Source organism: Peromyscus eremicus, chromosome 16_21 (assembly GCF_949786415.1).
Source record: "Peromyscus eremicus chromosome 16_21, PerEre_H2_v1, whole genome shotgun sequence".
In the NCBI taxonomy this organism is placed as follows: domain Eukaryota; kingdom Metazoa; phylum Chordata; class Mammalia; order Rodentia; family Cricetidae; genus Peromyscus; species Peromyscus eremicus.
Window position 1 is genome coordinate 23,288,771 of NC_081432.1, and position 282,648 is coordinate 23,571,418.

The 282,648-nt window shown below is 49.6% G+C and overlaps 6 protein-coding genes, 1 long non-coding RNA gene and 1 other non-coding gene across 16 annotated transcripts in view; 6 read left to right on the plus strand and 2 right to left on the minus strand.

Annotated features, from left to right (window-relative positions):
• Window positions 1-1,243, plus strand: part of Vps26a (VPS26 retromer complex component A) — a 32,735-nt gene extending 31,492 nt beyond the window's left edge. For all 3 annotated transcript variants that reach the window (XM_059281537.1, XM_059281536.1, XM_059281538.1), the window contains exon 9: window positions 174-1,243. In XM_059281537.1, the coding sequence (XP_059137520.1) occupies window positions 174-287 (114 nt within the window). In that variant the 3' untranslated portion in view covers window positions 288-1,243. The remainder of the gene's footprint in view (window positions 1-173) is intronic.
• Window positions 1,244-9,303: 8,060 nt separating this feature from the next.
• Supv3l1 (Suv3 like RNA helicase) lies at window positions 9,304-31,432 on the plus strand. 3 transcript variants are annotated; one of them, XM_059281731.1, is made up of 15 exons: window positions 9,304-9,633; window positions 11,108-11,185; window positions 11,735-11,842; window positions 12,960-13,074; window positions 14,746-14,914; window positions 17,098-17,209; window positions 20,228-20,305; window positions 22,314-22,405; window positions 24,042-24,222; window positions 24,346-24,439; window positions 26,346-26,565; window positions 27,713-27,793; window positions 28,240-28,416; window positions 30,146-30,294; window positions 30,978-31,432. In XM_059281731.1, the coding sequence occupies exons 1-15, from the start codon at window positions 9,363-9,365 to the stop codon at window positions 31,390-31,392; spliced, it is 2,340 nt and encodes a 779-aa protein (XP_059137714.1). In that variant the 5' UTR covers window positions 9,304-9,362; the 3' UTR covers window positions 31,393-31,432. The 3 variants fall into 3 exon arrangements, with proteins under 3 accessions (XP_059137714.1, XP_059137716.1, XP_059137717.1); XM_059281733.1 differs by lacking the exon at window positions 9,304-9,633 and adding an exon at window positions 10,132-10,182; XM_059281734.1 differs by lacking the exon at window positions 9,304-9,633 and adding an exon at window positions 10,268-10,432.
• Window positions 31,433-35,625: 4,193 nt separating this feature from the next.
• Hkdc1 (hexokinase domain containing 1) lies at window positions 35,626-79,256 on the plus strand. Of its 3 annotated transcripts, none has more exons than XM_059282216.1 (18): window positions 35,626-36,283; window positions 44,603-44,765; window positions 51,221-51,369; window positions 51,452-51,571; window positions 53,481-53,576; window positions 54,519-54,618; window positions 57,292-57,475; window positions 59,742-59,897; window positions 60,328-60,561; window positions 62,250-62,554; window positions 64,233-64,378; window positions 64,455-64,574; window positions 68,390-68,485; window positions 68,659-68,758; window positions 70,443-70,626; window positions 73,162-73,317; window positions 76,853-77,086; window positions 78,639-79,256. In XM_059282216.1, exons 1-18 carry the CDS (start codon window positions 36,200-36,202, stop codon window positions 78,784-78,786), a joined length of 2,775 nt encoding a protein of 924 aa, XP_059138199.1. In that variant the 5' UTR covers window positions 35,626-36,199; the 3' UTR covers window positions 78,787-79,256. The 3 variants fall into 3 exon arrangements, with proteins under 3 accessions (XP_059138199.1, XP_059138200.1, XP_059138201.1); XM_059282217.1 differs by lacking the exon at window positions 35,626-36,283 and adding an exon at window positions 39,658-39,720; XM_059282218.1 differs by lacking the exons at window positions 35,626-36,283; window positions 53,481-53,576 and adding an exon at window positions 39,658-39,720.
• Trnaa-agc (transfer RNA alanine (anticodon AGC)) lies at window positions 73,426-73,498 on the plus strand. The gene has a single exon. It is a non-coding gene; the product is annotated as a tRNA-Ala (tRNA).
• A 3,121-nt stretch (window positions 79,257-82,377) lies between the features above and the next one.
• Window positions 82,378-188,744, plus strand: Hk1 (hexokinase 1). Of its 3 annotated transcripts, XM_059282314.1 has the most exons (21): window positions 82,378-82,498; window positions 89,762-89,918; window positions 99,120-99,214; window positions 106,942-106,989; window positions 140,956-141,118; window positions 153,560-153,708; window positions 159,925-160,044; window positions 162,984-163,079; window positions 163,626-163,725; window positions 163,809-163,992; window positions 167,415-167,570; window positions 169,242-169,475; window positions 171,993-172,297; window positions 173,526-173,674; window positions 173,984-174,103; window positions 176,433-176,528; window positions 177,402-177,501; window positions 181,317-181,500; window positions 182,574-182,729; window positions 185,771-186,004; window positions 187,790-188,744. In XM_059282314.1, the coding sequence occupies exons 3-21, from the start codon at window positions 99,188-99,190 to the stop codon at window positions 187,935-187,937; spliced, it is 2,769 nt and encodes a 922-aa protein (XP_059138297.1). In that variant the 5' UTR covers window positions 82,378-82,498; window positions 89,762-89,918; window positions 99,120-99,187; the 3' UTR covers window positions 187,938-188,744. The 3 variants fall into 3 exon arrangements, with proteins under 3 accessions (XP_059138297.1, XP_059138296.1, XP_059138298.1); XM_059282313.1 differs by lacking the exons at window positions 82,378-82,498; window positions 89,762-89,918 and adding an exon at window positions 92,661-92,823; XM_059282315.1 differs by lacking the exons at window positions 82,378-82,498; window positions 89,762-89,918; window positions 99,120-99,214; window positions 106,942-106,989 and adding an exon at window positions 118,562-118,694.
• Window positions 188,745-196,383: 7,639 nt separating this feature from the next.
• On the minus strand, window positions 196,384-197,988 carry LOC131926557 (uncharacterized). The gene is made up of 2 exons (XR_009383515.1): window positions 197,756-197,988; window positions 196,384-196,503 (listed from the first exon to the last, which is right to left on the minus strand). It is a non-coding gene; the product is annotated as an uncharacterized LOC131926557 (long non-coding RNA).
• Window positions 197,989-199,571: 1,583 nt separating this feature from the next.
• Window positions 199,572-212,261, minus strand: Tacr2 (tachykinin receptor 2). The gene is made up of 6 exons (XM_059243906.1): window positions 212,235-212,261; window positions 210,200-210,735; window positions 204,045-204,239; window positions 202,492-202,645; window positions 201,521-201,717; window positions 199,572-200,426 (listed from the first exon to the last, which is right to left on the minus strand). Exons 1-6 carry the CDS (start codon window positions 212,259-212,261, stop codon window positions 200,210-200,212), a joined length of 1,326 nt encoding a protein of 441 aa, XP_059099889.1. The 3' UTR covers window positions 199,572-200,209.
• A 26,840-nt stretch (window positions 212,262-239,101) lies between these two features.
• Window positions 239,102-282,648, plus strand: part of Tspan15 (tetraspanin 15) — a 45,500-nt gene continuing 1,953 nt past the window's right edge. Inside the window, exons 1-6 of the mRNA XM_059282025.1 lie at window positions 239,102-239,275; window positions 266,687-266,872; window positions 268,066-268,140; window positions 275,783-275,878; window positions 279,075-279,191; window positions 282,218-282,268. Coding sequence (XP_059138008.1) covers window positions 239,180-239,275; window positions 266,687-266,872; window positions 268,066-268,140; window positions 275,783-275,878; window positions 279,075-279,191; window positions 282,218-282,268 — 621 coding nt within the window. The 5' untranslated portion in view covers window positions 239,102-239,179. The remainder of the gene's footprint in view (window positions 239,276-266,686; window positions 266,873-268,065; window positions 268,141-275,782; window positions 275,879-279,074; window positions 279,192-282,217; window positions 282,269-282,648) is intronic.

A 282,648-nucleotide genomic window follows, 5' to 3' on the forward strand; every position in this document is an offset into this window, starting at 1 on the left:
CTAGGGAAGATTTTTGGTGGTGCTGAACGTGAGTGCAGGTGGGAGTAACAGGAGGAGAGAGGGAAAGGGGTCAGTCAGGACAGCTGGAGGCTTTGGTAGGGAGGAATTGAGATTGTTTTACAGCTTGTTACAGCCAGTCTTTTCACTTATGGCTGTCTTGTATTTTCCCCTAGGAGATCATCCTGTGGAGAAAAGCACCTGAAAAACTGAGAAAACAGAGGACGAACTTTCACCAGCGATTTGAATCTCCGGAATCACAGGCATCTGTGGAACAGCCCGAGATGTAAGCAGAATGGGACAAAGCAGCAGGAACAAGAACTGTAGCTGAGAGGTGACGCTCAGTGGGCTAGAGCCGGTCACAGCCAGGAAAGTCCAACTCTGTCTGCTAGTCTTCCTCATCCTCAAGTGCTGCATTATCTTACAGTATGATTAGAGGTTCTTTGTGTATATCAGTTTTAAAAAGTGCTTTCTTGGAAACACTGGAGAATTCTTAAGCTGCCTTTTTTGTTTTCTTTTTTACTGCACACTGATAAGTACTCAGATGCATCAGCATAAGCATTAAGGATTTTCATGTGAGTAGGCTGGTATTTGTAATTTTGTTTTCTTTATGCATAATGTTGAAAATCCTTTTCTCTTTTTTCATGCTAATGATTACCTCTTATTCTCTATGTGCAAAAAATTAAATATTTTTTTTGTTCAAGTAAAATGAGAAAACCTGAGCAGCCCTTATGTCCTGCAAAGTTTTAAGGCACGGCTCCTCAGTATTTTTGAGAATTGTTTTTACATGTATATCAGAAACCAACCTGGTGTTGCATGGTAGGTGCTTCTGGATCTACCATTTCACGGCCTCCTGAATTTTAATGGGGTCTTCTGAGATATATTAAAACTTTCCAACAAGGGATTACATGGCATGTCGTTGTGGCCCTCTTCCCCCATTAACCTTTTTTGCTATTACTTTCTGTATCACTATGTAGGTTCTGCAGTGTGGGGTTGACATGTTGGCATTTTAGAATACCTTAAACCTGTATCATTTTTCCATAAATACTTTGAAACATGTATATATATATTTTAATTTAAGGACTCTTTGCCATGTGTATGCAATTATCCATTTGGGGATGAGAGGGCTCCAGAGGACCCATGAAGCATATGTAAGTGTCCAGATCTGGACAGTTTCTCGTTAACTGGAACATTGGCAAGTTCAAACTCATTTAAATGTCACCTAGTCTATTTAAAAACAAACAAACAAACAAACAAACCCTAAATTCATTTGTTCAGTGGCTCTGAAGAAGTCGGCTGCAGTCATCTGAGCTCAGACCACTAATGTGGACTATGGGGCAAGACAAAGCCTGCTGTGGGAGCTACGCTCACTCATGGTTCATTGTTCTTTTGTTTGGTTTTATACCAGTATTCCTTGACACCTCAGAGCAAGTTCTGTCAGTTAACCTTATTTTCCAAGGAAGCTGAACAGCCCAAGTTACCTTTCTTTAAACCTATTTTACTATGATGGCACTTTGATAAAATGGCCAGCAACCAACCCTGGCCAAAGGTTCCACATACGTCCTGGAGCAGCTACTGTAAATGTGGAGTTCTAAGAATGGCCATGTTTCCCTTCATGTAAGTGCCTGTTCAGAGTTTCAAATTTTCAAAATGCCAAATATTTTCATGGTCACTTGCATGTAGTAATCTAGGAAATATTCAGAGATTTTGAAAACCAATTGTATTTAACCGGCCTCAAGTTGTGCAACTATGATATATAATAAATAATTTGAAACAGAAACTTGTAGTCTGAGTAAAATGACTTTATTCTCAAACCTTCTCATTGTTAGTAGGTTGAACACAGGCTTGTCCAATGGTTCAGGAAGACAGTCATAACAGTGAGTTTTTATAAATAGTATGAAGCTTAAGGTTTGTGAAAGTTTATTCTATTTTTTATTTTATGTGTATTGCTGTTTTGCCTGCATGTCTGTCTGTCCAGACATGTGGGCAGTGTCCAGGCAGGGCAGAGGAGGGCATTAGACCCCCTGGAGCTGAACTTACAGGTGGTTGTGCGCCCCCATGTGGGTGCTGGGAGCAGACCCACGTGCTTGCTGTTAACCACTGAGCCATCTCTTCAGCTCCAGCGCTTCAGTTTTAACTAGTTTGCTTAAAACTTACATAAAATGCTGATTCACTCCACCTGAGACTTTCTGGTGTATAATCAATTTAAATTTTTTTCTGAATTCAGTTTTGGGATTTTAGTCAAAAGCTGGTAAATAAAAACTATCAAACTACAAGGTAAATTTGTCCAGTGATGTAGTGTCACAGTGGTTCTCAATCTCACTCCAATGTCAGGATCACTTCAAGAGCTCTAAAAAGATGGTCATGCCTAGGTTTTACCTAGACGGTAAAATCAGAATCTCACCGGGAGTAGTGGTACATACCTGTAATCTCAGCACTTGAGATGCAGAGGCAGGAGGATTACCACAAGTTCGAGGGCAGCTTGATCTACATAGTGAATTCCAACCTAGTTAGAGCTCTATGAGGCTCTATCTCCAAAAAACATTTTTTCCTATGTATTGGGAGCTAACATAAAAAAGAAACTACCCAGGGTTAAAGAGACACTGAACATGTTTCTTGTTTTAAGATGGTCTCATACAGGCAGAGCTGGTCTCAAATTCACTAGATAGCTGAGGATGACCTCAAAATACTTTTAAAACAAAATTAAATCCCAACACTCGGATGGCAGAGGCAGATGGATCTCAGTGAGTTTGAGGCCAGCCTGGTCTACATAGAAGAGTTCCAGGACAGCCAGGGCTGTTACACAGAGAAACTGTCTGGAAAAAGAAACAAACAAAAAATTAAAATAGGGTCTTGTAGCCCAGGTTAGCTTTGAACCCCTTATGTAACCAAGGTGATCTTTAACTTCTGATCCTTCTGTCGTCCCCACCCCCCACGTTGATGTAGGTATCGCCAGGATGCCTGGTTCACGTGGTACTTGGACTTCCTGACTCAGGGCTTTGTGCACGCTAAGCAGGCACTCTGTCAATTGAGGTACAACCCTAGCTCTAACCTCAGACTTTTGAGTCCCTCTACCTCCTGGTTTATAAGATGCTAGATTGGACCAAAGGCTTCATACATGCTAGGCAAGCACTCTAGCAATTCAACTATATTCTCAGCTCCATTTAAATGTTTGGTTTTCCCATTAATGAAGTTTTCTTATTTGACATAGTTGGGGAAGAAAGGATTTTCCCCTTTTGTTTGAGACAAGGTCTCTGCAGCTAGACACTACTGTCTCAGCCTCTTGAATGCTGGGTTTACAGACATGAATCACCATGCCTGATTCTCTGTACTTCCACACTAAGTGATGGACACAAGAGGAAGGCCTATGTAACCACACACCTATGAAGGTTCACAAAGTATAACTCAAAGGGAGTGGGTAGGACTTGCTTGGTGCTTATGTACCTTCTTTTTTTTTTTTTTTTTTTTTTTTTGGTTTTTCGAGACAGGGTTTCTCTGTGTAGCTTTGCGCCTTTCCTGGAACTCACTTGGTAGCCCAGGCTGGCCTCGAACTCACAGAGATCCGCCTGGCTCTGCCTCCCGAGTGCTGGGATTAAAGGCGTGCACCACCACCGCCCGGCCTTATGTACCTTCTTAAAGAGTGGTATCTTAGACGAGCTGCAGAGGTTTCTGTGAGGCTTAGGCATGGTGCCCACTTACTGCTTAGGAATAAGTCAGTTTTCCCTGGCCAGCTCCTGGGTGAGTATCAGTGGCATATCTGAACCTCTTCAGTATGGATATGGTAGTTGTGATACTAAATTTCAGTTACAGTGTAATGAGCAAAGTTATTTGCTGTACCATTTATATTGGTTGAATCTGCTGATCATGTATGAAAGCACCCTCTAGTGGCTTATACCTCTGCTGGAACTTTACAGATTTTAGATTTTTCAGCCATAAGCAAAAGCATAGTGCGGAAAATACCCTTAAATACATTTTTTTTTTTTTAAAGACTTGGATGTTCTGAAATTGTTAGAAGCTGGCTGCTAAATAGCATGGTCAGACTCTACACTGCAGAAGACATCTTCAGCTCTAGTTCTGTCCAACTCCATACACACTGCTGCTTCCCACCCTTGCTCCACTTGACTTACCTTCCAGTAAGACTGTCCTAGGGAACTTTGTTTTTTTAAGACAGGTTCTCAGTATACTTAGCTAGCCTGGAACTCTGTATGGACCAGGCTGGCCTCAAACTTGGAGATACTCTTGCCTCTGCCTCCGGAGTGCTGGGATTAATTTCGTATGCCGATATGCCTGGCCAAGTCTCTGAATTTTCAAGTTCAGTGTGGGGGAGTGGACAAGGAGAGGCAGGAGGAAGAGGAGGGAGGTGGAGTTAGGAAGGAGTGGGAAGAACTCGGGAGTAGGGTGAGAATTCTGAGGCAGAGGAAGGGAATCTTCAGTTTGCAAAGTGGGGAAACTGGACTAGGAGAGAAGGCTAGGTTTGGAGGGCACAGACTTTGAGCCAGGCACAGGGATTTTGTCCAACAGCCAATGATCAATATAAGGGAACTGATTGAGGTTCTGGGGTACCTGTGACGTTGAGCCAGATGGCTCAAGCAGCAGTGGGGTCCAGAGAGCCAGCTGCTGGCCAGCCCACCTTATATGAGGGCCAACTGACCTCACAAAAAAGCACACAGTTTCCCCTTAGTGAGGCTAACACAATAATTGTCCCCAAAACTGTGGGGAAAATTCTTGAACATGCATTGTAGGAGAGGTTTGGAATGGTTGGCCCCCATTGTAGAGAAAAGTTTATGTGACTCCAGGAAGCAAAAGGTCAAAGGGATCAGACGGAGAAGGTGACAAGAAGATGGGGTGGTATTAAGTGAGACCTTTGGGTCCAGGACAGGAGTGTACTTGCTCATCCACCTGGAGAACTCTTGTCCTCAGAAGAAAGGAGGGAGGGTAGTTTGCAGACCGTGGGGTCTCCCCTTTTTCCTCGTGGTCTGTTGGTTACCAGTCTGCAAGGACAAAGGGAGCAGAGGTGGCGTGCAGGGCTTTACGGCCTGTGAGTAAGGCGGGAATAGCCTTCCAGGAGTCTGCTTCAGTGCTGCGGCTCAACTTTACTTCAGAGTGAGGGGAATATATAGGTTGGGAAGAGTAGCCGGACATCACCTAGTCTGCATTTTGCAGCATGCTCCTGTCATACAGCTGGAGTCCGATACCTAATTACCATATGGGCAGCAGGGGAAGAGCATCTGCAAGGAACTATGTCAAAGGTCACACTTGATAAGTCAGGCATCTGGGCTCAAAGAAGCTTCCAAATGCGGTCAGGTGGAGAGCAGGAAGCTCCCAATGGGGGAAGGGAGTCCTCCACTTTACACCAAGCTCAGGAGAGCTGTCAGACAAGGGGGACTGCTACCTACAGGGAGTAGGGCTCCAGCAGCCGACAAAGACTAGGAGGGCAGAACTTACTGGAACTGTCATTATCCCGGGCAGGGATTAACACTGCTCTTGTAACTCAGGTGAAGAGGGCAGTGGGTTGCTTCTTGAAAGGTGAGGTGCACACCCCAGGTTGACTTCTGGTTGTCACTAAGTCCAAGAGCCTGGCGGACAGACCAGCTCTTGTATCCTTGAGACAGACGAAAGGGACAAGACACAACAGATACACAGAGAACAAAGATTCCCCCCTTCCTCCGCCCCTACAATGACAAGCACTATCCAGAGCAGAACTCAGTTTGCTCACCAGCTGACTCTCGGTCTTGGGGAACTTTGACAATAGGCAGATTCTGAACTGTCGCCACTGAGCCATATGAAGTCACCGCCAGTTAGGACCCACCTAGACTCAGTAGCCTCTGCCAGATTCCCAGCTCTAGCCTTGGAGCCTGTGGTCCAGATGCAAGCAAACTGCTCCACTGAATCATTCACACGTTACCTGGGCTGGCCACTTGCTCAGACTAAATCAGGAAATTAGGTCTTTAGTAATTGGCATTCCAATATAAAGCAAAGGACAGGGAAAGACCTTCTTGAGCCAGAACTGAATATAGAATACAGATTTACCTCCCAGGAGAACCAGATGGATCGGATCCATTTTGGTGCCTGGGAACATGGCAGTCATACCAGACCTCTGCAGACTCAGTGAGAGGTCCTGGAATGTCTTCAGGGCATGCCTCCCCTTCAACCTCTTGTCTGCAGTGAGGCTGAGTCTCATGTGGTATGAGATAACTCACTGGGGCCTCCAAATGAGATGCTCATTTGAGTAATTATATATATAGACCACCACAAATATAAGACCAGGTCGGAGTCCTTTACTGAAGCTGGCAACTGACAATAGGCTTCTGCCACAAAGAACTCTCAGCCCTGATGGGAGAAAACACAGAGTTTACAGAGGCAAAAACAAGCATCATTTCCCTGCAAGGAAGGAGGAACTCTTTGTTCTGTCAAGCAAGATGTGGTTTTGAAGTGGAGGTATGGGTCAGTTGTGTATGTATTGAGTGTGTGTGTGTGTCAGGGCTGAAGAGTTAATGACCTGAAAGCTTCAGGCGAGCTGAGAAACTCCATACAAGAAAGCTGACACACTGATAACATCTGTAAGCAGTTTGGAGCTGAGGAAGGAAGTCAACTCCTGACAAGGAAGTCAACACATTGGTAAGAACCTGTTAGTGCAGCACACAGGATCTGTAGATGGAATTTACACTCCAATAGTTCCCTGCCCTATGAAGCCCTCAAGCCACCCACCTTGGAGGATCTTCTCCAACTCTGCTGAGACTGTTGCCCTTCACTGTTCTAATGCTCTAAGAAAGAATCTGCTTCTGCTAGGCTCCCTTTTATTTGCAAATTACCTCGATCAATTCTGATCCAACAAGAGCAATGTGAGACAAAAACAGGAACAAATGCCTCGCAAGTTAATGACCAGAACAGAAAAATTATACCTTGCAGGTTAAGAGTTCTGTTTGCTGCTAAGAGAGTTTAAAAGACATTCCTGTTTGTCCTGTGTTAAATCTTCACAAAATAAGGTTTCTAATTGTAATTAAGAAGTTCCTCGGGCTGGAGAGATGGCTCAGCGGTTAAGAGCACCGACTGCTCTTCCAGAGGTCCTGAGTTCAATTTCCAGCAACCACATGGTGGCTCACAACCATCTATAATGAGATCTGGTTCCCTCTTCTGGACTATAAGCATATATGCAGATAAAACACTGTATACATAATAAATCAATCTTTAAAAAAAAATTTCCTGTCTGCTCTGTGCTGAGTCCTAGTTAAGGGACAAGTCCCTGTTTGTGCTAAATAAGGTTTCTATTTGTAATTAAGAGTAAGTTCGCCGGGCGGTGGTAGCATATGCCTTTAATCTTAGCACTCGGGAGACAGAGGCATAGTGAGTTCCAGGACAGCCAGAGCTATTACACAGGGAAACCCTGCCTCTAAAAACCAAAAATAAATAAATTAAAATTAAAAAATAAAAAAGTTTTTGTTTCTTAGGTCTGATGTAAACTGCTTGTAACCCCATTCACTTGATATATATTCTTGCCTTTGTTCATCCCCTTTTCATTGTATCCTTTTAACAGCATATAACAGCCAACCTTCTCGCCCCTGTGAATACCTTATCTCTCTCCTATAAGAGGAACTTAAAAGGCCAGCGGGAGCTGCTCTTTTAAATTCCGACTTAGGGTGAGGCAGGCAATGAGCCAGTCCCGGGTGCACCCCCAAATATAGCTTGCTTTAAGTGGACAATCACGGACTTGGGTCTTTTCTCCTCACGAATTACAGATTTAACAGCAACCTGATTTCTAGGCCACTTATATTTGTCTTCGGACTAGACTTCACTTATCATTTCTCCATGCCTCTTGTTTGCTTTTAATTCTGCAGAAATCTCATTGTAGCTTTGGAAATTACCTGGACATGCTGTTAGCCCATTATAGTAATAAATACTTGCATTATTTAACGGGTACCATTATCACCAAAATCAGATCGGAAATTGAGTGTAAAGTAGTAAGTTTTCTGCCTTCCCCCCCTCCCCAAATAGGTTTCTCCACCCACGCAGTAAGCCAGAGAAAGCCAAACTGAGAAAGTCTGACAACGGGTTTATTTGAGCAAAGCAACTTCTGGGCGGGTTTTCCAGTCCCAGAGATCGAGGCGAGGGAACGGCGCCCACAAATGAAAGCAGGGAGACTTCATAGATTGTAGGCAAAGGATGATGACATGTACGCCACAAGCTGGGTTTGTGCCTAGTATGGTCAAAAGCTGAGCGCATTAGATGGGGACTTGCGCAGCTGGCAACTTCAGGGGAGGATCTGTAGTAGCCGCTAAGAATTCGGAACTGGACTTTTTGTCGCCTTTCCTTTGTTCGGAGGCTCTGAGTATGTGTGGGAGGGGGCGGGGGGCTTGGGAGTAGAGACAGGCAGAGACATAAATGGGGCTTTCCGGATCATGCAGGGGCGAGACGGAGGTTCCGACCGAACATAAAGGACTTCTTAAATCCCTAACGTTACCTTGTAAATCAAAAGCACTTAGCAAACTGTTTCAAGAATCCTACTGGACACAGAATGTTACTTATATAACGTGTCACTTAAAGTTACAAGATCATAATGTAGGAATGGGAGAGTATAAGGAACATCTGGCCGTTTGTTTTGAACTTTAATATGTTTCAGTCTCGGGAGGAAATAGTATCCAACTAATACAAACGAGATTAATCTTTTAAGAAGGTACACAGCGTTTACTTTTGTCTTGTTCTGACTTTCGAGTTGTGAGGAGTGCAAGCTGCTTACATTAATGTTTAAGTCCTGTAGCTCAATGGTGGAGCAAACGTCTAGCATGCTCATGGTTCCATCATCGAGTCCTAGCACCGAGGAGGGACACACATGTGCCATACAAGGACTTTACTTACTGTCGTACAACGAAATTTCTCTGCAACTCGTCTTGCTCTGTAACAGGTCAAGTCATGTCCTCCAACGTTATCCTACCAGGGAACTAAGGACGATAACACACCAATTGTCTTGGGGAATGAATTTTAGCGTTTAAAGCCACGTGCCGCTGGACGCTGGCTCACCGCAGTGGCCAGCTTGGTCACATGACGACGCGTGCACGATTCCCCTTGGCTCATCTGTGGCGTCCCTAGAGATGCCTGATTATTTTCCCCTACTTTGGAGAAAGCTGCGGCCAGTTGCCGCAGAAAGCGTGAAAGAATGGGAGCTTGTTTCCTCCAGTGTACCCTGCAGACGTCATTCTCCCTTGAAGAGCGCGAGCTGCCTGCCCTTACATCTCCTTTACGGTCAGGCGCAGACTGGGACAGCCCTGCTCCCGCTCTGGGTCCTTTCGCTCTGCGGGCGCCCGGCGCGCGTCACTGTTCAGCGCCCAGTGGCCGGGCTTCTCCCGGCTCGGGTTGGAGCCGCGGCCTCGATGTCCTTTCCGCGGTGTGCCCTGCTGTGGGCTCGGCTCCCGGCGGGGCGCGGGGCTGGGTCCCGGGCGGCCACCCGCTCCGCCCTTCGCGCCCTCGTGGGGCCTTTCCCCGGGGCTCCAGGACGCGTTCCCTGCCTAGCCGCCTCCTCCTCTGCCTCCGGGGGCTCCAAAGCCCCGAACACGTCCTTGTTCGTGCCGCTGACAGTGAAGCCTCAGGGTCCCAGCGCCGACGGCGACGTGGGTGCCGAGCTCACTCGGCCTCTGGACAAGAGTGAGTGTTGGAGCCGCCCGGCGAAGGGGCAGAGTTTGAGGCTCAGACCTGCGGAGTGCGGTGTGTGTGCTCCTTTCTGGAGCCCTCAGCACTCGGAGCTAATTCATTCTTAACTCCCTTTATAGGGACATTGACCCTTCCCGTCCTTCGCCTGAGTGGTTAAACTTCGTCTCTTGGGTTGAGAGGGTGAGGAAAGAATTTCGTCCCTTAGTGGTGCGCTGCTTGTGCTCCTCGGGTCCTCAGAGGGCGTGAAGGGATGACAGCGAGGACTTTCAGAATTCTTTGCCATTGACTGGACTCGGATGTCTAACAATGTTAAGATGCCGTCTTGTTGCCAAGACGACGAGTGTCCGATCCCGACTTCTCAATAAATGTACTCTCCCACGAGGTAGACCGACATGTAAATACAAGATAGAAGTTGATAAATGAGCCCTTGCCAAGAGTAGTAGACATCCCTACCCTCCCAGGTTCCAGAGATGAAGGAAAAAAAAAAAAAAACCCTTAGCAACACTGGGTGGCAGTGGTTTTTGTCCTACCAATTAGGTTCGGGTGAGTTTGACAAGTGTGTAAATGTTTTCAGTGGAACGGGGCTTCAGATTATGTGGCCACTGTGTGACTAGGAGGGTGAAAGGTTTCCTCCAACCGAATGACATTCTTGAAGATTGAAAGAATACCATGTCTTCTAGACAAAAGCTGTCCAGGAACAACCGTTAGGCAGCTGGCTTTAATAAGTGAAATTGATGCTTCCTATTGTGACTTTAAAACAGACTTTATCTTGGGAGTCTGAGGCAGAGGGATGGTAAGTTTAGTGCTAGCCTGGGCTATAGAGTGAGTTCAAAACCAGCTAGGGTAACTTAAAGAGATCCTGTTTCAAAATTAAGTTTGTTTGTTTCTAAATGAGCTTGAGGATACAGCCCTGGGACACAGCGCTTGCCAAGCATGTGTGCAATGCCCTAGGTTCATTTCCCAGTACTGTCTTCAACTAATCAACAAAATAGTACTCCTCTTCTTTCCCCTCCCTCCCCCTCTACCCTTTCCCTCCTCAAAAGAAGCCCAGGCTGTTCTCAGACAGGGGATTGCCACTGACTGATTACTGGTACGGGCCACCATGGCCAACACTGCTGCTAGCAGTGAGGTACTTCTGCCTTGGAAAGTGGAAGGGCTCACCTCTTCCTGGAAGTGATGGCTCCTCTGGGAGCTTTGGGCACAAGTGGACATTAGAAGACCACTCTGTGGAGCTGGTTCTCTCCTTGTGTGTCTGCGGTGGAGCAGGGATGTTGTGTTGTTCTGTCCTGTCATTTTCCTTACACTCCACTGCACGCTAACTCACCAAGAGGGATCAGCTCACAGCTTCACGTTCTTGCAGCATTCCTGAGGCTGCTACCTTTAGCGTTGTGACTTCAGGGTCCTTTTGCTTTTTGTAGATGTGTCTAAATTGGGAAACAAATGTTAAACTTTCATATCTCTCTTTCAGACGAAGTAAAGAAGATCTTAGACAAGTTTTATAAGAGGCAAGAAATTCAAAAACTGAGTGCGGACTATGGACTTGATGGTAAGGCCAACAACTTTTTTAAGATTTATTTTCAGTTATTTTTATTACTTTATGAGTATTTTGCCTGTGTACCACTTTCCTGAAGTACCCATGGAAGAGGATGTTGGATACCCTGGAGTTGGAGTTAAGAGATGGTTGTGAGCCACCACATGGGCACTGAGAATGGCGCCTTGTTTCCCAGGAGGGGCACTTTTAACCACTGAGCTATCTCTCCAGCTCTGCCAATAACATTTTTATAGAATTGTTACATTTTACTTTGTACTTTGTTATATGTAGTTACAGTACATAGTTGTAGTCTGAAGAAAAGTCTCTCTCTGGGGACCCCCAAGCCCATCTTGCAAGCCAGACTGCACAGTTCAGGAGGAGCTACATGTTCAGCCTGCCTCAGGGTCCTGTTTAGTTTCTGTTTTAGCCCAACTTATAATAAACCAGCTGTGCCACCAAAATATTAATAGGCGCTTGGAGCTTGCTGTGGTCTGTATATGTTTTAAGATTGAGAATGCAAATAAAGACTAAGTCTTGTATGCTTTGATTTTGTGTTTTCCACAGCCCGACTCTTCCACCAAGCTTTCATAAGCTTTAGAAATTACATTATGCAATCCCACTCCCTGGATGTGGACGTTCACATTGTCTTGAATGATATCTGCTTCAGTGCAGGCAAGTGCTTAGAGAATTCTTTAAAAAGTTATTTTGTGTATGTGAGATAGAGTTGGGGAGAAGAAGAGAAAAAATGTGTGTGTGTGTGTGTGTGTGTGTGTGCGTGCGCGCGCGCGCGCGCGCGCGCGCGTGTGTGCACTTACTTGGTTGGAGGTCAGAGGGCAACTTTTGGGAGTCTGCTCTTGTAGCAGGAATCTTAAAAGTTCTTATCAATAAAATCAAACCTGAGGCCAGTTATTGGGGTGAATGCTGGAAGATCAGAGAGACAGAACAGGCCACAGCTTCCTCACTTTGCCAGTTCCTCAGCTGATCCTGTTTCCTCAGACTGGAAGCCTCTGAGTCCTCATATCTAAATGGATCTCAGCTGAACTGCTGCTAGAAACCTAAAAGCTTAACCAGCCAAAAGCTTCTAGTTTCTGGTCTCCACGCCTTATATATCTTTCTGTTTTTGCCATCACTCCCTGGGATTAAAGGCATGAGTCACCATGCCTGGCTGTTTCCAATGTGGCCTTAAACTCACAGAGATCCAGAGGGATTTCTGCCTCTGGAATGCTAGGATTAAAGGTGTGAGTGCCACCATTTTCTAGCCTTTGTATCTAGTGGCTGTTCTGTCTCTGACCCCAGATAATTTTATTAGGGTGCACATATTTTGGGGAACACAGTACCCCCACATGCTCTCTTCCCGCTGTGGGTTCCCAGGGTTGTAAAGCAGTGCCCTTGCTTGCTGATCTGTCTCCTGGGCCTGCTTAGGGGGGGGTTCTTTTTATTATGTTTAGTTTATGTGTGCGGTGTTGTGTCTGTACATATTTCTGTGCACCACATGCACGTGGTGTCTGTAGAGGCCAGAGGAAGGTATCAGATCTCCCAGGACTGGAGTTGTAGTCAGTTGTGAGCTGCCATATGGGTGCTGGGAATCCAACCTGGGTCATTTCAAGGCTAGCCTGGTCTACAAAGGAGTTCCAGGACAGCTAGGGCTACACAGAGAAACCCTTTCTCGAAAAACTGAGAAGGGGGGGGGTCTGAACTGGGAGGACTGCACGTTTGAGATTTACGTTTGAGATTCAGTTTTGAGTACTCATGCAGAGCGAGCATGCTAATGCACTGTGCTGTTTTACAGCTCACGTGGACGACTTATTTCCATTTTTCTTGAGACATGCCAAACAGATATTTCCTGTATTGGAATGCAAGGATGACCTCCGTAAGATCAGTGACTTGAGGATCCCACCCAACTGGTTAGTTCTGGTGCTTACTGATATGGGATTTCCTAATTTGGGGAAACTAATGTTGATGCTTTTGTCTTATACTAGATAATAAATTATAGGGTCTAAATTTTGTTTTCCCTGAAGATAAAATAAAATAACAAAGAGATTAATTCTGTGAGACATTCTATTGGTGTGTCCCTTTCATCCTGATAGAGCTCGGATTAAGGTTTTCTTAGGACAGATTTCAGATAAAGTTTCTTTTCTTTTTTTTTTTTTTTAAAGATTTATTTATTATGTATACAGTGTTCTGCCTTCATGCCAGAAGAGGGCGCCAGATCTCATTACAGATGGTTGTGAGCCACCATGTGGTTGCTGGGAATTGAACTCAGGACCTCTGGAAGAGCAGCCAGTGCTCTTAACCACTGAGCCATCTCTCCAGCCCAAGTTCCTTTTGCAAAATTGTTCTAAGTTGTAGTCCTGATGGCTTAGCTGACTGCCTGAATGGTAATAGTTCTTTCCCCATCGCCGGAGCTCAGCATCTTAGCCTGTGATGCCTTTGAGACACTCCAATCAAATTCTGCAGGCTGCTTCTAGGCCCTGCCAGGTCTCACCTTACATAGGTCTAGCCCAGCCCTTGGCCAAAACACCACAGAACCTCCCTTGCACCCACTCGGTGACTTCAGGGCTCCCACTCTCTGCATCTTTTTTGCTCATTGACATTCTGCCATTCAAATCCCAACTGCTTCAATCCAGATTGGAGAGTTTGCTCAGTTGATAGGTCATTTGTCTAGTAGGGACAAAGCTCCAGACTTGATGCCCAGTACTGAATAAAGCCAAGCATGGTGGTAGATGCCTGTAATCCATCATCAAATCCAGCATTTGGGAGGTAGAGGCAGAGGGTTAAGAATTCAAAGTTGCTGGTCGTGGTGGTGCACACCTTTAGTCCCAACACTCAGGAAACAGAGAAAGGAGTATCCCTGTAAGTTCGAGGCCAGCGTGGTCTACATAGAGAGTTCCAGGCTAGCCAGGGCTACATAGACTCTATCTCAAGAAAAAGAAGAAAAAAAATCAGTCATTTTTGGCTATATAGCAAGTTGGAGGCCAACCTAGGCTACATGAAACCCTGTCTTTTAAAAAAAAAAAAATTGCAGTCACTTGAGCAGCTCTAAGTCTGACCTGCTTGTTCAGGGCAGTTGTTGTCCTTTGCTTGGCCTCCGTCACTCCGTCCTGCTGGGGTGTATTAACATCATCTCCAGTGCTCCTTCCGTCAGGAGTCTAGTCCTCACTGCCTGTGTCTCTGTCCCAAAGAGTTGCTGCAGTATTTGCCCCATTTTGTGTTTGCAGATGGTGGTAGGGCATCTCCTCCCCAGTCAGTCCACGTGGTCAGAAGCAGAGGCTCAGTTACTATCTTTATAAATACTGACATTACTAGGCCGGGGGTATTTCCTTTGGGGTCTTAGGGTCAGAGTTGTGGGAGTGTGGGAATGATGTAAGCATCTCTATGGGGCCAGTTTAAACTCATTTTCAGAACCTTGAGATAGCCAAAACATTCTTTTACATTTGGAGTTTCTCCAGTAAGTCCATTCTGGAAGTCTTGTTATTTTAATGTGGTTACACATCCCTTCAGTGAGTTTCAAAGACTGTCTGCTAGGATTGGTTATGAGGTTAATAGAATTAATTCCTTACCTACTCATGTTTTAGGTACCCAGAAGCCAGAGCCATACAACGGAAGATAATATTCCACTCTGGCCCCACCAACAGTGGAAAGACTTACCATGCAATCCAGAGATACTTGTCAGCGAAATCTGGAGTGTACTGTGGCCCTTTGAAACTGCTGGCACACGAGATCTTTGATAAGAGTAATGCTGCTGTCAGTACACTACCAAGTGTTTGCTCATTTCCTTAATAACTTTCCTTTGTTGGGGTGGAGGTGGGGAAACTGCGTAGTAATTCACTATTGACAGGAAATGCCTGTGTAGTGCACTGAGAAGCCGTCAGTTGTAAAAGGTAATGATGCCCCACCCAGTTGTGGGAGGAAGAGATGCCAGACTCCAACATGCCACCCATGTGCTGTATCCTTAGTTCAGAGAAAATGTGAGGAAAGGCCTGTGATCCCAGCACTTGGAATATGGAGGCAGGAGGCAAGCCTGAGCTACATAGGAAGCCCTGTCTCAGAAAACCAAAAGAACATCAATGAACACTTAGTACAGAGAACGAGATTAAATATTACTAGAATATTTATTGTAGAGAGAATGATGAGGAGCCCCCCATCAAACTCTACAGGTGCTTCATTTCCTTTTTTTTTTTTTTAATTTATTTGCTTTTTCAAGAAAGAAACCATCAGTTAGTTCAAACTCTCTTTGAACTGTTCCTCGCCAGGATGTGTACTTAGCAGTGTTAGATCAGACTTGGATGCTCTGAGCTGGAACTGCTCATCAGGACTAGAGCCATGTTTTCAAAACTGGACTGAAGCCCTTTGGTCTGAGCATTGTCTCACTAAATGGGCCACTTTTCATTATCTTAGTATAGCATGATGTGACGTTAGCCAGTTTGGTTTAGATAATTTGTATTCTGCATTAAAAAAAAAAAGATTACTTTTTTTTTGTATACGTAATACTTTATCCATACATTTTAGATGTTTATCTTCAAAATGAAGACTTGGTTGAGTTTTTATTTATTTGTTTATTTATTTATTTTTTATGTATTTTTTTCCATTAACAACTATAGAATATTTATCTGAAAGGATATTTAGTTGATAGACTACTGTTATTTAATACTTAATCCATATTCAAATTCAAGTTTTGTTGGGCTGAAAAAATGACTTCACTGGTTAAGAGTGCTTGCTGCTCTTGCAGAGGATCCATGTAGGCTAGCTCACAAAGTGCCTGTAACTCCAGCTCCAAGGGACCCAACACCTTCCTGTCTCTGCAGGTAGCACACACATATGCTTAAAGAAAAAAATAAAATATCAACGCCGGGCCATGGTGGCACACACCTTTAATCCCAGCACTTGGGAGGCACAGCCAGGCGGATCTCTGTGAGTTCAAGGCCAGCCTGGGCTACAGAGCGAGATCTAGGACAGGTACCAAAACTACACAGAGAAACCCTGTCTCGGGGGAAGAAAAAAAAAAGAAAAGAAAAGAGAAAAAAATATCCTAAATATTTTTCTATGTCAGTTCTCAAGTAACAGTCTCTCTAGTCCTTCCTAGGATCCCATCTAAGTCCTCACATGCTGTGCCCATTTTTCTAGTTTACATTAATTTCAGAGTTCTTCATTCTGTCTTTGTCCCCTGGAGCCTTTTTATGTTTTAAATACTCTAGTTGCTTGTTGACTAGACTTTCTCAGATTGAGCACAAAGCATCCTTTATTTTGGAGAACGCTGCATTCTCCAAAATAAAGCCATGCCTGTAGCTATGCCTAGAATGGTTGAGAACCCCATTGTGCCATAGCACTGATGTTTCTTCAGGGGAGTTAAAGTGAGGCCTCTTTATTCTCAAGCTTTACTCACAGTGATGTTCTTGAGTGTAGAAACAGTTCATGTTGATTGCATTCATTCCACCAGTGCTGAAATGTGCAGAGTGGAAGTGAAAGGTGGAGCCCAGTGGTAGAGCACCTGCCTGGATCCACTACCTACTACTGCAAAAGGAAACAGAAACCAGAGCCAGAATGTTAGCCGGGAGCCTTGCTGCATGTCTATAATCCCAGTACTTGGGAGCTGGAGGCAGGAGGATGAGTTCAAATCATAGTTGGTTACATAGTGAGTTTGAGGCCAGCCTGGTCTACATGAAACTGTCTCAAGGATCAGGAACCACTGTGGTTTCTCTGCTGAGGGTTCTTCTGATTGGACGTTTCTCCAAATTTATCTTAAGTGTACAACAAAGTGGCTGTGTGTGTGTGAGTGTGTGTGTAAAAACATTGGGAATATTTTATTCAGCTATTTGAATAAGTTTGATAGGAATGGAATGCATCCTTTTAAACATCCTAGGCTACTTTTTGTTACCATTTTCAAGTCAGAGATAAGTCTGGGTTTTGTTTTATTTTTTCTCTTCCAGGGAGTACCATGTGACTTGGTGACAGGTGAAGAGCGGCAGACAGTTGAGCCTGAGGGGAAACAAGCCACCCATGTCTCTTGTACTGTGGAGATGTGCAGTGTTACAACTCCTTGTATGTATATGCTGTTCATAAAAGTAGGATGGGGAGGGTGTCAGCACAGTTAAACTTAGAATGTAGGGCTGGCTTTCTGATGAAAACATTCAAAATCTGGAAGAAGATAGTACACTGAGTACTTGGTGCTTCACAGTAAACTGTGTCATGCTTGATCTAACCCCAGTGCCTTAATCCCAGCACTTGAGCAGAGGCAGATGGGTCTCTGTGAGCTCAAGGACAGACTGGTCTGCATGATGAGTTCCAGGACAGCCTGGTCTCCATAAGGAGTTCAGGACAGCCTGGTCTGCATGATGAGTTCCAGGACAGCCTAGTCTCCATAAGGAGTTCAGGACAGCCTGGTCTGCATGATGAGTTCCAGGACAGCCTAGTCTCCATAAGGAGTTCAGGACAGCCTGGTCTCCATAAGGAGTTCCAGGACAGCCTGGTCTTCATAAGGAGTTCAGAACAGCCTGGTCTCCATAAGGAGTTCCAGGACAACCTGGTCTCCATAAGGAGTTCCAGGACAACCTGGTCTCCATAAGGAGTTCAGAACAGCCTGGTCTCCATAAGGAGTTCCAGGACAGCCTGGTCTCCATGATGAGTTCCAGGACAGCCAGGGCTACATAGTGAGACCTTGTCTTTAAAAAAAAAAAAAAAAGTCAGATGTAGTCTGGTTGTGTTATATACATATATTTGGAGTTCATCCATTCAAACAGTTACATAATATTTTTTTATGACAAAAATTCTTCATTTTCCCTATTAAGGAATATTTAGGTTGTTTAAATTTTGCCATGGGTCCAGAACATAGCTCAGTGATAGAGCACTTGCCTAGCAAGTGTAAGGCCCTGGGTTCCATCCTCAGTGCTGAAAAAAGTCTGTACTGTATACAGTGCATTAATGAACTTCTGGCTTATTTATTTATTTAGTTAGTTTTTTGAGACAGAGTTTTGCTGTGTAGCTTTGAGCCTGTCCTGGAACTCACTCTGTAGACCAGGCTGGCCTCAAACTCACAGAGATCCACCTGCCTCTGCCTCCTAAGTGCTGGGATTAAAGGCGTGTACCACCACTGCCCAGGTGGTTTTTTTGTTTGTTTTTTACTGGCTTCATTTTTAAAATACTAAAGTAGGGGCTAGAGAGATGGTTCAGTGGTTAAGAGCACTGGCTGCTTTTCCGGAGATCCTGAGTTCAATTCCCAGCAACCACATGGTGGCTCACAACCATCTGTAATGAGATCTGGTGCCCTCTTCTGGCTTGCAGGTGTACATGCAGGCAGAACACTGTATACGTAATAAATAAATCTTTTTTTTTTTTTTTTTTTTTTTTTTTTTTTTTTTTGTTTTTATTTTTGGTTTTTCGAGACAGGGTTTCTCCGTGTAGCTTTGCGCCTTTCCTGGAACTCACTTGGTAGCCCAGGCCGGCCTCGAACTCACAGAGATCCGCCTGGCTCTGCCTCCCGAGTGCTGGGATTAAAGGCGTGCGCCACCACCGCCCGGCGTAATAAATAAATCTTAAAAAACAAAACAAAACAAGCAAACAAAACCCTAAAGTGTAAGCAAATAAAGAAAACAGATATATGTACTGTCCTACCTGTTCCCAAACAGTGATTTTTAATTAACCTGTATATTTTCTGAACTCTGCTAATATTCAGATTTTGTTATGTGTTATGGTAGGTTATGCACTCAGGTGAATATGTTAAATATAGTAAGGATCATAGGGTTTTTTTACCAACAGTTTGTTTTTCTTTTTAAAATCAACTCTTCAAATAAATAGTTTTATATTTTTCAGTGTGTTGTAAAAGTCGTATCTATAACAATGCAAATGCACACACAAATCATAGGTTCCCTGCTTCCTGCTTTTTAACCTGTTTGTATGCCTTGATGTGATGAGTAATTTTTAATCTTGTTTTCATTATGAATTAGCTTTCTTTGATGTTCTCAATTCCTTGGTATTTGGGAGGGAAATGAAAATGTGACTTACAGAAACAGTGTAGCATGGTTAGAAGTATTTGGGCCAAAGCAGTGCAGCGGTGGTACACGCCTTTAATCCCAGCACTTGGGAGGCAGAGGCAGGTGGATCCCCGTGAGTTCAAGGCCAGCCTGGTCTACAGAGTGAGATCCAGGACAGCCAGGGCTACACAGAGAAACCCTGTCTCAAAAAACAGGGGGAGAGAGAGAGAGAGAGAGAGAAAGTATTTGGGCCTGAGGAGGGAAACCAGGTGCTGCTTTGCTTTCCATGATGATGGCAAACCCTCAAGTGTGAGCAGAGTCCGCGGGCCGAGGAGTCCTCCATCACTGCACTTGCTGGTCTTGAGAGCCGTCTCAGGGGAAGCTTCTTAAGTCTCTGAAAGGCTCTCCACTCCTCACTCCTGGATGCATAGGTGTCTGTCTTCTCCTTTGCCACTGTGTAGATGTGGTAGTTTGTTTGTTGAGACTATGTAGCCTTGGCTGGCCTGGATCTTGCTATATGGATCTGGCTCCTTTCAACCTCATAGAGGTCTTCCTGCCTCTGCCCCTCTCTACTGCTGGATCAAGACTCGTGCTACCACGATGCGCTAAGATTTATTTTTAATTGTGTGTGTGTGTGTGTGTGTGTGTGTGTGTGTGTGTGTGTGTGTGTGTATTTGTGCACTTGTGTAAGAGAGGGCGCTAATCCAGATCCTCTGGATGTACTCTGTTGCCCATCAACCTGCCTCCAGTCCACTGTGGTCATTTGTAGTAGGCAGAGTTAGCAGGGTGTGTCTGAGGTTGTAGAGAGTGGGACAGATGGAGGCAGTGGAGGAGAGTGGCTCAGTGTGGTGTTGAGAGTAGGTGGCTTGGATTTGATCTTATCCCTACACATACTATCTAACTTCTCTGGGCCGCCATTTACTTGCCGTTCAAATGGAGTTAACCTCATAGGATTCTGAAGGGGAACAAACCACTGAGAACAAGCCTGCTAGGAAAGATGCACCCAGTATGCCGTGGTAATGAGACTGGTGAGGGAGCTGGTGTTGCAGTGTAAGTGGCTTATTGCTCATGGGGACTCTTCTGTTTTAAGATGAAGTGGCTGTGATCGATGAAATTCAGATGATTAGAGACTCAGCCAGAGGATGGGCCTGGACCAGAGCACTGCTAGGTGAGTGTCTGACTGCTTCAGCCAGCCGCTGCCTCTCTTTTTGAGAAAAGGTATAAGCTTTTATATTAGTTGAATATTATTCTGATAGTGAAAAAATCCTGTTTCGTGAGTTATAAAGTTAACACAACCAAGTAACTCAAGTAGAAATGTTTGAATCTTGGAGGATATAGCCCAGTGGTAGAGCACTCTCCTAGCATAGGAGGGCCCTGAGTTTAATCCTTAGCACCAAAACAGTTAAAGTTTGAGGTTAGGGACATAGATAATCTGTAGAGTAGCTGCCATCAGGCCATGCATGAAGCCCTGGGCCTGATTTGCAGAAACCACATACCGGGTATGGTTGAACATTCCTGTTATCCTGGCTCTTGGGAGGAAGAAGCAGGACCATCGGGAGGGGAGAGGATTATCATGGACTACACAGTAAGTTTGGGGCCAGCCTGGGCTACCTTAAAGAAAAGGAAAGAAAGTTTGTCTTGCCATATTTACAGTCACTGTTAATGTCTTGATATGGTTCATGTCAGTCTTTTTATGCATGTGTTGTTTGAAGGACTTAGAACTTTGTGTTTTGCTGTTTTCTGGTTCTGTTGTTTCATATTCTGCAGATGACTGTGTCTGGGCATTGTCTGTTGAAAAGCAGTACTGTACTGCAGTTTGTTTCCTGGTGCTGAACATTTTTCTCATCAATGACTGTGTCTGGGTATTGTCTGTTGAAAAGCAGTACTGCACTACAGTTTGTTTCCTGGTGCTGAACATTTTTCTTATCACCAACAGTGCTGTAGTAGGATTATCGGTGGATGTAGCTTTTTACTTTTGATTTTTGTTTTATAGGATGGGGTCCTAGAAGTGGAATTCTTTAGGTTCACAGGCATGAATGCATGTGTATTGCCTGATTTTTATTTTGTTTATTTTTCGTTTTTTGAAATAGGGTTTCTCTGTGTAACCCTGGCTGTCCTGAAACTCACTTTGTAGACCAGGCTAACCTCAAACTCACAGAGATCCACCTGCCGCTGCCTCCCCAGTGCTGGGATTGAAGGTGTGCACCACCATGCCCAGTGTATTGCCTGATTTTTGAAGTGGATTTTCTCCTCCTCCTTCTCCTCCTCCTCCTCCTCCTTCTTCTTTTCTTCCCCAAACTCTGTAGCCCAGGCTGACTTTAAACTCCAGGTCTCCCTGCCCCAGCTGTAAAGTATAGAGTTCTAGGCTAGTCCCACCATACTTGGCTTGAGTTTTGGTCTAGCATGTTGCAGGGCAGCATTTTCAGATTGAAAACAAACAGCTGAACCCTGAGTTTGCTGTTAGACAGTGGGGAAAAATAGGTCTGCTCAGGCTAAGGAGCTTGGGGACATTTTTGCTCACCAGCCCCCACACCACTCTGTGAAGCACCTCAGCTTCCATGGAGTTCTGACTTGAAGAACTCGGGCCTAGGACTGATACCCATCATTAAGCATCAGAGTGCCAGCCTCCGGTCCTGCTTGGCCTCACCCTACAGTGGTGTCGACCTTGTTTGGAGCAGTTTAAAGCCTGTAAATTTATAAAACTGGCCTCTATCTTTGCCCATTCTAAGAAGGCTTGGGTCAGAGAAACTGAAAACATTGGACAGAGTTACAGTGCCATTAGGAAGAATACAGAGTGTAGTTGGAAGTTTCTCTGGTCCTGTCCCGGCCCTGCGGTCCAGACGAATTTCTCCTACCCAATCCTACAGTCGTTCAGACCCAAAGAAACATACAGAGGCTTAATATTAATAATGAACTGTATGGCCATTAGCTTAGGCTTATTATTGACTAGCTCTTACACTTAAACTGAGCCCATTTCTGTTAATCCATATGTCGCCACGTTTTCTGTGGCTTTACCTGTGTGCCTCAGCCGTCCTCTACCCAGAATTCTCCATGTTTGCTTATCCCGCCTATACTTCTTGCCTGGCTACTGGCCAATCAAGTGTTTTATTAAACCAGTGTACAAAAGCATTATTCCACAGCATCAGAGCAATGTAAATCTCTTTGTGCGTTTACAGGACTCTGCGCTGAAGAAGTCCATTTGTGCGGAGAATCTGCTGCTATTGACCTGGTCACTGAGCTTCTGGACACAACTGGTGAGGAGGTAGAGGTAAGAGATTGTGGGCTGCTTTCTCAAGGGCTGTGCCTCAGAGCTCAGGGTACCTGTCACTGGCTCCTGTACGCTCTAGGCTCGCAAAATCAGAACTTAACTACATACAATGAGTAAGTACCAGATCATATGTGAAGTCAGCATAAAGAGACCCCTTATTTGTATGCTGTCTAAAAACTATTGTTTTAAGAAAGATTGAAAACAGAGCTTAGCAAAAAGGGAATCTTTATTTTCTTGTGGCTGACTGGCTCCTATATATATGGTAAACTTCATAATGTGACGTTCTGATGGAGAGGCCATGACCCTATGTCTTCCAAGAGTGTGGGAGATTCTTCATCTTCACAAAATAACTTGTTCGTTTGTTTGAGGGGTGAGGTTGTTTTGTGTTTTTTGCTTTTGAGATACGGTCTCACCAAGGCTGGCTTTAAATTCATGGCAATTCCTGCCTTAGCCTCCTGAGTGCTGGGATTATAGGCATTTACCACCACGCTCAGCTTTCAATTTCATAAAAATCTTTGGAGGATTGAGCCAGATATGTTTATTTACTTACTTATTTATGGTGCTGGGAATTGAACCAAGGGCTTTATGCATGCTCTACTACGGAGCTCCATCCACAGCTCATGAATTGAAGTCTCTTTAGAGCTAAGTGAGTCAGACTATTGAATTTGAGACTCAGCCTAAGTCTGTAGTGTTCTCAGTCCTCTATATCACACATTGAGGCTTTTGTTATTTATGTAATTGCCAGATCTAGTTTGTATCCGTTTTGCAGATGTGGAGTGGGAAGAAACTGGTTTCCTTTAAAAACTGCCCATAATTCAGAGTTCCTTAATAAGATAGTAAAATTGTATCTGTTCCTTTTCTCATTGCTGTGGCAGATAGACAAGTAGTTGAAGGGAGGGAGGGAGGAAGGAAGGAAGGAAGGAAGGAAGGAAGGGCAGAAGGGCAGGCTTCTTTTGCTCACAGTGTCAGGGTCAGGAGCAGAGAGCCACTGACAGGCACTCAGTCAGCTTTGTTCTTTATTCTCCCCTCCCCAGCCATGGGATGGTGTCACTCACACTTAAGGTGGATCTGTCCTGCTGTTCCACCCTTTGACAAACACTCCCATAAGGCACACCCAGATGTGTGTTTCCATGGTGATTCTAAATCTCGTCTGCCTGACAGTGAGGATTAGTTTTTGCAGAAATGTAGACATGCTTTAAACCTGTAACAAATTTGTGCTGTACTTTGAGGGAGACAGAGTGGAGTGCAGTGGGAGAAATTCTGCATTCAAATTCTGGACGTCGCTGCTTTGGGCGCTGTCTGCAGCAAACCACAGAAGGCTGGAAAGATCTGATCTCATCTTTTATTGACTGTTTTACCCTGTCATAAAATGGAAATATCAGTCATAACCTTTCTGAAGCTGCCACGCTGTCCTGAAAAATCAGTGTGTGTTAAAGTTCTTTAAGGATGTCGACACAACATTAATTTAGCAATGTGAAGAATTAAAGGTAGCCCAGCATTCCAGTGAAGGTTTCTGTGTGTTGCTCCTGAAAGTTGATGCTTAACCAGCCTTTAGTTCAGTTGACCGCCTGCAAGCTTTTCGGTGATCGGGTACTGACTTGAGTGTGTTACTTTTCCGTGTGTGTCTTCATTGCAGGTTCACAAATATGAAAGGCTTACCCCCTTTTCTGTGCTGGATCATGCACTGGAGTCTTTAGATAATCTTCGGCCTGGGGACTGCATTGTCTGTTTTAGCAAGAATGATATTTATTCTGTGAGCCGACAGATTGAAATTCGGGGACTGGAATCCGCTGTCATATATGGCAGCCTCCCACCTGGTAATAATTAGCCTTTACTGGGACTGGGTGTAAAATCTCTTACATTTGCCATTTAGGTTGAGATATGTTTAGAAAGCATAGTAAGAAAAAAAAAATGGAATTAATGTGAACTATTCCTTCTAGGGACCAAACTTGCTCAAGCACGAAAGTTTAATGACCCCAGTGATCCATGCAAAATCCTGGTAGCTACAGATGCCATTGGCATGGGACTTAATTTGTAAGTAATTTGTTTATAATAAACAATGGGTTAGAAGTCAGGTTTTTTTTGTTTTTCAGTTTTCTAATCGATTAGGATGGAATTAACAATGTAGATTTGAGCTTTATCTTTCTATACTTGTTTGGGAAATAAAAGAGAATATCACAGAACACTGGGGTTTGTAGTGCTCCCCCACTAGGGCAGATCAGTTGTTACCTTGCTTTATTTTAGGTCTCTTAGTCATGCGGTGTCCAGTACCTCCAGTGTGGGGCGCTCGTTATCTCCAGATAGTAAAAGCAGCCAGACTGTTAATACTCAGAATCCTAAGAGTTCTTGGCAGCTGCGTGTGTGTGTGTGTGTGTGTGTGTGTGTGTGTGTGTGTGTGTGTGTGTGTGTGTTTGGGACAGTCTTGCTAGGTTGCCCAGGCTTGCCCTGCCTTGAGTTTAGTATGTAGGCTCCACTGACTTTGAGCTCTTGCCCACCACTCAGTTTGTCTTTTTTGTTTGTTTTGATTTTGATTTTTCTAAAGGATTTAAAAATTTTTTATTTTATGTGTGAGTGTTTTGCTTGCATGTTATGTACGTGCATCACATGTATGCAGTACTGAGGGGGCCAGAACCTCTGGAACTGCAATTATAGATCATTGTGAGGTACCATGTAGGTGCTGGGAATGGAACTCAAGTCCTCTGCAAGAGCAGCCAGTGCTCCTAAACTGAGCTGTTCCTTCAGTTGGTGCACTACACTGCCCAGGCTGGCCTCGAACTCCTGGGTCAGACAGTCTTTCTGCCTCAGCTCCTCAAGTACCTGGGACTTGAGGGCTATGCCGCTGTTCTTGGCACCACTGACCTGTAACACAGTATGAGAGCACTTTATCTGCTGTCGTTTTCTTTAGCTTAATAATTCAAATACTGTACAGTTTGCCCTCTCAAAGGGTGATTTTAAGTAAATATACACAGTTATTCAGACTTCTTGCTTGAGAGCTGGCCATGGTAGCACATGCCTGTAAACCCCAGCACCCAATAGGCCCAAACAGGAAGGTCCTGTCTTTTTGTTTGTTTGTTTGTTTTTTGTTTTTCAAGACAGGGTTTCTCTGTGTAACAGTCCTGGCTGTCCTGGACTCTATTTGTAGACCAACCTGGCCTCCAACTCATAGAGATCCACACCTGCCTTTGTCTCCCGAGTGCTGGGATTAAAGGCACCACCACTGCCGCTGAGACCCTGTCTTAAAAAACAAAAACAAAAGATGAATAAAAAGAATTCACAGCAAGCCTCTTTAAATTTTACTAGCCAGGCTCTCCTAGAAGTCATTGTGTAGCCCAATCAGCCCTCAAACACACAACAATCTTCCTGTCTCAGCTTCCTGAGTGCAAGGATTATAGGTGTGTGCCACAGTGCCTGGGCTTTCTCATTAAGAAAAAAAAAAAAAAAATCAGCCAGGTGTGGTGGCGCAAACCTTTAATCCCAGCACTCGGGAGGCAGAGGCAGGCGGATCTCTGTGAGTTTGAGGCCAGCCTGGTCTACAGAGTGAGATCAGGACAGGCACTAAAACTACACAGAGAAACAGTCTCGAAAAAACAAAACAAAACAAAAAAAAAGCAAACAAACAAACATAGCCAAGGAAGGACTATGTAAAGAGACAAAAAAAAATTTTTTTTAAATAATTTTATGTGTACGGGTGTTTGCCTAATGTGGTACAATTGGAGGTGTCAAATCCCCCAGGACTTGATTTCCAAATGATTGTGAGCCACCATGTGGGTGCTGGGAATAGAACTCTAGAGTCTTCTGGAGGAGCAACAAGTACTCTTAACTGGTGAGCCATCTAGCCAGCCCCATTTTGACTTAAAGGAGAGTTAGACTGAGCACATCTTGATGACCCAAGTGACAGGGCTGTGTACAGTCTGTGGGGTCACTTTTATTTCTATTTCAGGAGCATAAGGAGAATTATTTTTTACTCCCTTATAAAGCCCAGCATCAATGAAAAGGGAGAGAAGGAGCTAGAGCCAATCACCACCTCCCAAGCTCTGCAGATCGCTGGCCGAGCCGGCAGGTTCAGCTCCCACTTTAAGGAGGGAGAGGTCACAACAATGCACCGGGAGGACTTGGCTTTGCTGAAGGAGATTCTGAACAGACCTGTGCCTCCCATACAGGTAAGGCTGCACATGTCACTGCTCCCGCTGCACGCAGGATAGTCTCCTTCCCGAGTCTCCTGCCTCAGTGTGTGGAGACAGAAGGGCAGCCTGAGCTGGGAGACCACGACAAGAAAGCTCTCCTTGGGGCTGGAGAGATGGCTCAGCAGCCGAGAGTGCCAGCATCCATGCCAGGCGGCTCGTGACTGCCTGTAACTCCAGCTTCAGTGATCGTGTACGCACGCACGCACGTGTACATACATGCATGCACACCATAATTTAAAAGTAAATACAAGGCTTTCCTCTAGTGTTTGGAGAGACATCAGTACCTCTTAGAGAATTGTGGACAAGTGAGAGATCCAGAGTCAAAATCAGTTGACTAGTTGGCCTGATTTCCTCGCTGTGGGTGCACATAGAGTTATGTCATAAAGTGGAGAACGAACTGAGCTTGACTAGACAAGAGACTTAGCCCCTAGTTATACAACTGCAAGTAAGGACTTCTGTGGTTCAATCCATGGCTGTTGGATCACATTTTAAGTTTCTAGTGGCTCATTTCATCTGTTAGGAAGATGATAGGAAGAACTCTGTGAGATGATGGGGTGGAGGCTGGTGACCTGACTGTCCCTGGGTGTGATGACTCCTGAGTGGCCCCTGTGCAGTGCATACTCAGCCCTCTCTCCTTGTGTGCACCTCATTTCTGGACGTCATATGACCTCTTCCTCCCCCCTTCTCTCTCTCATCCTCATCCTCGGCTGTGGGCGTGGCTTAGCACTGCAGTATAAGGGCCCAGCTGACGTCCAGTGTAGATGTTGTCTCATGGCTGTGGCTTCCTTGTTCACTCCTAGTCAATAGTGAGAACTGCAATTTGGAAAGTTGTTTCATCCTTGAAGGCATATTTGTTATTCTGTCAAATCTGGTCAAATGACTAAAGCATGACAGAAGGCTACGTAATCTGCCATCTTCATTAAATAATCCTATCAGCTTTGCTAACTGCAGTAAAGACTTCAACTGGTCATGTCTTTTTCTCTCTAGTACTGAAATTCTTGGCATGGGACTCATTTGATAAGAACTTAGCCTAATGTAGAACATGGTTTCAAAAGAAGAAAATGCCATTCAGAAAATGAAGGGGCAAGCTCAGCTCGCAGTTATCTTATCTTTTACTTTACAGGCAGCTGGTCTTCACCCCACTGCTGAGCAGATTGAGATGTTTGCCTACCATCTCCCTGAGACAACGCTGTCCAATCTCATCGTAGGTGGAAGCTCTTCTAATCTTCTCTTTTCCAATTGTTGACATGCCGTGTCAGTACCGGCTCACTGCATGGGCGGGAGTGGACAGTCTGCCTCCGTGCAGTCGCCGTCCATGAAAGGGGTATCGCTGGTGAAAACTTCTGAAGGATTCGAGTGCTGGGCACACATGTCAGTACACACCTGTAAACCCAGTGCTCAGGACACTGAGGCCCTAGAGTTGGCCGCTAGCCCAGGGGGCGCAGTGAGCCTCTATATCAAAAAGAAGTTCAGGTTAGGAAGACCATGGGAGAAGTGTCTTAGCTTTAGAGAGCAGAAAGTTCGGCACACCTCTCCTGAGGTCTGCTAAGGACTAAAGAGCTGTCTTTTGTGGGCGTGAATTCTGTATTCACACCCAGTGGGATAGTTACATCTATGCAGTTCAGTAATTTCATATATATTTTCCCCCAGGATATTTTTGTAGACTTTGCACAAGTTGATGGGCAGTATTTTGTCTGCAATATGGATGATTTTAAGTTCTCTGCAGAGTTGATCCAGCATATTCCACTAAGTCTGCGGGTGAGGTATGTGTTCTGCACGGCCCCCATCAACAAGAAACAGCCTTTTGTCTGCTCGTCCCTGTTACAGGTACGTCTTTAGCTCTGTGCTGTTTTGAGTTGTTCCAGGTTGATCCATTTTCCTCCAAACGGTACTTTGTCCACCAAAAGAAACACTTGGGAGAGCACCCTAAATATAGGACACTTTGTGAAAATTTAAACATAAAGTGACCTTGTATTTGGGCCTGGATGAAAGCCACTGTGCAAAAGCTGACGCACAGGGACAGATAAGCGGTTGGAGGGGTTAGGGTTTGGGGGTGGCAGTGGTCCTCATTTCTTTAACTGAGGGCTGCGCCTCTTCCCTCTCATCCATTCATACTGGGCTGTGGTGTGACGTGTGAGGAGCACAGGATTCTAGGGGGAAGGGCAGCAGACTGAACTGTCTCAGGAGCACAGGATTCTAGGAGGAAGGGCTGCAGACTGAACTGTCTGGCCCTTAAGTACCTGCTGCTCCATCCTGAGTGCTCACCTCATGCTGCTAAACTCAGGCTTCTCTGGATTTCCTGACATCTCCACCATAGGCCTTAGCATTCTGTTCATCAGCTCTATTTTGATTACCTTTATTTGTGAATTTACTTTTTAAGTTATTATAATATATATATATTATAATAATATATATATAAATAATACACATGCCAAATTCAGGCATTACAGAAAGGTTAAAACTGTCTGCCATCCCCAACCTCAGGCCTCTGGACACCTGCTGTTAATTTATTTCACATGGTATCTACATACCTGTAGGAAGTCCAGTTCTTTGGCGGGTGTTTTCCCATAGGTGTTATCATGAATTGTTCTACAACTCGCTTTCCCTTTCCCTTAGCAGTGTGCCTTAGAGGTCCGTGTCAAGTATTTTCCAGGTCATTGGTGGAGAGCCAGGGGAAGGGGGAGGTTGTGGGGCAATCTTCAGCTCCTGCGTGCTCACATGACTGGAGCTGCTTCCTGTGGCCTTGATCCTGTTTACACCATTCTTTTTTTTTTTTTTTTTTTTGGTTTTTCGAGACAGGGTTTCTCTGTGTAGCTTTGCGCTTTTCCTGGAACTCACTTGGTAGCCCAGGCTGGCCTCGAACTCACAGAGATCCTCCTGGCTCTGCCTCCCGAGTGCTGGGATTAAAGGCGTGCACCACCACCGCCCGGCTTACACCATTCTTCAAACAACAATTCCAGCAAAGCAGGAGCCTCTGCCAGGGAGAGGACCCTGGAAGAGTGCAAGTCAGCAGTTGTTTAGGCCTTCTGTTGGAAGCTGTGAAATGTAGAGGCTTTCCCTATTCTGGTACCTCATCCGTCCTGGACTATAAGGAGCTCGCTCTGCTGATGGCCTCAGATGACACTTGGGATGATGGTTTTGAGAAATTATGCAGATTCTGGGTACCAAACTCAGGCCACGAGGCTTGTCAGCAAGTGCCCTTCCCTAAGGAGACAGTCTTGCTGGCCCATTTTAATTTCCAATGAACATTTTCAGCTGAACGTGGTAGCACACTTCCATAACCCCAGTGCCCAGGTGGAGGCAAGAGAATCCAGAATTCAAGGCCTTTCTTGGTTAGATAGCAATTTGAGGCCAGCCTGGCCCGAAAAAGACCTTGTCTGAACTAAAGAACCCTATAAAGTATTAAATGTGTTTTAAAGTAGGAAAGTGTCAAGCAGGAAGGAGACCAGCTTGTCTTTTCAAACAGCCACAGGTAACAGGTTGCACCTCCTTTTTCTTTCTAAACAGACCTAAGAGGATGCTGGTTATGTTACCAAACTTTGTTCTTTCCTCTCAGTTTGCCAGGCAGTATAGCAGGAATGAGCCCCTGACCTTTGCTTGGTTACGCCGGTACATCAAGTGGCCTTTGCTTCCGCCTAAGAATATTAAAGACCTCATGGACCTTGAAGCTGTCCATGATGTCTTTGATCTCTACCTGTGGCTAAGGTACCGAACCTTCTCCTTTCTATGCTCTCAATTTTCTAACTCACAGGGCAAATAAAGGTTTGTGAGTGGGTTTCTGTTCTTTCAAGTTGGAGATACTTGGTGGGTGCTGTCTATCTATTTTCTGTGGAGGTGCTTGAGTTTAGTCATACTCATTCCTGAGAAGACTTCAGGAATACCTAAGATAGCAGCCGATGGGGTGTTGACCAGACCCTTGCTAGTGGAAGAGTAGTGTCCCTTGGGGACTGTTCAGAAGTAAAGAACTTCAGCTCCACCCAGACCTAAATTCTCATTTTTAAAAAAAATTATTACTCTGTGTGTGTGTGTGCGCGCGTGCGTGCGTGCGTGCGTGCGTGTGTGTGTGTGTGTGTGTGTGTGTGTGTGTGTACATGTTTGTGTGATGGGGTAGGTGGGAAATGCACGTGCCAGGGTGCATTTTGTTTCATTTTTTGGAATGGATTCTCTACTTCGTATTTCCTGTGGGCCCCGTGACTCTAACTCAGGTCGCGAGGTCTGTGAAGCGGTCACCTTTATCTTCTGAGCCGTCTCCTCGGCCCAGATGGTGCATTTGAACACAGCTTCCAGCCGTTAATGTGCATTCCTGGTGAGAAGCTTTGCTCTAGAATGGGTAGGTTCTCAGAGTTGATTCAGAGACGTAGCTCTAATTCCCTTTGTTCTTTTCCCAGCTACCGATTTATGGATATGTTCCCGGACTCCAGCCTCGTTCGAAATCTCCAGAAAGAACTGGATGTCATTATCCAAGATGGTGTGCACAACATCACCAAACTGATTAAAATTTCTGAGTCACGCAAGCTTTTGAAGCTGGAGAGCCTATCTTCAGGGAGCCAGTCAACTTTGTCAGGAGCCTTAAAGAGCCCGGCAAGAAGGACACGTGGCACCAAAGGTGCTGGGGGTAAAGCGGCAGAGGCACCCAGCCCCGGCGCCGGGGAGCTGCCCCTCGCCTCCAGGCTGGTGCAGCAAGGACTCCTCACTGCAGACATGCTGAAGCAGCTCCAGAAAGAGTGGCTGACACAGCGACCAGAGCAGGGCAGAGAGAAGGCCGGGACAAGAAGGAAGAAGAAGGACCCCAACTCCGAATAGGTTTTTTAACTTTGCAAATAAAATCGATATTAAATCCTTATGCACATGGCATTCACTGCCTGTGGTGGGATTGTGGCCATCTTGCACTTTTTTATATTTTTTTGCAAAGTAAATTCCTAAAGCCACCCAAACTACTCATTGCAACTTTTAAAATAGTGTCTTCGAGGGTTTACCTAAGTGTTCCTAATGGCCTCTTGTAGAGTAGCCCCAAGACACTGCTGTTTCAGAAGTCCTGCACGACGTCATGTCGCTTTGGGGGATTGTTAGGCCTGTTGTTGAGGATGTCACAGGAGGAATTCTTCGACACACACTGCTGTGGGTTATGCCCACTACCAGAGATTGTTCTAGAAGCTGGAAATATACACTAGCAAGATGGAGTACAGCTCAGCAGGGCAAGGACACGGTGTCTCTAGTGTGCTGCAGTAGCCACTGTGTGGGCTTGTGTGGAAGCAGTCTGACTCTGAAATGAGTGCACACACAGGTAGAAATAAGTGATGGGGAAGGAAGGGGTGCTGTCAGGTCACCCCTGTTTAAAGGCCAGTCTGTTGCATAATGGTCTCCTTCTGCCCTGGTTAACAATGTAGCTAGAGGTTTAAAGGCATCAACTTAGGTGTTGGATGGACATGGTTCTGTCTTTTTTTTTTTTTAATAATTATTTTTATTTTATGTGCATTGGTGTTTTGCCTGTGTGTATGTCTGTGTGAATGTCTCCTAGAACTAGAGTTACAGACAATTGTAAGCTGCCATATGGGTGCTGGGAATTGAACCTGGGTCCCCTGGAAGAGCAGTCAGTGCTCTTAACCACTGAGCCATCTCTCCAGCCCCGGTTCTGCCTTTTTCAATGCAACGCCTGTAAAGGAGTGGGCAAACGTGCTCAGGGTTGCTGGATGCTTAAGTGACAGACAGTAGGCTGTTTAGTCCCAACCTGCCCACTGCAAGTTTTGCTAAATGAGCCTCAAGGTTTAGGCCACTGTGCCTGAGAATGGAACTCTCAGGTCATTGGAAGAATTAAGCCAGTTTCCTGAGCATGTGCTGATCAAAGCTGACTCCATGGTAGAGGCTCAAGGAACAGCCAGATATGCTAGTCACGTGTCTCAGCTTTTCTCAGGCGGTTCTGATGGCAGTGTTCACCTTAGACCTCTGTCTTGATGGGAGCAAAGACTGAGAAGTACTGTTCTTTCCTTGTGAGTAAGGAGTGAAGTGCCCTGGAGAGAGTGTGTGGGTATCCTGGCCTGGACAGCTCTCGTTTCTAGAATTAACTTTCCTCTATGACTTATAATAATTCTTGTCCACGTGATCTCAAAAAATCCCCACGAACTGAAGCAGACAGTGGGGCTTTTACAAAGGGCAGGTTAGTCTCCCAAAGCCTCTGGTGGGCGGTGGAGGGCAGGGGCTCTCAGGAAGAGCTGCTTGAGTGCTTAGCTGAAGAAGGCTCTTCAGTGAGCGTTTGCTCTTGTCCTTCCCTTTTCCTCGGGGCAGGAGGGGGTGTGGTTTAGCAGAAGAACCTAGAGATGTCACCAAGATGATGCCAAGGAACACAGACAGGAAACTGACAGGAGTGGCGCTGGGCTGATCTCGGAGAGCTTACATTGTCACCATGAGAGCAGCTTGGTCTCGTTTTCTTTTTTAAGATTTATTTATTATGTATACAATATTCTGCCTGCTTGTACACCTGCTCACCAGAAGAGGGCGCCAGATCTCATTACAGATGGTTGTGAGCCACCATGTGGGTGCAGGAAATTGAACTCAAGACCTTTGGAAGAGCAGCCAGTGCTCTTAACCTCTGAGCCATCTCTCCAGCCCCGCAGCTTGGTCTTGTTAATGTTTGACTGTCACCTTTTTTTTTTTTTTTTTTTTTGGTTTTTCGAGACAGGGTTTCTCTGTGTAGCTTTGCGCCTTTCCTGGAACTCACTTGGTAGCCCAGGCTGGCCTCGAACTCACAGAGATCCGCCGGCCTCTGCCTCCCGAGTGCTGGGATTAAAGGCGTGCGCCACCACCGCCCGGCGACTGTCACCTTTTTTGTGGGCTTGTATTAATTCCCACGTGTGCATTTTATTTTAATCGTAGTGGCATCCTTTCAAAAACATAGCTGTTTTCATTTTCCCTGGCAGTTTTCTAATGTGCTTTTAAATACCTGGCTGAGAGCCCTTGGTGGATTATTGTTGAATCTTCTGAACAGCAGCCTGAGGTGTGGACTGAAGCCCAGGTATTGATCCTGATCAGCTCTGTCACTGCAGATCTGGGGGGCTTACAGAAACGTGGTTAGTACGTATCTGGCTGCCATTAATAACCAGAGACTTGGTACTTTGCATATTAGATCTGTGGGCGAGTCCACATCTACAGCATGACACTAGGTCTTTTGAAAGATAACTTCCTGTGAATTGCAGATACACAGTACTGCCAGCACAAATCGTCAGTCTCATACTCCAAGCCATCATAAAGCAGTCATTCTGTGTCTAGATCAGACAAGTACATTTAGATCTGGTCATGGTGGCACACACCTTTATTCCAGCACTCAGGAGGCAGAGGCAGGTGGATCTCTGAGTTGAGGGCAGCCTGGTCCCGTACCAGTTCCAGGGTGGCTAGGGCTACACAGTGAGACTATCTCAAAGTCAGAAGCAAACATACGTGGTGTGTTTGGTGCATACATGTATGGAGAGGCGAAGCTTGCTAAGAGACAAGCTCACATATCATGCTAAGAGTTTCCTGTTTGAAAACTTTAGATTATAGAAACATGAACACCGCCCCCACCCCACCCAGACAGCGTTTCTCTGTAGCCCTGGCTATCCTGGAACCTGCTCTGTAGACCAGGCTAGCCTTAAACTCAGAGATCTGCCTACCTCTGTCTCCTGAGTGCTAGGATTAAAGACCTGTGCCACCACTGGCTAGAAAAACCTGGGTTTTTATAAACAGAATTACCACTGCTCACTAAATATCTGTCCATGTAGGATTGAGCATTGAAGACATTTACCTTTTATCTTTTAAATTCTTTGATAAAGATCAAATATTTTGAAACATTTTAGTTTACATATGTGTGTTTGTGTGAATATATGCTACTTATGTGCATGCCTGTAGAAGCCAGAAGAGGGCATCAGATCCCTTGGGGCTGGAGTTGCAGGTATGTGGTTGTGAGACATCCTGTGGGTGGTGGGGTGTGAACTTAGGCCACTTGGAAGAATAGTAAGTACTCTTAACCACTGAGCCATCTCCAGCCTGAAGACCAAATTTAAGAAATTCTTTCTAGCATAATTAGAGTTTGCCCTTTAAGACTCCTGTCTTAGAATCTGCCTAAAGAGTATCACCTCTTTGTTCTCACTGTGTGCTCTGGTGGGAGTGTCTGGTACTTAGTGGGTCTTAGTAGCTTCCTTTATTATCATCATTAATTTTTCACACATGTATACCATGTATCTTGTTCATAATCCACCCCTCCATACCCGCCTCAACTTCACCCAGGACTCCCCATCACATCTTCCTCCCCACTTAATGTCCTCCTTTTTTATTGTTTTTCGATCCCCTGAATCCAGTTAGTGCTCATCTGCATATGGGTGTAGAACCATCCACTAGGGCCTGGGGAATCTACCCAGTGGTTACACTTCTGAGGAAGAGTGGCTCTCCCTCCCCCGGCAGCCACCAGCTGCCTCTGCTGCCCCTTGCACTCCGTGCTGGAAGTTTTAACTGGCTTAACCTTGTATAGGTCTTGTGCAGGTAGCTGCTGTGAGTTGATGTGCAGCAGACATGTCCTGTCTCAGAGGACAGCATTGCACAGCACGCCTCCCCATCCTCCAGCTCTTACATCTCCTGCAGGGTTTGCTGAGCCTTGCAGGGAGGGAGGGATGGACAGAGGAGCGGGCAGTGATTTCTTAAACTGCCATCATAGGACCTTTAAGTACATACAGTAACGTTGATAGTTCTTTGCAGGAAAATCCACAGTGCCTGGAGCAGATTGTGATGAGACAGGGGATTGGTTCTTTTAGGGTCAAATCTAGGACCTTGGCCATGCCAAGAAAGTGCTCTACCATAGAGCTGTGTCCCTAACACCCATTTAATTTAATTTTTAAAATTCTGTAAGTAATATGTAATGTTCACAAAAGTGTCTTTAAACTTTTAAAAATTACATTTATTTGTTTTGCCTTTTAAATGATTTGGCTTAATTCAGAGTAGCTACAGAATTCAGGGTACAGCAAAGACAAGCAGCCAGCTCAGGCAGGATTCCAGAGCGGGTTTCCTTTAAACTCACAGCTAAGGTAGGACTAGCTGAATGTAAACTGGAGACGATGTTTTGTTCTTTTAAAAAAGATTATTGCAATGTACAACAGACTCCAGGACAACACTTCATTCTCACTATACATGGCAAGAGATGTGTCAGGAAACCTGGGTGTTTAAGTGGTAACACAAGAGAGTCACCTCATTTCAGGCCCAAGGAACAGCCTTCTGCCCATTTCAAGTCTCCTTGTGGCCTGTGGGCCCTTCCCTGTGGCTTTGGCTTTTAGATCCTGGAGTTTCTCTTGCTTTTCTTGTTTGTTCATTTATTTTTCAGTTTGTTGTTTTAGATCTTGTTTTGGTTTTGTTTTTAAATTTTTACTTATGTGTAGGGGTATTCTGCTTGTATGTATGTCTATGTATCAGGTGCATGTCTGCTGCCCCCAGAGGCCAGAAGAGGATGTCAGATCCCCTGGGACTAGAGTTATAGACAGACAGTTGTGAGCTGCCATGTGGGTGCTGGGAATTGAACCCAGGTCCTCTGGAAGAGCAGTCGGTGCTCTTAACCACTGAGCCATCTCTCCATCAGCCCAGTGCACTTGGGTTTATGCCATGTCTAATCAGAAGTCTCATTTGCTTCTACAGGCTGGTTATCTTCTGCCCTATGAGTTGTGTTTCCTTGAATGGGTTTGTCTTCCTGTCATGTTTTGCAGATGTTCGGGTATGATTTGAAAAGGGTTGGGCATTAACTTCTTCCTAAGCATCCCTTCTCTTCTAGGTGAGTAACAGGTCTGGTGGCATTCTTTAGGAAGCTGCCAAACACTGGCTTCATTTGTGATTATTCCCGTGAAGACACAGCAGTCACCGTCACGTTGGCAGTTTGGAAGTTTCTGCATTGGTTTCCTGTGTGTGGACATTGTTCCCACACATTCTTGTGCAGCTAGCTGAGTGTTGTTTGCTCAGACTGATTTGTGCTATGAACAGTTTAATTTTGGACTTACATTGCAAGCAACACAGTGTAGACATCATGATGTGTTATTTGTTTGTTTGTTTATTGAGACAGGGTCTCTGTGTAGCCCAGCTAGCCTGGAACTGACTATGTAAACCAGTCTGTTCTCAACTCAGAGATGTCCGCCTGCCTCTGCCTATTGAGTGCTAGGACTAATGTCGTGCTCCACCATACTCAGCCAGTAGTGGAATTTTGACAACGTTCCTGACTGCCTATCACCCTGTGAGTGGAACTGGTACCTTCTCATGGATTATGGATGTGTTTTACTGAATGGATGGAAAAGGCTACACACATTTTCTTTTCCTCAGGGACCATGGGATGAGATGAAGTAGGAGTTTTAGGAGGGGTCCCCAGCCTTGAGAAGACTTCAGTCGGGTGATGATTTTGGTGTGCCCAGTGTAAGCTACCCTCCTTTCCTGTGATCTCTAGTCTGCCTCCATTGTCAGAGTGACCAGCAGGGTGGTTGTGAAAATATGGCCTTGGCCTTTCACTTTGAGGGAAGGGAGAGCCAGAGTGAGAACCCAGGGCCTGTGCATGTCACTGCTCGCTGGGGCCGGGGCTGTTTCCAGACAAGTCCCCAGACATCCCTGTGCTCTGGTGCCAGGCTGCCTGGGTTTGAATTTCTGTTCCACCAAATACCAGTGGGGCTCTGGGCCTCTACTCCTCCATCTGTGAAATGGAGAATGCGGTCATTGCTGTAGGAATTAAAGCTGCAAAGCACCTTGTAAACTCCACGTGTTTCCTAACTAGGAAGGTTTTATTGGGCTGTCTGGACCACCTGTCAGGCTCAGTACCTAAAGAAGAGCAGATGTTGCTTTGGGCTTAGACGAGGCCACATGGGTTAAAGCAGAGCTCTATGGAAGTGGACAAGTGTGTATAGAGAACTCACTTCCTGTGTTGAGGAGCTGTTACAACAGTGAGAACCCTCACGTATGTCCTTAAGCAAAGTCCACAACTTGACACCCAGACATTTTAGACTAGCTACACAGAGCTTTAAGAAAAGGGAAACATACCCAGGGGTAGTTGTGAGAAAATGGCAAGCCAACCCAATTAGTTTCTTTTGGTACTGTAAGCTGAAAGGTCTGGATGCACGTAATCTTTAACAATCATTAAACCTCCCGGGTTACTCAGCTGACTCACACCTGGAAGGTAGATGCTGATGTGCTTAGGTGAGAGATGGTGTGCCATATAACAGGGACAGCCTAGTGTCCTCTGTGAGAGTCCACAGGCTGCCTGCCTGCCTCACAGGCAACTGGAGACTGCAGAGACCTCTGCTATAGTGTTTTCCTTGTGCCCACTGCCCATCCTCACCTCGTATCCCAGCCTGGAGTGGATGACCTTAGTTGGTGCCACAGGCACTTGAGAGGGAATTAAGGTGACAGTATCCTTCCTGGACAGGCAGCCTGCCCAGGATGTTGTCTGAGGCCATTTCTGAATTCCAGCAGTTGTGCGTTTTGGGGACTGAGTGGAAACTGAAGGTTAACCTTTTGTTTGCTTACGAGATAAGCAAAGGAGATAAAACTCACAGTTTGGGGGTAAACAGACTGAAAGGGTCGAGGTTTCCCCATCCAGGAGGTAGCTGTGTCAGTCTGTGGAAGTGTGTAATCGTTTAATCCAGACTGGCCTAAGCCAGACTTCTGGTGGTTCTGAAGAGGCAGCTGTGGAAGGTCCCTGGCCGGCAGTGGTCAGCCATTGTTTTGATGGGTAAGATTGGGCAGACGAAAAGCAGACAAAGCTAAGGCTGTAAGCGGACCAGAGTGACAGAGCTTATCCAGAGGTCACCTGGACAGTGGGAGACACGACTCTGGGGTGGCCACCGCCATCTAGTTAGTCAGCTGTTAACTTTCCAGCGAATTTCCTTAGTGTTGGGGAGAACAGAGTCAGGGATCTGTTTTTCAGGGAACCCCGTTCCCTGCTGGGAAGAGTCTGTGGAAGTCCTGACCTGTGTTAATTTTTGGGCTGGTTAAAACTCAACCCAGCAGAGTCTTAGTTACCACATAAGTATTGCGCTGAGGAAGAGGGGCTTGTGCTGGTCATGAGTTGGGCCCTGGAATCGAACTTCTGGGGCTGCTTCCTGGCTGAGCATTTACAAGTGTGATTTTGAGTAAGTCACTTAGTTCAGGGCCGCCTTCGTCATCTATAAGATTGGACTAATGAAGTCCCGTCCGTCCCCCGTCCCCCGTGCCTGGCAGCAGCCGTGAATGCTGGTCTTACTGGATCCACTAGCCAGCCAGTGACCAGGAGGAGCGCCATGGTCTTGGTTCTCACATCGTGGATGATGAGGGAGGTGGGTAAGGAACCAGGTGTCTCAAGGCGGCACACCCTTCCCACCCATGACCTCAGTGTCTCTCTGCAGCAGCACCTCCAGTGAGGCCTGGTGGCTTCCATTCTCTCTTAACCCCCCCACCCCACCCCTGCTCAGCCCCAAGTTACTGCCTGTGAAATAAAGGCTGTGTGGCTTACCACTGTCGAGTATTGACTGTTTTTCATTAACCGAGCTAAGGGTTGATCTTCCACGCTAGAGGAATGGTCTCAGTATTTTTGGAATCTGCAGGACACTGCTCAGTCTCAGTTGAGAAGGTGCCTCAGAGGGACTGGGAGTGTGCAGTTCCGTTGCCCTGCTGAGGAGAAGAGAGGAACCCTGGGACTGGAATTTTACCTGCCCAGCAGCTCCACTGCTTAAAATTGGCTGTGTTTTGTCCCCCAACTCCTCATAGGATTTCCCTCGGCTGAGTGGGCTTGAAGCACTGGCGTGAGAGTGTTGCTTGGCAACAAGGTTTTGTGGTGCCCGTTTCTCAAATAGTCAACCCATCAATCCCAACCTCCCCCTCGGCTGGCCCGCAGCTCCCCCAGAGCCTCCTGGTAGACAGTTGAGTGTGTGGCAGAGGGAGGGACCAGAGACAGGCGAAGTTTAATCATTGAACCGAGCAGCTGGGAGTATTTAGTTCTAGCACCCAGCTCCCAGCCTGAACGAGAGGTGTGCAGCACTCCACAGAGGGAGAGCAGAAACAGTACGGAAATCTCTGCCCGTCTCAGGAACAACCCAACTCGGAAACATGTTTGCGGTCCATTTGATGGCGTTTTACTTCAGCAAGCTGAAGGAGGATCAGATCAAGAAGGTAAGGACTGAGGTGTCTGGCCGTCTACACTGGCAGACTCAACTGATTCCCTCACAACACCAAAAGGGATTGAGGCGCTGGGAGTAGGGTAGTGGCTGGGTGCTTACCTAGCTTGTGTGAGGTCCCGGGTTCAAGCCCCAGCATGGAAAGAAAATATTTAAGAGACCTTATTAGAAAAGATACTGGGAGCCAATAGTGAAAATCTCAGAGGGGAAGAGGTAGCAAGTCCCCCGCGTTTCTTACTGTCCTGAGTCCTGCCTTTCAGTCAGAAGTTCTTGGCAAATGTGGGACATGGAAGTTAGTCTTTAGAAAGCTCAGAGAACTTTATGCCCAATTCAGGGCCATTTAGGGGCGAGGCCACAATGGAGGTGAGTCATTTGTAAAGAAGCAGAACTTTTCAAAGTGTATTTGACTATTCATTTGTTTGAAATCACGTAAAATTAAAGGCACCAAGAGGAATGTGGGTTTTCTTTATTTTGAGACAGGGTCTCATTCTATAGCCCACACTGGTCTCAGATTACTGCCTCAGCCTCCCAAGTACCCGGAATTCCAAGGTCATGCCACCAGGCGTGGCTGGAATGTAAGTTTCTATACAGTTGTAATTTTTTTTAGCATGTGCTATTGACCAGTGGTGTCCTGTGAATGGTGTGGGTTTTTTGCTGCTTTGCCCCAGGTACCAGTCTACAAAATCAAGACGGGCTGTGTTGACTGATGAAATCAGGACTCTCTCCTGACAGCTAAAATGAGCCCAGCCTGTTTCACTGGTCACCCACTGGCTGCTGCCCTTAGAAGGTGTGTAGTATCTCAGTTGAGAGAAAAAGCGGTCCTCTGGGCAGCCAGACTCGGCCAAGGTCATCCAGGCATTAAAAGTGAAGCGAGGATCAAGCTGAAATTGGCAGAGGCCTCTTGGAGCCTTCAAAATGCCTTTTGAAATGTGAGAGAGAGTGTGGTCCCTTGTAGCCCTTGCGTGCTGGTGAGTGAACTCCCTCTGACTGCATTCCCGGGGGGAGCCAGCGGCAAGCCGGAGAGTAGAAACTCCTGCGTTTCAACAATTATTTTATTCTGTCCTTGGTTGACTAGATTTGCAGAGCCCTCTGCTGACTGCTCAAGGAATGTAAAGCCCTCTGCCGCCCTGCTTCAGAGCTCACTTTAGTTTCTCCCTGCGTGGCAGAGATGCCACCCCTAAGGGGGTCTTGGAAACTTTGGAACCTTTACTTCATTTCCTTAGCTCCTTATGGTGGCTGGCCTTCTGGTCTAGCCTGGGATAAGTCTGGAGCACGTCTGTCCACCAACCCAAGCACAGGCTCCACTGGTGTATACCAGACCCTTCTGGAAGAAAGGCCAGCCTTGGTCAATTCCTGGGTTGAGTTCCTTCCCTCACCATGGAAAGTAAGAAAGTCAGAGTCCCAGGAAGCCACCCTAAGCAAGGACCCAGCAGTCCTTTGGCTTGTGGGTAGGCTGGTTTGTAGTTGATCTGAGTCACAGCTTGGAGGACATTCCTCCACAGGTCAAAACCAGTTGTCACAAGGCAAAGGGCATTGTTGGAGTGGTGATTCTCACCGTGCTTCCTGCCCGGCAGTGCGCACACTTCCTGCTTGGAGTTGACAAGGTCCTGGGACATGCTTGCCTGCAGAGATGACTCGTCAGACCCTTGAACCATGTTTGGAAATCTCAGAATGACATTAAGACCAAAAGAAGGCCACTGTCGGACATTGATTTGCAGTTCAATATATTGACATATTTGACCTATTGATAATGCTGGGTTGGACCTGGTCACTGACCCACAGATGGTTCATTCATAAGAATAGGACGGATTGGGCTTTCAATGAGTGAGTGTCTGTGTGTGTGTGTGTGTGTGTGTGTGTGTGTGTGTGAATTTACAGTTTAGTAAGTTAACAGTGTAAAAATGTGGAGATGTTAACTTGAATGTCACCTTGAGTTTCTTCAGATCCCAAGTGTGCTCTGTAGGCAGCCTTGTGCTCTGCTCACATGTGTGCTTTTACAGTTAGGTTGGTGTGCATTGTGCATCATCTCAGACTGCCTCCTGTACACACTTCTCTGTCATCTACATGATCACCTTTCAGTGTCTTCCTCATCGTCCATTAAGTAGATGTGCGCTATAACATTTCACTTTTTCTCTCTTGTCCACTATTTGGAAACTTTCAAAAACATTCAACAATTAAAACATTACTATATTAAAACAAAAGCAAGGTCCTGGGTTTGGTCCAAACAAACAAACAAAAGAAAAGAAAACATTTGGCGGGGGGGGGGGGGGGGGGGGGGGGGCGGCGGCGGCGGTGCACGCCTGTAATCCCAGCCCTCGGGAGGCAGAGGCAGCTGGATCTCTGTGAGTTCGAGGCCAGCCTGGTCTACAGAGCTAGTCGAGGATAGGCTCCAAAGCTACAGAGAAACCCTGTCTTGGAAAACAAAAAACAAAACAAAACAAAACAAAACAAAACAAAACAAGAATATTCAGGTTCTCCCTTGAAATTGCTCCCTGATTTAACCCAACATACAAACCAAGTTCCCTCAATGGAAAAAAAAAAAATCGCTACAATGAACAGTGGCATATGTTTATTGTTTTCCCTATTTGGGGTCAATTTCTGAGAATGAATTTTCAGAAGTAAAATCATTAGGCCAAAGTGTGGAGCCCGTTTATGATTCAGTTCATAGCATGAGACCTTTGGACTAAGTGCTCTTCCGGCCCTCAGGCCCTTTCCTTCTATAACCGAGAAGGCTTGAGCCTCAAGGCTCTCTAACGCTGGTCACCTCTCCTAGTCCCTGTTGGTTGGAAGTCTGAGGAAGCGGCTTGGGCTCCTGTCACTCGTGTCCTTGTGCCTGGCACATGTGTCCTGTTTACACAGGCCCGGATCACCTGTCTGAACTGAAGACGGTGCTGCTTCTTTTTTGTCCCAGCATTATGCCTCACCTCACTATTTTTAGGAAGATACAAAGAATAAACAAGAACCCGCTAAGTTGACATTCTTTCTCCCGTGACTGACTGCCGCTCACGTGAAAGGGCAGCAGTGACTGAAGGTGCTCATGACTGACAGCTCACCCATGCCCCGCCCCCAACCTTCTGGGAGATGGCAGTCTGTGGACATCTGGAGAAGCTCTTTGTGCTTAGGCTGAGCAGTAGGTTCAGGGCTCTATCTGGGGTTTTGGCAGGACAGTAAAGGACCAAGTTGAGTTCCCTCATAGGTGGTTCCATCCTTCCTCTGCCCCAGTTACTTGAATCATGTCCTTTCTACCCAGTTTTCTCCATTTGTACAAGTTGGTGCCAACCAATTAGTCATCAACAGCCGAACAGGAAGCCCTAACGAAGCGTGACCTGGTTACGTCCTGTCTTCTCAAATATGCTGAAAGCTCAGTTGTCCTCTTTTTGTTGGTGGGCCTCTGATAGTTTTCCAGCCTCTCTCTGCCTCTCTGTGGAGCTAGGGAGGGCAATACTCCAGTTCTGTTGTTCTATAGGGCTCTGACCCTTGCCTCCTCATCTCTGCTAGGGATGGAAATTTGACCTTATCTAGACATCTTAAAGGGTCATGGAGGTTTGATGGGGTGACATGCACAACACTTTGAAGTATGCAACATGTTCTCTGACTTGGATAGTGTTCTCCTTCTCGGAGTGCGCCTGGAATCAGGCCTCCTTGGGACTTGGATGGGAGGAGATGGTGTCCAGTAAATGTCACAGGCTATTTCCTGTTGCCTATCTATAATCCACTCTCAGGAGCCTGAGAATGATGACATCAAGGGGACCGAACACACCATGGCATTTGGGGCAGTGGTCCCTCTGCCTCAATCCTGGCTAAATGACATCTCATTTCCAATAGCAAGTGGACAGGACTTGTTTTTGTGTTTTGAGGTATGTGTAGGCCAGGCTGACCTTGAAGTCCCTATATAGCCAAGGATGACCTTGAGCTCCTGATTCTCCACCTCTACCTCCTATGTGCTAGAATTACAGGTATGTGCCACCATGGCAGGCTTTGATGTGGCTTTGAAAATTAAATTTATAAGCTGGGTGGTGGTGGTGCACGCCTTTAATCCCAGCACTCAGGAGGCACAGCCAGGCGGATCTCTGTGAGTTCGAGGCCAGTCTGGGCTACAGAGCGAGATCCAGGACAGGTACCAAAACTACACAGAGAAACCCTGTCTCAAAAAACCAAAAAAAAAAAAAAAAAAAAATTACACTTCTAATTAGTGAGCCTCCATCTCAAAAAGCAAAACGACACTTCATCTGCATTAGGACAGCATCACTACCTCATTTAAATAGAAATTTAGAGAAAGATTGTTGATCAAACCTAGTTTTAACTTCCTGTCAGCCAATAAGCAAAGAGAAACCTGTTTGGATATATCGGTTGGATGGAGAAAAGCTTCCGTGGTCAGCCAAGCATGGTGACACATACCTGCAATCCCACTCAGGAGGCAGAGTCAGGAGGATGACTAGTTTGAGGCCAGCCTGGGCAACTTCGCAAGTTCTAGGCTACCCTGCTTAGACCCTGCCTCAAAACAAAAACAAACAACAAAAAAAGAGAGAAGTGTAGGAACCTGAGATTCGAGGTATAGCTAATCTTCCCAGCGGAGAGACAGTGGTACATGGTGAGAGCCCTGGATTGGGATTAGACGCTTAAGCACCAGCCCCCACCAACTCTTACCAGGGAACCACTTCTTCCACGGTTCGACCTTCAGAGGAACCGATCTGCCCTGTCTTAGTCTCCCATTCCGTTCTCCCACCTCCCTGCCTTGTCCCCAGCTGATGAAGTGCAGTAAGGAACCTCAGGAGTGCCCATGACAAAGCTGTCCCCAGAGTCAGGAGTTCACAGCCTCTGCTGCGAGGGCAAGCACCCCCAGGAGCCGATCCTGGCCAACCCTGCGTCTGTTCCAGGTGGACAGGTTCCTGTATCACATGCGGCTCTCAGACGAGACCCTCGTGGACATCATGACCCGGTTCCAGGCTGAGATGGAGAAAGGCCTGGGGAAGGATACCAACCCCACCGCATCAGTGAAGATGCTGCCCACGTTCGTCAGGGCCATTCCAGATGGCTCAGGTGAGTGGGGGTCAGGGTGACCGAGACCCTTCCCTCTACCCCATCCTAGCTCCTAAGCTGATGGATAACCTATTGCTTGCCCCTATCTATCCCTTTCCAACCTCCCCTCCTCTCTCTGCCTCAGTCCTGCCACCTGAACACTTTTGGGGTCCACAGGCAGAGGCCCCTGGATTTCCCTCTGCCCACTGTGACCCCGCTCATTCTGTCTGCTCCCCTGCTGCAGAGTCTCCTATTCTTACCCCTGTGAGTGGCACCCTAATTTTCTAGATGCAGCCCGAGATCAGTCACTACCTCTCTCTAGGAAGTGTCCCCACACTGGGGTAGGGGCTTTTCAGAACCCTTGTCACAGTTGTGGGTGACAGTCTCCAGAAGCCAGGGCTTAGCTACTGCATTGTTCTGAGCACTTATCAAATACCTGCCCTGGCACAACGTGTTGAATGAATGGTATGTGGCCTGCTCTCCTAGGCCTCTAGATTCCAGGCTAGAAATAGTGAGCAGTGAAAGGAAGTGTGTGGTGAAGTAATACGAAGTGGTCATCCAAGAATCTGGGCTCCAGGCCCAGCTCTGTCACACCGTAGTGACTTCAATCAGTGCTTAGCCTTGTTTCCTTGTCTTTCAGAGAGTTGGCCTATCCACATGCTGGGCTGGGTACCAAACCCAAGGCCTCGGCCATGCTGGACAAGTCCCTATCACTGAGCCACGTTCTCAGCTCCTATCAATTGGGTCTCTGTTGCTGTTCTGTTCTTGGGGATGAGCCCAGGAACTCTGATGTAGTCTATACAGACTCAGATGATGGATGGTCCCAGCAGTCTCCACTTGGTTCCATGTTTGCCTGAGCATAAGATCTGCCCACCTGTGGCAGCTCCTAAACGTGGTCCCCAGAGACTCTGGTAACATTCCTACAGATTTTGTGGATTAACACGATACATATTCTGCCACAGTTCACCAAGTCAGGAGTTTGAAATGGGTCTCACTGGGCTAAACGCAAGTTGTCAAGCTGTGTTCCTCCTGGAGACTCTGGGGGGCAGTCAAGGCAGAACTCTGTTTCCTTACCTTTTCCAGCCTCTAGAAGCACCCACATTCCTTGCCCTGTGCTCCTTTCCATCCTCAAGGCCAACAGCATGCCTTCAGATCTTTCTCTGCCTCCTCTTCCATATCTGAAGGTCCTGTGATTACACCAGGCCCACTGAGATAATCCAGGCTAATCTCTCAACGTAAAGGTCAGCCGATGATGATTCTGATTGTGCCTGCAACCTACAACCTTAATTCCCTTTGCCGTGTGCCCTAACATAGGCCTATGACCCAGGGAATAGGATGTGGACTTGGCAGGGGGTGGGGTGGGTGAGGGAGAGACACTATTTTCCAATCACCATAGCCAAGCTCTCCATCTTCGGCCATACGAGAACAAAGAAGTGCTGTTTTTTCTTGAGCACACAGTGCCGTCGTGGAACACTGGGGTCTCTCTATCATACGATCCTCCCAGAACACCATGGGGTGACTGCTGTTGCTAGGTCTGACTGGGAAGCAAGAGGCTCCCCCAGATTCAGGATGTCAGCGCTCAGAGGAAGGCTCAAAGACTGAAGCTTGTGGCCTGCTTAGGGGGCCTCAATTGGATTAGCAGGATTCTGCGGGCAATGCTCGGGTCAGAGTAGCTTGTCTTGCTAGGTGAGAGGCCCAAGAGACAGTGATGGGGGAGGCATTGCATCCTTTCCTGCAGGTGGGTGCTTGTGGCCAGTATACTAACTACCTAGAGCAGTGGTTCTCAACCTTCCTGACGCTGCGACCCTTTAATACAGCTCCTCATGTTGTGCTGACCCCCAAACACAAAATTACTTTCCTTGCTACTTCATAACTGTGATTTTTTGCTACTGTTAGGAATCATAATGTAAATATCTGTGTTTTCCAATGATCTTAGTCGACCCCTGTGAAAGGGTCATTGGACTCCCAAGGGGGTAGCGACCCATGGGTTGAGAACCACTGACGTAGAGGAACATAGGATTTGAAGCGTCAGAACCCTACTTTGAGATCTGGGCCCTGCCTCTGACAGCAGAGGAGAGTGCTCAGGGGACTGTTGTCCTTGACAGGTCATCCAGGGTCACCTGGACACCTGAGTCATGGGGTGTGTGTGGGTGGTGAGGAGCTCCAGGGCTAAGTCCTCCTAACCTGTGCTGGGTGTGGCTCCAGAGCAGGGGAAAGTGGCCTTGGGGAGGCTGGTGGCTGTGGGGCTGCTTCAGAAAGTTGAGAGATGAGACTCAAGTTCTCCAGCCTTCTTCCCTTCAACCTGGGAGACGCACACCCCGTGTCACTGTCCTCTGATGACCTCTGGTTACATGGTACAGTGTCATGCCATTCTGTGTCTCTTAGGTCCCGGGACCCAGAGTCTCTAATAATCAGATGCTCTTGGTAAATGCTAGGGCTGCTGTTCTGTGGTCCACATCAGGAGAGTTAGAGCATCGTAACAATTTGTAGGTTGTCAGTGGAAGGGACCGTCTGCTTCCCCCTGAAGACTGCGTCTTTAGGTCTGCCGAACTGAACAACAGACAGACAGACAGCTGCAGGAGGTTTCATCAATGTGTCCACTACACAGGAGCCATGGGCCACACAGAACTTGAAAGAGGGCCAACTGGCTGTGACTTCAAACCCTCCCTGGAGGGGACAAGGAGAGTGTTGGGGTCATAAACGATTTGGTGGGCATGAACGACCACGAAAAGCAGGTACAAGCGTGGGATGGCGTGTCTTTAGATGCTGGTGTTTGATTTCCAGTCTCTAACGCTGTGGTTTGAGTTTAGTCTTCCTTGGCTGGCCAAGTCCTTCCCATGTTTCCTGCTCCCTCCAGGCTCTCAGGGTGTTGTTTTTCGAGCCCCACCACTGACATCTGATGAGAGCCTATGAATGGAGCGTGTATGTGTGTTTGTATGTGTTCGTGGCAGGGTCTTGCTATGTAGTCCTGGCTGGCCGAGAACCCAAGATGTAGATCAGGCTGACGGAGGTGTGTGCCCCGGCACTTGGGTCGGTTGGGGTATTTTAGAAGTCTCTCAAATGGCGCTGGGGAGATGGCTCTGTTGGTGGAGCACCTGCTGCCAAAAAGTGAGTTTGGATCCCTAGCACCCACGTAAAGCCTGATCCAGCAGCGCACGTCTGCAATCTTAGCGCTCTTACAGAAAGATGGAGAATTGCTGGAAGTGCTTGGACCAGCTAGCCTGTGTGCACAGCCACCTCCAAGAAACCCTGCCTCAGCCAGGGTGGGAGGAGGGGACCAGCACTTGAGGCTGTCCTCTGACCCCTCTACACATGTGCTGTGGCAAGCGTGCATCAACACACACACACACACACACACACACACACACACACACACACACACACATACACACACACCCCTGTAAATGCTGTCCCCAGTTCTCCGATAAATAAACTTCTAATCCTTGTGGCTTCTGTTTCAGAAATTTATCCTGTTTCCTGTAAACCTCCTGGGTCGACCTGTCCTTGGTACTTCTCCTTGTTCTGAGCCTGCCTGAGGGGGGTGACCCATTGAACCTCACTGCCCTCCCAGTCTCTTGGTCAGGAAGCGAACATGGACCGTTCTTTGTTAGGACCAAAAGTCCTAAGAGTGAGTGCTCAGTGGCCTCTGCTTCCTCTCCAGCCACCCAGACAGTACAAGGGACACACCCATTTCAGGACTGTAAAGGTGTGATCCTTGGATCCTATGAAGCAGGCTCTCTCCTTGGCCTCTGCCTCCACCCTCTGTTGGGGTTCAGGGTGAGTCTTAAAGCCCCGATGTGCTCACTCAGACCAGGTTGACAGGTCGTGGGGCCGCAGGACCCAAGTTCCATACTTGCCAAGGCACCTGAGCAATTCCTAGACATGGTTCCCAAGCCCTCCTCTGGGGAATATGGGTCTCCAGAAATCTATGTATTTGGCCACAGGGTACTCTTAGGGGATACGTATGGGAAATGGGAAAGGAGCTGAGTCACAAGCAGTAATGGAGGGAAGGGAACCCCGTTTCTGAGGACCTCCCTGTCTTAGGAGGCTATTTTTTTTGTGTGTGTGTGTGTGTGTGCATGTTTGTGTGTGTGTGTAGGTGCATGTGTGAGTACAGGTGTATGAGTGTGTGTGTGTGTGCGTGTGTGTTTGTGAGTAGGGAGGTCACAGGTTGCTATCAGCTGATTTCCTCAATTGCTTTTCTACCTCTCTCTCACTGAACCTAGAGCTCATTGACTGGCTAGGCTGGATGGCCACTAGACTTGGGGATCCTCTAGCCTCTGCCTCCCCAGCGATGGGCTTACAGACATGTCCCACTGTGCCCGGCTTTTTACATGGGTGCTGGGGACCAAACTCAGTTCCTAATGTTTGTGCAGCAATTGCTTTACCGACTGAGGCCTCTCTGCAGCCCCACGGAGGGAGGCTGTTCTGTTCGAGGCCCCTCTTACCCCGTTCTCCTGCTCTGCTTGGGCAGGGCCTCCCTCCCCCAGGGTCCAGGAAGTCATTCCTCAGGGGTTAGAGTCACACCACGTGGAAGGGATCATACACACCACATGGTTTCCTTGAAATGACATCTTGAGTCACCGGTGAGCAAGGTGTTTGCACAGCGATAAGGGTGTGATGCAGGGCAGAGGGAGGAACTAACCAGTTCTCAGCTTGCCACCTCCCAGCTCTGCAGCAGGGCAACCCCCCTCTGGCTGGAGGCCTTTTTTCCAGATTCTCATCAGGTTTGGCCTTCCCTCTTTAAACTCTCTGTGTGGCTCTTGTCACCTTCTGTGACTCACTCCCCACCTCTACCCTTTAGCCCCCCACCCGTCCCCCCTCCCCTCACACCCCTACCCCACCTCCATCCCTGGGACACATGCTCCTCCTGCCTAGCTGCCTCTTCACACTCTGCCCTGTCTTAGCTCCCTGGGGAGCCGGCTGCGGGCTCTCACCTCTCCTGTGCTTCCCAAGCAGAGCATTTTTCCTATCTAGCACTGTACTTCTGATAAGCTCCCCAGGGTGCTCACACCCTGTCTTCTCGGCCTCCCGGCAGCTGACACTGATATGCAGTAGGTGTTCTGTGAATGTGTGTATGACGTCCACACTGGTACTACACACCCAGAGAGTGCCTCTTGCTGGGATGGATGTGATAAGCGAATAGGATTTTGTGCCTGGATTCCTTGACCCAGTAAGAGACCTTAAACCATTCCCCTGGGCTCCTCCTTTCAGTGCTAATCAAAGGAGATAATCTCTAGATGTTTTCTGAAACGAAAATCCAGCTGCCTGGATCTATAAATGATTGACACCTTGGGTAGCTGGAGGCGTGTTTAGAAATGCAGAGTTGCAGGCCCCTCCAGAGTCACAGCTGCTGGCAAGCTAGGTTCCCAGAGAGGTACATGTGTGACAGTTTGCACAGCCCTGTTCTGGCTGGCTAAGCCTCAGCCTTTAACCCTGGGATTGCCAGACTAGAGAAACCTCTGGAGCGAAGTCCAGACCTATTTGTTGTGCAAGGACGTGGGGACTGAGAAGCAGGCACACCGAATTTCATGGAAACCCTGAAGCAGGGACCTCTGTGTGCTCAGCTTGGGGGGACTGGGCCTGTGAGCTTCCTCCCTGTGTCTTCTGCTTTTGCTGGCTGCTGGAGATGTTCTTCTGCGTTAGAGCTCACGGTTCACTAGGAGTGACAGACTCTCGAGCTGACCCTTGATATGCAGGTAGCTGAGGCTGCCACTGTCTGACCTCAAACACTGCCATTTGTAGGCATGGAATTTCTCTTCGATGTGCACACCTGGTGTATGAAGCCACTCTGCAGGCGTAGATTGTTCTTCATAAACACTTTGTATGTTAGGAGGTGAACTTCCCATCCATGTGGCTAACAGCAGTGTCTTCAGGGTGTAGTGCCTCCCCAAAACGCGCATCATTCTGTATCTTCCTTTGACGCATCCTTCTGGGGCCAGGCTGGGTGCTGGATCATCTGCTCCTGTTGGAGAGATTATGCCCCCCAATTAAGTATCTTTGGTGCACTAATGTCTATCATCTGGTCCCTGCTGCCCTCCACTCACGGAGTGTTTCCCTCTGAGGACTGAGGGTTGTGTGAGGCTAGCCTCTATGTACTGCACTCTTCTCTGCCTTTATCTGAGTTTCCCGTGTGGTTGGTGCAACAGCTTTCTTCCTAGATACAGCGCGCTAGAATAGGCTCCACACTCAAGGCTCATTCCTCAGACCCCATCCCAAAGTGGGTTCCCATGTGCTTTTCCCGGTGAACTTGCTCATTCTCTCCAGCATGAGCAAGTGGATCAGGGTGGGCTCACACCCCGGCTCTGCCCCCACCTGCATGGTGTAGACTGAAGACCATCCTCCCCAACCCTCACGGAAGTGGAATAATGACACTAATCCGTGGGTATTGTGAGTTTGGACAGCACCTGCTTTATGTCCGGCTTGTACCACAGGAGAGATCTTTGCGGAATGGTGACAGTTTTGGTTTCTCCTAGAAAACGGGGAATTCCTTTCCCTGGATCTTGGAGGATCCAAGTTTCGGGTCTTGAAGGTGCAAGTCTCTCAAGAGGGAAAGCAGAATGTCCAAATGGAGAGTCAGTTCTACCCAACGCCTAATGAGATCATCCGCGGGAACGGCACGGAGGTACGTACCGGCAGGAGGGGCAGGCCTGGGTACCGGCCCCGGAGACGGCGCCCTGAGTGTGTGCTTATGTTCTCTCCTGCAGCTCTTTGACTACGTGGCTGACTGCCTGGCAGACTTCATGAAAACCAAAGACCTGACGCAGAAGAAGTTGCCTCTGGGCTTTACCTTTTCTTTTCCCTGCAGACAGACTAAGTTGGAGGAGGTAAGGCTGGAGGGTTGGGGCACGTGGATATGTACGAGGGAGCAGCATGCTTTTTGCTAGTGTGTGTGTATGTGTGTGTGTGTGTGAGAGAGAGAGAGAGAGCGAGCTGGGTGATGCAGGGCCTTGATTCTGTGCTGTACTGTACACAGCATGAAGGGGCAGAATGCTTTAGGTGTTTCTCAGGAGGGCTTGCTGGGCCCTGTAGTCACGGGTCTGCGGTGGGCCCTAAGGGCACATCTCTAGGGTTTCAGGAGATGTAGTGCTGGCCTCAGAGTCACAGCGGTCTGCCTGCCTCTGCTTCTAGCACCTAAAAGGGAGAAAGCCATTTCATCTCTCTGGTGAAGCCAGAAGGTTGCCTGAGCCTAGGAAGGCAGAAGTTGGTGCCAGTGGCCACACAGTGGCAGTGTGGCCCAGACAACAACCTTGGGGCTGATCATAGGTCTGAGTTCTGAGGTCTGACTGGAGACCCAGAGTTATTTCCTGTCTAGGTCTTTGTCTATAACTGAGGGGACTGGAAAGGGGGTGTCTAGAGTCTGTGAGCTTGGGCTTAGCTGCTCCTGACTGGGTGGATGGACTTGGACCATTCTGTTCACCTCCAAGTTCTCTTCTCGTCTGAAAACAAAATCAAACCAAACCCCGTAATTCCAGACGAAAAATGCCATTTGTAAATAATTGAGCACTCATTCAACTTGAGAACCATGTTTCCAAGTAGAAATTAAGTTCTCCATGGGGGAGGGGAGTGCTGGAGAGATGGCACAGAGGTTAAATGCACTGGCTGCGCTTCCAGAGGTCCTGAGTTCAATCCCCAGCAACCACATGGTGACTCACAACCATCTATAATGAGATCGGGTGCCCTCTTCTGGTGTGCAGGCATACATATATAAAGAAATAAAGAGCCGGGCGGTGGTGGCGCACGCCTTTAATCCTAGCACTCAGGAGGCAGAGCCAGGCGGATCTCTGTGAGTTCCAGGCCAGCCTGGACTACCAAGTGAGTCCCAGGAAAGGCGCAAAGCTACACAGAGAAATCCTGTCTCGAAAAGAAAAAAAAAAAAAAAAAAAGAAATCTAAAAGAAAGAAAGAAAGAAAGAAAGAAAGAAAGAAAGAAAGAAAGAAAGAAAGAAAGAAATTAGGTTCCCCCAGGAAGTTCCACCATGTCAGTTCTTTAGGGACCTGCAAATCATGGAAACCATGCATTCTACACATACTGCAAATACCCTACCCCGGGATATTTTGAGAGGAGTTATCTCCCTGTGCAGTGTGAGGGGGGGATTGGGGGGGGAGTGGGTGGTGGTTCTGTTATACAAACAAAACCCCTGAGGCTCCAGTGCCCTGTGAATCAGAGTTCTGACTCTTCTGCAACTGTGATTCCTGTGACTGAGATAAAAGGAGTGAAGAAGGCTGTCTCAATTACTAAAATATTCCCCCGAGGCAACATTAAAAAATCTCTCTGCAAGATACGCAATCAACCCAAGTGTCTCTCAGCTGATGAGAAGATAAAGAAAGGCACCTGTGTACAGGGGACCACTGCTATTCAGCCACCAAAAGGATGGCATTCTGTCACTTGTGGGAATGTGGCGGGACATTAAAGTCAGTGACATAAGCCAGACACAAGCACGAACTACATGCATCTCACTTGCTTCTGAAATCTAGATAAATCTCACCACAAAAAACCCATAGCTGTTTGTAGTGGTTATGCGGATTGCCCTGACTGGATTGTGCACCGAAGGCCCTCTCTATACCCCATAAATCCACGCAATTATTATGCATCGATTAGAAACAAAATGAAATCCAAAAGAATCGGAGTGATTGGGCTTAGAGAAGAGAACCCACGGGGACTCAGGGCATAGGCTGTCTTCCTGCGGCAGTCCAGCCTGAACACCCCCTTCCATTAACCTGAACACCCTCACAGGGCTTCCTGCTTTCATGGACCAAGAAGTTCAAGGCCCGGGGAGTTCAGGACACAGACGTGGTGGGCCGCCTTGCCAAGGCCATGAAAAAGCACAAGGTGAGGGACTCACTCGGGTGTGGAGCCTCCCGGTCCTTAACTTCTGGGCTTGGGGTCCTGGTCCGGCCCCTGCCTGGAAGGAGAACTGGGTGGGGGTGGGGCTGTGGCATTGTAGTCAGGATGAGCACAGTTTAGACAGGCCTTCTGGAGAACCACAGAGAGACAACCTTTTATTTCCTGGGTCCCCAGTCCCCACAGCCCTTCAGGAGGACTTGGGCTGTGTTTAAACCCCACCTTCCCTCTTTGGGTTGGGATGTAGTGGTGGTAAACACACACACAGGCCTTGGGGGCAAGTCCTAGTTTTCCTAACCAACCAACCAACCAACCAAATACACAAATACCAATAACCCAGAGAACGCTCTTCCTGGCCTTGCTCTCTCTTCCGCTCCCTACTCCTACTTTTTGACGATATTTTACAATTATTTACATAGCATCCAAAGTAAGCACTTAAAGAATCCCAAAGGAAACACTTAAAACCTAAACTGCCTGTCGCCTGGTGGGAAGAAGAACTGTTCTTGGCGTTATTGGCTGAGCTGGTGAATGGTGGCAGGTGTGCCACTCTGAATTAGGATCCCCCAGCCCCAGAGGGACAGTTGGATGTGTCACCTTCCAGGCCTTTCTTCTCACTTTAAAACAGTCCTCCAGACCTGGGGAACCTGTAATGACTGGAGGTGACTGGACAGAACAGGAGCCCCATGTAGGACAGATAAGTTTTTCCACTGTGTCCCCCAGGGGTAGATACCAGGAGCTGTCCCCATAGTCCTCATTTACAGAAGTCATTCCCCTCAATACAGGAGCGCAAGCTCCTCCCCTAGACCCTGAGCCTTGGCAAAATCTGTTTCTTGCAGGCAGCATCTGGTGATGTTCACTGTTCTGGGGTGGTGGTGGTGGGGGGAATTAAAGCTTCCTAATGCTGATACCCTTGAGGCCTTGTATCACCAGGACCTGGACGTGGACATCCTGGCCTTAGTTAATGACACTGTGGGGACCATGATGACTTGTGCTTACGATGATCCCAGCTGTGAAGTCGGCGTTATCATTGGTAACTCCATGGACTCGGTTTTTTGGAGGTGGGAGAGGGGGCTAGTTTGGGTCTGAGTTTGAGAAAAATCTAAATAAATATGAAGGGTGCTGCCACTTTTCAGGAGAAGCAACACAGGGAGATAGGGAACCTACCGTCTCTGTCCATCCTTCCTCTGTCCATCCATCCATTCGTCCATCCATCCATCTACCCTCTGTCTACCTATCCATCCATCCTCTGTTCATCCATCATCTATCCATCCATCCATCCATCATCCATCCATCCTTCCTCTGTCCATCCATCCATCCATCCATCCATCTACCCTCTGTCCACCTATCCATCCATCCTCTGTTCATCCATCATCTATCCATCCATCCTTCCATCCATCCATCATCCATCCTCCCTCTGTCCATCCATCTTCCCTCTCTTCCTCCTTCCCTTCATCCTCCATCCATCTATCCTCCATACATCCATTCTCCCTCCCTCCATCTCCATCCCCTGCCCCTCCTTCCCACTCTTGTCTCTTCATGCTGTGGTGTGCTGGGCCTGTGCTCGGTGCTGGCTCACAGTGAAGCTCCTGTACTCTCCTGTGCATGTCTTGAGCTGGGCATAATAGTTCCCATCTGTAATCTCAGCCCTCGTGGACTGGAGGCAGGAAGATTGCTATGACTCTGATGCCAGCCTGGGCTACTTAGTGAGTTTCAGGCTAGCTTGGATTTAAGAGTGAGTTCCTGTCTCAATTGGGCTGCTCCTGTGAGACTAATTCCCAGGACAAGGGTAGAAGTAGATAACTGTCCAGAGGCCACTGAACTGTTGGAAGGGACCTGCGCCATGAAAGTTAGATGCTGCTGAGACATCCAGCCGCTGGGGGAGCCTGTGCGGAAGCAGTTGGAGGCAGAATGCATTCAAGTAATATTTTGAGACAGGGTTTCATCTGTTGACCAGGCTGGCCTTGAACTCATGATCCTCCTGTCTGGATGACAGGTGTGCACGTGCGCGCGCAGCGTGCCACCATGATGCCCCCTTGTTCATCCAGGCATCAGCACCGGGGAGTCCCTGCTCACTCAGCCCCTCTCTGTCCCGGGGAAGGTTTCTAGCTGTGACCAGTCAGCTCCCGCGGCAAGTCTGTCCCCTAGGTCATAACCACAGTTCTTAGGCCGTCCATAGTTCCTCCTAAGTTGCTCTCAAATATCCACTTTTCTGCTTCCTGTTTCTCTGTCGGTGAGGGCTGTTTCTGACTTTCCAAAAGGGGTTCCTTGACCTGGCTTTCTGAAGGGGGCATCTGCCTACTTGAGCAGCTTGAAGCACCTCACGCTTCCAGGATCCCACACTTGTCTGAGAAAAGCCTTCTCCAAATACGTTATAGTCTACATGTTTACACGTCTCATTTCTTTTCTTTTCTTTTTTTTTGGTTTTTTCGAGACAGGGTTTCCCTGTGTAGCTTTGTGCCTTTCCTGGAACTCACTTTGTAGACCAGGCTGGCCTCGAACTCACAGAGATCCGCCTGCCTCTGCCTCCCGAGTGCTGGGGTTAAAGGCGTGCGCCACCACCGCCCGGCTTACACGTCTCATTTCTTTGTATCACCATTTAAAATACCCAGACCAGGGTGTCAGCCAGGGAAAGCATCGTTGACTGAGTGGAGGGATGAAACGTCAAAGCAGCTTTCCTGGGGCATAAAATTTCTCTTGCTTCAGGTATGGAATTTAATGATTTTTTTTTCATAAATTCCCAGAGCTTTGTAAGCACTCAGCCCATTCTAACTTTAAAACGTTTTCACGCCGGGCGGTGGTGGCGCACGCCTTTAACCCCAGCATTCGGGAGGCAGAGGCAGGTGGATCTTTGTGAGTTCGAGGCCAGGCTGGTCTACAGAGTGAGTTCCAGGACAGGCTCCAAAGCTACACAGAAAACCCTGTCTTGAAAAAAACCAAAAAAAAAAAAAAAAAAAAAAAAAACCCAAAAAAACAAAACAACAACAACAAAATTTTCACTATCCCAAAAAGGTCCAAAAAGGTACCATTCCCCAATACTGGTGTGTGTCTCCCTGGAGTGATTTTGTTCTCAGCACTGGAGTCGGGCTTTCTTAGGGGACATTGACTATCAAAGATTAGATGCACCTCTGCTGAGACCCATTGATGGAGGGAACAGTGTGGGCAGACCTGAGAGACGGCCCCGCCCTTGAGAGCATGGAGGGGACCTGAGTTCCATTCCCAGCACCCACACTAGGTGGCTCACACATCTGTAACTCCAGTTCAGAGGATCTGACACTCTATTCTGGACTCCACAGCCACCTGTATGCACACATGTACATACCCACCCCCGTAACTAAAGAAGTTTAAAGATGGTTTTAGTGTCAAATAGAGAGGAATGAGGGAGCTTAGGGAAAGCATAAGGACGTGCTCTGGTGGCGAGGATTTGTAGGTTTAATTTATGAGGTTGACTTACCCTCTCTTCCCTGGTATGCTTATAACTTATAACTGCACACCAGCATGACCTGAGGTATGTACCCACCTGCGGGCCTCACCTACAGGCCCCAGGAGCTCAGGCTTGCCCGAGCGGTTCCCACCACGAGTCCAGTGGGGCAGAGTCAAAGTACCCTGTGTGCATTTTTTAGTACCTAGCGTAGTTGAGTTCTCCCCAGCTTACCCAGCCTGGTGCCCTTCTCCCTTTGTGTGTTCTCTCTGACCCAATGTCCAGGAACAGGCACCAACGCGTGTTACATGGAGGACATGAGCAACATTGACCTGGTGGAAGGGGACGAGGGAAGGATGTGCATCAACACGGAGTGGGGGGCCTTCGGGGACGACGGGGTTTTGGAGGACATTCGCACAGAGTTTGACAGAGAGCTGGACCTTGGTTCACTCAATCCTGGGAAGCAACTGTGAGTACCCTCTGTTCATCCAGGCATCAGTACTGGGGAGTCCCTGCTCACTCAGCCCCTCTCTGTCCCGGGGAAGGTTTCTAGTTGTGACTAGTCAGGTCCTACGGCAAGTCTGTCCAGAGTTCTGGAGTATGCATATGCACCCAAGGCTCTACTGATAAGGTTGTGAACCAAATTGTTGTTGGTTGTTTTGTGCTTTTGGCTCTTGGCTCTTTGGCTCTTTGAGGGGCCCGCCACCCAGCTCCCAAATAAATCATACGTGGAGGCTTATTCTTACTTACAAATGCCTGGCCTTAGCTTGGCTTGTTTCTTGCCAGCTTTCCTTAACTTAAAATATCCTCTCTACCTTTTGCCTCTGGGCTTTTCCTGTTCTCTTACTTCTGTAAATTTTACTCTTACTCTGTGGCTTGCTGTGTAGCTGGGTGACTGGCCCCTAAAGTCCTCCTCCTTCTCTGGCTACTTCTTTTCTCTCCCAGATTTCTCCTTCTATATATTCTCTCTGCCTGCCAGCCCTGCCTGTCCTTTCTCCTGTCTTGCTATTGGCCATTCAGTTCTTTATTAGACCATCAGGTGTTTTAGACAGGCACAGTAACACAGCTTCACAGAGTTAAACAAATGCAACATAAAGAAAAATAATACACCTTAAAGTAATATTCTATAACACTAAATAGCATGCTTCTGCCCTCTTCAAGTATGTAGGTGAATAGACACAGAGGAAGGCCAGGGCCCTGCCCAGGGGTTCCTGTGTGAGCTACCCCGGGGCTCCCCAGCCACCCAGCATCCTCAAGGGCCTCATCTCCCAGCAGCCACTGTGTCTGCTGTCCAGCCACACCCTCTTTGGGCCTCAGCCATGGCTGTAGAACAGCTGCTCTGGCATCTTCTGCAGCTCGTGGCCATGTGCTGGGCTGCCTCAAGGCTCGGTACACAGCTGGCTTGGCGGTCCTTTCTCCACGCAATGCCTTACGCATCTTTTGCGGCTCATTGCCTTTGCCCTGGCTGTGCCTGATCCCTGCACGCACCGATTTCCCTGTAACTGAGCTGTTACAAGCCAAGGCTGTAGTGCTCACTCGACTGTCATTTTCATTTATATCCGCTTCATGTAAAAGAAATTCCCCTCCCTTAAATCAAACCTGGCTTTCACTTGCTTGCCTTCTGTTTCTTCAACATTTTAAGATGACTGTTTTTTTAAATGTTTTTATTTGTGTGTGTGTGTGTGTGTGTGTGTGTGTGTGTGTGTGTGTGCCACATGTGTAAGTGTGAATGCAGGTGCCCACAGAGGCCAGAAGATGGCATTGGGCCCCCCTCCCCCAGAGCTGGAGTTACAGGAGGTTGTGAGCTGGCTGATGAGATACTGGGGACTGAATTCAGGTCCTTTGGGAGAGCAGCAAATGTTCTTAACCACTGAGCCGTCTCTCCAGCCCCAGTGGTCTAAGAGATTTTATATTGCAGTTTGCAAGGCTGGTTATGAAATAGATGGTCCTGGATTTTGTATCTTCCTATATTTGAAGACTGAAAATTATATAGGAAACAACTAGCAGTTGTCTGGTGTAGAGAGTCGGAGCAAGAGGAGGGCTGCTTTCTGGGGTCTTCCATCCATGTCATGGTGGACCTTCTCTGGGGCTCTCCGAGCTTGATGTCAGTCAGCTTCCTGTTACTGTGACTAATGCCTGGGTTAGTCAGCTTGTGAAGGTTCGCCTGGCTCACAGTTTTGGAGCTTCTGGCCCATGACCAGATGGTCCCATTGCTTTTGGACCTGTGGCCAGGCAGCATGTTATGGTGGAAGTATGCGGTGGAGAAAACCATACATGGGGAAATTTACCTCATAGATGGGTGTGACAGACAGAGGGAAAGAGAGAGGGCTGGGGTCCCTCTCTCCCCTTCAAGGACATGCCCCTAATGGTGAGTGAGCTTTAATGAGGCCCACATCATTAAGGTACCACCACCTCCTGCCAGTGCCATAGAGGCCAAGGACCAAGCCTTTGACAAATCGGCCTCCAGTGGACACTCCAGGTTGAAATCTCAGCACCAGGTTCTCTGAGACGAAAGCTCAGCGTGAGAGTTGGAAGCATCAGTCTCCGCTCTGGCTTGTCATTCCATGGCCAAATGAGCTTAGGAAAGTAGCCGAGGTCAGCGACATGGTGGTTCCTCATGGCCAAAGCGGGAACGACTCCCCACGGCCAGGGCTACTCCACATTGTGTTGGCGCTCGGGAACTAATGCTGCTTAGCTTGAACGTCGCCTCCACTGACCCACTCATCCCATTGCAGGTTCGAGAAGATGATCAGTGGCCTGTACATGGGGGAGCTGGTTAGGCTCATCTTACTGAAGATGGCCAAAGTCGGTCTCCTGTTTGGGGGTGCAAAATCCTCCGCTCTCCATACAAAGGGCAAGATCGAGACACAGCATGTGGCTGCCATGGAGAAGTAAGCTGCTGGGATGTTCCTCCTGCCTTGCTTCTGTGGAGGGCTGCGGTTGGTGGCCACAGCGCCATGTGCTCAGAAGACAGAGCAGCAATGGGAACCAGACCTTCCTCCTCCGCAGGGAGTTCCAGTCCTGGGCATGGCTTCAGACAAGCTGGACGCTTCTGCGTGGCCCAGTGTCACAGTCTTGTGGGTTTCCTTAGCCAGGGGCTGTACCATCAGGAAGCTACCCTCTCGCCACATTTTTTTTTCCTGCCTTCTTCTTCCCTTGAATAGTGACTAGCAATATTTTTAGGGTCACAGATCTCTTGGGGAATTAGAGTCAAGTGCTTCTTAGTAAGTGGTAGCTGTTGTTTTCCCTGAGAACCCACATCCCAGGAGGATGCCCACGGCATGGAGCAGTGCAGGCCTCTCTTTCCTGTCCCCTGGCTAGGTATAAAGAAGGCCTGGCCAATACGAGAGAGATCCTGGTGAATTTGGGCCTGGACCCCTCCGAGTCCGACTGCCTCGCGGTCCAGCACGTGTGCACCATCGTCTCTTTCCGCTCGGCCAATCTCTGTGCGGCTGCGCTGGCTGCCATCTTGACACGCCTCCGGGAGAATAAGAAGCTGGCCCGGCTCCGCACCACCGTGGGCATGGATGGAACCGTCTACAAAATCCACCCGCAGTGAGTGCCACCCACCGGCCCGGACCCCAGCACTGGGTCTCTGCTGTTGCCGAGTCCTGGTGTTCCCTCAGGACTGTGTTGCCCATCTGGGCAGCTAGAATCAAGCCGCTCTTACTAGTTCTAAGATTTCAAGGGGAAGACTGAGCAGAGTCTGCGTTTACACTGCTGGCTGGGTGCTTTGGGGAATCACTCTTAAAGAGATAAGCTGGCGCCGGGCGGTGGTGGCGCACGCCTTTAATCCCAGCACTCGGGAGGCAGAGCCAGGCGGATCTCTGTGAGTTCGAGGCCAGCTTGGGCTACCAAGTGAGTTCTAGGAAAAGGCGCAAAGCTACACAGAGAAACCCTGTCTCGAAAAACCAAAAAAAAAAAAAAAGAGAGATAAGCTGGATGTGGGGTGCATATCAGTAACTCCAGAACTCAGAGGGGCTGACCGGCAGCAGGTTCGGAGCAATGGAGAACTCCACTGTAAGGAGTTAGGAAGAGAGCAAGCTTGAGGCAGCCTGAGCTATACAGCAAGACTCATCTAAGAAAAAAAAAAAAGGTCTGCTAAGCAATTGCCTAATTAGAAAGGCCACTCATCTATCTATCCATTCATGTATACATCCATCAGTGTGTCCATTCACTATTCATCTCTCTTGTGTCCATATGCCCATCGGCCTGTCTGCCTATCTGTGTGTCTATTTATTTTCCTACTTACCTAGCTACCGTTCCTTCTTTTCTTTTCTTTTTTTTTTTTTTTGGTTTTTCGAGACAGGGTTTCTCTGTGTAGCTTTGCGCCTTTACTGGAACTCACTTGGTAGTCCAGGCTGGCCTCGAACTCACAGAGATCCGCCTGGCTCTGCCTCCCGAGTGCTGGGATTAAAGGCGTGCGCCACCACCGCCCGGCTCTTTTCTTTTTTTAAGATTTGTTTATTTATTATGTATACAGCGTTTTGTCTACATGTATGCCTGCAGGCTAGAAGAGGGCACTGGATCTCATTACGGATGGTTGTGAGCCACCATGTGGTTGCTGGGAATTGAACTCGGGACCTCTGGAAGAGCAACCAGTGCTCTTAGCATCTGAGCCATCTCTCCAGCCGGCTACCTTTCCTTCTGTTATCTATCTAGTCATCTTTCTCTTCACCATTTAGGTAATACTTACTGCATGGTAAGACTGGGAAGTCAGCTTGGGAGGCAGAGCTGGGTGGATCTCTGTGAGTTCAAGACCAGCCTGGGCTACCAAGTGAGTTCCAGGAAAAGGCGCAAAGCTACACAGAGAAACCCTGTCTCGAAGGAAAAAAAAAAAAAAGACTGGGAAGTCAGAAAAACCTAGTTATTGATGAGGAAATCAGTGATGGCAGACGTTAGGAAGATGTGGGGAAATGAACATTTCTTGGGGGGATCCAGAGTGAAAGACCCTCTAGCTAATGGAGCCAGCTTTGGAAGCCAGGAGTGTGTGCCCTAGGAAGGGCTGAGCAAGCAAGTCCTTCCTCTTGGGACAGTGGTGACATCTGTCATCACACTGCTCATGCACACGCCCTTAGCTGCCAGAGTGTCCTTTCTACTGCCCCCAATGTCATAGTCCGTCCCCACACTGCCCCACAGCAGGGCCTCCAGGACCCATCGCCCACTAGCCCTGTGTCTGTTCCCACTGGCTGGACCCAGCTTTCGTGACTGTGCAACACTTGACTGTCACCTCTACCTTTCAGGTACCCCAAACGCCTGCACAAGGTGGTGAGGAGACTGGTCCCCAACTGTGATGTCCGCTTCCTCCTGTCAGAGAGTGGCAGCACCAAGGGGGCCGCTATGGTGACCGCAGTGGCCTGTCGGGTGCAGGCCCAGCGTAAGCAGATCGACAAGGTGCTGGCTCTGTTCCAGCTGACCCGGGAGCAGCTCATGGGTGTGCGGGACAAGATGCGGACTGAGCTAGAGTACGGGCTGAAGAAACAGACTCACGCTCTGGCCATGGTGAAGATGCTCCCCACCTTTGTCTATGGGATGCCCGATGGCACAGGTAGGTTGGCGCGGTCACCTGCACTGCAGGGGTGTGCAGAGCTCCTGTCTACTCTGCAAGTGCAGTGCGTGTTAGAGCCTTGGGCGAGAGGAGGAGGCAGTTGGTAGAGGTTAGTTCTGGAGCTGCAAGACTTGGTTAAACTGTGTGTGTGTGTGTGTGTGTGTGTGTGTGTGTGTGTGTTTGTGTGGTGTGTGTGGTGTGTGTGGTGTGTGTGTGTGTGTTCTCAGTGCAGGTGAGAACAGGAATGGACCTCATGCTGTGAGCCAGCAGAAGTCCCTAAGCTGCACCTGAACCTCCCTCTGGACACTCCGGCTGTGTGGACCTTCCCGGCCTCCGCTGGCTGGTTTGGATTCTGGCATTGCTGCTCACTGTTTTCTGCCCTGACTTCTCCAACTCCAGATCCTGCTGCTCCCCATTGCTCAGCTGAGGGAAACCGCTGAGCAGTGGAGTCTGTCCTCTGTGGCTGCCTCGATTCTGGGACTCTTGGGAGCCTCTGCTGGGAATAGGGGCCTTTGGTGTTTTTCTTTAAAAACATTTTTTTCTTTTATTTATTTTGGAAGTATGTGTTCATATACTTAAATTAACTTTTCTTTTCTTTTTTTTGGTTTTTCGAGACAGGGTTTCTCTGTGTAGCTTTGATGCCTGTCCTGGATCTCACTCTGTAGACCAGGCTGTCCTTGAACTCACAGAGATCCTCCTGGCTCTGCCTCCCAAGTGCTGGGATTAAAGGCATGAGCCACCACCGCCACTTGGCTGAATTAACTTTTCTTAACTTAAATTATCCCATCTACCTTTTGCCTCTGGGCTTTTACCTTTCTCTATTTCTGTATATTTTTTCTTTCCTTCTTATTCCATGTCTGGCTGGGTGGCTGGGTGGCTGGGTGGCTGGCCCCTGGCATCCTCCTCTCCTTTTCGCTCTTGCTCCCTCTTCTTTCCTCCTATTTATTCTCTGTCTAAAGCCCCGCCTATCCTTTCCCCTGCCCAGCTATTGGCCATTCAGCTCTTTATTAGACCAATCAGGTGTTCTAGACAGGCACAGTAACACAGCTTCACAGAGCTAAACAAATGCAACATAAAAGAACGCAACATGGGCTGGAGAGATGGCTCAGCAGTTAAGAGCACTGGCCGCTCTCACAGAGGGCCCAGGTTCGATTCCCAGCACCCACATGGTGAATGGTCCATAACCTTCCATAACTCCAGATCCAGAGGAGATGATCCCCTTCTCTGACTTCAAGGGCATCAAGGATACATACCCACAAGCAAAATACTCACATGTAACATAAAAGGAATAAATAATTTAAAAAAAAAAGAATGCAACACGTCTTTGCATCATTAAACAAGCATTCCACAGCATAAACAAATGCAACACATCTTAAAATAATATTCTACCACACCCCCTTCTTCAGTAGACATAGAAAAAGGCCCAGGCTGTTTCTCAGAAACATTGGGTGGTATGGGTGGTGCATGGGTCTTGGGAGAAAGGAGGACTAAGAAAATGCTCCAGCCTAAGGCTGGTTCAAGGTGCCTACTGGGGCCTGAAGGTGCTTTGATCTAGGAGTCCAGGAGCAGAGGCTTCCCTTCTGCTTGGCTTGGCCCTCTATCCTTCCTCCAAGTGCCCCAAAGGGGTCCCTGCTTGGCATGTGTGGGTGGGTTGCAGCTTCCATCTTCTCTCCCGCAGAGAAAGGGAAGTTTCTTGCCCTGGATCTGGGGGGAACTAACTTCCGAGTTCTCCTGGTGAAGATCAGAAGCGGACGGAGGTCGGTGCGAATGTACAACAAGATCTTCGCCATCCCCCTGGAGATCATGCAGGGCACTGGTGAGGAGGTGAGTGTTAGGCCTGGGGGCCAGCTGCCACGCCCACCAATGCCCGCCTTGCGTGAATGCCACTCTCTGCCTGCAGCTCTTCGACCACATCGTGCAGTGCATTGCTGACTTCCTGGACTACATGGGCCTCAAGGGGGCCCAGCTGCCTCTGGGCTTCACCTTCTCCTTTCCCTGCAGACAGACGTGCATTGACAAGGTAAGATGGCTCTGTGTGGCACACAGCCCACCTGCAGCTGCCGTCCCCTGAGGTGATTTCAAGGTTCTTCTTGTCTGTGCTCACATTAGGTTTTGTTTTTGAGACAGGGTCTCATGTATCCCAGGCAGGCCTCAGATTCCCTATGTAGCCAAGGATGACCTTGAACTTCTGATCCTCCTGCTTCTGCCTTCTGAGTCCTGGGATTACAGGCATGCACCACCATATCCAGTGCACATGGTCCTGGGGATCGAACCCAGGGCTGTGTATATACTAGGCAAGCACTCTACTGACTGAGCCACACCACCAGGCCACTGTTCACACAGCTGGGAATGCATCTTGTAGAAGGTTTTAATCATGGAAAGGTTTTTCTCCTTACCCCATTTCATTTCTCCTTATTCAGGGCTTTGAAATTCACGAAAGAGTTAATGGTCCATTCCTCTGCAGGGGGTTGGGTGCAGCCCTCCCTACCAGTACACAATCCACTGTTGCTCAAGTTCATTCTACAGAATGGCATAGTGTTTGCACAGACCCTGCACACGTCCTCCTGGATATGTGACGTCATCTCTAGATCACTTCCCACCGTGTAAATGCTGAGCTGGTCGTTGGGGGAGAATGATGAGAGTCTGCGTACATCAGGACAGACCCAGTTCCTTCGTTTTCTGAACACCTTTAAATTATATTTGTTTGTTTTTGAGTCTCTGCCTGCCTGTGCATCTGCGTAACACATGTGTGCAGTGCCTGTGGAGGCCAGAGGAAGACATCAGATCCCCTGGAACAGGAGTTACAAGGTGGTTGTGAGCCACCAGGTGGGTGCTGGGAACCGAACCTGGGTCCTTTGCAAGAGCGAGAAGCCAGTGCTCTTAGCTGCTGAGCCGTCTCTCTAGCCCCTTTCTGACACAAGTTGGTTGGGTCTAGGAGGAGTCCTCTCAGATGTGGCCTAGTATGCAATAAAGGGAGCCATGTGACACTATTCGAAAAGAGGGGTCCAGTCATTTTATGGAGAGGGTTGAGAAGGTAATGACCAGGGAAGGCTAATTAGTACAACTGGACAAAATTTTTTGTGTGCTTCTGAACAGCACAAGGGAACAGGGAGACTCTGAAGTTGTAGGGTTTTATTGTCTGACAAAAGACAGCTCAGGTAACCTAAGAAATGCATTTCTCAAGCTGTCACGGCGGCATGTGCTTGTAATCCCAGCACTTGGGAGATGGATGCAGGAGGATCAAGAGTTGAAGGCCAGCTTTGGCTGTGTAGGGAGTTCAGCGTCAGCCTGGGTTACCAACGATGATGATGATGATGATGATGATGATGATGATGATCAGCCTGGGTTACCAACAATGATGATGATGATGAGGAGGAGGAGGAGGAGGTTGGATTAAATGAGATGTAGTACGTACACCAAAAGCATCCACAGCGCTAGTTCTGTGCCAGACACTGCTCTGTGCTCTTCATGAACTTTACCTGGCTTGGAGGGGGGGAGGGGGAGGGGGAGGGGGGACAACGGCAACAGTTCAGAGCACATACTCTGAGACATGTTGTCAGGCTTCTCATTTGTTGGCCATGTGACCTTGGGTAAGTTCTTTAACCTCTCTGTGGTTTGCTTTCCTCCTTTTATAAATGAGGTGAGGGGCTGGAGAGGTGAGTCAGCAGTTGTTCTGGCAAAGGACTCAGGTCCAGTTCCCAGCACCCACATGGTGGCTTGTGACAGTCTGTAACTCTAGTCCCAGGGCATCTGACACCCTCACCTCCCTTTGATACCTGCACACACACACGGTGGTGCACATAAACTCACACAGGCGCATGCACATTTATACACATGTGTACACACACACGCGCACACACACACACACACACACACACAAACTTAAAAAATAAATAAACCTTTATAAAATAAGGGCAGAAATTCTGCTTACTCTGTAGGCGTGTCTGTGGGTTTTCAAATTTCTGGGTAATTATACTTGACTATTTTGCTCAGTGAAAGTGTATAGCGGATCCACATTATGTGATCTGGGAAGATCTCCAGTGTGTCACTAGGCAAGGAAAACAAATGGTAGTAATTTACACAAAATATACATTTACTTATTTCTAAGTACATGTAGCAGAGAGAAAAGGGTTTGGAGGGATTTTCATTGGACTTACAGTAGCAATAACTCTTGGGGGAAAGGAAGTTAGGGATTTATTCTTATCAGTAGCATTTTAGTTTAGTGGTTTTTTTTTTAAACAAGACTAATGCACTCCTGTTATTGCTGCCATTAAGAATTAATAGACAGCCGGGCAGTGGTGGCGCACGCCTTTAATCCCAGCACTTGGGAGGCAGAGCCAGGTGGATCTCTGTGAGTTCAAGGCCAGCCTGGGCTACAGAGCGAGATCCAGGATAGGCACCAAAGCTACACAAACAAACAAACAAAAAAATGAATAGACTAGCTGGGCATAGTGGCACATGCCTTTAATCCCAGCCCTTGAGAGGCAGAGGCAGGTGGATCTCTATGAGGTTGAGGGCAGCCTGGTCTATATAGTGAGTATCAGGACAACCAGGGCTATATAGTGAGACCTTGTCTCAAAAAACAAGACAAAACAAGAAAACCTCAAACAAAGCACAAAAAAACCCAACCAACCAACCAAACAAACAAACAAACAACCAGCCCGCCAACCAACCAACCAACCAAACAAACAAACACAAAAAGCCAAAAAGAATGAATAGACTGTGTGAGAAAGAGCCGTGTGGCCGTTCGTGGTTCTGAATGATGGATGGGCCCCAAACACAGCAGCACCTCTGATCCAAGCCACTGACACTTCATGACTGTCCTGACTCCAAGAGGAGGCTGGTGAAGAGGGCAGGCAGCTGGGAGCAAAGCTGCCAATGGTCACAGGGGAAAAGAAAGGCGAAAGCTTATATGTTGTTTTTATGTGGTTGCAACTTATAAATAACAAGTTTTCCAGTGGGAGTGTGTCCTGAGGACTCTGGAGAGGAGACAGGCTTGATGGCGGAAGGCCTCAGGGTAAGACGGTGTCTAGCCAGAGGTCCCATGGGCCACCCTTCCTGGTCCAGCACCCCAGCTCTGCCAGTTGTTCCCACCCCCAGCTTTCTAGGCTGTAGAGCTGGGCTAGATAAATCCCAGACCAGGGTAACAGCTTCTAAACATTAAAATACTGCCATGAACATTAAGTGTTTTGATTTTTAGAAAACATAGAAAAATAAACATGCACTCATAGTCTTGGATCCAAAGATAGTCGGTCACCCCTTGGGCACATATTGTTCCAGACCCTTTTCTAGGCTGAGTATTTCTGTTATTTTAAAGATAAAAGCGGACTAAGTCTCTACCTTTTCATTTAAAAGTGTGGATGAACACAGTTCTCCAATGCGCCATGTTTCCTCACAGTGTGGTTGTTCTGGTTTGTGTTAACATTGATAATGAAGGATAAGACAGTAAATCTTCACAATACTGCTGAGGGGATGAGGTGGCTCTTCCCATTGTCTAACAATGCTTTGATGGACAGGACTGACATTTTATACCTGGACCTCTGAGGACCCCTCAGTCTGTCATAGGCCATGTTAGAATTGGGATGGCTCTGACTCCAGACTCTGATTCTGTGTAGCAGTGTGCCAGGGACACACCTGACTCTTGAAGACCATGCAGAGCTGTGGAGAGCCCATTTGGCGGGAGCCCTTGTCTGGGCCATGTTGGGACAGTAGAGGTAGAAGCAGGCGAAGAGTATGCACGTTCCACCTGTGATCAGATTCAGTCCCTCGTGTCTGTTGGAGCTGCTGTGATCCTGAGGACGGCTGCTCAGGTGACCGTCCCCTTCTTTGTTTCAGGGGACTCTAGTAGGGTGGACCAAAGGCTTCAAGGCCACCGACTGTGAAGGGGAGGACGTGGTGGACATGCTCAGAGAAGCCATCAAGAGGAGAAACGTAGGCTATGGGGAGGGGGAGGCACATGTGGGACCTTGCCCTCTTCCCCGGGGCCCTTCCCCTGCTCTGCCATGCCGTGCCCAGGCCCTGTGGCACAGGCCTCGGTCTGCCTTGGCCCGAGGTGCCCCTTGCACACTGAACTGCTTTCAGGGCAGTGTTTGCTTCCTCTGCAGGAGTTTGACCTGGACATAGTGGCCATCGTGAACGACACGGTGGGGACCATGATGACATGCGGCTATGAAGATCCCAATTGTGAGATTGGCTTGATTGCAGGTGAGGGGCTAAGCATGGCCAGGTCCCATCTGACTCTCGTGATGGGTGGTGGGGGGTCACCGCTCTGCTGCCAGAGGCTGCTCTAGAGGTGAATGCAGTCTGGGGTTCTAGTCTGGCTAATTCCAAATCTCTTAATGTCTTTCTCACCAAGGCTCTAAACCATGGGCATTTTTTTCATTGAGGATGGAGAAGATATGCAAAGAAGTTTTCTTCCTTTTCTTCCTTCGTGTTGTGGACATCTTCATATTCATATATAATGTGTCATCTTTATAGTCTCTCCTCATCACTGTGTCCCCCCTTCCTTAGACTCCCTCTTCTTTCAACTTACGGTTCTGGGGCCAGATGTCTTGGAAGGAAGGAGGCCACTGTGGGGCATAGTGGTCTGGGGCCACAGAGCTGGCTTCTGATTCTGGCTCTACTACACACCTTGCCATTGCCTGGATCCTTCTGGCTTTTTGGGTGTGTGTGAAGGCCAAGAGTTGAAAGGAAACTTAGATGGAGGAAGGGAGTGGTCTAAGATGATACAGGACCTTTAAACGCTTTTAGAAGTAGCCTGGCAGTCATCCAAATTCCCTTCTCCGGAGGGAGAAGTTTCTCAGAGCGGCTAGGGGACAGGTGAGATTTAAAGCCTGAAGATGAGCATGAACAGCCTTCCAGGTGACAGGCACAGATGAGTGGTGACAGAACCTGGAGAAGCAGGTCTGGGGCTTGTCTGGGCTCACTGGATAAGAGCAAGAGGCAAGACAGGCAAATGGAGATCAATGGGTATGCGTTCGGTGTTCTCCCTCAGACTCCCACCTGCACGTGAGCGTGAGCAGGCTAACTATTCTGACTCACATGAGTTTCCTCATCTGTAGGAAGGTTGGGCCAGACCCATGAGGCTCCACGGATAAGGCCTGTGTGAGTGAATATGATAGGTACCTAGACTGCTGTGTGGGAGTTCTGGTGCCAGATCATGGGCAAGGGGGAAAGAATGGCTCCCCAATACCAAAAGTCCACTTGTCCAAGGTTGGACCATTCCTCATGGCCCTTGTCAGTACGGAACTGCTAAGTCTGTGGCTCCTTGGAAGCTTTGTATGTCTATGGGACTGCTACTGCTGGGCATGATGATGATAGACACAATGAGGATGATGATAATATTGATAATGATGATGATAGGGATATTAATGATTATATTGATGATGATAGGCAAGATGGGCGTGATGATGCAAATGCTACTGCTGTGAGGATGATGATGATGATGATAGGAATGATGGGGATGATGATGTGGCTAGAGATACTAATGATGGTGCTAATTATGGTGATGGTGGTGATGGGGAATATGATGGTGGTGGTGGTGGTGATGATGATGATGATGATGATACTGCTAATGATGGGATGATGCTGATCCTGCTGATGACTGAGGGATGATGATGATGATCAGGACTATGATGCTGATGGTGGTGATGGAGAATATGATGATGATAGGGATGCTGAAGGTGGCAAGTGTCATTCATTGGCTACTTAATGTATGGAGAAAATATACAAATGCCTTATTTTCTTCTTTATAACAACTCCATAGAGTACTTGCTTAAGACTGGCCAGCTCCGTCTCAGACCCCAACTTATTTATGGCACTCACCTGCCTCTCTTAGACCTCTTGTCATCTTTGAGGAGGTCTAAAGTCCCTCCATGATTCCTTCCAGGGACAGGGAGCAACGTGTGCTACATGGAGGAGATGAGGAACATTGAGCTGGTGGAGGGGGATGAAGGGCGGATGTGCATCAACACGGAGTGGGGGGGATTTGGAGATAATGGCTGCCTAGACGACATCTGCACCCAGTATGACAAGGAAGTGGATGAGGGCTCCTTGAATTCCGGCAAGCAGAGGTGAGAAGGGCGGGCGGTTGTGTGTCTGTCACCTGTGATGGCAACAGCTTTGCCAAACCCAGGGAGCAGTTCTGTTCTTGTGGCATCAACCTGATAATTTTGTCTATGCCTATGACACCTCTGTACCAGATGTTAGTGCAGGGTCATCCTGGAATAAAAGAAGGCCATCTTCCAGCCTGGTCTACAGAGCAAGAACCAAGGCAGGCACCAAAACTACACAGAGAAACCCCGTCTCGGGAAGAAGAAGGCCATCTTGATGTTTCTAACAGGGAAGGAGAGGTCACTTTCCTAGTCACCATTAAGCACCGTGAAGGCTAGTGGGGCCCAGGAAGCCAGCCAGAAGCTGTCAGAATGTCTGCTTACAAGGGTGCCTGGGTGTCACAGAGCGGGGGTATGGTGACCTAGAAGCCCTCAGATGGGCTTTACTAGGTCCAATTTAGAGGTCAAGGTCCTTGGCCTTTTGAGGTCAGTGAGCTCTAGGGGGTGGGAAAGTGATCTCCACAAGGATGGAGGACTGACTCTCTACATGGTATCACATCTTATCATGGATCACACACCTTTGTGAGGTACATTTCAATTAGTACTACTGAAAAGACAGAAAATAATGAATGGCTTCTAAATACCTGAGTAGATTTCCACCTGCATCCTGACTCTCATCGGAGAGTGGGGAAGAAAGGGCTAGCCTGGGGCAGTGCTAGTGACTAGGCCCTGTTTTGTGAGCCTGAGTCCTTCCCCTGGAGCAGGGTGGGAAGCTTTTCTGTAAAGGGCCAGAGAGTGTTTTAGATTTTGTGACTCATATGGTCTCTGTCCTAGTTAAGCTTGGTATTATAATGTGTAAACTGAGAGGAAACAGATTGACTATGATGGCTGATAAACAAGTAGAGGCTTAACAGGTTGGAAATGTGCTGACAGGGGGGCGGTTCAAGGACACTTTGGGGACTGTTGAGCTAAGAATATTGTCTAGGAAAAGGCTTGAGCAAGGACAGGATTAGGTATTGGTGGTCTCTTACCCTGCTTTGGCAATTTCTGTGGCTGAGTGGCGAGTGAGCTGTTCTAACCCTGGGTGTTCTAAACAAGGGACCCTCAGGCTAAGGATGCAGCGTAGTGGCAGAGTTTGGTGTAGTTCAGCACAAAGCTCGAGCTCAGACCTCAGCACCGTATTAGAAAGGGGTTGAAGACCTTAGCTCTGAATGCCGGTTTTTTGGCTCTTCCCGGAGGTGAAGTGTCTGAGACTTAGTTCTGTGTCTGTCTGCTGGGGCTCGTATTTCTGGACTGAGGGCTTAATAGAGTGGAAGTGGAATTTTGAATGTAGTGAGGACATGACTGCTCCAAGGTATGGTTGAGGGGAAGGTTTTTATTGTAGATATGAGGGCGAGTCCAGCCAGAGGCATCTGGAAGGGTTCAGAGCAGGGAGAGAAAGTAGTAGACTGAACATGGTCAGTAGACTGAACTGGGCCATGAGAGGAGAGAGGGGCGAGGAGTGAGGGCCAAGAGAGGGGACCAAGAGAGGGGACCAAGAGAGGGGACCAAGAGAGGGGACCAAGAGAGGGGACCAAGAGAGGGGACCAAGAGCCGGGAGCAGAGGACCAAGAAAGCGCGTGGCCAGAATAGCAGGGTTGTACAGGATGAGAAGCTGGGGGAAGGGAAGCCCACACGCTGGAGAAGTTTGGGGTAGGGGGCATGGTGAGAAGAGCTGAGAGAAACCAGGAGGCCAGCGTGTACTTTGGTGTGCTGATAGGCACCACAGTTAGCCATTCTCCTTTGGACCTGACCAAGTTGCCTTGTGATTTTGCAGTTTTCTGCTGGTTCTTAGAACAGTTGTGGGTATGAGGCTGGCACGCAGGTCTCAGTGCCATTGTGTTTCCATTCACCTCTGTGGTCGTGGGAGTCGGGCTCCCCAGTTAGGAGCATTGTGGGATTGCACTCCCGTGGACTGAGGCTTCGGGGCACTGGCTGCTTCCTAAGCCCCTTCCTTCTCTTGCTGCGTGTTCTTACGGAGTGTGGTGGAAAAGAGAAAAGGTGGAATTTTTTTCTTAAGCGCTTCTTGAGTGTTGGTAGCTTGGGATCTCTGGTGGACAGATGTCTTCAAAGGCAAAGTTGATGTCCCCGTGTCTAACGCAAAACCAAAACCCGAATGAAATTAGCATAGCAGAGGCGATCTCTAACAGCACAGGCTGGCAGGCAGTAAGAGGCCTGGGAAAGTTGGCAGTGGGTGACTCCTGCCTCCTGCAGTCCTTCGAATCCTGCTCTACTCCCTGGTTTACAGATGAAGCTCCCGGCAGGGGCTCACACCACGTGACTGGGACACCACCTGACTGGGATGTGGGAAGCTGGGCTTCACTCCCAGGTGGCTCTGGAGCCACCTTTCTCACTCCACCCTGCTCTCTCTATTACATTTATTTGACAACCACAGAAAGGGCCTCCCTAGGCCACTCTGACGTGGGAACTTCAGGTGCCAGTGTGCTTTCCACACTGGTCCAGACCTGGGTCCTCAGAAACCACCTTTCTGCCCTCATCGGTCTTGTCTCCAAACAGATATGAGAAAATGACCAGTGGGATGTACCTGGGGGAGATTGTGAGGCAGATCCTGATTGACCTCACCCGGCAGGGGCTCCTCTTCCGAGGGCATATTTCAGAGAGACTCCGGACCAGGGGTATCTTTGAAACCAAATTCCTGTCCCAGATCGAAAGGTAACGTATGATCAAACTTACTCGCTTAACGTGGGATGCTTGGGGAAGGGAATGGCTGTCTTCCCCCAGGGCTGGGAAGATTTGAGATTGGAAAATGAAAGCAAGACTGGGGATGTAGCTCAGTTGGGAGAGTGCTTGTCTAGCATGCGTGATGCCCTGGGTTCGATCCCCAGCATCTTCATAAAGCAGGTGTGTTGGTTCACAACTATAATCTCATCACTCAGGAAGTAGAGGCAGGAGGATGAGAATTTCAGAGTCATCGTTGGCGGTATAGTGAGTTTGAGGCCATTCTAGGGTATATGAAACCCTGGAGAGAGAAACAGAGAGTGTGCAGGAAGGCTCCAGTGGGCGTGGAGTTCGATCAGTTCACTCCACTCTCCACCTGCGTCAGATTCCAACCCAGAGACAGCATGCTGCCTGGGGTGGAGATTAGCCTCAGGTCACTTAATTGAAAGGACTGGGTTCTCTACTGAGGATGCAGAAGGGTGGCACAAGAATTAAGTTAGGTAAAAGTTAACCCTGCTCTACACCTGAAAAGATGATGTACCTGTAACAAAGACAATCACTCATATGCTTGTTACCAAGCACAGCTATTTTGGGTTTTGTGAATGATGTCCCCTCTTAAATTTCTTCATGTATGCAAACATCTTTGATACATGCCATCATAGTACATAGAATTTGCATATTATTTATTCAGTGTTAGGTCATAGAAAATTTCATTTACAATGCGTTTCATGTGTTTGTCTTTTAGACAGGGTCTGATACAGCCCAGGTAACCTCACAGCTGTAGTATAGCTGAGGTCTGCCTCTGCCTCCCAAGTGCTGGGTGGGGTCCAAGTGTGTGCTACCATGCCTGGCTTCTGTTTTCTGTTTCCCTTTGTATTGTGGAAAAATGGAAACTTCTACGAAGGTAGAACAATGGTGAAATGGACCAGTGTTCCCATCACTACACCCGACAAAGGTCAACTCATCACCAAAGCTGCTTTGTCGCACACTCCTACTGGCCCAGCCCCGGCTAGGTGACTTACAGAGCCCACACCTATGCCAGCTCCTTCATAAATATTTCAAATGCATTTCTAAAAGAGGAGCTCTTACAAACCCATAACCCAGTACATTATCACACCCCAAACAGCTAATGCTAAGCCTTAATCTCAAAATAGCTTCTTAGGCTGGGTGGTGGTGGCACACGCCTTTGATTCCAATACTCAGGAGGCAGAAGTGGGTGAATTTCTGTGAGTTTGAGACCAGCCTGGTCTACAGAGTGAGTTCCAGGACAGCCAGGGCTACACAGAGAAACCCTGTCTAGAAAAAAACAAAACAAAACAAAAACAAACAAACAAAACCCCAAAATTGGGGATGGGGATTTAGCTCAGTGGTAGAGCTCTTGCCTAGCAAGCACAAGGCCCTGGGTTCGGTCCTCAGCTCTGAAAAAAAAAAAAAAAGACAAAAAAAAAACAAACAAACCCAAAATGTCTTCTTAGACTTCTGTTTCCAAATTGCCGAACAAAACCAAAAACAAATAGCTGTGCAGTTGTTTGGTATGCATTAGTAGCCAAATGGGGCCTTTCTGTTTGGTTGGCATGTCTAAAGTCTATTTTACTCTGTAGACGCCCTTCCCTTCCTTATTTTCCTTAACTGCTTAGTAGTGGAGGAAGCCATATCTTATCCTACGAGTTTCCTGTATTCCAGATTTTGATGATTATAGCATTCAGTACTGTCCTCTGTCTCTTACATTTTTCTGGAAATCTTACAGTTACCCTGGATGCCTGATCAGATTCAGTGTTGAATTTGGGTCTGTCTGGTTTTTTTTCACACTGTCACCACTCACTGATGCTTATTATGAGACTCTGTCAGCATTAATTAGACTATTTCTTGAAAGAGAACATCGCTTTATCAGCTCATTAGTGTAATAATCGTTTTGAATGGCTGCATGAAACGTCCCTGTTACTATACTGTAATTTACTAAAGTTCCCTTTAGTATGCGATGCCAAGCTTATAATTTATGAAATTTTCTTATTCTGAGCAACACCATAATTACTCTTTTTTGCACACAGTCATTTGCAGCTTATGAATTATTTACTTAGGTTTGACAGAAGGAGCGCTCCCCCAGGGTACATTGCTTTTGGGAAAGTGGCTTCTGAGGCTGGGCATGTGGCTTTGTTAAAGTGCCTGCCTGGCACGCACAACGCGCATGGTTCAATCACCAGTGCGGCATACGCCAGGTCTGGTGGTGCATGCTTGGAATCCCAGCACTTGAGAGGCAAAGAAAGACAGGTGTAAGGGCATCTTTGGTTATAAAATGAGTTCTAGGACAGCCTGGGCTACGTGAGACCCTATCCAATAAAAACAAAAGGTACTTTCCATTTCCACCACCACCACCACCAGAATGTACAGAAGAGGAGGAAGTGGAGGAGGAGAGGAAGGAGGAGCTGGTGGAGGAGAAGGAGGAGGACAAGAAGGAAGGGGAAGAGGAGAAGAAGGGGGAGGGGGAGGGAGAGGAGAGGGGAGAAGAGGAGGGAGAGGAGGAGGACAAGGAGGGGGAAGAGGAGGAGGGGAGAGGAGCTATCCTGTCTTGTTTTGATGGAGCAGTCATCCACTACCTCTGCTTCTTAAAATTTCTGCCTCCTCTTCTGAGATGATATCTAGACCTTGGGGTGATGGGATGTGATCTAGATGTCCCGATTAGGGCTGATTACCGGCATCTTTTATTCTGTCTGTGTTAACAATTGGGTCCCTGGGTGAAGCGTTCCCACTGTTTAAGGCATCGTTGTGTGCCATAGATTCATTTAGTTACTTGGTCGTGGAATATCCCCAGCCCTATCCAGGTTGCTGCTGAACAGTTTCATCTTTTTGTTGTTGTTGTTGTTTGAGACAGAGTTTCTCTATGTAACCCTGGCTGTCCTGGAACTCCCTCTGTAGACCAGGCTGGCCTTGAACTCACAGAGATCTGCCTGTCTCTGCCTCTCAAGTGCTGGGATTAAAGGCGTGCACTACCACCACCTCCAGGCCATAGTTTCCTCTTCAAAGAGCATATAGTCAGCTGGGTTGACAGCGCATACCTTTAATCCCAGCACTCGGGAAGTAGAGGCAGGAAGGTTACCATGAATTTCAGGCTAGACTGAGCTACATAGTAAATGCCAAGACAGCCAGAGGCTATATAGCAAGAAACAATTAGAAGGAAATTGGCCTCCAGAATGGGAAGAGAGGACCGCTAAATTGCTGTGAGGTTCCTGTCTAAGAGGACATCTCTTGTGCTCTGAACCTCAGACTCCTGGAAAACATCTGGTCTGTTGGTTGCTGACCCTCACATTAGCTCCTAGTGAGATGGGCAAGAGCCAGCCTAACACAAGGGCACTTGAATGTTGCTCTTTAAGGGTAATGGGACTTCCTAGCGTCCCTGACATCCCACACCCTCAGTCACTGACAGCATCCGTCTGGCTAAGACCCATCCCAGAAGACTCCGGATCACCTGAGGCAGGAAGGATCACCCGGGTGCAGGAAGCAGCTGCTAACGTTCTGACCTGCTTGTCCACAGTGACCGGCTGGCCCTGCTGCAGGTCAGGAGGATCCTGCAGCAGCTGGGCCTGGACAGCACCTGTGAAGACAGCATCGTGGTGAAAGAGGTGTGTGGGGCCGTGTCTCGGAGGGCTGCCCAGCTCTGCGGCGCAGGCATGGCCGCCATCGTGGAGAAGAGGAGACAAGACCAGGGGCTCGAGCACTTCAAGGTCACCGTGGGTGTGGACGGGACGCTGTACAAGCTGCACCCTCAGTGAGTGCCTGTGATGGGCGTGGGAACCGGGACAGAGGGCGGGCACGCTGGTGGCCGGGGCGGGCCGGACCCGCACAAACTCTTCACAGTGGGAAGATGTGGTCCCATGGGGATGATACCCGGGCATGGTAGAGTCCACTGCTATAGAGGCTGAAGCAAGGGCTGGCGCTTCTGCTTCCTGTTTGTCCACATGAGGCTAGGAGTCAGCCTTTAAAGCCCAGCCAGGGTCCTTATCTGCTCCAGGTCACCAGCAGTGACCTCTGCCTCTTAGGGTGTCATAAAGATTGAACGGGCACCACCCAGCACGGAACAAGTACATGCTGTGATTATAGTACACAGGGCCAGGCAGAGAGCATGCGGAGCTCCAGCCAGGTTTGAGCTGGCCGGAATTTCTGAGTTCAGTCAGTGGACAGAAAAAAATGAAGAGCCCAGGCACACACACAGGGTTGACTCCTGGCTCTACCATGTAGAAGCCAGGTGGCATAGGGCCAGTTTTGTGTCTGCTTTGGCTCTTTTTTCTGTAGAATGGGGACAAACAACAACAACAAAATGTAATCACCTATAGCTGCACTAATAAAAAGATGTTACTCTTTTGTTTGTTTGTTTTTGTTTTCTGAGACAGGGTTTCTCTGTGTAGCTCTGGCTGTCCTAGAACCAGCTCTGTAGACCAGAGATCAGAGATCTGTAGATCAGAGATCCGCCTGCCTCTGCCTCCCGAGTGCTGGGATTAAAGGCGTGCACCACCACTGCCTGGCAAAAGCTATTATTTTTGTTCAATAATTCCCACTTTATTTTGGTGCCAAGGAGATGTAAGAACGGGATTATAAAATTCCCACGGTGCTGATCTCTGGCTCACAGCTTCTCTTTTTGTCCCTTGGTGACACACGTTTGGGGTTTGGTTTCTACAAAGAGAGACTTTAGAATAGTTTTACATTTATTGTGTGTGTGTGTGTGTGTGTGTGTGTGTGTGTGTGTGTGTGTGTGTATGTGCACATGTGGATGCACAGGAGTCGGTTCTCTCCACGCACCACAGGGGCCCAGGTATTGAACTCGGGTCCTCAGGCCTGGTGGCAAGCAGATCAGAGCCATCTCACCAGCTCCGGATCTCTTTCCTGAACTAAGACTTGACCAAAGGCAGAAACAAAGCATACAATCCTTTTAAAAGGTGCCACTCAGCAGTGGTGCACACCTGGACCTCCAAGTTCAAGGCCAGCCTGGTCTACAGAACGAGTTCCAGGACAGCCAGGGCTACACAGAGAAACCCTGTCTTGAAAAACAAACTAACAAAAAAAAAAAACAACCAAACAACCACAAAAAGGTGCTGACAAACAGTTTGATGGAGTCCCCCAGCCCTTCCCAATAAAAGCTCTCAGAACTAGGAATGAGAGTCCCTTAGCCGGCTGAGGAGTTCCTGGGAAAACCCTACAGCTAACACCACACTTGACGGATAAGAGTGGGGGCTTCACCGGGAGGCCGGAGGGGGAGACTTGGTCACAGTAACCGGTCTGCCAACCCCACTGCAAGCCCTGACGTGTCTTCCTCTTTGTCCCAGCTTCTCCCGGATACTGCAGGAGACGGTGCGAGAACTGGCCCCTCGGTGTGCCGTGACGTTCATGTTGTCGGAAGACGGCAGCGGGAAGGGAGCTGCTCTGATCACAGCCGTGGCCAAGAGGTTACAGCAGCAGAGGAAGGAAAACTAGGTGGGCCTGCCCAGGGACCGCCAGATGGCCTCCTTCCTGGCTGACCCTCCCTTCTCCAGGGCCGAAAGAGAACCAGAGTTCTCAGCATCCTCAGCATCGTGGTGCTGGCTTCTTGGTGACACCCAGCGACACCTCCATTTGCCGTATGTTGGCCAAAGATGGGCTGGCGTTTGAAATCAAAGGATCTGGCCCAAGGTTCTTGAGTTCAGCTGTCAGCGTTTGATAGCTTCAAGTCTCTCGGCTGCTGGACTCAGAACCTGCCCAGGTGGCTGGCGGCTTACTTCCTCACCGGCCTGATGCTACCTCTGGCAGGAGACTGGGCCCGAGACCTACGGATGAACCCTTGCGAGGGAGAAAGACGCTTAGTGAACTGGGAGATCTAGCTTAACCCGGCCTCACTTGTCAGGTTGGCCTCACGGGCACCGTGAGAACGAGATGCACATTCCTCTCTGCATGCAGAGGAGCCCAGGGCCCTGGAGCCAGGAGGAATCTTACCAGATTCAGGTGCTCCGTGAGCACCCTCAGGTGTCATTCCCCAGATGTGGATTGAGGGGTGGGACACCGCTCAAGGTGCTGGTTTCCATTTCCCGTGATGCAGTGGGTGGCAGTCACTGCTGTCCATGTTTGTTTCGAGGACCGTTAGGTCCATGAAACACAGTCTGAGAATAAAAGACATTTGGCGGGAAACTTGGCATGAGGTATTGATCTTTCTTCTGAGAGGCTCGTTGGTATCTTCATGTCCCGTCAGGAGAATAAGGGAGCTGTAGACTCAGAAGGTTAGTCCAGACGACCAAAAGGAACCACATGGAACAGATTCTCCAAATTTCACGTGATTGGAGTACTTCCAACAACAGAGCAGTGACCATGTGACCCTAGAGTGCTTGCTATTGACCTGGAGTCAGATGGAAGTCATGCGTGTGTTCATGTGTAGGTGTGTGCACGTGTATTTGTGTGGGGTGTGCATGCACATGTGTGTATGTGTGTGTGGGTGTGTGTACATGTGTATGGAGGCCAGAGGACAACCTCGGTGTCACCCTCAGAAAGGCCATATATTTCCTTGGACACAGGACCCTTCAGGTGGGATCTGGGGCTCACTATTTAGGCTAGGCTGGCTGTCCAGTAAGTCCCAGACATCCTCCTGTCTCCACCTCCCGACATTAGAACTACAGGCACATTGCCACACTAGGTATCTTGATCTATGGGTGGAGCTCAGGTCCTGATATTTGGAGGCAAGCACTTTCCTATCTTGGCAGCTCCCAGAATCCGTTCTCCTCTTCTGCTGCTCTTTTTCTCTCTGAAGCAGGGTCCTACTGTCCACCCTGTCTCTCCTAACCCTATCATGCAGAACTATATGGAGTCGATGTGTGTCCCTGACCCAGCTCTGTCTATCTTATCACATGACTGTGAATTTCTTTTTCTTTCTTTCTTTTTTTTTTTTTTTTTTTTTTTTTTTTTTTTTTTTTTTTTTTTTTTTTGGTTTTTCAAGACAGGGTTTCTCTGTGTAGTTTTTCGCCTTTCCTGGAACTCACTTGGTAGCCCAGGCTGGCCTCGGACTCACAGAGATCCGCCTGGCTCTGCCTCCCAAGTGCTGGGATTAAAGGCGTGCGCCACCACCACCACCAGCTGAATTTCTTATTTCTGCTTTGGTAGAATGTAAACTTATTGCCAGACATCTTTTTTTATTATTGTAGTGAAGCAGGACTGTGTCATTCTGATTAAATACTTACTAGGGAGGGATATGCTTTTTAAAGTAAAGCTTTCTGAGAAGTCTTCCAGTGTGTGTGCAGGGGGCGGGGGATGGGGGGTGGGTGGGTGGGGGAGGTGTGGAATGACAGGTCATTATCACAGGGGGGAATGACAGGTCATTATCACAGCGGGGAATGACAGGTCATTATCACAGGAAACAACGTGAGAAGATCGAGAAGATCGCACAGTCCAGGTTGGTTTGATGTGTTTGACACATTGGTTCAACTCCAAAAAGTTGCTGGCTGCCTCTTCCTAAAAGGATGCCCCCTGGTACTGGGGGTTCTCACATGCTGAGACAGCATGTGCCTGCAGACAGCGTGAGAGGCCCACTGGGGCTGGGACCAGATGAGGCAGCCAAAGGGGCCCCCAGAACGTTTTCAGAAACACTCAGTAAACGTGTATAATGATGGCCCCGTGAACTGGTGTCCTAGATGGCACCGTTAACCTTTTCTGTGTTTTAAAGCTATGTCTCTCTGGGGAAATGGTACAGGATTTGTTAAATTTATGTTTGTATTTAGATATAATGTCTCTTTGGGGAAATCTCTTCCTCTTCCTCCTATTTCCCTTACCCCTTAAAAAAAGTCGTTATTATGTGTATGAATGTTTTGCATGCGTGTGTGTTTGTGTATCATGTGTGTGCCTGGTACCCACAAGGCCAGAAGGGAGCATCGGATCCCCTGGATCTGGAGTTACAGATGGTTGTGAGCTGCCATGTGGGTGCTGGGAATGAAACCTGTGTCCTATGCAAGAGCAGCCAGTGCTTTGGTTTTGTTCTGTTGTTGTTTTGGGTTTTTTTTTTTTTCTTGTTTTTAAAGATTTATTTATTACGTATACAGTGTTCTGCCTGCATGTTATCCCTGCAGGCCAGAAGAGGGCACCTGATCTCATTACAGATGGCTGTGAGCTACCATGTAGTTGCTGGGATTTGAACTCAGGATCTCTGGAAGAGCAGCCAGTGCTCTTAACCGCTGAGCCATCTCTCCAGCCCTTGGTTTGATTTTTCAAGACAGGGTTCTCTGTGTAACAGTCCTGGCTGTCATGGAACTCATCTTATAGACTGAGCTGGCCTTGAACTAACAGAGATCTGCCTGCCTCTGCCTCCCAAGTGCTGAGATTAAAGGTATGTGCCACCAGCACCCGGCCCTTCCTTTGGTTTTTAAGTTCTAACATTTTTATTAATTTTGTGTGTGTGCAGGTGTACGTGCATGTGTGTGTGTATCTGTGTGTGCACATGTGTGTGTGTGCACATGTGTGTGTGTGCACATGTATGTGTGCACATATGCACAGATGCATGTGGGCATATGTATATGTGTAGGTTGGTGGGTAACTTTCTGGAATTAGTTCTCTCCTTTCACTGTGTGGGTTCTGGGATTGAACTCGGGTTCGGCTTGGTGGCCAGCACTTACATTGGCCGAGCTACCTCACCAGCCCTTCCTTTGGTCTTTTGAGACAGTCAAGGATGGCCTTGAACTTGTATTGGTTCTCCGGTTTCTGCCTCCGGGATCTCTTGCCTCCTAACTTTACTAGGCCCCGAAGAAATCTCCTTAGGTTTTGTCTTCCTCAGCTGGGGACCTGGTTACCCTGTAACCCTCCCCCAGTTCTCCTTCCCACGTCCCACACCTCAGCTCCATCCCACTTCTCTCTGAGTCTGAGAGGAGATGGTTTGGCCTACAGGTTCAGCCATCTCCTCCCTTGGTCTCTCAGCACATGTATGCAAGTATGAGGAGGCCATCCGCCCTTCTTGCCTAGTTCTGATCTCTTGGACGGAAAAGATCCCCAAGGTATCTAGGGACCCTTGGCCATTGTGGCCAGTTGATGACATCATAGAGTTTGAAGCGGAGAAAGAACTCCAGCAAGGGGCAAAGTCCATTCCATGACTCCAGGAGTCCACCCCTGAAACACCTGGGACGATGGAGGGTCCCCCTCTTCTCAAGTCTTGCTAGGCCAGACCAGTAACTACATCAAGGTAAACTGTCTTTAGGAGAACCTCATAGACTTCCTTCTTTAGAAGATAAGCTGGGGATGTAGCTCAATTGGTAGAGAACTTGCCTAGCATGCACGAAGTCATGGGTTCTGATCCCTAGCTCTGCATAAACTCAGAGTGGTGACACATGTCCTCAAATCCCAGCACTCGGAAGGAGAAATTCAAGGTCATCTTTGGCTATGAGTGAGTTAGAAGCCAGCCTAGGAAACATATAAGCCCATTTCATAACAAAATGAAAACAGCTTTGGCATTGTGGAGGCGGAAGCAGGCAGATCTCTGTGGATTTGAGGCAAGCCTGGGCTATATAACAAGGCTCTGTTCAGCATGAAAGGGAAAGGCATTCTTTTCTACATTTTGCGGCACCACACTTACGTCCTCTTGGTGCCCTTACAGAGCGAGCTGATAGGTAAAGATGTGAGCGGTTCCTCCATCACCCCCCTTCCCAGAACGAGTAGTCTCATTCATTTGTCATCGTTTAGGAACAGATATCTTCTGCCACGGGCAAGAAAGGGTCTCAGTGGGAACGAGGACTGAGTTCCATTCTCCCTCTTCCCTGTGGTCCCCAGAGCTGACTGCAGCAGCGGGGCCCGTGTGTAGCCCTTGATCTTTGAAGAGGGAATGGTGAACTAGCAGATGAATGCGTCTACTGCTGCCTTTGACTCCACTGGCTCTCACCCAGTGGGACCCAAGCTTTACAGACACAGTAGATCCTCTGGAGGCCATGGCTCTGTGGGTGCCAAGTCCTGTTCGAGGTGCTGAGGACCCAAGGAAATATGACACCATGGTGCCATGTAAGCGTCCACCGGAAAGAGAAAGGCATATTTGTGTCTGCAGGACAACGTAGCAAATGAGGTGGTGGAGGCAGACTGTACCCTCTGTATTTTAGATCCTCTGAGTGTGTGCTCCCAGGCACATGTGCACCATGGACCCTTGGCGTAATAGCACAAAACTTATGGATCTTTAGCCAGAAAAACGTCAAGTGCATACATAACATGCATAAGATTACTAAGGGAATTATATAGCTCTTAAGGAAGTGGTACTAAGGCTGGGGGCCTGTAATTCTGGTTACTTGGGAGGCTGAGGTGAGGGTTACAAGATCAAGATTAGACTAGGCCACATAGAAAGTCTAGCTTAGACTACATAGGAAGGCTAGCCTAGACTACATAGTAAGTTTCTGTCTCAAACCCCTACTCTACCCAACCAAAAAAGAAGAAAGTAGTCAATAATATAGTCATACATGTACTTATTTATTATTCGTTATATAACAAGTGCCAACAGAAACCAACAGCAATCATAATTTTGAATCTCTTTTGAGTGTAAACCTTATTTTGGAGACATTTACCACAATAGCATAAAACTATCTGTAGTTTCTGGGCCAGTGACATGGCTCAGCACGCTAAGGCGCTTACGGCAGTCTGAACTTGATTCCCAGGACCCACGTGGTGGAAGAAGTTGTCTTCTGACCTCCACATGCATGAGGAGACATGTGTCGCCCACCCCACAAACATAAAAAAAAAAAAAAAAAAAAGTCTGGTTTCTACTGAAGACCAAGTCCCAGGTACTAGTCACTATTGTGGGTCTCGCCTCTAGAAACATTTAGCAATTTCTCTTTGTCCGTGACAGTTCATAGTGTCAGATGCATGTCTCCTCTATTTCTTCTTAGTAGCTGAGGCCCTTGGTTTTTGCAGGCTGTAGGAAATGTATGCTGTTTTATTCAAATAGCTTCATCCTCCATCTTGTTTACCCCCACCCCCCACCCCCACCCCCGCACCCCCGGCACCCTTACTGTCCAGACACTGGTTCTTCTGCTTCCGCCTTCCGTGTTATCTCACTTGTATTTATTTTGCATTCTTTTTTTGTTTTTGTTTTTCGAGACAGGGTTTCTCTGTAAACAGTTCTGGCTGTCCTGGAACACACTCGGTAGACCAAGCTGGCCTCGAACTCACAGAGATCCGCCTGGCTCTGCCTCCCGAGTGCTGGGATCAAAGGAGTGCGCCCCCACCGCCCGGCGTTTATTTTGCTTTCTTGTCTACTTCCTGGGAGCCGGTCCAGTCTTCCAGTTAAGCAGCCCCTTTCCCTGTATTAGTTCACATCAGTGGCTGTCTATTTCGTATGTAGTTGGTCTTCTATTGTCTAAACAATATCTTTAAAAATATTATTCCTTCTTTGAGAATTTTAGCCAGTATATTTCGATCATATTCAACCCAACTCCCTCCAGGTACACCCCCACCCCCTGTGCCTGCCAACTTCCTTTCTTCTTCATTTTATTCAGTTACACATCTACTGTCCACACGGCCTAAGTGTAGGACCATCCACTGGAGTGTGGTTAACCTACCAGGGGCCATACTCTTAAGGTAAATGGACTCTCCATCCTCCAGAAGCCACCGACTACCCAAAGCTCCTGAGTTAGGGGTGGGGCTCCCGAACCCCTTCCCACTCCATGCTCGATCTTGTGCGGGCCGTATGCAGGCAACCGCAGCTGCTGTGAGATCATGAGTGCTGGGGTCCTATAAACAGTGTCTTTTAAAGAAAAAAAAAAGTTTTTAAAGGCAAGTATGGGGGTTCACACCTGTAATCTCATACTTGGAAAATGGAGGCAGGGGTTCAAAGCCAGCCTCAGGTGTAGTGGCTTGGACACCAGTCTGAGCTACATGAAACTCTGTTTCAAAAAAGATTAAAAAAAAAAAAAAGAAAGAAAGAAAGAAAAGAAATTGGGGCTGGGGATTTAGCTCAGTGGTAGAGTGCTTGCCTAGCAAGTGCAAGGCCCTGGGTTTGGTCCTCAGCTCCGACAAAAAAAAAAAAAAAATAAAATAAAAAAAAATTAAATTTTGACATCTAGTTTATTATTTTTTGTTTTTGTATTCTATGAAAAAAAAAAAACCACAACCCACCAAAATATGGTCCCATGTTTTCATTACTTTTTCAATGCCCTAGCTTGTGTATTTCACGTGCATGTCTAGTTCTTTTTGATTTCGGCTCTCTATGTATGTTCTCCCCCCCCCCGTTTCATTAAGTATCTCTGCTGTCCCTATTTAACGCTGGGTCTGCCTGCTCTGACTCCTGCTGGAGGTGGCACATGTCGCCCAGTCTGTGGACATTCCCTTCCTCAGATGTCTGGTGACTTTTCGTCCGGTTTAGTTCTTCACCCACAGGTCACCCACTGCTCGGTCCTGGAATGTTCTGGGTCTGGGCCACTTTGGTCTGAGTCATTCTGATACAGTGAGAAAGGAGAGGTACCTTGAAAGCAGAGTCCTGGGCACCCCCGAATCCTCAGGGAACCCCCTGCTGGCCCTGCTAGCCTGGTTTTTGTCAACTTGATATGAACTAGAGCCATGTGAGAGGAACGAACTTCAACTGGGGAGTTGCCTCTGTCAGGTGGGCCTGTAGGCAGGTCTGCAGGGCATTGTCTTGATTAAAGATTGACACGTGAGGGCCCCGCCCATTGTGGGCGGTGCCATCCCGGCTGGTGGTCTTTGGTTATAGAAGACTGAGCAAGCCCAGGGGAGTGAGCCAGTACCCAGCACTCTTCTGAGGTCTTTTTGTCAGTCCCTGCCTTCCCTCAATGAAGCGGTGATGGACCCTGTCCGGAAAGTGTAAGCCGGATAAGCCCCGGCCTCCCCAAGTTGCTTTAGGTCGTGGTGTTTATCACAGCAATACAAAGCCACCTAGGACAAGTCCCCAAACCCCTTGGGCAAGGTGTGAGGAGTTGGCCTTCAGTGTGTTCAGAATCAGCAGTCCTGGGAGGGTCCATCACTGTCACAGGCTGCCCACCCCACAGGGCCGGTGAGTGAGTGTCCGGGGCTAGGTAAGCCTAGTAGCTTTCTCAGCTCTTTGCCCAACAGAGCCTGGCTCTGCTCTTAACCCACCAACACCTGTGCGGGCCTCGCAGGCTGCAGGCTCTCTCAACAGAGAAGGACACCAATGGTCTAGGTTACTCTTACAGAGTTAACTCGCTGTGGTGGTGAGGGCGGAGCCCAGGGCCGCAGCGTGCTAGGCCGTCACTGTCCGCTGAGCGTTGTATACCCCCAGCCTAGGAGCAGAATTTCAACTGCCTTCTCTCACTCCACCGTCTCTACCTGCAGAAGAGGCCACTTCACGGGGTGCAGTTGGGACACAGAGAGGGGACTTTGTTTTACACACTGTCCTTCTAAGCCTTCCTATTAAAATCGTTTTTTCTTGTCTGAACAGAACAGCATGGCCAACCATCAAAATGCATGCTATTTTTTTGCATTTTATGTAACCCCTTATAAGCAGAGAGAACACTCCGTTTTCCAGATGCAGCGCTGATGAAGTCCTTTACTTTATACTTGACCATAGAGAGGGATCGTGAACACACTGGGGAGAGCCTGATGTGGGATTAAAGCAGAGGGCCACGAGGAGACAAAAGGATGGTTCCCAGGGAAACCAACAGTTCATTCACGTCCCAGGTCACACCTGTCTTCTTGGAACCAACCTGCTACCACTGTGACACCTAAAACACCCACCGCTCACATCATGGCTGCCTTGAGTGTTTTGTCTTTAATCTGCTTTGTCTATAAGTTTTTGTTTGTTTGTTTGGTTGGTTGGTTTTTCAAGTCAGGGTTTCTCTGTGTAGCTTTGGCGCCTTTCCTGGAACTCACTCTGTAGACCAGGCTGGCCTCGAACTCACAGAGATCCACCTGCCTCTGTCTCCCGAGTGCTGGGACTAAAGGCGTGACCTACCACCACCCGGCTGTCTACAAGTTTTGTGATGGCTTCATGGTTCTGTTCTGGCCGTCTCCGACTTCTCACATCCTTGCCCTCCTGTGCCTGGGACCCAGAAGGCAATGGATACTGAGCCAGATCGGAAATCCACCTTTTCTCTGCAAGACAAACGAAGCGGCAGAGTCTGTCTTGGTTTCTGTGTGCGCTTAATGAGCGCAGGGCGTGCTTCAGGGTAAGGCAAGGGTGGACTGCCCTGGGATGAAAGCTTGGATCTGAACTGTTAGACAGTGTCTGGGATTGTGCACAAAAGAGAATTGAATTGTAGATCAGCTGGGAAGCGAGTGAGACGGCCCCAGTGCCCTTGGCCGCCAGGGCTGGAAGCCTGTGGGAGCGCATAGCTGGCATTTTTTTTTAAGCATGAGATTAGGAAGTCTTTTGCTTCCTCTGTGAAGAGGCTTGGATCCAATGGGCTTGAGGTAGGATGGGAGGTTTTGTTTTGCTTTGTTTTGGTAGAAAATAAACCAGATTTGGCTTGGGTGTTTTGAGACACAGGGCTGATGAGCGCTCTGCCTAGTGCTTGGTAAGAGGCAGGTTTGAAAGCATGTGGTCACATTTTGGCAACAGCAAGTATGTGGAGAATCTGTGACCGCAGTTTCAGAAGAGGGGGTTCCTACTGGACTCTCCAGATGACTGTCTGTATTTGAGACGCCTCAAAGCACCGGTTCACAGTAAGTTCTGAGGTTTGCTCCTGGCTGGTGCCATATAGGACTTGCTCATGGCCATGGTTCTCAACCTGTGGGTCACGATCCCCTGGCATTGCATATCAGATATTTATTTACATTATGGTTCCTGACAGTAGCAAAATTACATTTATGAAGTAGCAATGAAAAATAATTTTATGGTTGGGGGTCACCACAACATGAGGAACTATATGAAAGGGTCGCAGCATTAGGAAGGTTGAGAACCACTGGCTTAGGGGCTCGCTCGAATCACCTCCAGATGGCAGCACCCCGAAAAGCCCTCACTGGGGCACTGACTGGTGCTGAGATGAAGTTGAGAGGAAGGCCTGCCCTGGGCATCTCTTGGAGCTTCAGGCAGGCTCTCTCTGACATGGAATACTCATCTCTCATCCTCTAGCTCATGTCCCATAGGATGCCCAGACAGGGCCGGCGAGATGGCTATGTGGGTTAAGAGTGCTTGCAGCCAGGCCTGACGACCTGAGTTTGATCCCTGGAACCCACATGGTAGAAGGAGAGAACCCACTCCCACAGGTTGTCTTTTGACCATGTGCTCATAGGTGCATGCATGTGTGCACACATACACACGCACAAATAAATGCTAAAAGAAATTTAAATTAAAAAATTCCCCTTTGACTTACACTTGCATGCTGTGCTCTTTTATTATAGTCTGTTGTTTACTCTGTGTATGTGTGCGTGTGCACGTGTGGAATTGTGTGTACACACGCATGCTATGAGGCAGATGTGGGGATGAGAAGACAGTCTGAACATATCCTTTCCTTCCATCATGTGGATTTGGGGCATTATCAGATCCTTATCTGCTGAGCCATTTTGCCAGCCCTAGAGAGAAATGTTTTGTAGATTTCTATTTTTATTCTATGTGTTTGCGTGTTTTGCCTTCATAAGTGTCTATGTATCATGTATCGTGTGCCTGCAGTGCCCGTGGAGGTCAGAACAGAGTGTAGGGGCCTTGGCAAGAGCAGCAACCACTGAGCCGCCATCTCTCCAGCGCCCCCTAGGGAGACGTTCTGAAAACATTTCTTGTTAGTCTACTTTGCTCTTACAAAATAGTGAGCTGGGCTGTGACATTTTAGTGACATGTACATGACGTGCTTTGATCTGAGAACGCCACTCTACACAAACACGCAGCGTGGACCGGAAGAAGTGTGTTTAGAGCCATTTCAGGATATGTCAGAAATTCCATCAAGCAAGCCACGATCCATTTATTTATTTATTTATTTATTTATTTTGGTTTTTCAAGACAGGATTTCTCTGTGGAACAGCTCTGGCTGTCCTGGAACTCAACTGTAGACCAGGCTGGCCTCGAGCTCAGAAATCTGCCTGCCTCTGCCTCCCAAGTGCTGAGATTAAAGACTTGAGCCACCACTGCTTGGCCCAAACCACATTCTATCAACAGTTTGTTTTTTTCTTTTCTTTTTCTTTTTTTTTCTTTCATGAAACTCAAGCAAGCCATTCAAAAAGCAATTTTTAAAATCAAATATTCCAAACAATCCAGAAATATACTGCTGATATGTCTGTCTTGACATCTTTGCTTCCTTATAGTTAAACCCTTGTGTGAAAGCAGACAGCTACACATGTACCGTGAAAATACTGTTCTTCCTAACACGGCAGTCTCGGGTCTACGCTGTGGGGGTTCAGGCTGCACGTGTTGATGGGTGTTGAGACAGGGCTCCTGATGCAATGCCTGGCTGTGCGTTCAGAGCCAAGGCTGCAGTGATGTCACAAAAGGTACCCTTTCCACAGGGTGACGAGTGGCTCAACCCATTCCAGGCTTTTGGTAAGTCTTCTGTCTCTCTGTTCTCAGGACTCCTCAAAGACCTGGGAAGAGAGCACGTGCCCAGTCCCACCTGCTTTCCATCAACCGTTCCGTCATCCTGCAAGGACAGCAAATGCTGCCCCTTAGGAAAAATGAGAGTGAACACCAGTGAAGAGCTGGCAGACGTGACTCAAATTCTCCCAAGGCAAGTAAACAGGGATGTGGCCTTGGGCTGCAGTCCATGGTGGGTTTTACAGAGCTCCTGTGACCCACCTCAGGCAGCTTCCTGGGGATCTGTAGGATGCCTTAAAGAGACCCAATGTGGGGATCTGAAGATAGTCTTAAGCATTTACATACATTTCACTGACTGGGCTTGGAGAGGGACACTCTCCCAGGGCTACACAGTAATTTGAAAGGCACCTAAACTCACTGCAGTTAAGTGTCCAAAGCGATGAGGCTAATGCCATTTTGTTTTTCTTTTGGTTTTTTTTGAGACAGGGTTTCTCTGTGTAACCCTGTCTGTCCTGGAACTGACTTTGTAGACCAGTCTCGCCTCGAATTCAGAGATCCACCCTCCTCTGGCATTAAAGGTATGCCCCACCACTGCCTGGCTATTAGCACTTTTTATATGATCACAACTGAACAAGATGGAAACCCCCCCCATACCCATTTTATCTTCTCAATTTTTTTGTGTATGCATGCATGTGGTGTGTGTGTGTGTGTGTGTGTGTGTGTGTGTGTGTGTGTGTGTGTGTGTGGGTGGGTGTGGGTGTGCCTAAAGACAAACTCAAGTGTTATTTCTCCGGAGCCATTCTTCACCTGTGCTTTGAGACAGTCTCTCTTTGGAATCTGGATTCACCAATTAGGCTAAGCTGGCTGACCAGCAAACCCCACGGGTCTGCCCGTTTCTGCCTCCCCAGTGCTGGCATTACAAGGGTGTGCCACCATGCCTGGCTATTTTCCCATGACTTCTGGAGATCAAACTGACGTCATCTGTTTGCGAGCTAAGCACTCTACCATCTCCCTAGCTGCCCTTCTGGCTGTCTTCAGGATAGGCTCTCACTATGTAGCCTAGACTGGATTCAAATCCACCATCCTCTTACCTCAGCTTCCCAAATGCTGGGATTGCTGGTGTGCACCACCATGCCTGGCTGTCCTTCCTCATCAGCTCGGTGTCTTAATTCCTTCTCCTGTTGCTGTAATAGAACACACTGACCAAGGCAACTTCAAAAGCAAAGAATTGATTGTGGCTCACAGTGCAGGAAACTGTCCGTCATGGTGGAGAGGGGAGGGCGTCACAGCAGCAGGAGCTTGAAGCAGCTGGTCACATCCCATCTACAATCAGGAAGCAGAACACGATAAATGCATGCTGCCACCCACTTGCTCTCTCCAGTTTATACAGTGCAGAATCCACACCAGGTCCTGCCTACAGTTCAGATGAATCTTCCCACATCAATCAACCTATGATGGACTGTCCCCCACACGCATGCCCAGAAGCCTATCTCTTAGGTGCTTCTGGATCCTCCCAAGTTGACAACATTCGCTGTCTGAATTGATGCAGTGCTGTTGAGGGACAGAGTGACTAAGAATGGGGCAGTGTGAGTGCCAAGTTGGGTTGGTACAGACCTATAATCCCAGATGCTCACAAAGCTGAGGCAGGAGGATTAAGGAGTTTCAAGGGCTATGTTGGGATACAGAACAAGTTCAAGGCCAATTTAGGGAGACGATGTCTCAAAATTTTACAAGAAAGGTAAAATCAGCTTGGGGATTGTGGTAGTTTGAACGTAATTAGTCCCTGTAATCTCATAGGGAGTGGTACTATTGTGAGGTGTGGCTTTGTTGAGTGGGCATGGCCTTGTTGGAGAAAGTATGTCACTGTGGGGGCGGGCTTTGAGGTTTCCCATACTCCAGATACTGCCCAGTATCACAGTCGACTTCCTGTTGTCTGCAAGATGTCAGACTCTCAGCTACATCTCCAGCACCACTTCTGGCTGCACGCCATGATGATAATGGACTGAACCTCTGAAACTGTAAAGGGGCCACCCCAATGAAATGTTTTCTTTTATAAGAGTTGCCGTAGTCATGCTGTCTCTTCGCAGTAATGGAAACCCTAGCTAAGACAGGGATATAACTCAGTCGTGGGTAACTTTTGTAGCTGGGTTTGGGGTGAGGTAGGGGGATTAGAAGATCAGTGAGCACAGTGGAGCGTGGGAAGCCGAAGCCAGGTCGCCAGCCCAGTGTCAAACCTCAGCTTTGCTACTTAACATCGGTCTGAGCTTGGGAAGGTCGCCAACCTTCCGAGGCTCAGGGTCTTTGTAAAAGGGAGAGACAGCACAAGGATTGTTGCGAACAAGCGCGTCCGCTCTCTCTACCTGATACAGAACTGTCACTTGCTGTTTGTAATGGCTCCACTGAACTATTTGGTAAGAGCAGGCTGAACCAACACAAAGCCAGAGCTGGCAAGGAACGAGGAGCCCAGTCACCAGCAAACCATGAATGAACTGTGGGTTTCAGTGTTACTGGCACGCTGAGAAATGAGGAGCCTCAAATTCAGGCAAATGGCCCAAGAAATGAAGCCTCTCATCCGAAACTCACAATGGTGCCTGGGCCAGAATTTTTGGGAAGACAAACGCTTGACTTACACAGATGTTTTGGGTTCTGTCAGAGGAAAAGAAGGAGGCAGAGAAGACAGTTCTAGACACCCTCATAGTCCCAGAGAGGACCCTGGGCTCGCAGGGCATTTGGAGTGATGGAGAATGTCCACTCTCAGCAGGAAGTGCCCACACAGAAGGAACTGCACAGCCCATGCTGCCAGCGAAGTGGGCCACAGACAACCCTCCTCGTTTCTGCCTGACCTCTGGACCAAGCAATGTCCTGACAGAGACCTACCATGACCAAGCCTCCAACAGATGCCCAGAGCTCCCTCCCCTCCCCCGCTCGTCTCCTGGGCAACAGTTGGTGGTTAGCAGAGGAAGAAAGAGGACCATAATGTAATCATCTAGATTCTCCATCATCTGCACTAACGGGATGGGGAGCACTCCTTCTCTGTAAGATGTTTCGAGATCCAGGACAGGCTGAGGAAGCTGCCCCTGTGTCACAAAGGCAGGCAGGTGTGTGTGTGTGTGTGTGTGTGTTGGGGGGGGGGTATCTGTGGACTTTGTAAGCCTGTCTGGTAGAGCTAGCAGGACATTTTCTCATAATGACAAAGCTAAATCATACATGATCCCAGATGCGGTGGCTCGTTGCCTGTAATGCCAGCCCTTTGGAGGCTGAGGCAGGAGGATGGTCATGAGTTTGACACTCTTATGGTTTACATAGTAAGTTCCAGGCCAGTCTGGACTACAGAGTGAAACCCTCAAAAGCAAAATCAAATCAATAAACAACAAAAACTCATAAATTATGTCCAATGTGGTGGTGCCATAAGCTTAGCCCCGGGGAGTCTAAGGCGCAGGAGTTGCCATGAGATCCAGCACGGGCTGTTGTGTTATGTCTTGGGCTCAGGCTCTACTCTAGGCTGACTCAGCTACTGGGTCTTTTGCTGGTGGAGCCACAGCAGTGCCTCTATGCAGGAAATGAAGTGAGAACAGGACAAAAGCCGTCACTGAATGCCCATCTATAAAATACGCTGTAGCTTGAGTTTTCCTGCCTGGCCCACAGTCAGGACAAATCTCTCTCACCCGCCAGTCCCACAGCCTATCAGACCCGACCAAGTAAACACAGAGACTTATATTGCTTTCAAACTGTATGGCCGTGGCAGGCTTCTTGCTAACTGTTCTTATAGCTTAAATTAATCCATTTCCATTAATCTATACCTTGCCACGTGGCTTGTGGCTTACTGGCATCTTCACAAGCTGTTTCTCATCATGGCGGCTGGCAGTGTCTCTCTGACTCAGCCTTCCACTTCCCAGCTTTATTCTCCTCCTTGTCCCGCCTACACTTCCTGCCTAGCCAATGGCCAATCAGTGTTTTATTGATTGACTAATCAGCAACACATTTGCCATACAGAATATCCCACAGCAATACGCTTGTACTCTTGGCCCCTAGCCCATGCATTATAACTATCTTGACGTTATATGCATTAAAGTGCAGAGGAGACAAGATTAGTATTGTTAGGGGCTGGGGATATACTGCCGATGGCTGTGAGTTTCTTCAGGGGTAATGGGTGTTTCCTTTTATGTGTGTCTATGTGTGCAAGTGTGGTGTATGTATAGTGTATATACATGTTGGGTGTGGGGTACAGGTACATGTGCGTGAGCAATGGTTAGAAGAGGAGGCTCTCTCACTCTCAGCCTCACTCCCTTGAGGTGGCACCTCTCACTGAGCCTGGAGCAAGGCTGGGCCAACAAGGGCCAGCCATCTGCCTAATCTCTTATAGAGTGGGGGCTTCGGGTGTATGGCCACATCTGGCCTTTTTATGTGGATGCTGGGATCTTATCGTGTGTCCTTCTGCTTACAGTCAATTGTTCTTATGCACTGAGCCATCTCCCCAACTCTGTAATGGGTATTTTCTAGAATTAGATAGTGGTGACACCTCTACCCTGTAAACATGCTGAAAATAACCAAAAATCTTTAAATCTCCAAGAGATGAGCTGTTGGTTTAGGAGCTGCATTTCAAGTTTTAAAATGTATATACATGCTGGGCGGTGGTGGCACATGCCTTTAATCTCAGCACTCAGGAAGCAGACCCAGGCGGATCTCTGTGAGTTCAAGGCTAGCCTGGTCTGCAGAGCGAGTTCCAGGACAGGCAAACAAAACTACACAAAGAAACCCTGTCTCAAAAAACAAAACAAAAACAAAAAAAAGTATATACATTTAACATTGATAATTAAATAAATTAGTATTGTTATTATATGGAGCAGCCCCCAAAAGTTACACAGTGAGATTTATTTATTCATTCGGCAGTGTTGGGAATCAAACCTAGAGCCTTTGGTGCCCATTACGCAAGTTCTGCCACAGAGCTACCCTCTGAGCCTTATAAGGTAAAATGTAAAAACTCGTAACGTAGGCTGGAGAGATAGGTCAGCAGTTAAAAGCTGCTCTTTCAGAGGACCCAGGATTGATCCCCAGCACCCACATGGTGGCTCACGACTGTCTGAACTCCAGTTCCAGGGAACCCAACATCCTCTTCCGGCCTCCTTTGGCACACGCCTTACGTGTGGTGTGCAGATATACATGCAGGCAAAAACATCCATACAGATCAAAACAGAACACAAAGGAGCAGTGTGGAAGTGAAGACAGAGCCAGCCAGGACAGACGGACACGGTGGGTGCTGTGTCTCATATCCAGTCTTTATGTTTCCACCACATTGATGGTAGATGCCGAGGGGGTAGGTCAAGAATCACTACCGAAACACTGCACGGTTGTCTGCTAAGCCAGCTCCCCCAAAGCCAGAACCAAGCCTGCAACACCCCTGCAAAGAAAGGAGAAGGTACCCAGAGGGAAAAGGGGGGTACAGGCAAGACAGGAAGACAGGACAGCCTTACAGACAGTGAAGATGCCAAAGCAGGCCAGGCACAGAAGGATGAAGGTGGCAGAAAACCGTGTGTGTGTGTGTGTGTGTGTGTGTGTGTGTGTGTGTCTGTCTGTCTGTCTGTGTGTGTGTTAACATGCATATCTGTGACTATACATCTTGAAATACTATCTTATCAAGTTTTACAAAAATGCAGAATTGTAGAGGGGTTTTTCTTTGGGCCACCTGTTCACAAAAAACAAAACAAAAACAAAAACAAAAAAAAACCAAAAAACAAAAAAAAACAAGAGACATAATTATTAAGCTTGGCCTATAGCTTAGGCTTGTCCCAGTAGCTCTTATAACTTAAATTAACCCATTTCTTTTCTTTTCTTTCTTTCTTTCTTTCTTTCTTTTTTTTTGTGGTTTTTTGAGACAGAGTTTCTCTGTGTAGTTTTGGTGCATGTCATGGATCTTGCTCTGTAGACCAGGCTGGTCTCAAACTCAGAGATCCACCTGGATCTGTTTCCTGAGTGCTGGGATTAAAGGCATGCGCCATCACCGCCACCACCGCCACCCGGCAAATTAACCCATTTCTATTCATGCACGTGACTCATGGCTTTTACCTCTCCTCCTGCATGTCTTGCTCCCCCCACTTATGACTGGTGACTCTGCCTTTCTTCTTTCCAGAGCTCTCTCTGTTGGGAAGTCCCACCTGTAGTCAGAAGTCTTCCTGTGTCCCACCTGGTCCTGCAGCCGCTCGGACCCAAGTAAACACACAAAGGCTTATATTACTTACAAAATGTATGGCCTAATGGCTCAGACTTCTTGCTAGCTAGCTCTTACAACTTAACTCAGCCCATTTCTATTGATCTATGCATTGCCACGTGGCTTACTGGTATTTTCACATCTTACTTCCCCTGGTGGCAGCTCACAGTGTCTGCCCCACTCTCCTTTCCTCTTCTCTCTCCCCAGCTTGAATGTACCACCTGACTTTATTCTGCCTCACCATTGGCCAAACAGCTTTATTTATCAACCAACCAGGGCAACACATATTCACAGCATACAGAAAGACATCCCACAGAACCCACCTAGCTATTGGCCATTTATCTTTTTAATAAACCAGTCACAGTGACACATCTTCACACAGTGTAAAGGAATATTCCACAACACAGAATTTTATTTAAAAAAAAAAAAAAAAGTAAAAGCTCATCTATAAGAGTTCCTTTCACCCCCATAGAGTGTTGAGTCCTCCTGGAGGAGCCACTGTCCTGCAGCTTACGTGGCTAGGCCTCTGCTCAAGCCTTTCATGGCCCTTCCAGGCAATTCACAATAACAGGGAGCATGTGCTGGGTATGTACCAGGCACCAGTACCCTGCTTATGAACAAACCTTCGGAGCTGGTGTGTCTCCATGGTCATGCCCATCTCACAGTTGAAGGAACTGCAGCTCCTGCAGCTTCCCAGCCAGGGTGTGGTGGTGCACACCTTTAATCCCAGCACTCAGAAGGCAGATCTCCATGAATTTTAGGATAGCCTGGTCTACATAGTTCCAGGACAGTTAGGGCTACATAGTTGAGATTGTCTGAAGACAAAGTCTTCCCAGGTCAAAGCTGGTAAAAGGCTAAGCAGAGCCTCAAGCTACATATCCTGGCCTCACATCTGAGCTTCATTCCAAAGTTGCATCTAACATGAAACTATGTGAGGGGTATAGCCTTCTCACCCCCGCACCTCATCAAGCTGGGGTTATCAGTACACAAGGAATCATCCAGTTACTGCTATTCCCCAGCACCCTAAAGAATACAAATGCCAGATTCTATTTCCTTTCTTACAGAAACTTTTGCATAGAGGGGTTAAGTATAAATATCAAATCAAAACTGGATGTTGTACCTGAGTGGCAGTGGCGCACGCCTTTAATCCCAGCACTCAGGAGGCAGAGCCAAGGGGATCTCTGTGAGTTCGAGGCCAGCCTGGTCTACAGATGGAGATCCAGGATAGGCACCAAAACTACACAGAGAAACCCTGTCTTGAAAAACAAAACAAACAAACAAAATTGGATGCTGTAAACAAATAACAAGCGTGAAAGTGTACCAGTTTTGTTTATGCTTTGTGCCAAGCTCCAGCAGAACTCTCCACTGCCAACCTTGGTGACTCAGCCAGCTGCCTGGCACTGTACCCATGTTTGAAAGCCTGGGCTCTTAGCTTCCCCAGTTGGAGTAGGAAGGGCCTCCAGTGGAGGGGAGCTACTCTTGCAGTAGCTGCAGCATGCCAATTGTTAGGCAAAGCACAGAACAGCTGTTCAGGCTGCTAGAGATTGGACAAAGGGGCCATCGAGCTTGACTAATTGGAGAGGACTCACCCTCAGCTTTACTGATGTTGAACTGACAAACTATACATTTAGGGTATTGTATGTATACACACACATACACAGAGTGAAATTATCACCCCCGTCAAGCTGACTAGCAGCCATTGTCTTAGTTATTCCTTTTTTTTTTTTTTTTTTTTTTTTTTGCCCAGTAAGTACTTGATCTGCCGCCTTAGCAAGTGTGGATACTCAGTATATTTAACCATCACCAAGCTGTGGGTCAGACCCTCAGCACTTCTTGATCTCAGATAATGGGAAAGTTTAGACCCTTTGTGGCACATGAGACTCTCTCTCAAAAAAAGAACAAAAGGATAAAATTATTTTCACCAGAAAGTATTCCATGGCGGGGGGGGGGGGGGGGCGGGGAAAGGAAGACTTAAAAAGAATATTTTAGGGCCAGTAAGATAGCTTAGCTGGCAATGGCACTTGCTGCCAAGCCTGACAAGTTGAGTTCAATTCCCCAATGTTGTTGTTTTTGCTCTTTTCTGGGGGCCTGCTCCCAAACAAATTCACTTATGGAGGCTTTTTATTATTTATGAATGCCCGGCCTTAGCTTGGCTTAGTTTCTTTCTAACTTTCCTTAACTTAAAATTATCCCGTTCACCTTTTGCCTCTGGGCTTTTCCAGTTCTCTTACTTCTGTAAATCTTACTCTTACTCGGTGGCTGGCCCCTGATGTCCTGCTCCTTCTCTGACTACTTCTTGATCTTCCCTCTTCCTAGATTTCTCCTTCTATATATTCTCTCTGTCTGCCAGCCCCGCCTATCCTTTCTCCTGCCTTGCTATTGGCCATTCAGTTCTTCATTAGACCATCAGGTGTGTTTAGACAGGCACAGTAACACAGCTTCACAGAGTTAAACAAATGCAACATAAACAAAAGTAACACACCTTAAAATAATATTCTACTATACCCCAGAACCCACGTGATGGAAGCAGAGACTCCACTCCTGTAGGTTGTCCCCTGGCCTCTCACGCTGACAGTGGTACACATGAGCATGTGCACACAAACATAGTCAATGTAAAACAAAAGGATATTGTAGCATGGCTCTCTTTGGGTGTTGCTGATAAGTAGTTACCTGGCGAGAGATACAAAGGAGGATACATACTAAGGTAATAGACGTTATTTCTGCAGGAGAGCAATTTCAGTTTCGAAACCACTTATTTCTAGTCTCAGACTTATCACTGAGCACCGTACATTGCTTTTTGAGTTAGAAAAATCGGTTTTATTCTGAAATTCTCCATACCATGTTTTAAATTAGACACATGAGGCCCAAGGGAATTTGGGATGAAGGTCCTGCTTCTAAAGTGGTGGCCTTTTGAAGATGCCTCAGTTGGGCCCCAGCTCTGCTGATCACGTCCCTGAAGCACGGCTGGGCTTCCACCCCCAGCTGGCAGTCCAGGAAGTACTTCCAGAGTAATACTCTACTGGAAACCTTATGTCGCTTTATCTGGGTTCATGGATCTTTCTAGAAACAGGCCCGTACGCTATCCTGGGTCAGTCCTCTGTATCAGGGTATTTAGCTCCTCAACTGCTGATGCTAGAAGAACATTGCAGAGGCTCTGACTAACCTCCTCTGAACTTAACCTTTCTTTAGGATCAGGAGACCCAATTTCTGAGAACAGAAGACTCCCGGAAAAACAGTACAACCAGCGTCTCTCCACCATGGGACAGAGCTGCCAGCGAGGACAGGTAAACCCTACCACCCCGAGGATCTCACAAATCCCAGGCTGGCCTCAACTTCCATATAATCAGGAATGACCTTGAATTCCTGACGCTCCTCTGTCCACCTCCCAAGTGCTGGGATGACAGGAGTGTTCTACCAGATCCAGCTCACGTGGTGCTGGGAATTGAGCCCAGGGCCTCTTGCATGATAGGCGAGCGCACTGTCAACTGAGTCATATCCCCAGGTTTCCCTGGCCTCTCACAGGGTCCTATGTACCATGTCTTACTCAGCCTACTCTCTTGGAGCGTTGCCCTGGGGTCCAGCTCAGGCTTAGGACACAGCAAGAACATATCACAGGGCAAGCAGGAACCCTCCATCTGGCCCCTGGCTTTTAGCACAGGTTAATTTCTCAGCCAGACCTGTGGTTTCTCCCCAGGGGGAGTCTTGCTAGTCATGGCTAGTCGCTTCTTGGAAAGTTTTACTACGAAGTCATGAGCGTGGGCTACAAGCGGTCATCTGGCATCGCTCTCTAGGGGAAGCAAGTCCCTTGGGCTGAATTTCCCTATGCCTTCCCAAACCAGAAGTCCGTTCTGACATTGTAGAACGTCTCCCTGGACATTGAAACACCCCTCCAAAAATGTGGCTAGCACAGATTATATTCCCAAGAGCGGCTGGCTCACTTGGAACCATCTTGCTGCATGGGGCCCCTGCAGTGAGGACCACAGTTGTTCCCTTTGAGGGACAGGGGAACTTGGGTGCCTTGTGGGTGGGAGCCCAAGGACAGATGCCGGGCTGGTACGTGCTGTATGCTCCGTGGGCCAGGGCTCCCTCAGCTATGGAGTAATCGGCTGCTCAGTCCTCGGGGACAAGTTTATCTTCACTAGTCTTTTTTTTTTTTTTGGTTTTTTGAGACAGGGTTTCTCTGTGTAGCTTTGCGCCTTTCCTGGAACTCACTCTGTAGCCGAGGCTGGCCTCGAACTCACAGAGATCTGCCTGGCTCTGCCTCCCGAGTGCTGGGATTAAAGGCGTGCGCCACCACCGCCCGGCTATTTTCACTAGTCTTTTTTTTTTTTTTTTTTTTTTTTTTTTTTTTTTTTTTTTTTTTTCACTAGTCTTAAGAATTGGGGAGAATGAGTTCAGGGTGCTGATCTGGACTGGAGGTTTAGGCGTTGAAAGGGCCTGCAAAGTCCCCTCAGTCTGGGGAGGGGGAGGGGGTGTAAATGCCGTCCTTTGTCCCCTCTGAGAGGGCCTTGGCAAAGTCCGGCCCAGATGTGTCTTCTTTCCCTCAGAGGCTTCCAGAACATCGACTTGGTGTCTTCTTCCCTCCCTGCATTTATTCCATCTTGGAGACTGTTCTCACTGTCATAGCTTAGGCTGGCCTTGAACTCTCAATCTTCTGCCTGATCCTCCTGAGCACTGGAACCACCAGGCCAAGTTTATTGGGTGCTGGGGATCGAACCCAGAGCTTCATGAATGCTAAGCAAACACTCTGTCAACTGAGCTGCACCGCAGCTCCTGAGCGGAGGCTCTCCACCTCACCTCATTTTTTAGTTGTCAAGCCTCAAGCACCTGTGCGTGCAGGCTACGGTGGAACATGGTGGTCACCAACGACATCAATCTGAAGAGGCCCTGGGACCCCCTGACCTCTGAAGCGCCCCCTCCCCCACACTCCCCATTTTCTCCTTTATTCCTCAGCCAGGGTGGAAAAATAGCGTCTCCTGCTCCGGGAAAGGAGGAACGTTTCCAAACCACGAGGTTTATTTGGGGTGTCGCTGCCGCCTCCCTCTGCCCCCTTCCTGTGTCCTGTCTGGCTTTGCCAGCCCCAGGCAGAACGCCACCGAGAGTTTATAAAGCAGTCCAGGCCAGCCTCCTCGGCGAGGTGGCACAAAGCGGCTAGTGTCACAGGCACCATGTGGCAGTCAGGAGGCTTGGGCGCTCGTCTGGAATGCAGTGTTAGTCCACGGGTCTAGCCTTGGTCTGTGTGGTACTAGGGAAGCCCAGACAGAGAGACATGGGCTTTGGGGGGGGGTGGTCTCAGATTCAAGGTTGAACGCCGGGCATTAGAAGTTGGTACATTTTTAAAAATTATTATGGTCCAGCCTTAATAATCTTCTTCCTGGGGGCCCAGAAAAGAAGCTATGAACAGCTCAAATTATTTTGGGGAAAAGAATCTAAGTACACCAAATTCTTTTGTCTGTCTACTTTATTCCTCTGGGATAAAATCCTGTCTACACAGCTTCAGTTCTGCTCTCGTGCCTGGCTCCTTTCCAGCCTGATTTCTCTCTACATTTATCTGCTGTTCCCTCTATGTTCTATCTTAATTCTCTCATCTTAGTTCTGCCCCATCTTGGTCTTTCTCATCTTGTTCTTCCCCACCTGGCTCTTCCTAATCTTCCACCTCATTCTTCTAGTTCTCCATCTAGTTCTCCAGTCAAAATCCTCAAAGTCTCTGATGATATATATATATAATTTCCATGCAATAGCAGTGCTCTAGCCAAAGCAAAGTCACCAGGCTTAACTTCTTACAGGGTCATAAAGGCAGACAAGACTTTTCCTCAGGCGGTGACCATCAGGCTTTCTTTTACAACCCAAAAGGGGAGTGGTAAGGGAGGAGGTCAACTAAAAGCTAAAATCAGTTAATATATCAGAAAAAGAGAATTTACGTGCTCAAACTACATTCCTAGAGGTGGTTAGGTAAATGTTAGGGGTGTATAACGTTGGTATAAACACCAGTAAGGCTGTATAAGAAAGGAGGGTCTGAGCTTAATTTTGGACGCTTGATGGATATTTCAGATAAAACGCACTGTTAGGAGTTCTTGGAAGCATACATAGCATACAAGGAAATCATTGCAGGAATCGGCTAATATATATACAAAAGCTAAAATATCACCAAGACTTCTTAAACCATGGCTTGACCTTCGGAAAAGTCCTTGAGCTTTCCAAGTAGTAGCTTTTGTGATAGCAGCTGGATTCCATGACGTTTTCCTGTGGCTTGCCGCGGTAAATCCCTTGAGCAGCCCGAGGGAAGCCTCGGTCTTGACCGCCTGAGCCTGTCGGTTGGTCTTGACCGCCTGAGCCTGTCGGTTGGTGAGCTATGCTGAGGTGCCTCCCACTGCACAAGCAATCCCAGCGGGTCTCCGCATTTGTGATTCCTCTGTCTGTTGACTCATCCAATAGTGGGCTGAAATAATCAGGGGAAAAAAGTTACATCTGTCCTGGACAGACAGACTTCTTCTCTTGCCATCCCGCAATGACACATTACTACAGCAGCTACCGGCACTATGACGTGTATCCTAAGCAACCGGAGTGACTGGAAGTCCAGGGGAGGGGCTGGGGACATGGCTCAGTAGGTAAAATGCTTGCTGTGCGCAAGCCTGAGGACCCAAGTTCTGGTCCCCAACGCCCACATAAAAGCTGGGTGTGGCAGGGTGCATCCGAACCGCCAGTGCTGGGGGGAGGGTGGGGAAGGGGCGGAGACAGACGGATCCCAAAGGCTCCACAGCCTGACAGCCCTAATTGCAGTCATCAGCGCCAGGTTCAGTGAGAGACCCTGACTTAGAACCTGCGGTAGGGCTGGTGAAGTGGTGAGGTGGGCTGCAGGTGCTTGGCTGTGCAAATCTAGAAATGGGTTCAGTTTCCAGGACCCAGGTAACAGTGGAAGGAGGGGACTGACTCCATAGTTGCCCTCTGATAGCCGCGTGAGTGCTGTGGCCACCCCCCTCAATAATTGAAGCAAATGAAGTAAAGAGTGATTGAGGAGGACACCCAGTGCCGACCTCTGGCCTCCACATGTGTATTCGTGGATGCATACACACATGTACACACACACCACCACACAAGCACGTGGAAATTCTATGGGAGAATGGTCACAGGTGACTGCAGACACACTATCATTTTGCAAAGGGGACTTGAATGCCTATGGACTTTGGTCTCTGGGGTGGTGCCAACCCCTCCACACAGACATAGCAGGGAAAAACTGTATGCCCTGTGCTGGCCTCCTTACATGTTTCAAAAGGCCTACTGTAGTAGTAATACTCCCATTTCACGGATGGGGGAACTGAGGCTTAAAGAAGTTGAGTTACTTGGCCCAAGCTCGAATAGCTGGCCAGTTGCAGATCCAGGTGGTCCACCGGGGTCTCTGTCACTCCAGAACTCTGGTCATCCCTCATCCACATCAAATCCAAGGCTGGAGGTACAGCTTGTTGCTCCCTCCTGTTTTTCTAATGCCACACACACTGTGGGCTCTCCTGAGCCGAGCCACACTGTCCTCTGGATAGTAAGTTTCCACTTGTGACCCAAGGAAGGACCCAAACCATTAGCCCATCAGTAGCTTTCTCCATGACTGTTGTCCAGACAGTATATTTCTCTGTTGTCTTAATTCTCATGTGGCCCCTTCAGCACCCTTAGAGCCCCTTCAAAGTGACCTTCGCTTTGATGGGGTGTCAATGTAAGACCAGCCTAGACAGCCTGGGCCTTGGGTGTGTGCACAGCTTGTGTGGATGGTTCTGTTGGCTCTGGCCTTTGGTCTGTGGTGTGGCTCCCCCTACCTTTTGCTAAGACTGTGGTGTCTGTGGGGTTTCTTTAATCTGCAGCCCTCCACAGAGCATACATTTATCGAGCACTTCCTGTGTGCTCAGCAAGGGATGCTGGGAAGATAGATGGTCCCTGCTCTCCAGGGGTGGTAGATACACAGGTCACCCCCTGATCTTTACAGAGCTGGCTGTGCACCTTTGGGGTACTACCCAGCTTCCCAGGAGCCTCCGTGTCCTTCCTAGAAAGGGAGGCATCACTTCTCATCTATCTTGACTTGGGAGGGAGCCAGCAAGATGACTCAGTGGGTAAGGGCACCCACTGCCAAGCCCGAGGATCTGAGTCTGATACCCGGGACCATGTGGTGGAAGGAAGCCACTGATGCCTGCACCTTGTCCTCTGGCCCTCCACAGCCCTGCTGTGGCGTATGTACTTCCCTCTTCCCACATAATAGCAATGGTTTAAGCAGATGTCATTTTTTTTTTTTAAGGGTTGGAAGAGAGATTAGGAACTCTAACTAGTGATTTTTCCGTTGCTGTGACCAAATACCTAACAGGGAGCGACTTGAGGGAAGAAAGGTTAAATCTGCCTCACAGTTGAGGGGAGCAGCTCCATGGGGCAGGAGCGTGCAGGCAGCCAAGACTTCTTGCTTCCTTGGGAAGCAGAGAGTGGACCAGGAAGTGGGGTCAGTCAGGCTAGGACTCCTCAAATTCTGGCCCTAGTGATCACTTCCTCCAGTGAGGCCCCACCTCCTCAAGGTTCCAACACATTCCAAAACATGGCCACCAGCTGGGCATCAAGCCTCTGGGGACAGTTCACATTCAAAACGCAGCAGGAACTAATAAATGGAGGCACTTTCCCGAGCCAGGCATGAGGACAGGAGGCCCTCTCACGGGCAGCTCTGAGAGACCAATGGCTGAGGAGGGAGCTTCGTTTTTTTTTCTTTGTATTCCCTCTGACTTTCCCGTCTCTGCTTTGGCGGAGTTAGGAGCAGGGTTCATAGGGGCTGAGACCAGTCAAAATCCCTTGCCTGGCGTGGTGGCCTACATCTTTAATCCCAGCACTCTGGAGGCAGAGGTGGAGGCAAGAGGATCTCTGTTAGTTCCAGGACAGCCAGGGCTAGTACAGTGAGACCCTGCCTCAAAAAACAAAACAAAACAAAACAAAAACAAAAACCCTCCAAAAAACAATAATAACAACAACAACAACAACAACAACACACACACACACACACACACACACACACACACACACACACACGCACGCACACAAAAAGCCCTTAAGTGGGACCCCAACACTTAAGTATAGAACATCTGTTCTGGCCTAGGTACTTTAGGAAGTTTGCTTCTGGCGGCTCAGGGGTTGTCTAGGACCAAGACCCACTCTACCTGTAGCTGCTCTTCTCCCATTCACTAGATAAAACCAAGCTGTTCCCTGCTGGCACCAAAGCGGTCACGATGGGATGGTCACATTCATGGTGGGAGGTGGACCCGGCTCCATCATTGACCTTCAGTCATCTCCCCAACCTCTACCTTGTGGCCTGCGCATGTGGGGACATTGATCATCGCTGTTCTCAGGTCGTCACCAGGACAGCTCTGTCTCAGCCCCAGCGGAAAGGCTGGCACTTGCCCATCCCTGAGGCTCCAGCCTCAGTTTACCTCCTAGAGACCCTAGGCTTCCTTTTCCACAACATAATCCAGCGATGAGGGGGTGGGGGTGGGGCGCTCATCCATGTGGCAGTGATTGCAAGGACCCAAAAGCAGGGAGAAGTGAATATAGAAGTACATGCCTTGGACAAGAGCCTTTGCCTGCATGAAGTACAGTTGACATGGTTTTCATGATGCACAGTTGGCCAAGATTTTCTCCCATTCTGTAGGCTGTCTCTTTACCCAGCCATGTCCTTGGCTGTGCAGAAGCTTTGAGACGTCGTGCAATCCCATGGGTCAGCTTCTGTCTGGCCTTATTCTGTGAGCCACTGGAGTTCTTCTCAGAAGATCCTTGCCTATGTCCACGCCTTACTGCCTTTTCCTCTAGCAGTTTCGAAGTCATGGGTCTCGCATTAAGATATCTGTTCCTGTTTGAATTGATCTATGTGCAAGATGAGCAGCATGGGTCTAGCTCTGTCCGTGTCTGTGTGGAAACCCATTCTGTTCAGCTACTCTTCAACAGTTTACCTTACCTACCCTATGCCTCCAAGGACCACCATGAAGAAAATCCCATCAGGCCTTTTCCGGTTGGGACCGGAAGTGTCTATACCTTGTGGGGTAAGGGGAGTTAGGGAAGGGCAAGACACTGAAGTCACCTATCCCAGTCTTAACACAAGCTGTCACTATTTGAAAGATACTTTCTTCCCATGCTCATCTGGGAGGCACTGGACCCTGTAGTTGGGGACACAGTGGAGCCAGTGGTCGGACAGAGACCAGACCCCCGTGTTCCCATCTCTAAACCCCGTTCCCCCTTTTGGGATAGAGTCGTATGTAGCTCAGGCTAGCCTGAAACTCACTCTGTAGCAGAGGGTGACACTGAACTCCTGATCCTCCTGCCTCGTCCCTCAAATGCTAGGATTACAGACATGCGCCATCACACCTAGTTTAGGTGATGCCGGGAATTGAACCAAGGGCTTTGTGCACGCCATGCAAGCACTCTCCACACGGAGCTCCACCTCCAACCTCTTGGAGCTGTGTTTTCCTTGCCAATCGCTCCCCTGTCTCAGTGGCCAGTTCCTGGTGGACTATTGGCTCCCCGAGGGGCTGAGGCCGCTGCCGTTCTCAACTTGTCGTTTTGAAAAACAAGATTTACGGACAATGTTTTGCCTGCATTTAAGTTTAAGCACCATGTTCATGCCCAGTGCTCTAAGAGCTCAGAAGAGGGTGTCTGATCCCCTGGAACTGAAACAAGGGATGGCAGTGAGCCATCACATGGGTGCTGAGAACTGAACCTGTGTCCTCTGCTAGGACAAGTGCTCTCAACTGCTGAGCCGTCCCTCCAGCCCCTGTCCGCCATCTTTGAACTGCTGATACCTTCCGCAGTGACCTGAGAGGTGCTCATGGGAATAAATTCATAAATGGGAAGTGTCGGAGGTCATTCCCTTCCACCCTCAGAGTCGTTAGTTCCCCCTTGCACCGGCTCCTGGTAATTGCTTTTGTTCTCTGACTCGACTGATCAGCGGCACGCGTCAATATGTGTGAGCGCCTTTGTAACACCGTCTTGTCTTGTCTTTAAGGCCATAGATGTCGAACCACGAATACGACCCCCCCTCACAGAAAGTAAGGTAAGATGCCTAAATGTGTTTTGTTGTTGTTTCCTTCTGAAACTTTTGGGGTGTGCGTGTGTGTGTGTGTGTGTGCGTGTGCGCGAGTGTGTAAGGGATCTTGTGTGGCTGTTCTGTTCCCATGGGGGAGTCTGATAACGGCTTTTTAAACAACTGGGGAGCCCTGTAGTAGAGTCCCCTGGGTGGGGGGCCATGTTTACTTCCAGGCTGTTCCCTCTCTGGGCCTAGATGTCCACATGGCAGGGTGCAGTGAGAGAGCCCCCATGACAGGGGCCCTTCCCACCCCTTTCTGGGAAGCAAAGGGTTAAGCGTCTGAGCTGAACACAGGGCCCCTCCTGCACTGGCATGGTATAACAACTGTGGGGAGACCTTAGGGGCTAGGACGGGGGTCTCTCCCCTCCATGTTCCCCGTTGTGCAGACCAGGACCTTGGGGCCCACCCCCTCTGTACTTCACCATGGACGAGGGTCAGGCCTTTCTTACCCACCTAGGCTGATATGAGTCCTGTGACCCCAAATCTAGAGTTTTCTGTGCCTCCACCCTACTCTCCCCTGAGCAGGCACCCAACGGTGACTTAAGGCTGAACATGGGGAGGCCGGTCAGTGATCTTAGTACTTGGGAAGCAGAAGCAGGAGGGTGGGTGGAGGGGTGGGGAGGGGGTGGCCGCAAATGTGAAGACAGCCAAAGCCGCAAAGGAAGACTTTGTCCCCGCAAACAAAACAAGAACAAAATGGACAGATGGACTCCAACATGGCTGGCCCTGTGAGAAGGTGGTAGAGAAAGGACTTTAGTAACCGAACGGCTGTCAGGGTGTGGTGGTGCGAGCCTGCCAGCACGGCGGCACTCAGCTACGGCAAGAGGAGAGGCACAAGTTTAGGACCACACCGGGCTACTAGTGAGGCTCAGGCCTGCCTGGGGTATAGAGCAAGACCTTGTATCAGTAGTAGTAGTAATAATAATCATCATCATCATCCAAAGTACCAGCTTACTAAGTCTGTTTTTAAAATTATTTTTCTTGAGACCACAACTCACTGTGTAACTTAGTGTGACCTGGTGTTCATGACCCTCCTTGGCCTCCTGTGTTCTGGGGTTACAGATTGGTACTGACATGCCTGTATAATAAGTTCTTGTTGTTATGGATTTTTTCTTCTTTTTCTTTCCTTCCTTCCTTTTTTCTTTCTTTCTTTCTTTTTTTTTTTTTTTTTGGACAGGGTCTCACTGTTTAGTCCTGGCTGGCCAGCCTGCAACTATGTAGACCAGGTTGGTCATGAACTCACAAGAGTTGCTGCCTCTATCCCCCAAGTGCTGGGGAGAGAAAGGGGAAGGAGAAGAAATGGTATGGGTTTTTGAAGTCTCAAAGCCCTCCCCTAGTGACACAGCTCCTCTAACAAGGCCACACCTCCTAATCCTTCCCAAACAGTTCCATCAACTGGGGACCAAACATTCAAACATAGGAGCCTATAGGGGCATTCTCATGTAAACCACCAAACCTGTCCGCCTTTGATCTTGGATTTCTAATCTCCCAAACCAGAAGACAATACATTTATTTTGTTAAGCCACCCAATCTGTGGCATTTCATTATGGCAGCCATACCAAAAATTGACTTAACTCTCCAAGGTTGGAAAAAGCCAAATATTTGTCTGTCAGTAAAAGGAGAAATAAATTGTGGTATGTTCACACAATGGGATATTACTTGGCAACAAAACAATAAAGTTCAGATACACGGGCTGGAGAGATGGCTCAGAGGTTAAGAGCACTGGCTGCTCTTCCAAAGGTTCTGAGTTCAATTCCCAGCAACCACATGGTGGCTCACAACCATCTATAATGAGATCTGATGCCCTCTTCTGGACTGCAGGCAGAACACTGTATACATAATAAATAAATAAATAAATAAATAAATAAAGAAAGAAAGAAAGAAAGAAAGGAAGAAAGTTCAGATACACATGACGTGGACAAACCTTAACATTATGCTAAGTAAGAGAAGCCAATCATGAAAGGCCACATACTGTATTGTTCCATTTATATAAAATATTCAGAACAGGCGACGATATGGACACAATTAAATGTTTGCCAATGACCCGTGCATATAGAAACTTGCAAGCTGATAGCCACCAGAAAGAGGGAGAGGAAATATTCTAAGGCTGACTGTGGTGAGGATCTCCTCGCTCGGAGATTGTATCAAAAATGACAAAACTCTACCCAGGGAGCAAGTGAATTAGCTGGGTCATGCTGCCTGCCTATAGTCCTGGCTCTTTGGAGGCTAAAGAATTAAGATTAGGGACCTTAGCCGGGCATTGGTGGCTGAAGGACAGCATCACATGCCCTCATGACTCTAGTCCTTTATTATGTATCATTTGCGGTACACAATGATACAAGAGCCTCAGGTGTGCCTGAGGTGTCTTGTGACCAAAATCATGGGATGGCTACAATGCCCCTTCAGGAAAACAATCACTATTTCCACAAAGATTCTTCAGGGTCAAAGTACTTCTAAAAACCAACCATTCGTTCTACCATCTACCTGACACAGTGATTCTGCTAAATTCCTGTAACATCCGTAACAGATGAGACGTGGCCCATGGAACGGAAGGTTCCAGAGACAATGCTTAGGCTTCCAGCTTGGGTGACAGGGCGTAAGTTCTGCCCGGGACACCCTTTCCCAGACTCTGCCATGGCTTCTCCCTCCTTTTGTTCTGCTCAAATGTCACATCCTCAGCGAGGCCTTCCTGTCTGCCCTGCTTACGACAATGCCCTGACCCCTTAGTTATTTAGTCTCTGTGTTGGTTAGGAACAGATTTGGTTGATTTTAACAGAAAACCCCCAAATAGCCACAAACACGATGCAACTTCATTTTTCTTTTCGTTTTGGAGACCCGGAGGTAGGAGGTATGTGGGGCTGGTGCAGGACACCTTGCTGACTGGGACCCAGGTACCTACTTAAATTTGGTGCTTTATCTTGTATGGTATGGCTGCCTTTCCCAAGGTGATTTATAATCCAAGGAGCTGGCAGGAGGGAGGCAGGAAGAATGCCCTAGGGAAAGTGGCATAATAGCTGTATGCTTGGGCAGGCTTCCAAAAGTTACCAGAAGACTCTCCCACTTCCATCTCTTTCTCTCTTTAGCTGAAGGTTGGTCACATGGCCACACGTAGCTGCAAAGGAGGCTGGAAATGTGATCCTTGAGGTGGGAAGGGAAGGAGACACTGAATTCAGCTAAAAACAGAAACATTGATTAGTTAGGCCGAAGGAGAGGTGGTTATGATGGGATATGGCTGTGCTAGCTAGACCATGCTGGCCTAATACATATTTAAGTAGGATTTGTTCACTGTCTCCCAAAATGTGGGCAGACACTCTGTCTTGTCCTTTGCCACATTTGGAGTGACCAGGGGAATACAGAGTAGAGAATGTCTCAAATATTTATTGAGGGGGAAAAGCTGACATGGTGGGGACTTGAGAATAAGAGGTGTTGTGTATCGGGTGTGGGTGTTCACTCAGGTTTGTGGAATCAATAAACAGAGGCACCTTAAGGATGATTCTAGCCTTTCCTAGCTGCAGAGGGGATCCATCTCTCCGGACTGCTCCACTGTAGATTAGCAAAGGGCCCTTTTTTTTTTTTTCCCGAGACAGGATTTCTCTGTGTAGGTTTGTGCCTTTCCTGGAACTCACTTGGTAGCCCAGGCTGGCCTCGAACTCACAGAGATCCTCCTGGCTCTGCCTCCCGAGTGCTGGGATTAAAGGCGTGCGCCACCACCGCCCGGCTAGCAAAGGGCCCTTTTATTGTTCTCCAATTTACACCTTTAGCAAGTAAATCTTTGTACCCCAAAACCTCTTATCTAGTCTTCCAGAAGGGACAATGCCAAATGCAAATTCTCAGTCAAGAAATACCTGCGGTGTTCCGGGTTCTTTCTCAACCACATTTGCATAGGCTTTGCACCTTCAGAAGACTCTCAGACAAGATTCACATCAGGGGTGCCTCGAAACAAAAGGTAGCAATCCCAGAAGGCAGATTAAGGCTAGGTGCTAACACTCAAACCAGGTGTAGCTCTGTGGGAATTCTCCCAACAAAGTGGGGTTTCTTCCTGTTTTACATTTTGTTTTCTGAGACAGAGTCTAAATAGGTAGCCCAGGCTGGCCTTGACGCTCCTGACTCTTCCACCTGAGTGCTGGAGTGAGCCCCTGGAGCTGATACAGTATATTATAGAAGAAATTGACGACAGAGGGAGGCACTCATTCTCAGTGTCGGTGTGGGGAGAGGGTTTAGTCCTCAGCTCTCTTCAAGGTATTTACATTGAGATATAGAGGGGCTAGCAAGATGGCTCTGCATAAAAGTGGTTGCTAGGATACCCCCTCTCCCATATCGGAAGGAGATAAGGGACTCAGGTAAGTGGTCCGTAAACCCCACATGTGTACCACAATGTGTCCATGAACACACGCACGCACGCACGCACGCACGCACGCACATAAATGAATGTAATAAAAAGTTTAAAAGGACATTCCTAGCCGGGCGGTGGTGGTGCACACCTTTAATCCCAGCCCTCAGGAGGCAGAGGCAGGTGGATCTCTGTGAGTTCGAGGCCAGCCTGGTCTACAGATCAAGTTCCAGGACAGGCTCCAAAGCTACACAGTGAAACCCAGATCCACCTGGCTCCTCCTTCCAAGTGCTGGGATTAAAGGCGTGAGCCACTGCCGCCCGACCTTATTTTTTTTTTTTTATTTTTGAGATAGGGTCTCACTATGTAGACCTGGCTGGCGTTGAACTTGCTAGGTACTACAGGCTAGCCTCAAATTTGGGGTAATTCTCCTGCCTCTGCCTCGAATTTTGGATATAGCAGGGCTTCTTAAACTTTTCCATTTGTGACCCATTTTGCCAGAAAAATTTTTATATGACTCTGAGTACATAGATATATAAGGAAGTATACAAATCAAATATTTACTGATGATAAATCATAAATTTACTTTAAAATGATTTATATTCATATATATGTATAATTTTTTAATGTAGGGTTTCACTGTGTAGCCATGGTTGTCCTGGAACTTGCTTTGTAGACCAGGCTGGCCTCAAACTCATAGAAATCCTGCCTCTGCCTCTGGAATGCTGGGATTAAAGGCATGTAATTTAAATTAAATTAAATTAATGATTATTGTGTGGGGAGGGCGTGATTGGCGCGCATGCGTGAATGTGTGGTGGTTGGAAGGCACCTTTGACAGCTGGTTACCTCCTTCCATGATCAGTTCCAAGGATGGAACTCAGGGTGTCAGGGTTGCACGGCAATGAAGCCATCTTGCCAGCTCTAATATGCATTCACTCTTGTCATCTACTAAGACGACAGTAAATTGGCGGCTAGTAAGATGGGCATGTTTGGCCAGGTGGTGGCACACGCATCCCAGCACTCCAGGAATGGGGAAGAGCGGGTTGAGGCAATTGGATTTCTGAGTTGGAGGCCAGTCTGGTCTACAGAGTGAGTTCCAGGACAGCCAGGGCTACACAGAGAAACCCTGTCTCAGAGTTAAAAAAAGAAAGAAAGAAAGAAAGAAAGAAAGAAGGAAAGAAAGAAAGAAAAAAAGAAAGAAAGAAAGAAAGAAGAAAGAAAAAGAAAGAAAAAGAAAGAAAAAAAAACCAAACTAGCGATGAGTATGTTTGTTTTTACATGAGGAATTAAACCTGGGCTGAATATTTCATCCTGAAGGATATACCAAATCTTTGTGGCTTTTTTTTATTTTATTTTATTTTTTTTATTTTCAGAGTCAACTCCCGTTTAGTCTCATCAATGCTGAGAAAACCGCTTCCCATACATACACAGTACAAGATGGCAGAAGCATGTTTAGGGTCTTTTCAGAAATCGTTAGAAATATTAATCCCAGGCTAAAATCCACTGAACGATTTTTAAACGCTTGTTAGCAACTCAGACGGCAACTTACTGGAGCCGGAGAGATGGCTCAGCAGTTAAGAGCACTGACTGCTCTTCTAGAGGACCAGGGTTCAATTCCCAGCATCCAATGGCAGCTCACAGCTGTCTGTAACTCCAGTTCCAGGGGAGCAGACACCCATGACAAAACACCGATGCACATAAAATAAATAAATTTTTAAAAAAGATTAAAAAAGGGCTGGGCAGTGGTGGCACACGCCTGGATCTCTGTGAGTTGGAGGCCAGCCTGGGCTACCAAGTGAGTTCCAGGAAAGGCGCAAAGCTACACAGAGAAACCCTGTCTCGGAAAAAAAAAAAAAAAAAGATTAAAAAAGAAAAAAAGAAAGAAAAAGGCAACTTACTACATAGTCCTGGAAGTCACTACAAAGACCAGGCTGGCCTTGAAGTCACAGAAATCCACCTGCCTCTGCCTCTTGAGTGCTGGGATTAAAGGTGTGCACCACCACCACCTCCCAGCGATAAAAGTAGCTTTTAAAAGATCTTTTCTTAGCAAAAACACCAAGTCAGCCCTTAATTTTTGTTTGCTTGTATGTTCGATTTGCTCTGAACGCTCCTGCCCTGGAGCCCTGTCTAGGCGTGGACGTGGACTGTGTGTGTGTGTGTGTGTAAGCACTTCCTAGTATATTTTGGCAGGAAACCAAAGGCAGGCAGGTGGGTGAAGGCGGGACCTTTGCTGGCTCTGTGAAGGTGGTCCGTCAGTCATTTGTGTGGGCACAGGGCAGCCCTGATCAGGAAACTCAGGGTGGTCAGCATGGCCACTTGTAATTGCTCTGGGCCAACAAAATGAGGGCGTCCTGTGGGGAAGGCCTGGCTTGAGATAAAGAACAGGTGCCTAAGCGCCTCGGGCCTTCAGAACCGCCCTCCTCCAGGCCTTCCTCAGCCGCCTCAGGTTACAAGCTGAGGATGTGGGGATCGAGCCCTCTGAGTAGTGGTGAAGCAACCAGGGTAGAGCCAAGCAAGCAGGTAGGAGTCATTATGATACCCGAGGGGGCAGGTGTTTCCAAGGCACAACATTCTCATGCAAAACTTAAATCTGGCTCTCCATTTCTGCCTCACTTCATCCCAACCCTGGCCCTAATGCCTGAGGCCCGTTGCTTATAAAGTCCTCCATTAGGACAGAGGCAGTCCTTTCCAGGTGTCCTCAATCCGTGGAGTGGTGGGTTGAGAGGGCTTGGGCTGGCTACAGGTGCCTGCCTGGGCTGAAGAGAGGGTAGTGACTGCTCTCATGCCTAGCCCACCCCTTGCTACATAATTATCACCATGTGGCTAGGATCCTCGATGCTAGAAATGTGGGTTTTACAGTGAAGTCGAATGATGCTAAGTGTTGGCCAGTGTTTATAAAACACTACCTGGGCCAAACAAGACATTATAGTTTTAGCTTAGCAGTTGACAGTTAACTGATCCTGAATTTAACAGACAGAACTTTGGGCCAGTCAGAGGGAGAACAGCTGAGAATGTGATTTTACCAGCCCAGCCACTATGGGTGGTGTCTGGAGGTGCTGGTAGCTGAGTAGAGGTCCCAGTGAACTTTCACCCTTGGGTACTCTTCATCAGAAAGTCCCTACAGGCTGTAGGTGATAGGCGATCTGGGGTTTCATTATCGAAAACATTATATCGCCATCCCCAGGGTCTGGATCAGCAGCTCTCACTGGGCAAGTTCTCAGCCAGTTGTAACCCAGTGACGTGACTCACAGAAACATTATTTGTTGGGTTGTCACTTTTTATTTATTTATTTTTCGAGACAGGATTTTGCTGTGTCGCTTTGGAGCCTGTCCTGGAACTTGCTCTGTAGCCCAGGCGGGCCTCGAACTTAGAGAGGTCTGCCTGCCTCTGACTCCCAAGTGCTGGGATTAAAGGCATGCACCACCACCGCCCAGCTGTCTCTTCTTATTGTCTCTGTGAACCTTCTACAGGCCTCTCTCACACCTCGCTGAATGATGAAGTGGGGATAATGATATTTGTCTTGGTAACCTCTCCAGGCTGTTATCGGGATAAATGAGGCAATATGTGAGAAACTGCTCTGTAAACTGGTGACATTATGTAAACACGATTATTGGTAGGAGTGCTCTCCCAGGTGCCAGAGGTTCAGCCAGTCTGTCCGAGATCACTGTGGAGTAATACCCAGTACTGTGGGTCGGATGGAAATTAATAGATGGTCCGGGCACGTGTGTTTGAGGGGGTGGGTAGCAGCCTGGCAACATTTGGTCCTTCCCACGACCAGGGGAGGAAGCTACGGTGAACGAACTGGGAGCTCAGCGGACTGGAGGGGAAGGAGAAGCTTCCAGAAAGGGGGTGGAGGGCTGAGACTCTCTGGATTAAGTTCTTCCTGTGGGTCTAGGGCAAGAGTTCTCAACCTGTGGGTCATGACCCTTTTGATGGGGGCAGAAAGAGCAATGGCCGCTCTTAGAGAGGGCCAGGGTTCAATTCCCAGTACCCCCATGGCAGCTCACAAACACCCTTGGGCACCAGGCGCATACATGGTATACACGCATACACGCATACATTCATAATGCATGTACGCAAAATATTCACATACAAAAAAATAAACCTAAGAAAATTAAAAATACAGCTGGGCATGGCGGTGCACGCCTTTAATCCCAGCACTTGGGAGGCAGAGGTAGGCAGATCTCCAGGCCAGCCTGGTCTACAGAGAGAGAGTTCCAGGGCAGCTGGAACTACATAGTGAGACCCTGTCTCAAAACAAAACAAAACAAAACAAAACAAAAAAAACCAACAAAAACCCAACAAGAAACATGCATGAGGTGATCTGTGGCTCAATTGACAGACACAACACTGCCCTAGGGCTAGCTTCAGGGAACTGCCTGATGGGAGCAGATAAAACCGGGCTCCCAGGACACAGTCACCCATATCAGCGAGGCAGTCCTGACTCAGTGTTGCTTATCTGGGGCCCAGGCTGCCTGAGGCGGTGAGGTGGGATGGACAGAGGGCTGGCTGAGTATCAGAACGGGGTTTGAGTCCTGGCTCCAAATTCCACCGCAACCTGCCACCGGGCAAGATGGCCCACCAGTTGTGCGTCCGGCTCCTCGTCTGTCAAGAAGAGCCCTGGCGTCCATTTGCATGGACTCTGAGCACAGTCCGAGTGTGCCCTGTGGAGGTGCTGGGGCCTGGGAGGCCAGGGTGAGTAGCTGAGGTCAGGGGAGGCTGGCTAGGGGAGGGAAGCCAGACGCGCCCGCCTTTGGTGAAGCTGGAACTTGGGCAGGCGCAGGTCAGCAGAGAAGGCTGGGTGAGCAAGGTACTAACGAATTAGGGGCACAATCGAACGGACTTGTGGGTGAAGACAGTGGGAAGAGCCCTGCTGTGGCCAGGGGCAAGGGAAGAGATAAACAGAAAGAGTAGGGTCAGGTCCCCGGCCAACACATTTCAATTGGCTCCATCAGGATGCAGGGCCCAGAAGGGGCTTGTGAGCTGGGACATGACGCGATTAGCTTGATCTTCAGTGCAATGAGTATGGCCTGCAGCTCCGAATGGTTTGGACGGCAGGTAGCCAGCAGCCAGAAGAAAGACAGTTCAAATGTTCTAGTCATACTTCTGGCTAGAAAGGAGGAAGACTCAAGGCGGGCACGGGGTAGGGGTGGGGGGTAGAGGTGGCGGTGGGGATGTTGGGAGTAGCAATGGGTGTGACCTAGAGGTGTATCAGGAAACAATGCTAACCCTTGGTGCCGGGCTTTGCATATGCGCATGCGTCCTGAGTCACCTTGGTTCAGGGGCTAGGAGAAGGGACAGCCGAGGTCCCTACCTACCTTCAAGCATGGCTAAGCTTCTCCCCAACTCCGGCTTGTTGGGTGAGGGTTGTTGCTTGCTTGATGGGTGACAGTGCTAGCTGAAGGCTGGGTGAGGGCCAGGACCCTGACACTGGGCTCAGAAAGGTGGCCCATTTAACCTTCAGAGCTCAGAAAAACAAAAATAACCCTCCATCCTCAAAGAGTCCCCACCCAGCCTCCAGAGCCTGCCGAAACGTACCTGCAGATCCAAACACAGCACAGAAGAACCATTTTGGTCTGGCGGCCACATGGGTAGTGTTTGTATCAGCAGGAAAAATCCGCTGTTCTTGATTTAGAGTTATCCAGGTATAGATTGAGATTTACGTGGGACTCAAAGGCTAGATAATCTTTTGGGGTGTGTGTGTGTGTGGGGGGGGTTCTATTAGGAAAAATAATTCAAATGTAACTGTTAGGCTCTCCCTGGGCCTTGGAAATGGTGATGTACAGGTAATAGGCCCCCAAACTTTAACCAAGTCCACTCTATGATAGCAGCCCCGTGTATTGTATTAGGTGAAGATATTTATGCTGTTGTTTCACCAAAAAACCCCAAAAACCATGGGTTGTAGCCTCAGCAGCTACCTAGCTACTGTTCGATCTTATGGGTAAAGAGAGAGACACTCAGAGAGGTGATTCAGGACACATCTGCACCTGTCCCAAGGCCGGGTAGGGATGTGCCCTGGATGGAGGCCTCTGGTCTAAGGTCCCCTTTCTTCAGTGGGTGGTGGCGGCTGTGAGGGTCCTGGGGTACTTGAAGGGTGTCCTGGGGCTTAGGTATCTCTGCCCTGATGGGTGCCAGGCCAGGGGCTCCCAGCACCCGGGTGTGCGGTAGAAGCTGGACTCTGGTCACCTCAGGGCCCCATATGCGGCAGTCTTGGCCTCAGGAACCATGGCCTGCAAGAGAAGCTGCAAACTGCGAGGTCACCAGGGGTTGATGATAAGCAAACCCAGCCTCTTACTCCTGAACACAGCTGTGAAGTGGGCCTCAGGTTCCTCACCTGTGGAATCAGGGTGGCAGTCACTTCTGTTTGTCTGAGTTCTTACGTGTAGTAACAGGATTTTCCCTCAATCCCCAAACTGAACAGTGCTCCCAACCTCTTGGATGCGCAAGAGCCAGAGAAGGCTGGGAGGATGGGGTCAGCCTGTGGCCTGAGGCCCAAATTCCTTGCGGGAGCCGGTGAACTCTTTCATGGAGCCACTGGGGCGGGCGGTTCGGGCTTAGTAATGTGAACTCTGACAGTCTGGGATGTAGGCTTGGGGGGGCCAAGGTACGGTTCCGTGCGTCATCCTTAGATCCTGGATCCTCTAGGGCGGACAGGCACAGGGACCCAGTGCGAGAGCCCCGAAGCCGCCTAGCTCTGGCTTCCGCTCGCTTTCCACGCCCACTTGTGTGCTTCCCCAACGGGGCGGGGGGGGGGGGGGACGAGCCCTAACCTCAGAAGAAGGGGTGTGGCCCCGCTCGCGTTCTCCAGTCTGCCGTGTCTGGGGGCAACACTCCAGGATCAGTCCTCTCATCCTCTCCAGATCGTGTCGCACACCTCCTGCCCCGGGTCCCACCCACCCGCTCAGGCGTGGCACAGTGCCACCACGCGTGACCGTGCGCTCCTTACGTGGGGGACGTGCTGGGTGCTGCCTCCTTTCCGGCGCGGGAGCGAGCAGCCGTCACTCTCCCGCTCCGGCTGGGAAGCCCCAGCTTGGTGCAGCAGAGGCGCGTTGCAGCCAATGGGGACTGAGGAGGTGGGCCGGCTGGCGGCCGTCACCCTCCCAGGGACGGGAGCTCGGAGGTCCGGAGCGCGCAGGCTGACGCCCCGCCCGGGGACTGAGGGGGAGGAGCCAAAGTAGGAGGAGGAGTCGCAGATCCGCCACCGGAGGACCACTGCTCACCAGGGCTACGGAGGAGCCACTGGCCCCACGCCTGCTTCCCCGCATCCCTGACCGCCAGCATGATCGCTGCGCAGCTCCTGGCCTATTACTTCACCGAGCTAAAGGATGACCAAGTCAAAAAGGTGAGCCCCGCCGGCGCCGCCCTGGCCACAGCCTTGCATTCTTGCATCCGCTCGCCACCGCCTGCATCCTCCCCCAGCCTCTCCCGGAGGCATTCGGTTGGACTACAGGGTGCAGGCGACAGGCCTCGCTCTGGGCTTCACCAGGGCATTGTCGGCATGTGAGCGTGTGTGTGTGTGTGTGTGTGTGTGTGTGTGTGTGTGTGTGTGTGTGTGTGTGTGTGGTTTGAGGAGCTGGGCGGCTGGCTGAAGACCCCCACTCCCAAACGCTGGATTGTATACTGCAGTGTCCTTGAAAAGGACCGTGGATGTCAGTTGGGTACCGCGAAGTGCCAGGCTGGGACCTGGCTGGGTGGGGACCAGCGGGCCTGTCTGTAGGGCCTGTTTGGGAAGGTCCATGCGCCGTGGGCGGGGAAGGTGTGAGCACTGAGATACGCTGGGGAGGTTAGTGAGCAGCTGGTGGGGGTGCTGGCTGAAAGCCAGGCATCCCATATTTGGGGTTCCCATTTGGAGAACGTGATGCCCTCCTGAGACCGTTACTGGGCTCCCCCAGCTGTTGCAGCTGCTCCTTAATCTGAGGACGGGGTGACCCGCCTGTCTTTCCGGTGTGGGGAAAGGAGCAGAGGCCACCGGAAACTTTGCTCATAGGCCTTAGGTCTGGAACCGCACGTCTGAATGGAATGTTTTATCCCTCTAAAGCTGTAATTTCCAGGCGGTCTCAGCCCAGGAGCTCAAATAAGACACTTTAGTCACTTGGAGAGCGTGGAGGGTTTGGCATGTGTTGCTTGTGACATGTGTATTCTTGCACACGAACACCTGGTCCTAGGGGGTGATGTTTGTCTGGTGTAAAGTGCCGTATGCTGGTGGGTCTTAAAAGATTTATCTCGCTTTTCTGCCACCTTATCCAGGATGTTTTTCCAGAAATAGCCTGAGATAGTGGGGGAAACACACATTTTTATTAGTGCTATAGGTATGTTTACCCACCCTAGGGTAGTTGCTATCATTAAGGTTAGTAGGTTCAGTCAGCCTGACTTAGACATTCAGACAAAGAGAACTATCTACAGGTGAGAGGCAGAGGTGACCAGGGGCTGACGCTTTCCCACCCGGCGAGATTTCCTCATCTGGCACCTTAGGAAATTGTCTTACTGAGGATTATGACCTCCTGAAGGACACAGCTAGTTAGGGGTGGAGCCAGGGCGGGGCTCCGGCCTCCTTCCACCTAAGAACTGGACCAGAACTCCTTTTGGATATCAGCTGAAAGGGAGGTGCTGTGGGACAAGGCTGCTGGAGATGTTGCTCCCATCCTGGATCTCAGGCTGGGTGTGGACCCAGAGGAGGGTGGTTAGGAGATGATGGGCTTGAGCACATGCCACAAGCTAGGGTTCCCATACCTCAGGGCGCACGTTCACTCCCCTGCAGAGACCTGCCCTCAGGGAGCTATGCATTAGCACTTGTAATTCCTAAGTTTCTTCCTTGGTGGTGTACATTGCTGATGCTTATCTCATGGAAAGGGGAGACAGAAGTTCCAGCATAGCAGAGTGTGCTTAGAATAGGCCTCCTGAACCAAGAGTTCACAGCCCTCCTACTTGTGATACCCTGGGTGACTCCGGATGGCAGATCCCAGGGTGGAGGCCCAATGACCTTGTGAGCTAAGCCTCTAGCATCACACCCACAGCCACCTGTGTGCCTGCCAGCTGCCGGGCTGTTCCACTACTTGGTGCTGGGTGGTCTCCGGTGGCTGGGCTGGGCTAAGGTTTGGACCACAGCTCTCCACTCCAACAAGTGGCCGGATTCGCTTCTGCCACATTCTATCTACCAGGCTCCTGTAGGTATAGAGGCGTGTGACTTCTGATTCAAATGATGCTTACTTAACTAAAGCCCTCCTCACTCGGAGATTGTGATGTCCTCTCCCCCTCCCCCATCCCTGAGCCTTGCTGGAGGAAAGTCCTGAGGCTGAAACTTTTACCTTGTTTGTGTAGGAGATCTTAAAAAAAAAAAAAAAAAAAAAAAACAAGAGCTCCCAGCAGGGCGGTGGTGGCTCACACCTTTAATCCCAGCACTTGGGAGCCAGAGGCAGGCGGATCTTTGTGAGTTTGAGGCTAATATGGTTTATAGCGGGAGTTCCAGGACAGCCAGGGCTATACAGAGAAATCTGTCTCGCAAGAAACAACAACAACAATAACAACAAAACCCCTTCCGCATCTCGCCCAGAACTTCCGTATACTTCTTAGGCCCCTTCTAGGACATCACCTCTGCCTGTATGGTGGGCTGCCATATGTGGGTGTGGTCCGGGAGAGGATCCCTAGACACATGGTGGTCACTTGCTCCAATGAGTCAGTGTCCTCTGCAGCTGAGTACCTCTAGGGCTCACTATTTTGTTGGAGACCTGTCCTTCCCACCCCACTGACTCTTATGAGAAAGGCCGCCTGGGAGTACAGGTCTCCAAATCTGGTTCTTTTTGTGGGGCCGGGCCCTGGGAGCTATCCAGAAGGGAACCCAGTCGAGACTTTCCCAGCGTGGGTAGCCATGATGATTCAGCCCTCCAGCCTCAGGCGGCCGGTGGGGCTCTGGAGACAGACTTGGCTCCCTCTGGCAACTCATAGGACCTTGCTGTCTGCTAGAAGGAAGGCAATCGGATCGTGTTGGGGAAGGTTTTCAGCGTTGCCCAAAATACAAAAGCACCCAAGAGAGGGTTTTATTTCCTCCCGCTGCCGGGGAGGCAGCCGTAATCCAGCCTTTAGAGCCACATTCTGGGGCGGAAATGGGTGAAGCGTCTGACTTAGCTCCGGGCTAAGACTCTGAGGCTCCAGGCTGCTTTTGCATAGTGTTGGTTAAAGGGTGCTGTGAAAAGGGGGACCTGGCTGATGGAAGCGTAAAGCGCACACATTTTTCTTCACGTGTCTCATGTTTCTAAGGGGAAGAACAGGCGCATATGGGTGCTTGTGACCGCTTCCATTCATCAGAATGCCGGACATCCTCTAGTCCGGGAAGCTGGAGGCGGGGCCCTCTAACCTCCAAGTGGCTTTTAACATGCCTTGCATTGCCCTGCCTGCTCTCCATTGTGTGTCTCCAGGAGGGACCTGGCGGCTTCTCGCATAGTATGCTGTTTGTTTAGACGGGAAAATGAGAGATGGCTTTAGTAGTTCAGAGTGCCTACTGTTCCTGTAGAGGTCCCGAGTTCAGTTCCCACACCCACGTCAGGTGGCTCACAACCACCTGTAACTCCAGCTCCAGAGGGAGTCTACCTCTAGGCTCCTTGGGTAGGGTCACACAGACACGTAATCTAGAAAAGACCAGATGTGGGGTGCTTTTAAACCTCAGCACTTGGGAGGCCGTGGTAGGTAGAAAAAAAAAATAAAACAAGAAAGATGGAGCCAGGATGATTAGAGAAGGACTTGATGTCTTTCTCCCTAGGCTTCCCCGAGCAGCCAACAGCAAACATTAGTGGACTTTCTCTGGCTGGATCCCCATCGCCCTACGGTAATCTGCATAGGGAACGAACAGGTGGCCCAACCCAGGAGTCCTTGGCCCAGGAAAGCCAGGTAGAAGAATGTGCTTATCAATTAAAAGGCCACCAAAGGCCGTTTCCTCAGAGGCTGGCTGTTGCTATAAAGGCAGTTGGAAGGAAGAAAAAATGGAGCAGGCCGTGATGGCTCATGCCTGTAGCCCCAAGGCTCGGCAGGCTGAGACTGGAAGACTTGAGAGTTCTAGCCTAGCCTGGGGGTACACTGTGAGACCCCCGTCTCAAAGCCATTCTGTTCCTTATTGCTTAGGGAGGGCGGGTGAGATGACTCAGTGGCTAAAGCGCTCCCCCCTCCCCCCCCCCAACCTGAGGACCTGAGTTCGATCCCTGGACCCCACAGTTGGAGAGAACCAACTCTTGCAAGTTGTCCTCTGACCTCCACAAAAGCATGTCTGCACTCACATCATCATCATCATCATCATCATCAAGAACAACAATAGTAATAAGTTGAATTTTAAAAAGAAAATTATGAAAATTGCCTTGTACATTTTCAACCTGGTATTGTACCCTCAGCTAGGGAAGGCCTCCTTGATGAGGGTTCTGTCATATTCCCTGGTTCCCTCCACCATAGGTGCCCTAGGCTCCACTGATAACAGCAGTGGCCCATCATTTACGGGTAGGATCCTGAGAGAATGTCGTGAGGAATAAACCAGGCAAGTGGCTGGCTCTGAGGTTCTTCCTCATGTGGCCAGACCATGTGGTGCTGCCTCCCACACTCCTGCTGTTCTCCGGGGAGATCGTGGACAGCCTTCTCCTCGAAAGACTGGGTATGACTGGATGGTCTGCCTGCGTGTGTGTGCCCCCGTGTGTCTGTACCCAGGGTTTCCTGGCCGATGGAGCTGGTCTCTGGAGCCAGCTCTGCAAATGCCTGAGGTATGTTGGCTACACAGAGGCAGCCATCCCCCTGCGTCCGTGTGCAGGAATTAGCAGTGGCCAAATCACCTCCACTTGTTCCTTGACTCCAGGTCCAGGGCTGTGTAAACCAAGCTCTGTGTGTTAACCTGAGGAAGGATGGACGTTAGTCTGGCTGGGGAACGGAGGACAGGTGCCCACCATCTGCCAGCCTACTGACCCATACCAGTGGGATGTGAGGAAACCACTTAGTGTGTTGTTGTGTTCAGTGTATCTGATCTGATGAACTGAACAAACAAGCTTGTTAGAAGCTTTGAAAGGTAGAGTCCAGCGGACAGCATCCATCATGTAGTAACTTGTTTTAACGGTTTCTTAGCTCTGAGCATCTTGAGATACCTTGCGTCGTATGAGATGTCACCTAAATATGATTGAGACTACGTCGTGAATATGTCAAACGTAAATATGCGATGTGAATATGCATTCATTTGTCCTTTCAGAAACCTCAGAGAGGCCGTGGCTGTGGGCTCAGCAGTAGAGCCCTTTTCTGGCATGTGCTAGATCCTCAGTTCAGTTCCCCATCCATCACTGCCAAGCTACAAACAGATCCGTCAGCCAGGTTGTCAGGGCAGGAGGCATCACACCCGTGCTTCTAGCCATCCCTCCCTCGGGCAATCCTGTGTGCTCAGAAATTGGGGCTGGTCCCCACACACAGGCGAGAGGCCGTTCCCCACCTCCCCACCCCCGGTTGCAATAAAATTGTGAATGGAATCCAGAATGCTTTTGCCCTTTCTCTTTTAGGAGAAAAACTCACTGTTGTCTATTTTAGTGATTTACCTCAATATTTTAATCCCCTGCCCTCTCATATAAAAATATGAATTATTTTTATTGGGAAATAATTGAGGCACATAAAAATATTGAGGGTCATGTGACTAATATACATGTACTTACCCCTCAACTTGACAAGTCAGACACAGTTGACATTACAGTCACCTTGGATCCCATTCTTTTTTTTTTTTCCTCTCCAGACGCTGTCTCCTATCTAAAAATTTTATTTATTTATTTTTTAAAAAATATTATTTTAGCCGGGCGGTGGTAGTGTGTGCCTTTAATGCCAGCACTCGGGAGGCAGAGGCAGGTGGATCTCCGTGAGTTTGAGGCCAGCCTGGGCTACAGAGCGAGTTCTTGGGAAAGCACCAAAGCTACACAGAGAAACCCTGTCTCAAAAAAACCAAAAAAAAAAAAAAAATTATTTTATGTGTGTGAGTGTTTTGCCTGCATGCATGGATGTATATCGTATGTGTACTTGGTGTCCGAGGAGGCTAGGGTATTGGAACCCCAGGAACTGGAGTTACAGGCAGTTGTGAGCCACCATGTAGATGCCAAGAACTGAACCTGGGGCCTCTGCAAGGACAGCAAGTGCTTATAATCACCCGGGCCATCCCTCCAGACCTCCCGGAAGCTGGAGTTACAGGTGGTTGTGAGCTGTCCAATGTGGGTGTGGGGAATGTGCTTTCTAGAAGAGCAGCAAGCTCTCTTAATGGCTGAGCCATCTCCAGCCTCGCTGTCCTGAACTTGATGCTGGTCATTTCTGTACGTGCTTTTACACTCGCACCGTACGTGTCTATAAATAGTGTCTAGCACCATAAATGCAGTTGTGGTTCCTGAATTCAAGCAGGACTTGTGGCATTGCTTTGTGTGGTTTTAAATGTTCAGAATTGGTGCTCTGCTGTATGTACGTACTCTGCCAAATTCTTTCCTTCAGCTCCATGTTCTATTAGGGGGACTTTTTTCTTTCTTTTTTTTTTTGGGGGGGGGAAGGACTTTTTTCACATTGGACTTTACTTATTTAAACTGCTCTATGCTATGACAGCGTGCACTTCCCTACAGTTAATCTCGCCACTCTTTTGACAGGTGTTTGAGTTTCTAGGTTTTCAGATAATACTGTGTACATGAGCCACGTTCGACTCCTTTTAGCCCCTGAGCAGGCTTCTGTAGGCTCTAAGCTGCCCTGTTATGAAGTGTTTATCTCGGGCTCTGGTGGCTGTAAAGCCAGGGGCCAGCAGCTACCCTGTGATTTTGGCCCCACGGTGGGCACCAGAAGAAGCGTTTATCTAATTATTCTTTATCAATGAAACCTCGGGGGAAGAACCTGAATGACCAGAGAGGCAGCGGTGAAGTGGCCAGTGACGACCCTATCTCTCTTATTCCTCCATCCAAAAAGACGGAGACCCTCCCAAGCCCCGTCCTATTATAGCACTTGTCTATCTGTCCTCAGTCCTCCAAAATTTTGGTCAGCTAGAGGCTAGCTCCACCCTCTGATTCAAAGCAAACTTTATCGACAGTCTTGAGAGTGTCCAAATGCGATCAGAATATCACACAACACCTTTACCTCACCAGGAATGATGAGGTGGAGGGTGTATTCCCACTTTGCCACTTACCAGATTTGCCCAATTGTTGGCCCTGATGGTCTTGCCCGATCACACTCTCCCACCAGAGTGTGGGCCATTCGCCGATCTTGCCAGCCATGACCCTTGGTATAGTCAAACTTTCACATCTATTTTAAATTTTTATCATGTCACGTTTAATTTCTTTTTTTTTTTTTTTTTGGTTTTTCGAGACAGGGTCTCTCTGTGTAGCTTTGTGCCTTTTCCTGGAACTCACTTGGTAGCCCAGGCTGGCCTCGAACTCACAGAGATCCGCCTGGCTCTGCCTCCCGAGTGCTGGGATTAAAGGCGTGCGCCACCACCGCCCGGCTGACGTTTAATTTCTTTATTGACGTGTGTTCACGTGTGCCGCGATGTGTGGAGGTCACTTCTCTCTGTCCACCGTGTGTGTGGTCAGGGATGGAACTCAGGTCAGGTTTGCCTGGCAAGCACTTTACCTACTGAGCCATCTGGAGGTCCTTAACCCTTTACGTGTTTGTTACAGAACACTTCAAGTCCACTCACACCTCAGCACGGGAGCCCATAGTAGAGACTAGCCTGTCTCCTGGCTGACCTTATCAAATGGCTTTGGTTGTTCACAGTTTCAGCAAGTGAACCTGACCGCCTACGTGTGAGTGGTGCCCCACCCTCCCCACACACACCCGAAGCTGAGAGGCTTTTGTGTGGGTCCCGGTGGCTGCTGACACACCCCCCCCCCCCCCCCCGGCCCCTCTGTGGGTCAGCCTGTGGCAGAGCAGTCTTATCTGTCTCTGAAACGTGCCCAGCCCTCCCTGTTCAGACAAAACCAAGCAACAGCCTCCTGTCTCCGGCTGTCTTCCATAAAAGGAGAGGGTGGATGCGCGCTGTGCTTCAGGGAAAACTGAACGGAAGGTGAGGCTTGGAGCCCAGCCCTTTGCACACGGTAACCGAGCCTGCCCAGTGCGAGCGGAAAACTTCAGCGCAGGCTCAGTTCAGTCCATGCTGACTCTAGGCTCCGGACTCGAACACCTGCAGAGAACCTCCCTCAGGGATGGAGGTGGCAGGGGTGGAGTAGGGTGTGGGGGAGAAGTCACCCTGTGCCTGCTACACGCTGTCTTTTTCTTTGATTTTTTTTTTTATTTTAGTGTGTGTGTATGCACATTTGCACGCAGGTGCATGTGCGCACACACACACACGTGTGTGTGTGTGTGTGTGTGTGTGTGTGTGTGTGTGTGTGTGTGTGTGTGTGTGTGTAGGCCAGAAGTTGTGTCACCCTCCGCTTCTTTCTCTTATTTTTCGAGACAGGGTCTCTCACTGAACCCGGAGCTCACCAGTTTGGCTGGACTGGCTGGATCCACCCGTCTCTGCCCTTCCCCTGCTCCCTCAGCGTTGAAGTTACAGACACGATGCTGTGGCCAACTTTTATGTGGGAGCTAGGGATCCAGACTCTGGTCCTCACACTTGTACACCATGTGCTTTACAGATGGAGCCATCTCCCAGCCTTGATTGTTCTCTGAAGATATGATTTCTCTATGTAATTCTAGCTAGCCTAGGACTCATGTAGTTCAGCCTGGCTTCGAACTCATAATCCTCCTGGCTCAACCTCCCAAATGCTGGGATTTATAGGTTTACACCACTTCCGCCTTCTTCTTGGCTTCAGAGAAGGCTGACCCCGTAGCAGCCACTGGGATTTTGATAACCCATTGCCTCTGCCTTGCTTGTCGGTTGATGGACACTTGAGATAGTTTCCCTCGTGGCTGTCATGTAAGTGTGCTGCAGTGGACATGCGTGCACACATTTGTGCATGGACGTGCGCTTCTGTGCGTCTCCTCTCTGAATGTGCGGGAATAGAACTTTTTGTGAGACCCCCGGAGGAGGACCCCTCCATATAGAAATGAGGGAACTAAGACCCCCCCTCCCCTAAGTGGTGAAGCTCTTAGTTAAGTGGGGGGGCAGGCGTTCCCCTGACTCAGAAACCCACCCAGGACTCTCTTGCTGCAGTTTAGGGAAACCCGATCCAAAGAAAGAAAGGATGGGTGGGGAGAGGCAGAACTGGACCATCCAGGTCCCGTCCTCCCCAGCACCAGCTCCACTCGGCATCATTTGGAAAGGCAACCAATCCAGTAAGTTCATGTACACTGAAATGTTAAGGATTTGCAGATGACCACTGTTGACCTTTGCCCTGATAATGCGGTAAGCTGCCATCGATGCCGTCAGCTGACTGACACATGCAGATTGTCTTCAGTGGCATCACTTGCTCCGGCGGACCTCATTTCTCTCAGGGACCCTGGGGCTTTCCACGACCCTGCCCAGATGGGTGGAGTGAGTGGAATGGAAGACCCGGTTTTATTCCGTTTCCAAAATACTTGATTCAAAAAAAATGCTTTGTTGAGTTCTTCCAGTGAGCTTGAAAGCAAAGAACGTGTTTCTTCCCGCATTTTCCATCAGGTGGCAGATGAGGTTCTAGAAATAGAGTCGTGTAATCTTGGTGGCCAGTGCAGGGACTCAGGCATCCTTGACACCATGGGGTGCTCTCTTGCTGTGTCTACAGAACCAGGACTGTGGTCCTGGACTTCAGACTCCCAGAGCCACTGATGGGGCTCAGGGCAAGCTGCCCTTAAAATAGGGTCCCAAAGCCAGAAGGACTTTTCTGGCATTCTACCGATGCAAGAGACACCCTCGCCATACCCAGAGCAATGGAAGATTCTGAGCAAGCAGACCTCTAGTAGTTCCCCCTAATTTGTTTATATTGAGTCTTGCTGTGTAGCCTGGGTTGTGGACTGGGTTTGCAGGCCCGCGCCAAGGCACCCAGCTCAAAAACTCCCATGTGATGAGGACGCTGCGTCTCTAGAGACAAGAATATGGACATATCAACCTACCCTGATCTGCAGGGCTTATAATGTGGCCATTAATGACCTTATTGTGCATGGGAAAAACTCACCGACAAGGAAGTTGTCTCAGCTCCCAGGGCAACACAGGCCAACAGCAACAAACTCAGACAGCTTCCCTTATTCCTCACACCCCTTGCCAGGAGGACCAGGATCATACCCTGAGGTCAGGGCCAAGGTCCCCGCCTGTGACCTTGGCACCTATTAACAAGTGCTGACTGGGGAGAGAGGTCAATACCATGCCTGGGAAGAGAACAAAGCTGTCACATTGAACCAGCTAAAAATTCAGGAGGCTGTGTGCCCTTCGGGAAAGACAGCGTCCCTGGAATGCAGCAGGACAGGAACAGCAGACTCAATCCTCAGCTTCCTGTGGCTAGCCTGGGAGGGAATGAGCCTCCAGCCTCTCAGTTCCCCGTGTCCTGGGCTCTCAAGCAAAGGTGACATCTGAGGGGCAGACAGTTCTCTCTCTCGGGATACTGCAGTGGAGGGAGGTGACTAGGCCAGAAATGGAAAGCCCTGACTCAACCCTTGGGGGAACCACGATAAGTCACTCCCATCTCCATTGTTAAAATAGCAGTAATGACATATGGCAGACCCAGGGACGCCTCAGAGTGCAGGCATTTCAGATACACATCATGGCTTTTATCTGAACATTTTGTCTAGAGAACATGGACACTCGCTAGGGCCGTGAGCTCTCACTGGATTAGATACCAAGGCAGATGGCGCCCAGGATCCTTGCCTAGGGCACCGAGCTCTGATTATCCAGGAAGCCACGGCCCCTCACCTGGCTGCTTAAGGTGCCCACGGGTGTGTTCTGGGTGACCCACAATCACCCCACCAGGGATTGGTTGCTGTCTCTAAGCTTTCCAAGCCACTTCACATTTGTTCTCAAATTTGGTAAGTGGATAGGTGTACTGGGTGGTTTTGTGTGTGAACTTGACACAAGCTAGAGTCATCAGAGGAAGGAGCCTCAGCTGAGGAAATGCTGCCTTGAGATCCAGCTGTAAGGCATTTTCTCAATTAGTGATCAATGGGGGAGGGCCCAGCCCGTGGTGGGTGGTGCCATCCCTGGGCTGCTGGTCCTGGATTTGTTTGTTTGTTTGTTTGTTTGTTTGTTTTTCAAGTTTTGGTGCTTGTCCTGGATCTAACTCTGTAGACCAGGCTGGCCTCGAACTCACAGAGATCCACCTGGCTCTGCCTCCTAAATGCTGGGATTAAAGGTGTGCACCACCACCGCCCGGCGGTCCTGGATTCTATAAAAAAGCAGGCTGAGCAAGCCAGGAGAAGCAAGCCAGTAAGCAGCACCCCTCCATGGCATCTGCATCAGCTCCTGCCTCCAGGATCCTGCCTTGTTTTAGTTCCTGTCCTGACTTCCTTCAGTGATGAACAGCAATGCTGAGGTGTAAGCCTGATAAACCCTTTCCTCCCCAACTTGCCTTTTGGTCATGGTGTTTCATTGCAACAATAGAAACCCTACCTGAGACAGCAGGTAACAAGGCAGGAGTCCTTCACTTCTTGAGACAGAGAAGGAAACTGAGGCACAGAGAGCTTGATGGTCGTCAGCCTGGGCTTTCATATCCAGCTCCAGGCTCTCCTGAGCAGCTGCATGGCAAGACCTGGTCTTATAAAACAAACCCCAAACAAGCAACAATGGGGTTGGAGAGATGGCTCAGCACCTAAGAGCAATGGTTATTTTCCAGAGGACCCTTGTTCAGTTCCCAACACCTATATCAGGGTGTTCACAACCACCTGTAACTCCAGCTCCAGGGCATCTGATGCCCTCTCCTGGACACGTACACACTAATAAAAATAAAAAGAAATTTAAAAATCACTGGTGCTGGGGAGATGGCTCAGGGAGTAAACTAGATGTTATGTTTGGATTCCCAGAACCCACAGAGAAGCCAGGTACAGGGGCAAGAGAGATGGCTCCGTGGTCAGGAGCACCTGCTACTCTTGCGGAGGACACAAGTTAGGTCCCCAGCACCCACATGGTGGTCCCCAACCACCTGCAACTCTAGTTCCAGTTCTTCTATACTCTGTGAGCGTCAGACATGTACGTGGTACATAGAACATGCAGGCAAAATAATCATACACCTAAATTAAAAAAATCATCTAGGTACAGTGTGAAGAGGCTGTAGTCCCAACACTGGAGAGGCTGAGTCAGGAGGACCCCGGGACATGGTAGCCAACCAGTCTAGTTAAACTAGACTCCAGGTTGAGCTCCAGGCTCAGGGTGGGACTTTGCCTTTAAAAAAAAAAAAAAAAAAAAAAAAAGCCAAGTGGGGTGGCACACACCTTTAATCCCTGGAAGGCAGAGGCAGGAGGATCTCTGTGAGTTTGATGCCAGCCTGGTCTATATAGTCCCAGGATAGCTAGGATGGCACAGAGAAACCCTGTCTCAAAAAACAAACAACAAAAAAATAAAAATAAAAGGTAGAAAGGTTGAGGAACCTGACACCTACCTCTGGTCTCCACAGGTATGTGCAGATATGTGAATGTGAACAGGTGCATAGTCAAACAAAAAGAATGGGGGGATCCTTTTTCTCTTGAGTTGTGGATAGAGTTGTAGGAGGAGTCCTTGGAGTTCAATCCATGTTCGTTGAGGCAGAAGGAATGATTCGGCTGCATCTGCGTTGTGCTGAAGGGCTGTGTGTCAGCCTGGAGGAGGAAGAGCAATGGTCTTGTTTGTATTTTTGCTTTGGAGACATTTGAGCCAGGCCTTTGGAGAACCTCCGCAGGGAATTCAATTTCCCGACTCGTGCCCTCTTATTCTGGTTCCTTAGTGACTTGCAGATTGCTTGATACCCTCTTACGGGAACATGAGAATCTGATTAGCTTTAGGGCCCTGGTGTTCTGCTGGGCCTCAGCCAATTAAGGGCGATATATGAAGGGACAGAGGGGGTTAGGTGATGGGACAGACGTGCTGGGCCGTTTGGGGGAAAAGGAGGCAGTAGGCCTTATCTAAGCTAGCAAACCCTCTGAGGCCTCCCGCCCAGCCTAGGAGCCACCCAGCCTCGTAGAAAAGCCACATCGTGGCACCAGCCTGAGGACTTGGGGACACACTTGGGGCAGAAGACAAGGCACCTGCCCCTCAGGCACTAGCAGTCCAGCCAGAGGTGTGGACCATGCATGTGTTCCTGTGGCAGCAGGAAAGACACACACCATGACATGTGTACTGGGGCCAGCTGACTTCTCTATAGAGGATACCTAAAGCTGAGGGGATGCTGAGGAGAGGGACGGACGGCGGCGTGGGGCCGGGTGGATCATGGCAAGTCCTGTGCAGAAGGTGAGTTGGAAGGTGACTTGCTTAGAGGAACAAGAAGCAGGAGGGGTCAATTGGCATGGTGTCGCAGGCCTGAATGGCCGCACTCAGAAGACAGGGGCAAGTGGGTCTCTGTGAGTTCAAGGCCAGCCTGATCTATGTGACTCTGCAAGGGAGGAATTTGGGTGAAATACTGTCCGAGCATGAGCGCACTGGTAGTTATGACTGCTCTGGGGACCCCCAAAGGATCGTAGATGTTCCCCCACTCCCCACAGCTAACCTCATCCCTCACTCAGAACCCGGCTACCAACGGTGGAAAAGATACTAGTTTCTTCCATGGCCGCCATCTGCAAGAGTGAGGTGGGGCCAGCAGCTGGAAGCCACGTGTGAAGCCACGTGTAGTATAGGAAGTGGACTGGGAGGTACTGGGCTAGTCCTGAGACGGCACCAGCCACAAGGGATGGTCTGGTGGGCCTGGGCCTCCTGGCTTCGCCATGATGTCTGAATGTTCTCCCCATGACGGCTGGGGAGTGGGTGGGTACATAGGCAACCAGCCCCTGAGGGGAAGTGAACTGGGCCTCCTGGAATCGTTCATAGCTGTGGCACGCTTTCTGCCCGGCTCAGCAGGCACACTGCTTGTGGGCTGGCTGGAGTTGCAACAGTAGTGCCCCCTGCATTCCTTGGTCGCATGGCCCCCGGGGAAGCCCCTGCCCTGGCTCTTGAGGATACCCGTGAATGCAGTCCAACATAAAACTGTTAACTTCCTTAGGGCAGTATGAGATTTCTTTTTACTTTGTTTGTTTTGTTTTGTTTTCGAGTCAAGGTTTCTCTGTGTAGTCTTGGATGCCCTGGAACTCACTCGGTAGACCAGGCTGGCCTTGAACTCACAGAAATTTACCTGCCTCTGCCTTCCCAGTGATGGGATTAAAGGCGTGCGCTGCCACCATCACCCGGCTTCTTTTTACTTTATTTATTTATTTGTTCCCGAGACAGGGTTTTTCTGTGTAGCTTTGGTACCTGTCCTGGAACTCGCTCGGTAGACCAGGCTGGTCTCAAACTCACAGAGATCGGCCTGGCTCTGCCTCCCGAGTGCTGGAATTAAGAGCGTGTGCCACCGCCGCCCCCCCGGCTTCTTTTTCCTTTTTTAAAGGAAAACTGGATTTGGGTTCATGAGCCTGAAATTTCCGTTTCGGTTTTGTCTTTGAGACAGGCTCTCGCCTGATCTCTGGCTGTCCTGGAACCCACTATGTAGACCAGGCTGAACTCAGAGATCCCCCAGCCTCTGCCTTCCAAGTGAATGCTGGGATTAAAGGCATGGGCCACCACGCCTGGCTCTCAGGCGTGACCCATGTAGATTGCACTGTGCTGCAATGGCAGAAGTTCGGACCCGTCTGGTTCAGAGGGAAGAGCACAGGACCACTTTAGTTCTCTCACTGGCCAGGTGAGGACCCTCTCTGACCTGTAGCTTTTCCTTGGGGCGGTGGAATGAACGTGTTCTGTGTTCTTCAGACAGCGTGGCGTGGACCAGCTTGTGGAAAGGCTCGCACAGTGGAGGCCTTTGTAGATCAAGGTCACCGAGTATACCCGTAGGATAGATGGCGGGAAGGGCAGGGTAGGAAGGCTGAGGGGCTGCCAGGAACACAAAGCCAGGAGTCAGATTTGAGTTGGCACCATCCCATCCTCTGTCCTGTGTTCAGTCAACCTGGGTCCCCAGCCGAGCTCCTGTGCAGGTCTTAGAGGAGGCAGTTCACGGAGGGGAGAGGAAGGTGGAGTTAGGGAGCCAGGGTTAACAATGGATATCCCGCATGTTTGTGCGGGCGGGAAAGCACGCCGAGGATCCAGAGCCATCTCTCAGCAGGGGTGTCTTGGGGTGGGAGAGAACTTACACTTTTTATTTTGGGGCACAGGAGTGTCTTTGACTAGTCTAAAAAAAAATTCATATTATTGTTGTTTTTTTCTTTCTGTCTGTCCATCCGTCCATCTATCCATCCACCCACCCACCCACCCACCCATCCATCTACTGACCTATCTATCTTGAGATAGAGTCTCATGTAGCCCGGGCTGGTCTTGAACTCTGTGTGGCCAAGGATGACCTTGTACTTCTGACCCTCATACCTCAGCCTCCTGAGTGCTGGCATGACATGGGGGCGCTCAGCTTATTACCGCTTTTAAAAGCGGCCAAACTGCAAGCGCCCTGGGGGATCGGGGCGGAACCCCTCACTTGCCCTGTTTTTTTTTTTTAGGCATATTGTCACCTTTGTCGTTTTCTACAAAGTGCGTCAATGTTGGAGCTCTAAAGCTAACTCCTAGAGGTAGAGCCCTTGCTTGTCTTTGCTTTTGCAGAGAACCCAAGTGGCTCCAAGGTATCCAGTGTGGCCTTCTGGCCTCCGTGAGCACCAGGCAGGTATGCGGTGCACATACAGACATGCAGGCAGTCATGCGTGCAAAATAAAAAGGAACGCATGGGTTAATATAATTTGTAGTAAAGTCATTCTTAAGGTATTTCTTAAGAACGAAGGGAGTTGAGAAGGCATGATTATGTCACCCAGGGTCGGGGAAAGAATGCTTTTAGTTCATTCTTTGGAACATGATTAAAGTCTTGATCATGCATCTGGTAGATGAAAGTGTTGTCCCCATCTCAAAAGTGAGACAAGCAGGGTTGAGGAAGATTAAGCAACTCACCGAAACCACATAGCTAAGACATGCCGGGTCCTTAACCTGAACCCAGCTGTTGACCCAGAGCCCCTCTGTTCTTTCTAACACACGAGACAAAAAAGGGGGTGGGGAGCCCTGAATGAGGGGTTACACTGTCTAGAATCCAGACATCGCACATGTATACACGCTCCTGTGACTGAAGCCGTGGCTCTCAATGTCCTCTAACGTGGAGAAAAACAACCAGTTCGGAAGCCCCTGCTTAATGACTGGCATTGGCCTGACGGAGCCCTCCACCAGTGTTAGCGCCAGTGTTAGCCCAGTGACCGCCGTCAGCCCAAACCCCTCGTCTCCCTGTTTCAGTCCCCTGGAAAAGGGAAGTGAGCCTATGTTGAAATCTCTGCCGCACGTGTGCCAACTTCTTAACTCTTTGCTCCCAGCTGCCCAGTTTGCCTCTGTGAAATGCTTAGAAAACTCAGAAAACAAGGTCTATGTTTCAGATTCCTGTTGTTTGCCTCATTCTTAAATTTTTCTTTAAAATCTCTTGAGTCAGGGTCTCATGTAGCTCAGGCTGGCCTTGAACCCCCTATGTAGATGAGAGTGACTTTGAAAATTTTTTTTAGTGTGTGTGTTGTGAATGATGTGTGCTATATGCATACATTTGTGTGTGGATTATGTGTGCACATGTATACATATGTGGAGGCTGGAGGAGGACATTGAGTAGCTCCCCCCTTTTTAAAATTTTTTCAAGACAAGGTTTCCTTGTGTAACCCTGGCTGTCCTGGAACTCTGTTCTGTAGACCAGGCTGGCCTCGAACTCACAGAGATCCACCTGCCTCTGCCTTCTCAGTGCTCCCAGACATGTGCTACCATGCCTGGCTGGGTAGCTCCCTTTATCACCCTCTACTGTGTGTGTGTGTGTAGTGGTCATTTCTCAGTGACCTCAAAGGTCCCTGATTGGCTGGTTAGTTAGTGGGTTTGTAGGACCCACCTGCCTCAGCCTCCTAACACTGAGGATTACAGGGATGTATAGAGTATGTGTGAATCTTACTGGAGTGCTGGGGATTTGAACTCAGGTCCTCTTACTTTCACAGCAAGTGCTATTACCCACTGAGCCATTTCCCCAGCCCTGACCTCGAACTTGTGTTCCTCCTGTCCCTAGCTCCCACGTGCTAAAAATCATAAGCTTGGGCCACCACACGTGGTTTACGTGGCGCTATGGGTGGAACCCAGGGCTTCCTGCATGCTAGGCAACCACTCTAGCGATTGAGTTACGGTCCCAGCCCAGGTTTCCTTAATTTTAAACAGTGTCTTAACCGTGGAGACACGGCTGGCCTCACGCCTGCAATCCTCCTGCCTCGGCTCCCTGAGTGCCAGCAGGACAGGTGTGTATCCCCACTCCCGGCTGTCTCGTTCTCAATTCCCAGGGAGCGTGAATGGGAGAGGGAGTGAAAATTTCCATGACCACGCCCTTCCTTCCGCAAGTGAAAATGTCCACATTGCCAGTGGTTACTGGCAATCCTGTCACGACCGGCCCTCTCACTTGGGCATGTCTAGTCTTGAATTGTTTTCTGTGCTTGTTCTTTTGGGATCAGGAGGTGGGACTGGAGTCAGGCACAGCCATGTGGGTGACAAGAGCCCTGTGCCAGGCCACCAGTTCTTTCACTGGACGTAGGGCTTTTGGCCAGGGGACTTGGCAAAGTGGCCTTCTTTCTGCTGATGGCGTCTGCTGCCTCAGCCTAGGTCCGTATGGGAGGTGCTGAGCTTCAAGGCCCTCCTGGTCCACTTTGAAGAATAGTGAAGTTCTGACCCTCATGGGTAGGACTGGTCCCACCTGGGATGATGGCGTAGGCCCTGGAGTCTGATCTGGCTCAGGTAAGAGCTACAGGCCTGGCTTGGCATGGGGTGCCAATCTCCCTGTCAGCCTGTGATCCCTGTAGACTCGTGTGATGTACCATGTACCAGAGTGGGCACATGACAGCCAAGGGCTTCTATCATAGCTCTTGGGAGTCCCAGTCGTATGGCACGATGTTCCAAAGCCTGAGACTTGTGAGAGAAGCCACCTGGAGATGTGCTGTACTGAGCCCTCCCCATGATCAATTATAAAACAGAGGGACAGGAGGGAGTCTGGGGTCACCAGCGCCTAGCCAGAGCACCAAGGCAGCAGAATCCCAATAGAAGAATGGGATTGTGGACTTTGTGTGTGTGTGTGTGTGTGTGTGTGAGTGAGTGGTTTGTGGGTGTGAGGACTTGGGGGAGAGGTGAATATCTAGTTCTCTGCTGACTCATGTGACCCATTGCCTCATGTACCTGCCGCCATGTCTCCCGAGTCATAATGGACTGTATCCCTGGAACTGTGAGCCAGAATAAATCCCTCCTTCCATTAAAGCAAGCACGGCCTCTGGAGAAGGGCAGATAGATGCAAGCTTGGGGCTGTAGCCATCTTGGCAGGAGTGACGATGTGCTAAAGGGAGGCATTGCCCTCCCTGGCCCATTAGACCTTTGAGACAATGGACCCCACGGAACTGGAATTTCCCCAGGAGGCTCACGCTGGGAAAGGAAAAGGCTGGAGTTCTGGTACCAGCCAGAGGAGGAGCTTGTCTTCAGATTTCCCCCGGTGCTGACCCTCCAAGATCCAGGAACTGACACAGGGATGGTGCATGGTGGGGAAGACCACATTTGACAGGAACTGCTTGGCTTTGCCTACCTTTTGTCCTCTGTTTCCATCGGCACCTCATGTCAGGACCCCAGAGACAGACCTGGGGGTGCCTTCAAACTCCTCTTGGTTCCCCTTCAGTGTGGCCATATTGACTAAATCTCCTTTCTCGGCTTTTCATTAGTTCTTGTCTGTTTTATTGGCATGTTGAGGACAGGTGGCCAAGCCCAGGCCACCAGAACGTGACCCTAACAACTCCCAGAATGCCGGTTTCTAGTTTCCCTGTCTTTTCTGAGATGGGTTCTGTGCCCATGGTGACTCACACACTTGAGCAAGAGAGAAGGGTCCCCCAACCTGCTTTTTCGTTTGAACTTCTTGGCTCTCTATAGGCCAGGATCAACTTGAAACGTTGGCGTCCGTGATTAGTATCTGTACTGAGATAATCCTCCAGTTAGGATCGAGGATACCTGGGGAGCTTCGAGAGTCCTGCCTCTTCTAGAATCTTCTACCTATCCACCTGGAAGACCTCAACAGCTCCCCTCTTAGGTCGGCCCTCAAGGGTCAAGGATGGTTGCAGGGGGAGCCTAGGCTTGCTGGTGTAAGAGCGTACACCCAAGGTTGTGTGCTCTTTGGATGGATCACGGGGCTGCTTGTGGCCCTGCTCCTGCCGCTGTAAAACAGGGATTAAGAAGCCTTCCCGACAAGGTCCTTCTGAAGGGCAGATGACACACTGGATGTGAAAGCCCTTGGTTCATGGAAACCACACTGTGATTACAGCAGGACTCCAGTGGCCAGCAACATCCGAGCTGCCTCCATGCCAGGTGACTTGCAAAGCTCCATTCAACACACTTCCTTTCCCTGGGGCACCCACACTGTCAGAGGGATGGGCACAGGCATCATCAGACAGTTAGGACCTTGTATGAGGAGGTGGCAGGTGAGGCATGTCCAGAAAAGCTGGGAGGGCCCTGTGACTATTTCTGGAGGGTCAGGCCCCTGCTGCCTGCAGACACCTTCTTGCTCCTTCGGAAGCTCCATCATCTCTGTTGGGTCCTCTTGGATGCTGTCTCCAGGCTGGCCATGCGTTGGGATCAGGTCTGTATTTGTTGGCATGGCTCTAGGGACCCTGTGTGATGTCGCTGGCTTTGGATAGTCCTCTTGGTTTCGTCCCTTCTGGAACTGTCTGCTCCATCCGCATTGAGCTGATTTCCACCCACCTGTGGCTACACATGCACCTGCTTTTGCCTGGACACACTTTCTGATGTCGCCCCCTTGAGACTTCTCTAGCATGCTTGTATTGTAACCTTTGTTGATGCCCCCTAACTGAGGGCTCCATGCCTAGGCTGGTGCTACCAGCCTTGGGGTAGAACGCGGTGTGTCTCCACCCAGGGCCATGTTTCTGGCAATTTCTATTCTGCTCTTTGTGGTTTCTGATTGTCCTTTATGTGGCTTTGTCATGAAGGAGAAAGGAAAGAGTGGCTGGATGACGCTGGGGACTGGAGACAGTGATCCCTTCAGGCCACGGAGGATCAGTAGACTCCTAGTGCCATGGTTATCTATGAAACAGGAGACAGCAGGGCCTGGAGGGAGCATGAGGCCTGGAGACCAGAGCAAATACACAGAAGTGATTACAGTTCTGGCCTGGGGACTCTGTCCTTAAGTCAGGACATTTCTAGCCGTTCTGAACAGGGAGTACAAGATACCATGCTCAGCAGCCAATCAACATCAAGGTCTTGTCAGTGTTACTGGGTCATAAATCTGGCCGCAAGGACCCAAAGTGGGGCGCTGGGGAGGTTGAGGCCAACAGCACAGATACTGCGGAGGGAACACATGCAGAAAGTTGTGATGCGTGCTGAGGACCATGGGAAGGGTTATCGCCAGCCTTGGGAGACTTGCGGGGAGCAAGTGACACCCGACCTGGATCTTCTTGAGGGGCTGGTAAGGCTTGGGTACCTGGGAAGAGAAGGCATCTCAGGTGGAGGTGACCACCGGACCAGAGGAGCCTGAGGCCGCAGCAGCAAGAGCTAGGGAGTGTGGTTGGGTGAGGGGCAGAGAGCAGAAAGTCTTACTATTGACAGTGGGTGCCTCTGGGATGGGGAGGCAGCTCAGGGAACTGACCAGACCTGCCCCGGGAGAGGCTCCCGTGGCGATAGGTAGAGCGTGGAAAGGCAGACTGAAGGCAGCGGAGGCATCTCCAGAGTTACTAACTCCTGCTCAGCCGGGTTTTGTAAGTGGCAGAGAAGTCAAGTGAACGGTGGTGAACCGAGACAAAAAAAAAAAAAAAATGCCAGTGGACACCACAACACAGCACCATGAGGACAAGGTGTCTAGTTCCTGTGAGCATAGAAGGTACCAGGAACCATTTCCCCCCACTGTGGTGCTGGGCCTTGTTGGGGCTAAGAACTAGAGTTATAGATGGTTGTAAGCCACCATGTGAGTGCTGGGAATCAAATGTAGGTGCTCCTCACGAATATCAGGTGCTCCTCACTGCTGAGTCAAGAGGCAGGAAGCAGGAGGCAGGAGGATGAGGATGACTACATGGTTATATAGAGAGAGACCCTGTCTCAAACAAAACCAACTGTTTACGAGGGAGCTGGTGAAACCCAGGTCTGGCAGCACATGCTGGGCAAGCACTCTACCAACTGAGTAACACCCTCAGCTCCCAGGAAACACTTTCTGAGAGACTAAGCAGAAAGGACAATCAGTGGCCACCCAGGGCTTTGAGAGCAGGAGCCTGTGTCCTGGAAGAGAATCGGGGACCAGAAAGAAGTTCTAAGGTCAGAGAGATCCATTTGGAGCTGTGAGCACGTTGAGCAGGCACAGAGTCCCCACCTGTGGGCATGGGGCCCCGGCACTGTCTCCAAACATTCTGAGGGTGGGGTTAATGCCTCTTCCTGGGACTAGCCTCCTGTGTTCTCTGACAGTTCTGGCTCTTCGACTGACCACATCTGCCTTCTTAGAAATTATATTTGGGAACGGAGAGATGGCTCAGAGCGAGGGGCCCCTGATGTTCTTGCAGAGGACCTAGGTTTGATTCTCACGTGGTGGCTCACAACCATCTATAACTCCAGTCCCAGGGCATCTGGCACCTTCTTCTGGCCTCCGAGGGTACTAGGCATACACACAGACAAAACACTCATACACATAAAATAAAAATAAGTGAAACTTTGAAGGAAGTCATTGTCCAAAGAAACCCACTGGCACCTTCATCCATTTGTTCATCTTTTTTTTTTTTTTTTTTTTTTTTTTTTTTTTGGTTTTTCGAGACAGGGTTTCTCTGTGTAGCTTTGCGCCTCTCCTGGAACTCACTTGGTAGCCCAGGCTGGCCTTGAACTCACAGAGATCCACCTGGCTCTGCCTCCCGAGTGCTGGGATTAAAGGCGTGCGCCACCACCGCCCGGCTTAATTCATCTATTTTTATGAGAGTCTTGCTATATAGTCCAGGCTGGCCTTGAACTTGTGATCTTCCTGCCTCAGCCTCCTGAGTTCTGGCATTATAGGCACACACACACACACACACACACACACACACACGCGCGCGCGCGCGCGCCCGGTTAAGTCCTAATTATTCAATTAGGCCTTGAAGCCGTGTGGCTGGCCCTAGATCCCTTAGCCGGTTCTTAGCCGGTATGGTCTTGCCAACCTTGAGGAAGGAACCAGCCCCCTCTCACAGAGGGAAGGATGCCTAAGGTGCCACTGTTTGAGGAGGAAACCTGCCTGCATCATATCCTTGGGGACCAAACAGCATCTGCCATGTGGTATCCAGGACTGGAAGGGGCCTTGGGGTTGTCTTGTTTGTAGATGAGGAAGAGGAACAGAGGCACTTGAGGACCTGCTCTGGGTGACACTGTTGAGGGACTTGGGCAGCCTCCCCTCTGGTGTGACATTCCCTCGAGGCTGCTCCAGTGTGTCTGGAGTTCGAGTGTCCAGGCCACCCACCACTTTCTCACCCTGTGCCCAGCCAGGCTGGAGCTGAACGGAACCTTCCTCCCTTGAACTCAGTCTCCTTCTTCTTTCTTATCTCTCCCCCAGATTGATAAGTATCTGTATGCCATGCGGCTCTCCGATGAAATTCTGATAGATATCCTGACACGCTTCAAGAAAGAAATGAAGAATGGCCTTTCCCGGGATTATAATCCAACAGCCTCGGTCAAGATGTTGCCGACCTTTGTAAGGTCCATCCCTGATGGTTCAGGTGAGTCTCCAGGAGATCGGGCTCTTAGGTGTTCTGTGGGACCATCCTTCCAAACACTTGTTCATGTGTTCATTTTTACTCATTCACCATTTCATCCACCTGTTCGTCCTTTGATCTATCTACTATCCTGCCCCCCCCCCACAACCTACCCACCCACCCACCTACCCACCCATCTATTCTCCCATTGATCCGGTTATCCCTCTTATCCATACATCAGCCCATCTGTCATACGTCTGCCAGGCACTGATGACACCACATTGGACAATGCTGAGCTGCCCTCACGGCAGGGCTATGTGACACTTTGAAAGTATAGCATTTAGGGGTTTGTAGGTACTGTGTGGGATTATCTTACGTCTCTAGTACAAACTAAAGCGTCGTTGAGAGAATCCCAAGCACCTGGATGTCTTGCCCCAGATAAGTAGCACCCTTAGCCAGGTAGGGCTTGGACTGTGGGAGTCCAGAGATTTCCTAGTGAGATCTGAGCTTGCTTTACCCAGCAGGGCTGCATAAGGGGATGGACTGACCACATTCGTGGTTACCAGGTGTTTGGAAGGGTCTGCACTTGGCTGAGCTAGGGGGAGGTCTTTTGCTCCATCCCTTGGCATTCCTTTTAAAAAGCCCTTTAGAAGAGACAGAAGGGGACAGTGGATAAGGAGCCAGGCCCTCCTGAGGCTATTCTGTGTTTCTTTCTCTCTCCCCTCTATATTTCTATCTAAATCTCTTATCCCTCTCTCCTCAAGAGTACCCTGGGGGAAAAAGTGGGAGCGGGTCCCCTGACTCTGGACTCAGAGGCAGGGCATTCAAGTCCCCATTTGGACAAATTCCCTACCCAGTATCAAGGTAGCCCCAGGAATTCTCTCTTCTCAGTGCATTCTTGTGGCTCCTGCCTGCGGCAGAGAGTTGAAGCACTTTCCCTGAGGCCTGAGGGCACTCCTCTCCAGGGAATTGGCATCCGCTCTTCACTGGCCAAGTGGAAGCCGGGAGCCCGTGGCCTCATTTGCTCAGTGGCAGCCATTTTGCCCAGCCAATTCCCAGTGACTACTAGTTGGCAAAGGTGCGTGCTGAAGCCACCCCAGTACCACGGTGGGGTTCACTTCCAGCATGCCGTGAGGGGAGCTGGGTTCCAGGGAGTCTGAGTTCATTCCTGTGAGTGTGGCCTCTGCCCTTCTGCAATTTCTGTCCTGCTCTGGAGGCCTGGATCTTCAATCAGGTCTGAAAGCAGCTTCTGGGTCCATGCCAGCAAGGCTGCAGCTTTTTACAGCCCCCAGGAAAGGGCTATGGCTGGGCCTTGCTGTGCAATCTGGCTGGAGCCGGAATAGTCCCGGCTATAGCTGGCCCTGGGAATGTCCTCACTGAGTCCTGGGCCACGTTACCCCGTGCGCTGTTCGTGCTGTTCTATAGATGGATGGGATTCACCGTACACACATCGCCATCTCTAGCTCTGATGTTACTTTGTTCAAGCGTTGAGCTGGCCCCGACTCAGGACCTTGTGCTTCTTCAAGGGTTGGTTACCAGCAGTTCAGCTTTTGAAGCGGTAGCCGGCCGAATGACCCTGGCTGCTCTATCCTCAGCATGTTCTGGTGCCTGTGGCCGGGGAAGGGAGGCCCTTGGTGTGAGGTCTCACTTTTTCTTAGCCCCGGATGAGCCCATAAGCAGGCAAAGAATCTCTTCCATGTTATTAGCTGAGTTCAGCCAGGCCTTTTAGCTGAGTGGGGAGGGCGGGGAGGGTGTGGCAAGTGAGCTGGGCTTGGGGAGGCTTGGGAAGGTTACCTGATCCCCTGTGATCATGGAGGAAGAAGAGGCAGGAGAGAGGAGGAGGAGGAGGAGGCAAGAGACGTCTTCTTTCTTTCCGAACTTGCATTTCCCACCGGCTCCTTCCAAGTACACTTAGATCAAGCGGTGCCCCTCCCCCACCATCCATTTCCAAGGTTGAGGGTCTCAAAGTATAACTCTAGTAACCTGGCCATCGCCCCCTGCCCCCATGTGCTTCCAGACACGGCCCACTCATTTGGGAAATACCCCATTCTCTAGTTCCCTATGGGGATCTGAGGAAGATAGGAAAGGCCCTGAGCAGTCCTGCATGAGAAGGACCCATTCGCTATAACACAGCAGCCTTCCCCAGAATCTGCTTCCATGTTTCATCCATCTGGAATCACTCATTTAAAAAAAACAACAACTCTGAAATCCGCATTGCTTTGTGCCGTCTTCCATCTTTTTTTTTTTTTTTCCTTTTCTTTCTGTTATTCCCACCTTGTTATTAGCCCAGTGGCATTTTTTCTTTGTTAATGTTTCATCCAGTCATGGTGTGTGTCTCACAACCAGTGGTGACTTAAATGTGGTGACTCACATAGCTTTATACCCACGTCGGGACACAGTGACAGGGTTTGGGGAGCCGGAGCTGGCGGCTTGGGCCCTGGGCCTCCTATGGCCCCTGCCTGTTTCCTCCAGTGCTGACATGATCAAGTGTTGGGGCTTCCGAGGAGCCCAGATCAGTATTGACAACATAAAGAGAGGGGAGAGGAGCGGACGGGAGGGTAGGGTAGGGTAGGGTAGGGGAGAGGATGAAGCCAAAGACTTGGGTCCTTGTTGTTTGTCCTAAGGGATGCCAGCCATATTGGGTTAGGGCCCACACTGATGACCTTTTCTTTTTTTTTTTTTTTTTTGGTTTTGGTTTTTCGAGACAGGGTTTCTCTGTGTAGCTTTGCGCCTTTCCTGGGACTCACTTGGTAGCCCAGGCTGGCCTCGAACTCACAGAGATTCGCCTGGCTCTGCCTCCCAAGTGCTGGGATTAAAGGCGTGTGCCACTACCGCCCGGCAACCTTTTCTTTACTTCAGTGGTTCTCAACTTTCCTAATGACCTCCCCCCCCACCTCGACCCCTTTATATAGTTCCTCATGTTGTGGCACACCCCCCCCAACCATAAAATTACTTCCGTCCTCCCTGCCTCAACCCCTTTATATAGTTCTTCATGTTGTGGTGACCTCTCTCCCCCCACCTATAAAATTAGTTCTGTTGCTACTTCATAACTGTAATTTTGCAACTGTTATGAATCGTAATGTAAATATCTGGTATGCAGACGGTCTTATGCCACTGCCCTTACGTTGAGAAATGTGGCTTTGCTTGCTCACCAAGAGCTCATTCCCAAATAAGATCCCACTCACAGTGGGATTAGGACTTCAACCCGTGGTTTTAGGGGAGACAGTAGAGCTCACAGCCCATGCTATAGCTTTTCTTCCTACTCCTAATATTTATGAGTGAGCTCAGCTCATGTGCCCTGGACATGAGTATGCCGCAGACATGGGTATTTATGCCCCAACCCCCCCCCCCCACCTGCCCCACTGCACCAGCTCAGTCCATGCCCCTCTGGGGAGTAGGGTGCTGCCCCATCATCTCGCCTGCCTCTGGGCTCTGAGCTTTACCGATGGATCAGGAGCAGGTCTTGGGTGTGGGAAGTCTGAGTCTGAGGTGCTGTTCCCTTTTCTGTGGTAATGAGCTGAGCCACAGAATCAGGGCAGGAAAACGGGAATGAGTGCCCTAGACATGGAGCTTCTGGGGTGGGAGATGTGATTTTTCAAGGAAAGACAGGAGCCAGTCTCCACGTTCCCACCGTCCTTGACCCCAGTGGACTGGGTTGAGCTTGGAAACTGGCCATTTTTCAGGAAGGTTTTTTTGGAAACGTATCTGACATATTCTAATGTATACAGCTCATTTTTTTATGAGCAAGTCTTCCTCTGGACATTATTGCATGTTAATTATATATGATGACAGTTTCATGGTGAAATGTGCTGCATGTTTATAATGGATCTTGACCATGTCCACCTATCATTACCCTCCCATGCCCTCTGAGCCCCTTTCTTTCTTCATTGTTTATTACTTTTCTATTTTTATTGTTTGTTTGCTTAGGGATCACTGTGTTTTCTTAAGGTTTCTTACGGGATGCTGGATGAAGGATTTATTTTGAAGAGAATGAGCTCCCTATCAGCAGTTATGCTACTGAGGGAAATGCCTCTGCCTTCCAAAGCAACCGCTGACTACCTATAGATAGTCAGAGAGGGGTGGGGGCTCACGAGCTGAGCCCCGCTCTCCTAGTTACCATTATCTGCCTGTAAATCCTCAGGGAGGGGGAGGCCATGCCTCCCCCTACTCACGGCAGGATATCGGGTCCAGTCTTCCACAGATCTTCTGCTGATAAACACAGCGGCCGTGAGGTCAAGAACGCAGCTGTCTTGTCTGTCATGTTCTGCAGGCAGCCTTCCAGCTCACTGTCTCACGGAACCCCCCTCTCCAGCTCTCACGCCCTTCCCATCCCCTCTTCCACCATTTTCCCTGAGCCCTGGAGGGGTGACACTGATGTCCCATTTCTGGCTGAGCACCCAACAGGCCCTGGTTCTCATCACTTTGACCAGTTGTGAGTCTCTGTGTGTACTGTTGTCCACTGTGAACAGGAGCTTCAAAGACAAAGCTGTTGGCAGTATTGGCCCCTGAAACAAACATTCATAAGGCCACGTACCTTTCTCTCTCTCTCTCATCTATCTATCTATCTATCTATCTATCTATCTATCTATCTATCTATCTATCTATCTATCTATCTTGAGGCAGGGTCTCACTGTGTACCCCCTAGCTGACCTGGAACTCACTCTATAGACCAAGTTGGCCTCGAACTCACAGAGATCCCCCTGCCTCTGTCTCCCAAGTGCTGAGATTAAAGGTGTGAGTTTTTTTTTAAAATGTGTATGAATGTTTTGTTGCAAGTATGTATGTGTACCATGTGCATGCTTGTGCCCTCTGAAGTCAGAAGAGGGCATCAAATGCCCTGGAATTGGAGTTATGGATGGTTATGAGCCACCAGGTGGGTGATGGGAACAGAACCCGGGTCCTCTGCAAGGTCCAATGCTCTGTCTCTTCCAGCTCCCTTGGACATTTTTATTGGACAGTATTCCCCATGAAGTTGCTCTGAGTTGACTGTGCCTCATTCCTGAGTCACAGGTTTCCCCCTGCCCCATTTAGTGCCAAGGATATTGAGGTCGTGGTTAGCCTGGGAACTGTGGGAGGCTATATATTCTTGGATGTTTGTTTCTCTCTCGTGGATCATGGAAATGTTCTTTACAAAGGAGAAGCCACAAAACATTTCCTGGGAACGTACAGATGTACTGTTATCTTCTTCCATGCAAAGCAGAATGATTTATAGCGTATTTGGTCATTTTTTTCCTTCCTTTTTTTTAAATGAGATAAAGCCTTATGTAGACCAGGCTGGCCTTGAACTAGCTGTCCTCCTGCCTCAGCCTCTCCAGAGGTAGGATTACAAGTTTGTGCCACCACACTCACAATGGTAATAGATATAATTTTTATAACAATTTCTTTATATTTTTATTTTATGTACATTGGTGTTTTGCCTGCACGTCTGTCTGTCTGAGGGTGTCAGATCTTGGAGTTACAGTTGTGAACTGTCATGTGGGCGCTGGGAATTGAACCCGGGTCCTCTGGAAGAGCAGTCAGTGCTCTTAACTGCTGAGCCATCTCTCCAGCCTGGTGATAGATGTTTTTGTGCCCTACATTCCACCAAGTAAAGAACACCTTCCCTTTTTTTAAAGTATTTATCTGTCGAGGCAGGGTCTTACTACATAGTCCTAACTGGCCTGGACCTCGCTGTGTAGACCAGGCTGGCCTTGAATTCACAGAGATCTGCCAGCCCAGATTGAAAGTCAGCGCCACCACATGGATTATTTCCTTTCTTTTTTGAGACAGAGTCTGATTAGCTCTGGCTGCCTGGTATCTGATGATGGCTTATGGGTCCCAGCTTTCAGAGCTGGTTCTGGTGGGGTTTAGGATGAAGACGGTCACTGGCGCTGGTTTGCTGTAGCTCACTGGCAGAGCGGGAGGGGGGGGGCCCTTCATGAAGGCAGTCTCTGTTTGCCTTGTAATTCCAACACAGGCCGGTGCTCAGAGACACCTGCCTCTGTGTTTGCTTTCCATTATTCCCCGGCAATAATGACCGTCGTCAGAAGGGAAGAGATGCCAGGCCCTTCAGAGCGGTGCTTAATGAGCCTTCTCCTGAAGAGCGGCTCCCTCCCCCGCAGCGTGGTGGGAAATGCTGGGAGGAGCTGGAGCAGGAGGCCCCTGGAGTGGGAAGGCAGATCTGAGACTGAAGCTGCAGAGAGGAAGTTGGAGGGAAGCCAGCTGCTGGTGCCGGAAGCTGAACTTGAAGAAAGAGGAGGTCAAAAGAAAGAAAACCCGAAATGAATGGAGAAGTCCCCAGCACTTTCACTGACTAGTTCCTCGCGACCTTGAAGTTACTTCAGTCTCAGCCTCCATTGTCTCTTCTGTAAAATGGGTGTGAGGGAGTTCGGTGCCTCACACCTGTAATCCCAGCATGTGGGAAGGCTGAGGCAGGAGAATTGCCACGAGCTCCTCTCTTTAAAGAAATAATCAACTGGACTGAAAAAAATTAAATAAACAGGCAATGGAGGGCATGATTTTTCCTGCTCCGGCTGCCGTAAAAGGCAGGATGAAGTGGCAGGGCACTGTCCGAAGCATAGTGAGTTCTCTCAGCCTCGCCCTTCACTCTGGAGTTCGAGGGGAGGACCTTTCTAAGCAGCATTTTCAACTGTGGGACGCTGTCGGGGGCTGTGTAAGCACAGCCTCTGGGGAAGGGGGAAGTGGGTTTTAGAATTCACTGGTATTGCCGATGTTGTGGAGGGAGACAGGGAAGGTGAAACACAGGCAGCCTTCTCTCGACTCCACCCCCTCCAAGCTGGCCTCATAAGACGGGTGAGCCTGAAATGGGCCTGCTGGGGCACTGTAATCTGAGCACTCAGGAAGTCGAGGCAGGGAGATCAGAAGTTCAGTGTCATCTTCTACTGCATGTTCAAGAGAGAGCTGTGCTGTGTGTGACCTTGTCAGAGAGGAGTGGGGTAGAGAGGAGATAGATGGATGGATGGATGGATGGATAGATAGATAGATAGACAGATAGATAGGTAGATGGTTGGATGGATGGATGGATGGATGGATGGATGGATGGATGGATAGATTAGATAAATTTTAGGCAGGCAGGCTAGTGCATGACTATAATCCCAGCTATTTAAGTGGTTTAGGCAGGAGGATCCTGAGTTTGAGCTAAGGAAATGCCAGGCATCCAGCAGAACTTACCAAATGCCCCATGGCACTTACCTGAAGCCGTTTCTCTCTGTCCCTGGCCTGGCAGAATATAAGAGCAAACAGACCTTGTGACTGAGGTGGGCGGTTCCTGCTGAGCCAGCTCCTACACTCAGATTGTCTGCTGTCTGCCCAGGGCAGCAGCAGGTGAAATCACCCTGTCTCCAACCTGCTTATCATTTACCCAGTTGAGGAAGATAACACCTGTAGACATATGAAAGAAAGAAAGAAGGAAAGAAGGAAAGAGAAAGAGAGAAAAAGAGACAACGAGCAATGAGTATTTGCTAGTCTGAGAAGGGAGGAGCCCCTAACCACTGGTAGGACCAGTTTGCTGGGAGCTTTCTTTTCCATAAATTGTGGCATGGAGTTAATATTTTTCCAGCGTTTCCTGGGCTGTAAAAGTGATTTTCAAGTAGGTGTGGCAACCTTTTTTTTTTTCTCAGCCACCACACAGCACACTTCAGATGGAGCCGGGGACACCCCAGGTAGGGAGGATCCTGCTTCAAGAGGGACCCCTTGGCAGGATCTCAGCAGCCACCTGTCAGGAACCTCTCAGTTCCGTCGTCCTGTTTACTGTCATCCAGACACCGCCGTTCAGATGATTGTGAACTCTGTCCTGGCAGGTCACGGTCATCCTTTCCGCTCTCACCTGAACTTCCTGGAACCTTGCTGGCTTGAGCCTGTTTCAAAGGCTGAGTGGAGATGGGGGTGAGCAGGACAGGGTGGGATGGGCCACAGGGTGGCCGACTTCTTCTCGGCCACCGTTACCTGGAGCTTCAATGACAGGAAATCTACTTTCTTTTACTCATCTGGACGTGAGACCCAGTTGGCAACTGAAAAATTTCCTAATTATAAAAGTTTATAATGAATCAAATATAAGCACACTTCCACTGTATAAAAGAGAATATACTATATTTTGGTGGGAAAGAAACACTACTTCAAAAATAAAAATAAAGCCGGGTACGGTGGTACACGACCTTAAGGAGGCAGAGATGGGTGGATCTCTGAGTTTAAGGCTAGCTTGGTCTACGTAGAGAGTTCCGGGCCAGCCAGGGTTACACAGTAAGACCTTGTTTCAAAACAAAACAAAGTAAAAACCAAAACAAATAAAACATACAGGGAGACAGAGACACACTTTCACCATGGTCAGTTGATTTTTGGCAGGGGTGCCAAGGCTATTCAGTGAGGGAAAAGAGAGTCTCTTCAGCCCGTGATGCCAGGACACTGAAGGTCCACAAAGAACCAAGCTGTGTCCTTACTTCATACCCTATACAAAACATTAACTCCAAGTCGATCAAAGACGTAAGTGTAAGAGCTGGCACCATGAAACTCCTAAAAGGAAAATAGATGTGAACCTTTGTGGCCTTGCGTTTGGCGGCTGGATTCTTACACACAACACAAAACTAAACAGCAAAACCAGAAACAAATGGCACTTCACGAAAATGTAAAACTTTGGTTCATGCTGTTGCCCACTGTATGTTTTACCCAGGGCTCAATGCCCAGCCCCACAAAAGTAACAACATTTTAAGACGTTTGCACTTTCTTTATTGTTACTGTATTTCAAAACTTAAGTTTATTTTATTTATTACTGTTGTGGAATTCTATGATGCGCATATGGTGGTACGCACGTTCTGTGGTATGTGTGTAGAGCTCAGAGGACAATTTTGTGGAGTTGGTTCTCTCCTTCCATCTTTATGGGGGGGGGGCGGGAATTGAACTCAGATCTTCAGGCTTGCGCAGAAAGTGCTTTACCCACCTCACCTGCCCTGTTATTGTTGTTGTGAGTGTGTGTGTGAATACATGTGGGAGAATGTCCACGTGTGTGTGGAAGCCTGAGGTCAGTTTCAATTTCAGGTGTTCGGGTGCTGTCAATCTTATTTTTTTTTTTTTTTTTTTTTAAAGATTTATTTATTTATTACATATACAGTGTTCTGTCTGCACGAATCCCTGCAGGCCAGAAGAGGGCACCAGATCTCATTACAGATGGTTGTGAGCCACCATGTGGTTGCTGGGAATTGAACTCAGGACCTTTGGAAGAACAAGCAGTGTTCTTAACCTCTGAGCCATCTCTCCAGCCCTGTCAATCTTATTTTTTGGCACAGGGTCTTTTGTTGGTTTGGGACGTAACAAGTAGGCCAGGCTGGCTGGCCAGTGAGCACCCGGGATCCACTGTCTACTTCCCCAGTGCTGGATTACAAGTGCTACTGCACCTGGCTTTTTTTTTTTTTTTTTTTAACCTGGGCTCTGGGGATTGAACTTGGGTCCTCGTGCTTGCATAGCAAATACTTTATTGAGTTATCTATCTAACCCATCCTCCCTTCCTTCCTCCCTCCCTTCCTTCCTTCCTTCCTTTATTCCTTCCTTCCTTCCTTCCTTCCTTCCTTCCTTCCTTCCTTCCTTCCTTCCTTCCTTCCTTTCTGTGGTAGGAACTGAACTTACGCGGTGGTTGGAAAGAAAATGGCCCCCATAGGATCATATGTGTGAATACTTGATCCCCACTTAGTGGAACTGTTTAGGAAGGATTGGGGGTGTGGCCTTGTTAGAGGAGGCGTGTCACAGGGAACGGGCTTTGGCATTTCAAAAGCCCACGCCTGGCCCAGTCTTCTCTCTCTCTCTGCCTGCCGTCTATGCTATCAGAAGCAAAACTCTCACCTACTACTCCCGTGCCACGCCTGTCTGCTTCTTGCCATGATGACTGGCCCTCTAAAGCTGTAAGCCAGCCCCCAATTAAGTGCTTTCTTTGATAAGTGTTGCCTTGGTCATGATGTCTCTTCACAGCAACAGAACAGCAACTAAGACAACCTCAGGCAAGCTAAGCAAACGCTCCACGATTAAGCTACATCCCTGGCCCTACTTATTAATTGATTAATGCCGTAGCATGCTTGTGGAGGTCAGAGGACAACTTCTGTGAGTCTTTTCACTCCTTCTGCCTTTCCTTTGCTGCCTTGTACACTCCAGGCTTGCCCACAGGCTTGCCCTCCCCCAACATCCATTCTCCAATCTCTGCCTCCCAAGTGGCCGTAGGAGTAGGATTATAGATGTTTACAGAGGTGCGTCACCATATCTGGCATTTGACATTGGTTTGGTTGGGGACTGAACTCAGATTGTCAAGCTTGGGTGACCAGTCCTTTTACCCCCATATACCTAATGCAAAGACCCCCTCCAATTTTGTGGATAGACATAACTCCGAAGCAGATACAGATGGGCAGTAAGTAGGTGGACGGGGCTCTAGCGTCAGCACTCATTAGAGAGCTATTGGGGGACAGTGGAAAGTGACGTCACACGTGTGTTCCTGAAGATACAGACAAACTGGAGAGTTCATCCACCACAAATATGATCAGAAAGGTATGCAGCCACGTGGTCAGACAGTGGCACTTTGACAAGCTAACCGTGCTTTATCAGGCGGGCTGACTCCTGCCTGCACCTGAGAGACACGAAGATGCGTGTCCACACACAAACCTGTGTGCCAGTGTGCCCAGCAGCGTTGATCCTACTAGCCCAAAGTGGGAACAGCATGTGTCGATCAGTTAATGAAGGGATGAGTAAAACGTGGTACCTGCAGACAGTGGGATAGATTAACCACAAAAAGAATGAGATGCTGAGAAACAGTACAACGTAGAAGCATGTTAGAAACATTTTGCTAAGTGAAAAAAGCCAGCCACCAGGAACCCTTTCTGTGAAATGCCCAGAACAGAGCTGTTTAATCCCATTAATTAATTAATTTATTTATTTATTTATTTATTTATTTATTGGTTGTTTGTGGTGTTATGAATCAATCCCAGGGCCTCTCATATGCTGGGCAAGCACTTTACCACTGAGCTATATCCCCAACCTTTGGATTTTTAAAATATAATTGAAGAATTTTTTTGGATACTATTATTATTTTTTTTTAAGATTTATTTATTTTGTATACATTGTTCTGTCTGCATATATTCCTGTATGCCAGAAGAGGGCATCAGATCTCATTATAGATGGTTGTGAGCCACCACGTGGTTGCTGGGAATTGAACTCAGGACCTCCGGAAGAGCAGTCGGTGCTCTTAACCGCTGAGCCATCTCTCTAGCCCAGATACTATTACACACACACACACACACACACACACACACACACACACACACCTGTGTAGCCCAGGTTAGCCTTGAACTCACAATCCTTCTGTCTTAGCCATAGTGCTGGGATCACAGGCATGCACCACCATACTTGGCTCTAACCATACATTTTGAATGAATGACTGTGTGTTATGTGACTCAAATTGCAAATTGTGTGTGTGTGTGTGTGTGTGTGTGTGTGTGTGTGTGTGTGTGCATACCTGTGCATGCACACGTGATATCCTTCTCAGGGTAAGTGAGGTGCCACCAGTCTGATATTGATAGCCATGGATATGAGGGCTACTGGGACTTAGGGAGACAAGAGTGGCTGTCACTCCTGGCCTGGTAATCCAGGCTGCAGCATGGATGATATTACACTGAGTGAAAGCCACCAGTTACAAAAAGACAATTTATGCCTGATTCCACCTATATGAAATGTCTAGAACGGACCTCTTTCAGACCATGCAGTGGCGGTTCCTAGGGTTGGGTGGGGATGAGGAATTGCTGCTTAATGATTTCCAAGTCATGCTGGGTGATGTAAAAGTTTCGACAGAAGTGATGATGGTTACTTAACCTTGCAAATGCCCTTAGTGACACTGAGCTGTGTACTCCAAAAATGACCCCAGTGCTAAGTTTCACATTGTGTATATCTTACCACAACAATGGAAAAAAAAACAACCCAAGGACCTTTGGGCAAGCAGTGATTGGCATCTGAGCCAACATGGAACCCAGGGCATAGGATGATGGATCTCAGCACAGGCTTTTCCTGTCCTGAAATACTGTGCAAGGTGGGTGTGGCGACACACACCTTTAATCCCTGCGGTTGGGAGGCTCAGGCAGCAGGGTTGGAGACTGGGGTCATCTTCAGCTATATAGCGATGTTGAGGCCAGCCTGGGCTACATGAGACCCCATCTCAACAAAGTAAGAAGCTAGTGTCGTGTGGGCGCAGTACTGCTATTTAAATAGTTGAAGTAATCAGAGGAAGGTTGAATGGAGCTCTGTGCCTCATTCAACACCTCTTCCTCTGCCGTGTGAGACCAGAGTTGCTCCAGCAGGGCCAAGCCAAGTGAGCATGCTTTCTGCTGAAGACGCAGTATGGCGGGCGGGGGAGATAGACAGGGCTAGGTCCAAAGGGTGGATACTGCCCACGGCCTTCTCACACTTCGAGTCTGACATGACACCTCTTTTCTCCCTTGTCAGAGAAGGGGGATTTCATCGCCCTGGATCTTGGCGGGTCTTCCTTTCGAATCCTACGGGTGCAGGTGAATCACGAGAGGAACCAGAATGTCCACATGGAGTCTGAGGCCTACGAAACCCCAGAGAACATCGTGCATGGCAGTGGAAGCCAGGTGGGTCCTTGTTCTCCTCATTTCTGTCCCATCAAGTCGGCATCCCTTGGAGCACTTGCAGGGGCCAGACTTCTGAAAGCTGGTGTCCCTCCCGAGGCCTGGCAGGACTCACCGGAGGGCTGTCACGAGAGTGTCAATTGTAAAGGACTCCCGGGGGAGGGATGAGGCAGCTATGTGGGGCTGGCACACACCATCTGGTGAACTGGTGGTGTGGGAGTGGGTGAAGACTGTGGGGAGGGAGGCTCCGTGGCACTGTTGCTAGCGCTTTTATTCCCAAAGGATCCTGGGTCGGTTCCTTGGCACAGGTCTAGCCCGCCCTTTGGGTAGACATGCCCCTCTCTCAGGCCACTGGCTTCTTCACCCACTCCCCTGGAAGCCAGGCCCTGTGGAGTGTCTCCCAGCTTGGGGCATCGGGAGCTCTGCACTCTGACTTAATGGTGCGTACACACCCTTGGCACAGGAAGCCGAGCCTGCAGGCTTTGCTTTGGAAATGGCCGTCCCTCCTCACCGCTCACACCCAAGGCTTCTCCTCCTTCCACGGGACCATGAGCAGGGCCAACCTTCCTGACCAAAGGACATACCTGGAGAGGACCTGTTCTGTGATGTGTGGTGGGGGCCCTATCTCCCCAGGACCCTGTGACTAAGGTTCTGGCAATAGCCTTAGGTGGTTATTCATCTCTGGGTCCCCTGAGCCTATCACACGGGGGGGTGGGGGGGTGAGGGGGGTGCTCCATTACTCTGGTGGATGGGGGTTTGTGCCCCACCCACACCCCACATTGCGGCTATGGTCTTGGTACCATTGGAAGCTTGCCAGATTTCTGCTGCAGAAGATGTGTGTTCATAGCAAGGTTCCCCAAGTTCTCCACAGAAAGCAGTGGTTCTGGGGTGGGCTGTGAGGTGAGGCCCCCCACGCCTTCTGTATAGGATCCCACTTGGTGCCCAAGTTACTGTGGGTGAGAGTTGGAGCAACTCACCTAGATAAGAGCTGGGCCTGGCTCTGAGCTCTGCCTGCTGCTTGGATCCCGAGTTTTTCAGAGCACGTCACAGTGAGCGTGGAAGGAAGCGCTCTCTCTGGTGTGGGCAAGCCACCTTCCAGCCAGCCACGGAGGCAGGTGAGCCACATTAGGTGGTCCTGCCTCCATCACTGGGCTTTAGAGACTGGTCCCTTCAGCCTGAGTCCGCTGCTCGGGGGAAGGAGGTCTTCTACCCATGTCCCCATTGCCCACTACGTGGCTTCTTTTCTGCAGGTAGCCAGCAACCTGTTAGGCAGGCCCGAACAAGTACCGGCTTATCACTGTTGTTCGTGGTCCTTGGGTTCAGCCACTGCTGAGACTGTCAGTGTGCAGTGTGCGGACATTCCCTGTGTGCCTTGGCCTGGCCTTTTAGGAGCAGGGCTTGTTCAGGGGGTGCCTCCATCCCAGGGTACACTTCCTCAGGAATTCCCTTCCAGCCTGTGCCCATAGTTCCCCTTCTTGTTCCCGGGATTATTGCCTCCTGATGTTTGGTTTTTGTTTTGCTCCTTCTAAATCCTCTAAAAAGACGACGATTTTGGTGACGCGGTGTCTTATTTTATAGCACACACTGGTACCATGCTTGTTGTGTGCGAGTGGCTGACGTAGAAACACTTTATATTTAGTGACTCACGGCACCCCTGTGGGGTGGGCCTTCATTATGTCCATCTTATACGTGGGAGAGTCCTAGCTCAGCTGCTTTAGTAGCCCCCACAAATTCTGAGATTTCTGAGGTGGTCTCACCCCAGAAGTTACAGTTTCAGCTGCTGGGACTTTTTTTTTTTTCTTCTTTTCTTTCATTTATTTATTTATTTTGAAACAAGGTTTCACTATGTAGCTCTGGCTGCCTTGGAAACTCACTTTGTAGTCCTGGCCGACCTCAAACTCAAAAGAGATCCGCCTGCTCCAGCCTTCCAGTGCTGAGATTAAAGGCGTGCATTACTACATCCAGCAAGAAATTTAAATGCATATATATGGCTTGGGTGAATGCATGCCACATATATGCAGGTGTAAATGCCCCCAAGAGGCCAGAAGAAGGCATTGGGTAGCCTCTGGAATTGGGGTTAACATATTGCAGGCTGCCTGATATGGAGGCCGCCAACCAAACTTGGGTCCTCTGGAAGAGCAGCAAGTAGTGTTCTTAACCTCTGTCTTAGTTAGGGTTTCTGTTGCTGTGAAGAGACATCATGACCACAGCAACTCTTATAAAGGAGAACATTGAATTGGGCAGCTTACAGTTTCAGAGGTTTAGTCCATTTTCACCGTGGTGCAACATGGCTGCATGCAGGAGCCATGGAGAAGAGTTGAGAGTCCTCCATCTTGATCGGAAGGCAATAGGAAGTGGACTGCACTTGGCTTGGCTTGAGCATAGGAGACCTGGAAGCGCGACCCCACAGAGACACACTTCCTCCAACAAGGCCACACCCACTCTAACAAAGCCACACCTCCTAATAGTGCCACTCACTGTGAGCCTGGGGGGGCCAATTACATTCAAACTAGCACAACCTCTGAGCCTCCCTCTTTCTTACATCCCTGTTTCTTAGTTGGTTTTTTTTTTTTTTTTTTGATGAGGAGGAAATGTGGCTGTGGACAGGAGCTTCGATCAGGTGGAAGGGGAGCAGGGTGGCAGGGTGGACAGGGCTGAAGCCGGAACGTCTGTCTCCAGCATTCTGGGGTGAGCAGTCGGCTGGTATCTCCTGAGATCTCTGACCTCTTCTATGGAGCTCTGTGCTGACCCAGGTCCTCATGTTACCCATGGAGCTGCTCAGACTCACAGGCGGTGAACAGTGGAGGCTTGAGGGTCTGGATCCTGAGGGGTTCTCACCCTCTGTGATGTGTAGATGTTTTAAAATTGGCTTTAAACCTTTCGTCTGAAATACTGTTAAGCTTAGAGATGAGCGGACGGTATGTTCACCCTGCAGCCCCCCCCCCCCCCCACTCAGTCCCTTTGTCTCCCCTCTCACCCACATGGTACCTCAAGAACCTCCTACAATTTTAAGTTTTATGATGTCAGAAGCTGCATGCACCATTGTTAAAACATGACTTTAAAAAGTGATGGGGGGACAGCTCAGCAGTAATTGTCCTTCTGCCCAAACATGAGAACCTGGGTTCGGCTCCCAGCATTCACATATAAAGCTGGGTGTGGCCGGGCGGTGGCAGCACATACCTTTAATCCCAGCGCTTGGGAGGCTGAGGCAGGTGGATCTCTTGAGTTTGGGGCCAGCCTGGGCTACAGAGTGAGTTCCAGGAAAGGCGCCAAAGCTACACAGAAAAACCCTGTCTCGGGAAAACAAACAAACAAAAAAAACCACCACTGGCCATGGCTCCCCAAATGGCTGTAACCCCAATACTGTCAGAAAGAGAGACAGGAAGGTGGCCTGAACTTGCTGGTCACCAGCCGAGCTCCAGATTCAATGAGAAACCTTCTCTCAAGGTAATGAAACAGTGAGAGAGCCGAACACTTGACACTGTTCTCTGGCCTCATTGGTGAGCACTGGGACACACTTGTTGATACTTGTGTGCATATATACCTTGTACACACACACACACAAACATTACTTAAATAGTTTTGATAATTTTGAATACTTAAAATTGTTGCTTTTTTAAAATTTTGTTTTCTTTTGCCATCATTTGCCCTGCTAGTCAGTTGAAGGACTAAGTCTGTGTGTGTGTGTGTGTGTGTGTGTGTGTGTGTGTGTGTGTGTGTGTGTGGCATGTGTATGTACAAGTTTTGTGTGGGTGCTCATCCACGTGTGTGTGAGAACGCAAGTGTAGAGGTCAGAGACTGATGTCAGGTAACCTTTCTCCAACACTCTCTCCATTATCTGTCTGAGAGGGTCTCTCATGGGACCCCGAGTCCACGGACTGGCTGGCGAGCTGCTCCGGTCCCTTGCTCCCCGGCACCAGGGCCGCAGCAGGCTGCCTCCTCGCCTGGCTGTTCAGATGTGCTCTGGGGATCTGAACTCAGGTCCTCATGCCTGCGTGGCAGGCCCTTCACCAACTGAGCCATCTCCTTACCCCTTAAAAAACTGATTTTTCGTGCGTACGTGTATGAGCGTGTGTGTGTGTGTGTGTGTGTGTGTGTGTACACGTGCATGTGCACGCAACCACAGTGGGAGTATGTGGAGGTCAGAGGACACCTTGTGAGAGTTTGTCCTTTCCTTCCATCATGTGGGTCCTGAGTGTTGAACTCAGGCTACCAGTCTTGGTGGGGAGCACTGACTGACCTGCCAAGCCATCTCATTGGCTCTAAAATGTTGGTTCATTTTAGCTAGCTCAGGCCCGGAACTTGCCATATAGTCCAGACTGGCCTCACACTCTTTATCCTGCCTCTGCCTCCTGCGTGTGAGGTCACAAACATGAGTCACTACAGCTTCTGTGCGTATTTTTAAAATAATGAGCATGTTGTCAGGAAGGCGAGGCGTCACTCATTCATTAATTCATTCATTCATTCATTTATTTTGTGGTACTGGGTATTGAATCCAGGGTCTTGGAAACTAGACACATGCTCCACCACTGAGCCACAACCCAAGCTCATTCCTTACCTTTTATTTCAGAAGACAGGGCCTCTCTAAGATGCCTAGCCTGGGCTGGAACTTACTGTAGCTCAGGCTGGCCTGAAACTCTGGCTCCTTCTCCCTCAGCCTCTCGAGTGTTAGGACTATAGGTGTGCACGGTACACCCTGTGCACTGTACCCGTGCGCCTCGGCCTTCTCAGCCGCTATGAGGAGATGCATTTGGCTTGGTTTCAGGTGCTGCCGTGAACCCTTTCAGGCCCTCCTCCCTGCCCTTCCTGGACGACCTTCCTCCCTTCCTTCGGCTCACTTAGAGCAGGAGTGCCTGGAGCCCCGGGTGCAGATGGCGGAGGGCTCAAGACTGACTTAGTAAAGGGTTTGTAGCAGCCTGAAATAGGTCACGGGAGGCTTAGCCCGGTTTCTCCGGAGAGGATGGTCACGTGTCTCTTCAGTCAGAGACACTGCTGCAGGGTAGCCTGAGTAACAGTGACTCAGGACCGAGGCTCCCAAAGTCAGAATGGACTGGGCGTTCCCTAACCCCAGCAGTGAGTCAGGTCCCCTCTAAAGCTGGGTCAAGGTGACTCAGTGCCTTTAACACCGTCCTCTTCTGGACTCTTAAGAAGCTCTGTGGCTGTGTTCCCGAAGGCACACTACCATCAGTAGTGTCCATGCAGAAGCCAGGGAGCCAGGCTTCTGCTTGGCGCTTTCCTAGTGGATTCCTGCGGTGTGTGTATACCTAATGAGTCAGCGCCAGCAAGCTTGCATGGCAATGCCAGATACACACTGGGATATTCATAGTATGGCGTGTTCATGCCGTAGTACAGTAATGAACAGGGACAGTCCCTAAAGATACATGGATAACTCAGAACAAAGACAGCAGGGAGCACACCCAGCTCCATTTCCATTTATACACGAGAGTGTTAGAAATCGGGGTGGCAGGGATGACCCCAGAGCCGTGAAGGCAGCATCTGGTTTTTTATTGTTGTTATGGTTTAAGGCAGGGTTTCACTCCATTGCCTACCTTGGCCTTGAACTCGAGGCAATCCTCTTGCCTCAGACTCCGGCGTGCCGGAATTGTAGCCGTGAGCTACCGTGTCTCGCTTGTCCTGTGGGTTTTGGTGTTGTTCTGTTTCTTTGGGGGTTAGGCCCTGGGGATCAGCCAAGGGCGTTGTGGCTAGACAAGTGCCGTACACTGCTCCATACCCCCAGCCCCGTTTGTACTTCTCGATGTGGGTATCGGCGATGGGGCAGGTGCAGCTTGTGAGAGCCCTGCGATCTCCACACTTAGGGTTCGTGCATTTCAGGGGTGCTCATCTTTCCTTCAGGAGGTAAAGCGAAAGCACAATGCTTTGACGGTTGTTCAGCCATGGAGCCGCCTGAGGAGCTCCAGGATCGGCCTTGGGAGTAGCCCGGTCACTCCTCCTGGACAGCTGATGGAAACCCCTGGCCAGTGTGTCATGGAAGACTCTTTCCTGATTCTCTGTGTTTCTAATTTTCCTTCAGTGCCTAGATGACCAGTGTCAGTGACCTCTGAGAGGCCAGTTCCTTTGGAGGGCTGGAGGTGTTCTGTAAAGAGCTATGTTTGCCAGCATGCGCATGCGTGTGCATGCACACGCACACACACATCGTGTGATCTGAAACAGAGTCCTCTCTCCGCCCCCAATCTGATGTCGCTCTTCTGTGCCTTCTAGCTCTTTGATCATGTTGCTGAGTGCCTGGGGGACTTCATGGAGAAAAGGAAGATCAAGGACAAGAAATTACCTGTGGGATTCACGTTTTCTTTCCCCTGCCGGCAATCCAAAATAGACGAGGTAAGGATGCCTTGGGGGACAGTTGGGTTCAGAAGATGGCAATTGAACTCTCCCCTTGCTTGTGGGTGACTCACATGCCTCATGGTTTTGGCATCGTTTGCCAAAATTAACGTGAGGTTGTGGTGACATGTTTCTTCTTAGCCTTCTTTTCTCCTACCACCCCCATCCCAGACCTCTCCTGAGGGGTCTACTGTATCCCAGACTGCTCTTTGGAGAGTAGCCTAGGATGACTTTGAACTCATGGTTCTCCTTCCTCAGAACCACCCTGCCTGGTTCATGTGGTGCTGGGGATTGAACCCCGAATCTAGTGCATGCTGGGCAGGCTCATATGGTGCTGGGGATTGAACCCCGAATCTAGTGCATGCCGGGCAGGCGCTCTACCAGCTCAGCCATATCTGCAGCCTGTTCCGTTGATCAGTTACTTTAGTTGCTGGTGTATTTTTAGAGACCAACTAAGGTACTTATGGCCACCAGGTAGAGGGAGCCATTGATAAAGCGCTCATAAGTGAGCAAGGTAGACAAGGCTTAATAGCTGTGGAGAGAAGGGGGAAATTCTTCCTTGGGGTTGAAGTGTGTTTACTGGAAGCCACATGGCGACCGCGAGTCTGGGCAGGTGCTGCGCCTCAGGAATCAGGCTGGCTTCTGCCTGAACAGAAACCTTTGGTTTCCTTGTTGAGCTCCCAGGCGACTGAGTTGTCACAGCGTCCTCCTTATTGTCATTTATTCATTCATGCGTCGGTTTGGCAAGGATGCACTCAGCTCCACCCTGTGGTAAAACCGTTCCTCAGAGAGCTACGGAGCTGTGGAAAAAGTAGGCGGAGACTGTTCCTTGCCTGTGTGAAGGGACAGAACAACCCTCCCACCACACACACACACACACACACACACACACACACACACACACACACCCTCCCAGCCCTTCCTCAAAGCTTGCTACTGTGTGATAGCGTGGGAGAAAGGTCTGAAGCCCCCAAGATGCCTAAGCTATAGATCATGCTGAACTGTATATATGTATGTTTTTGCTTATACATTCACACGCCTGATAAAGTTTAGTTTGTGCATTAGGCACATTACGAGATTAATAACTATAACTAACGATGGAACAATTCTAACCGTTTACTACAGTAAGAGTTATGTGAAGATATGTTCTCAAAATATTTAATTGCCAGGCGGAGATGCCACTCAGTTCAATGCTGGCCTCGTGTGCATGAAGCCCTGCGTTTGATCCCCAGCACCGAGTATGATGGTGCATGCCTGTAGTTCCAACACAGCCATAACCCAGTACTCGGGAGGTGGAAGCAGGAGGACCAGAGAGGCTCCAGGTCATCCTCAGCTCCATAGCAAGTTCAAAGCCAAAGTGGGACACATAAGACCCTGTCTCAAAAAGTCAGTTCCTCTTTGAGACCTGGCAGTCGGTGTAATAACCGAGATGGCCGCTCCGTGGCCAACATGATGACTGAGCGTTTAATAGGCACTAGGCCAGGCCCTGAGAGAGAATGGCTAGTGGATATGACCTGGCCTCCAGAAAGCAGTCTTTGAAGCGGAGAGGAAGATGTGGCAGGAGGGACATCCTCCTGGGGACAAGAGCCTGCAGGATGGAATAGATGTGGGGGCGGGGCCTTGTGGGCAGAGGAGGGGCCAAAAGTGTGGCTTGTTTACCAACCTGACCCCCTATGGGGGGGGCGTGTTCAAGGCTATAGCCTCCATTGCCCAAATCTAGACCAACTCCATTATTCTCAATGTACAGAATGCTCCACAGAGGATCGAGGTAACAGCCCACCAGGAAGTGGGTGGGAGCTTGGAGAAAGGACTGGGTCTCCAGTCAGCTGAGTCCATGTTCTTCCCACAATACCACGTTTGTTTCATTAGAGGCTGAAGGGAAGAAAAGGGCCCCTAGGGTCATTTCCAATGCTGAGCTTAGTCATAGTTGCTCCAGAGTGGAGGTTCACCCACTCCTGTGCAGCCCGCCGTCTGCGGCATGGCTCTCCGAGCGAGGTCAGGCCCCTCTTCTTTGTCTAAGCCCTGGGAGATGGGCAGAGCCTGGCAATGGTCATCCCAAATCTGCTGTGTCTACAGCGGCCTTCCCCACTGAGAAAAGAAGAGCCAAATAGAACTCTTTTATTCCCGGTTTTTGATTTTTTATTTCTTTTAAAGGCTATGTGTAAAAACCACTGACACAATACAAAGCTTATGGCAAAGCTAAGTCCCGACTCACGCACACTCCCGGGAACTTAGCCTTGCCCGCCTCACTCCTGCTTGTTGTCGCTCTGCGGACATGCAGACAGAGATGAGCATCGTACTATACGATGGGGGATGTATCACGTACAGATGGGGGTGGACGTCCCACCAAGTGCTCTTAGCTGCTGAGGCTTCTCTCCAGCTCTTTTTGAATGGGGCCTGGCTGACGTCAGGTTCAATTCCCAGCATCCTCATGCTGGCTCACAGTTGTCTGTAACTCCGGTTCTAGGTGATCCAGCACCCTCACACAGACATACATGCAGGCAAAACACCAACGCACATAAAATGAATAAATCAGTGCCTGGCCGTGGCACACACCTTTAATCCCAGCACTTGGGAGGCAGAGCCAGGCGGATCTCTGAATTCAGAGGCTAGCCTGTTCTACAAAATGAGTTCCAGGACAGGCTTTTCAAAGCTGCACAGAGAAACCCTGTCTCAAAAAAACCAAAAACAAAAACCAAACCAAACCAAACCAAAAAAATAAATAAATAAATCATTTTTTTAAAAGTTCTCCCAGAGAAACCCATCAAGTGGATAGACAGGTGGTGGATCAAACTCACTCTGGCTCCGATGTGACTTGGTAGAGGCCACTTGTCACTGAGGTGTGTCTACTTTGTCCCTGTGCTGGGCTGAGTAGCCCCCAAGGCCTGGAGATGCCAAGGCTCTCTGCTCTGATTCCACGTTTCCACTCTCGTTCTCAGGCTGTCCTGATCACGTGGACAAAGAAGTTCAAAGCCAGTGGTGTGGAAGGAACAGATGTGGTCAAGCTGCTGAATAAAGCCATTAAGAAGCGAGGGGTAATTTCTCTTGGGTTGGGCAGAGTCGGGTATGGCGGGAATCTCCGTCTTAAAATGGCTTACCGCTCGCTCGTGTTGCCGGGAGGGGAGGGGCACAGACCCGTGCTGTGCTCTGAACACCCCGACAGGGGACTAGTGAGAATCCCAGCCCAGGGGAGTAGGTTAGATGTGAACTCCCAGAAATGCCACCAAAGGTGGCCTGCAGCGGAGACCCTCCAGCCAGAACCTGCAGGGATTAGCGCTTGAAGGAGCTGCCCTCTGTGGATCTTCTTGCTCTCCACTGGAGGCTTGCAGAGGAATGTAGAGGAAAATTCACCCCCCCAAAGAATCCTGAGCCAGATAATTAAGGGGACCTTGCAGTTTCCATAATGTAATCACTGCTCTCTAATCCAGTTAATTGAGTTCTGGCCACAGTGAAGCCAGTTGCCGCCCACTAGCTTGGTGACGTGAGAATCGGAGCATGCCTGCCAAGCTTATCTCTGAGGGCGGGATTTCTGCACCCCTCTGGGAGCTGATGGTGACCTTCTCTTCGTTATTGGTCCCCAGGACTATGACGCTAACATTGTGGCTGTGGTGAATGACACAGTGGGGACCATGATGACCTGCGGCTACGATGACCAACAGTGTGAAGTTGGCCTGATCATTGGTAGGGCGCCCCCCCTTCCCTCCCCGAGCTCCGCCCCTTGATCAGCCCACGAGGTACCCAACGTCCTGCCTTGTCTCTCCCAGGCACTGGCTCCAACGCTTGCTACATGGAGGAGCTGCGACACATCGACCTGGTGGAAGGGGACGAGGGAAGGATGTGCATCAACACGGAGTGGGGGGCCTTCGGGGATGACGGGTCCCTGGAAGACATCCGAACCGAGTTTGACAGAGAGTTAGACCGGGGATCCCTCAACCCTGGGAAGCAGTTGTGAGTAGACTTTCTCTTCTAGCTGCGCATCTGACTTAGGAAGCACTTAGCAAAAGACTGGAGGGTAGATGGGAAAAGCCATAAAGCCAGGTCGTCACCAATGCTGTCGCCCATTGGATTGATTTATTTATTTTGTCACACTGGTGCGGATCCAACAGTCTCCGGCATGCCAGGTAAATACTCTACCACTGAGCCATATCTTCAGCCTTTAAATTGTTTTTTTTTTTTTTTCTTTATTTGGAAACAGAGTCTTATTAAGTTGCCTAGGTTGGTCTTGAACTTACAGCCCTCCAGTCTCAGCCTCCTGAGTAGCTGAGATGACAGGCTTGCACTAACAGCTTGCGCTCTACTTCAGATTTGCACGATTGGACTACTGCTTCTTGCTTGGTTAGATGCGCGGCTGTGGAGGACATGCCTTTAAAGGCAAGATGGCGTAGTAGATAAAGGTGCTTACTTAGTATGTAAGCCTTGACAGCCTCAGTCCGACCCCTGGATCCCATGTAAAAGGAGAAGAACCACAGCCACAGAGTTGTTCTCTGATCTCCACGTGTGTCGTGGCACGTGCGCCCATGAACACACAAACGTGCACACACATACACAATTATATATATAATTTAGGGCTGGAGAGATAGCTCTGTGGTTAAGAGCACTGACTGCCCTTCCAGAGGACCTACGTTCAATTCCCAGTACTCATATGGCAGCTCATAACCATCTATAACTCCAGTTCCAGGAGATCTGACAACCCTTTTCTGACCTCCACAGGTGCTGAGCACACGCATGGTACACAGATATACAGGCAGACAAAACACCCAATCGTGTAAAGTAATAGAATAATTTAAAATATTAGAGTCGGGTGGTGGTGGCGCACGCCTTTCATCTCAGCACTCGGGAGGCAGAGGCAGGCGGATCTCTGTGAGTTTGAGGCCAGCCTGGGCTATAGAGTGAGTTCTAGGAAAGGCACCAAAACTACACAGAGAAACCCTGTCTCAAAAAACAAAAAACAAACAAAAGTTAAATAACATTTTTTCTGTTTGATCACCTTATGATTGGGACTAGGGATGTAGCTCAGTTGGTAGGGTGCTTGCCAGGCATGAGTGAGGCCCTGGGCTCCATCCCCAGCATGCCATAAACTGGGTGCAGTGATACATGTCTACAATCCCATCATCAGGAGGTGTTAGAAGAGGACCAGAAGTTCAAGGTCATCCTGTGCTATATCGTGTGTTCAAGGACAGCCTAGGTAGGCTATGCGAGACCCCATCTCAAATGCATATAAAAGTAGCTTAGGAAGTAACCAGACACAGGCAAGGTCCTAAGCGCTCAGTAGCCAGATTTCATGGTCATGACCTGTATGAGCACACGTCCTGGGCAGAACCTTGCAGGAAGGCCTTGCCTTAGCATTACACAGATGAGGAAGCCGAGACTTTTGACGGGTGCAGCGGCAGCAGAATTGACGTGAGCCTGGCCATCAGGCCCTCTTGCCCTTCCGCCAGCTCAGGGATTCCAGCCTAGACTCCACAGGGCTCTTCCCACAGGAGCCTGGGCAGTGGCTGAGTAGCCAGGCCACAGAGGGAGCTTTCCTGCCAGGGAGCATCCACTCTCTGGAGCTGGGTGGGCCCGCCCGCCCGGACCCGTCAGGAACAGGGAACAATGGAGACTGTGTTTGGAAGGAGGCCGTGTGCTGCGCTGACAGGCCAGGGCCGGGCACTCGAGGGCCCGGCAGCATCTTTGGTTACTGGATGGCTCTGACTGGAACAGATTGTTTTTGCTGTCTCGCTGCCAGCTCTGGGAGTGCCAGCCAGCCAGCCAGCCACCCTTAAGAGGAGGCCTCTGATCTGCTGGACTGAGGGGCTCCTTCCAGTCCCTGACCAGCCATACTGGGGTCTTGAGTCCCTGACTCAAATATGCTATTAGGCCCCGGGAGCCCCGCCCCCCCAACTGAGTCTTCTGATTGGCACGTTTTAGCATCCGTCCACAGGCTCCCCTACCGTGCTTGGACCAGAGAGGTTGCTTCAGATATGACGTCACACCTCTCGCCACGTTCACTGTGGGATTGGTCCCTTCCTGAATTTGGCCAGAGCGGTGGGGTGAGCTGATCGGCCTTCAGCTCCTCAGAGCCTGTCCCCGGATGGTAGGGTGAGGCCAGTAGGGAAGGAGTGTGTGTTCCTCAACAGCAAAGCCTGATCCTTAGCGGGCAAAGGATGAAATGAGGGGCTGGGGATGCAGCAACGTTGACGCAGTGCTTGCCTAACACGCGCACAGCCCTGAATCGGAACCCCAGTACTTGTATAAACTAGACTTCATGGGACACACCTATAATCCCAGCCCTCACAAAGTGGAGACAGGAGAATCAGAAATTCAAGGTCATCCTTTGCTACAGATCAAGCTTAAGACCAGCCTGGCTTTGTAAGAATTTGTCTCCAAAACAAACAAACCATCAGATGTAGAGACAGACATCTGAGTCGGTCTGAGCTACTTACCAGCTCCAGGTCTCACTCAGCTCCTGTACCCTGAAAGTGAAGATTTAGGGCTCCAGGGCCGAAGGGACTAAAGTCCAAAGCCAGATCTGCTGTTGCTGTTCTTCCATGGACAGGTGAATTGACCTCTCTGAGCTTCCGCTTCCCCACACTAGAATGATCCCCAGGTCCCCATGTCATTTATTGGGAAGCTTCCAGGCAATTGTGCACTGAAGTCCTGTACGTCATCTTCACCATCATCAAGTACCAAGGCTGGGATCAACAAAGGCACAGGGGCTGGAGAGATGGTTCAGCAGTTAAGAGTGTACACTGCTCTTGCAGAGGACCTGAGTTCAGGTCCCAGGATCCCTGTCGGGTGCCTCAAAACTACCCTTTGTGGGCACATATACTCCGGCCCACAGACAACACACACACACACACACACACACACACACACAAAACACATAATAATTTTAAAAAAATTATCCAAAAGACAAATGCACCAATAGCCTCTTTCCCGTGGGGAACAGATTCCCATATCCTCCAGAAGAAGACATTTTTTCCTCTTCTGAGCTGGGCCCTTCCGGGCTACCTCTGTCCCAGAAGGCTGTCTGCTAGAGTGATGGGAATGACAATCATGTCAGAGGTGACCCTTTCGTTTGTGTGGGGCCCTTCTCACCTGCCACCCTTAATCCAAATTCTCACAGTCCCCTACCTCCAGGCAGTCTTCCTCGCCTGTCCCAGCCCTGAAGCGTTTTCCTGGGTGGCCACCCTGTCTAGAGTCAGTGTCTGAATCACACAAGTGACCTTCCTACCACAGAGACTGGGAGCTCAAGAGATGCAGTGGGTCCCCCCCTGCTTTTCTGCTGTCCCTTCCGTGAATGCTGACCCCGGCCGCGGCGGCGTTAGCATTATCGTTAGTGTTAGAACAGAGGGTACCTAAAGATACTGATGGAATCCCCCCTGCAGGTTCGAGAAGATGGTCAGTGGCTTGTACATGGGGGAGCTGGTCCGGCTGATCCTGGTGAAGATGGCCAAGGAAGGCCTCTTATTTGAAGGGCGCATCACTCCAGAACTGCTCACGAGGGGCAAGTTCAACACTAGTGACGTGTCAGCCATTGAAAAGTAGGTACCATCTGGGGGCTTGGGAAGAAGGTGGGGCGGGGGGTGGGTGGGCTGCTACCTCTTGAGACCAAGTATGGGGGCAGCTTTTCCCCAAGCACCAGGCTATCTGGATTCATCTCCCCTCACCCTCAGGTGGCCTCTCCAGCTGGTTCCCTGCACGATCTTTCTGGTACGGTCTTTAAGAAACAGCCTGGGGGCTATCAAGATGCTCAGCACCCACATGGCAGCTCACCATCATCTATCTCTATTTCCAGGGGACCAACTTCTGGCCTCTGTAGGCACCAGGCATGCATGTGGTACACCAAAAACACCCACAGACATAAAAATAAATAAATCTTAAAAAGAAAAAACTTAGCACAAGTGTTTTATGGAAACTACACTTCTTGTGTAGTTTCAAAAACAGTACCCTCTTCACCTTCACGCATCACACACGAAAACACACATCCCACACATACATCCCACACACACACACACACCACTCACTTACTACACATTCACCTCCAACTCCCTCCTCTCTGGGTAAGATTCAGTTCAAGGAAGCAGCTGATTCCAGTGTTGAACAAGGGACTGACCAGACCTGGGCCTGGATTCTTGGAATTCCCTCTTGGTACATCATGACCTTTCCCAAACTGTCTTCTAGGGAACCTAGAGGCGTCCACTCAATGACTGGATGGTTCTGTGGGAAATACTAGTTTGTAGTATTTATTAACTAGAATACTAAAGAACCCTGATCACTGTGATTAACCCAACGCTCCCCAAAGTTTCTTTTGAGCCCAAACTGCCTCCCTGATCTTGCTGCTCCGTGCTGTCCATCCCCACATGAGTTACTTGCAGTGTGCCCTCACTGGTCCCAGGAAATTCACATCACGCCAGTGGAGCTTTGCTTGGGCCCTGACAGGTTAAGCATAGCCGTCTCTGTGGTTAAAAAAAAAAGGCTTCCAGGAGGGTGAGAACTTTCCTGGACTCATTCTCTGCTTAAGTCGTGCGTTGGACTTTGTCATGGGTCATTCTCTTTCAGCCCCAGTCCTGAGATTCCACATGTGTGCTGTAACTTAATTTCAGAGTCATTGGCTAAGTCCGGAAGTGCCTGCCTTATTCATCTTGGCCGGTTTCTGCCATTGGGTCTTTGGTTAGTGAGAACCAGCACTATAATGAGAGAGAGAGGAGAGAGAGAGAGAGAGAGAGAGAGAGAGAGAGAGAGAGAGAGAGAGAGAATTTTAAAACCTAACAGCAAATCTATACAGAATCCTCTGAATGAAATAAAACCAACAAAAGATATACAAAACATGTACGCAGAAAATTAGAATTTTATAGGAAACATCTGGACATGTATGTAAGCAACTCAGATCCTCCATGAGGGGAGGTTCCCCTTCACTATGAGCATCAACTCCCGGGCAGAAACAGCTCTTTCTGTCCACTTGCTCACAGGCCACCACGTGTGCGGTCTCCCCTCTCCGCGGCTGGGCATGACATGCCTGGCCTGGTAGTGTTTCCACCAGCCAGCTATTCCTTGTGCACGGGCACCCACCCCGGGCATTCCACAGTGCTCCTCCCATGCCAGGCTGCACGGTGGGTTCTGCCCTCCCGCAGCTCTGCCTCCCAACCCTGGTGCTTGCTCTCCGCAGCCTGGCACGGTCCCGAACTCATAAAGTGTGACCTCTCACCTCCCAGGAATAAGGAAGGCATTCAAAATGCCAAGGAAATCTTAACCCGCTTGGGAGTGGAGCCGTCTGACGATGACTGTGTTTCGGTCCAGCACGTATGCACCATCGTCTCCTTTCGTTCCGCCAACCTAGTGGCTGCCACGCTCGGGGCCATCTTGAACCGCCTGCGCGACAACAAGGGTACCGCCAGGCTTCGGACCACGGTCGGTGTGGATGGTTCTCTCTACAAGACGCATCCACAGTAAGTCCACCCGACGCTGTATTTGTTGGTTCCTCCATCCGCGTGAGACCGAGGCCCCTTCTCCAGAGGGCAGACTTGTGTGCACCCAGCACGTGGGTCTGGGAAGCAAGGCTACGCGTTGCTCATCTGGGACAGCCCGCCCTCGGTGCCTTATCACGTGTGGCTTCTGCAGTCCACGTTGGTCTCTTATTTCCCAGGGTGAGATAGAGTGTGTGTGGAGGGGGGGGGGGGCTGCCCCTACTTTTGCCCCCAGGATACTCTTTTTTTTTTTTTAAATTTATTTATTTATTACGTATACAGCATGTATGACTGCAGGCCAGAAGAGGGCGCCAGATCTCATTACAGGTGCAGATGGTTGTGAGCCACCATGTGGTTGCTGGGAATTGAACTCAGGACCTTTGGAAGAGCAGTCAGTGCTCTTAACCTCTGAGCCATCTCTCCATCCCCCCAGGCTACTCTTGATCAGGGAGAAGTGAGGAATATGTAGATAGAAATATAGAGGAGAGAGACAGATAGAAACACAGGATATCCTCAGGAAGGGCCTGGGTCAAAACCCACCATCCCCTCTGTCTTTACTAAAAGGCTTTAAAGGAATGCCAAGGGGTGGAGCAAAAGACCCCCCCCCCCCCCAGCACAGCCAAGTGCAGACCTTCCCAGGCACCTGGTGACCATGCACGTGGTCAAGCCATCCCCTAATGCAGCCCTGCTGTGTAAAGCAAATTCAGGTCTCACTAGGAAGCCTTTGTGGGCTTCCACAATAGAGATTTCTCCAGACAGGAATGTGAGGTGTAGTGTGTCTGCAGCCTGGCTGCACATTGTATCCAGAGGGACTTCATCCCCATTAGAACTGGAACTTGGGCCAGGCCATGGTGGCACATGCCTTTAGTCCTAGCACTCGGGAGGCAGAGGCAGGCGGATCTCTGTGAGTTCAAGGCCAGCCTGGTCTACATAGTAGGACCCTGTCTAAAAACCAAATAACAAATGTCTGTAGGCAGTAAAATACACACAACACAAGCTCTATCACCCTAGCTAGTCTCCAGGACAGAGTCTGGTGGGGTTGGAGAGTTTCTATGCTGTACATCTGCCATGTTCAAAACTCCTGTTTGCACCCTCACATTTTAAAGAGTAACTTTGACCTGGGGTGATGGCTCAGTCAGGACAGTGCATGCTACGAAAGTTTGAACACCTGATTCACTTTGCCAGAACCCATGCCAGGGGCAACAGTGTGGGGTGCCCCTGTAATCCCTGAGGAGGGAAGGAGCTGGGAGGCTCCCTGGGGCCTGCTGTCCAGCCAGTCTAGCCAGCTGGTCTAGCCAGTTGGTGAGCTTTCCCTCCATTCATGAGAGACCACATCTTTTAAAATAAGGTAGAGGCTGGGCAGTGGTGGCCCACACCTTTAATCCCAGCACTCTGGAGGCTGATCTGCATGAGTTGGAGGCCAGCCTGGTCTATAGAGGGAGTTCCAGGACAGCCAGGGCTGCACAGAGAAACCCTGTCTCGAAAAACAAAAACAATTTTTTTGTTGTTGGGGGTACAATTAAGGAAGACTCCTGATGTCAACCCCTGGCTCCACACATGTGCTTGAACCCGGACTCATTGATACCTACATACGCGCGCCCCTCCAGGAGCACATGCGCACAGAAAAGAAGCGTTTGCAGCAGGTGTTGATTATTTCAGGATTACTAGACACTTGAGACCGTTCAAAACGTTTCAAAGTGAACAGAAGTCACTCTTAACCCATTCCTTGGAGGCGGTGACCGCCGGTATTTTGGGGAAATGGCTTTTTCTGTTGCCTTTGGCAGGCGGCCTTCCGTACAGCAGGACCACGAGTTCTGGGCCTCACGCTGGCCTAAGCGTTTCTTCTAGGGGCGGAGGGGAAGAGCCAAGTGAAAAATAAAAACATGAGCGGTTATCGAGCCCTGCCTCAGCGCCAGTTCCTCATGTCAGCACCTCACTAAGTCCACTTATTTCTCAGCACTCCGCCTTCAGGCATTGGTCTCCATCGAGTCCAAGGTCAATACTGGCTCAAGGTCACTCGCCATGGCAGCGGCGGGGCTCACCCACCCTTCTCGGACTGAAGCGCTTGCCCTTTGGCTCCTGTGACACTTTACCGTAGTGGAGGAAAGAAGCCTCCCCTCCAGCCCCCCCGTGATCCTTTGAAGCAAAGTCTTTCTATGTAGCCCAGGCTAGCCTGGAATTGACTATGTAGGCCAGGTTGGTCTGGAGCTGGTAGCGGCAGTCAGTCCTGCTTCACACAGGATGGTATGGGCCCTTGAATTTTTATGGGTAACATCATAAAATAATGAGATCCTCCTCCCGTTTGTTGTTATTGTTATAAGGAGTTTTGGATAATCTCCCTTTCCGTGCGTGCATTTCTATAGCGAGTGAATAAGGAAAGAGCAGTGGTAGAGGATGGAATTAAAGCATGCTGACTTGGGGGGCTCACCAGATATCCCCAACAGGCAGCTTGGTCCAGCTGTTGCGGCACACCCCCGTCAACCTTCTTCCCTCCCGCAGGTATTCCCGGCGCTTCCACAAGACCCTGAGGCGCCTGGTGCCCGACTGCGATGTGCGTTTCCTCCTCTCTGAGAGCGGCAGTGGCAAGGGGGCTGCCATGGTGACCGCAGTGGCCTACCGCCTGGCCGAGCAGCACCGGCAGATCGAGGAGACCCTGGCCCACTTCCGCCTCAGCAAGCAGACGCTGATGGAGGTGAAGAAGAGGATGCGGGCTGAGATGGAAATGGGGCTGAGGAAGGAGACGAACCCCAGGGCTACCGTCAAGATGCTGCCTTCTTTTGTCCGGAGCATCCCAGACGGGTCTGGTGAGGGCTTGTTGGGGCTGCCACACCTCGGTCCCAGGAATGGGGGTGGGGGGGCTGGGTAGGGGACATTTTGGACTCTCCCAAGGATGCTTTTGCACTGACTATGCCTAATTTGAGAAGAGCTGGAATCTTACCCACCCAAGTGTGTGTGTGTGTGTGTGTGTGTGTGTGTGTGTGTGTGTGTGTGTGTGTTGGAGCTTAGAGCAGTTCAGTTCTTCTAGTGGTACCTCCCAGGCTAGTGCTCTTTGTAAAACACTTTAGATTGGAAAATGGGAGGCTTGGGCATAGTAGTGCACACCTGTAATCTCAGTACCCAGGAGGCTCTGGAGTTTGAGGCCAGCCTCAGCTACATGAGACAGACCAACAGAAGAATTCACACACTCCTCTTCTTTTAAGTAGTAGCAGCATATATGTGAGGGAGACAGGCCTGGGGCCTTGTACCCATGGGCAGGCTGGAGAAGCATCCTGCCCCTCACTGAGGCCAGTTCTATGGCAGTTGAAGAGATTTTTTTTTTGAGTGGATCCTCAGAATAATGACTGTCTGGGGTAGAAAACACATTTTACAGATACGTATTGTTTTACTATAAACCACTCTCAAATTTGGTGACATAAATCAATTACCATTCACTGGTGGCCACAGGCAATTCTGCTCATCCAGGCCAGGCTGTGCTGGGGGTCAGCTGAGAGGCTAACCTCAGTCTTTTCTGGAAACCCAGGGCCAGAGTGGCTGGCCACGGCTTTCCCACCAGTGGGCCACTGCACTTTACCACTGGGTAGAAGCAGGGTCTGGAAGCCAAGGCTAGGACTGACTCAGCTTTGCCCACACCATACCCCTTGGACCCCCAGAATCCCAAAAGAAGAGAAATAAGTTCCTCCATTTTTCAGTAGCAAGAACCATACCACCATTTTTAGATTGCATATGTTGATACAGATTATGCATTTTTTTTATATGAGGGTCACTAAAGCCAAGATATTTTTGTCGGGCTTTTAAGTAACCCTGGTGGTTGTGGCTAACAGTTCCCTCCTGGGGCCACCCTTCTGATGCCAGCCCAGCTTGTGTGTCAGAGTCTAGCCCTCCTTTGAGCCCATACTGTATACCACAGGGAACATTCATCACAGCCCCTGAAATGCAGGATGGGGGCAGTTGGGCAGGGGGCGGGCGCGGTGTACTTCACCAAGGTGCCCTTAACCATTTGTGGCTTCCTCTGTGTGTTTTTCCTTGTGACAGAGAATGGCGACTTCTTGGCCTTGGATCTTGGAGGAACAAATTTCCGCGTCCTGCTGGTGAAGATCCGTAGTGGGAAAAAGAGAACGGTGGAAATGCACAACAAGATCTACTCCATCCCTGTGGAAGTCATGCAGGGCACTGGGGAAGAGGTAAGGTGGACCTGTGCAGGCGTACCTGTCGAGGGTATGCATCATACACCTGGCCAGTGGCATTGGTGGTCATGAGATAACCCACGTCTGCCACATGACACTGTGGCTGTGGCCCTGTGGCCCTAAAGCATCAGGTCTTTTGTGCTATACTTTGCCCATGATACTCCAATGGCTGAGAAGTTCCTAGGGGCTGTGTGTGTGTGTGTGTGTGTGTGTGTGTGTGTGTGTTCGCGTGTGTGCGCTCGCGTGTGCACGCTGAAAGTGGGAAACCTAAGCGAGCCTGGGTAACCCACTTCTCATCTCTTGCAGCTCTTCGACCACATCGTCTCCTGCATCTCCGACTTCCTGGACTACATGGGCATCAAAGGCCCCCGGATGCCTCTGGGCTTCACCTTCTCATTTCCCTGCAACCAGACAAGCCTGGATTGTGTGAGTCTCTTTCCTGTGGACAGCAGACCTCTGACAGTGCTGACTTCATGTGGTTAGGGTTTTCCCCAACCTCAGTGCTGTCCTTAGATGTCTGGGACAGTCTTATATGTCTCATGGGTCACCTCCAGAGCATCCTAAGATTCTACTCTTCTGTCATTATTGAAATGACCAGGCGGTGGCGGCGCACGCCTTTAATCCCAGCACTCGGGAGGCAGAGGCAGGCAGATCTCTGTGAGTTTGAGGCTAGCCTGGTCTACAGAGTGAGTTCCAGGACAGCCAGAGCTATCCTGTCTGGGAAACCCCCCCCCCCCCCCCCCCCCGCCCCAATTCCTCCCAAAAAATATGAAGGCGCCATCTCCTCTGAGAACCTTTGGGACCTCCAGGCACAAAGGATCTTACCCTTTTCTGTTTTCCTGTGCCCTTGGCTGCCACCTTCATTATAGAACTTTGCACACTTCTGAAGTAGCTCACTATTCCTTCCTCTCCAAACCCACTTCTTCTTCTACTTCTTTATCCTAGGCTGGCTTCCAGCTTGGCTGTGTAGACCCCACTGCCTCCTCCTCCTAGGTGCTGGCATCACAGGCATGTACCACCACATCTGATTTACATGTGCTGGGATGGAGCCCAGAGCTTTGCACATGCTAGGCAAGCACTCTGCCCGCTAGCTTCGTCCTCAGCCTTTTAGTGGCTTTCTTTGTGACTGGTTGTGTGGCAGGGATCTGGCTCTGTTAGAACAGACCTCTAGTAAATGCTTGCTCAAGCTATAGGATGAAAAGGATCCCAGATGGGGCTCGGGTACCCACTGGGAACTAAGGTGTGGGCATGCATAAAGGTTACTGTTAGGTCTCCAACCCAAAACAAGTCTCACTCAGGACCTGTGGCTCCTCCCAGCACCTCTCACCCCGTCCCCTATCCTAGACCTCTCCCTCCCAGGGGCTGGTTTTTCCTCCCTCCCAGGCTGATGTCTTATAACTCAGCCATTCTGGCTACACCAGGCTCCTCTCTTGGTGGGTGACTCCTCTCTTGCTCTCCCTTCCCCCGTCTCTCCTCTCGTGGTCCTGTTTAGTCGGCCGGCCGTGTTCAGCCTGGACTCTCCCTCTGCCTGTTCTCTCCCTTATGTCTACAATGAGAATCATCTCCATATTTTAGGAGTAGTCGTGCCTCCTCCTTAGATTTCATTTTTTTCCGTTCAGTTACAGTTCTGTCCTTAGGGATCTCCTATGCCAGTGCCGGAGGCAGAACCGTGTGCCGGCACTCAGCCGCTGTGCAGGAAGGGCCAGGGGTGGGTGGACATACTGGGGGCAGATGGAGAGGACTGTGCAGAATCACTGACGTAGGAACCAGCCTGCACGGCACAAGTGGAGACACGGCCAGGGAAGGGCCTGAGGTGACGGTTTAAGGCCTGGTTGCCAGCGCTGGGAGAGCTAAGTAAGGTGACGCGATGACCTGATGACGTCACCTTACTTAGCCCTCCCCATACTTCCAACTTGGCTTTTTAGATATCAGTAGTTGATTCTTTTTTTTTTTTCAGGCAGGGTCTTATGTTGCCCAGGCTGGCCTCAGATTCCTTGTGTAGCCAAGAATGGCCTAGAATATCTCATCGTCCTGCCTCTCCCTCCCATGAGCTGGGATGATGAGTGTGTACCATACCACCTGGTTTGTGCGGCCCCCGGATCAAAGCCAGAGCTTTGTGCATGCTGGGCAAGCACGCCCTAAACTTTTGTTTATTGCAGTTATTTTTAGAGGTCTGATTTTTTTTTTTTTTTTTTTTAAACAAGGTCTCATTATATAGCTCAGGCTAGCATAGAGCTTGTGGACCCTAGACTGTTCCTGAACTAAAGGATGGTACTCTTGCTTCAGCCACTCAAGTACTGAGATTCCAGGTGTGAGCCACCACATCCAGCAGGATGACTCTCCTGTCACCTCCCATCCCTGTAGTATACACACACACACGCACACGCACACGCACACGCACACACAACGCTTTTTCCTAGCAACATATAACTTCAGTCCTGTGAAGCCTAAGGTCTGCCTAAACAGTAATAGCGTTACTATAATTTTGCATTCCTTTCCTTACGTGGTCAGCAGCCAACCTTATAGTCCTGTTTCTCCATCTGTGAAGTGGGGTTGGAGAGCAGACATCTGGAAGATAGTGGGAGGGGGCCAGTCCACAGGGTTCCACTCACACTTTAGTATATTGAGTGTGATGTCACGGTATCTAGACACACAGGCTCAGTGGCCATTGCCTTGCCGGGGAGGGAGGGTACCAAATTCTCCTGACTATAGGAGGATTTCTCACCCAAGCTACCTTCTGTTTCTCTTGTTGTAGGGAATCTTGATCACCTGGACAAAGGGTTTCAAGGCCACTGACTGCGTGGGCCATGATGTAGTCACTTTACTGAAGGATGCAGTAAAAAGGAGAGAGGTAATTTAATATTTTAAAAATAACTTTCTGGGAGCTAGAGAGATGGCTCAGAGGTTAAGAGCATTGGCAGCTCTTCCAGAGGTCCTGAGTTCAAGTCCCAGCAACCACATGGTGGCTCACAACCATCTGTAATGGGATCTGATGCCCCTTTCTGGCATGCAAGTATATATGCAGATAAAGCACTATATACATAAAATAAATAAATCTTTAAAAAAATAAATAAAATAACTTTCTGCCTTTGGAGGGGTTATAACAATCATGCTTGCTTTTTTTGTGAAAAATTGGAACACCATGGAAGCACGTGATCTGGGGGTGGTAGAAGTGTCCCCCAGTCACTTACAGCATTTAAGGGACACTTGTCAGTTTTGTATTGTTAAGGGATAATGCGGGGGCTGGAGAGATGGCTCAGAGGTTAAGAGCCCTGGCTGCTCTTCCAGAGGTCCTGAGTTCAATCCCCAGCAACCACATGGTGGCTCACAACCATCTGTAATGAGATCTGGCGCCCTCTTCTGGTGTGCAGACATACATGCAGGCAGATTACTGTATACATAATAAATAAATATTAAAAAACGAAATGTGGAAAGGATGATATGCTCAAAGAGAGGTAAAATCATGACTCATTGGAATGGAAAGAGAGAAGCAGTTCCTAAGAGTCCATACCACCAGGTAGTGCGGAGTTCCCAGGCATCACATGTGGACGGCCCTGTTGGCTGGAATAGATTTAGGCAGTATTGCTACTCTGTGTCAAAGTACAGAACACAGTCAAGAAATCAACCCTGGTTCCCAGCAGCACCCAGTCCACAGCATGAACTAGCGGGATTCAAGGCAGGCCACGCTGGTCGTTCCGTAGATCCATGTCCCTTTCTTTTCAAGGAATTTGACCTGGATGTGGTGGCTATTGTCAACGACACTGTGGGCACCATGATGACCTGTGCATATGAGGAGCCCACTTGTGAAGTTGGACTCATCGTAGGTAAGTGTCCTGAAGGTGTCTCTTCTCCAGGAAGAGGACACTGGCATTTCCTGCTTTGTAGAGATCCGGCAGCTCCGTTCTTAGTGGGAGACAGTTCATCTCTTGGTCCCATTTATAGACCACCTCTAGAATTCTGTCTTGGAATGCCGAGTTCCCTTCCCAGCATCCCATAATGCTGCTGCACATCAATTATGACTGGACTGTCAGTCAGTGAGCTCTCCAGGAAAGGGGCCACACACACACACACACACACACACACACACACACACACACACAAACACAAAACCACACCTCATAGGTCCTGGGTAGATGGAGTGGGGTGTCTGGAACCAGCCTGTATGGAAGAACCCCAATGCTGCAGGCTCACAGGCAGAAAAGGAAGTAGAGACTGTCTCCACTCCTGACCATAGTCTAGCTGGGAAGGGCCAGTGTGCTCTTGGGTATCATTCACCATCAATAGCCACTGTCTAAATGGCCCCAGCCCTGGAGGTTGTTAACATGTCAGAGGCCTGGGCCTCAAGAGCATTAAACTATATGGGTGTGTCCATGTAGTGTATGTACAGTGTGTGTGCAGGAATGCCATGTACCACTCGGTGTATGGAGGTCCAAGGACAGCCTGGGATGTTGGTCCTCACCTCCACCTTGTTTGAGGTGGAGTCTCTTGTTTGCCTCTCACCTTGGGGTACGGGTGATGGGATGATAGGCACAAACTGTCTTTTCTGAGACAGGGTTTCTCTGTGTAGTTTTGGTGCCTGTCCTGGATCTCGCTCTGTAGCCCAGGCTGGCCTCGAACTCACAGAAGATCCGCCTGCCTCTGCCTCCCGAGTGCTGGGATTAAAGGCGTGTGCACCACCACTGCCCGGCTGAGAAAATTCTTTGACTAGCATCAGAGGTTGCTAGAAAAATGAAGTGCTCTATCTATGTTCATTTCTGCTGGTAAAATAAAACAGACTAAAAAGCAGCCTGGGGGAGAGAGGGTTTATTTTAGCTCCCAGTTCCAGGTTACAAGTAGGCAAGAACTTGAAACAACCTGTCACATCAGATCCACAGTCAAGAGTAGAGAGACATGAATGCACAGGCTCACTCACTTGCTTGTGCTCATCTTGATTTTTTCCCCCCCTCTTACTCAGTTTAGGACCCCACCTAGGGGATGCTGCTGCCCACAGTGGGCTAGGTCCTCCCACATCAGCCCAATGCAGCCCATCCCTCATTAAGCCTCTGCTAGGTCGTGTCAAGTTGGCAATTAAAGTTAACCATCGCCCTCCCCAAACACTTCCTTAGTCACCGACATCGGCAAACACCACTTGGACAGCATGGAAGCGTCGCCCCTGTCTCAGGGTCACTTCCAGTGTCCGGAGGTTGGGATGGGGCTCACAGGCTGCCCTCCGTGCCAGGAAAGCATTTGTATCGGTTATTAAAGCCACTTCAAGCGACTGCTGTTAATCCAGAAAATCAGGAAGCACGTCCAGGTGGGAGGTGTTTGGCATCCTGCCCCCGAGACTTTTATTTATTCCTTCCTTTTGGCAAAGCTTTCTCCACCCAGCCCTGCCCAGCCTTGTGGGAACCTCGGTGGGAATCTACAAAGCCAGAGTGACTCGGCATATTTTCTTCCAGGCTGAGGCCTCACCTTCCTGCTGGGGAGCTCAAGCCTGACCCGGTCAGCACAGCCCTATCAGAGGTTCTGGTGCCAGGACCCGGTCAGCACAGCCCTATCAGAGGTTCTGGTGCCAGGACCCAGCCAGTTCTTTATGCCACCATCAACAGATCTCTTTGCTCAGAATCCTCCTGGCCAAGAAGTGCAGTTTACATATTTTGGCTTTCTTTGCATCTCCTACTTCCTGGGTTCCTTTTTCCTCCTCTTATATATACTTTGGGTAGAAGGGACCCGAGAAAACAGTAACAATTCAGTGGTACTATCAGGAGCATCTGGGAATTCTGCTTAAGTGTTTCAGAGGGGTTATGCCTTTGGCCTGGCCATCGAGGAGGTGGTGGTGGTGGTGGTGGTGGTGGTGGTGGTGTGCATACCTTTGGATTGAGTGAAAGCTGACCCACATCCCTGAGGGCTTTGCTATGGTGTGTGCAGTTTATAGGCGGCAGCATCTCCAGGAACCTCGCTCCAGAACCCTTGAGTCAAAATTGAATACAAATGAGGACATGACCACTCCAGGGTATGGTTGAGGAGAAGGTGTTTATTGTAGATAGGAGGGAGGGTACGGCCAGAGGCATCTGGAAGAGTCCAGACTGAACATGGCCAGCAGAATAGATCGGGCCATGAGGGGAGAGAGGTGTGGGGAGAGAGCAGGAGAGGAAGAGAGGAAGGAAGCCAAGAGGACCAAGAGAGCATGTGGGAACCAAGAGAACATGGGGGCCGTGGCTAAGTTATAAAGGAAAGTGAAGCTGAGGGCAGGGGGCCCAGGTTTAGGGTAGGGGGTGGGGTGAGAAGTGCGGGAGGATCCACCGGGACTGGGTGAGACTCCTCAGGTTGGAGACCTAACCAAGATCTTCATGAACATGGGCTCGGGAGTGTCTGTAGGAAGGTCTCCTTGATGGAGTTCCCAGTCTATACAGTAAGACAAGTCCAGTGACCGTCAGCCTGAGGCCGTGACATCAGAACGTCTGTGAGGGCTAGCAGCATGGACCTCAGTGGGTAAAGGCAGCTGCGGCCAAGCCTCATGGCCTGAGTCTGATGGCCTGAGTCTGATGGCCAGGTTCACTCTGCAGTAGAACAAGGGAACTGACTCCTGCAAGTTGAACTCTGATTCCACACGTGGGCGGGCCCACACACGTGTCTACACATCCGGTTCAAAGAATAAATAACTCAAACCGTTGTGAAGGTGGACCTCCCAGTTCGTCTACATAGCCCCCTGTGGGCTAAAACTGCAGAGTGTGCTCCTTCCCTGGGTCCTGGGGGGGATACCAAGCAAGATATGCTCTAGGGTGTTCCAGAATGGAAACCGGAGGCTGCTGAGCCCTGGGAACCGTACAGCACCCAGGGGAATGCTCCTTGTCTCAGAAGCAGCCGATAGTCTCTGAGGGCTGGGTCCCAGCTGCTTTTTACATCAACTTGACACAAGCTAGAGTCATCAGAGAGGGGGGAGCCTCAACTGAGAAAATGTCCCCATAGGATCGGGCTGTAGGCACGCCTGTAGGGCATTTTCTTAATTAGTGATTGATGGGGGAGGGCCCAGCTTAGGGCTGGGGATGTAACTCAGTTGGCAGAGTGCAAGTAACCCAGCCTCCTTCCTCCAAGGCTCAGGGGTCAATAAGGAAGAGGGGGCAGAAGATTGTAAGAGCCAGAGAGGTGGTTGGCTGCTGTGGAAAAGTCTTTGGCACACATGAACTCCAAGGTTCTGACTGCGGGCCTAAGACCTGTGCAGGATCGAGGCAGGTCAAGGCAGACAAAAATCGCAGCGTGGATGGAGTGGATGTCCTGAATTCCACCCCTAGCTGAGGAACTGTTGGCAATCAGTGCCTGCCGGGGGAGGGAGAGTCCGTTTTCTTCAGAGATGTGGACCCTGAGAGGTTCCCAGTGCTCTAGAGATGGTCCCACCCCACTGCACGTGCAGCTAGCACCAACTGGGTACAGTGGGTATTTTTGGGGGAAGACACATGGAGTTGGGAGGTAAAAGTGGTGGAGGGTGGGGGGAAATTGGTGGGGAGGGAACATATTAAGGAAAATACTTAATTCAAAGATATGCCTATATGAATATTAATTTAAAGTGTTTAAAATAACCCTTACCTTACATCAGAGCTGCAGGGGCGAAGACCCCCCCTTGACTGTGGGCCCCATCCTTGACCTCTGCCCTGTCTTTTAGGGACCGGCAGCAATGCCTGCTACATGGAGGAGATGAGGAACATCGAGCTGGTGGAGGGGAACCAGGGGCAGATGTGCATCAACATGGAGTGGGGTGCCTTTGGCGACAACGGGTGTCTGGATGACATTAGGACTGACTATGACCGAGTGGTGGACGAATATTCCCTTAACTCTGGGAAACAAAGGTAATCAGCCTTCAGAGCAGCCTCCACACCTGGGGTGATGCGGTGGGCCGGCGTTCTGTTGCGGCAGGGAAGTGTTTCCGGTGGGGGGGGGGGCGTGTCTGCGCAGGGGCCTTGGAACGCCATCCCTCTGGTATTATGCTAAGCTTGGGTGTTTGGTTCTTGGCATGGTGCAGGACTGTTCCCAGAAGTGATGGTGACAGTGGACACACTGACTGCCTCGTTTGCCCGTAGGGGTCTCAAGGAGTTGAGTTAGCCAAGCCCTGCTTCTCTAGGGTGGATGAGGTAGATGCCCTTCCCACTGCAAGCTCCTGCGCCCCCTAGTGGCTGCCAGAAGCTTCGCAGCTTAGGTCACCGATTGGTTCTGAAATGGCAGCCAGCGTCCACCCAGAAAGGAGGTGACTGCCCCAGTCTCCCAAGAATCAGGATATTCAATGCCACAGCCAGGACACACTGGCCCAAGTCATGTCCTTTGGACAATAAAGTGGCTCCAGTTTAACCTTGAGAGTGTCGTGGCCCACCCAACTTTCCTCCACTTTGTGCTCAATCAGTATTTTGGTTGATGGCAAAACCATCCAAAAAAAAAAAAAAAAAAAAAAAAACCAAATCAAAGAAATCAAAGATCTTTCTCTTGTCCATTTAAGACTCGGCTGTTTGCTTAGTCTGAGTCTGTCCTGAACACTTTGCTGAGAGAGCCTTGTACTGTGACCTTACCAAGACGCCTGTCTTCTCAGGGCCAACAGTCACTGTGGTGGTAACCGAGGACGGGACCCTGTGTGTGTGTGCTGTAAAAGGATGGGTGTGCGAGAGCCTGGAAGAGGCAGGAGTCAGTCTGGGCGGGCCTCTGGGGTGTGTCACTGGGAGGAAGGCTGCCTAGCAGAGTTTTCTGTGACTGCTGAAGGCATCCGTGTGGGGAGGGTGGAGGGCTTTCTAGAACCCCCTCTTGCCTGCGTGGAGACACACAGGGCAGGCATGTGACCGTGGCCATTCCCTGGACGGGCAGTCATAGATCCGAGTGACTGCTGGACCTGGGGTGAGTGGTCCCCTTGCTCAGCCAGCCTCTCTTCTCGATTCAGGTTTGAAAAGATGATCAGTGGGATGTACCTGGGTGAGATCGTCCGTAACATCCTGATCGACTTCACCAAGAAAGGCTTCCTCTTCCGGGGACAAATCTCTGAGCCACTCAAGACGAGAGGCATCTTTGAGACCAAGTTTCTCTCTCAGATTGAGAGGTGAGTAGGGAGGGGTTTGGGCCGCCGTTTTTGCTTTCGGTGTCTGTGAATCTGACTACTCTAGGTGCCTCGTGTAAGCAGACTCCTACAGTAGGGATGCGTTTGTGTAGAGTACTTTACTTAGCATAGACTTTTTAAGGTTCATTCTTGTAACCTCCCCAAGTTTCGGCCTGAGTAATATTTCATTGGGTGTACCTATCACAGTCTGTTTTCCCACTGCTACTATCTGGGAACTTGTCCACCTTTTGGCTCTTCTGAATGATGCTGAGAACATGGGGGAGTAAATATTCCTTTGTTCCCTGCTTTTGTGTCTCTGATGAATATACTCGCAAGTGGACTTGCAGGACCCCATGGTAATTCCATTTTAAATTTCCCGAGGAACCACTGTATTGATTTCCAAAATGGCCACTCTGTTTGACATCCCCAGCATCCTCACTCAAAGCTACCAGTTTCTGACAGCCTCTAATAGCAAAGGAAGAAGAAGAAAAAAAAAAACAGAAATACAGGGGTTCTATAGGGTCCTTTTAAAATTAGTATTTGAGGAAAACGTTTGCTTTGTATGTGACAAGAGGCAGAAGCATAGCATGGGGTGGGGGTGGGGCCAGATCCCACAGTTCTGACCTAGAGACCTGCCCTGCCCTTGACTGTGCTTCAGCGAGTGACTCGGTTTCCCCAGGCCTCATTCCCTCTTTAAAACAGGAATGATGAAAGCTGGGTGTAGTGGTGCAGGCCGGAGGGTCAGGAGTTCGAGGCCAAACTCAGCTACCTAGGAAATTCAGGGCGAGATCTTGTCTCCGATGCAGACAGAAGTAGTGATTGTATACTTGCCGTGCGTGTAAAATACACATCCTGTAAGTCCTTGGGAAAGGCTGGCCATTCTTTCAGTTTACTGGAAGAAAAGCAAGCCTTGGGCTGCACTCGGTGGTTGATATGACCATTAAGCGAGGGAACAAAGGCCGTCCTTGCTAGTAGAAGAATGCAAATTGTACCACGGTGTGGGTAAGAAATGGTAGATTGTGTCTGTGGGTGCGCTGTGCCGCAAGGTGCACGTGGCGGCCCGAGGACCTCGGTGGTTTCTCCCCTCCTTCCACCTTGCTTTTGAGGGGGTGACTCTCTTGTTTCAGGCTGGTCTCCCGTCTTGCTGTGGGGAGCTTCTGACTTCTAACATGGGCTCTGGAGTCAATTTTAGTTCACTGGGCTTTCATAACCAGTGCTTCGCTCATTGGGCCATTAGGAAATTGCTCTTTTCTAGAAGGGCATTGTGGTGAGGTAGGAAGATGATGGGTTTTTAAGTCATCCTGGGCAAACCTCTTAAGACTGACAATAACCTTTTCTCTAAGGTATTGGCCCTATGGGTAGTTTTTTCATTTTTTCTAGGGGTTCCATATTCTATAGTTTAACTTTTTTAATGAGTCCAAAGGTATTATATGCTAAAGTTCCATTATTATTAATTAATTAATTAATTAATTAATGTATACAGTGCTCTGCCTGCATGTATGCCTGAAAGCCAGAAGAGAGAGGGCACCAGATCTCATTACAGATGGTTGTGAGCCACCATGTGGTTGCTGGGAATTGAACTCAGGACCTCTGGAGGAGCAGCCAGTGCTCTTAACCTCTGAGCCACCTCTCCAGCTCTAAGAAGTTAAAGTTCCTAATGCTGAGACCCTTTAGTATAGTTTCTTATGTTGTGGTAACCCCCCCCCCCCAACAACCATAAAATTATTTTCATTGCTACTTCATGACAATAATTTTGCTACTGTTATAAATGGTAATATAAATATCTAATTTTTCAGTGGTCTTAGGCAACCCCCATGAAAGGGGCATTCAACCACCAAGGGAATCGCGATCCACTAGTTTTTTTATTTTTTTTTTTATTTTATTTTATTATTTATTTATTTATTTATTTATTTATTTATTTATTTATTTATTTTGGTTTTTCGAGACAGGGTTTCTCTGTGTAGCTTTGCGCCTTTCCTGGAACTCGCTTTGTAGACCAGGCTGGCCTCGAACTCGTAGAGATCCGCCTGCCTCTGCCTCCCGAGTGCTGGGATTAAAAGCATGCGCCACTACCGCCCGGCGAGAACCACTAGTTTAAAGAGCTGAGCTAGAGAGATGACACCTTAGTTAAGAGCATGTACTGCTTTTGCAGAGGACCCGGCACACAAGTCAGGTTGCTCACAGTCACCTGTCACTCCAGTTCCGGGGAATCTGTCACCTGTGGCTGCCACAGGCACCTGCAGCTGGTGTACACACCTAGACACACCATTTTAAGCTGAGGGTGGGAGATACAGCTCAGATTTAAGAGGGCTTGCGGCCCTTTTAGAGGTCCATGGTGTGTGATTCTCAGCATGCACAATTAGGCAGGTCACAACATCCTGTAGCTCCAGATCCAAGGGATCCGACACCCTCTTCTGGCCTCTGTGGGCACTAGCAAACCATGATATACACATAGACACACCTATGTGGTGATATATTGTGTACTCTAATAAAATTTGCTTGTGGATTAGAGAGACATTGGAACAAGCCACATCTTACCTCTAGGACTCCTCAGCCTGAAAGCTTCTAGCTGAAAGGGATGCTTCTTCTGAAAAGCCTTTAGTTCCTGTCTCCTCACACCTTATATACCTTTCTCTACCCAGCCATCACTTCCTGAAATTAAAGGTGTGTGCCACCACTGCCTGGCTCAGTTTTCTGTCCTAGACTGAGTCAATCTAATGTAGTCCAGGGTGGCTTTGAACTCACAGAGATGCAAACGGATCTCTGCCTCCCGAGTGCTAGGATCAAAGGTGTGTGTGTGCCACCACTGCCTGGCATCTGTGTTTAATCTAGTGGCTTGTTCTGTCCTCTGATCGGTTCTGTCCACTTTTTATTAGGATACACAATATATCACCCCACACAATTTTAATTTAAAAAGTGAACTAGAAGGCGACTGAACACCCATGATGTCATTTACAGACCAGCAGAGTACTTTGGACCAGTCCTTTGCCCCAAGGGTTCCGGAGGCATGCTCCATTCAACTCCCTGGCTCTTGTCCTCCACAGTGACCGGTTAGCGCTGCTCCAGGTCCGGGCCATCCTTCAGCAACTGGGTCTGAACAGCACGTGTGACGACAGTATCTTGGTCAAGACCGTGTGTGGGGTGGTGTCCAAGAGGGCCGCTCAGCTCTGTGGTGCTGGCATGGCGGCCGTGGTGGAGAAGATTAGAGAGAACAGAGGACTAGACCATCTGAATGTGACGGTGGGAGTGGACGGGACGCTCTACAAACTTCATCCACAGTGAGTCTGGCTGCTTCCTGTGGGGGATGGGAAGGGCCTCCTGGCTGGTGAGTTCCTTGAGGGTGACCGGGTGTCAACACAATTCTTCATGGAGATACAATAGCCTGAGACAATGAATAGCCCCAGTGGGAGTTTGGGGAGCCAGGGAAGGGCTTCACGGGGCCAGCTTACACTGGCATAGTGTAGCCTTCTCCCTGCTTCTCTTGGGCCGTGTGTGTGTGTGTGTGTGTGTGTGTGTGTGTGTGTGTGTGTGTGTGAGTGATGGACACACACATTGGCCTGCTGTGCTTGGTAAGAGGACATGCAGAACCAGGGAAGTGACCTGTTATCTAGTTTACCTGTAGGACAGGAGCAGTCAGTGTAGGCCAGGGCTCTGAGGCAGGGGGGAGCCTTTTTGTTAGAGTAGTGAACCTGTTCTTGAACCCAAAGTATGTTCCAAAGCTGGGATCTTAGGAACAGTGACCATGTCTGAACAGGAGCTCTCTGTATTAGTCAGGGTTCTATGGAGGAGCAGAAATGATGGAATGACTCTATGTTAAAAACAGGTTTATCAGAGTGGCTTAAAGGCTGTGGGGTATACCAGTCCAACAATGGCCGCCTCCCAACAGAAAGGCCACGCCCTCCCAACAGAAAGGCCACGCGCCTGCTAGTCCATGAGGCTGGACATCTTAGCTGGTCCTCAGCCCACGTCGGAATCCAGTGAAGGAATGCGTCAGTAACTGGATAGACGAACTTGCCAGTGTGGGCAAACAGGCACAAAGCAGCTTCCTTCCTCCTCCATGTCCTTTGACGCGGGCTGTCACCAGAAGGTGTGACCCACATTTAGGGTGGATCATTTTCCCACCCCCCACCCCCCAAATAATCCAATCAAGAAAAACCTCACAGGTGTGCCCAGATGCTTGGGTTTTAGTCAATTCTAGATGTAGTCAAGTTGACAACCAAGATCAACAATCACTTGAGAGCATCCTAGCTAAACCGGGCTACAGTCTGACCCCACGCCCTCAAGACATTGCCCACTTAACCTTGTTCCGGTGGCGTGTCCAGTGGGGATGTGGCTCAGTTGGTAGAGTGCCGGCCTAGCATGCGAGAAACTCTGGATTCTATTCCCAGCACAACATAAAGAGGCAGCTGAGGGATTTGAGGCTGCCCTGGACTGCCACACCCAATGGACTCCAGCTCCTGTATCAAGTATGGACACCCGCTAGGCAAGCATCACAGAGGCCTTTAGCCCAGAATGCTAGCCCCTAGAGTCTCTTCCTGTCGTCACCTTCCTTTAGGAGGGCTGCTCTCTCCTGCTGTAGGTACTGGGTGCCGACTCTGGAGAGGAGCTCAGAGCCCTGGGCCGCACGTGTCCAAGCTTCAGAAACCCTCTTTCTTGGTTTTTCAGGTCCCCTAGGACCACCAAGATCTGGGGTGGGGCCGGGTTACGAGTTGCTGAGTCTGAGATCTGTATGTATACATCCCTCCCTGTGGAGGACCCTGATAACACACCTGACCTCTAAGCCTGTGTCTCTCCAACCCCTCATCCGTACTTGGTTTTTGTTATAGGATTTTTTTGGTTGCATATTTTTGAGACAGTTTCATGGAGCTCAGGCTGGCCTAAACCTTAATTATATATGTGAGGGTGACCTTGAATTTATGATCTTCCTCGCCTCCACCTCACCCCTGCTGGCGATCCGATTACCGGCCTGGGCCTCCTGGATGCTAGACTCCACCGACGGAGTGACGCGGGTTGGCAGCCCACCCACAGCTGACCACCTCCCTCCATCTTTCTCCTCTTTCCAGCTTCTCCAGAGTCATGCACCAAACCGTGAAGGAACTGTCACCGAAGTGTACCGTGTCCTTCCTCCTGTCCGAAGACGGCAGCGGCAAAGGGGCCGCCCTTATCACAGCTGTGGGCGTGCGGCTCAGAGGAGACACTGTGAACGCCTAAAAGAGCCAGGGTCCTCCCAGCCCCCAGCCCGCCACCCTTCCAGCACTCCCCTCTAGAACCGATGACCCGCATTCCACCCAGCAAGCCTCGCTGGGAGACCCAGCACCGGAGCCCACGACGATAATGACGACGACGCAGCAGAGGAAGGGGGCCGCAGTAACAGAGCATAACGTAGACTACCAACACAGAGTGCGTGGTGCTGTTGATGATGTCTCGCCTGGACCCCTCAACCCCCACCCCGCCACTCTGCATGATTCAAGTTCGACCTGGCCATGCTTTTTGCCCATGCGTGAATGTAACGGCACCAAGTCAACGGCAGACGTCCAGCCGGGAAGGAGTCTCCCCTCCCTTGGACCCACCTTCTGGGCCTTCCAAGCCCATCCTTGGAGTCACCTCTTCCCCCTCCCCCGTGTGAAGTGTTTTATCACCAGCAGACACTGCCGGACTCCTGCCCGCAGGGGCATGGCCTGAAGGGCGAGTGTGGACGGGATGCTGCTCCTCTCCTTCCTCTCCCAGCACCCGCTGCGGCCTGCCATCCCGTCTGGATGTATCGATGCCACTGAACTGTGTGTCCGTGGAACCAGTCCTAGCCACATTATGACAGTCTTGCATTTTGTTTGTCTGGTGGTGGTGGTGGTGGTGGTGGTGGTGGTGGTGGTGGTGGTGTAGGTGGGCAGTCCTGTGGGGAAAACATCTTGTCTCCATCTTGATAGAAGGAACCAACCCACAAAACAACGCCATCACTGGAATCTCCCATCGCTTTAGTGAGCCTTGTCGTACGACTAGTAAACTTTGTACTGATTCAAAGGCCCAGAGTGGTGTTTCCTGTCAGGGAGGGGAATCTTAGGCTGTGGTGACAGTCAGACTGGGGTTTTATGGACCCCTGGGTTGTGGAGAAAGTTTAAAAGTGGCACAGGTGTGTCTGTAATCCCAGCACTTGGGAGGCGGAGGCACGGGTTCAAGGCCCTTCTCAGCCCGTTTCAGGCCAGCCTATATCCTCCATGACATCTCAAAGGAATCACTAAAAAAGTCTCCAGCCCTGGGAGTTAGTTCAGACAAGGGCTTCTGTACTTCAAAATGTCACTGAAGTCGTCTCAGGCCTGATCTCTTAGTACCTGCCATATAGTCCCCACACCCTAAGCCCCAACCTCATAGACCGGGGAAAAAAAAAAGTGTCTGTCCTCTTGTTGGGGACAGTGAACTTGACATTCAGGGGCTGACTGGATTTAGTGAGGAAGCCAATGCAGCTTTTGTAACAAGGGTGTTGGGTAATTGTCCGGGGGTTTTCAAGGTCAGTCCCTTAGACAGACAAAGAATTGGATGTCCAGAAAAATAGAACAAGCCATGGAGAAGAAAAGCAATCACTTTGAAAGAGGAGGGTCCCTAAGACTGGGAGTTCTCTCAACTGACTCTGACTTGGCTGTTCCATGGGGTTTCCGGGCCCTCCCTCCTCCCTATGGGTTCCGTTTAGATACCCACCCCCATGCCTTCCCCTGGTAATGCTTTCATCTCGGGGGGCCTGCCTTTGCTTTCCCTGCCTCCCTATGTTCCTCTGAGCCCCATTCAATTCCCCCTTCTCAGAGACTGACAGACGCCTAGGAGGGGGCAGAGTTTAGGGGAAGTTGGTCTGTGTGAGAGAGAGGCGGAGAACACTTCCATGAGGCAGAACTCTGGGGCTGGTTCAGGGGAGCTGCAGTAAAATTCCAGTGAGCAATGCATTCATGTGCAGGACCCACTGTAGGAGCCAAGGGGCTAAAGGGGGAAGAGACATCAGAGGCCATTACAGTAAGATGAATATAGCCCAGCCTAGGGTGACCGTTCCCACTTGGTGACAATCGGTTAAACCAAATCCAATTGGGGATAGTGAAGAGAACAGGCAGGATCCGACTCATGAGACTCAGGTCCCCCAGTGGCTCACAGGAGTTGAATGTGCTTTTGGAGAGGTTCTTATAAGGTGGGGACTGTGTGAAGTGCCACCTCTTGGCCCTGGTGTGATGGATCCAGAGTCCATGCCAGGCACCTTAGCTTCCGTAGGCATAGACAAAATGACAGAAGGGCACTCCCGACTGGGATTTAGAGAGGGTGTCTCTTTGATTGCCTTGACCAGAGAGCTTGGTCCCTGGGACACCGTGGGGAAGGTTCCATGCCCTCATTCTGAAAGGATTTGCTGGGACTTGGTGACGTGGATGGTCTGTGTCACCAGATGGTTAGTTTTAGGCTCGTGTAGCAAATACCTTGAAAGGAAAAGCTTGTCATACAAGGCTTCCAAGGGGACCAATCCCAGTTGTCCTTAATCCATCAGGGCTAACTAAGGGTAGCAACTTCGTTCAAGGAGTTTTGAGTTTCTTATGTTAGTTTAGTAAGGTGCCTTTTTAGTAACACATTTGCTCTTTGTATCTTTCTAGAAGGCTGAGGATGCCAGGCACAGTGAAGGATTAAACTTTCCCCAAGGCCCAGGAAAGTCCCTGGGAAGAATCTGCCTTGGTGGCTGGTCCACTGTATATATAGCCTTAGGTACCCTAAACCCAGGAATTATTTCACTTAGAAATAATTACCACCTATGCCTTTCGCACTTTACAAGGGAAGGCTTCAACCCAGCCAGTGCAAGTGTTCACCCATACAAGGAAAAGATAGGGCTTTGGTCCCCGTGGCAGTGAGTAAAACCTGTCATCAGTCCGCTCCTGGGTACTTGGCTTGCCTCTGTGGACCAGCGGGGGACAGATCAGGTTGGTCTTCTGGCGTGTCTCATACCTGAACCATTGAGTGATAACATCTGTCAGTCCCTTCCCCGTAAACCTTTTCCTAGCTAGTTGGATGGAGTTTTCCCTGGGTGATAAAATTTTAGAGATTTTAGAATCCCCCATTGTAAGGAACCAGGCAGCCATACATGACTATTAGGGGCAACCCACCATCCACAATGGTCCAGGATGCAGCCATCTTTGGAGCCTCCTCCATTTAAGGGATGGTATAGCATGTCCTCATAGGGGTGGGAGGTAGAGAGTCTTCCTATAGCAGTGTGTCTTAGCTACTATTGCTGTGGCGAAAATCCATGACCAAAAGTAACTTGGGAGGAAAGGGATTATTTGGCTTATATGTCTGAATCAAAAGCCATTGAGGGAAGCCAAGGCAGGTATTCAAACCAGGCCAGAGGGAGGGCAGGAGCTGATGCACAAGCCACAGAGGTATGCTGCTTACTGGCTTGCTGCTCATGGCTTGCTCAGCCTGCTTTCTTATAGAACTTAGGACCACCAGCTCAGGGATGGTACCACCCATCTGGGCTGGGCCCTCCCCCATCAATCACTGAAAAAGAACATGCTCCACAGGCTTGCCTACAGCTAGATCTTCGGGAGGTATTTTCTCAGTTGAGGCCCCCTCCCCTCAGGTGACTCTAGCTTGTGTCAAGTTGACATTAAAACTAGCCGGCTCAGAGGAACACTCCTTCTGGTCTCAATGCAGCTTCTTTAGGAGCGGTGCTGACTCGGTGGCTACCCAAGGTCATTGAGTCCTCTCCATTTTGATGTCTCTGGCAGTGCATGGCTGCCACATGGGAGCGGAAACTGCCTCATATAGACGGGGGTCCCAGAAGTTACCAATCCTCGTTCCTTCCAGATAGCTGCATTAGCATGCAGAACCAGACACGCACATTTGGAGTCAGCAAAGAGAGTCACCCTTGGTTTCTCTCTGCAGCTCAAAGCCTGAGCCAAGAGTCTCATCTTGTTCCAACAGAGTACCCTCCCTCATGAGCTCCATCCTGAAGAGATGAACTGCCATCAGTCAAGAGTCTTTAAAAATCAGGTCTAGGGCTGGAGAGATGGCTCAGAGGTTAAGAGCACTGGCTGCTCTTCCAGAGGTCCCGAGTTCAATTCCCAGCAACCACATGATGGCTCACAACCATTTGTAATGAGATCTGGTGCCCTCTTCTGGCCTACAGTCATACATGCTGTATACATAATAAATAAATAAATCTTAAAAAAAAAAAAAATCAGGTCTAGCGGTGTAGGGTTCCAGCAAGACCTCTTGGCATGAATGCTCAAGACTTGTCCAGGAGGCAAGTAGCAGAGTTGAGACAAGGACAGACCTTAATGGTCACTTGGTCCCTCCATTAGGAGCCTGTCTTTTAGAATTATTTCCCCAAGGTCACAGAGAGACTATACAGTGAGGGCTCATTTATGGGCCTCTGGGATCAGGAACCTCACAACTACAATTCCCCTTGGGTGTCCTGGCCATCTCTGTCATTGATTCTAACTCCTTGCTAAGGTACCCCACTGGTTGTGGCGTGGGTCCTGTTGATTGGGTCAGAATGCCCAGGTCAATTCCCTTTCAGTAACACACAGTGAAAATTGAGGCTGAGTGGGCAGGCCCAGAGTAGGGGCCCTGGTAAGTACATCCTTGAGTGTTGGAAGGAATGATTAGCCTCAGGTTCCAATGTTAGGGGGGCTGAGGGATAGTTTTTGGGGCCTCACTGATAGGATAAAGAGGCCTGGCTAGTTCTGAAAATCCAGGAATCCATCCCTCCAGGCTGTGTAGTAAAGACTGTGTAGACATTGGCAGGCCTGTTCAGATTGGTCAGGATTTGCTGCGAAACTACCTTAAATCTTATTTATTTGTTTCGTTTTGTTTGAGACTGGTCTCACTATGTAGCTCTGTCTGTCTGGCCTGAAACCCACTATATAGACCAGGATGGCCTTGAACTCACAGAGCTCCATCTGACTCTGCCTCCCAAGTGGGATTAAAGGCATGTGCTGCCACACCTGGCTCTCCCTAATTCTTTTTTGAGACGTTTAAGCTCTGCTAATGAACAAGCTCTGTGAATCTACTTGGGTCCTAAATCTCCCACCCTCTCCTGCAAGGGAAACATCTCTAGAGCCCCTGGGGGTGGTTGGGGAGCCTGAGGTCTGACTCCCCAAGGCCCTCCAGCATATGGTGGGCAAGGTTCTAGGGAAGCCAAATCGGAACCCCAGACAGTCAAAGTAGCAAGACCTAGCTGACAATTGTAAGCCAATTCTGAGTGATTGCAAAGGTATAAGAAGAGCTGAATATAAGGGACCTTAGACCATTCTCTCTCCTGTAGAACTCGTCCAGCTGAACATATTATGCGCCAGGCAATAATGGCACACACTTTTAAGCCCAGCACTCAGGAGGCAGAGGCAGGTGGATCTCTGTGAGTTCGAGGCCAGCCTGGGCTGCAGAGTGAGTTCCAGGAAAGGTACAAAGCTACACAGAGAAACCCTTTCTTGAAACAAACAAAATGAGAGAGAGAGAACTGTATTATAATTAGAGTCCTCTGAGTAACCTTTTTTTTTTTTTTTTTTTTTTTTTTTTGATCACCCAAGGGATAGTACTTCCTAATAAAGAAAATCAGGGTTTGAGTGTCTAAGGGTCCAAGTCTGCCCAGCGTTTGGGAAGGCAGCTGAGTGGCAATTTTGGAAGACTTATGGAGTCAGTCCCATTTGCGATGAGATGGAGTCGGGAAGAACGAGAAGTCTTGGGTCAGGATAGCCCTTTCCTCCCTCCTCCACCTGGATGAGTAGGTAGCATCTGGGTCAGTGCTGTCTAGTCTGTCCAGGGGAAAAGCCAGCTCAGCAGTCAGATCATAACCCCGCATGGCCCAGTGCCCTGTCATCCCCTGGCTTCTTCCTTTAGTGCTCCACGGCATTTGGTGCCACCCAGTCCTCAAAAACACTCGATTTTGCCCCAAGAGCTACTTTCTAGGTAAGCTGTGAATGCTCCAAGAGGCACCAGAAGCTCCACATATGGAGTTCACTGAGCAGGCGGCTCCGCTGAAACCTTGCATGATTCTGTAACCCATAGTCACTCAAGTCCACACAGCTCGAGACAGAAGCAGAAAGGAGGTAGGTGGCTCAGGGGTAGATCCAGCCCATTAGCCCGGAGGGCACAGGAGCCAAGATTTCTTTGCCTCATTCTGGGACCCATCCACCCACTAATTGGGAAATCCATTGAGAAACCATTAGCGTGACATACTTTCTAATTCCAAGAGGAAAGAACCAGGGTAATAGCTCAGTCACCTAAATGGCCCTCATAGATTCTTTGCTTCCCCAGACCTCTACAAGCCAGGCCAACTAGCCCGCTATGAGCCATAGCCAACAGGCAAGGTTGGTCCTCCCTCACAGACTTGCCTCTGCTGTCCATCACATCTCCTTCTAGTCCCCAGATGAACAGGCTGTAAGCCTTTTGGGGAGGACAATGCCTGACATACCTGTGATCTATCCTTGAGTCTTGTGTCACTCAGATGAACAAGTTCATGGGGCAGTAAGGTTTCAGACACTGGCTGGGTGCTGCGTTCAATGTCACCTACCCATTGTTCAACATCTGCTGCAAGCCGCAATAATATGAAGTAGGATTTCAGCTGATTAAGAAAGCTAATACCTGGACGAAGCCAAGGGCCTTTCCAGAGGTAAAGCCGAGGCTTATGGAGTCTCGGTGATAGTAGCTCTTGAATATTAGCCATTTTCCTACAATAAAATTTCTTGCATGCTATCATAGCTTTTTCAATTCCTTTTCCAAGAACAGTGTGTTGATCAATTACTGGGCACCCTTTCCCCTCTACTAAAGGAATATTTATGTAACCTTCTGAGCTGATAGCAGTACGCAGCCAGAACCCCAATTTCTAGCCTCCCTGTAATTATCGTCCTTAATTACATCCTGCCAGAACCATTCTCCCGGACGAAAGTCTCTTATCTGAGAAACTTCCCAGACTTTCTAAGAACAGACCATCTGTCAGAGAAGGCAAAGATTTACACTGGCAAATAACTGCCCAGGCCAGGCGGATGTGCTAATTAAGCTTAACTTTCTCCTTTCCCAAGTCTTATCTCTAGTTCCAGATCTCCCTTTAACTATTACCAGATGCATCTAGCTGTACACAGGTTGCCTAGCGACAGAGCATGGTTTTCCCCCACCCTGCAGAAAAACAGCAGATAGCTTGGACAGATAAGGAGCCACAGGAAAAAAGGCAGTTTTATTTTTCACCCATTGACCTAGCGACTTATAGATTCTTAACATTTCCAACTAACCACCTTTAAGAATGTAGTTGAGCACATAAAATCCCTTTTCTCAGATATTAACTGAATTTAGCCCTTAGCTGATTCATTTCCCCATTAGTCACTTCCCTTTGGGGTTGCTAATGATAATTAACAATTACTGCCCCTCTGTGTGATTCTTATCACCCCTCCGTTTGACCCTGGAAGCCTGGCATTGCACTGCCAAGGGATTACTGCTTGTAAGTGTCTATATACCGGGGACTCCCAGGGCATAGGGGGGTGGAGAAGAATAAAATCCATGGACTAAGAGATCGATGTACTTAAATTCTTTTCCCGAAAATAATTCTCACCGTTCGTAACCTCTCTTCTGGGCCCCTGGGAAGAAGATTATTAAGGCTGGTCCTTAATATTTGAGAAACAACAACAAGAAAAAACAAAACAAAATACCAGGCTATTCGTGGCTATCTTCCTTAGTACAACTCACCTACAACCATAAGGCCAAGGGCTCTGCAACAAATAGACCCCTGTAGCTGCCACACCCACCTTTTTTTTTAAAGTTTTATGTATGTGCATGCCCTGTCTGCATGTATGCCCGCATGCCAGAAGAGAACATCGGATCCCATTACAGATGGTTGTGAGACACCATGTGGTTGCTGGGAATTGAATGTGGATCCTCTGGAAGACAAGTCAGTGCTCTTAACCACTGAGCCATCTCTCCAGCCCACCATACCCACCTCTTAAGCATAGCAAGCAAGAACCTAGAAGGAGAACCATGTCAAGAACTCGGGATCCCTCGAGTCTAACCTTCTTGCTCCCCTGCCCCTGCAGGAGTGGGTGGTTTTTGCAACACTTTATGTGCCCCCTCTTCTAAGGGAGTCCTTGAAAGACTTCCTTTATTGACAACACTTGGCAGAAACCAAGAACGCACTTAGGAAACACAGGGGCCTGTCAACAGCCTACCTATCCAGTCCCACCCAGCAGGAAATCATCCATTGATGACTTAGAGCTGTGGAGACTTTGGATTTGGTTCACGTACCCTGTGTTAGGGCTAGTTTTCCTGAATTAAGTACCTGTAATCTACAGAAGAAAATGAAATCAAAAGTGGGGGGCCTAGAATGTGAGGGGCAGAAACAAAAGCAAGTGGCTAGCTGGGAAGGAAAGAGAAAAGCAGACCTAAGATGCCGGGAGGAAAGAGCAGGCATTCAGACCCAGTGGTGTCCCTCATCTCCAGCCTCCCACCCAGGCAGCCTGAGCTTCTTTGCCTCCAGCTGCTGTCAGTAGCAGACTGGGTCTGTGTTGCTGCAAATTTCCAGTAATGAAGATGGAACCAGGGCCTCCCGCATGCGCCGCTGAGTCCTACATCTAGCCCCACACCACTGTTCGTACCCTGTTCCTTCTGTCTTAGTTACTGTTCTGTGACTGTGAAGAGACACCATGACCAAGGCAGCTTTATAGGAGAAAGCATTTGACTGGAGGCTTGCTTACAGTTTCCGAGGGTTAGTCCATGAGCATCACCGGAGGGAGTTGGCTGCAGGCAGGCAGGGTGCCGGAGCAGTAGCTGAGAGTAGCTTTACATTTTGATACAAAGGCAGGAGGTGAGAGGGAAAGAGAAGAGGGAGGGAGAGGGGGTGAGACTGCCCCCACCCGGGGGGCTTTTGAAACATCAAAGCCCACCCCCAGTGACACACCTCCTCCAGCAAGCCACGCCTCCTAATCCTTCTTAAATAGTCCACCAACTGGGAACCAAACATTCAAAGACCTGAGCCTATGAGGGCCATTCTTAGTCAATCCACCACACTCCCTCATTGACTTGAGGACCTCCAGAGGCCAACATACAAGACAGCCCGGCCTGGGGAAGGGGCTCTGTGTGGAGGAGGCATCTGCCCGGCCACAGCAGCAGTAGCTATGTGGGTTCTGGACAAACAGCCAAAGCCCCTCAGGCATACCAGGACCCAACAAAGCTTTCCTACCTGGAGATAAAACTCCCCCGGCCCCAAAGTCTACCAGGAGCCATGTCTGAATTTTAAGGCTATCCCACCTTGAACTCAAAGTTTGGTAGACTTCAGGGTTTGCCTACATGGCTAAGACACTTAAGCTTCCATTCCCCTATCCAGACAATCCTCAGGTGCCTACCCTTAGCTAATCACAACTCATGGGCCAAAGGGCCAGGTGTGGGCAGAGGCGTGGCTTTCCCCGTGGACCTTTCTCAAGTGTACTGAGTGGGAAGATGAGCAGTTCCCTAGGGCTGGGTTCACAATGGCTCCTATTCACCTTACTGTGCAAGTGGAAACTGAGTCTAGTTGGGGTGGGTTAAGGGCCTTGCTGGAAAAGGGTCCTTGGAGTACAGGATAGTCACAGTCACTTCCAAGTCCTCTTTGATTTTCAGTCAGATATACTGACTGGACTTGGGAGGTCCCAAGAAATGGAATGGTGTACCGGTGGTTGTCTGGGGGGGCTTTCTGAACTCTTTCCTTTGGACAAAGATTTGAACGTCTCAAGGGTTGAACCTCCAGAAAGATTGAAAACCAAGCCCCAGGGAAAGTAAACATTACTGCTTTGGGAGTGGAGGGCTGCTAAACCAGAGGCTGGTGTGACTATTTCATAGGCCCTGGGTCCTCCCCTTGTCCCTGTTGGTCCTGTATAGATACCCACCTCCATGCCTGCATGCCCTTCTCCCTGTCAATGTCTTCCGGGAACAAGACGCTGCCATCTCAGAGAACCTGCTTTGATTTCCCTACCTAACCGAGTTCCTTTGAGTCTTAACCCCTTTTCACTGTGCCGTCCCGCTTCTCATCCCCCACACACCCCAAGCAGCCTTACCTCCCTCTCTGTAACCTCCAGACAGATGAGGCATACCCTCCTCCACTCTAGCACATGAACATCGGGGCAGTCCAAAGAGACAGAGTGGTTGCTGGGTCCCCTCCCCAGACTTAATGACCCAGTCTGTGGGACCTTAGCCCCTGCCTGGCCCTTTTACCCATCCTAGCTCAGGAGATTGCTGCTTTTATCCCAAGGCTGTAGTTTGGGATTCATCCTCAGCCCTTTGCTGGATTCCCCAGCAGCGCCCTTCAAGTCCTCTGTGATGTCCCAGTCATGACTAAAGGTCTAAGTGACATCAGAGCCCTTTATTGGGGATACTAGCAGAGCCAACATCTGGCACAGGGGTCTCTGGGAGAGCTCAAATGACGTTAAACTTCGAACAGATGTTTACAGCTTATTTGGTTTTTGGAGGGCACTGGGTAGGCTGTGAATGAGTCACCACCAAGCAGGGAGATGTACAGCCCTGGAGTGGCCTGGGCCGGGTCTGATGCATTCTCAGAACTGGGACAGTCAGTGTTCTCCGCCTGCCAGCTCCTTGCTGTAGAAGCGAGGGTGGGAGCTGTGTTCCCGACGTGGAGGCGGCTTTTGTGTCTCAACGCCTGGTGCAGTGTGAAGAATCGTGGTTGCTATTTATTGAGTGCTAATCTAAGTGTGGCCTGCAGGTTTGTGAGCATCACTTCGTGGAGCCCCATGGCAATCCTGCCGTCAAGCAGAGGGACAGAGTGACGTACTCCAAGCATCTCATCTGGCCTGTATTTGAGTTGCTAAATCCTAAGGCAGAGAAGCCCTGGACCCACTCACAGCCAAATGGGGAACTTCCTCCTTTGTGTCTCGTCTTTGGCAAAGAGTCAGCGCCATGGTTGTTGAAACCATGGACCAGAGCTGGCACAAGACATCCCACGCCCAAGTTCTCAGCACAAAGGAGATTTATTTGACCCAGAGGGACATAGGGCAGGGAATAAGAGACAAAGACAGGAGACAGAGGGTGAAGGGGACAAGGGAGAGGGAACAGGGTATTTGTCCTGGAGGGGCAGAGGACTGTCTCTAGCTAGAGAGGAGATAGATGTTGCACATAGGTAAATGGTGGTTTATAAAGGTAAAGGGGGAACCCCATGTTAGGATGAGGTGTTTAATTTTGATTGGGCGTGTTAATTAGGTGAGCCAAAGGGGGTTTGATTGCTGGACTTCAGAGCTTTGATAGCTGGACCTTGGTAGTCGGCCTCAGGAGGAGGAAGTGGCCAGTAAGGGACCGGACCTTGGTGCCTAGCTTTAGGAATGGAATCTAACAGTTTGTAGCAAGGCAAAGGGAATGGGGGGTGGGGTGGGAAGGGCAAGGCCTGCCAGAGCCGTGTTTGCCATGCCAGGGCCTACTAGAGACCCTTCAGCCGTTCCCCGCTCTGTCTGGCTTACCTGGCATTTATAAGCATATTCAGGAACATTTTAGAACCTGGAGCTTCCATATATACATTTGGATTTCAAGCTTTATTTGAAAAATCTGACAATAGTGGTCCAGAGTGAAGCAGCTAAGTTTCTGTTTGGGGCTTGTCCTCTTCAGGCTGCCATAGTCCCTACCTTCCCCTGTGACCCTAACACCGGATGCTCTCTTCTTTTTCTCTTCATCTTTTTTTTTTTTTTAAGATTTATTTATTTATTATGTACACAGAAGAGGGCACCAGATCTCATTATAGATGGTTGTGAGCCACCATGTGGTTGCTGGGAATTGAACTCAGGACCTCTGGAAGAGCAGTCGGTGCTCTTAACCTCTGAGCCGTCTCTCCAGCCCCCCCTCCCCCCACTGCCTTTTTTCAAGACAGGGTTTCTCTGTGTAGTCCTGCCTGGCCTGGAACTCACTCTGTAAAACAGGCTGGCCTCGAAATCACAGAGATCTGCTTGCCTCTGCCTCTGCTGGGATTAAAGGCATATGCCACCACTGCCCCACAAGGATGTCCTTTTTTTTCCTTTTTAACATGCGTGTGTACACATACACACTTGGGGAGGTCAGAGGACAACTTGCAGGAGTTGGCTCATTCACGTGGGTTCAAGGAGTTGAACTCAGATTGCCAGGCTTGGCAGCGAGTGCCTTTACCATCTCACTGAGGCATCTTGTGTTCCCTTCAGCTGCCTCTTCTCGTGACAACTGCAGTTATCTTCGATGGGATCCAGTTTTCCCATCCCTTTCTATACTCCAGGGAGACATTTCACTTTGCGGCTCCTAGATTGGCCAATGCTGGCTCCCAGTCTTCCTGGCTCCTTCCTCGGTCCCTGGAGTACTTATGGCGGGTGTGCGAGCCCTGAGCTCTTTATGTTAGCATTGCCCGTGGGGCTCCGGGCACCATCTTGTTTTTCTATGGGTGTGTTGAAGAATGGAGTGTGGGACAAGCTATTACGTTAGGGATTTTCTACCAGCTGCTTCTCAAAGGGGATGAGCCTGGGCCTGCAGACAGGCTCAAGTCTTCAGGGTACAGCAGGCTCCCCATCCTGGGGACTCCCAACCTGCCCATTGGTAGCCTCAGAGTGGGTCATGTCTGCGGTCATGAACAGAGTCTCTTTGGTGTGACACCTGTTGACTCTCCTGGAGAGGGATGCAGTGTGAGTCAGCTCCAGTCTGTCTTCCTCAGTTGGCGTCATCCAGGGGCAGCACCGGAAAGCAAGCCTGAACCCAGAGCGAAACCTGAGGGGTGCGGAGAGTCACTTTAAGCAAGGGAGGTCAGGGTGCAGGAGCCATCTGCCATGTGACTGCTCTACGCCCCAGGAGACGAGCTCCCTGGCAGAGGTGCCTCACTCTGAAGAGACCACCACCAACTCAGGGCCGCTGAGATGCACACTTGAGTGGATTTAGTCTTTCGGAACAGCCAGAAACACGGGAGACAGGCACTTCCGAGGCAGGGGCAGGAAGGATAGCAAGCTGGTACCCTGCCTTTGTAAGGAAGAAAGGAAGGAATGGAGGGAGAGAGAGGGAGGGAGGGAAGGAGAAGGGAGAAGAGAGAGAAACCACAGTATAGGACAAAGAAACCACGTGACTTAACTGGCTTCTAGCAGGGAATTCAAAGAGGAATCTTAGAGGGAGACAGAGAGAGAGAGAGAGAGAGAGAGAGAGAGAGAGAGAGAGAGAGAGAGAGAGAGAGAGAGAATTGTGCTCTGGCCACGTGTGTGGAATAGGGACGCTCCCCCAACCCCCACCCCCTGGCACCCAGGAGCCGCTTCAAAAGAAAACTGGCACATTGGAGCTACCAAGTATGGGTACGTTTGCTCAGAAAAATAAACAGCTCTCACTCAAGCCTGGGTGTCGGCCGGTAGTCCCAGCTACTCCAGAGAATAAGGAAGGAGGAAGGAAGCTCAAGGAAAGGCCGAGGCTAGCCTAGGCAGCTGGGCCTGTCTCAAAATGAGTAAAACGAAGCTTTGGATGTTGGAGGAAAAAAAAAAAAGTTGAGAAAAAAAAACCCAAAACCAAATACACCCTTCCCCATGGTGACACTGACTGTCCAATGTAGCTGAGAATGACTTTGAACTTTGATCCTTCTGCCTCTATCTCCAGAGTGCTGGGATTGCCAGTGCACACCACCATGCCCAGTTTATGGAGTGCTGGAGATTAAACCCGGAGCCTCATGCCTGCCAGGCAAGCACCTCATCAACTATAACACTCATAGGCAGCATCCCTAGGTGGGGTGAGGGGCAGCTCTAGGTTCTGGCAGGAACTAGAGTAGAGGTCCCTCACCATGCAGGAGAGGCCCCGTGGGTAAAGGGCAGAGCCAGGGTGGGACTGACCTGTGGTTGAGACAGCAGTAAATGATGGGGTTGTACATGGTGGAGCTCATGGCCAGCCAGAAGAGTGCCAGGTAGACCTGCTGGATGAACTTGTGGTAGTAGATGTCCTTTTGGAAGCTGCCCAGGATGAAGTAGAGGTGGTAAGGCAGCCAGCAGATGGCAAAGGTCAACACCACCAGCACCATGGCCTTCACAAACTGGTCAGGGAGAGGCTCTGGTCAGTCCTTGGCCCCTGAGTCCCAAGTCTTCACCCTCCTGGCATCAGTGCGGGGTACCCCTTCACCCCAGCCTGGAGAACCTTCTGTAGTCAGACCCCCTCTACCCCTCTGGCCTCTATCCCCTGGAACATGTATTTGCCACATGCTCCCGATCCCACCACCTCAGGCGTTGCTCACACTGCCGTCCTTCCATTGAAATCCTCATGTCTAGCAGCCCGGTTCTGTGGACCACTCTCCCAGGATACTTTCCCAGGGAGCACCTCTCCATCCTGTCCCCTCTTAGGAAGTCAAAGGTCTGGGACCCAAGCTGCCCTTCCCCGGCATTTTTGCCTGATTTAGCCCTTCTATCTATGTAGGCAGTGACGTTCCAACCTGGTACCCCATCCTCTGCCTAGAGACCAGATTCCTGAGCCCTCCCGGGCACCTCACATGCCTGGCATCTACAGGCACGCTCCTGCATTGCCCAGCACCCCTGAGGACGAGAAGGCAAGTTGGAGATGGCAAATCGAGACCAACTTCCCAGTCTAAGGGACCCCTAAGAGCCTCCCTGCTTGCTATGGTGAGAACTTTCGGAACACGAAGAAGTCGGTCTCGCATTGGTCTCCAGATCGCAGAGGTCTGTTGTTCCTCTGCGGCTTTTCTGAGATACCGAGAGACCTGGATTATGTGCTCTCCAGTGCCCCCTAGTGGGTAGGCTTCGGGACCCCCGGTGCCGCCCGGAGCAGGCCCCGCCCTCTCCGCCTCCGCTCTCACCTTCTTCTTGGCCTGCAGATGGCGCAGGTTGGCGCCGTGAGCCTGATGTCTGGGGACCGCGCGTTTCCACAGCGTGAGGCCGATGACACTGTAAGCCACGAACATCACCACGAGGGGCAGGAAGTAGATGAGGACAAACACCACCAGATGATACCTGGAGGGAGAGCCATGGACCTGGGTGGGCAGCAGGCAGCCAGATCCACCCAAACTTAAGGTCCGTGAACCCCACGGACCCCACACCTTGAAGCCCCGCCCCCCCCCGGAGTTCGATTTAAAGAAAAATTAAGGCAACATTGGCTAGCGTATGTGCCGAAGATGGGCTTTCCTCACAAAAAGTCACCGGCGTCAGCCCCACTTCTTCGTGTTACAGAAAAGGCTCACAGGGGAAACGGGAAAAGCTAATGAAATTTTATGTTTGTTTAACATATAAACTATAACACCGGCTCCGCCGGTGAGACGGCTCTGCGGGAATCCGGGCTTGCTGCCAAGCCTGGTGACCTGAGCTGGAGCTCTCTGACTTGGCTAGTCCAGCTGGCCTTGCTTTAGATCACCAGCCTCGCCTCCACCTCCTGAGTACCGGTATTACAGGTAGGCTGCCATGGCTACCTGGCATTGGCCTCCTACGGACTACACACACACACACACACACATCCACACACAGACACATCCACACACAGACACCAGTGGCAGCGTATGTGTGATATGCAGAGCCACACGGTCCATCTGCAGATGCACATGGTCCATGTTCATCCTTAGTGAGGTGGCAGATAGGCTGTCTAAAATAATAAACAAACAAACAAACAAATAAATAAATATTAACAGTAATTGCTCCATAACATTAAGAGAATTCAAAGTATCAGTAGATACAAAGGGCTTATGACAGGTCTGGCACTTGGCATTGCTTTTAGTATAGATGGTCCCCAACTTAATGTTTTGATTCAATGACTTTGACTGTCTGGTGATGGAAATGAAGCATGCATCCAGCAGAAGCCACACCGTAAATTCTTACCTTTCTGTTGGCTTTTCTATCAAGAAGCTAGGCAGTGGCAGTGAGCGTCACCCCCAGCTAGCCACCAGGTCACCGTTATGAGGGCATTACCCACACTTAACAATGGGTATTTTCTACCTACAATGGGTTTGTGGGGGTGCAGCTTTACTGTGATTTTTTATTGTCTAAAATAGGACCTTGTGTATCCCAAGGCTTGCCTTGAGCATGCTGGGTAGCTGAGGATGGCCTTGAATTTACGATCCTTCTGCCTCTACCTTCAAGTGCTGGCATCACAGGTGTGTACCACCACTCCCAGCTTGTGCGGTTCTGGGGATTGAACGTAGGTTTTCCTGGATGCTAGATAAGCAGTCTACCACTGAGCCACACCCCCAACCCCTTGTTATCAGCTGAGGAGCCTCAGTATATGATCATATAGGAGCCCTCATATGATCCCATATATACCTGCAGAGCCGTGTGCGTATCCCTAGGCACACACCACACACAGACATGAGCCAACATACAAGCACATGTCCCCCCCCACCTTCATCCCTGGTGTGGGGCTTACAGAAGGAGCATCTTGCCTCCGTTGTCATTGGGCCAGGCCACCACACACTTGGTGGCTCCCTGGTCCACAGTGATGGTGGAATAGAAGCACTGTGGGGAGGCGAGAGCCAGAGCGACCAGCCAGATGCCAGCAATAACCGCCTTGGTGCTGGGGGCTGAGAGGCGCGGCTGGAAGGGGTGGACAATAGCCATGTACCTACAAGGAGATCACAACATCAGCAGACATCCCCTCCCCCTTACTTTGTCACCCAGGCCCATCCATGCCTTCCAGCTAGCTCCTCCTGTCCACACAGCTGCCCTGTATGCAGAGGCTGGAATCCCACCCAATCTGCAGAGGTGGTGGTGACTGTCTCCAGCCATAGCACACTAGTACCCCAGAATCTAGCCCAGGTACCATTCCACTGCCTCCCTCTGGGTGTGGACAGGCCCTTGGACAGCCACACTGAGATCCAACCTGGGGCAGGATACGGTCCTACATTAGCTAGAAGCTCAGCCTGACTCAGGCGTCTGCACCCTCGTCCCCAAGCCAGCCTCCCACCACCCTCATGGTACAACCATTTCCCAGACAAAGACCCAACCAAGGATGCCCTCTGGAACTTTTGAGATATATCTGACACACACAGGGTCTCATTCAGTAACCACTCACCATATGTGCTACAGAATACAGACGATGTGATGAAGAATGAGCAAACTTATTTTATTTTTCTTTGAGACAAAGCCTCATGTAGCCCAGGCTGACATTGAACCTGCTATGAAACTGAGGATGACCTTGAACTCCTGATTCTCTTGAGTGGAGGGAATTACAGACACATATGGCCATGCTTGGTTTATGCAGCATTGGGGGTAGAATTCAGGGCTTCAAGCTGCTGGGCATGCACTCTACCTGCTGAACCCTTATGTATACCTGTGCAGGCACAAGCTGAATCCTGCAGGAGTGACTCTTGCCAGCAGTTCTCAACCTGTGGGTCACGACCTCCACGGGGGTCACATATCAGATACCCTGCATATCAGATATTTACATTGCAACTCCTAACCCTGGCAAAATTACAGTTGTGAAGTAGCAACAAAAATAATTTTATGGTGGTGGTGGTGGGGGTCACCACAACGTGAGGAACTATATTACAGGGTCACAGCATTAGAAAGGTTGAGAACCACTGCTCTAGACTCTGCACACGGCCAATGCTCGGGTCAGTCCCCTCTCACAGCTTTCCCTGTGTCTCAGCTGTTGGTTGTTTGCTTGTTCAACTGGACACAAGCTAAAGTCATTCGAAATAAAAGAAACCTTGGTTGAAAAAATGCCCCCATCCGGTTGCCCCGTGATCAAGCCTGTGGGGCATTTTTCTTGATTCATGTCTGATGCTGGAGGGCCAAGCTCACGGTGGGCAGTGTCATCCATGGTCAGGCAGTTGCGTGTTCTGTATAAGAAAGCAGGCTGAGCAAGGCACGGGAAGCAAGCCAGTAAGCAGTGCTTCTCTGTGGCTTCTGCTCCAGTTCCTGCCTCCGAGTTCCTGCCCTGACTTCCTCTCAGTGGTGAATGGTTACCTGGAAGCATAAGATGAAATAAACCCATTCCTTCCTAAGTTGCTTTTGGTCATGATTTTTTTTTAAGCTGCCTATGTGTATGCCTGCAGGCCAGAAGAGGGCACCAGATCTCATTAGGTGGTTGTGAGCCACCATGTGGTTGCTGGGAATTGAACTCAGGACCTCTGGAAGAAAGCCTGTGCTCTTAACCTCTGAGCCATCTCTCCAGCCATTGGTCATGATTCTTTATCACAGCAATGGAAACCTTAACGAAGATGCCCCAGAACAGGCTGTATGGCTTGGCTCTCTGTGGGGCTTTCCTTTCCTCCCCTTCTGGGGCTCCTCCTTCCACCTGGTACTCACTGACGTCATAGACCACCTTCTAGAACAGGCTCAGGTGCCATCTCTCTGGAGGGCGCTATAGGGACTTGAGCTGCTGTTGAGCCCTGTGCCTGGTGAAGTGCAGTGACCTTGACAGTGAGTGTTATCTCCATTTCCCACATCAGGAGACGGAGCCACACTGACTGTGAATCCTGGTTGGTCCCAGCTGTCTGTCCTGGATTGCCCTGCTCGCTGTACTTCAGGACCCACGTAGCCACCGGAGGAGCATCCTGGACTGAGTGGGGTCTCAGGCTTCATCAGCCTAGGGCCCCACGGAGGAAGGCTCACTGCTTGCTTCTCCAAGGCCAAAGGACCCAAAGGCACCGTCCTCCAAAGATGAAATCCCATCCTCCTGATATACATTCTAACCTGGGGCTTGGTTCCCTCTCAGCAGAGGACAGGGTAGGACTACATTGGCCACTCTAGGTGTCACAAGCCTGTGAACCCTAAAATGAAGTACACAGACCCTTCATTAGGATAAGATTAATTTGTTTGTTTGTTTCTTTTTGAGACATGGTCTTACTATGTAGTCCTGGCTGGCCTCCAACTCAGAGAGATTTGCTTGCTTCTGCCTCTTGGGTGCTTAGATCAAGGGCATAGACCACCCACCATACCAAGCTGTTCATTTGACTTTTAAGGCAGGGTCTCATGTAACCCAGGCTGGCCTGAAACTCTCTATGTAGCTGAGGATGACCTTGAATTTCCAGTTCTTCTGCCTCCACCCCCCAAGTGCTAAGCTATGCACCACTGTGCCAAGATTAAATATTTATATTCATGCAGGTATTTGTACAGGTATGTACAGTGTATAGAGGCCAGAGATCAACCTTGGGTGTTGTTCCTCAAGACATAATCTACCTTGATTTTTGAGACAAGGTCTCTTGTTGGTCTAGAACTCATCAGTTTGGCTAGGCTGACTGGGGTAGTTTGAACATAATTGGCTCCCATAAGCTCATATTGAGTGGCACTATTGGGAGGTGTGGCTTTGTTAGAGTAGGTGTGGTCTTGTGGAGGAAGTGTGTCACTGTGGAGGCGGGCTTTGAGGTCTCATATATGCTCAAGCCACACCTAGTATCTCAGTTCACTTCCTGTTGCGTTTGCATTAAGATGTAGGGTCCTCAGCTCCTTCTCTAGCACCACGTCTGCCTGCAAGCTGCCATACTCCCAGCCGCCGTGCTCCCCGCCATGATGATAACGGACTGAGCCTCTGAAACTGTCAGCTGCCACCTCAATTCAATGTTTTCCTTATGAGAGTTGCCTTGGTCACGGTGTCTCTTCACAGCAATGGAAACCTTAACTAAGACACTGACCGTCCAGGAAACACAGGGAATCCTCCCATCTCTAACATCTCCTGCTCTGGGATCACAAGTGTATGCTAGCATGGATGGAATTCAGGTGCCCATGCTTACACCACAAGCTCTTCACTGTCAGAGCCGCCTCTGCCTCCCGAGTGCTGGGATTAAAGGCGTGCGCCACCACTGCTGGGCTAGAATGGGCATCTAATATGAGGGCCAAGGGCAGGGGCTCAAGTTCCATTAGCAGAGGATCAGGTCTGGGAGTTTAGAATCAGGCTGATCTGGGTTCGAATCCTGTCTCTGCTGCTTCCTGACAACAAGCTCTTGAACAAAGAGAGACTTAGCTCTCTGAACTTCCATTTCCAGCTCTATGAAAATGGGTCATTCTTGTACCAGGGTTGTCATATGGAGGAAGGGGCACATGTGCACAGGAGTGAGAATAGTCCTATGTATTCATTGTTTTAAATTCATCAGAGATGGTTTTCGTTGTGGGCAATGCCTGGCTCTTCCTCTCTAGCATGAACCTGAGCTTTGACACAAGGCTGGGACCGTAGAATGTGGCACTGAATTGTATGTTTCCTTTGTTTGCTGAAGTAGAGTGTCCACACCGGAGCATCCTGGGTGTTAAGATTGCGCCCCGAGAACACTGCCACCTTATCAACTGCTTGGAATGTTTGTCTCTAGAATTCTCCGGGCTGCCCTGATCTCCTACTCATCTTTGCTCAGATCCCAACCTCCCAATGAGACCCATCCCATGCCCATTTAAGCCTGTAGCCCAGTGCTTCTCAACCTGTGGGTCTTGACCCCTTTGGCAACCCTCTGTCTGCAAAAATACTTACATTACAATTCCTAACAGTAGCAAAATGACAGTTAGGAAGCAGCAACGAAAATAATTTTATGGCTGGGGTCACCACACCAGGAGGAGCTGTATTGAAAGGTTGAGAACCACCGAGTGCCACCTGTCCCTCCCTAACACATCTCGGTGCCTGGAGACCCCCCTCTAGCTAATATTTGTTCACAACACTCATGATCTCAAAATACAACTTAACAATTTATTCATTCGTGTGTTTAGGATTTAAATTCTTACCCTAGCAGGAACATTTACATGGGTTTTCCCCACCTAAAGCCCAGAATAAAACTTACAGAGCAGACGCTGAGTATGTATTTGTTGAGTGAAAAGGGGGAGAAAGGGGCCAATGAGGTGAAGGTGCTTGCTGTGAAGTCTGAGGACCCGAGTTCGATCCCCAGAACCCACGAAAGGTAGAAGAAAAGAACTGAGTCCTGCAAGTTGTCCTCTGACCTTCCCAGGTGTATTGTGACAAGTGTGTATGCTAGCACACACACACACACACATGCACGCACACCCCCCCAAACAAACAAACAAACAAACGTGATAAACGTTTTAAAAAGAAGTGCAGAAAGGAAAGGTGAGTCTCAGCCGCTGCCAGCCTGCTCAGAGCCCCTCCTCTGAAATGCCAGTCATCAACCCCCTGCCTGCCTCCCAGGTCCCAGCCCCCCTCTGAAGTGGAGGCCCTAAGACCAGGTGCTAAAGTTGTGTCCCCCAATGGTGGAGGTTCCCCCCCAACACTTAGAACTGTGCCCGACATAGAGGAAGCATCCCAAATTTGCTGCATAACCGAAAAGAAATGCTTAGGGAACATTCAGACATACCCAGGGAGGAGGAAGAGATGTTTGGTGGGCACTAGCCCAACTGGAAAGACTTCCCCTGTGCCCACTGCCCAGAGGGCTGTGTTCCAGGCCCCTGGCTCTGCCCTGACTTGCTAGCTGACCTTAAGTAACCCTGCTTCTCCTGATTGCCCAGTTCTCTTGGGTGTAAAGTTAGAAGCTGGGCCTACATGAATGGTGTTCATATTGTGTGTGTGTGTGTGTGTGTGTGTGTGTGTGTGTGTGTGTGTGTGATAACTGGCTATGTAGCTTAGGATGATCTTGGGCTTCTGACCCTCCTCCTGCTCCCTCCGAGTGTGGGAATTACAGGTGGTGGTATGTACCACCATCTTCAACCTGATTTATGCAATGCTGAGGACCAACCAGGGCTTCAAACGTGCTAAGCAAGCACTCTGCCAACTGAGCTACGTTCACAGCCCCCAACTTTTCATTTTTTTTTTTTTCAGAGCTGAGAACTGAACCCGGGGCCTTGCGCTTGCTAGGCAAGCGCTCTACCACTGAGCTAAATCCCCAACCCTGCAACTTTTCATTTTTAATGAATAGAAAACATTGTCAAAGGAAACTGTTTTGAAAACACTTCTCAAAGGAAATCTCCAGAAAACCGTCTACAGCTCAGCGGTGAGAGGCCATGGGTGAAGGGTGCTGGGGAAGTTGGGGAGGGGTGGGGGATGAGGGAAGAAGGGGAGACTCACATCTATGTAACCACTGCAATCAGTACTCTGTGTCCGGGGGCTCATGGCTCCGGCTCCGGCTCCCCTGTGCTTCCAGGGTCCTTCCTTCATCCCATCCCATTAGCTGTCAGTCAGACTCCTGCTCCCCCAGACATTTCAGTCCTCTTTTATCCCCACCCTGTCTGCCTCAGAAGGTCTCAAGGCTACTTCTGCTACCCCACCCTAGGCCCACTCCTCAAAGGTCACTGTCGATACCCTTCCATACACACACTAGCAGCATCCAAAAAAAAAAGCATTGTTCTAACTAGATGTAGCATTCTAAGCTCATGCAACATTCAACTTTTTTCCTAAATACAAAAGCAATCTGAACAATTTCTTCGAATAAAGTCAGCAAGATAAGGAGACTTGCACTTTAAAAGCCGCCGAGAACATCTTCCTTTCCAGCCTTGAGCACCCTCCTAGGGTGAAGTCTGATCTCAACTCTCTTCCCTTTGGTTCCCCTTGTCTACCTGCTATGAGCCAACACCAGGTCTAGGAGGCAATTCCCTGAGATCGCCCCCCGCCCCGACGAGACACCCACCCCCTCCCCCGATGCCCACTCTTGCCTGTCCGCAGCGATGGCAGTCATGGAGTAGATGCTGACGAACATGGCCGTGATGGGAAAGAGGTTCTGGAAATAGCAGAAGGTTCGGCCAAAGTACCAGATGTTGTGGCTGGCGTAGACAAAGTTGAAGGTGGCGTTGAAGGCTGCCATGCAGAGGTCTGCCAGGGCCAGGTTGATGATGAAATAGTTGGTGACCGTGCGCATTCTCTCGTGGGCCAGGATGATCCAGATGACTGTGGCGTTGCCTGTGACAGCCACCAGCACCAGGGCCAGGTAGGCTGTGGCCCACAGGGCCAGCTGCCAGGCAGGCATGGAGAAGGCCGTGACCCCCGTGGTGTTGCTTTCCATGCCAGATAGGATGTTGGTGTCAGTGACAACGGCCCGGGCCCCCACGGCTGATTCTGGGCCTGGAGCACAGGGTCTTCTGACCCTGCAGTTCTTTCTGGAATTGCTACAGAAGAGAAATCCTCTTGGGTGTGTAGATACACAGGGGGGAGGACAATTCAAACGCAGACACGTGTAGCCAGAGGGCCACGCCTACAGTTCTAGCCGAAATGAGTTAGGCTGAGCAGGAAACAGGGTTTCAGCCAGACTGTTCAACCACCTTGTGGAGACAGAGAACTCAAACTCCCATCTCGGAGCAGGAGGCATCCCCGTAACACGTTGGTTCGGCTCCTTCACGCCACAGTCAGAATGAAAGTCAGAGAGAGGACGGGTCCAGCCGTGGGCAATCGGGGAGTTGGTGACAAGCCAGAACTTGAATTCATCTCTCTCTTAATGCTATTCGGGGTACATTCCAGATGAGAGGTGTGCACAGTGTGGCAAGTCTGGGGGTCCTCCGAGACCAGTGTGCAGCGGGCTGGCCTCCAGGCTTTGTCGTGCAGGCTCCCAAGGCTGCCAGCCCTCAGCGGCTGCTCCCAGCTCCTCCCTGCAGGGCAGGCCAGAGCCTTGGCAGAGGTGCTGCGGGCTCCCTCCCTCATTCCACCCCCTGCTCGGATGGCTGGGCTTTGTCTCTTGAAAGATTTAGGACCCGCTGGGAAGTAGGGAGAGCCTTCGGGAAGCAGGGAAGCGAGGCAGAGCCTGGGTAGGGGTGGCACAGAGGGTACAGGCCTCAGTGTTTACATTCTGCCAGGTGGGAGCTGCTGGAGCACATTGGCATTTGCATTTGGGAATGAGATCGACTCCAGGCTGGCTTGGGAACCCCAGGAAGTCTTAGTGTTCAGAAATACCCAGCGGGTATGAGGGTGAGTTTGATGGGGTGTCAGTCAAGTGATGAGAGCTGGGTTCTGGGCCTCTGGCTCTGCTCCTGAGTGGTTGACTGACCAGGCAATCCTGGTCCTTCCTCATCTCCAGCCTCAGTTTCCTTAGATGTAAAATTAGAAATTGAGGGGGGTGGAGAGATGGCTCAGCGGTTAAGAGCACTAACTGCTCTTTCAGAAGACCCGGGTTCAATTCCCAGCACCAACGTGGCAGCTCACAACTGTCTGTAACTCCAGTTCCAGGGGACCCGACTTCCTCACACAGACATACATATAGGCAAAACACCAATGCACATAAAATAAAAAATAAATTATTTTTAAAAAATTAGAAATTGAGCTTAGACAAATGGTGGTCGTTTCTCCTCTCTCTCTCTCTCTCTCTCTCTCTCTCTCTCTCTCTCTCTCTCTCTCTCTCTCTCCAAATGTTGGGATTAGAGGCATGTGCCACTTAGCCTAGTTTATGACGTGCTGGAGATTGAACCCAGGGCTTCCTGCATGCTAGGCAAGCACTCTATGACCTGAGCTACATCTCCAGTTCCGAGCTCTGTAGGATGGAAAAGCCAGTGCCACTTACAGACTCTAAGATAAAAACAGTGCTAAGTCACACATCCTGGGGCAATTTTACATTTTTTCTTTTCTTTTTGTTTTTTTGAGACAAGGTTTCTCTGTAGACCAGGGTTGGCCTCGAGATCTGCCTGCTTCTGCCTTCCAAGTGCTGGGATTAAAGGCGTGCCCCACTGCACCTGGCTACATGGCTTCCTTCTAAGCAGTTCTTACTGTGAACTTCCTGATGAGCTCATCCATGCTATAATAATATCTGTTGTCTGCTGTCCTAGCTGGACTGGAGGACCCACCTTTTGACTTTGGAGAAGAGGTACCTCCAGGGCTCCTCATCTTCCCTGGGATGAGCTGGAGCAGTGGTTCTCAACCTGTGGGTCGCGACCCCTGGCTATCGTGTGACCCTTTCACAGGGGTCACCTAAGACCATTGCAAATGTCAGATATTTACATTAGGATTCATAACAGTAGCCAAATTGCAGCTATGAAGTAGCAATGAAAATAATTTTATATTTCGGGGGGGGTCACCACAACACGAGGAACTATATTAAAGGGTCACAGCATTAGGAAAGTCGCGAGCCCCTGGGCTAGAGGGTTCTGAAACTCCTGAGCCCAACATAGAACTGGCCACATTCTTTGCCAGGCCGTGGAGGCCTATTTTTCCTCTTGGGTGAGCCACCATGGTTTGACGTTGGTCTCTTACCAGACAGAGGGTCTCTGTCTTTGGTCACTTGGTGGCAGCAGTAGTGTCTAATCAATTCTGGGTTTGTTCCTGTCCCAGACGGCAAGTGTAGCAGTAAGAACGGAAGCCATTTTCCCCTTGCTAGCCCGATCTCCTGAGCTCAGGCAGCTGCACTTGGTTGAGCTTTAGTTCACAAACCCAGCAGAGAGCTGGGATGCCTGAGTACATGTCGCCAGCTCCAGAAGCCCGGAATAGCACATCCCCGGCCCTACCACTCGGTTGTGTATGTAATGGGGATTATACTTTGGAGCTATTAAATCTGAGTTTTTATTTCCTCCTTAAATCATAAACTCCTGCAGCTTTCCAACAATGTGCCGGAAGGCTTGTAGGCTCAGGGAAGGAGAGGTGCCCCCCCCGGGGGGTAAAGGGGGGGAAGACAGAGTGTGGCTGGTCAACTGTGCTATTTCAGGGCAGGCCCTGGGAATCCACAGCTAGATGATGGTCTTAAAGGCCAGTCTTCAAGAGGGAAGAGAGGTACTTTAAATTCCTTGCTCTTGTTGGGACATCAAAACAGGAAGGTTAAGCCAGGCTCGGTGACACAAAGCAGAAAGAGTAGGAGTTAAAGGCCATCCTGGGATACATAGCCTGTTCGAGGCCAGCCTGGACTTCATGAGACCATGTCACAGACAAATGGTCTGGGGAGATAACCTTAAAATCATGAGAACCCGAGTTCCACACCCAGAACCCACATAAAATAAGATGGATGTTGTCTTAGTGAGGGTTTCTATTGCTATGAAGAGATACCATGACCATGGCAACTCTTAAAAAGGAAAACATGGGGCTGGAGAGATGGCTCAGTGGTTAAGAGCACCGACTGCTCTTCCAGAGGTCCTGAGTTCAATTCCCAGCAACCACATGGTGGCTCACAACCATCCGTAATGAAATCTGGTGCCCTCTTCTGGCCTGCAGGGACACATGCAGGCAGAATACTGTATACAAAATAAATAAATAAATCTTAAAAAATAAATAAAAAAAAATAATTTAAAAAAAAAGGAAAACATTTCATTGAGGTGGTGGTTTACAGTTCAGAGGTTTAGTCCATTATCATCATGGCGAGTGGTGTGCAGGCAGACTTGGTGCTGGAGAAGGAGTTGTTATATGTTGATATGTAGGCAACAAGAAGTAGACTGAGACACCAAAGAGACCTCAAAGCCCGCCCCCACAGTGACACACTTCCGCCAACAAGGCCACACCTACTTCAACAAAGCCTCACCTCCTAATAGTGCCACTCCCTTTGAGGGCCATTTTCTTTCAAACCACCACATTCTACTTTCTGGCTCCCAAAGGCTGATAGCCATATCATAATGCAAAAATGCATTCAGTCTAACTTCAAAACTCCCCATAGTCTATAACAGTCTCAAACTTATTTAAAAGTCTAAAGTTCAAAGTCTCTTCTGAGATTCATGCAATCTCTGAACTGTAACCCCCTGTAAAATCAAAAAACAAAAACAAAACAAAACAAACAAACAAAAAAACCCAAAAAAAACAGATCACATACTTCCAACATATAATGGCATAGGATATACATTACCATTCCAAAACATAGGTAAGGGAGCATAGTGAGGAAATATTGGACCAAAGCAAGACTGAAAACCAGCTGGGCAAACTCCAAACTCTGCATCTCCATGTCTGATGTCAAAATGCTCTTCAAATCTCCAATTACTTTCAGCTTTGTTGACTGTAACACACTTCTTTCTCTTGGGCTGGACCCACTTCCTGTTAGCAGCTTTCCTTGACAGGTATCCCACAGCTCAGGCATCTCCACATCTTGGGGTCTCCAAGGCAATCCAGGCTTCAACTTCACAGTTTCATGCAATGGCCTCTCTAGGTCTTCATTCAGCGACACCCCTAACAGATGCCTGGCCTCAGCGGCTTTCCTTTGTTGCAGAGGCAAATTCCATAGCCCCTTCTATCCTTAACTCCAGAACCATGTGGCCGAAGCTGCCAAGTTCTGCTGCATGCTGGGGCTGGAACATGACCCCCTTGTTCAATTACATCTTCATGAGCTTTCTGTTTTTCATGGTTTCCTTCACTGTCTAAGCTTGGCTGTCCTGAAACTGGATCTGTAGACCAGGCTGGCCTCAAACTTAGAGATCCACCAGCCTCAGGAGTGCTGGTAGTAAAGGTATGCCCCACCACACCTGGCTCTAACTTTTTCTTTAATTCCTTTTCACAGGTTGGAAACTTTGCTGGGTAGGATCTTTTTGTTTGTTTGTTTGTTTTTGCTTTGTTTTTTGAAACAGGGTTTCTCTGTGTAGCTTTGCGCCTTTCCTGCAACTCACTCTGTAGTGACAGGCTGGCCTTGAACTCACAGAGATCCACCTGCCTCTGCCCTCCGAGTGTTGGGATTGAAGGCTTGTGCCACCATCCCCTGGCTCTGGGTGGGGTCTTGCCCTGAGGTCACTACTCCCTTTATTCCATTTCTTAATCCGTTTATCTCCTTGAACACAGGATTTAGCTCTATTCCATTCCCTTTGTATTTTTTTGCTCAGCTTTCTCCTTTTTATTACAAATTCTTAGAGTTATCACTAATAACCACACAACAGTCTATACTAGGCTGTTTTGAGATTTCCTCTGCCAACAGAATTAATCCAAAACTCTTCACTTTAGCCTCAGGCAGACTCTTTGGACAAGGGCAAAAAACAGCCACACTTCACCAAAATACCACAAGAACAATCTCTAGGCAACATATTAAAATTCTTCTCCTCTGAAACCTCTTGAGTCAGGCCCCCACTGTTCATCAAATCACATTCACCACTATCGTCCATGCTCGTACTAACACGGCCCATTAAGTAGGACTTCAAGTGTTCAGCTGCTTTTCTAATCCACAGTACTAAGGTCCAAATTCCTTCAAACAAAAACATGGTCAGGCCTATCACAACAATACCTCAGTTAGGGTTTCTATTGCTGTGCAGAGACACCATGAACACGGCAACTCTTATAAAGGAAAATATTTAACTGGGGTTGGCTTACTGTTTCAGAGGTTTAGACCACTATCATCATGGTGCTGGAGAAGGAGCTGCTACATGTTGCTATTCAGGCAACAAAAAGTAGACTGAGACACTGGGAGTAGCTTGAGCATAGGAGAACTCAAAGTCCACCTCCACAGTAATGCACTTCTCCAACAAGGCCACACCTACTCCAACAAGGCCACGCCTACTCCAACAAGGCCACACCTACTCCAACAAGGCCACGCCTCCTAATAATGCTATTCCCTTTGGGGGTCATTTTCTTTCAAACCCCCATTGCAGTAAGCTTTCTCATCAGAATTTCTTAGACTTCCAGCCTGCAAATAATGACATGGAGACTTATTATCAATTATGAAAGCTTGGCCTTCATCTCAGGCTTTTTCCCAACTAGCTTTTATAACTCAAATTAACCTGCTTCTATTAATCTATGTTCTGCCACACGGCTCTGATACCTCTCCTCTGTACTGTATGTCCAACTTGTTCTGCATCTCTCTGGCGTCTTTGCCTCTCTTCTTTCCAGAGTCTTCTCTCGCCCCAGAAGTCCTGCCTATCCTCTCCTACCTAGCCACTGACCATTTATTAAACCAATCAGAAGGCGCCTTAGGCAGAGACACATCTCTACAGTATAAACAAATATTCCACAACACACCACAAATGTGGAGGTGTGTGACTATAATATTGGAATCCCAGTGCCAGGGACGTGAAGATGGGCAGGTCTCAGGGGCTTGCTGGCCAGCTTGCCTAGTCTGGGAAGGAAGAGGAGGAGGAAGAGGAAGGGGAAAAAGCTGGACAGCACTTGAGAAAAGACACCAAAAAGCTGTTCTCTGGTCAAAACCACACTGCCCCAGAGGGTTTGTCCGCCATGATCATGGCAATCATGGGACATTCTACCTACAGGAAGAAGAGAGGAAAGGGCTCCCCATGGCTCTGCAGGACTGTGGGACTGATCCCGTACCTACAGGAAGAAGGTTCAGGTTCACCACCTGTGTCCCCGATGATGACCAAGAAGCTACCCCTGGGACCAGCATCAGGTGTAGGTGGGGAAGGAAGCCATGTTGGAGGAAGATACTCAGGGAGCCCTGGCAGCCTCAGGCTTGCTGGCAACTGTGATGTCCCATCGGGGCTGCTCTCCTGTGTGAAAGTGGATCCTCACAGACCGTAGGATGAGGGTCACCCAAGAAGGGGCGTGGCCATGGATAAGACAGCTCTTTGTAGCTGAGGTAGGGCCTGTAGGGGTGTTGGCCAATCACTGTCCCTCCATAACACACACAGCAGAATGCTGGCAGACCCCAGAAGGACACGATGGTGTCCACCACAGCAAAGCGTCAGCTGTCCCTTTGGATGGGGCATGTGCTCACAAGAGTGCCTTGCTGCTTTGTGTCACTATGACTGGAGGAAAGAGGCCTAAAGAGTGTAGTTAGGAGGTGTCTTAGCTTTCAGATATGACAAAAATCTGGGCAATTTTTGAAAAAAGAAGATTTAGTCAGCTCAATTTTAAAGGCTCAAAGCCCAAACAGCATGGCATCACTTCTGGGAAGAGTCCCCTGTATGTGGGACAGGCAGGGAAAGAAAGCCAGAGACACTGGGAAGGGGCCAGTCTTGCTTCTTTGACAGTTACTAGGACCCCATAAAAACTTCACTAATTCCCTCCAAGGGTGGCCAGCTCCCTCCACGATCTAATCAATTTCCATCAGGTTTCACATCCGAAAGGGAAACCTCCCATCAACACACTGGGGACCTAACTTCCAGCACAAGAACACTAAACTATATTTCACCCATGGCAAAAAAAAAAAATTATTTTTCAGGGAGTTTGGAACATAAATGAGTATAAATGAAGAGACTGGAAAAGAAAAAGAGAAGTCCAAGAAGCCTTGTGGGCCAGGTGCTCTCATACTACTAAGAGATATCTTTATTTCTTTATTTTCTTCTCCATACATAGTCCAGGCTTTGTATGTAGCCCAGGCTAACCTCAAACTTGAGATCCTCCCGCGTCTGCCTCCAGCACACTGGATTTACAGGTGTGCTCCCATCAAACTTGGCTCAAGAGATACCTTTAGAGTTTTGGTAGCTGTGTGTTTGTCCTGTAGACTGTGCTGGGTCACACCTTCTACGGGACACTAGTGTCGGTCACCACAGGTCATCTGGCCACCACAGGGTGGTGACAGAGGGTGATGGAAACTCACCTGGACCAGACAAAACAGGGACAAGAAGGATGATGTGGTGAGCCTTTTTGTTCAGCTCCACAAATGCAGTATAAAGGATTGTTTGCCTGCCTGCTGGCAGCAAATGTAAGTGATCACAGTACTTGGAGGTGGAGGCAGGGGATCAGGACTTCAAGGTTAGCCTGGGCTACCTGAAACCCTGTCTGAAAAAAAAAAAAAATCACCCTGAGATTTTGTCCTTAGTGTTTGGGAGAGTTTTTTTTTTTTTAAAAAAATGTCCCCTTTTCACGAAGGTACTGGTGATGGCAGGCTGCCTTTGTTAGTTTTCTTTGCATTGATAAAACATTATGATCAAGGCAAGTTATAAAATAGAGCATTCCTTCTTGGCTTATGGCTTGGTAGGGTTAGAGACCATGATGGAGGAACGAAGGAACAGCAGACAGCTCATATCTTGATCCTAACCATGATGTAGAGAGAACAAGCACCGAGGATCACGAGTCTTTGAAATCCCAAAGCCCACACCCAGTGACACAGTTTCTCTAATCCTTCCCAAACAGTTCCACCAACTGGGAACCAGGTATCCAAACATATGAGCCTATGGGGGCCATTTGCATTCAAACCACCACATAGGCATGGACTCGGCTTTGTTTCTTCTCTCAAATTCATCATTTGGTGGGATGAAAAGTTGGTAGCTTGATGGCTTCCCCAATTAGGTTCTTGCTGAGTCTATGAGCTTCCAGAGCCCAGGGCCCTAGTCCAAGCTTACACACAGCAAAGAGCTGCAAGTCCTGCAGAGAGGAAGGCTACCCAGCTCCTACTCCCCGTGAGCTGCCCTCTGTCCTACATGACCTCCACTGGTCTGAAGTTCAAGGTCACCCTCAGCTACATTATGAGCAAAACACCAAAACCAACACAAGGCTTGTCTCTGTACCAGGCTCGCAGGGTACTGGAGGAGGATGTGGGAGTCAGCAGCGTTCCTGGGCTATGGATCATAGATCGCTCCCCTCTGTCTGCAAATGACAGGAGCCCAGGCTGGATCCTCTGGGAGGCGAGCTGTGTGCCCCTTGGCTGGGGAGTCAGTGGCCCAGAACATTAAGCTGAGAGACAGAGAGCCGGTTTCTGCCAAGAGCACAGGCTGCTCTTGACATCTTCTTTAAACACAGAGAGTGTGCTGGGGCAGTGCCTTGCCCTAAAAGCTTGAAGTTTATCTAGCCAGCGGAGAAAGACCAGAGTGTTTACATCTGCCGTGCGGCTGGTATACACAGAGCTCAGAGGCTCTTAACACACACCCAGCGCGGGGCTCTCACAGAATCTGTCCATCTATGGCAGGCAGGGGAGGAAGTGGTGAAGCATCCTGACCCCCTCGCTGAGTAGGGAGCACGGCTTTATCCCTGAGCCAGCCTGGGTACCTCAGACAGAGGGGACTTGGCATCTAGACAACCCAGGATGTTGGCCAATGTGATATTGCAGCCTGGCTGAGGTGAGGAAAAGGGGGCTACCAGAGTCAGTCTGCCAAGTGGCTCCAGCCCCGGGACCTATGCAGGTGCTTGGACAATTGGCTCAGGGCTAGGAGAAAGAGTTATGTATCTATCTTCATGAGGTCCTCAGCCAAGACGAGGAGCCAAGTCCCAGCCTGGCAGCGGGAACTCCCCGGAGCTTTCTGTCTAGTGGCTGACAGGAGCCTTGAGCTTTGGAGGAAGACACAAGAGGCCTCTGGTGGCTTTGGACAGTGAGGAGGGACCAGAGGAGGGATGTGGCAATGAGGGGATCTTGAGACAGGTTGGGGGATCCTACCTGGATCCAAGCAGGCTAACAGGAAAGGCGTGGGCAGAGTGCAAAGCCGCTCAGTTCACCAATCCCTGGGCAAACTGGCTTCTGTTTCTTGATTCTCTGAAAGTCGGCTTCATCCTAGCTGTGGGCTCCGTCTTGTTGAGCTGCCGGGGATTTTAACTTCGTTAACCCCAGAGTCGCTCTCTCCCTAGCTCCTGAAGCTGTGCACAGTGCCAAGGCTTGTGGGGAGGTGCCTGGATGGCCACTGAGATTTCTCAGCCCCCTGTTTCTGCAGGGTTCCAGAGAATGGCGGGGGCTGGGGGGAGGGAGCTCTTGTTTCTGAGAGGTGCCTGGGCCCCAGGAATTTGGGGGCTCATCTGGGGAGTGAGAATTGAAAGCCTGTCTCTCCAGAACCCCAAACTGTGGTCATTCCTTCTAGCTCCCCTCAGGGAGAGAAGATCTGCTTCTCTGGGCCTCATCATTTTTCTTCCCTCTTGTCTCAAGGAAGCCTTCCTTCGGTGACTCTCCCAGCATCCTTCCAACTCACCATCCTTTACTCTCTGGGGTGTGGGGAGATAAATCTGATTTCCTCAAGGGCACAGAGACTTTTCATCTTCAGAGCTTCTTAGGAAATGAAAAAAAAAATGCATTCCATCCTTCCAATGTAGGGGAGAGGGGCAGGAAGAAGAAAGCTAATTTTCCACATTAAAGCACCCGGGAGCTCATGGTGGTGAGGGCCTGTAATCCAGCACTTAGGAGGTGGAGGCTGAGGTTCAAGGTCAGCCTTGGCTACAGGGAAGGTCTAAATTAAGGGAAGCTGTGGTACATGAGACTCTGGTTCCAAAATAAAATCAAATACAATACAATAATACAATAAAGCAATCAGAACACCCACCTCCTGCCTCCGAGAGGAGACCGGCCGGCAGGGGGCAACAGGGAGAATTGTGGATGCTGTGTTGGGGACGCTTAGTCTGAAGTCACCCTGCTGGTCCTTCAAAGAGTCCTCAAAGGTCTCCTCATGATTGTACCATTCTGCCAAATGGCCTTTTTCGTTTCTGTTTTGGTTTTGGTGGTGCTGGCGTGATGTGAAGCCCTCGTAGGTGCTGTGTAAGCCGCCCCGCCCCCAGATCTGCGTTTCCAGTCCTTTTAATTCTGTGTTTATTTTTATTACATTTATCTGTTTCTTTTTTGTTTTTTTTGGTTTTTTTTTTTTCGAGACAGGGTTTCTCTGTGTAGCTTTGCGCCTTTCCTGGGACTCACTTGGTAGCCCAGGCTGGCCTCGAACTCACAGAGATCCACCTGGCTCTGCCTCCCGAGTGCTGGGATTAAAGGCGTGCGCCACCACCGCCCAGCTATCTGTTTGTTTTATGTGTCAGGGGCTATGTGTGAGGGAGTCAAAGGCCAACTTTTGGGAACCCGTTCTCTCCGACCGTGTAGGGCCTGAGGATCAAATTCAGGTCATCAGACTTACAGCAAACACTTACCCACAGAGCCATCCTGACAGCCCCCTTTAATTTAATTTATTTTTTTTTCGGGGGGGGGGAGTGCATGTTCGTGTGTGCACACCTGTGTGTGGAGGAGGTCAGAGGTCACTCTTGGTGACCTCAGTGCCTTTCCTCAGGAACTGAGTTTGGAGATAGGGTTCTCAGTGGGACCTGGAGCCTGCCAACTGAGCGAAGCTAGGCTGACCAGCAAGCCCTGGGAATTCTCTGTCCTTAGCCTTCCAAGCATTAGGATTACAAACACGGGCCCCATGCCTAGCTTTTTATCTGAGTCCCGGGGGAAAAAACTCAGGTCCCTGAGCATGTGCAGTGAACTTGGATTCTTTTTTGTTTGTTTGTTTTTTTGTTTTTTGAGACAGGATTTCTCTGTGTAACCCTAGCTGTCCTGGAACTCTCTGTAGACCAGGTTGACCTTGAACTCACAGAGATCTGCCTACCTCTGCCTCTTGAGTGCTGGGATTAAAGGTATGTGGGACCACTGCCTAGAACTTGGATTCTTTCTTCTTTTTTTTTTAATGTATACAATATTCTGCCTGCATGTAGCTGTACAGGCCAGAAGAGGGCACCAGATCTCATTACAGATAGTTATGAGCCACCATGTGGTTGCTGGGAATTGAACACAGGACCTCTGGAAGAGCAGCCAGTACTCTTAACCTCTAAGCCATCTCTCCAGCCCCTAGAACTTGGATTCTTAAGCTTGAGCAGTGAGCACTCTATGGACCAAGATACCTTCCCAGCTCCTCATTAAAAACAAACAAGCAAACAAATTTTGAAAAAGGGTCTCACTAAATTGCCCAGGCTGGTTTTGAACTTGTGATTCTCCTGCCTCAGTCTCTGGAGTAAATGGAATCACAGCTGTGCGTCACCAGGTCTGGCTCAAATGGCTTTCTCGACCACTGATCTTGACTCATGGGTGGCCTCAGCAAGGTCACTTAAATCAGTGGTTCTCAACCTTCCTAATGCTGCGACTCATTAATACAGTTCCTCATGTTATGATGACTCCCCTACCATGAAATTATTTTCGTTTCTACTTCATAACTGTAATTTTGCTACTGTTATGAATCACAGTGTACATATCTGTGTTTTCTGATGGTTTTAGGTGACTCCCGTGAAAGGGTTGCTCGACCCAAAGGGGGTCATGACCCACAGGTTGAGAGCTGTTGACTCAGATCCTCGTGCTTGCACAGTGGCCACTCGACTAACTGAACCTTCTCCTCCAGCCCACGTCCAGGAAAATTAAATGACTTGTCCAAGGCGGGATGGTCAAAGCCTCACCACTGCCTTCTCCGAGCTGGAAGTTTCTCCTGAATGTCCCCAGAGTAGGAAGTCTTCCCACAGATACGACTTACTCATCTACTCTTTCTTTAATCCTTAGATACTAACAGGTACCACACCCTCCAGAAAGCCTTCAAGTACTTCCTGTCGGCCGCTCAGTAACACTTGCGTGTGCTTCTGTGGCTGTCCCTTGTCTCTTGTGTGAGGGGCAGAGATGATCAGTCTTGCACTCTCCTCTGACCACCGACAAAGCCACAGCCATGCAGTTTCCCAGCTGAAATTCCCAGGAGGTTGAAGTTCTGTCAAGGTACTGATCACTGACAGAGCTCAGACTGGAACTCAGGCCTCCAGGCTCCCTGTTACTGGCCTGCTTAACACTGAGTCTTCTGCAGAGTCCCTTAATCATTGCTGCAGCAAGCTTTTGGCCATCCTGGATGATGCTGGCCTGAGGCCATGTCTTTCTCATCCCTGATTCTCCCTTTCCACCCCTGCTCCTTCCAGGGCTCAGCCTCCCTGTCCCGTTGGGGTGACTGTACCTTTACTCTCTGTAATACACAGACAGTGCCACCAGGGGGCAGACTTACAACACAAATCCTGTGACTACAGTACGGGAGTTTTTGTTTTCCGTAGAACTAGGATTTATAGCCCTGGCTGCCCTGGAACTCACTCTGTAGACCAGGCTGGACCCCAATTCACAGAGATCCACCTTTATCTACCTCCCAAGTGCTGGGATTAGAGGTGTGTGCCACCACGCCTGGCCCTGTGACTACAGGGCTTTCAGGAGCCTCTCCATTAGACGATGGTGGCTGTGGCAGCGGCCAAGCCTGAAGTCGGGGCACCCTCAGCGGCTTCTTTCTCTCTCCGTCTCTCCACTCTATGGCTCCTGTCCGTGCAGCAGCTTATATTTTTTTAGCTCACCAACCTCTCTCCACGCATGCCCACTCTCATGCCCCAATGAGGCCAGTGGCTCCTCAACTTTGCAGCACATTGGACTGATGTGGGGAGCTTCAAAAGCTCCGGACGCCCACACCACACCTGAGACCAGTGGAGTCAGGATGCCTGGGGCAAGGCAGCAGGTGCAGGGATTTTGAAAGAGCTCCAGATGACTGCAGTGTGAGGCCAAATTTAGACACCGCCCTGAGACTCGTCTATGCCTTTCCACCTGGGCCGCTCCAGCCCATCTGTCAGGCCCTTATGTAACATGGCTCCTTTTCCTGGAATTCAAGGAATTAACTGAAGGCTCTCCATGCCTGCACACTTGCTACTCAGTACTGGTTTTCAACAGACTTCCTGCTGTTTCTGCATGTGACAGCTTGAGCATAACAGCTTTCCAACACGAGAGGTGACTTTTATAAACAAAGATTTACTACAGGGCATGGTGGCACACCCCTTTAATTCTAGGACCTGGGAGGCTGACAGAGACAGGAGGATCTCTAGAAGCTCCAGGCCAGCCTGGTCTACATAGTGAGTTCCAGGGCAGCCATGATCACATCGAAAGAGCCTGGGAGGTGGGGAGGGTACTTCCTGGAGGTGTATACCTTTGACTCCGGCACTCAGAGGCAGAGGCAGGTGGATCCCTGTTAGTTTCAGGCCAGCTGAGGGCACACAGCGCGACCCTGCTTTGTCTGTGTATGATTATGTGCACGTGTGTGCAGGTGCCCACACAAGCCCGAGGCTTGGGGTCCTTCTGCAGCTGCAGTTACAGTTACGAACCACCTGACGTGGGTGCTGGGAGCTGAACTCAGGTCCTCAGCAAGAGCAGGAAGATCCCTTAACTGTGAGCTGCCTCTCCAGCCTCGGAGGTCATTTTTTTATCCTTGCCACTTTGAATTCTGCTCCACATTCTGATTTTGGCAGTTCAACCATTAGAGCAGTCTTCCTGTTAGGTCATGATCCCTTTGAGGAGTCAAAGACCCTTTCACAGGGGTCACCTAAGACCATTGGAAAACATTTACATTATGATTCATAGATGTAGCAAAATCACAGTTATGAAGTAGCAATGAAAATACTTTTATGGTTGGGGGTCACCACAACATGAGAAACCGTATTAAAGGGTCACAGCATTAGGAAGGATGAGAACCACTGCCTTAGAGGGTTTCGTGCATAGCAACATGTTTTTTCTTTCTGTGTAGGTTTAACTGGCAAGACATCTGTCGTCAGTACGCTCAAAGCCGTTTTGTACTGGTTTCCAAACGTGGCTCCTAACAGCCCAAGATGATCGGGACTACAGAAAGTATGGCAAATGGTTATGAGTTTTAGTTGGTTTTTAGTTTTTTGAGACAGCGTTTTACTGTGTAGCCTAGGCTACCCTCACCCACTCTTTTCTGAGTTAGGGTCTCATGTAGCTGGCTTTAAACTTACCAGGTAGTCAAGAATGACCTCGAACTCTTGATCCCCCTGCCTCACCTTCCCTTGGCTAGAATTACAGACATGACATACCGCACTTGGCCTCTGCTCTGATTTAAGTTGCACTTTGTACAGTACCTTTCTGGAGAGTTCTTCCTAGGTTACAGAATTCTCTCTGAGGTGTTGCGTGTCCTTCAGGTGAATGAGCGCTTGGTAACATACAGACTCTTAGCTGCAAGTTGCTTCCTTGTCATTCATGTATTTCTCTGTCGTCCACATTCAAGAGCTAAAAATGAAATACTAATGCTTGCCTGGCACTCATTCTCCAGGGACCTGGGTCTTTCTGCTGGATGAGACCAGATTTAAAAAAAAAAAAAAAGAATTATTATAAAAAAACTTGCAAATAAAAAAAAACCCACTAAAATTAACCAGACCCAAGTCCATACATCTCAGTGAACTTCTTTTTTTCTCAGTGAACTTCTAAACAGTTTGAACAGCTGTTCTGAAGCTATGGAGCCTCCCGCTGGATTTTACACCTTCACTACCAGATATATGTTATGCACTTATCCACCACAACATTAAAAAAAAATCCATGACAGAGTTGAAACTAAAAAACAAAAACAAGAACAGAAAACCCAATTAGCTTTCTATCTTCTTTCCTGACTCAAATGTCCTTTATCTGCAATCAGTCCTTCCTCCTCACCCAGTATTTTCCCTTTCCACATGCTGAGAAGCTGAACTCTGCTCCTAAAAAAGGGTTTTCTTAGGGCTGGAGAGATGGCCAGAGGTTGAGCACTTGCTGCCCTTACCGAGAACCTGGGTTCCGGGTTAACTCCTGTTCCAGAGGATGCGATGCCCTCTTCTGGCTTTCTTGGGTATCACACATATGCAGTGCACTTACATGCAGGCAAAACACTCATATACATAATATAAAATTATGAGTTGGAACAATGGCTCAGTGATTAAGAACACTGGCTACTCACTGACAAACTCCAGAAGACCTGGGATTGGTTCCCAGCACCCACATGACAGCTCACAACCATCTATAATTCCAGTTCCAGAGACTGGCCTCTAGGGGCCCCAGGCAAGCAACTAATACATGCAGGCAAAACACTCATACACATAAATAAAAATAGAGGAAAAATAAATATTTTTAAAATTTTTTCTTCGCCAACGAGAACCTTTCTTGCACAATTTCTGTTATCATTGCTTCTCATATTAGTTAGAAACATCTTCAGGGGAGCTGGAGAGATGGCTCAATGGTTAAGAGCACTGGCTGCTCCTGCAGAGGACCCGGGTTCAATTCTCAACACCCACCTGGCAGCTCACAATTGTCTGTGACTCCAGTTCCAGGGGATCCAATGCCCTCTTCTGGCCTTCCTGGGTACTAGGCATGCACACAAAACAATCATAAAATAAACTTAGAAAAGAAAGAAAGATTTTCAGGTACAAGCAACAAAATTTGAGTTAAAAAAGAAAGACTGTAATCAACAGTTGCTGGCTTTCCTTTCTTTCTTTCTTTCTTTCTTTCTTTCTTTCTTTCTTTCTGTTTGTTTTTGTTTGGTTTTTGGAGACAGGGTTTCTCTGTGTAGCTTTGCGCCTTTCCTGAATCTCGCACTGTAGACCAGGCTGGCCTCGAACTTACAAAGATCCGCCTGGCTCTGCCTCCCGAGTGCTGGGATTAAAGGCGTGCGCCACCACCGCCCGGCCTGTTGCTGGCTTTTCTTATCCCACAAGAATCTCATAAAGAGATACTTACTGGCTTTGGCTGTGAGTTTGTTTCGTAGTGCCCGAGTTTGGATTGGTATCTGTTTGGTTTTCCCAAGCTCTCCCTTGTGGGCACATGATGGCTGCTGCAGCTCCAGGCATCGTGTCTGCATGTGCATTTACATCAGAAAAACAAAACGACGCCAAATCTCCCTAGAAGCTAACTTCTGGGTCCGATGACAGCGAGGGACGAGGGACAGCGGCAATGAGACATTTCATCTTTTCGTCCTTCATCACGGAGTCAGAGATGGGTGGCGGCAGTGGGGAGGAGGAGCTAGGCTGATGGCATGGGCCACATTTGTTCTCCTCTGCTTCGCCTCACACCTCTTATTCTTCACCTCTTCCTGTTGCTCTGGATTGTGAGCTTTCTCTCTCCCTTTATTTTCTAGGCCACCGAGTGAGTTTTTTAAATATTTACATTTATTTATTCATTTATTGTGGTGTGTGTGTGGTGTGTGTGTGTGTGTGTGTGTGTGTGTGTGTGTGTGTGTGTGGTGTGTGCCACCTCATGCCACTTCCAGGAGTGGGTTCTTTCCTTCCACCTTGTGGGATCTGGGGATGGAACTCAAGTTGTCACCCTTGGCAGCGAACACCCCTACCCACTGAGCAATCTTGTCAGCCCCAGACCAAGGTTGAACTCTCAGTATTGACGGCCCCCTATCGGACACGGGCTCACGGCCAAGAAACAGGAATCCCTCTGCCCTGAGGATGTCCCACCTTCCCTTCTGGTCCTGTCCTTCCACCAGGGCTCAGGAGAGTGAAGTGTACTGGTTCTCGCCATTGGAGAGGTGGGACTCAGTTTCCCCACTTGACTTAGGCCTCCTGATTCTCTTAGTAGGGGGAGAGGGATAAGGGAACACACAGCCCCGATTGAATCATGGGAATGGCAGGGTCCATGTGAGCCAACTTTGTAAAGGTTACACTTCTGCTTCATAGCTGGATGTTTTCTGTGAAAGCGGATACTATAATCCAGCTGTGACTGCCGTGCCTGACACTGGCCTGGACTCCTCCAGAGGCTCTGTCACCGTTTTCATGGAATTAGGTTGGTGGCCCAGTCATGGTGATGCTAACTTTGTGTCCCGGTCCTCAGGAGGCAGAGCCTAGAGGGTTATCTAGGGCAGCCTGGGCTACATAATGAAATATTATGGAGGGGAGGAGAGCAGGGCAGACTATGTGGCCAGTCACATCTGTCTCCCCAGTACCAGGGAAGCAAAAGCAGCAGCCTCAGCGACACGAATAATTTATCCCAGCCCTATCTCAAAATAAAGGGGGGGGGGGGCTGCCAAGACGGTTCACTGGATAAAGGGGCTTGCAGCCAAGTACAGTCAGGTGGGTTTGATCCTAGAACCTACATGGTGGAAGGAGAGAAACTATTCCTGTAAGGTGTCCCCTGACCTCCACACTCGGGCTATGGCAGGCCTATGCACACATACATAAAAAATACATGTAATTAAAAAAATAGATTGCATCTCATGGTAAGGGTGCATTTGTTTCATGCAACTTTTTAACCCAGGGACATTGTTACAATTTTGAAGTTTGCACAATAACAAAAATGGCCCAATAAGCTGGAATGGTGGCGCATGCCTTTAATCCCAGCACTCGGGAGACAGAGGCAGGTGGATCTCTGAGTTCAAGACCACACACAGACGTACACTTACACACATGCACCGCACTCACCTGCACAAACCCACACACAGACGTACACTTATACACATGCACCGCACTCACCTGCACAAACCCACACACAGATGTACACTTATACACATGCACCACACTCACCTGCACAAACCCACACACAGACGTACACTTATACACATGATTAAAAAAATAAAAATAAATTTTTTTTCTTTAATATGAGCCAAACTGATACAGTGGCATACATCTATTTTCCTATGGACTCTAAAGGTTAAGGCAGGAAGCCTGCAGGAGTTCAAAGCCAGCCTAGGCAACATAACAAGTATTTGGATTTGTTTGTTTGTTTTGTTTGTTTTGTTTTTTTTTAATGGATTACCCATGTTTTATTATTTATTTATTTATGTATTTATTTATTGGTAGTGAACGCCTTTTTTAAAATTTATTTTTTAGTTACACTCATGATATTCATTAATTACACTCATGATATTAATTACATTTGTGGTATTCGTTGATTACATTCCCAGTATTCATTCAATAATTATATTTATGATATTCATTAATTGTATTGATTTATTACATTCATGATATTATGTCCTGATACTACTGTCCATTTGTGGGTTTTTTTCCATCACACAAAACAGAGGTTCTGTACTTAGGAAATCATTGCTCTATATTCCTTTCTTCTCTGTCTTGAGATAAAACATGAGAACTGTGTATTAGAAGCCGTTTCGGGGCAGTTGGTTTGGTTTTGTGAGAGAATAAAATTGGAGGGAGACTTGGTCTTTTACTAAAAGCAATCCACAATGCTTTCCACCCCAGGTAGCCCAGGGCACTCTGAAGCACTGAATAGCCAGTTCACAGAGCCTCCTTCCACAGCGCCTCTGCTGGCACTCCTGGCACTCCCCAGGACACTCCGAAGAGGCCGGGTTCTCCACAGTCATGGAGAAATAGGTGGGGTCGTTTGCTCAGAGAGGGAGAAAGAATGCTGCTTCCTGACTGCAGGGAAGATTGGGGCAGCCATGGGGTGGTGAAGGCTAATCCCAGGTTCCAGGTCCTGTAGGTGTCTAAGGGTCTGGCTAATTGTAGGGAGCCTCCTCTTGAGTCCGATAAAGTCCTGTCGGTCTTGTTCACCTCACAAAGGTTTGGTGCTACCTCATAAGGGAGAAAAAAAAAAAACAATTTAATCCCTCCTGTGGGTAACAGACAATTGAATTTTATTATGGGAAGAGCCTTCGATTTTCTGAGCAGGGCCCAGAGGGATTGGTAGATGAGACAGGAAAGAGAAGCAGGGAAGAGGAGGTTGAAATGCCCTGAGTTAAAATACAGGAAGTAGAGAAAGGAGCCAGGGAGTAGTCAAGCACAGGGTTGAGCCCTCCAGGACCCAGCAAGGTTTCCATCAAATGTCTGAGGAGTTGGGTCTCTGATGGAAGCTTGGGGAAGGACCCAGCTCTGCAGCTTGTTGTGGGTGGGGCTGTCAGCAGTCAGTGTGAATGGCCCCGGGCACAGCTAACTGGTGGCTCACGCTTAATAAGCATCTTCATGGGTCCAGCACCACGTGGTCTGGTCACCAGGCACCAACCGCCCATGGTGGTACGTGGCCATTAGACAGTCTTTCTTGAGCTGGGCATGGTGGCACATACTTTTAATCTCAGCATTCACGAGGCACTGGCAGGTGGATTTCTGTGAGTTTGAGGCCACCCTGGTCTACACAGCAAGTTCCAGTACAACCAAGGCTATACAGAGAAACCCTGTCTCAAAAAAACAAACAAAAAAAAAAAGAGATAGTTTTTCTATTACTCTTTCCATCCATCCAGTAGGCATGGGAACCTGGCACAATTAATCTGGGGTGGGCAGGGTGCTCCTTTATATGTGGTACAGCCTATCACCAAGGGCTGCTGGGGGCCTTAAAACCCAGCACATGGCAGAACACTGGAGCATCACTTTCCCTGGCCTACACTGGCTTATCCATATGTGTTTTCTTGGTGACAAATGTTCTGCCCCTTCTGTTTAGGTCCTCCAGGGACAGATTCAGACTGCTGTCACCTGGAAGAAGCTATCATTTGCTTTTTTGTTTGTTTGTTTGTTTGTTTGTTTGTTTTTTTGAGACAGGGCTTCTCTTTGTAGCTTTGGAGACTATCCTGGAACTCGCTCTGTAGACCTGGCTGGCCTCGAATTCACAGAGATCCTCCTGCCTCTGCCTCCCGAGTGCTGGGATTAAAGGTGTGCGCCACCGCTGCCCAGCTCCATTTGCTTTTATTTTAAAATTTAAAATTACACGTGTGTGTGTGTGTGTGTGTGTGTGTGTGTGTGTGTGTACCAAAGGACAACTTTTGAGAGTCAGTTCTCTCCTCCCAACATCCCCCAGGGATGCCTCTCAGGTCACCAGGCTTGGTGGCAAGTGCCTTTACCCACCGAGCCATCTTGCCAACCCCGGCAGCTACTGTTTGAAGGATTGTCCTCAGAATTCACATGTTGGAAACTTCATCCCCAAATTCCTACGTTAATGGTAACTGGAAGTGAGTCCTTTGGGAGGTCATTAGGAACAGATGAGGTCTTGAGACTGAGGTTCCCATGATGGCATTAGCGGCCTTGTTTATTTGTATTTAAGGGACGGGATCTCACGGTAGCTAGCTTGGAGCTCACTGCATAGCCAAGCCTGACCTTGATCTTCTGATCTGCCGGCTTCCACCTCCTGAGTGCTAGAATTACAGGCTCTTATCACTATGCGCCTGGTGTGTGTCGTGCTGGGGATTGAACCCAGGCCTTGCATGTGTGCAAGGCAAGCACTCTACAAGTTGAGCTACATCCTAGCCCACATTAGGGGCTTTATAATGCTGGAGCAGATGTGGGATGGGAGGGGAAAAGTTTTGACATGTGATGCCCTACCGGGTTACGATACAAGAATGCTCACTGGATGCCAAGCAGAAAAGGCACTATGTTCTTGGACTTCCCACGCCTTAGAACTATGTACTAAGTAAACGCCAGTACTTTATGCATTAGCTTGCCTCCATTATTTTCCTACGGCAACAGACGACAAACTGAAATCAGATCCTCAGACTGCCAGGGGAGCCTAGCCAGATCCCCCGAGTCTCCCGCTTCCCAGCAGCACCCAGCTTTTCCGGAAGCAGCTGCCCTGCCCCCTACTGCAAGCACCAGGTGGAGCTTCTAGGGCACCAGCCATTCCCGGTATGAGCCACACACAGGCCTGGCCCAACATTCTGCCAGTCAGTGCACCCAGGCTGCTTTCCCAGAATTCCAGGCTGGGCCCCAACAAGGCCAACCCTGCCTGGTGGCTGCTTCTGAGACTCTCTGCCACTAAAGCCATGGAACCAGCCTGAATGGCATTTTCTCAGCCTGTCAGCCCTTGGCACTGGCCTCTTCCAAGAAGAATCTATGACCTAATTCGAAAATATACAATGGATAAAAACACGACATTTGCAGAACCACAAAAGGCGAATCAGCGTGTTAAATATATTCAGCCTCACCAGCCATTTCAGGGAAATGAAAACGAAAACAGGAATATTTTCTTTTCAAAAACATTTTAGGGGGTTGGAGAAATGGCTCGGCTCTTAGGAGTGCATACTGCTCTTGCAGAGGACCTGAGTTTGGTTCCCAGCATCCACTGCAGGCAGCTTACAACCATTTGTAGCTCTAGCTCCAGGGGACCCCACACCTCCTTCTGGGCTCCATGGGCACCTGCACACACATGTGCACATACTCACAGACACACACACACACACACACACACACACACACACACACACACACACACAGAATGTATTTTTTTAAGATTTATTTATTTATTATATATACAGTGTTCGGTCTGCATATACTTCTGCACACCAGAAGAGGGCACCAGATCTCATTACAGATGGCTGTGAGCCACCGTGTGGGTCCTGGGAAGTGAACTCAGAACCTCTGGAAGAGCTGCCGGTGCTCTTAGCCTCTGAGCCATCTCTCCAGCCCAAGAATATATCTTTTAAAAGTAAATAATTAAAAACAACAGCAACAAAACATTGTAATGCCAGTGACTCGTGAGGCTGAGGCAGGAGGATCAAAAGTTCAAGGCCTGGGAAACTTAGTAAAACACTCTCTCAAACTAAATAAAAAGAGGACTAGGGGTGTAGTTCAGTGACAAGAGTGATTGCCTAGAAAGTGTGAGGTCCTGGGTTTGACTCCCAGGACTGTAAAAACAAAAACAAAATATACTTTAAGATCTACATCATCCTTGTTGGGTTTTTGGACAACTTGATACAGCTAGTCATCTGGAAAGAAGGAAACTCTGTTATGGAATATTTTTTTTTGTACATTGTGAAGGTGTGTTGCTCTCATTGCTTAATAAAAAGTTAAATGGTCAATAGCTAGGCAGGAAGACATTAGGTGGGACTTGTGGATAGGGAGAGAGCTCACTGGGATGAAGAAGGGTGGAGTTGCCAGCTAGATGCAGAGGAAGCAGGACGTGTACAAGATAAGGTAACAAGCCATGAGCCATGTGACAGCAAGTAAATTAATAGAAATGGGTTAATTTAAGTTATAAGAACTAGTTAGAAACAAGCCTAAGCTATCAGCCAAGCATTTATAATTAATAATAAGTCTCTGTGTGGATATTTGGGAATTGGCTGGCTCAACTGAAAAAATGCTTCCACAAGATTGGCTTATGGGAGCTAGGCATGGTGGAGCACTCCTTTAATCCCAGCACTCAGGAGTGAGAAGCAGATGGATCTCTGTGAGTTCAAGGCCAATCTGGTATACATAGTTCCAGGACAGTCAGAGCTATGTAGAGAGATCTTGTCTCAAAAACAAAACAAACCCCCCAAAACAAAACAAACAAACAAACAAACAAAAAACCCCAAACAAACCAAAACAAAGCAAAATGATTGATTTACGAGCAAGTCTGTGGGGCTTTTTCTTAACTAACGATTGATGTGGTAGACATAGCCCACTGTGGGAGATGCTACCCCTAGGCAAGTGGTCCCGGGAGGTATAAGGGAACTAACAGAATGTGAGCTTGTGGAGCATTCCTCCATGGCCTCTGCTTCAGTTTCTGCATCCAAGTTCCTGCTCTGCTTGAGTTCCCTCAATGCCTTGGCTTCCCTCAATGATAAACTGTAATGGGGACATGTAAGCCAAATAAACCTCCTTTTTGTAGTGCCCCCATAGGCTTATAGGGAGTGACACTGTCTGGAGGTGTGGCCAGGCTGGAGTAGGTGTGGCCTTGTTGGAGGAAGTGGGTTACTGAGGGTGGGCTTTGAGGTCTCAGAAGCTCAAGCTAGACCTAGTGGCTCTGTTATCTCCTACTTCCTGAGGATCCAGATGTAGAATTCTCAGCTACCTCTTCAGCACCATGTCTACCTGCATGTCATTGTGCTTCCTGCCATGATGATAATTGACTGAACCTCTGAACTGCTGAACTGTTAGCCAGCCTCGATGAAATGTTTTCCTGTATAAGAGTTGCTGTGGTCCTGGTATCTCTTCACAGCAATAAAACCCTAACTAAGACACACTCCCCTAATTGCTTTTGGTCAGAGTGGTGTTCTGAATAAGAATGGTCCACAAGCTTGTATATTTGAATGCTTAGTTATCATGGAGTAGCACTACTTGAGAAGGATTAGGAGGTGTGGCCTTGTTGGAGGAAGTGTACCACTAGGGGTGGGCTTTGAGGTTTCAAAAGCCCAAGTCAAGCCCAATCTCTCTCTCTCTCTCTCTCTCCCTCTCCCTCTCCCTCTCCCTCTCCCTCTCCCTCTCTCTGCTGTCTGTGGATTCAGATGTAAAACTCTCAGCAACTTCTCCAGCTCCATGTCTACCTGCATGTGGCCATGCTACTGGCCGTGAAGATAATGGACTAAAACCTTTGAAACTTTAAGTCAGGCCCAATTAAATACTTTCTTTTACTAGAATTGCTGTGGTCATGGAGTCTCTTTACACTGATAGAACAGTGACTAAGAGGATCAGTGTTTTATTACCGCAATAAAAAGTAAACTAAGATAGGCATGCGGTAATCCCACCACTCAGGAGGCTGAGGCAGAACAGGCATTTCAGGACAGTGTGAACTGCATAGTGAACCCCGCTCTCAAACACAAATCAGCAGCCAAACACCAGGCACACACCTGTAATTCCCCCACTCAGAAGATGTAGGTAGGAAGAAAGTTCAAGGTCATTGTATTAGTCACTTTTCCGTCGCTGTGATGAAATATCACTTTTACCATAAGCAAAAGGAACTTATGGAGGAAAGCATTTGTTTGGGCTCCAGTTCCAGAGGGGCGAGAGGAGTCCATCACGGCAGGAAGGCAGCGAGCAGAAGCATGGCGGCAGGAGCAGGAAGCGGAGAGAGCACATCCCCAGCCGCATGCAGAAAGCAGAGAGCCAACTGGAGGTGCAGTGAGGCTGTGACCTCTCCAAGCCCACCCAGCAAGCCTGCACCTCCATACTCCCTGCCCCCAACTAGCACATCTGTTGAGGACCAAGTGTTCAAAGGTCCAGCCCTATGGAGGACATTTCTTACTGAAACCAACACAGTCATGGTCAACCAGTGTGAGGCCAGCCTGAGTGACACAAAACCCTGTCTCACCCAGGCTGCTCTCTCCGGGCACTCTGAGCTAGTGGGAGGATGGGAAGTCAGGATGGCCGGCTTGCCTTGGTTTTCCTGGGATTTCCTCCTGTTTATACTCACAGTCCTGCATCCCTGGAAACCCCCTCAGCCCTGGAAACCTCCTATGGTGTGATAGGGACAGTCCTAGTTTAGAAATGATAATTCCTAAATCCGTGCATCCACTTTCAATTCTGGGCAAAAGAAGACAGTGGCCACCCTGGACAGAAGGGATACAATAGGGGGCAGTAATGGGGGGTCCAGAGGAGGGCAGGTAGGCAGGAAGGCAGGAAGGCACCAGGCAAATCCAGTCTCAGGGTGTCATCATGAGGAAGAGTTTATCCCAGATTGTTCTGGAAGGGACCTGGCTGACATCTGTCTGGAGCTGGGGCTCATACTCAGGTGGAGTCAGGATGGTGTGAGACCCAAGCCCGACACTACCTTCAGCAATGACTGAAAAAGACTTTCTGATGAAGATGTCCTAAAGATTGTGCATGTATACCTGGAGATCAGGCTGGGAAACTGAGGAAAGGACTGGGTGTCTGGTCTGGAGAAACCTCTCCTGAGCTTCTCCAAACAGCTCCTCCTTCCAGAGAAGTGTGGCCCAGAGGTTTTTGTTGTTGTACAGCAAAAGCTAACTGATACATTCTGAGATTCCAAGTCATCATCATCACCATCCTCCTCCTCCTCAAATACCTGTACCTATTCCTGCCTTTCCTCTGTCATCCAGGGAGCAGCATGTAATGGCACAAGGTAAAGCCACCGAACACGTGGCAACATATAGATGAACAAAAATGGGCTGAGTTTAAATGTAAGAGCTAGTCAGTGGTTAGCCTGAGCTAATGGCTGAGCAGTTTTAATTAATATCAGCTTCTGAGTGATTATTTTATAAGTGGCTGTGGGGTCGGTGGGGCCGGGCAGGACCAGAGAAAACTTCAGCTACATTCCTCTTCACCCTTTGTAAATGACCTGTATCTACCTGGTTGCTCATTGCAAAGAGTCCAAACCAAACCTTGAGATCCTCCCAAATATCTTATTGGTGAAATTATTAAGGCCACTCCACTTAGTTAAAAGGGAGGTTTATTTAGTGGCGTAACTTACAAATGAAGGGATAGGTAGGTTGCAGGGTCTGGGGAAGACGTAGCGCAGTCCCGCGGTGTTCTCTGGAGAACTCTGCTCAGGTCTACCTCCAGCGTCCAGGGTCCAGGCACCAAGAGAGGGCAGCGCATCCGATCTCAGGTCTTCAGGGCCCTCTCTTGGCCCTGCCTTGTAGGCGTGACAGTTACCGAAGTCTCAATGGGGGTTGGAACTTCCAGATCAAAGCTGGAATGGCTACCCACTACAATATCTCTTTCCTCACAAGCCACACTCGCCCATTAGCAAGCCCTGCCTCTGCACCAGACAAGTCCAATGTTTTGACATCACAACAGGACACTGTCATCTACAAAATTCAAGCCTGAGAACCATGTAATCAAGTTACCGGAAAAAAAAAAAAAAGCAAAAGTTTCCCACAATGTTCTGAGTAAGTTTATGATTTTGTATTGGACTGAATTCACAACTACCCTGGGGTGTGCGGAGCCCTCAAGCTGGAAAATAGCCCAAACCAACCATTTGCCCCCATCTCCACGGTCTCCTCCTCAAACCCCCCCCCCCGCCCCCACTCCCTGCCCATCACAGCGGTCTTCTGAACTACAGGTTAGAGTACGCGTCCCTTCCCCACATGAACCTTACTAGAGGCCTGCACCATGATGGGGGAAAAAACGGAACCTCTTTGGTTTGGTTCGCCTTCCACCGCTAGGCAGAAGTCGCCGTCATTTGCAAAGTTAAACAAGATACAAGAATTCCTTCCTAGGCACTGGCCCCGCCCCCTTCGGCTCTCCAGGAAGCTTGCGTGACAGCCCGGCCCTTGTACCTGCTGCGCCTTCCTCTGGGCGGCTCGTTATATCGTTAGCATACACCTGCATCTGAAGTTAACCTCTTCTGTGCTATTGCACATGGGTGCACTCGCGCGCGCGCGCGCGCGCGCGCGCGTGTGTGTGTGTGTGTGTGTGTGTGTGTGTTCCTGTGCTGCATGCCCCTACATTCCCCACTCCTCAATAGGATAGACTGTCTACACTTTGGAACTTTTCCTTAGAACCCCGGACTCGAAGCAGTATACACATTCGCTGACTGATCTACTAAGAAGCCAGAGCTGGATAGAAACAGTCCAGCCTCGTGGCTTCACAGACGGGGAAACACAGGCAGAGTCATGGGGCCAGTTGCATAGCAGGAGCTTTACCCAGGGCCATCAGCTTTGCAGAAATCCGAGGTTCCTCTCCTTCCATCGTCGCAGCCATTACCGACAAGGGTAGCTTTCCTCTACATGTCTCTGCCAAGTTATCACGAAGAGAGATCTCAACACATATTCCGAGGCCCATACAGATAGATATCCACAATGCAAACCTTTATGAGTAGGTAGCCACCAAACCGGTCTGGTAACTCCAGTAAAATCACCTAAGACCCCACTGTCCATCCGTTCAGGAAGGGTCTGCTCAAGGAAATCGGGGCATTCCAGAGACAAGATTCAGGTAATGGACAGCTGTACGCACGGAACAGAGGCTCTCTTCAAAGATTTAGCCCAGTGTACTGTCTCCATGTGGAAAGGGCTCCTCCATAAAGTCTTTACTCTCTTTGGACAGGAAGGGCGATGCCTAAGATCCTTTCCGAAGTCTATGCCTAGTTTATTTACGTGTGTGTATGCTTCAGAGTGACATGTTTTCCAAAAACAAAACGAAACAAAGTAGAGGCCTGGATCCATGGCTCAGCACTCAACAGGGCTTCCTGTTCTTGCAGGGGATTTGGGTTTGGTTCCCAGCACCCCCGTCTGTTGGCTCTCCACTGGCTATAACTCCAGTTCCAAGGAATCCACATCCTCTTCTGCATCCCATGGTACCCACACACTCGTGTCCTTCACGTACACACATAAATAAAATAACAATAAATCTTTAAAGGGAGAGAAATACCAGGCCTAACCCCGGCCAGCCCACCTCCTGAACATTTCGCTCCTCTTCAATCCAGCCCAGGGAACTTGCCTATAGATGCTATTCCTATATTCACCACCAGGGTCCCCCACTCAGCACTTCCAGAGCTTTTGACCTGCCGCCATGCATTTAATTACTGAATGCCACAAACACAGACTGCCTCGCTAGGTCTGGGGACAGGAAAACAACAGAGTACGGAGTATGGGGCTGGGACCACTTACTGAGAAAAAAAAAAAAAGACTCATAGCCATCTGTGGTCTAGCTAGAAAGGCCAGGCTGGAGGCGGGTCAGACCCCCACTGACTTGTGAGGGGACTGGGTTTGAGGATGGGCCTAGAAGAGGATTTCCTGGGAGAAGCAGCTCTAGAAACAGGGCTGAGTGCCAAAGGGGGGATTTCCATGGTCAGTTGGGGGAAGGATGGAGCAGATCTGTGTCTGGAAGACTGCTGCTCCAAGGGACCCCTGAGTTCCACCCTGGACTGCTGACTTTCCAGGATGCAGACCATCATTCTTACACACTCACTTCCATGTTTTGTTTTGTGTTTTATTCGGACAGGGTCTCATACGTAACCTTGGCTGGCCTGGAACTCACTATGTAAACCAGACTGGCCTCAAGTTCAAGAGATCCGCTTGCCTCTGCCTCCTGTGTGCAGGGATTAAAGGAGCGCGTTAGGGTGCAACTGCAACCGCAACTCACTTGCACTTTTTTGTTTTGTTTTGTTTGCTCCCCCCCCACCCCCCACCCCCCACCCTCCCCCCACACACACAGGGTCTCACCGTGCAGCTCTGGCCATCCTGGAATTCACGATGTAGATCAGACTAGCCTCGAACTCACAAATATCCTCCTGCCTCTGCCTCCCAAAGTGCTTCACTTGCACTTTTAACACCGTCGCAGTTAGTCCTTACCTCTTTCTCACAGTATTCATTGGCAACAGTGGAAAGCACGCTTTATTTTTGAGGGTGCTTAGAAACCCAGGCTAAGTTAGGCAAGCGCCCTACCACTGAACTACAACGCCAGCCCCTGAAAGCCTGCTTTCTTATGTGGAACTGGGAAAGCTCATCCTTCCTCCGGCGCCTCTCCAGGCCATAAGCTCCCAGGCTGGATTCCGGAGCGCGGGTGTCTCAGCCCAGGAGCGCTCGCTCCTACGAGTCTCGCCCCCTCCCCTCTCCGGGTCTGTGCTGTCTGGAGCCGAAGACACGCCCCCGACACGCCCCCTCGCTTCCATTGGCCGCCGGCATTGTCCGCTCCCTGGCCCGAGCGGTGATTGCGGCTCGCCTGTGTCAGTCCCCGGAGAGCGCGCGGGTGGCGGGGCAGGCCGCGGGACAGCCGCAGGTGGGGCCTGGAGCGGTGGCCGGACCTGGGCAGCCCCGCAGCCCCGCGCGGGAGCCACGATGCCCCGCGGGGACTCGGAGCAGGTGCGCTACTGCGCGCGCTTCTCCTACCTTTGGCTCAAGTTCTCTCTCATCGTCTATTCCACCGTATTCTGGGTGAGTGAGTGATCGGGATGGAGTCGGTGGAGCCCAGGTTGGAGGTTGGGGAGCAGCGGGGAGGAGGAGGGTATGAGATGTTCTACACTCCTTTGATGGCCCCTACACCCGATCCCGGGGTGGGTCCAGTTTTAGCCCCTCCAGGGAGGCCGCCGGGAGTGCGCAACGGCTCCTCTGCCCACTTCCCTGGGAAGCGGGATGTTGTGGCGGCCCCAGCTCAACTCGAATGCAGCCGCCCAGTCCCCAGCTTTAGAGCAGTTGCCCACAGGACGCCACTTTGTCCACCTGTGCTATAGCTTACCTATGACCACCTACCTGATGGGGTCTGCTTCGTCAGCCGTGCCTTGTGCATCCTCTGGTGGTTCCGTAGGCGATGGGTACGATGTTGGCCGCGCCCACCACGCTTGCAGGCTGTGACTCCCCATCAGCATAGAGAGGTGGTCAGCTTTTGTGCTTTGTAGCCGCCTGGATTCCAAGTCTGGTCTCTGCTGTTACTTGCCTGAACCTCCCCTCCAGCTTCCCTTGGGCGTCTTGCTTTCCTCCTTGATGGGAGGAGGATGCACCTGCCTTCTTGGTGGAGGGGAGCATTCCACTGTGCGGCTCCTGGGTCACTGTTTTCATGAGTTCTGGCATTGCTGGCGGAAGATCAGGATTGCTGTGGCTGTGCACAACCAGGCTTTGAACACTGCCCGCGACGTTCTAGCTGAGTGGTCTGGAGAAGTTCCTTCATTTTTCTGACCATAGTTTTCTCATCTGTAATCGGAGACAGTAATTATTAAACCTTTGGATGGTTGTGGAAATAAAATGGAAGTAGTCCAAGATGAGATCACAGAGGGCTCAAAAATGGGAGATAATAATATTATTTATTATTGTTGTTGTTGTTGTTTTGAGACAGGATCTCTCTATGTACCTGCCTCTGTCACTCAAGTGCTGGCATTAAAGTCATGTGCAACCACACCTAACTATTATTATTATTGTTGTTGTTGTTGTGTGTCTCTCTGTAGTTCAGTCCAGCTGGTGGTGGTGGTGGTGGTGGTGGTGGTGGTGGTGGTGTGTGTGTGTGTGTATGTATGTGTGTGTGTGTGTGTGTGTGTGTATGTGTGTGTGTTTGCTCATTTTTTTTTTTTTTTGAGACAGGGTTATGCATTTCTGGCTGGCCTAGAACTCACTATATAGTCCAGGCTAATCTTTAACTCATAGTAATCCTCCTGCCTTAACCTCCCAAGTATTGGAATTACAATTGTAAGATGCCATGTCTGGCACCATCAATGTTATTATGGGCAAAGAATCTAGACATGGATGGTATAAGCTACCCCAAGGGACTTTCTTTTTCTTTTAGATAGGGTCTTATGTTGTCTAGGCTGGTCCCCAAATCACTGTGTAGCTGACAGTGACCTTGAATTCCTGATCCTCCTGTTTCTACCTTCCACACACCAGGCCCTGGGACCTCAGGGGTGTGCCACCACCCCTGGCTTACCAAGGCATTTTAGAATAACTGGATCTCAGTCTAGGCGTGAGGATATCTTTCCACGAGCTGGCTCTACCCTTACCTCTACGGACTAGACCCCTGCCTCCAATGTGTACTTAGATAGGCTTGTCCAGAGATCCCAAAGTGTCCCCTGAAAATAAGTCCCTCCCTCTTTCTCTCTCTTTGTCTTTCTTCTCCTCCTCTTCCTCAGCTCCCCCTTGCATCTCTTCTGGTAGCAGGAGTTGCTGGGCTGGCCATCAAGGCTGACTTTGAATGGGACCCCTCTGTGAGGCAACCCTGCTGCAGCCAGCAGATCTTGATTCCAGTCCTGCTACGTCCCAGACTCACTGGCATATCGTAGGCAAATGATATCTCTGTTTTGGGTCTCAGCACTGTTCGTTCTAGTCTTTGGCTAGCTTCCAGCCCTGTTCTCTGACTCCAGGTACCCCGAAAGAAAGATAAGCAGGAGAGCTAGGGCCCCAAGGGTGGAGGGTGGAGGGGGGATGTGGGGGTATAAGTTGCAGGGAGGTTGAAGGCGGGGTCGATGATTTGAGCTGTAATTCACAGATTCTCACCCAAAGTCGCATCAGAATGAACTGGGACGTTTCCAGCACGACAGATCCCCGTGCCTTGGTACAAGTACTTATTAAACTTGTACCTCAGCTTTTCACACCGATGCAGTGGGCAGTCAGGGCTGAAGAGAGCCAGCACCAGAGACCACAGTGATCCTGCTCAGTCTTGCTTTGCCTGTAAGTCAGATAAAAGGAAAGGCTAAGGTAAAGGGTGGAAAGGTGGGGGTCCCAGTCTTTCTCTTCCTCTTCAGTGTGTAACCACTGGCCGGGCCTTGTCACGTCTTCCTTTTTCCACCCGTAAAATGGAAATGTGCTATAGTCTGCCTCACACCCTACAGCATCCCCTTTTTAGGACTAGTGATGAGAGCGAATGAGGAAAGAGCTATGTGGGCCGCACAGCACTCAGGAGGGCTTAAGGCCAGAAGATCCCAAGTTCAAGGCCCGTTGAAGCTACAGAGTGAGTTTAAGGGCAGTCTGGGCAACTTAGTGAGACTCTGTCTCAAAATAAAAAGTGAGAAAAGGACTGGGGGTGTAGCTCAGTGGTAGAGTATCTGCCTAGCACGTGGGAGGCTCTGTGTTCAATCCGCAGCATTACAGAACCCCCCCCCCCCCCGAAACCTCACCAAAATTGAAGGTAGACACAGTTATGTGAAGCCAAGTAAGCTTGCAAGGTCAGAGTCCTTGTCTCTTGCAGCCCCTGTAGACACCCACGTAGGCTCTTGCTTTGCTTTTCTTGAGACTGAGCAGGACTCAGAACTTGGAACTTTCCTCTCTAGCCAACTGAGCTTGCTGTATTCCCATCCCCGGCAGTATTTCTGCTTAAAAATATCTCCCTACCCAGGCCAAGAGCTCAGCTGCAGGGCAGGGCTGCTGGGGCAGCTCCAGGTGCCAGAATGTGGCTGCAGGGTGGCGGCCACTGCAGGTTAAGTAATCTGTCTGCATTGCGTTTACTGCTAATTGGAAGCCATTTACGGAAAAACTCATTATCTTGATGCCGTCTCCTGCCTCACCCCTGGCAAGAGGATGGGTGGGGACAAGGGTTACTCGCTTAATAAACCGGAAGTGTGAATGCTTGCATTTCTGTCTATAAAGAGCAAGGCGGTGGTGGTGCATGTCCTTAATCCCAGCACTCAGGAGGCAGAAGCAGGTGGATCTCTGTGATTTTGAGGCCAGCCTGGTCTACAGAGTTCCAGGACAGCCGGAGCTGTTACACAGAGAAACCCTGTCTCAAAACAAACAAACAAAAAACCCAAACCAAACCAACCAAACAAACAAAAATCCCAAAACAAAAACAAGGTGCCCAGCCCCTAAGTTCTTTTTAAAATAGGATTTATTTAGCCGGGCGGTGGTGGCGCACGCCTTTAATCCCAGTACTCGGGAGGCAGAGCCAGGTGGATCTCTGTGAGTTCGAGGCCAGACTGGGCTACCAAGTGAGTCCCAGGAAAGGCACAAAGCTACACAGAGAAACCCTGTCTCGAAAAACAAAAAACAAAACAAAACAAAAAAAAAATAGGATTTATTTATTTTTATTTTGTGAATAACTGTTTTGTCTACATGGATGTCTGTGCACTACACGTGTGCCTGGTGCCCACAGAGGCCAGAAGAGTAAGTCAAATTCCCCATACTGGAGTTACAGATAGTTGTAAGCTGCCAGATGGGTGCTGGAATTGAATCCAGATCCTCTGGAAGAGCAGTCAGTGCTCTTAACCACTGAACCATCTCTCCAGCTCATGCGCATGAATTCTTAATCTTTCTGCATTTACCTCTGAAATCCTGGGATGCAGGCATGCATCACCATGCCTAGCTGGCAAAAGGTTTTCCTTATAAATTATCATCGACAATGCTCTGGTTTCTCTTCAGACCGTATAAATTATCATCGACAGAAAATGCATGCAATCATGCACAAATTAAAAGTAGAAAAGGGGGTGTCTTAGGGTTTTCATTGCTGTGAAGAGACACCATGACCACAGCAACTCTTATAAGGAAAACATTTCATTGGGGTGACTTGCTTACAGTTTCAGAGGTTCAGTACGTTATCATCATGATGGGGAGCATGGCAGCGTGCAGGCAGACACAGTGCTGGAGCTGAGAGTGCTACATCATGTAGGCAACAGGAAGTCAACTGACCACTGGGTGGTATCCTGAACATAGGAAACCTCAAAGTCCACCCTTACAATGACAACTTCCTCCAACAAGGCCACACCTACTCCAACAAAGCCACACCTCCTAAAAGTGCCACTCCCTGTGAGATTATGCAGGCCAATGGCATTCAAACTACCACATTCCACTCTCTGGCCTCCATAAGCTTATAACAATATTATAATGCAAAATGCATTTAGTCCAACTTCAAAAGTCTCCATAGTCTATAACAGTCTCAGAGTTTAAAAGTCCAAAGTTCAAAGTCTCTTCTGAGATTCATGAAATCTCTTTGGGTTTTTTTTTTTTTTTCTTTTTTTGAGACAGGGTTTCTCTGTGTAGCTTTGGTACCTGTCCTGGATCTCACTCTGTAGACCAGGCTGGCCTGGAACTCAGAGAGATCCACCTGGCTTTGCCTCCCAAGTGCCGGGATTAAAGGCGTGTGCCACCACCGCCTGGCTTCATGCAATCTCTTAACTGTAATCCCCTATAAAATAAAAATCAAAAAGCAGATCACATACTTCCAACACATAACGGCACAGGATATACATTACCATTCCAAAACACAGGGAAGGGAGCATAGTGAGGAAATACTGGACCAAAGCAAGACTGAAGACCAGCTGGGCAAATTCCGAATTCTTCAGATCTCCAACTCCGTTCAGCTTTGTTGACTGCAACACACTTCTTTCTCTTGGGCTGGTTCCACTCCCTGTTAGCAGCTCTCTTCAGGAGGTATCCCATGACTCTGGCATCTCTAACATTTTGGGGTCTCCAAGACAATCCAGGCTTCAACTTCATAGCTTCACACAATGGCCTTTCTACTAGGCCTCCATTCAGGGACACCCCTGACCCATGCCTGGCCTCAGTGGCTTTCTTTAGGTGCGGAGGCAAATTCCACAATCCATTTCTTCTATACTTAACTCTAAAGTCAGAACTATGTGGTACATCTTCATTAGCTTTCTGTCCTTCACTGCCTAAGCTTGGCTGTCCTGAAACTTGCTCTGTAAACAAGCCTGGTCTCAAACTCAGAGATCCACCAGGCTCTGCCTTCCCAGTGCTGGCATTAAAGGCCGCCACACCAGCTCTAAGTGTTTCTTTAATTCACAAGTTAGAAAATTAGCTGGGTGGGGTCTTGCCCCGAGGTCACCACTTTCTCTCTCTCTCTCTCTCTTTTTTTTTTCGTTTTTTCGAGACAGGGTTTCTCTGTGTAGCTTTGCGCCTTACCTGGATCTCACTCTATAGCCCAGGTTGTCCTCGAACTCACAAAAATCCACCTGCCTCTGCCTCCTGAGTGCTGGGATTAAAGGCATGCACCACCACCGCCCGGCCATTTTCTCTATTCATTTCTTAATCCATTTATCTCCTTGAACACAGAATTGTAGTTGGCATTTTCTTTGGGCCATCAACCAGCTCCCAAATAAAGACATGGAAACTTATTATTAATCATGAATGCTTGACCTTAGCTTACGCTTGTCTCACTAGCTCTTTTAATGTAATTTAACCCGATTCTATTCATCCATATTTTGCCTTGGGGCTTTTTATCTTTCTTTCATGCTGTATGACCTATTTTCCTGCTTTCTCCCTGTCTGTCTGTCTGGCCCCTGGCGTCTCCTTGGCATCTCTTTTTCTTTCTTCCTGAAGCCTAAATTTTTCCTTCATTTCCTCTTCCTGCCTATACCTCCTTCTTCACTATTGGCTGTTTGGCTTTTTATTAGACCAATCAGGTGCCTTAGGCAGGCAAGGTAAAACAGCAACACATCTTTACATAATAAACTAATGCAACGCATCTTTGCATCGTTGAACAAATATTCTGCAACACAGAATTTAGCTCTATTCCACTTCCTGGTACTCCTTTTCTCCTCAAAATTTTCATTGTGTAATTTACCCTGCTCAGCTTGCTCCTCCTTTTCATTATACATCTTCATTAGAGTTACTACTAGTAACCACACGACAGAGTCTACACTAGGCTGTTCTGAGATTTCCTCTGCCAACAGAATTACTCCAAAACTCTTCACTTCAGCCTCAGGCAGACTCTTCAGACAAGGGCAAAAAACAGCCACTTTCTTCACCAAAACATCACAAGAAAGATCTCTAGGCGACACACTAAAATTCTTCTCCTCTGAAACCTCTTGAGTGAGCACCCCACACTTCATCAAATCTCACTCAGCACCACTGTCTTCCATACTCCTACTAGCATGGCCCATTAAGCAGCACTTAAAACATTCAACTGCTTTTCTAAATCACAGTCCCAAAGTTCAAAGTACTACAAACAAAAGCATAGTCAGACCGATCACAGCAATATCCCACTCCTGGTACCAACTTTTGTTTTAGTTAGGGTTTTCATTGCTGTGAAGAGACACCATGACCACAACAACCCTTATAAAGAAAACATTTAATTGGGGTGGCTTGCTTACAGTTTCAGAGGTTCAGTCCATTATCACCATGGTAGGGAGCATGGCAGCATGCAGGCAGATTTGATGCTGGAGCTAAGTGCTATATCTTGCAGGCGACAGGAAGTCAACTGACCACTGGGTAGTTTCCTGAGCCTAGGAAAACTCAGAGTCCATCCCCCACAGTGACAGCTTCTTCCAACAAGGCCATACTCACTCCAACAAAGCCACACCTCCTGAAAGTGCCACTCCCTATGCGATTATGGGGGCCGATTACATTCAGATTACCACAGAGGGTCAGAGGGATGGCTCAGCCTGACATCCTGAGTTTGGTCTCCGGAACTCACTTACAGGTAGAAGAAGGAAACTCTCTACAGAGTTGTTCTCTGAGCTCACATGTGCCTTGTGACCCCTATACCCACACAAGAAGAAAAGGGGTGGGGTCTTTGTCTCAAAAATAAAAAATGAAGGTGATGGCCAGTGGCAACCTGTTCTCCCTTTCCTACTTTGTCTTCTACAGAGGGACCTCTGCTACTAGTCTATTTTTTATTTCTGAGGTATCCAAGGCAAAGGATGGCCTGGGCGCAAATGTGCATATGCCGAGTGTAATATTTATTTATATACGTATATACAGACACACACTCACACTGTATAGAGAACGGTGGGGAGCCCCTCACCTTTTCATTAATGCTTTAATGATTTTATTATTTTTTTTGTGGGGGCAAGCCCTCAGATATCTCAGGCTGGCATGGCATTCTCTAAGTACCCGAGGATGACTTTGAACTTCCGATCCTCCCGGATGCTAGAATTACAGGTGTCCACCACCACACCCAGTTTAAATGATGCTAACAATTGAACCCAGGGCTTTGTGCATGCTAGGCAAACATGACCGACCAAACCAAATCACCAGAACTTTGCTCAAAGTAAAACCTTTGTACATTTTAGATAACTGCCGGGGTCTGTCTCTGTCTTTTAATTATTTTTTTATTATGTTTTATTATGTGTTTATGGTATGTGGGTATATGCATGTGTTGTAGGTACCACATCTTGCATTTTGGAGGTCAGAGGACAATTTTATGGAGCTGGTAATCTCCTTTTACCTTTTCTGGGGCTCCATCTCAGATTGTTGAGGTTGCAAGACAAAAGCTTTTACCCACTGAACCATCTCATGAGCCCCAAGGGGATGCATCTTTCTATTTGATGGTCTTATAGACTCCATTCTAGGCTGTGCCAAAGTTTATTTAATCTGGCTATGGCTGGGGATTTCTGTGGTTGTTTCCAATCCGTTGTTGCTGTGGGTAATACGGGGGAACTGTATTTAAGTTTGCATATTGTGTACATGGTAATTTTTGTATCTGTTTTTAAGTTTGCTTATGTGTATATACGGGGTAATTTTCAGAAGAATTGCTGGGGTGAAGGGCATGTGGATGTGTGACTCAGTGCAGAAATATCTACACCTGCGTGGTTCCATGAGTTTTAGAAAAGCTAGCTGTGTGCCTGTAGCCGATCCTTAGCCAGTAAGAAAGGCCAAAGCCAGAAGTCCCCTCCTGCTCTCTTCAGTCACCACGACTTAATACTGCTGCAGTCATTTCTGGAACTTAGAGCCTTGGAGGGTAGCAATGCTAATTTGGCTTGGCATTGACAGATTTCCTTCTCCCTCTTTGCCCCGCCCCCTTCCTTACACTCCACCATTGAACTATATACCTGCAGCCCTTAAAAGTTCTGATGTTATTAAATTGCCCTGTATAGAAATAATGTTAATTATAATATTGTTCACTTATGTTTCTTTTCTCTTTTTATTTTCTCCAGTTAGGGCTGTACTCTGTAGCCCAGACTACCCTTAAACTCATGGCGATCTTTGGGCCTCTCAGCCTCCTGAGTGCTGGCATTATAGATATGTATCACCAGGCCTAGCTTCACATACTTCTTTAAACTGATTTATTTTCCAAACGTTAATTAATTAATTAATTACTTTTTAGACAGGGTCTCACTATGAAGTCCTTGATGGCCTGGCTAAAGACTACGTTGGCCTCGAACTCACAGATCCTCCTGCCGCTGCCTCTTCCTCCTCCCTCCTCCCAAGTGCCAGGATTAGAGACGTGTGCCACGGCACTCAGTCCAAGTTTATTTATTTCTTGAGACAGAGTCATATGTAGTAGTCCAGACCAGTCTTGATGTGACCCAACTGACCCTGAGGTTGCCCTGAATCTTAAACTCCAGATCCTCCTGCCTCTGCCTCCAGAGTGCTGGGGTCACAGGCACACACCACCTCACCAGCTTTGGATTTGCGTTAAAAGAAGATGTTAGATGACTACTACCTGTGGGAAACCAGCACCCCACCACAGACAGCAGACAACAATAAACGAAGATAGTTTAGGGAAACAGCGAACAAGGTTATAGAGAGCATCCTGGCTTGATGTGGTGGCTGTTGAGGTCCATGAACCCCGTGTTTACCCTGTGATCAAAGGCAGGTTCAAAAGTGCCCGAAGCCTGAGGGCACGTATGTTACACCTAAGACCCTGAGCCACCTATACTGATGCTCCTGGCCCACACCAAGGGGGCTTCTTGAAAGGATGTGTTCAAGATCACCCCCTTGGAGCTGGCCTAAGCCCCCCAGCTTTCTCCTCAGCCCGTGTTCCCTCCTTCTTGCCATATCCCCAAGTTGTCACTGTGAGTCTCACCCAGAGGCACCCAGAGCCTCCTCTTCCCATATGACTTATTGTCACACATGTGCCCTGAGACCACAGGGCCTCACCTCTAATTTTAGCATTGCCCACAATGTCCTGAAGATCTGTTTACACACTGCCTTTTCTTGCTGGGCTTTGGGCTCCAAGAGGTCAGGGGTGTGGCTCTGCACACCAGGTTAGGGCTGAGCATGCAAGAGGAGAAGGAGAGCGTCATGTGTGAGGGTGATGGAGTTTCACCTGTACTCACAAGGCCAGGATCGGACCCAGGACAGAGCTGAGCCTGGCAGCTGAGTCCCTGATGTTGGCCAGCTTTCGAGGCTTTGAACTTGAAGTGGGCTAATCTGAACTCACAGTCACTCACTGGCTGTCTAGAAAGCCAAGCCTGTTGGGTCAAGGAGTGTGTGTCCTGTCATTGAGGAATCAGGAAGAGAAGAAGCCGCTGTGGTCGTGGTGGTGAACGGGGAGAGCAGGTGGCGGACGTCATGAGTGCAGGAGGAAATAGTTATTGTCTTCTCTAAGGATGGGCCAGTCTTCCAAGCCTTTCCTCTGATTCTTCTTTGGTTTTAAAGAGTTGATGTATTTATTTATTATGTGTATGTGTGTGGGCCTGAATGAGTTTATGCACACGGCCTGTGTGTATGTGTGTGTCTGAAGAGGCCAGAGAGGGTGTCAGAGCTATTGGAACTGGAGTTACAGGCAGTTGTAAATTGCCCGATATGGGTGCTGGGAACCAAACTTGGGAGCAGCAAATACTCTTAACCACTGAGCCACCTTTCAAGCCCCCTTCCTTTCTTGTTTAACTTTTTTTTTTTTTTTTTGACAAGGTCTCATGTCGTTCAGGTTTCAAAGTCCTAACGTAGCTGAGGGTAGCCTTGAACTTCTGGTCCTCCTGTCTCCACTTCTCAAGTAGCCAATTACAAGCATGCACGACCATGCCCAGTTGTCTATGTGGTGCTAGAGATCGAATCCAGGCCTTGTGTATCCTCAGTGAGCATTTTGCCACACAAACTGGATCCCTCATCTACAGCCTTTGGATCCTTTTGTTCCGATGTCATTGAGTGTGAACTCTGCATGTGGCTACACCTCTGAGGACTTCCCCGGGCTCCCGTGGCATTATCTACAAAATGAATAGTAGAGCAGAACACACCTAGGGTTGCCTAGGGTAAGTGGACTGATATGTAAAGGAGCTGGGAGCCGGGCCTGGCACTGTAAACACTCCACTCCTTATATACACAGGGCACTGCCTGGCACACTCCTCCTTCCTCTTCCCTGCCAGGTGCTTGACAGCCACCCTGGAAGAACAAGAGAGGTCCCTAAAGATGCCCTGGGACGCAGAAGAAACCAGAGCCTGGAGTGATGGGGGGGGGGGCGGCACAGGGGGGCACCGGGGGGAGGGGGGAAGCTGCTTCAGAGCACTCACCCAGACCAAGACATAGGTGTCTGCCCCCCACCTTCCCGCCCTCCCCGCTCCTGTAGCTCGCATCTCCAGGGTAGGAGTGGGGAGGTGATCTCTCTGGGAGGAGCCACCTTCCTCCCACTCTGTGTGGGAGTAGGTGATCTCAGACTGAAGGCAAAGTGGTTTCTGACAGGCTTTTATTGCTGTTTGAGACAGGATATCTAACCCAGGCTGACCTGGAAGTCATTAAGTAGCCCAGGCCGGCCTGGAACCCCCAGTGATAGTCTTGCCTCAGCCTGCAGAGTGCTACAGGGGTGTGCCTCCAGGCTCTTGCGGATTTTTACTTTTGAAAAAGAGTTCTGTTTGTGAGAAACTCATACACGTATCTGCTTTTTTTATTTTTATTTATTTTATTTTATTTTTTTTAATCAAGCAATTTAGAAAAACATGATCTTCAATAGTTTACCTTTGATCCTACCCCAGAAGGGGACCTCTGTCACGCTATCAGTTAGCCTCTGTCTGGACATCTTGTACCTATGTAGACACTTCACTTCCTTAATTTTTGTTTTCTCCCTGGTTCTTTGAGCAGGGCCAATTTCATGTTCCAGGAAGGTGCTTCAAAGAGAACATAGTGAAACCCCACTTGGAAGCCAGTGGCCTTCACCTTGGAGAAGCCTGCTGTGCTTAATGGGCAGTCGGGGGATGACCCGCAACCTGGGCCTCCCCCCAGGGCCTCCATTGTACAAAAGAGCACCAAAGCCTCCTGAATTCTGCGCAAGACCCCTTTCCCTCCTGCAGAAGAGTGGCTCCCTCGACCTGCAGGACCCGACCTAGCACCGGGCTTTGGGTTCTGAAGAAGCAGGTGGAGCCACACCTGCCTCCCATCTCCCCACCCTCTTCCCTCCTGGTGACTCACACGGGTGGAGCTCAGGGGAAACCAGATAAGGGGCTGATCTTGGCATTCCTGTGCCAGCTTGCTCCACCTGCAGGCAAAGGTATCTTCCGGGTGAGCTAGGTCACAGGGCGTTGGGGAAAGGCTTTCCCAGAGGGGACTTTGGTCTCGAGCTGGTTTGAGTTGATACCTTGGTTGGGGGCAGGCAGTTCTAGGCTAGACAAGCTGTTCTTTCTAGGGTAGGTAGGGGTAGTACAGTAATTCATTCTGTCAACAACTATCTGACACCTCTTGTATGCCAGACATTGATAGTACAGGAAACAGCTGAACAAGAAAGGCTTTCGGACAGATCCTAAGTAGACATATTCGCTAAGAGGGGGGATCAGAGAGTCAGTGGGAAAGGCTAAGGGTTCCTACTTTAGATGGTGTAGTCAAAGGCCTTAACCAGAAGCTGCCATTTCAGCTGAGGCTGCCCGTGACAGGGAACAGCCAGTGGAGAGCATCCTAGGAAGACAGGGTGGTGAGTGCAGAGGCCCCGAGGCAGGCCTGGCAAGGCCACAGCTGGAGCAGAAGGATTGGATATGCAGTTTAGGGTCCAGGGAAACCTCGTCGATATCAGCTTTTCTGTGTGACCTGGGAAAAGAATCACCTCTCCTAGACCCCTCATCTGTGGACACCCCTCAGGGCTTTGAGAGGCTCCTGTAAAGTTAAGGCTTTAAGAACCCCGGGAATGCTCAAGCCCTTCACCTAGCTCAGAGAGAGCTGGGAACATAAGGTGAGCTGAGGAGCTGTGGAAACACTTATGTTGGAGGAGGCTCCTTTCCCCCAAGAAGCTCTGTCTTCTAGAACAGGTGGCGTGAGTGTGGCCTCTACATGAGGGGTCCAACCCAATGGGGGTTACAGGTTATAGGAGACTGGGCCCTTCCTGTCTGTATTACTTACCATCTTGTGTCAATCCCACAAAAGCAATTTATAGAAGTAAAGTTTCATTTTAGCTCACAGTTGGAGGGTGTAGTCCATCATGGCAGGAGCTAAAGGCAGCGGGTCACATGACAACCACAGTCAGGGAGCAGCAGAGGAGTGATGCTCAGCTCACTCTCTCCATTTCACTCAATCTTGGACTCAGTGCATGGGAGAGCCTTCCCACCTCAATTAACTCCATCGAGAAACTTCTTCACATGTATGACTGGAGGTTTATCTCCTAGATGATCCTAGACCCCTCAAGTTGACAGTGTTAACTATCTTACTGCCCCTTAGTCCCTGGGCCTTGGGGTGTGCCAGCAGGGGCTTCCGGCCACACAATGGGCATGTGAGTCAGGCTGTGTGAGGAATGCTCTGCTTGGCTCTGATAGCTGGTCCAAGAACCTAGAGACATGGGCAAGGCGTTTCTGGGGGCCCAGGGCAGGGTCTACATGGACCAGGAGTGTCAGCGTGGTACACTGTGTGAAGGTGTATTTCTGTGATTGGTGAAATAAAAAACTGAACAGCCAATAGCTAGGCAGGAGGTATAGGTGGGATTTTCAGGGAGAGAAAGGAAGAAGAGGAGGAATCTAGGTGTGCTGGAGACGCCAGGAGACACAGAGTGGAAACAAGAGATACAAGATGGAAGAGAGGTAACGCCATGTCATAGAACATAGATTAATATAAATGGGTTAATTTAAGTTGTAAGAGCTAGTTAGAAACAAGCCTATGCTATAGGCTGAGCTTTCATAATTAGTAAGTCTTTGCGTCATTATTTGGGAGCTGACTGGCAGGACAGAAAAAGACTTGATACAGTACTCATGTGCAGTTCTGAGCTAGACCTCTAAGCCAAGGCAAGCTCCACAGAGAAGGCAGGTTTGGGTTCCTGGGGCTCGCCTGCAGAGAAGACAGAATTTGTAGCCAGTGTGAGCTGGCTCCCTTGAGCAGAGCTACAGGAGTCCTCAGGACTGAAGGGCTTGTGGGGCTGGGAAGCCTGGAGAAAGGTCCAGTGTGAGCCTGGGAGGAGGGCGTGTGAGAAGGCATTGCCCATCCGTGCCTCACCCCTGGGAGAGGCAGCAGTTACCCATTTCAACAGACTAGGAGCCCTGCAGCACAGGCTAGGATGTGTAGGGAGGCAGCAGGGCTCAGCTCTCAGGTGCTCGGTTGGAATGAGGACGAGAGAGTCTGTTTAGCTGTGTGACCAGAGACAAGTTGGGGACAACTCTCTGTCTTGATGTTTGTTCTTTATCTATCATCTATTGAGATATGGTCTTGCTACTTAGCCCTGGCTGTCCTGGAACTCACTCTGAAATCCAGGCTGGCCTTGAACTCACAGAGATCATCTTGCCTCTGAAGTGCTGGGATTAAGGGTGTGCACCACTATATTTGGCTCCTTTGTGTTGTTAACATTTTAAAAACATAATGTGTGTGTGTGTGTGTGTGTGTGTGTGTGTGTGTGTGTGTGTGTGTGTGTATACATGTGCCCCCATGCCTTTGTGGAGGTCAGAGGACAACTTTGTAGATCCAGTTCTCTTCTTCCACCTTTATTTGGGTTCTGAAGATCAAACCCAGGCCGTCCGACTGGCCTGGCGAGTACCTTTAGCTGCTGAGCCGTCTTGCTAGCCGCTGTACTTCGATTTTCTTTTCTGTTGAAAGGAGGTAATTGTTGCCTCTCAGAGGTGGGGTGGCATGGCTAGGGTGACCCCTACAGCATGTATGGCCAACGGTCTCACTGGATACCATGACTGCAGCTCCCTAAGCTTTCCTTCACCTCTCTGGGTTCTTGGACCAACCATGTGAGCTGGGTCGGGAGGTGGGGGAAATGATACCCCATTTTACAGATAGAAATACTGTGGCCTGAGAGGGGAAGTAAGCGACTTGTTTGTGGCCACCTTTTATATCTGCCTCTGAGATGAGAGCTTCTTTGTCAAGCGAACAGTCAGTGCCTATTGTGTGTTTCCTTTTTTCCAAAAGGGACTTTCTCACCTAGGAGACAGACATATGTGTGTCTCAACCGGCAAGAGGACTCAGTATTTGTTTTGTGAGGAGGAGGAAAACGGCCTTGGCAGAGGGAGTCTGTTTTCCCGTGTTAGAGCCTTTCCACTTCCTGCCCAGGACAGCTGCGTGTGTGCTCCAGAGTGGGTGCTCCATGTGCCTTCCAGGACGGTCACACGGCTCCTCTCTGCTGCATCCCAGCCTTCACTGAGAGTCCGGCTATGCCAGGTGCAGCCGGGAGCCCTCATCCGCGGCTGGTCACAGTCCCATCGGACTCACGATGTGCCCTGGTGCTGCGCCAGGACCCTTTGCGAGCATGGGAACAACGTGGTGGGTGGGTCTCCAGACAGTCTGCTGGGTGCAGTGGAGTGGCCTGCTGGCTTCTCAGACTGGGTCGCTTACCAAGGTTAGAGGTCGGGACCTTCTTGCTAGAGGCTTTCTGCTCCTAGAGGTTTCACAGACCCACACAGCCACACCCATCGTCAGAGCTGTTGACTCGGTGGATCTGGGGTGCCAACAGGCTGGGGTGTCCCTTCCAGTTAAGGCCACATTCACATTCACAGGTTCCAGGGAGTGGGGTCAACTTCTCCTGGTGAATTTTTTTTTTTTTTTCTGTTCCCTTTTGGTATTTTTGAGACAGCATTTCTCTCTGTAGCCCAGGCTAGCCTTAAAGTTGTAGGAATCCACTTCCCTAGTATTGGGATTACAGGGACTCACGGTCTTTGTTTCCAGGTGGTTCTGATACCTGCCTACCTCCTGTCTCTAGCTCACTTCTCTGCTTGGTTCTGTGGTTGACTGGAGCCATTGCTGTTGGCCTGGCCTTGTGATCAGCTGATGTAGGGACCGGTGAGCTTGGCTGAGCCCTGGCAGCATGCTGAGATGGCTGTGGACTTGGGCGACCCAGGTGGGGCCAGTGGAGGTCCTGGTCATTGACTCCTCAGGAACCCTGACGTCTGGAGGGACATTTATCAGAATTGAGCTGGGGGTCCAGAGGGGGTGGCCACAGTCACAGTCACTCAACTCTTAACATCCCCTGGGGGATGTGTGTGTATACATTTTCATTGGACCAGCCTAGGACCCTGTTTCTGTTTCTGGTTTCTGGCTGGTTCTTTCGCGCCCCGCCCCCCACTCCCTTTTTTTTTTTTTTTTTTTTTTTCAGTTTGCCAAGCTGTGACTGTTTATTAACTGACCAGATTACAAAAATACCACGGGCAACACCTTAGTTCATCCGTCTAATAAGCCTGTTTATCTGGTCCTCCCTGTTGCCAGCATCCAGGGTCTCATGTAGCCCAGGCTACCCTGGAATTTGCCATGTAGCTGAGGATGACCTTGAATTCCTGACCCTCCTGCTTATACTTCCTAAGTATTGGGATCAAAGTGTGCATCATTGTGCCCATTTGTCTGGCGCTGGGGATTGAACCCAGGCCGTCTTGCATGCCAGACTTGCACTCTACCCATGGAGCTCTGTCCTCAACCCCCCGAAGCTTGACCCTTTGCAGCCAGGAAATCCCCTGCGCTGTCCTGTGTCTGCTCAGGTCCGCATCCTCCTCTATTGTCTTTGTGCAGCTAACAACAAAGAGCTCTTCCGCCTGCCGGCCCCCAGCTCAGCTGCTTTCTAGACTTGCTTGCATTTGCAGCCCCCTGGGAGCAGATGTTTGTCCCTGGCCTGTTCCCATGAAGAGTAAGAGAGGCCAGCTGGCTGGTTACTTCATGCCTGCCGCAGGTAGAGACTTTTGTTCTTCAGGGGACACTTCTTTCTGCTCGCTTGCTCAGTTACTTGTCAAACATTTCTTTGGCATCTGGGAGTTTTGCGGTCCTCTGGAGGCTGGACTGGAAGACCCTGGGTGCTAGAATAGGAGTCGTGGCCCCCTGGGGCAGGGCCGCTGCTCCACCAGGGAGGCACACTGACCACAGTCCAGTATGGGAAAGGAAGGAGCAGGCAGAGCCCAAGTGACAGAGGCCCCTCGGCTGGGTCCCTTCAGGCTCCCTGGAGTTGCAGGAAGCAGAAGTGGAGGCAGTTTCACGGTCCTGAAAATGGTTTTTCGTTTTTGCTTTTTTTTTTTTTTTTTTTTTTTTTTTTTTTTAAAGAGGATATGCCAGGGCGTGAGAACTCCTGTTCCTGGGGAGGAAGGACAGCCATCAGTGGAGACAGTTGGCCTGGGAGCTGGGAGAACTGGGTCACAGCTGCTGACCAGTGGCTAATTCACTGTGTGACCTTGTGGGAGTGATCCCTGCGCCTCAGATTGCCATCTGCAAATGAGGGAGGGGGTTGGGCCAGATAGGTCTCTGTCTGCTTACCGCTAGCAGCCACACCACGGTGTTCGGTGAGGTGGTCCATGTGTGTATGAAATGTGGCGTGCATTCAAGAAAATAATTAAAGTGTGTGGGGGGGGAGGGTGGTGGTGGCATACACTTTTAATCCCAGCATTCAGGAGAGGCAGGCAGATCTCTGTGAGTTCGAGGCCAGCCTGGTCTACAGAGTGAATTCCGGGACAGCCAGGTTTACACAGAGAAACCCTGTCTCAAAAAACCCCAAATGAATGAATGAATGAATGAATAAATAAATAATAAAAAGGAAAATAATTAAGGGGCTGGAGAGATGACTTAGTGGGTAAGGGCACTTGCTGCTCTTTGTGAGGACCCAGGTTTGGTTCCCAGCACCCACACTGGGTGACTCACCATGGCCTGTAACACCAGCTCCAGAGGATATGACATTCTCTTCTGGGCACACCATGCATGTGGTGTACATATGTACATTCAGGCACATACACATCAAACAAATCTTTTTTTTTTAATATTTTTATTTTGTAATTAATTTAATTTTACATATCAGCCACGGATTCCCCTGTCTTCCCTCCTCCCTCAATTTTTTTTTTTAAGAGAACAATTAAATACCTTGAGTCTTTGATTTCATAGGTATTGGTTGGGTTAGGTCAGGGACTATTCAGATTATATATATGCATATAAACACATATATAATATATATTTATATGATATAATATTTTATATATTTTATATAATATATATTTATAATATATATATATATATAAATAAAACAATCGATAAATACAAGCAACTGGCCAAAGCGGACATGGTACGGGACCAGCTGGGGCTTGGCATGTCCCATGGATGTCCCCAGTGGCTGCTTCTGGCTCTTCTCTGGGGACTTTGTTAGTGTATCACCTTTGCTCAGAATCCCGCCTTGTGTTTGCACCTTCGGTTCTGATTTTCTCAAAGTGGAGGAGGAGGGATTTCAGATGTCAGGCCATCCCCTCTCCGTTCCCCATCCCCACCCCTTTGCCTTCCTGCTGCTCTCCTTGCCTCGATGTCTTATTTTCCAGCTGGGTGTGTAATCGGGAGGTTCCCGTTATAGCCCGTACTTAGCTCCAATTAGCAGTGGTGAAGTCTTCAGTTTGGCTATTAATTGGGACCAGAAGAGGCCACCCACCTCCGGTCCCTGGCTGACACTCCTGACACTTCCTGCCAGTGCCAGTATGTGCTGGGGCACAAGGCCCGCAACAGACTTCCTGGAAAGCCTGGGGCATGGGGCTTGCTTTCCTTCTTAACGTTTTATTGTAAAATAATCAAGCTTAGGAGTAGAGTGAAAGAATGCTGTAGTACGGAGCTTGAACTACCACCCAGAGTCAGGAATTTTGACATTTGACCATTACAAAGGAAGTTGTACATACCGCATCAAGTCTCCCCAAGTATGCCAGGATGTATTTTTGTTGTTGTTGTTTATTTTTTGAGACAGAGTCTCTCTATGTAATTCCTACTGTCCTGGAAATTGCTCTGTAGACCAGGCTGGCCTTGAACTCACAGACATCCTTCTGCTTCTGAGTGCTTGGCTTAAAGGCGTACACCACTATACCTGACCACTAGGATGTATTTTAAAATGTTCTTGGGTCTAAGCACACCATCTTCAGCTTCATATTGAAAGTGCTCCAGTTGTGTCTAAAACGTTTCCCAGACATTAAAAACAGAAAAACTCAGAAGCCAGTATCACAGTCCCTGGACTGCTACTGGTGTCCCTTTGACCAAGGAGTCCCAGAGCAGCTGGAAACAGTCCCTCTGATCATTTCAATGCACATCCCCGGGCCTCCGCCCTCTGCTCTGAGAAACAGGCAGTCTTTGCCATGGCTCCCAGTCAGCATCCTTGATCAGCTACAAATTTTAAGGCCCGGGGACCTGCTTGGGTGCTCATCCTGGGTAGCCTGGACCCTCTCTTCACCCAAGTGCCCCCTTCCCTGGCTACAATAGTTAATTGGCTTCTCCCACTGTGACTGTTGAGTGAGCTCCTTAGCCTGTCATGTTGGAAATAGAGTGCAGAGTGAGGCCACACAGGAGCCCACTGAGTCACCCTGGTGACATCCCACCTATTCACTCCCCGTACCTGGTGGTTGATGGATGTTGAATGACGGTGGTTGATGGCTGTGGAATGTAGAATAGGATTTGTCTTAGTTACTCTTCTTCTGCTGTAATGAAATACCACGACCAAAGCAACTTCTAGTAGGAAGGATTTATGTTGGGCTTATGGTTCCAGAGGGTTAGGGTCCAGGAACGGCAGAGTGGAGGAAGCTGGCTGCAGGTAGGAGCGGCAGCTGAGAGCTCACGTCTCAACCCACAAAGTCTTCTGAAACCCCAAAGCTTGTCTCCTCCTGTGATACATTTTCTCCAGCAAGGCCATGTCTCCAAATCCTCCCCAAATAGCCACCTAGTGGGGGGATCAAGTATTCAGATGCCTGAGACTTACTGGGATATTTCATTCAAACCCACAGGCTTCTTACCTCTTCCTGACAGTAACCTTGGAACAGTTACAAAGTGGCAGTAATGGGAATGTGTTTTGTTTTGTTTTCTTTTTTTCTGACATCTGACTTAGGTTTTGAGATGTGTGCATGGTGGTGGTGGTGCTGCACGATTACAGGAAAGAAGCGACATTTATTGAGCACCTGCTGGATGCCCAGAACTTTGGAGTGGCATTTTGATTCTGGGGCATTGTGGTTACTCAGTCAATTGTGAGCTGACGTGGCTGACCACCTTCCCTATGGCTTTTGTGGGAAGAGCGTGGTGTGTGGAAAAGGCACCCAACTTCCTGTACATAGACTTTTGGGACACGCTAGTACCTTTAAGATATGTGTGCGGGCTGTGTTGAGGTCACAGTGGTAGATATGGCTGCCTCCTGCCACCATGACACGCACATATTTGTGGACTGATCAGAGGACAGAGTTAGTGTTGCCACCAGTGAGGGCTTCCGCTGTTGCTGTCGTAGACTTTGAGAAGAGCAGAGAGATCCCTTTTACCCAGTGAACTAAGAAGCATTCCCGGGGGAGGAGAGCTCGGAGCTGAGCAAAAAAGTGTGGTTGTTTTGTTTTTTGTTTTTTTTTTTTCCAGAAAAGGCCAGGCTAGCCTTGAACTTCTGATACCCACTTGGCAGGCCTGGGGACTGAACCCAGGGCTTCATGCATGCTCAGGCAAGCATTCTGCCAACTGAGCTACATTCCTAACTCATGTTGACTATCTTCTGTTTCTGGCTGCCTGGGTGCCCTGGGCTGGAGGGGAACATAGTGATGGATTGGGTGGGAAGGAAGAGGGTCGCGTCGCAGTGGTTTAGCCCAAGGGTGTGTCTGTGAGCAGTTCTCCCCACCTCTCATCCCTAGAGTCTCCACGCTCCTCTCCCAGAGTTCTCCACTCCTCATCCTACAATCAGTGCAGCTCTGGTCCTGCACCTGGCATGCTCCTGCAGTGGCTTGAGTGGGGGACTTTCAGTCCCCAGGGCCTGATGTCCAGGGTACACCCCAGGGAGCATGACCTTCTGCTCTGTTGGTCTCGTGACAATGAGCTACCAAGGCAGAGAGGAGGTAGGTTCTTGGCAGCCACCATTGTCCGGGCCCATGGGGACCCTTCCAGGGAGGCAGGCAGAGGGCTGGAGAGGGCAGAAAAAGGAACGGGGGTGGGGGGGCGACATACGGGCAGGTGACTTACTCTGCCCCTCCCCCCACCACTTCCCATAACCATTTCCATGATTTTCACGTTCAGCATGAGTCACTGTCATCCACAAGCCTCCAGGGCTCCCGTCCAGAATGGGGACTACGGAGAGTCTTCAGGCCGAGAAGCATCTCATGCTGCGTCTTCTCTTAGACTTCTTCCCTCCCAGGTGCATGATGTCAAACTCAGAGTCTCCTTCCAGGCTTACTCCAGTGGACCCTCCCTGGACACCCCAAGGAAGAACAAATTGCTGTGTCTTGTCTCAGTATCCCGGTGGGTCTCATGACTCCCACCTGCCCATCCTGGCTGCACTTAGCTGTCCGTTGATGGCGGATCGTGATTAAAAATTCCACTCTGCCCTGGTTAGACTGAAGAACTGGTTTTACAAACCTCCCAGCATGGCTCCCTCACTGTCTGGAACGCGCCCTGTGCGTGGGGAGTCTTCGGAATCAGCTTTCTGCCAACGGGAGGGTAGGAAAGGATGTGCACCCCGCTTCCTGGATGTGTTTTGTGACGGCCACAGCTCCCACCCATGGGCCAACTCAGGAAGGCTACAAAATGCCCTCTGAAGTCTTTCTCTGGCGTAGGAAAGCCTGAGGGAGGAAAAGTGTCCTTAAATAAGGTGCGTAAAGAGAATGCACAAGGCACGCACTTGTAAATGCCTGTGATTCCAGCCCTGGCAAGGTGGAGGTGGGATGATAAAGGGAGGCAGGCTAGCCTGGGGACTAGCTTGGCTACCAGGACCCTCACCTGTGTGGAACTGCCCACAGTGAAGTGAGTCTCTCCATCCCTGAGAGTCGGCAGTAACAGCCCTTTTGAGAAGAGTTTCTACTTACCTATCTAGATAAGGGAATGCGGGGGTGGGGCATGGGGGGTGGGGTGTGGATCTGGCCTGAACTCGTTTTTGGGTGCATTCACAGTGAGTCAAACTGTGTTCTCCTAATGAACTTTTAGGAGAATCCCCTATTGGCCATCTCATGCGTATGCATATTTGGGTGTGCGTATGATTAAGATCAGATGTGTCGTGGAAAGGGACATGTGCAGTCAGCGAAGGCATTTAAAACCCAAGCCTGTCAATCAAAACAGAAAACTACCTGGGCTGCTCCTCTTAGCAACTAAACTCCTTCTCTTGGACCCCATCAAAGGAAGCCTCCCGCGAAGCTCGGCAGCATACCTGTCTGTTCTGTCACTTTGCTTTTGAATGACATTTCCTTGTTTCTTTGCAGTCTGTTTTTGCTTTTATTTCAATTATTTGATAAAGACACTGAGAACCCAGAAACACGTGATCTAGACATTAACCACTGGTAACAGGAGTTCAAGGTTATCCTCAGCTATGTTGTTAGTACTAGACCATATGAGACCCTTCCTCAAAATAAAATAAAACAGGAGGCTGGAGAGATGGATCAGTGGGTAAGCGCACTGGCTGCTCCTGTAGAGAACCCAGGTCTGATTGCCTGCACGCACATGGCAGCTCACAGCCACCTCTAACTCCAGTTTTGGGGGATGTGACTCCCTCTTCTGGCCTCCTTGGGCACCAGGCACATAAGTGGCACACAGACACACATGTAGACACAACACATATATGCATAAAATTTTTAAAAATTATAGCAGCAGGCTCTTTTTTTCCTGCTTGACAGGTAAGTAACAAGGCCCAAAGTGAGGCTATGCCATGGCCAAGGCAGGCCCAGAATGCCAGCTCCTGACTCCTTTCTCTAACTGCTCCGTCCTGCTCTCTATGGAAGAGAGCCTGGCATAGAAGCCTGGGAGACATGCTGTATTCCATCAGTGACAGTCACCAATACTGTAGGCTGCCTCCATTTATAAGACTGCAGAGAATACTCCAGTTAGAAGCAGTATTAGTCAGTGCTGTGGTACTCTAACAAGTTACCTGAGCCAATCACCTTGTGAAGAGGAAAGGTTTGTTTGGGGTCACTGTTTCAGGAGTTCCAGGCCATGATCTGTTGGCTCAGTTGCTTTGGGGCCTAAGATGAGGCAGTCCATCATGGAGCGAGCACATGGTAGAGAAAAGCCATGCACCTTGTGGCCAGGGAAGTGGCGAAGAGGAAGATTAAGGGGCTAGGGGTCAGTTGTTCCCTTCAAGGGTGTGCCCCCAGCGAGCTGAATGAAGATTTCTGATTTGGGGACTGGGGAGATGGCTCAGTGGTTATGAGCACTCACTGCTGTTCCAAAGGTCCTGAGATCAATTCCCAGCACCCACATGGCAACACACAACTTCCTGATGCCCTCTTCTGGTATGCAGATGTACATGCTGACAAAGTACCCACATAAACAAACAAACAACAAATCTTTAAAAAAAAAAAAAAAAAAAGACTTCTGATTTGGCCCACCTCCACAAGGCTCCACCATCCCCCAGCAGCTCCACCTCAGGGAGCAAGCCTTGACCCTCTAAGGGATACTTGATTGGAAAAAAAGAAAGATCTGACTTTTCCCTGCAGCCCAAGTTCGAAGACTCCCTGAATCCATCCACAGGACAGACTTTTTCTCTCCCTCTCCTCCCCTAGTCTTGCTCCCTATCTGATTTGGATTCCTTGGGCCCTCGTGGAGCCTAACAGAGTGCCTGAACCATGTCAGGAGCCTGTTATATGCCTTAGGGTTGGAAACGGACCTCTCTAAGTGGAAAGCTCTTCCAGCTGGGGATGAGCCAGCCAGGCAAACCCAGCCACATACTGAGGACATGCCGGTGGAGGCACCACACAGCATGGCTTGTTTCCCAGCAGCTTCGAACAGCTGGGCCTGTCTCTGCCCACGGGAAAGCTGAGCGCCAGGCAGATTCTGAAAGGACCCCGTTTACACTGAACAACAGGGCTCCTCCGCAGAAGGGCAAAGAGGCGGCCTGGTCTCACAGTCTGAGGCCTGGCCCACAGACTGCAGGCAGTATGTTCTTTTCCCACCGTGTCCCCAAACGGGCATGGCCTGCGCCCCTATCCTTATGTCTGTTTAGCTGAAGCTGTCCCGTTTGACGAATGGGCCGTTTGCTTCCTGCACTAGGGTTGGGGTGGCTGGCTGCCTGGGGCCCGGGCTATAATTAGTGAAGGAGCGGACTGGATTGCCCGCTGGCATTGACCGATAACCGGATGGATAAACTGATGTCAGCAGAGATGTAAATATCACTTGGGAAGTTTTAAGTTCCTGGGGAGATTCATGCCTGCTTCTCGCCACGAACAGTGCTGCTCCGGACACCTGCTGGAGGAGCCGGGGTCAGCCTGTGCCAGGGTGGCGACCGTGTGAAGGATGACGCCATCTCAGACTGACCAGGAGAGATGGGCCTATGATGGCTTGGTGCGTGGTGGTGAGGGAGTCCGGAGGCCTGGGCTTTGGCATCCGCTGGGGCAGCTTCGCCCAGGCTTTGGTGGCTGGAGCTGTTGCTACCGGCTAGCCTGGCGAGGAAATGGTAATGGCGTCTCATGGGGGAATATGATGAGACCAAGAGAAGTTTGGTTTACTGCCAGCAAGACTGTCCTGGAGTGGTCCCAGGGCTCCAGGGAGCTTGTAAAAATAAAAGGATCCACCCATTGTCCTTCTGCGGAGGGCTGAGATTGGCTCTGTCTGAAATTGTCCCACAGCTCTGGGATTTTTTGTTTTGTTTTGTTTTTCGAGACAGGGTTTCTCTGCGTAGCTTTGCGCCTCTCCTGGAACTCACTTGGTAGCCTAGGCTGGCCTTGAACTCACAGAGATCCGCCTGGCTCTGCCTCCCAAGTGCTGGGATTAAAGGCGTGCGCCACCACCGCCTGGCAAGGAACTTCTCTTAAGCATTCAGGAGCGTTGTTTTCTTGGTACAGCCTGCCTCTCTGTATAATTCTGTGGCTGCCATTTTCTTATAGGGAGGTAGGATGTGTGTGTGTGTGTGTGTGTGTGTGTGTGTGTGTCTGTCTGTCTGTCTGTCTGTCTGTCTGTGTTACATCTGTTACATCTGTTGCCCTGTTAATTTAAAAAATTTACCTAAATGGTCATTTTGATCCCTTTGCCCACAGTTTCTCTGCTTTGGCTAACTTGTTCATTCGGAGCTGCTGGCTGATTCTGTCCATGCCATTAGCCTCCTGGTCATGCGTACTGGAAAGACTTTTGTTTTAGACCAGGAGGTGGGTCTCAGCCGTCTTTGCAAACCAGGAAGACTCAGCTTAATATCTAAGAGGACACTGGGTCCAAGAGACCTGGTTTCCTGGTAATTCTTTCAGCTGTTTCTGTGTCATAGTCAGTGTGACTCCTGGTATCCCTGTCACTTCTCAGTGCTCAGGCGGAAGGAAGCAGGCACTTCCTTTTCCACAGATAGCCTTGGCACTATGGAGGATACGATGGTCTGTGAGGAGCCTCTTATGGCCACTGAAAGGCTGGAAGTCAGTCGGGGCAGCCTCTGTGTTCTCTAGATGTGGCCCCAGGGTTGCCCAGTCCCCAGCATAGCTCACCAGCACAGTCAATAATATCCCTCACTTCTCTTACTTTGGATGTGGCTTCTGTTGCTCCTCCATGCTTTCTGTGGACTGGAGAAGTCTATAGATCTAATGTCCTTTCTCTGCCCTCCAGAATGCATAGCCTGGATGTCGGAACCCTTCCTTGGACAGACTTGGGAAGAGTGGTGTCTAATTCAAACCTTGAGATCTGTGGAAATTGCAGCCCAGGCTTCTTCAGCAGACACAGGGTGTCAATGCTGGCCAGACTTCTTTAGGGTTGGGACTGCCAGGGTGATGGGGGTGCCCCGAACTGTCAAAAGACTACCTGTCCTGGAGATTATGTCTAGGGAGTCATAGGAATAAACAGTTAAAAAAGAAAAATAAAGGTCAATGAAATAGCTCACTGAGTGAAAACCCAAGTTACCTGAGTCCAATCTTCAGTTTCACATGGTGGAAGGAGAGAACTAATTCCCAAAAAGTTGTCTTCTGACTTCCACATGTTTCTCACCCCCAAATAAACAAATAAATGTAAAACAAATAAAAAATAATGTATATTTCATACTAATAAGTACAAATCCCAGAGTGGTGGTACATGCTGTAATGCCAGTACTTGGGACACAGAGGCAGGAGGATTACAGTTTAAGGTCACCCTGGGCTACACAGCAAGTTCAAGACCAGCCTGGGCTACGTGAGACCCTATATCAACAAAACAGACAAGTTAAACACCCCCTTCCAGCATACTAATAAGCACAAAGGGGAAAAATAAATCAGGAAAAAAGATTTAAGGAGTTTCATGGGGAGGGGTCCCCGCTCCATCATTAAAAAATATTTTTTCCTTTGTGTGTGTGTGTTAGAGAGAGAGAGAGAGAGAGAGAGAGAGAGAGAGAGAGAGAGAGAGAGAGAATGTGAGAGTCTCTAATGTAGACCAAGCAGGCCTGGAATTCCCAGTCCTCCCATTTTAGAACCCTGAGAGGTGAAATTACAAGCATGTGGACCATAACAATCGGGGATTTCCAGTTTTTAATAATGTGGCCCCACAAGGCTTCATGGAGTTGGTGATAACTGAACACACACAGAGGATTTGGGGGACCATGCCATAGGATGTCAGGGAAAAGCATGCTTTGCCAAAAGGGAGCAGAAGGCCATGGGGTGAGCCTGTGTGTGATTGACAGCCCTGAGGAGCCTGGGTTCTCCTGGTGGGAAATTACACCATGTGGCTACTAAGTATGTACCATGTCTCAGTGTTAAAATGACAAGAGGGGAGATTGCATTTAGATGCCCTAGAAATCTCCGCTGTTCTGACATTCGGCCTTCTCGGTGGTCATTCAGAAGGGAAATTCCTTGTTTATGAGACTGAGTGAAGTGTTTGCTCCTTGAGCAGCTGGGAAGTGTCCCTGGAGTATGCATGACAGTGACCCTGTGCCCCCATGCTTCTAGAATGCTCATCTTTGTTATCTCACTAAAACCTTTCAGAAAGCTGTGGGGTGAGCAGGAAAGGAGTGTGTTCATACCCATTATTCAGATGGGAATGTAGACTCCTGGCCAGTGTCCCAGAGCTGAGACAAATCCAAGTTCTCTGATGCTGCAGGAAGTGACATTTCCCTGGTCCACCAGCACTGTCCGCTACACTTGGTGTCAGTCTTCGGGGGCCGTTATAACACACTACCACAGATTTTTTTTTCCCCTCATACCTTGGTGGGTCAAGAAGATCAAGTTGTTGACAGGGTTCTTTTCTTCCAGGCCCTCTCCTTGGCTTGCGGATGGCCGGCTTCTTCCTTCTGTGCGTTTCTGGTGTCATCTTTCTTCTTCTCCTTCCTCTTCAGACAGGGTCTTATGTATCCCAGGCTGGCCTCAAACTTGCATGTAGCCAGAGATGTCCTCAAACCCCAATTCTCCTGCTTTCACCTTTCAAGTGCTGAACCGCCACCCGGTTTATGTGGTGCTGGGAATTGAACCCAGGGCATCCGCGTTCTAGGCAAGCACCCTACCAAGTGAGCTATCCTCCCAGCCTGTAATCAACTTATTCTTACAAGGACAGCACTCGTATTGGATTAGAGCCACCTTAATGATCTCATTTTAACTTAATTACTACTTTCAAGGTCCCAGCTCTAAATATAGTCACATTCTGAGGCACTGGTTTGTGGGGAAACATAATTGAGCCTAGAGCATCGGCTCTCGTGTGCAGTTCCTTGGGTGGCCCATGTCTTGTGGCTGGTACCACAGTTCCAGAGAGATCCTTGGAGTAAAGTCCTGACATCTTCCTCCTCCCTGCCCCACCCCCCTATTGGAGACAGGGTCTCATGTAGCCAAGCTGTCCCCAAACTTCCTGTGTGAGGACTAGGAACTTTTGAACTTTCTGACCCTACTTTCTAAATGCTTGGATTGTAGGTGTGCACCACTGCCCCTGGTTTGTGCTCTGTAGTGGGTCAAACCTAGGGAGGCCTTCCTTCGTGCTAGGCAAGCATGCTCCAACTGAAGTATTACATCTCCGCGGTCCCTCACCTTCCTCTTTTTTGTGCAGCTGATTGGGGGCCTGGTCCTGTCGGTGGGGATCTACGCAGAGGTCGAGAGGCAGAAATACAAAACCCTCGAGAGCGCCTTCCTGGCCCCGGCCATCATCCTCATCCTCCTGGGGGTGGTCATGTTCATTGTCTCCTTCATCGGGGTGCTAGCTTCTCTCCGGGACAACCTGTGCCTTCTCCAGTCGGTAAGTGCTTCCTCCCAGCCCTAGGATGGAGGGAGTGGTTCTTGGTGCCTCTAAGAAAGCAGAAGAGCCTGTCACTCTGCCCCGGCCGGCTCTGTTCCTTCTGTCTTTCACACAATCCAGCTGCCCTAGAACATTTCCTGAATCAGCCACTGTAGCACAGTGGTCCGGGTCCGCCTTGGCTACCTCACATCATCACGTATGTACATCTGACTTGGATACTGCTGTTCCCGAGATGCTGTGGTCTCTGTATTCCCAGCTGTTGAAATGACAGTCAGCTGAGAGCAAGCAAAGCCGGGGGATGGGATGATGAATCATCAGCTCACCAGCAAACCTGTGGGGGCCAAAGATCCTCACAGTACCACCGGGCAAGGCTGGGCAGTCTGTTTTCCCACTTCCAGCAGGACTGCTCCTGCTTCCCATCTTCAGGCACAGAATCTTTATTGCTTTTGAGTCCAGGGCGTATTACTTGGACACTCTGGCCAGAGTCCCAGTACACTGGAGTGCCTGGCTCAGATCACATGACCATCGGGTGGAGTGTTGTTGTCAACACAGCCCCTGTCTGTAGCTGAGGGATGCCACCCCAATGCTGGGGACACTGGGTGCGAAGGCCCATGTCCTCTGATGCATGTGTGTCTTCGCCTCACGGCCCCCAGCACCCTCTGAGGGGGTAGCTTTATAGTCAGACACAAGCAGGCTCTTGGGACTGCCCAAAGCTGGAAGTTGCTAGCATCAATTTGGTCAATATCTTTTCTTGGATAAGGGGATGGAGTGTGTGTCCTCCAAACTTCAGCCCCACCCCCATCCCTTCTATACTTGGTTGAGTAGGAAGCCCCTTCTGAGCTGTTTGGGGCCAGTGGAGACTCAGGGAATGGAAGTGCGACCCAGGCCTGCCCCCTCTGGCTGTGTTAGAGGGAGGATAACCACTCTAAGTGGGGGAGGAGCCTGCTGTTCATCTAGCCGCCACTGAGGGACAAATACGAGGAGTGTCTCCCTGGGGCAGCTCAGCCACTCTCTAGATTCAAGCCATCTTGAACATAGTCCTGTGTTCTCTAGGAAGGGCAGCAAGGCCCAGTCAGGGAGGACTACCACCTTATTATGCTTGATCTTAGCGCAGGTGAGGGGTCTTTTGAGCATACTCTCCGTTCCCCCCACCACCCCACAATTCCCCTGAATCTCTGAATCTTGTTTTCCAGTTTATGTATATCCTGGGGATCTGCCTCATAATGGAGCTTATTGGTGGCATAGTGGCACTGATCTTCCGGAACCAGGTAGGCCTGTGGGTTTATCATCAGCCATGTGCGTATTGAGCACCTACTGTGGGTGTGTTGGGCTTTACCCAAGGGTGCTGCCGTGGGCAGGGTCGATAGATGGTTTCTCTGAAGTAACTAAGAAAATGAAGTTGGGTGACCTGGGGTAGCCCAGACCATGCAGCACTGTAATCATGGCTGAGTGGGCAGAGGCAGGAGGAACCACCGGGCGGGCCCGCAGAACAGTGTGGATTGGCGTCTGCTTGGCCGGTGGGGTAAGGTATAGGGAGAAGGCTGGAAGGCGAGGTTGGAAGGCTGGCGTGGGGAGTAGATAGGTCCTCAGAGGCTGTGGGTTAGGTGTCCTGGGTGACTTTGAAAGGCAGTGAGCTGTTAGAGAGCTGTGTGCAGGGAAGGAACATAACCTGACTCACGTCTCGCTCCAGCTGCCAAGTGAAGAACAGGCAGTGAGGAAGTAAGGGTGACATGGGAGGCTGGGACAGTCATCCAGAGGAAAAGGAACGGTGTCTCAGAGGGAAGTGGAGGCAAATGTCCTCAGGCCTGACATAATGGGATTTGATGTGTGTTCTGGACCATTGTCCTGCATACAGGACTGAGAGGAGGGACAGGTTGAGTGAGTGATGCCTGGCACCCAAGGCCCACCAACACTGGACACCCAGCAGTGTCCGCAGAATGAGGACCTAACAGACCCGCACAAGTCTCACAGCTCCAGGTCCCCAATGCCTTCACTGCAGTCCACACTCAGGTGCCTCATACAAGCTGTGGGGCCTCGGTCAGGTCACGTGGCTTCGCTGACCCTGAGCACTCACTCCCGGAGTTTAGGGTGAATGTGATGAACAGGGCATGGCTCAGGTGTACACTAGACCCTCCTCGGCATCTCTTGTCCGAGATCCCACTAGTGATGGTGTAGAGCCGTCTTCCGGCTCAGGGTATCCTCTTTTTCTTGGGATGCTGGGGTGGAACCCAGGGGCTGCACACACTAGGCAAACGCTCTACCACTGAGCTGCACACCAGGGGCTCTGGCTTTTCTCCTGCAATCTTCCTCCGCTGCCTCCTTCCTCCTTCTGCGTTATAGGTAGGGCTTGGTCCCTGGCCTTCCAGGCACTGTTAAGATTATGTCTCATCAGGAGGTAGAGGTGGGCAGATCTCTGTGAGTTCAAGGCCAGCCTGGTCTGCATGGTCTAGCTGGCTCCAGGACAGCCACAACTATGTAGAGAGACCCTGTTTCAAAACAAGACTGTGCCTCAAGGGCTGTTGCTGAATCATGTAACTTGTCAGAAGTTGATCCCAAGTCACCAATTACTGTCCCAAACCCTCAAAGAGCATCATGTCTAATCCCTACTCCATTCTGCGTCGGCATGTGGTGTTCTGACCCAGGAGGGAACGTGAACAGTGAGACCCAATCCTAAACAAGTATAACCTACCTAGGACCTCAAGGTCTGCTTCCTAATGGGTGAGTTTGAAGACATTCAGGGGAGAGGGCCAGTTGCCACTGAAGAGGTTCAGGGGAGAGTCATCAGTGCCCAGAGGGATTAAGAAATCCTTCCTTCCAAGAACAGAAAGATGTGTGTGTGTGTGTGTGTGTGTGTGTGTGTGTGTGTGTTTTCTGAGACAGGGTCTCCATAGTCTGGTGGGCTCAAACTAGCTGGATAACAAGGATGATCTTGAGCCTACTGCCTGCATCTCCCAAGTGCAGGGATTACAGATGGGTGTCACCACACCCCAGGCCCCTTTAGGTGTTTTGTTTTTTCTTTCCACTTTTCATCTATTCTGAGCTGGTACTGGTTCACTTCCCGGCAGTCTCGGGTAGAGAGAGGTAATCAGTCCAGTTGTATATGGGTATGCTCTTCTGTGGTCAGCAAGGCTCTCAGTGGGCCAGCGGACTTGCAGGGGTCTAGGTTAGCACTTTCCTGGCTGAGTCCCAGGGCTGGCTCATGGTCAGTATCAATCACAGCTTTAATAAACCTGTCCCTTTCAAGTGAGCAAGTCCTGCTTCTAGTATGCCTGTCCAAGGCTGTCAGAGTTGTCATTTCCCAGTGCTGTGTAGGTCAGCCATGGCCATGACATCACTTCCTTCTTTTAAATGAGGGGCTGAGCTGAGTGAAGGCCACTGCCTTGGGAGCCTCTTGGGACCTCCAGTCCTCACAGCTCAAGAAGCCAAGGCCTGGGTCAGGAACGACTTCTCAGTTATCCCCACACCCTATGGGCTCCATGGCCCATGAAATATGAGCTTCATAGTGTGCGGGGGAGTTCAAGGCTAGCCCTCAACTCCTTGGTAAATTTGAGGCTACCTCAGCTACTTGAAACCCTGTCTCAAAACTAAACAAAACATGCCAAAGGCCAAGTGTGGTAGCGTAGAGGCAAGTGGATCTGTGAGTTCAAGGCCAGCCTGTTTTGCATAATGAGTTCCAGAACAGCCAAAGCTACACAGAGAAACTCTCTCAAAAATCATAGAGCCCTCTGGAATGACCTTACCAGATGAAGACGGCTCAGAGCTGATCTCTGTGGCCCCCAGAGTGGGGAAGATGACCACTTCTGAAACTCTCCTTGGGGAACAGAGCTTCTAGGGTTTGTTGTTGTTATTGTTACTTTTTTTTTTTTTTTCTGCCTTCCTTGGGGAATGGGTCATGAGCAAGGAACCAAGAACAAAAAAAAGTAAACATATAAAATATCGACACACGCCTGTAATCCCATGACTGGGGAGACTGAAGCAGGTGGATTGTTGAGGTTTTGAGGCCAACCTGAGCTACATAGTGCATTCCAGGCTAGCCAGGGGTATATAGCAAAACCCTGTCTCAAAAAAAAAAAAATCACAATCTAGTCATCATAACACTTAAAGTTGTTAGAACACAGCAGGCCTGGTGGCTCACAGCTATAATCTCTGAACTTCTGGAGGCTGAGGCTGGAGGATTGTAACTTTGAGGTTTATGTAGGTTACATAGTAATTCCTTATTTCAAAAATTAAAAAAAAAAAAAAAAAGATCTGGAGAAACAAACCAGAGTGGATTGGGTTGGTTTATTCTCGATCTATTTTTTTTCTCTAGCTCCTGAGTTTTTCTTTTTTGTTTTTTTGTGGTGGTGGCGGGGAATGCTACATTAAGCAACAAAAACAGCAGCAACAACACAATCAACCAGCATGCCCCCTTTGGCTCCACTGCATAGATTTCATAAGACAGGAGCCAGGCCAGCGCTGAGCATGGGGGAAGCTGCTGGGTGGGGGAGGGGTGGGTGCCAAGGAGGGAATAGAGAAGAGGAGGAAGAGGAGGAGGAGGAGGAGGAGGAGGAGGAGGAGGAGGAGGAGGAGGAGAGTGCCCAAGTCAACGGCTTCCCCTGGAGAAGGCAGATTTCTTTAGCCATTGGAGAACAAGTTCAGTGTCCAGCACCGTAGGCTGCCTGTTAATTCTGAGAGTCTACTTTGTGTGACAACTGAGAACTAGTCATCAGGCCAGGCTCTCAGGGAGCAGCCAAGGCCAGTTAGCGATAGGTAGATGCTTGGATTTGAGAAGAAACCGTCCCTGAGCCAGGTGAGATATCTGCATACAGGGGGACCCAGAGATCAGAGTGCAGTGGCTCCTAGTCTGTGCATATGTGTGGTGTGTGCTGAGGAGTCAAGTGGGGCCTGCAGAAAAATGTTCAGTGCTTTGACCCTGGGCATAGGAAGGGGACTTGGTGACCCCACAACCTGAGTTGTATGCTCCATTCTTATTGTTGTCCTAGCTTGCTCTAGGTTTCACCAAGAGAGCATCAGGGGGGTCAGAGGTGGCAAAACTGAGCAGAAACACTGGAGGGTCTGGAGCTACAGCTGGTTGGTCTGTACTTCTCTCCCAGGCTCCCTGCCACCTCTCCCAGCAGAACAAAGTGACTTCAGATGGCTTTCTGTCTTGATCAGAGGATGCCTTGGTTATTCCTGATGCCAAGCCAGAGACTGGCAGGCAGCACCACCCTGGTTATCTTATCCTGGCATAGCATACTAGATGGCACTTAGGATATCCTGAAGTCAGGGGCAGGACAAAGCTGGTGGATCCACAGTCCCCTTGGCTAAGCACCTGGATGTGTAGACAACTGCCTGAGGTCTCAGGAGCTGTCCAGAAAGTGACAGAAGCTTTGGGTAGCCCACAGAGGGGCCAGAGCAATTTTATCCCTAGAGGGGCTGGATTGTCCTCCAGCAGCCAGCCTGTGGGATGCTCTTGGAATCCTTCACACTTGTCCCCTGCACAGGAGCACCATATGCCTCCATCCGTGTAAACTAGTCCAATACTTCTCTGGGGTGAGGCAGAAGTATCCAAGGCTAGAGATCTAGATCTAAAGGAAAATTCTGGGAAAGATAGGTCTGCATGACTTTATCTGGTGGCTTAACACACTTTGAGAGTCACGTGGCCTCTGATGTTTGCTTGCTCCGGGTCATGTGCCCTTCCGTGGTATGTGCCAGCCCTGGTGAAAGGCAGCCTGCTGGATGAAGTTGCTCCTGTTGGTGTGACCTGGTTGAGAGCTGGATGTGGTGACAGTGGTGTGGCTGGCCTCTGGGAGCAGCTACAGAAGCTAGAGTTCCCTCTTCGGTGCCCTGTCCCCGCTCTGATTGACTCCGACTCTCTTGAACCATGCATGATGAGAGCCGGGGACACTCACAAGCACTTTATGACTTGGAAACCACACCACCTGAGTGCATCATGGGAATTTATGACTGCCCCCACCCCTTTTCAATGGCCATAGCCTAGGGGCCACCTCGGTATCCTGTTCATGTTCCCAGGAAACATAACACACCCACAATTCCAGGAGCAGTGTAGGTTTGCAGCAGCCAAAACAACTCCAAGAACCATCTCATTGAGCTGGCCGGGCCGGGACTATCTCCTCCCCCTGTCTGGTCAGGGAGGTTCTCTGCAGGTCCTTCCCCACTAACAGGGGTAGTACAGCTCCCTGGATGGAAAGATGGTCCTCATATGGGTATATGGGGTTTCCTGGTCTGTTGGTCTGTCTTGATGGGGCCAGCACATACCTCAGATACTAACAGGACTTAGCAGGGGAGGGAGAATGCATTAGATAGATAGACAGACAGATAGATAGATAGATAGATAGATAGATAGATAGATAGATAAGACCCCACAGGCTACCAGTCTACCCTGGCCACTGTTCCTCCTGCCCTCATCTACCCCATGGCCTGCCCTGAGGGAAGGGACTCCATGGAGATCTAGGAAGGGAGGGCCATGGTGAGTCAGCTCTGTGTCCCCAGTGCCTGGAGAGTGGAAAGAAGCTGTTCACATCACATTTCCATCCTCATAGCCTAGACAAATCCCTAACCCTGGTGTCACCCACATGCCTAGCTCAACCAATGCAGCCCTGAAGTGCATCATTCAGGGCTGTGAGCTCATTCCCTTGCCCCCTCAGGGTGGCAGACAGACCTCGCCCTGGTGTCCTATTTCTTATTCATCCCCACCCCACCCCAGCCAGCTGGCCTGTCACCGCATCCCCCAGAGGAACAGGCAGGCAAGGTTAGATGGGAGGGTCAGGCTAAGATTTGGTTGCCCCTTGTTCTGCCTACGCACTGTGGCTGACAGGCAGTTGCCAGTGCCAGACCCACGAAGGGCTGTGTGCTGGTGACCTCAGAGCCTCTCGGAGAAGCCCGTGGCTTCCCTTTCCTCCTAGGGTCCATGCTGCTGCTGGTCATCATCAGAGGTGTGGGGGAGGGGAGGTCCTCCAGGCTCTCAAGTCAGGCCCTGTCCTCACCTCACTTTAAGGAGTGTGCTTCTCAGGAAGAGGCAGCCACACCAGAGCCTAGGCTTCTTAGCTTGGGACGTGGAGTATGTCGGGCTGGTGGTCTGGGGTCTTGGTCAGCTGGGGGACCTCGGATAAGGCATATTGATCTCAGAACTGCAAGTGTCTCATGTAAGCTCCAGGAGGCTCATACTAGGGGCTACTGCTCTGGCAGGAGGTCCTTTGGGCAAGCAGTGGGCCTTAGCACCCCTGGGGACTGAGCTTCCTCTGTGACAGTATGAAGTGGCACCCTGAGGGATCTGTTCCCCACATGCAGAGATGTCTGGGTTACTGGGACCTACCGTATGTCCAGCATTTCATGAGCACTTTCAGGGGTTCAAACCCCTGACACCCTCAGAAGGCTGACTATACTTGCCTCCCTATTTTGTGGATGAGAAAGGAGGCTTGGAGATTCAAAGTGCCTGGGGCCTGAGGCAGCAGGGTCTGTGCCCCTAACCATGAGACTTGATGGTCCCTCTTAGCTTCATCTCTAATCTGGAAGGTCCCCAAGGTTGTTTCACCAAAGGGAAACTAAACCCTAACAGGGCCTAGAAGCTGGCCCTTGCCATCCTAGTATACCTCATGGTGCCTCCCCCAGGAATTGTCTGGCCGCTCTGTCCTGTACCAGAGCCAAGAATGCCCTTTTGTGCCCAGTCTCTGTTGGTGCTCCGCCTCTGCTCTGAAAGCTTTGATTGTCACAGCAAGCCTGTGGCTGGGCTGCCCACTCTCCCACCCCAGCCCTGCCCGCTGTGGAGTCTTTGTATTCCAGGGACCTCAGCACAACAACCGCCTGTTGATCCCGGGAGTCCAGCGTGACTGGGAGAGGGTGACATTCCAGCGCTCTTCCGGGTGGAGAGTGACCGTGCCCAAACTGGGAGGAGACTGTGTGGCCTGAGGGTCAGAGTACCAAGTGATGAAGAGAGGCCCATGGAGGGGGTCAGGGGACCTGATTCCAGTCCTGACCAGCCTGCTCGGTGACCCAGGGCAAAGTCTGTCCTCTATCCTCCCTTTCTCCCAGCCCCATAGTCCTCTTCCCCTGGGGTCTCAGTTTCCCTTTTTGGTAAAGCAAGAGGTTGGGTGATGAGAGTGAGGAGAACCAAAGGAAGATTCCGGCTCAGGCCTGTTGCTGGGCAGGGCAGAGAATATATGCCATGCCGGGAATCAGGAGGGGTGAGGCCCAGCACGCTGCTTCAGAGCTGGAGCCTGGCAGTGTAGCAGGAATTTTAAAGGGTCTTATTAATAAAAACAAACCCAGAGCCAGGTATTGGGGTGAATGCTGGAAGATCAGAGAAGCAGAACAAGCCACAGCCACCTCATCTTGCCGATTCCTCAGCTGATCCTGTTTCCTCAGACTGGAGGTCTCTGAGTCCTTATCCAAATGGATCTCAGCTGAATTGCTTCTTGAAAGCCCGAAAGCTTAACCAGCTCTAGTTCCTGGTCCTCAGGCCTTATGTACCTTTCTGCTTTCTGCCATCACTTCCTGGGATTAAAGGCGTGAGTCACCATTCCTGGCTGTTTCCAATGTGGCCTTGAACTCACAGAGATCCGGATAGATCTCTGCCTCCCAAGTGATAGGATTAAAGGCATGAGTGCCACTATTTTCTGGCCTCTGTATCTAGTGGTTGTTCTGTTCTCTGACCCCAGATAACTTTATTAGGGTGCACAATATTTTGGGGAACACAATATCACCACATGGCAGGCTGGCCTCTTAGGACCTGGGCCTTGAAAGCCTGGGGAATATCTGTGGGCTGGACAGTCTCAGGTGTTCAAGGTAGGGAGTGGAGGGGAACTTCTACTCAAGTAGGTGGGAACTGTTGGGCACACCTCTGTGCTAACCTGGACTTCTAGAATGATCTGGACCTAGCCTCTGATGTGTGCTCCTTTTCCTTCTGGATAGACCATTGACTTTCTGAATGACAACATTCGGAGAGGAATTGAGAACTACTACGATGACCTGGACTTCAAGAACATCATGGACTTTGTTCAGAAGAAGGTGACATGGGGAGCGTGGGGTCAGAGGGGTACTGCCAGGACCTTTGCCCCAGATCTGAGCCTCTGTTCCAGAGAGTGGGGTGAAGGGCCAGGTGACCTTTCCATTCCCAATGCAGGTGGCTGGCCTAGGGATGGCCCTTCAGACATGGGGGAAACAAGTCACAAGGCCAGATGTCACTCTGGCCACTTTGCAGGGCCCCAGGACCCCGGCCCCCTGGGTGACAGGGATCTCCTTCTCTCAGGACTGGCTGACCTTCCCCCAGTGTCCAGCCTACCAGACCCAGTCCCTCTAGTGTGGAGAGCTCCCTTCAGCAAAGGTGGGGAGAAAACTCTCTCCTAATCCCAGCTTCCTCCGTTGGACACAGGACAAGACCCCTCCCATCACTCTGACACATAATTGAATGTGATGATGATTGTGTGTCCTCTTGGGACACACTGTCCCTCTCCCCGAGGCCCAGCCCAGTATGGGGGTGCAACAGTCACAGCTGCATCAGGGCCACCCTTTCCTGGGGCTTGCCTGCTTCCCTCTTTGTCCTGAGGAGCAGGTTTCTTGTCTGCACCATGGGGCCAATTCTGGTCTCTCCCCTGGCTGTGGCTGAGACTCCCTCGGCTTCTTTCTGACATGTTTAGAGCAGAGCCAGTATAGTGGGGTCACCCTCATTCATTGAGGCAGCCCTGGCTGCTGGCTCTGCCCTGCTCGGTTTTTCAACATGGCACAGGTACCAACGAGTCACGCTCACCTGCCTGATTCTGGAAGCACTATTAAGTGGCATGCCTGTATTTTTAAGCCTGTGGCTGTGTTTCCAAGCCCGCAGGCAGTGGCTAGGAGAAACCTCTTTGTATCAAGGCCCATGGGAGACTGTGGGAGTCCGAGCTGTTGCTGCTGAAGCCTACTGAGGCCAGGGGACATGTCTCTGTACCGGGTCTGTAATGAGACCTGAACTAGAAAGCTGCTTTAGGCTCTTTGTTTTAGAAATTTTTTTTTTAAGCTCTCAGGTTTTATGTGGAAATTCTTACCCCATGTTGGGCGCCAATTTTAGATGGAAGTTTTCCTGTGTCATGCAGCTGCTCGGTCCCAAATAAACACACAGAGGTTTATATTAATTACAAACTGTTTGGTCTATGGCTCAGGCTTATTATTAACCAGCTCTTTCATCTTAAATTAACCCATTTCTATTATTCTATGTATCGCCACGTGTCTTGTTGCTTTCCCTGTGTTCCATTATATCTTGTTCCCCTAGCGGCCTCAGTGTTTGTCTCAACTCTACCTTTCTTCTTCCTATCTCTCTCTTGGATTTCCCACCTGCCTATAACCTGTCTTACCATAGGCCAAAGCAACTTCTTTATTAACCAATGGTAGCAACACGTATTCACAGCATACAGAAAGGCCATCCCACAGCAGGGGACAGTGATGTTGGAGGGTCACAGGCCCCCCACGCCTGGCAGTTGAGTGTTCCTGGTCCCCTGTGTGAGTCTTCAGTGGAGGCCCAGCCTCACTACACCCCAGGCCTTTGGCTCTGTGCTCCTCTGTAGGAGAAACAGGTGCAGCTTCTGGGAGAGTGTTTCCTGCCAGCCCAGACTGGGAGAGCCGAGTCATTCTCCTGGTAGACGCTTTTGTTGGAACCAGCCTTTCGCTGGCTCGGAGATTTAATTTCTCCTTAGGTGGGGGTGGGAGGTGACTAATGCTCACTGGGCCTGGTGCAGAATGCTTCCTGCGGAGACTCTCTTACAGTCCGGTTCAGCCACACCGAGCTGGCATTGCTCTTTCTAGCAGACACGCTTCTGAGGCCCAGAGAGGCTGAGCACCTTGCCTATGGTCACTCCTCTGGAGTGGTGATGTGAGGATTTGAATGTGTATCTGTCCAGCAGCAGAATAAATGTCCCCTGAACAACATTGCACATAGGCATTTGTGGATCTCAAGGAAGTCCTGGTGGCTGACAGGGCACTGTGGAGACTTCAGAAGGGGCCCAGTGGTGTCTACCTGTGCTTCTACCACACGGTCCTTCAGCTCCCCACTCCTGGAACACAGTCCAGACCCCAACATGGTCCTTCAGCTCCCCACTCCTGGAACACAGTCCAGACCCCTGTTTGCTCTGCCTGATGGGTCTCTTCACATTTGGCTTCTGTTCCCTGAACCTCATTCCCTCTGCTCACTGGCTTTTCCACCTGCTGCTGAAGTACAGCCTCGCTTCTGCACAGGGCCTTTGCACATACATGTTCACTGTCTCTCCCTTGTTCATGTTTCAGATGAAATGTCCTCTCCTTTGAGCAGCCTTTCCTGTCCTCCCAACATAAAGCCACCCCTCCCCCCACTTCCCTGTGCCCAGGTATACAGCATCCCTTCCTGGTCACCCCCTCCCCTAGGTGGTTTTGGTATAGTTCTTTTTGTTTGTTTGTGTTTGTTTTTGTTTTTGAGAGTCTTTTACTGTAGCTGAGGCTGTCCTAGAACTCACTGTGTAGCCCAGGTTGGCTTCAAACTTGTACCATTCCTCCTGCTGGGATTCCAGGCATGCCCGCATGCTTGGCTGTGGCTCTCATCATTTGGCCAGTAGGGTCCGTCTGTGCAGAGCCCAGGAGGAAGCCATCCAGCTAGTCCCTCTGCACAACTGTTCTCTGCCACCACCCCCATCCCCACCCCCACCCCCAAGCTGGCCCTGGCACAGAAGGGAGAGGTGGGAGGGGGAGGCTAAGGGGAGAGCCTAGGGTAGTTTATTCAGGTTTCCAAGGTCAGGATGGAGCAGAGCTTCCCCTGGACTGGCCTCTGAGGCTGTCTTCTCCAGCTAGACCCCGACCCCCGGGAGCTTGATGATGAAGGAGAAGATGCAGACCAGTTGCCAGGGACAGACTTCCTTTCCAGTGTCTAGTCACTACCTTGTGTCCAGTTGAAGGAGTCCAGCCTTGCCCTGCATGTCTCTTCCGGGTGGAGGGCTCACCCCCTTTTGGATGGCCATGCCACTTCTTGACAGCTCTGGCCTAACAGAGTATGACTTCATGAGGCCCTGGCACTCCCTCCCCCACCCTGGCACTCCCTCCCCCACCCTGGTACTCCCTCCCCCACCCCGGCACTCCCACCCCACCCCGGTACTCCCCCTCACACCGACACCCACCTCATCAGCATCCTCTTAGCCGGAGCTTCCTGCCTCTGACCCTGGCCTTGGCAATGACCGCGGATCTTTCTTTGTGTTTTCCTCCTCAGTTTAAATGCTGCGGCGGAGAGGATTACAGGGACTGGAGCAAAAACCAGTACCACGACTGCAGCGCCCCCGGGCCCCTGGCCTGCGGGGTGCCCTACACCTGCTGCATCCGGAACACGGTAACCGCGGTGGCGTGGGGCTGGGCGCGGGATCGCCCGGCTGGCCACAAGGCCCCCATTCTGCCCGTGTGGAGTGGGCAGGAGGTGGTGGTCGGCTCTGGCGAAGGGGAGCTGGGTGGGCAGCCTCCTCTGTGAGTGTGTCAGTGAACATCTCTTGAGCACGTGCATGTGTGGGCGTGGCCCACGTCTTTGTATTCCCTGGGCCCTCACAACAGCCTTGGGGAGGCCGGGGGGTGGGGTGGGGTGGGGTGGGGTGCTGTTACTCTACCCCCTTTAGAAGGCTTGCCCGAGGTTGGCAGGGCTGGGATGGGATGCAGCTGTGTCAGGCTAACACAGGGCCAGGCGCTCAGCAGGGGCAGCCAGCTCCACCCTGCAGGCAGAGCACTGTGCAGGCGTGGTGAGCACCCGCCGAGCTGTGGCCAGAAGGGACGGTGATGTAAATGCCAGCCTCCACCTTTCCCCAGCGGGAACCTCTCAGCTGTCACTTCCCCAGTCATCTGGGACGCCGAGCTGTGCCGTCACCGCTCACACACGTCCTGATGTGTGTGACAAGTATGTCAGGAACTGCCCGGGTTTCTAGACTGGAGCAGAAAAGAAAAGCCTGACAGTTAACTACCCCACCCCACCCCCATACTCCCCATGCAAAGTCTCTTGTTGATGGTTTCAACAGCTGTGCCTATCACCCCAGCCTGTAACCATAGCAATGGAGTGGCTGTGGGCGGGGCCTCACCCAAAGTCTGGAACAGTGCCAAATGAACTTACCCAGGGAGAGGCGGGGCTGAGGGACTTTGGAAACACCCCCACCCCCCACCCCGCTGCTGTTTTAGTGGGGGCGGGGACCTCTGAGCCAGGTGAGTGCCCTGAAAGGTTCCCAGGGTCTGCAGAGAAATGCAGAAGGTGAGCCTGAACTTCATCGCCCCTGGGTGCACTTTGGGTGCCCAAGATGAATTGTAGAAGCTCAATATGTCTTCCTTCATTTGTTCATTCATTCATTCATTCATTCATTCATTCAGCAATCATTGATTGAAGACCTACTGTGTGGCAGACATATTGCTAGGCTCTGGAGGGATTGCAGGCACACGTATAGAAGTCTCTGCCCAGATGGAAATGGCTTAGAGAGGGAAACTGACTGGATTATGAGGAAAACCCGGTATGGATTAGATACAGAGATGGATTAGGAGGAAAACCCTGAAGGAGGAAATTACACAGGTGTTTGGAGAGAGGGGGATTCGTGGCAGAGGGAGTGTCAAATGCAAAGGTCCTGGGGTGGGGATCGCCCTGGTGTGTTTGAGAAACAGCAGGAAGGCCTCTGTGGCTGGAGCAGGCCGAGATCAGCAGCGGGTAGGGGAGATTCAAGGTGGCACCCTGAAGATCACAGGCGGGGGCTGGTGTCCTCCTGAGTGACAGAAGTCAGCCCTGAGGTGCTAGCAGCAAGCAGCAGGTGTAGCAGGAGGTTCTGAGGGATCCACCAGTGCTGGAGGGCAGGCTGCAGTGCACACAGAAACTCACGCAGGGTGGGAGGGTGGGTGGGCACTGGAGGAGGCTGGGTGGGAGTCTCAGCTAAATCTATACATATGATCCTTCCAAGTTGACTCGCGCTGAGGCAGGGGAGTCAGGCCCTCACACTACCATGTCCACTAGGCGTCCTGGAGTCCCGCCTCCAGCTGCCCACTGAGGTCTCTCTTGGTTCCTCCTTCTCAGCTACATTTCTAGTTCATCACCTTCTCTCTAGGCTACCAGTGCTGAGGCGGGGGCTTCCTTTTGTCCTCTGTGCCTCAAGTCCCTAAAATGGTGCCTGGTATCCAACAAATGCCGATTAACATTTGCCCAACGAGTGAACGGCTGGACCTTTCCGTAGGGGTCAGTGCCATGTGAGCGCTGGGCACTGCTGGATGTGAAGGCATCCAAGGGGAGTGTCTTAACTGAGAAAGGTTATTTTATGCACGTGCCAAACCCTGCCACTTAGAATGACCTGGTGACATCCGGGTCATAAGCAGTGTCACCCTGGCCAGAGCCCTTTCATACACTTGTCCCTGTGACAGCACTTTACCTCCTGTGTATCTCATATGTGACACACACACCCAGCACATGGGGCGGGTTCACAGGTCACAGTCTCTGACGTTCCAGAATCGGCTGGGAGAACTGCTCGCCCACTCCCCGACCCCACCCCTGTATCTGTCAAGTGCTGCCTCCTCTTCATCCTCTTGGGGGTTGGATCTCAGAAGTGATGCCAGAGGCCATGCTGGCTACTCGGCTGCTCACCTGCCTTGTCCCTGGCGCCAGGGGCTCTCTGGTGGAGCAGAGGCCTCACTTACTGAGCAGAGGCCTCACATATGCAGGGACCCAAGCTGGATTTAGGCTGGACCTGGGACTTCGCCTCTCCCCTTATGGCTGAAGATACGACCAAACAGGGCACAGGCAATGATGGGAAGTGTAGGGGGCCTACTTGGGAAGGAATTGGATGGGGGCTAGAGTCCGGCCATAGGGTTCCCATGTGTAAGTCAGTCAGCAGGGAGCCCCGGAGAGTGGCCCTTTTTTTTCAGAGAAGAACTTCTGTGGCTCCTTGGTGGTGAATGAAGCCAGCGTTGAAAGGTCAGGGAAGCGTGGCCAGTGGCCCAGCTTTGCCCTCAGGTAAACCACCACTGGTAGGGGCCCAGTTGTGGTTTGAGAAGTTCCTTTCTGAGAGCCAGTAAAACGAGAGCAGCTTGGCTTGAGACTGAGAAGTACAGATGGGTCAGCAAGGGGGTGCCTCGGGGTGCTTCCAGCTGAGAACTTAGACTGCTGCTGGTGGAGGGGAGATCTCTCACGAGCACCCCCAGGAAGTGGTGGGGCGGGGGGGGGCGCATCCGCGCTTAGTTCTCCACTGGGCATTTCTTGGGAGAGGTAGCTATGAAGCAGGAGGTGGGAAATCTCAGCTCCGTCCACACCAGACTGTACACCCACCCCTTGGCTCTCTCATCTGCAAAGGGCGTGTCCTTCAGATTGTAGCCTGTAGAGTCATGGCTTGTGATATGTTTCTGTTTCAGACAGATGTCGTTGTCAACACCATGTGTGGCTACAAAACAATTGACAAGGAGGTAATGGCTTGGAAACCCTTTGTCCCCAGAAATGGCGCCCCTCTCGTCCCACTCCCCAGATGATGGAGGGTTTCTAGTGAAGGGCTTCTGACTGCTCATGTTTCCCAGCGCTCCCTGGCCTTCAGTCACAGACGGGCCCAGGGAGCTGGGGGAGGCACCTGCCCAGGTGTGCCGAATCCTTACTCCAGGCAGGTTTATCTGTGTGAGACATCATTCCCTCCCAGGGCCCCTCACATGCTGCCTGCCCGGCCCTATAGTGTGTTGACAGCTCACAATGCCTGGGACCCAGGAGTCCCTGGGGAAGAGCAAGTCCTTCCTGGATATCCCCCTGCATCAGCTTTCTGGACAGATCCTCAGGAAGCTGGGGTGGTGGGTCTCCC

Bases quoted from the DNA above. Each gene is read 5' to 3' on its own strand.
- Hkdc1 (XM_059282216.1), top strand. From the start codon at position 36,200: ATGCCATGTCTAATCAGAAGTCTCATTTGCTTCTACAGGCTGGTTATC. The intron at 64,379-64,454 runs GTGAGTGTTAGG...CTCTGCCTGCAG, and splicing joins TGCAGGGCACTGGTGAGGAG to CTCTTCGACCACATCGTGCA. The intron at 77,087-78,638 runs GTGAGTGCCTGT...TCTTTGTCCCAG, and splicing joins CTGTACAAGCTGCACCCTCA to CTTCTCCCGGATACTGCAGG.
- Supv3l1 (XM_059281731.1), top strand. From the start codon at position 9,363: ATGTCCTTTCCGCGGTGTGCCCTGCTGTGGGCTCGGCTCCCGGCGGGG. The intron at 22,406-24,041 runs GTAAGAGATTGT...TCTTCATTGCAG, and splicing joins CAACTGGTGAGGAGGTAGAG to GTTCACAAATATGAAAGGCT. The intron at 24,223-24,345 runs GTAATAATTAGC...TATTCCTTCTAG, and splicing joins ATATGGCAGCCTCCCACCTG to GGACCAAACTTGCTCAAGCA.
- Hk1 (XM_059282313.1), top strand. From the start codon at position 92,766: ATGTTTCGAGATCCAGGACAGGCTGAGGAAGCTGCCCCTGTGTCACAA. The intron at 169,476-171,992 runs GTAAGTCCACCC...TCCCTCCCGCAG, and splicing joins CTCTACAAGACGCATCCACA to GTATTCCCGGCGCTTCCACA. The intron at 177,502-181,316 runs GTAAGTGTCCTG...CCTGTCTTTTAG, and splicing joins TGAAGTTGGACTCATCGTAG to GGACCGGCAGCAATGCCTGC.
- Tacr2 (XM_059243906.1), bottom strand. From the start codon at position 212,261: ATGGATGAGCTCATCAGGAAGTTCACA. The intron at 210,736-212,234 runs GTAAGAACTGCT...CTAGAACTGTAG, and splicing joins AGCTCATCAGGAAGTTCACA to GCGTGGCCCTCTGGCTACAC. The intron at 201,718-202,491 runs GTGAGAGCGGAG...CTCCCTGACCAG, and splicing joins ATCTGCAGGCCAAGAAGAAG to TTTGTGAAGGCCATGGTGCT.